Source organism: Gymnogyps californianus, chromosome 5, assembly GCF_018139145.2.
Source record: "Gymnogyps californianus isolate 813 chromosome 5, ASM1813914v2, whole genome shotgun sequence".
Classification (NCBI taxonomy): domain Eukaryota; kingdom Metazoa; phylum Chordata; class Aves; order Accipitriformes; family Cathartidae; genus Gymnogyps; species Gymnogyps californianus.
The window spans coordinates 40,832,051-41,069,913 of record NC_059475.1 but is presented as its reverse complement, the minus strand read 5'-3'; the positions used below and the strand labels follow the sequence as shown (position 1 = coordinate 41,069,913).

Sequence of the window (237,863 nt, the reverse complement as noted above, 5' to 3'; positions counted from 1 at the left end):
GTAACTACTTTACAGCTAGCGTCATTTTTTAAGGTATTGATTCCAAGTACACTGAAATACAAAATCCTGTTCAGTAGTTGGAGTAATTTGTGACCTGTTCATGGAAATCCCATCTTACTGGCATAAGTCAATGGGTGTACAAAAGGTATAATGTAGGGTACAACAAGAAAAATGGGTATAAATCATCTATCCTGTGCCACTCACTCACTCATCATATGGATCTCTGAACTCCTATGGAGTTAAAACACAGGTGATGAAACTTTTCAAAAATAGGTCAATAACCATGCATTATATGCCTTAAGATGCCTAAGTATACTTATCATTTTCCTTATGTTTGTGTTAGTTAACTGAAAGCTCTTAGTAACAATTTGATTAATAAATAATTAGTAATAGTAATAGTAAATAGTAATTAGTAAATAATTTGATATTTATACCAATTTTCTCCCATGGCCACTTACTCTCCTACAAACATGCAGCTCTGCCACAAAGCTCTCTACTATCAGATCAAAAAGATTTTCTTTAATTAGCCTGGGTCACAGTTTGAAACGTAGTGAGCAAGGGTAATGTTTTGAGCCTTCATCGCTGTATAGCCACTTTTTTTCTTCTGCCAGAGGTGCTGTTTAATCCAATACAGCCTAGTATAAGTACATTTGAGACGTACGAGTTTCTCATTCAAAACCTGATTCTTCTAAGGTATTTTCTAAACAGGAATGTATTGATTTGTTTTTAATGTCCTGGGAAGGGTTGCATGTCTTGTCCTTCTCCTTACATTCAACATAACAGAACGAATTTCAGGGCTCTGAGCTTTGGGGGTTATTTTTGCTCTTTTTAAAAATATTTCTGTTAAGGAAGTTCAAAAAAAGTAGAGCAGCAAAAGGAAAACCAACGTTAAGAAAATAGGAGGAATCCCCCCAGCATCATTTACTGCATTCACTAGCAATGGGGCAAAGAATGAAAATCAACCCCGTTGAAACTAAAAGTCCTTCGTCTCTCTTTGCAAAATTGTCTTCCCATTTTCAGCCAGTTTAATACAATTTGTAGCCTGTGAATAAGGCCAAAGGTTACAGTGAAGGACAAATCCCAATACATGCACAATATGATCTTCATTTATTAATAAAAACTAATTAAGAGAAAATCAGTTACACAGTTTACTACCTGTAATATATTCCTTACGGAATGTGTACTCTTTCCTTGCAGGACTATAGACTTGAGGATCTGCAGAAACCTGGTTTCACCTCACTACTACAATTCTAAATAAAGTAATTTCATCACTTCTGACAAGGATTTAAGTTGTTTGAATGGCACCTTTCCTACAAACCAAACAATCCAAGGCTTAATGGAGCTTGCAGAGTGCACCGATTATCCTTCTGAACGAACAAACCATTAGTGAAGAACAGTACTTTCCCATTTTCCCTAAGAGCCAGCAGTGGGGCAAGAAAGTTTTCCTGTTTCATTAGTAAATGATACAATTTTTTGTTGTGTGTCTCATGTGCCCCAGGACAGTGCTAGCACTGAACTTTGCCATGCTCCGCCATAATATGCTGTTGATTTTTCCTGGTTTGAATGAAGGATGTGGCTCTTTCCAGTTAGCAACTAATCCAGAAATTCAGGTTTTAGGAGCTTGAGACTGTTTCTTCTTTTTGCATGTCAAGACATTCAACAGTGGTGAATAGGGCATATTTTCATTACAAGAATAGTAAAGGGCATTAGTAAGCTTTTAAGTCTGTAAAAATCACACTCTTTCCAATAAAACTCTAAGTAGCTGGGGTTTTTTAATCCCAGCATATAGAAGAATCATTTGGTGATTAAGACACTTTCTTCTTATTGTAAGTCTTCTCATCAGCACAGATCATTGAAATTCATTTATAATACTTCTTTGAAATTTTGGGAGCCACATCAGATGCTTGGTAAGATTACATGTGTTTTACTCCCATAACAAGGGAGTAAAACTAGGAGGAACAAATCCCAAATCTTGATTAATCTTCTGATTCAGAAAGTTATAACCTAGTCTGTGCCATTAAAAACAGTAAGAAATACTGTGATCTGAGTCACTGATCTTTCCTTGCACTTGTCTTGGATTGAGATTTATTGCTGTTGCTTATGTTACTGGTGGATGGGGTACAGCTAACAGCCTGAAACAGATAACCGTTGCCTAATTTCTGCCTCAGTTTCCCTTTGGCAATCGGAGGTGGTAGGGACATGAGTGAGGTCAGGCTGTGATGATGGGTCACTTTCTGTTTTATGTCCAAATAAGTGATATAGCTGAAGGTAAACTGAGGTAAAAGGAGTTAAGTGATATAAAGTTTACCCACTTCTCACTCCCCAGCCTGGAACACCAAAAAAGTAAAGTTATACTTTAAAAAAAAAACCCGAAACCAAAAAAACCCACATAGGTGAGTTTACTTAGGAAAAAGCACTATAATGTATATGATTTTGAACAATAATTCCAGAAAGACGAAAAGGTAATTTCGGAGTATTTGCAGTTTTCTGAAAACCGTGCTCTTCCGTACATTTTCATGTTCATTCACTCAGCTCTGAGGATAAGAACCTTCCAGGAAGCTGACACTCTCCTGAGGAGGAGTCTAACAAGAAGAGCAATGACTCAGCCCTGTACCTCCATAAACACCAGCCACCAGCATGTCACTCGCACATTTATCACGTCAACGTTAGTCATGCGCTCACCACATCAACATGTGTAATTGCAACACTTGGACTCCCCAGGAGGCAACCTCTCACACAGCGCCTGCTACAGCAGATTGCGTAAGACTGCACATCGCAAACACGCCGCGCTGTGCAGCGGGCACAGAACTGCTCGGTGATTGCCAGGGCTGCAAAGGCTGGCACGTACTTTTGGAAAGTCAAGACGCTGACACGGTGTTTGTGCTCCCCAGGCTTGTGCAACAGTGAAGTGGCTAAGAAGAGACCATGACAACATAGGAGGATTTAAATAAAAAAGCTTTGACCAACTGCATTTCATTTATGAAAAAGTAAGTTTTCTAGAAGAAAATATTTTTAACAATATGCTTAAGAAGGAAGTAAGTTTAAATAGCCAAATTCTGTAAAACTAAACCTTGCCTGATACAGCAAGGAAGTTTCTGTAGTATCTGACCTCCTTGCTTTGAAATGTGGAGTCAACATTTATTAACTTTTTCTTTAAAAGTATAATATTCATCAAGAAAATGAAATGTGTACGGAATTATTCATATTTTGTTTCTGGAGGAGTAGGAACTTCCAGTGTTTTCTACTACATTCTTGTGTGGGTGGCAGAGAAAAGAGTGTTAAAGCAAAAGGACAAATAATCCGTAAATATCCTAACTGTTTTATTTGGCTGGGCACAGCACTGGCCTTTAGCATAAACTACTCAATTAGATTTGTGGAGGTATTCAGGGTCTGTTTATGTCACCCTCTGATCTATTTACTCTAGAGGAGTGATACTTTCGGAAACATCAACTTGGCATGTGTACAGAGGTGTACAGCTAACAAAAACATCAATTATACTAGGTTCTAGCTTCCGTATCAATTAAAAATGTAGAGAGGAATCTGAGACTTCTTGTTTTGTTTGAATTGTAGGTGTATGTCAGTTTGATTTTTGGCCAGTTTTGTATTTTCTGTAACAAAAGCCCAATCATTCCTATCTGAAGCTTACAATCCTTACTATCGTGCTGTGACATCAACAGTACCCATGACAGGTTTTACCTTCTGCTATCAGCTAAAACCATATAGAAAACATCAGCCTGAATATAATATAAAAGCAGTAATAAATGTTATTTTTCTTTGAGCTATAAGTGAAAAAACATTTGCGGTTTTTTTCCGTCCTGAGAAGATTTTGCAAAATTCTAGCCAAACATGACTTCTTTTCAAACAGAATCAAATCCTTTTGAGAACACCTGCAAGTCTTCTTATTGAGCAGCTGTCTCAAGCGGGGTGTCCTTTGTAACATGTCTCGGAAGCTCTCTGCATCCGCAACCCTCCAATCCCTGACCCTTGCTACACTCCATGGCATGTTTCTCTGTGGTTCATGTGTCCCTGACATAATATTATGCCAATAATTGTACTGATGTTTTCTCTTTTAAAGCCAAGTCTTAATTTTCAGGTAAATACACAGCAAAAATGCTGGTCATTGGTCAGTATCGCACTCTACAAAAGTCAATCTACGTTGACCCTAGGTGACCTAATTTCCAAAAGCGTCCTCAGTCACTTGCATGTGTGGTCTGCTCAAGTGTAGTCATAAAAAGGAATTCTGTTTTATGGTATTATTTAAGACTTAATATAGTAACATGCCTCAGCAACTCACAGTTCCATAAATGCTAAGACATTTCTGACTCCAGCATTACTATCTTGTTTTTTTATAAAGGAGGAAACAGAGACATGCAGTGATTAAGGGATTAGGGCAGGGTCATACATGAAGTGCGTGTCAGCTGGTGTTAGAATTTAGGTCATTTTCTAACTAAATAAATACGTGCATTGTACAAGTATGGGGAACTGTAGTTGTTTTTGCAAGTTTCACACAATGCTTAGCGCGATTTTCTTCAAAGCACCTACGACAGTCAAGCTCCATTACTTGTCACTTCAGTATATGGCATTACTTGCCTTCCCCGTCCGGCTGCACTAATCCACGTAAGGTCCTTCTTCCTCAGTATGCTTAGGCCTAGCACTAACCAAATGACAGCCACAGGCTGGAAATTCGGGGGTCTGAACAAAACTTGTGAAAATGTGAAAATTCAAATGAAAGCAAGTAATTCTGTAAAAACGACTGATGAAATTCTTAAGTCTTTCTTATCCGCTAACTGTACTCTTAATTGCTAGTGATTTCCTTCTTATTAAACATTAGAGAGCAGTCACTTTTGAAGAGGTAGTCCTAGTCTGTATCACTGCGGTACACAGAGGGAGTCTGAAACAGTAACTTCAGGGGTATCACTTGCTGTGATATATTTCAATGCAGTACTCTCTGACAACTGCCGAAAATAATTTGAATGCCCAGTCAGCACATGAAGTGGAAAAACTATTAATCAGACCATGAACATATATATTATAAGAGGTCTATAATCAATAAAGCAGAAATTATCTAGTCAGCAGATCATTTCTTCTTTTTTAGATTCATTCTGGGGAGAAGAAATCTCGTAGTGAGGAACAAAAATCACTAGCAAACTCTTAAATATTACAAATGTATCACAGTGGAAAAAAATCCTGATTCATGACTGAAGCTGCAATACATTAGTTGATATATTTCCGTTAATATAAAAAAGAATTATAAGATATATCAAATTGGGCAATTAATGCAACAGGATATGGAAGTATTTATGTTTATCCATTTAGAAATAAATATGTACAGCACTGAAAGCTATTTCCAGTATTTTTAAGCGTTGCATTCCTACTTACTAGTACTGAAAATCCACAATTTGTATTGTTTGCTTGTACAATATTTAAACTTTTGATTTTGTTCCTAAATTGATCCATATTTTGATAACCTCATCTTCTCCCTGGATGATAACCATGTATCTGTCCAAAGATACCTGAACCAGAAACTGCAGCCTATGTGAAAAGAGTGAAACATTTGTCTGATTTCAAAGTTTTTGGTCTTTACAATTGAAAATTAGCACTTCTTTTTGGTCTTCAGAAGAAATTCACTATGTTGCTTTAACTGAAATTTCTCTTCACAATAAAAAGCAAAGGAAACTGTTCTAGCATCATGCAACAGGAGCGAGGTCACTTAGCAGATGCGGTTCTCGTAAGTTTGGCCTAATTCTGCCGCTGCTTCTGCACCAGTGAAAGTGAAAGAAGATCAAGCTTCTAAATTTAAAGACCGCAGACTCAGTCTTCCTACTGCCTCATGTCCTTAACTTTAAGCACATAAGAAGTCTTGCTGACCTCTGAAGGACAACCATAGGCAAAGGATATGTATGTAAATCTCAGCAGGGCTGGAACAACTTGCAGTTAAGAGAGACATAATACGGTAAGACAGAAAGGCTAAGCTGCCTTAGAAATCAGAAATAGAGACAAAGGAACTACTGTTCTTGTATCCTGAAAAAAACTGCAGCAATAAAGATAACGCTTTCTAGAGGTGTTATTACAACATCAAACAATAAAATTTTCTGCATTCAGCAAGTTTTAACCAAGCATGACTGCTATTGCTTTTTTGTTCAGTGTGTAGTTTTAGCCTCCTAATTACAGGAAATGTCTATGAGGTAGGTAGGAGTGACATTCAAATGTACAATAATCTTAATTACTGTACTTATATTAATAGGCTTAAATTCCTTAGAAAAAACTCATGTCATCCTACAGAGAAGGAAACGATTTTGAAGATCCTTCGCTTTTAGTCCTTCATTTTATAGTAGTTTCCTATAAAGTCCTTTTAGTCCTTCATTTTAAATTTACAGCAGTTTGCTTGGGTTTTTGATCATATGCAAGGTAACCGCACAGCATTTTGCAGCGTATGTGGCAGGGGGCTACTCCACTGCAAAACGTGTCTCAAGCTACACAGTATAGCTGCAGTATCTCAAATTCACTACAGGATAAGGGCAAGTTAAAACCTCTGCTCTGAAAGACCCATCACTAAGACGTTTAAATCCGTTCACCATCACCCCTTTCATGGAGGCGCTGGAGGTGGATGAACGTGTTTCCAAGAGTGGGCCCTGCAAGGTTCAAGCCCCCCCTCCGTAAATATAATAAATACTATATTGAAGTAAATAACCCGAATATAGCATGAAATAAAATGACCTGTAACCATAAAAAATAAAATCCCGATGCAGCCAGGGAAAGGCCACCCAAGCCTGGGGGGAGCCGGCGGACACGCTGGGCAGGCCTCGACTCCCGCTCCTGCCGTCTCGAGGGCGGCCGGGCACCCTCGGGGGCTCCGGGACCCCGCTCGCAAGGCTGCCGGCTGCCCGAGGAGGCCCTTGCGGGGCCCGGGCGGAGGAGCCGGGCCCGAGGCTCCCCTCAGGCAGAGGGAGCTGAGCTGGGGCCGGGCACGGCGCGCCGGAGGGGAGCGCGGCCCCCGCGGCGCTTGGGTCAGCGGCCCCGGCCCCTCCAGACGCGGGTGCGGAAGCGCGGGCTCCGTCTTGCCCCAGGAGGCTGCCGGCCCCAGGGGGAGCACCGCAGGCGCAGGCCGGGGGGCGGCGGCGGCGGCTCCGCCAGCGGAGGCACGAGGAGGAGCGGGGCCGGCAGACGCGCCGTGCCGCCAGCGCTCGCCCGCTTGTGTGAGGCGAGGCCTCGCCGCGGAGGCGGGAGGCGGCCGGGCCGCTCCCGCAGCGCCCCAGCGGCCGCTCGGCCGGCGCCAGCTCCTCCCCCCGAGGCCGCGGCGCGGCTCCCTTCCCCCTCCTCCCACCCAATCCCGTGCCGGGCGGAGCGCCATGGATGCCGCTGGCTGTCGCCTGCTGCGGGGCTCGGGCCGCTGCCGCCTCCTCGCCTCTCTCCCTGTCTCCCCGCGGCGCTGAGGAGGGGTCGGCTCCGGTGAAGAGGCTCCGGGAGGCTGAGGTGAGCGGCGGGGGCGGTGCGGGGCCGCTTGTGCTGGCGCTGGGGAGACGGCGCCTTTCCTGAGCCGTCAGGCCGGGTCACCCTGCGAGGCCTGCGGCTCTCCAGGAACTCGAGCGTCGCTGCCCGGGCCTGGCGGGTCGGTGTCGGCAGGCCTGGAGGGAGCGGGCCGGGAGGCCCGGCTGCGGGCCGGGGCCCTGGAAGAGGGCAGGTGGCGGGTGTCGGAACGTCTCTGTGTGGGGGCTGAGGGGCAGAGCGGGGCGGCGCTGCCGGGGAGCCCCTCACGCCGCCGGCTCGCCTGTGCGCGGGGGCGGCGAGGAGGAGGAGGGAGGCAGTGCGAGGGCTCCCCTTCCCTGGGAGGCCGGGTGTGGGGAGGGGGCCCCAAATCCCCGCGCGCTGGTCTGGGGCCCGTCTGATGTGTGTGTGTGCGGTGTGTGTGTAGGCCCGGGCGGTGGGGGATGAGTTTGGCTGTGCGGCCTGGCCGCTTTTCTGGTGCGGCTCTCCTGGGAGTCCCGGCCTCTCGCCCTGCTCTGTTTTCTGCTCGGTGGTTCGTTTCCGTCTGGTTAGAGCCCATCTGGGGTGGAACAGCAGGTGCCTGTATTGAACAAACCCCACTTTCACTGTCTCTTAATTTTCTTGTTTCTGTTGCCTTCATCCTTTCTTTCCCCCCTTCCCCCCCCTCCCTCCCCAACTGAAGTTAATGATTTAGTCGCGTTAAGGAGAGATACTATACTTACAATACGATCCCACTTGTACTGGCTGAAAGTAGTTTTATTTAGTCTTGGAACAGGAAATACAGTCTGTAAACAGTTCAGAGGATCATAGACATTGTTTAAAGCACAGAAAATGAATTTAGTAACATTTGAATTACTTTTTTACAGCAATACTGCAGCAATACCAAAAAAATATAACTGGCAAGCAGTAATTGAGTGATCTGTAAAGTAGTTGTGGTCCTAAATTATAAAAAAAACATATCTGTGGTACTTTTGTTTTGTCACATCTTTGAGTTCAAAGCTATTGTGAAACAGCACTGCTGATTCAGTGTACGTTTCTCCATATAATGCCAATTTCTGATTCCCTTTTGTAGATATGCCCTTGATGGAGTTAGTTTTTAACTATTAACTCATTAGCAGCAAGTAAACAAGTAGGCAGACTTTGTCCAGATCGAGCTTCTTCCCCCTGCCCCCCTCAATTTGTGGGGACACTGTCCAGCATTTCATATTTACCTATGAGTTTGGTAAACTAATTCTTTTCTTATAAGCTATATTTAAAAAATAGTCAATTTTTTCTTGTATGTTTAATTTGGAGAGATTTGTTTGTAACCTTTTAGTTTTTATATGAAAATAGTCATGTTTGCTGTGCTCTTGGGCATGGGAGGTGAATTTGACTATTTGTTAGTAAAACACAAAGTAAAAAGCAAGCACGTAGGTCAAAAATATCCCTTAACATTTTAAAGGGACTTTTTTGGTCTTCAGCTTGCATGTACAACTATGGCATAGGACCAACAAATAATGTTGTTTTCCTTATATGTACATGAATTATTTGAATTATTCACTGCATTTTTTTTAAAGCTATGAATTAGATACATTTTTTTCTAAAAAACCCGAACAAACCCCTAACTCTTGAAAATGGAAGTGATTCTTAAATTGTCTTTTTTATCCTTTGACTTAAAAAGCTTATTTTCCTTATGTTTGAATGCTGTTTTGAAAGATGAAGGATTAATAAAACTTTTGCAGAGATTCTGCAAGTCTTTAGTTGTACATCTCAATTTTTTTTGTTTTGTGGTTGGTATTTAAAATGTGACATTTGATGCCTTTCTATATTTGAATACTTTAGTGAGGAGGTAATCGATCTTTCAGAAAGTTGGACACTTCATTATAAAGTGATATTAAAGGAAAGGGGATAGGCAAGACAATACTATTTGTCTTTATATTAGCTTTGAGAATATACAAAAGGGTTAACCACAGGTTTTCTCCTTAAGTTTTAATTTTGAGTTATCCTAAATAAGAGTAGGCACTAAGTCTTGCTTGATTGTCAGCTGGAACTAGAGATTTATTTCCAGTGAAATGGAACAAACTCATTACTGTTTACTCACATATAAAGCTTGAAAAAAAAATAATTGCTGATCAAATATGTGGAAGTTTCCTTAATGTCAGCCCAAAAATATGCTATGTATTTTAGAGAGGAGCAGATCCCAAAAGTTTAAGACAAGATTGTGATGATGTTTTTTTTTTTTTTTTTTTTTACTTTTTCTTTCTAGGTGAAAACTGCAAAAGCCTGGGGCTCGCTGAAGAGAGATATTAATTGTGCTCAAGTTAGTCTGGCTTGAACAATTAAAGGATATTTTTGATACTTCTTAACTTAAGTGGAGGTGGCTTTTTTTAAAAAAAAAAAAAAAAACAACCAAAAAACAAAACCATGGCAGATGTGGACCCAGACACTTTGTTGGAATGGCTGCAGATGGGGCAGGGAGATGAAAGGGATATGCAGCTAATAGCACTGGAACAGCTATGCATGCTACTTCTGATGTCAGACAACGTGGATCGCTGTTTTGAAACGTAAGTAGTTTTGGCTTTCGTTTGTGGAATGTTATTTTCCTCTCTCAGTAGCTGTATATAACATTTAACATTCCTAGAAACTTTCAGCCTCAGAAATGTTTTTACAGACTGAACTTGAGTGTAGATCACTGAAACGAAGAGTTTCTGTTAATGTTGTGTGAAGTACTGCTGTCTGATTAAAAATGTAGTGTCATGTGAGTGATCCGCAGTGCCTGTTCTGACACATGATCTGATTGTTTAATTTAAAGAAGTGTATTCAGAGTTACCATGTGGAAGTGTTGGGGTTTTTTTGTTTTGTTTTGTTTTTAATGGTAGAGAAAACCTTTTTTTTGCATTAAAACTATAATGATCACCTAGATATATTTAAGCATCCATACTCTTGCAGCACTTTTCTGAAGAGATATAGTAGCTTTTTCTGAGCTCTGTAAATCCAAACAAAAGTCACAAATATTAACAACTGTTCACACAAATATTTTGCCCCTTCTTTGAAGAGTGTTGCTGTTCATGCCACCCTCCTTCTCAACTGCATTTGTACACTTCATATAGCACAGTCCCTGTTCTCACTCCTTTTAATATTTCTCACAGCACAAAATGCTGATGTAATCACTTCTATTACTTAATAGTGTTGCTGTGCATGTGTTACACTACTTCCTGTGAGGGCCCATGAGTAGTATGGAAAGGAGGTAGCAAAAGTGTAAACAATCATGACTTTTAAATTTGAAGTCTCTTACATTTTTTTGGTGGTCTTTTTTAATTTGTTTGTTTCCCCAGTTCTGATTTTGATGCTCTTGCATCTCTCCTCTTTTCTGTCTTTTTCATTACTCTCACTTTCCTTTCTTTTGCATCTCAGAGTACGGCTAGTGTCTTTCTGATACGTCCTGCTTCTTAGGAGTGTGGGTTTACAAGCATTTAAGAAGATAGATGTTTGTTACAGTGTTTAGTTTTGTAGCCCTGAAGAAGAGAACAGTTTCGGGCTTCTCTCTTAAGATCTTTCACAACTGCTTTTATTACAGTGAGTGTAAAATTAATACATCTCTACATTGGATCAAATTTGGATTTGTAGTAGTTACGTAACAGTGAGCACAGTTTTGTACACTGCTTTAGAATTTGAAATCGCTTGATCTTGACGTTGACGAGCTTACAAGTAAAATTTTGGCTTGGAAGAGACTTACTGTAGGGAGATGCATTTGACTTCCCTATCTGTTCATCATAGTACTGATACTGGTGGAGCACTCTGTTTTCAGCTTCAGAAAAGCTGATTTACTGACTTCTTAATTTGCTGCTGTAGAAAAGAATTTGGTAGTTAAGAATGAATTTTTCTGACAAATCTAGATGAACTTCCTGCTTCAGTTTAGAACAGAAGTAGAAGTTTGGGCATAAGCAGTTGTAAGGATATCTTCTGGGTATTTGAGAATCAGGAATGAAATGTCAACTTTTAAAGTATAAACGACTTGCGGGTTTTATGCATTTTATTTAGAACAGACTTTCATCGCAATATAAATGAGTGGTCCAAGTGCTTTTTTTTCTTGAAGTATAGATAATGAATGCTCTATTGTTGCAGTGTTGTGGTTTTAAAATTAATTTTTATGTCTGAAAGAAGAAACATTTAAAATACCATTTGGCATTTTAATTTTTGTTTTGAGCCTTGGTATAATTTAATTTTACTGGTCTTCTGCATTGTTGATCTCTTGCTGTTGTAAGCTTCCCTCAAACAGAAGAGAATAAACTGTAAATTGGGAAAAAGTTATCAAGGTTCCCTGCCTGTTGAAGTGATTTTACAATAAAGTTAAAACTGGTACTTTTGATTGGCACTGTGAATATACAGAAGATATGGTTCCACGGTATTTCGTGAGCTGACATGGTAGCTCATTACCTTCAAAAGGGAGAGCTACTTCTTCCCATTTATCACTCACCGTTTTTATTCCTCCCAACCATATTCTTGCTTCATGCCAGTGTCAGGGCTTACTGGACTCCTTTAATTCACTAAAAGAGCAAGCTGCTCTTTAAACCCACTGAAGAAGATGGCTAGTTTTCTGCTGTTACAGTGAATTACAGCAGATCATAGAGGTGTCTGATGAGCACTGGAGGTGGAACTGTGTAACTGGAAATATGGGAGAAGCAGAGAAAGGTATACAGTCTTCAGTGGAGGACTTCTCAGTGGATTGTCTTGGGTGCCTGTGGTATCACAGCCTGCATTTCAGGGTGACTTTATTTTGAAACTCTCTAACAAATAGACGATGTCTTGAAAAGTATTTTTAAAATCTTTCCAAATGACAATTCAAGTAGCCAAAACTGTCATGTGCTGAGAGAGTATAACTAAAATAATCATTGATAATATTTTAAAGTTGCTTTTCAGCGATGTTTTTAAAGGAATTATTGCTTGTCTAAATAGGAGACTTACTATGTGACAGAAGGGTTGCCAAACACATTTTTCAGGAACTAATTTTGAAAATGGTTTCAGTGTGTGCCTGATTTATAATGTGGACATATTTTTTTGTTGGTAAGAAAACCAGACTCTAGACTTTACAACATTTTTTTCTTCTGTTAAGCAAGAAGGGCATTCCCAAAGTTTTGTATGCTGTGCAGATGTTATTTCAAGATCTTGGAATTGTTTATTGCTATTAATTATGTTGACTAAGAAAACTTTAAGGAAATGTTTCATCTGTGGAATTCAACAACTGGAAGATGGAAGGTGGAATCTTGAAACAGTCAATTTCTTGGAGAATGAAATATGATGTTTTTCAGGGATCAGTGAGTGACTTTAAATATTAAGTATTAGTCCACTTTTACATAAGAAATTACTTGCTCTTATGATGTAAGCTAAGAAAAAGCTCATCATTTTAGTGAAGCACATCTGGTGATTAAAAGCTGCATATGGTGAGGACGGGCAAAGCTATGAAACAGACACATGAAAAATACTGACATGAATGCTATATGCTTTTCCTAAAAGCACAACACTGTTTTCAGATTTCTTAAGGAGTTAGGGGCAATACACAGTCTCACTTAGCAAAGAAAGATCACAAACTTGGAGGGAAAAAAAAAAGTATAAAGAGGGCCACGAAGATGGTCAGAGGGCTGGAGCCCTTCTCCTATGAAGACAGGCTGAGAGAGTTGGGGTTGTTCCGCCTGGAGAAGAGAAGGCTCTAGGGAGACCTTTTTGCAGCCTTCCAGTGCCTAAAGGGAGCCTACAGGAAAGCTTGAGAGGGACTTTTTACAAGGACATGTAGTGATAGGACAAGGGGTAATGGCTTTAAACTGAAAGAGGGTAGATTTAGATTGGATGTAAGGAGGAAGCTCTTCACTGTGAGGGTGGTGAGGCACTGGAACAGGTTGCCCAGAGAGATTGTGGATGCCCCATCCCTGGAAGTGTTCAAGGCCAGGCTGGATGGGGCTTTGAGCAACCTGGTCTAGTGGAAGGTGTCCCTGCCCATGGCAGGGGGTTTGGAACTAGATGATCTTTAAGGTCCCTTCCAACCCAAACCATTCTATGATTCTATTGCAATGATGGATTCAAAATCTTGTACTTCATTATTGCAGTCAAGTAATAGGGTTACTTTGCAAACATATTCTCAAGGAAATGTTTTTTGGTTTTTTTTTAAAGCTTTAATTTTAAAAGCTAAAAAATTTTTAAAGCTAATAATTTCTTTCTGTACAAGAGTAATGGATATTGAAACTAGTGTTTCAGATCAAACCAGAAAAATGGAAGTAGGCACAAATGTACGGTGGTGTATTTTGTAGTGTTCCAGCAGAGTTCTAGCAGTATCACAACAGATTGCATGGTGCGCAACCAATAACAGGTAGTGGTGCCAAATAATTGACGTTTCTTTACTTCTCCCCAGATTTACATATTACATCTGATTAAATTCTTTTCAGTGTTACTCATATGTTAGCATTACAAAAATCAGCGGCATATTCATCTTCTGGTGATAATGAGTCACAGACACTGTTAGTCACTTAGCATGAAGAATGGCTAACATTTTACCAGCAGGAAAAGCCAGTAGCTTGAACTGCAGAAACTTAATGAGTGAATAGAAATGGTTCTGTTAAGTAGTTGAATTGGAGTAAAATAGCTAAACTCATTGTGATTATAAGTGTTAGTCCCAAATTGTAGTTAAACTGTGTGCTGTTAAGTCAACTTTAACAGGAGTTTTAAGTATGCATTTTATATAAACATAATTGAAATTATATTTTCAGTGTTTAAATTGTTACAGGTAATTTCAAAGACAATATAGAGGCTGTTAGTTACAATCTCACATTATTAATATAGCCTTTTTCCACATAGGTGTTTCAGTTTATCTTTTGTTGCCCCGTCTGATTGTTTCACTTTATTTTTGGTGAAATAAAATGAGAACTCCCCAGATCTGGGCTTTGTGTTGCTGTTTTCTTTCCCTGTCTGCCGGAGTACAAGTATTTAGCAAGGAAGATGTTATTTAATTATTCTCCTTAATTACAAAGAAAACTTGTAGAACAAGGCAGTAGTATAACAAGTAAAGTAAAACCTGAGTAAAATCTTTTCTACACTGAACAGATGAAATAGGCCTTATTAAAGCTCAGAAATAAAAAGCATATCTTCCCCTTTGGCTGTGTCCTAAGTCACCTCTGTATATTTAGCATTAACAGATTTAGTCAGCAAAGAATTATCAAGAGTTATCAGCTTATTTGACAAATAAAAACAAAAATTATACAAAGGATCGGAATTTAGGGTGTAAAATAGAAATCCTTTCAGTTTATTTTTTAGATCAAATATGTTTATTTTAATTTACATTAAACCTTGTTCTTTTCTAAGTATGTATTCCCTAGGGAAAAGGTATATCTTTACCTTGTATTTGCTAATGTGTAATAACAAGTGTAAGAAGAAATTCCAGTGAACCAAAGACTCTGTTGATGTGAGCTAGTGAGACCGTGGTAGAATAATGTGGAACAGTTTAGCTTTACCTCCACCTGATTGCTTAAAACTACAGGCTCTTGTGTTTATCAGGATTGTATAATTCCAGTAAATCAAAATTAGATGTAGAGGGAAAAACAATTTTTCTTGTAGAGATAGAGATAGGAATCCGAAGTGGTGGGTTTCAGGCCTATTTTTAAAGTTGGGGCTGGCTTTAAAAGCATCTTTGTAATTCAGACAGTGGTAAAGTGCCCTTTAACACATCTAACAATCGTGGTAAAGCTAACAGGCTGAGAGGGCAGCTCTATCCGTATCAAGGTGGTTTCATGTTGTGTCCCCTACAGATTTGCTTGTTTTGTTATTTTAAGGAAAAAAAAAAAGGCCATTATTTCAGTTTTGTGCTGGAGTGCAGCCATGAGTAAATTAGGATAAGTATTGCTGTCAACAATAACCTACAGTTTTCGTTATTTTAAACCATGCAAAGCATATGTTCTTAGTGAATTATTGGTTTGGACTAATACAGACATCTCTCTCAATAAATGAAATTTTGTAAGCCTTACAATGGCAAGACTCATGTGATTCCTAGTAACTTTTTTTGCCTTTTAATGAAGGCAGAGGGTGTGGCAGCAGTGAAATGCCAGCACTGGAGTTATTCACTCAGTGGACTCCAATATAGTGGGATCTTCAACATCCTTTAGAGTGGTTTTTTTTGAGATGGAAGTAGGGGTGTGTGCTGTATATTTCAGGGAGCTATCTTGTTACAGCATAATGTTTAGAACAATTTCTGATTTTTAAGGCTTTTTTTTGTTGTTGGGTAGTTGTTTTTTTTGCAATGGTAAGAGTTTTAACACACTAACGTCTTTCTGGTTGCTGTTTGTAAAACAGGAATTATGGCCTCATTGTCACGGGTATCACGGCGATTAATTAGCCTTGTCTAGTCATTTTGAGAATCTTAATGGTTGCAAAGGCCGGAAAGGAAGATTAGGTCATCTAAATTGACATCCTCTCTTCTGTCATAGGCCCCTATATTTTACCTGGTTATTACTGAATTGAGCATCTTGTTTGATACAAGCATAACATGTAGCTAATGCTTCCAATAGGGCATCCTACCTCATTTTGCCCCCTCTTTTGCTATTTAATCTGCTGCCTAGTTGTCTTTGTTGTTGAAATTTGCTTGTCCTTTTCCATATGAATTGGCCAGACTGCTGCATTCTGTGGTGGGCAGTCAGTCCACCTTTTCCCATTGGATTAAAAGCCAATACCGTTCTTACTGTGAATGTACTTGCACACAAGGATCTCATCAGCTCTTGATCTTCCTCCCCCTCTCCAATTCTTCAATTTCCAAATTTTTCGGAAGTGTTTTCCAGTGTTGCCTTCATCCATGCTGTTTATAGTAGTACATTTAACTTACTGTTACCAGTTATATATCCCAAATTTTGTTAGATGTTTCCAAAACATTGTACAGGAAGTGTGGTTTTAGGTACTTCTCTTCAGAGTTGCTTTCCAGGATATGATTGCTCGCTTCCTAGGTATGGCTTGATGTATTACGTAGACTAAGATCTGTAACTTGGCATTTGTGTGTGTTAAAACACATTTTGTTTAAATGAGCCCGTGCCTCTGAGTAGTCCAGACAATTCTGTATAACTCATCACACTGTCTGTCACTATTTACTAGTCTGCCTTCCGCCCCCGCCCTTTTTTCCCAGTAGTATCATCAAGTACCCTTTGTTTTGTTCAGGGTTCTGTGTGTGAGATAAAATTTAAGTGATTCTTGTAAGTACTACGCAAAAGATGGGTGCAGAATTTTAAGACAGCGAGTTAATGACCTTTCAAAAGATTCCATCTCCTAATAGATTGGATGAGACCAATAAAATAAGTGTTACAGGAATTTCAAATAGCGGGCTTCCTTTCTTGAGTGACTGTACTAGTCAAATTGTTTCAAGTATTGGCCTCTTACGAAGAGGCTATGTAAGAGGCATAGACAGCGTAGATGTTCAGTAGACTGGTAATGGGGAAATGGAAGTTTTCTTTTTTTAAGTTGTTTCTCTTTTTGAGCACCTGGAAAACCAGCAGAATGTAGTGGGGGGATGTGCATATTTAGGCACACTTACAAAATCATACTATTTGTTTTAATTGCTTATTTCTTTTTGAAATTTTAACAAATGTAATATGTACTCGAACCATTATCTGTTTGCACAATTGAGGTTGCTACTAGTGAAAATCACAGGCAGAATATCTGTAGTTTCACATTCTTTAATTTATTCAGCTATTGTGGACCAAGTTTCTGCAAAATTTACAAAATGATGGAGATAGGAGAGCAAACATATGTGGAATTACTACCCTGAGGCAAGACATATCTTTTATAAGATACTGAAAAATACAAAAGGCAGCCCAACACATCCTTTGTAAATTCAAGAGCAAAGCTAACGATAATTTATTTAGAAATTTAGAGATTACCTATCCTGCAGAAGCGGTTTCTTCGTGTGCATTTTTTCTTTTTATTTCATTTTACACAACTGATATTTATTGAATGTGTACTTGAATACTTAGATGATGTGTTCCCTCCTAATAGTGAACTCTCAGAAGAGGGTTCAGCTGTCTGTCCTTTATTTAGCTAAAAGGAAGTTTGAAAGTGTTTCTAAATGTCAAATTTGAATTCTAAATTAATTTCTTTTAATTTCTAATAATGCAGAGTTTCTGCTGGAATAGATACAGGATGGAATTGTTAATTCTCTAGCTTTATTTTATTGGCCTGAGCTGTGATTGCAGTTAAGAGTAGAGAGTCAGAGTTGTAAAAGTTTAATATTTTATAATTGTAGTAAAAGTTCCTAAATTAGCAGCAAATTTTTAGTTGCTTCTTCCTTGTGCCTTTAGAATATGGTGTGGTATCTCTAAAGTCTTATACATAAGTGGATGTTTTCTGGCCTTTATTTGTTCTGTACCAGCATTGTAAGAAAACAGTGTACAATGTGTTTTGGAAATGGGTCCAGAAGAATACGTATAGGCAACGCAGGTGTGCAGGCAGTTCTCTTGTGGATGATCTTGATTACTCTGCTGATGTTTTTGGTTCATATGTGGAAACAATAACATATTTCAGCAAAAGAAACAATGAGGGAAAGTCTGAGATCTCCTCCCATAGAAAGAACTACAGAAAGGAAAAACAATCATTAATCAAAAATAAGTTGGAATTACTGTTGCTTTAAGAACAAATCAGTTGTGCAGGATGTATGTTCTTAGAAACTTTAAAGTTGTGTGACACATTGTTGAAAATATTTAAGTGGTATATTTTTCCTCAAAAACAGTTACTAGTGAGGTTTAAATTCAGTATTTTAATTTTTAGTTATTTAAAATTATTGTTTATTAAATAGTGTAGGCACATATAATTCCGTATTTTCCCACTTTTAACTGGTCTCAGCAGATGGTATGCATTAAAGATCCAGCACAAGTGCTGGCAGGCAGCTGAGCTTGGTTTTCTGCCACAAGTCACATGTCTTGGACCAGGCGCTTGAAGCCGAAGGCTTTGTCACATGGCAGGGGCTCTGCATCAACTGAATCCAGTGGTTACTCTGGAATTGAGTAACACACCCTAATGCTAGCAGTAGTTGTGTTAACCACTTTGGGGATGAAGCGGGGTTGTCTTTCTTCCTTCTTTTGGATTTTGTTTAAACACAACGCTATTCTTTAAACTACCATTATTGTTGCTGTTTTAGCTAAGGCTTTTAAGTGCATTTAAAATATGAAATGTAATTACAGAGATGAGTTTACAGTGCCTATTTTTACTTCCTTGGTATCTTTTTACACTGGCAAGCTGTAAAATCAGCTGAATCACTTCATTTGCGTTTAAGGGCTTAGCACGGGCAGGAGCTTACTGCTGTAGCTATTTAAGAATTTTGAATCCCTGTGGATACTCCTGTTCCTAAAGAGGAGATGGGGCAGGGGGGAAGTAAAGATTCAGAAGTGTGTCAGCATATGGAGTTATGCTGATTATAATGCTGTAAATGCTGTAGTAATATAATTATATTGATAAATTTCTGTAGCCTTTCTTGACATCTTATCAATACGATTGTGATACTTAGGAAATGTTTTTAGATCAATTAAATTTTCTGCAGAGGAAGAATGTATATTAAAGAATTTGTGTATCATGGTATTTACCATCTAATAAACGCATTTTAACACTGAAAGCATGAATATGTCTTTTTAATGGAAATTATACAGAATCAGCACTTTTTTTCAATGTGGTTTAGTTCTTTTCTTGATGTCGGTACAGGGAACAGAGAATGCTCTACTAACCTAATCTTAATGGATTAGAATGTAAAGGGTAAATATTGATACTGAATAGAACTTATTTCAGACTTTTTAAAAACTGTTATTTACAAACCTGTCTTCCAGCAAGATCTTTGAAACATGATGGGTGGAAGGCTCAGAAGATAATAAGTAGCAGAAGCTTTTATCCTGGGAGTACAGGAATGAAGTTGGGTGGACATCCAGAACTGAGAGACTTAAAGTAATTAGCAAGAGCTGTAGCATTGGTCTCAGAGTAACCTCATTAGCTCACTGAAGTCACTCTTCCACTAAGGAGTAACAGAGTAACCTCATTAATTCACTAAGTTGGTCCCTAATCACTCTTCTGAAGTACTCTTTTAAAGTACTTTAGGAAATGCCCAATGTGATGTTAATATAGCTTCTTAGAAATGAAAATCTAAAAAGAGTTTCCTTTAATTTTCATATTCATTAGGAGAAGTGCCTAAATAGAAATCTGAACTTTGGAGCTACCTATTAGCTCCTGTTAGCCATTATTTTCTAATTTGAAAGCATAAAAACTATTAAAACGTAGATTTTTTTTTTTCTGTATTAAGACAAACTTGCCACTGTCTTTTTGTTTGTTCCACTGCAAATAGGTCATTGTGAACAGAGTGATTCCCCTCCCACCCCCAACTTTGAGGATAAAGCAACGTGGGGTTTTTTTTCTGTCATAATTTCTTTTTTCTGAGGTATATTACTGCTTTTATCAAGACCATGTATTAACTAAAAGAAACATGGTGAAACTGGTTTTGATATGAGGATGTTTTACATTTAGAAATTATGCACTTTGCTTTTTTTCCCTTGGTGGGAGTTGAGGCCTGCAGTGATGAAAGGTTTATTTGTGTTCTTTTCTCTTGGAAATCAAAAGCATCATCTGTCAGTAGATGGAAGTGTACTAAAAGCTGAACATCAATTGCTGTCCTGTCACATCAGTTCATTCAGTGCCATAGTTCTCCCCTCAGTCTCCCTGCTGTCCCGGGAAGTTTTGGCAGCCTTGTTTTTCACATGTAGATGGTTTTCTAAAGGCGAGTCCAACGTGCAGGCACTGTGGTACAGGCACTCCTGAAATGCTTTGCTTCACTACCTGTCAAAGTACATTTTAGTTCTGAGCATAGTCTTAGTTGGAACAACGTTAGGGTCTATATTACTGATGGGACCTAATCTTCTGCAGCAAATATTTGAGACAGTTTTAGGTCTCTTTTGTCTGTTTTGGCCTGCCTAAGGAAGCCAGTAGGGATTTACCTTGGAATTAAGGTGTAATAGTGACACATACATAACATGGCTTGTCTGACTCACTCTTTGGTTCCTACTGGTGTTGATTGTATTTGCTTACCTGGTGCTTCATTAAAAAGAGAGGCTGGTCCTCAGAAAGTGCTCTTCTCAGGACCTGGTTGCTAGAATTGCTTCCAGGTGAGCAGTGAATTTCTCTTCCCTGTGCTCCCTTTGCTTACACTTTAGTAACAAAGTGCCTTTACTCAGGATTGGATTATCCCAGCCACCTGTTTGAGAAGACTGTGGCTAGAGCACTGGGGATATGTTGGTACGTCCTTCTTCTCTGCTATTACAGGCTCAACCATTGGTGTAGACTGTGTGTGAATGACAGAACTGGTACTTTTTGTTCCCTCGGTAGCAGGAACTTTAGGGACTGCTAAGGCCTGAGTGGACTTCAGCAGGCAAAAAGAATCTGAATTTATCTGTATGGCATGTGCATGCTTATGAATGTAATCTGTGTGCATCTTTTAAGAGTTCCTGCGTAACTAACCATTCTTTGTCTACCGGAACACTAATTTGTAGTTTTCACCATGAAATAAATACAGTGATGTTTTACTACAGAATATTGAAGTTTGTTTGGTTTTTTTGCTTTGTATTGAGGACATTTTGTAAGTGTATTAATCCCTCTGTTTAAAACTCTTAGCAGTCCATGTGGTTTAGCTAGTGTAGTAAATTTGCTCTCCCTTTATTCAGCTGCTGCTTTTGATTCTACCAAATCTTCCAATGCCTGGACCAAATATTTTTGCAAATAATGTATCTTTAATTATTACAGAACCAAGGTCAAAGTTCTCTTGCGACCTCCAGTAGGAGTAGCACTTCGCGTGTAGGTTGTACATCATCTTCTTGTTCTGAATATTACTACTTGAAGTAGGGCAGAGTTGGACGTCATTCTTACCTGGTCATTTTGCATGCACGTTCAGAGCGGCAATTTAGGTAGCAATTGTGGGCATAATGACAGCAGTGCAATTCATTCCTTTGATAGCTTTTGGAGAAGCTGGAATAAAAAATTGTCTTCCCTAGAACCTCTCTATTAAAATAGCAGAAAATGCTAGTGATGGGTTAACTGATGGTAAACTGGTAGTAACATGCTTTAAAAAGCTGTGAGGAAGTGGAATAAAGAAATCCAATGTAATGATGTGATATGCTAAACAGTAAATCGCAGTTGTTAAAATTGCTGAGGTAGCAAGATACGATATAATAATGTGGGATGATTAGTTTGCATTCTCTTGTCTGTATCTGTCCTATTGTACAGTTATACTTTAGGTTTTCTAGTATGGAATCTGTTCGTTTGCTCTGGTAGTGCAGAGAGATCCTGATCTGTGACAAGAGCTCTCAGATGCTACAATATGACAAATACTAACGACTTGTATGTCGCAGGCAATAGATTAGGAGAAGGAGGTGCTAAATGTTATTAGGGACTTTTCTGGATAGGAGAAGACAATGCAGTGAGAAGTTCAGAGCTAGTAATGACAGAGGCTCAGTCTAGATCTAATGTGTCTAATGATCACAAGAATGCAATAAGTTAAGGTGGGAAGAAGGCAATATTTTAAACTTGCAGGATATGCATGTGTGTGTATGCATTCCTGCCTACTTGCTTATGTGATATTAATGAAGGCCAGTCAATTACATCTGTCCACAAGAAGCTCCTGCTACTGGATTCTTTCACTTAGTTCAGCACAGAAATTTACTGTCTTATTCATAACAATCCGCACAATTGGAATACTGTTTAAATTCTAGGAAATAATTTACATATACAACATATACAATAACAACATACGTTGTTTTGTCTTGTCTCAAACTCTTGACACCCACAGAGTGAAAGACTATCTGAAGAGGCTTGGGCATGGCTTCTTGAAGATGTATTTCAGAAATGCATACAAATACAACTTGATAATTGTGTTTCCATAGGGTTATAAAAAGTCTGTAGCTGACCAGAAAAGCAGTTATATATGAGTAGTGAAGAACCTTGTATGCTTGGCTGGCATAGTAAACATTTTTTTTTCTGCTGATATCATAAGTTCAAAATGTTACAGAACTGTGCTGCTTAGAACAAAGTATAGCAATGTATTGGCCTGAAATAATGTTACAGAGCAGTGGACAAGATAGCGTAGAGGTCCTGTTTAGGCTAATTGGTGTATTGTGGACTGCATTGGTCAACTGTGTCTTTTGTATCTCAGAATATAACTGATGACTTCATTTTCAAAGTCCATGTCAGTGTTGCTATCATCATTTGGGGCCTGAAAAAACAAGTTGGATCTCTTGCCAGCTATGACCTCTTTGAAAAAGTAGTAGCCGTATATAATAGGTTGTTAAGGCAGTGTTTATAAAACAATAATACAAATACTTTTTGACAGTCTCACTGGCAGAGACTCGGAGTGGATAGAATCCAGGCCTGTCTTTTGCTTTCCTCAGAAATACTTCAGACTTCTGCATGCATGTTATTGCCTGGTAAGACTTAGGGATAATAATTTATATTACTGTACTGTGTAGAACTTGAACGAAATTGTTGTGAGTTGAGAGAGACATGAGGGGGAAAAAGATGACACAGCTGTACATATTGTGTGCTAAAATAATAGGAAGCAGCTCTCATTTGCTGTTTTGGAGACTAAGACAAAAATTCCGTTTTGATTTTTTTGCCATGTTCCTAATAACAGTGTCTGAGAAAAAATGAAGTTTGCACTTCTATTACTTCTAAATTTGTATGACCTGTAATAACGATCAAGCTTTATATTATCTTCATATGCATCATTATATGACGATGCTGCTTCATAAACTGTCTTGGTTTTCACCTTTTTTACTATGCATTTTTCTGTTACACATTGATTATATGATTTGTTAGATTAGTTTGTAGTTGGTCCAGAGCATTCAGTCAGAAGGCTAGAATTCATTGAAATACAATAAATTAACTTTTAAAAAGAAAAAAATATTAAAGATAATATGCATCACAAATGTTTAGTTTGCAGTAAATTAGTGTGTACTGGCATGGATAGTGCATAAAATTTTGTGCCACAAAGCTGGTGTGTTTTGTTCTGTTTTACTTTCAAGCCTATGATTTCATGTGTGTTGCTTCTTGATTTGCTGCAGGAAAAAGGAGGGGGAAAAGAACTTAGCACTTAAAGCTTCAGTATTGCTTTTTTGCTGCCTTTTTTCTCTTCAATCTTCTTTATTGTCCTTAATAAATCTTTATAAAATGTTTCTGCTGCCTCCTCTAGATGGTGTAGTCTAGCACTCAACTTCCTGGTTACTAGCAATATCCAACAAAACAAAAACAACAACAACACCACCCCCCAAAACCTCAAAACTGAACTGTTAAAAGAAACAAGCATCAAGTGCATAGAGCTCAGAGGTTGAAGTAGCTTGAAAGTATTTTCCATGAAAGCTCTTGTTAAAATTAGATCAGTTGCTACTTTCAGAAAGGATAAATAACTTATTTTTTCAGAACAAGTGAAGTTCTCATTGCTCCTTTTATAGGAATTCAACGTGCATCACCGTAGTCTACAAAACTAGTTGAAGTCTGGGTAGCTTTTTATTTTGAGAACCAAGTAATTCCCACAGGTTAAGTGTATGACAAATCTACAGTTTCTTCCTGAAACCTTATGATACAACTTGGTTTCCTTATTGGAGGACTGGAAATCATTCCTCTAAGTCAGAAAACAAATGTCTTGACAGCAAGTGGAGGTTGTTATTTGCCTCCTAATTGAAAAGGTATGGTCTCTGACTAATGTAGCTAGAGGTTCTGGCAAAAAGTCCATTTTAAACAAACCCAAACCCTTAAGTGCACTGGCATTTATGTGCTGGCAAAGAATTCAATATAAATGATAGGTTCTTAGTAGCTTTGTATTTTTGCTGTATCTGCTGGGTAATTGGCTCTCGTGGACAGGTGTTTTAAGGACAGGAACGGATTTCTTCCAAATTTTTAAATTTCCATTTTCAAAAAATACAGCCAAGTTCCATTTGTGCCATGTCTTTTTATAAACTGTTAAATCATAGAAAAAATGTGTTAGATTTGCTAAGTATTGCTTTTAACTCTCTGCAAAAATCTAGAGGGTTTTTTCTGCTGCTGTCTTTGGAAATCTAAGAAAAATGGTTTACTACTATTTGCTAGTATTACAATGGAGACAGTGGAGCTCCTTACCTTCCACTTGGTTATATGTGTGTGGTTTTGGTTTGTTTTGGGTTTGTTTTGGGTTTTTTTTTTTTAGGATTTGTGTTTATTGGTAAATTTTTTTTCTTGCAATGTAATGTTTGAAGAACACTGTTCATAGCAATGTTTTAGTGATCTGTCTGGTGTTGCATAAAATGCAGTGTAAAAGATCCAACACCAAAACACTTGAACAGGTAGCACTGTCTGCTTTAAGTTTTTATGTACTGAAATGCTTCTTGTGTCGTTGTATGGTAGTCATCTAATAATGAGTACAAATTTCAGACTTTTTTTTCCAGTGGATAGTGTCTTTAAAATGCAAACTTACTGTGTAAACTCTTCTTAAGAAAGATGTGGAGTTAAATAGCAAATTTCTTAAGAACAACAGACAGTATAGGCTGGATAGGCTAATGTAAGTATTAAATATGTGATTTAGCTTTATCGAAGCTTCACTTATTAATTTATGTCATTAAGGATCATTGAGTAATGTATTTATTTGTCAGGCAGTATTATTTAATTGCTTCATAAAGCATGGCCCGATCTTCAAGGAAACTATTAGCATTTTGCTGTCCCAGGATTTGGTGCCTTTGTATGAGTCACTGTGCATACCAGATGGGATACTGAATGACCTCTGGGTTAGTCTTCAGAATGATTCATCAATGAGTATTTCACCTGTCTTCCAGACCAAAAAGCATGCTATTATTTTTGTTCTTTCTCTTTTGGATTTAGAAAAGTTTTAGGCCTTCTTTTGCAGACCAAAACCCTAGTTTAAGAAAAAGTCGCAATATTTGCTTCTTGTAGATTTAGTCTGATCTCCTACATCTAGGGATGAGGTATCCAGTTATTTCAACTATTGTCACAGCATATATCCCCTTCACTTAATTCCTCACCACTACCTTGGAAGTCTTATACCACTGCAGTGAGCAATCATTATGTTATTTATTGCTAAGTAAGTATGCTATTGGAAGATAAATTGTTTTAAAGTATAGCTCCATGTCTTAGAACTTTTGATCCAAATCAGTCTTAACCACAGCTGCCATAACAGTGAAAAGCATTATTATGACCATCCATTTTGGTTTGTATCCTGTTGTGTCAGAGGGATAGAAGAAGGACTGTTGCAGCTTGCTTATTTTGTTTTGAAGTTGTGGGGATGTTCTTGACTGTCCTTGCATATGGAAATGAGGCTAACAATAAAGAGGAGAGCCAGAGGCTACCAAGGCATGGATATGAAGAGAAAATGCAATAGAAGCAAGCTAAATGAATTAAATATGTTCTCAGTGTGGTTAGGGAAAAAGAATGACGTGGGGGGAGGGGAGGCTGAAATAGGATAAAAAGATAAGTGAAAGTGTTTATAACATAGGGATGAAGGACCACTCAGAATTAAATTGTGTAGCAAAACCAAAATCTTTAGTCTTTGTATCAAATGTAATATTTCATGGTTAAGTAGCTATTTATTATCATGAACTTTGAAGCTCTGTTAAGAAAAAATGCATTCCATTTGGTGATGTGAGGTTAATTCCTAGAATAACTTCCCAAGAGGATAAATTTTTCCCTGTATGATTGTAAAATTTCAAGAATATTTTTTTTCTGCTGGCTTCCTCCCCTAATACAGCATCTTTTCAGATTACTGATTTGAATTTTGGAGTGTGTATGAGATGCATGCATCCTAGCATTCTAAATGAATGCTCTGAACCAACTATAAACTACTCGAGCAAATCATGTCTGCATGAAAAGCATTAATCTGTTAATGTGAAAGTGTATGAAATTACTTAATGTACAGAAACTTGCACAACTTAGTAACGTGTTGTTGTGGGTTTTTTTTCCTGCAGATGCCCTCCTCGAACTTTTTTACCAGCACTGTGCAAAATTTTTCTCGATGAAAGTGCTCCAGACAATGTATTAGAAGTAACAGCTCGTGCCATAACGTATTATCTGGATGTATCAGCCGAATGCACCCGTAGGATTGTGGGAGTGGATGGTGCTATCAAGGCACTTTGTAATCGTTTAGTAGTTGTTGAACTTAACAACAGAACGAGCAGAGATTTGGCTGAGCAGTGTGTGAAGGTATGTGTACTGAAGAACCTTCTGTTTTTAAGAAGGAGCTGGAAAATTTGCTGTTTCTGAAGAGCGTCCTCATATTCTAATCCTATGTATTTTATTAAAATATGAAGCAAAAACATAGAGTATGATAAAAGTGTACATGCCAGCGATGCTGCTTATCTTTACTGTCAGTCTGGTGCTCTTCAAAGCTGAGAGTCCTTTAAAAAAAGTGTAGAAAAAGAAACAAAAAATGCTAGAATAAAGTTTTCTTGTTTATCTTACATGACTAGAATGCTAAGGGCTAATTTTATGCTAAAAAGGGAATGAAGAATTGTTCCAGATATACATAAATTACCTGCTGTAAAAAAATTGTCTGCTGTCTCTTCAGTAGCACTAGACACAGCTCCTCTGCACCCTTGTGAAGTTTTCAGAAAAATTTACATGACCTTTAAAATCTCTTGTTTAAAGCATAACTTGTGGCCATGTGATAGCATATAGTTTGAGTCCTTGATGACCATGGCATCAGACTTTATGTGTGCATTTCCTATTTACTAGTTCTAGTCTACTCAAAAGTTCATCACTGAAGTACTGGAGTAGCAGTACTCTTGGAAGTTTCAGAGCTCTTAGTTGTGTGTTATCCAAAGACTTAATTCTCCCAGGAAGAGGTACTGTTATCTAGCTGTCTTTCGTGAACACCTGTTATGACCATGCTATTGAGGGATGTTCTTGCATTTGGTCCTGTATTTTTGAAGAAAACGGTACTGGAGGCTTTGGCCCCTTCTGGGTGTTGAGGAAGAGGGTTTTTTTTTTTGTTCTGTTGTTTTGTTTTCTTAACCAGTTCTGTAGATGGATATAAACAAATAACTGACTTTTTATATGTACTTCATTCTAATTAAATTTCATTTTGTCATAGGTGTTAGAATTAATTTGTACTCGTGAGTCAGGAGCTGTGTTTGAAGCTGGAGGGTTGAATTGTGTTCTGACATTCATTCGTGACAGTGGACACCTTGTTCATAAAGATACTTTGCATTCAGCTATGGCTGTAGTATCCAGACTCTGTGGCAAAATGGAGCCTCAGGATTCTTCATTGGAGATCTGTGTGGAATCACTGTCTAGTTTATTAAAACATGAAGACCATCAGGTAATGTAATAGTTGGCTCAATATGCTGTGAATTTAACTTCCATTATGTTTAATAAATGAATGGCTAGGTATTTTTATATACCCTCCACAACTATATGTTTACATAGTAGTTGTTATATTTGGATGTTATGATAGTTTTCTTTACAGTTGTGATGACAAGAGGATAAAAATACTGCTTAGCGTTAGACTCCAAGCACTATTGTGTGAACATGATCTTATTTAACCTCTGAAAACTTTATTGAAAAATATCCTGTAACTTTTTCCAGTGCATTTTGAAATACTTTCTGAAGTAATTATTGTTCTGTGTCTGCACCTCAGTCACTATTAAATTGAGCATAAATAAGAGACAAAAACCAGTTTGGTTTGTTTGGCCAAACTAAGAGAAGCAATAAAAACATCCACAATCAATACTAAAATATTATGTTGGAAGCCAGCTTAAACAGTAGCGCCAGTTCTTTATTGCAGTTTTATTAACTTGAGATGAAGTAGTCCTTGTAAAATCTAGAAAATGAATCCTAGAGGAATTATCTTCCTACTAGTAGAATCCTTTTGTGTATGTCATACTAATGCTTTGCAATAGCTACTTAGCCAAATTTTTGCTGTACCCTGGCCAGGCTTCTTGTCCACACCATTCTCAGTCCCCATTTCGCCCCCACCCTTGTCCGCATTCCTGTCTCTACACCAAGCCCCCACCGCACCCGAGTCTGGGTTATTATGTACATCATGTTTGGGAGACTAAATGTTTTTGCCTGTGAGCTAATTTTTTTTTATATATTTTTAGATCTTTTTGAAAGACCCAGTTGGCAGGGGACTGTCACACTAGCCATTTCAGAACAAGCTACCATGTTTTTTAGACATTACATAACTTTATTAATCCACTGATCATCTCAGGCAAGCTAATCCTGAAATTTAGACTATAAGTCTGTAGTATTCTAACTGTTTTCCAGTTTATAATGCATTTGAAAAAAGCAGTTGTTGGGGCTGTTGCAGATCTGAATGAGAGTTCAAATTAACTTAATCTTTTAGCAGTTAAGCTTTAAGATAAGTGTGCTTAAGATTGGAGTAACCCAGATGATGATAATAAGTAAATCTGTACCTGTATCCTTGAGAAACATGTTTTGTGTGAAACAAGCCTCAGGGTTTACAATGAATGTTCATGTGTATTATGGATTTGCCCAGTAATTTCCTTTGTAAAGTTTTGTTGTTCTCCCCCCGCATCCTTTTACGTTGTTGGATGTGGTCACTTTTTGTGTGGGCTGCCAGTTAGTAACATCACTTGAGGGAAGAGTTCAGACCGGATGAATGTGGCCCCAAGAACAGCTTATCTACAAGTTTAGGTTTTTAACCTTTCTACTAAACTTGCAGTTTGTGAGAAGAAATGTAGATACCTTCCACAGTACTCTCTTGCTTTGTAAACTGATGCCACTAATGTGGTGTGTTAAATAAGCTGAACCTTTCTTGTGTATTTCTGACAGAGCTGTTCTGGTATAAATCCATAAAGTATATACAAATTACACAAAGATTGGCAGAATTGTTTATCCATCATGCTGTCAAAGAACTGGAGCAAAATGCTAGAGGACATTAGTGACCATTACAAGCTAAAGAAAAAATCCCTTGCAAAAGTACTGATAAATCAGAATGCCTGGCATGCAGGGACCATGCCAGAAGTTTAGTATATTTTGCATTTATTCGGGAGAAACTTTGTTTTTCAAGTCCTTGCAAACTTAATGGAGATTTAAGATTTTAACTTCCTGAAGTCTGGCTAATACTCTAATCTTGTTCTGTGTGTTGATGAGTAACTGTCTTTAAGCCCTTGGTATGTGGTAGCTGACAATCATTTTGAAAATGGGCTGTGCTAGAAGTTGATGACATTTTAGGGAGTAAGAACTGTAGTAAGTTAGAGTTTGGTAAAGAATAGGTATTGTTGGTTTTTTGTTTTGTGGTTTGGTTTTTTTTGTTTGTTTAGTTGGGTTTTTTGTTTGGTTTTTTGGTTTTGTTTTTTACTATTTCTTGACACCAGTCTGGTTTGCTACTGCACATCTACGAAGGCAGATGTGCCTGAAGCAGCTCATTTTGATATGCCTATGCAAACCTCCTGATCTGAAAGATGAAGACACTTTTAGTCTATAGATGAGAGAGAGGTTAAAGGCAAAACCTCCCTTTCTTTTCAACACCGACATGAAAAGAAGTTGGATCCTTTCCTGGGCAGTTGGTCAGCAGTATTTTTTGCTGGATTATTAAGAGGATCATCAGTAAGCCTTGTTTCCACAGTGTCACTGTTGTTTTTTTCTTTAGTGACAAACCTAAATTTGGGAGTTTGTATTTTATTGTCACAAAAATACTTTCATATCCCTGGGTCAGATGCTCAGTTGGCAGTCTGGGTTATCTAAGGGTAAAATCTGCTTTTCCCAGTTTGTCCTATTTTTAGGCTTGGTCCAATTGAAAAATTTCTTTTACTTAAGAGAAGTATGTAGACCTTTAAATACAACTTTAACTGTCAAACTTCACTGTCAATTTAATACTTTGGGAGTTCTGAGTTGGTGCCTCAGCTAATGGCTTGTTTGATAGCATTTCTTTTAATAGAAAGCACCAAATTAATATAACATTTTAATATTAGCATGATATTAATTATAAATGTCAAATTATAACATATTAGAATATTTTGTATTCTATAAATATAGAAGATAAAACTGCAAAGAAATTTTTGTCTTCATTGTTCTTTGAGGAACAAACTTGAAATTCAGTAAACGTGTGAAAGTTAGGAAGTAAAGCCTCATAGTACATTTTCTTGGTGTTTTGGTTTTTTGTGGGTTTTTTAAGTTTTATTATTAGAAGGCTGCTTTAACAGTTTCTAACATCAGAACAACCAGAAGGTTAAGCACTCCATATTTCAATATGAAGCCATGGGTTTTTTTTGGTTTTTTCAAACTGTATTGTCAGAATGGACAATTGCTAGTGGGGATTATAAATAGTTGTGTTTCCTATAAGAACAACATCTATAAGTGAAAACTTTTTGAAGTGGGCTTCCAACATCTATTAATTTGGCAATTTGATTATTAAACATGTTTTTCTAGATTGATTTGGGGTTTTGCTCATATAGTTAAGAAGATGCTCACAATGCTGAACTTTAGACAAAGAAAAATAGTTTCCTTGATTTCTATATATCATCAACAGAGAGAAGCAGGGGGAAAAACCCAACAACAATACAGTCCTTCAGTGAGCAGTTCAGAGGACTGTTGGGTTCCGACTCCGGGTTTCTGGCTTAAAAAACCTGTCTCCTCCATTCATTGACTTTGAAGGGAACCTGGGGAAGTCAGCTTCTTCTGTGTGTCCTGTATTCTTGTGAATATCCCCTTAGCATCTTCTCAAGTAACAGATTTTTTCATCATTTCTCTTGCACTTCTTTCTTAGGTTTCAGATGGAGCTCTGAGATGCTTTGCTTCATTAGCTGACAGATTCACACGGCGTGGAGTTGACCCAGCCCCATTAGCTAAGCATGGATTAACTGAGGAGTTGTTATCTCGCATGGCAGCTGCTGGTGGGACAGCATCAGGACCATCTTCAGCTTGCAAACCTGGACGGAGTAGCACTGGAGCACCATCTACAGCTGCAGACTCTAAATTAAGTAATCAGGTGTCAACTATTGTAAGCCTGTTGTCAACCCTGTGTAGAGGCTCTCCAGTAGTAACACATGTAAGAAATCCTTTTACGCTACGGCTTTTTGTTCTTATAGGGTTTTTCCCTTCATGTACTTTAATATATGCAAGATTTGTGTTGCTATTTCATATATAGATGTGCAGATTTATAGATTTGATTTTTATATATATATATATATGTACATACACACACACATAGGTTATTTATAAAGAGGGGAAAAAAGGAAACATTTCATATGGAAATGAAACCCAATTCTGATAGTATTTTCTAAAGCCCTGTATATTTTTTATTGTTCAGACTTTTAATTATTTCCAGGATCTCCTAAGATCTGAACTTCCAGATTCTATAGAAAGTGCGTTGCAGGGTGATGAGAGATGTGTACTGGATACCATGCGGTTAGTAGATCTTCTTTTGGTGCTACTGTTCGAAGGGAGAAAAGCCCTGCCAAAATCCAGTGCTGGATCTACAGGCAGAATCCCAGGATTGCGAAGACTGGATAGTTCTGGGGAACGTTCTCATCGGCAGCTGATAGATTGCATCCGCAGTAAGGATACTGATGCACTAATAGATGCTATTGACACAGGAGGTAAGCAAAAATACTCTGAAAAAGAAAATGAGATAAAGCATCTTTTTATTTTTATAATCTATGGTGTCATAACAAATGCTTAGGTAGTACTTTGAAAATCTTTATATACAAGTTCACTGATTTTGTTAAATACACAATAGGTCTTGTTAGTAATAATTCCTACGCTATTTTTTTTTTAATTGCAATTAAAGGCTAAATGCTTCCCTAGAGTTACTGAGGATGCTTAATTTCTTTTAAGACCTGCTGTTTGTTTAAAGAACGCTGCTGAAGTTTAATTTATAATTCTGGGAGCTTTAACTATTTTATTTAATTATATCTTTCAGCTTTTGAAGTAAATTTTATGGATGATGTAGGACAAACTCTCTTAAACTGGGCCTCAGCTTTTGGAACTCAGGAAATGGTAAATTAGTTTTATAGAATCTTAAAAACTTTGGTTATTTATGTAAAGAAAGAGATAAAAAAACATAGTTTCCTTTTTCTTGTTTAACAGGTAGAATTTCTCTGTGAAAGGGGTGCTGATGTTAACAGAGGTCAGAGGTCATCCTCATTACATTATGCAGCATGTTTTGGAAGACCTCAGGTAGCAAAGGTATGATTTAAGCTGACACTTAGAAAGCCTTACATATTGACTTTTTGCCTTGTTCTGTACAAAATGTCTTCGATGCAATGTGTTTAACGTGCACTGTCAAATATTTACATGTTCTCTACAGTGTTTATCAAAATAAAAATTTTTCATTATTATAGGGCGATAATATGAATAAAAGTAGTTTTATATTAGCTCTACAAATATAAAAAGCACGTAATGTTCTAACTTTGCTTACAAGCATGAGAAAAGTGTGGGAAAGATGTATGAAAAACATGTTTACTACTTTGGAAGAACGAATCGATGTTGTTTTCATATTTAAAAATATTTGTTCTCAGACTCTCTTACGACATGGTGCAAACCCTGATTTGAGAGACGAAGATGGGAAAACTCCTTTAGACAAAGCTCGTGAAAGGGGGCATAGTGAAGTAGTAGCTATTCTTCAGTCTCCAGGTGAGTGCAGTTTTTAATTCCATACCCTTGCTAGTAGAAATGCTTATATATGTTAAGTAATTCAATTATTAGAATTTTACTCTATTAAGATTCATTAAAAAAAAAAAATAGTATTTTGTGGCCAACCTTCCTTAACCTGCAAAGTACATATAAAAACCTTAATATTTTAGATGTGCTTAAGGGATGGGGATTACTGAAGAAACTGCTGACTGGGCGCGAGCAGTGCCAGTAGTCCTGCTCTTCAGTTGTGGAATGGGCCTAGACTGGGATTTTGCTGTGGGTTCAGACGATGTCAGTCTTGGTAGCTTCTCTGGCATCCTTCCTTTTTATATGGGAACGGCACTTTACCTGTTCATGAGACTTCCGTAGCGCTGGAGCCACAGGTGGTTATGTGTTCATATTTAGTTCACTTTAAGGACTTTGAGCTTCTTCTATGAGCGGTCTTTGGTGGTACTTGTTATCAAAAAGTTTTCTTCAAGAAGTCTTGCACATGTAAATTTTATATTTTTAGGAATGCGTATTCCTATTCAGGTACTTAGATGTTAGTAAAGAAAACTCTTACATTTATTTGAAGGGTTTTTTGTTTGGTTGGTTAGTTGTTGCCATTGAACATTTTGGGGAAAAAAATATTTTCCAGGGGACTGGATGTGTCCTGTTAACAAAGGAGATGAGAAGAAAAAGAAAGATGCAAACAAGGATGACGAAGAATGTAATGAACCCAAAGGAGATCCAGAAATGGCACCCATATACTTGAAAAGATTATTGCCTGTGTTTGCACAAACATTTCAACAAACTATGTTGCCTTCAATAAGGTAATATTGTAATGATAGACAATTTCCCTGCATATTTTGAATTTCTTAATACACTCTGTTAAAAAAGCCAAGGTGGATTTTTTTTTCATTAAAAATTATAACATCTAAAAGTTTAAGTAATGCAAGTGACACTTAAACACATTTCTCTTTGAATAGAATTGGTGGTTTGAAAAGTGTTGCAAGTCTGATTTTTACTTAGTATTTTAAGTAACATTTTTTCCTTTCTGGGGAACTGATGTCTTGGAAAAAAAATGCTTAGTTAGTCAGAAGTGGGAGAGCAAAGCATACTCTTGACTATAGTAGCATGATGAAAGAATACTGTGTTCATACAGTACCTTGTATAAACTGTGTATTTGGTTACAGCTGTTTGTAGCCACTATAATGAAAGTACTAATTTAGGAGAGGAAAACTAATGAAGTGGTATCAAGGTACATTCACTGGAAAATTGGAAAGACTGGAAGAAGCTATTTTAGAAGATTTTAAAAGACTTCTTCGCAGCTTAAGTGTTAATCAACTGGAGAAGATGCCTCTTACTGAGAGAATTAAAAGAATATAATCTAATTTAATACTTAAAAAGGAATACTGTGGGTGGCATAATGGTTGTGATAAATTGCGTCTGACCATAACCTCTCAGCCTTTTACACTACAAATATAGCATTTGCTTAATCTCTTATTTGTGTTCCCAGCGTTTATAGGTACTTTGAGGGGTGAAAATATAAGATAAAAAGGGACTCTAGTGGAGAGAGACTTTACATGAGCTGATGATAGGAAGCTTAAACGAGGTCATTTTAAAATGAAGGAAGTAAGAAACTATGTTAACACTCTGTGCGTGATTAACTGTTGTTGGAGATTGTGGAAAGAATTAGTTGGCTCTCTGTATTTTAAAATTTTCTTTATGAATCAGGTAAATCATGTTTTTAAAAGTCAGTCAAATAAAAAATTCAGCTTTAACCATGCAGAAGTGATTGGCTTCCAAATTAGCTGTAGTTCTTAATATGGAAAACTGCATGATCTAATAGTAATTTTAGACTTTAAAACTATAGGGATCTCACCAAAACATGGGAAGTATGTGACAGAAATGGAAGGCTGGATACCTGGGAGGAAGATGAAGTATGCAGAAGTGAATTGCCATCACTAAGAGTGGATAAAGACAGAATGTAGAATAGGTTTACCTAGAGAAGGGTTGAGGAGAGAAAAATACGTTAGACTCATAGTGCTGTAGAATCAAAAAAGATCAGTAGGTGAATTATTGTTGGAGATAATCTAGGACTTAACCGATTTTGGTTCCAATAACAAGAACTGAAACTCATGTAAAAATTTTTTTTTTCTTTTCAAAGCATGCATAAATGTAGTGCAAAAGGAGTTTTATCTTGAACCTTTTTGCTGCTTTGATTACTGTTTGCTTTATCTTTGTAAGAATCTTTTTTTTTCCCCCTATGATCTCTTTTAAAGGAAAGCAAGTCTTGCTCTCATTAGGAAAATGATACATTTTTGTTCTGAGGCGCTGCTGAAAGAGGTTTGTGACTCTGATGCTGGCCATAATCTGCCCACGATACTGGTTGAGATAACAGCTACAGTTCTTGATCAAGAGGTAGGAGGAAAGAAAATGTTGTCCTTTTATGAAACCGGTGCAAAAAAGGGGGTTATGCTCATTGATTCTGTATACTTGTTAATAACTAACCCTAAAGCGTTTATAGCATCCATCTGTGACCATGTGTGAAGTTCAGCATGTAAAGATATTTTAAAGTAAAGAGATCTCCTTTACTATCTCCTTTCCATCCCAATGTATTACAGGATGATGATGATGGCCACTTGCTAGCTTTGCAAATCATAAGGGATTTGGTGGATAAAGGTGGTGATCTTTTTCTAGACCAACTGGCTAGACTTGGTGTAATCAGTAAAGTGTCAACTTTGGCGGGGCCGTCATCTGATGATGAAAATGAAGAGGAGTCTAAACCTGAGAAGGTGAGTACAGAATTGATAGCCTTATTTGTTCCTGTAAAACCAACACTTGTAGTACAATTTTCACTGTTGTGAAAATGTGCAGGGCAAGGTAGTTAGTTAGGTTATTAAATTAATGCTTTATTGTATGCCACTTATTTTAATTGTTTTTGTTGTTGTTTTCTGTAGCTTCATTTTCTATTAGCACATTATTATCAGCTGAGTTTCCCTATTCATACTTACTTGTGGTCAAGTTGATTGACGCTTGTTTTTGTCTAGTGTGTTGAAAATGACTGCTAAATGAAATGAATCCTTTCTGAACAAAGTGCATCTCTTTCGATGTACATGCATCAAATAATTACAGATGTTTTAACCATTGTTACGGAATATATTAAAAATATAAAAAAGAAAATTATTTTCTACATAATGAAAACCTTCAGTGCGTATTGAAGTTATTTACCAATTTCCAACAGTCATATTACTGACCGCTCAGATGGGCTGAATGGATAACAGACCACTTCTGTTATCCATTCACTTAAGATTTATAGTTAAGCCTTAAGTGTATAGTTAAGCTTTTTTACTGTGGGTTTTGGGTTTTTAGGGGTTGGTTGGTTGTTTTGTTTTGTGTGGTGGTGGGGTTTTTGGGGGTTTTTTTGTTTTTGTTTTGTTTTGGGTTTTTTTTAGTGTTTAGATGTTAAAAAGCTGTCTGGACATAGTCCTGGGCAACTGGCTCTAGGTGGCCCTGCCTGAGCAGGGGTTTGGACTAGATGGCCTCCAGAGGTCCCTTCCAACCTCAACCATTTTGTGATTCTTTTCTCACAGTACAAGTTTTGAACAGAGGGGGATGTCCCAGTCAGTAGGCTATTGTTATTTTTGAGTAGATAAATCTGTATCTGAAAGGAAACTTCTTAAAAGTATTCTATTAAAGAATACTTTTAAAGATACGTTTTACAGACAGAAGTAGTATAATTCCTACACTTTTGGTTTAAGTAATTCTTTTTCTCCTCAAGCCTTTTTAAAATGTCTGTGTTTTGTGTGTTGGTTTTTTGTTGGAGTTTTTTAATGGGTTGGGGTTTGGTTTTGTTTGTGGGTTTTTTGGTTTGTTGTTTTGTTTTTTAATACAATTTTATTCCAGGAGGATGAACCACAGGAGGATGCTAAAGAACTGCAACAGGGTAAACCATATCACTGGAGAGACTGGTCAATCATTAGGGGAAGGGACTGCCTGTATATCTGGAGTGATGCTGCAGCCCTGGAGCTATCTAATGGTAGTAATGGATGGTTCAGATTTATCTTGGATGGAAAACTCGCCACGATGTATTCCAGTGGTAGCCCTGAAGGAGGATCCGATAGTTCAGGTAGTTTCTTTACAATTCAAGTCCAAGTTAAGTTTTGAGACTGTTATATTTGTTTATATAATTTGATTGGAGCTATTTTGTTTTGCAGGAATTGGTCTACTAAATAGTAAAGGATGTAAACAGGTGGAAGGTGGTCAGTTAATTGTGATGCTTTTTATCAGATAGCATGTGACCATAACTTGACTTCCTTGGTGAACTGTGTTAAGTAAACATCTTGCCAGTAAAAGTGTATTAACTTCGTTTTGTTTTGATTCTTCTTCACGCATACTTAATTTTTTCACCTCAGTCATTAAAAGCACTTTGTAGTGGCCGTCCCAGGAAAAGCAGGTTGAAATGGTGATTTGTTGTTTGCTTCTAGCTAGCAGAATGAAATTGCATGTGTTTGAAGACAAAGTAATGGAAAGTTTCTCATCAAGATTGGGAAACAAATTACAGTGTCTTAATCGTTTATCGGAGAGAGGATAAGGGAACAGACCTTATGCACTGGCAATGCACAGGTGGTTTTAATTTTCTGTACAGAATACACAACTTGTTCTGGATGCAGAAACAACCCTCCTTTATTGTTTCATCTTTTTTGCAACAGTTCATACATTTATGAACCTGCAGACATAAATTGCTTTGCAATATTACTATGTTTTCAGCAAGCCATTGAGTGAAATAACAGAACATATTATGATTCAGGATAGAAATGAAATGCTAATGACTTTATCCATCGATTTTGGGGCATGAAGGCAAAATGTGATACAGTGTTTACAGCTGGAAACCACTTCTAGATTTATTTTGGTGGGGGGGGTGGTTAGAAGATGTATCCTTGCATTCTTTTTAACAAGGCTAATACCTTGAAAGGTAAACAATTTCTGTGTTGAGATACTTATCATACGATACAATTTTAAGAAGATCCATGAGGTTAACTTCTTAAATCCTCATAGCCCCTGGATGCCAATTCCATTTTCTTCCTTCCAAATGATGTGGATGAGGGGATGAGACTTTACTATTTCTGTACAAGATGGGTGAAATGGGGACGGCTCAGATGAATTTGGAGTGAAGAGAGCTTAAAACAAAAGAAGTCAGATTGAGAATTTAAGATGTGTCTCTTCATATCAGTCTTTTAAAAAAGATTGAATAAATCCCAAATTTTTGAACAAGATACGTAGCATGGGTATTATGGAAGGGAAGGAGCTAAACTAGGATTAAATGAGGCTTCTTGCAATTTTTTGTCATAGACATCTACTAAGAGTGCTGACATTGCAGTGTAATTTGCCTGGACTTTAACCATTAGCTCTAAGTGTGTGCAGCAACCTCTTTTACTTAAGAGATAAGAAACTAGTATTTGTTAACTAAAATTACTACAGTACAGTATAGACTCAGAATAGTATCTTTAAGTCCTGAACTATACTATATGTTCTGCTGCCCTAAATCATTACTGATTAATCTCATGGTATACTTTTTCGTAACTTCATGACTGGCAAGAATATAGAGGGTTGAGTAATGGAATTTCTTAGTGTGTATCGCATGATGAAAGTTGGGGTGGGAGGGGGAAATATATATACTATGAACATTTTTGGAAGGTCTGTACTCACCCCTCTCCACATTAGCTTAATACTTGTTTTGTCTGAATTTTTCGAAAAAATAAAAGTTCAATGCAAAAATTGAAATTTAATGGTAATTCTGAAGCTTTAAGTGAGTCTCAAAATTCTGTCTAAGGGAACTGGAAATTATTCCCAACTGTATAATCATTGCACTTTCAGTGCGACATGTTATATAATAAATTTGTTAAAATGTAATTATGGAAATTTGGAAAGGTTTCATTAACAGAATTTTAATTCTGCATATGAAACTTCAAAATTATTTTTATCAACCTCTCTGGATGCTATGAATTTTAAGCAATAAAGAATGTTATGCCTCAAGAGTGCATAATTATTTTTGCATAGCGGTTATTTTTGTATTATACAACAATAAAAATGGCGAATTTTAAAAACCTAGAACATAAATCATTGCAGCAAAAGGAAAACAGCAATTTTACAAGTGCATGGACTATAAAAGTTGTATTTATCAAATCAGTATGCTGAAAGATGAGCATACTTGTTAACTTTGAAGTTGAGATGTAATCTTTACATTAATGAGATTATTGCATTTTTATTTTATATGGAATTTTATTTTTTAAATTATGAACTCATCAGTTTTTCTGGAATTATGCTAATTAGCATTTCAAATGTAGTGTGCAGCCTTTTAATTACTACAATATCAAAATATAATTTATTTAAAACTGAGATAGTTGTTCGGAATAATTTCAGGCTAGATTACCTACATATCCTAAAAGTAGGATATGATCCTGTTTGTCATCTATTAAATATCTCCATATAAATGTTAGCTTTTAATCAAGTGGTGCCATTAGGGTTTTATATTTCATGTTTGTCTCTGAGATATAGAGGTCCTTAAAATTTTTGTAATTACTAAAAAAGGAATAGGAACATCTGCATTATAACTTGAATTAGCATAATGTCACTGTATTAAGTAGCGTAATTGTGGCTTTCTTACTTTCTCTGAGGTGAACATAGAGGTTCTACAAAGGAGATGAATGAAAGTTTTAGTATAGCTTATAAAAAATTTTTTGGGGGTGCCTTTGTGACACTTAATCTGAGCAAATAGCTATTAGCTCAGTTTTGCTTTTAGCACATGTTGATTGTCAGACTCTAAAGTTTTGTGAATTTTATTCTGGTTTTTATATGGCTTCAACATCTTTTCTCCAGTTGGTTTAAGCTATGAAGTTGATTGCTGTTTTCCTGTTGGAGAATTCATTTAAATCCTATTTCTCATTCATCCTATTTCTAAAAACTCACTTTTGAGAATGGTTCGTGGTGGCCATAATGAGATAAATTATTTTTGCAAGACTAGAAGTTTATCATGAATTTCTTTGATCTTCCTATTATAATTGTCAAGATGAATTAATACATTTGTCAACAGCACCATTCAGAAAGAGTTGCATTGTCCACTTTGATGTGATTGTGGAATAAATCACTGCCGAAGTACAGAAATATACTGGGAAGAAATTTAGAACACTTTAAGACCCTTAATTTCAAACTTAATTTTGCATTGAATGTACTCAGTTGTTTTGCTCTTGCAAACAAAAAAAATAAAAATTGTTTGAGATATATGATGGTGGAGTCAATTGTTGGAAGAAAAAAAGAAAATGTTTGTTTCTTTTTAAATAGAAAGTAGGAGTGAGTTCCTTGAGAAGTTGCAAAGAGCTCGAAGCCAAGTAAAACCATCTACCACCAGCCAGCCAATTTTATCGGCACCAGGGCCAACTAAACTTACTGTAGGAAACTGGTCACTCACCTGTTTAAAAGAAGGAGAAATTGCTATTCACAATTCCGATGGTCAGCAAGCTACAATACTGAAAGAAGATCTGCCAGGCTTTGTGTTTGAATCTAACAGAGGAACAAAGCATTCGTTTACAGCTGAAACCTCTTTGGGTAAGTATGTAGGTATGTGTTATGTGCAGGTAGGAGCAAGTGCGTATGAGGTAGTTTTGCTGTTTGTGGCTTTTCATACCTGTGAGAAATTGTGACTCTTCTAAAAATATGTTGCAGGGTCAGAATTTGTGACTGGCTGGACAGGCAAAAGAGGAAGAAAGCTAAAATCTAAACTGGAGAAGACAAAGCAAAAGGTTGGTGAGCATCTGTCGATTTTATACTTAGAATTTAATTGAGTTTGTTTTATTTTATAACATGATTATGGAGTTGTAGTTTCCTCTTAGAGGATTAAAATCTTCTCTGATTTCAAGTAGACACAATTTTATGCTAAGCTTGAAGGGGAGGACTTCACTTAGAACAAAGCAATTCTGCAGGTGCTTTTATCCAACAGTCTTAGTAAACTCTGTGCTCTTCTAGAGGAAAACTAATTTTCTTTTAAAAACGTAAGGAAATCCAATCCTCCTGACCTATATTTGTATAATTCTGTAGATTTTTCTTTTTTTTATGCAAAAAGAAAAGTTATTATGATCAATACTACAGTTGTATTAGAGGCGTATGTTACTTCAATACATTCAGATACTAATTTTAGACTGGATATCATGACAGATGGGGGATGGAAGTGAACAGTCTCTATTTTAAGAGTTGTAGTGAAGCAAAATGTGTAAACACCTTCATTTTAGACTTCTCTAAAATTCTTTCTCTTCTCAAGCTGAGGGAAAAAGAGGAACTAAGAAATCAAGTATTAAGCTTTTTACAAAAACACAAAATAACAGTACATTTTGTGGCCAGCTGATGCCAAGGGCTCAAGCTAATCTTCGGTCTTGACCTCTCTTACAGTTTCTAACAGTGCAACTGATACATTCTGTACCAAAAATCTGCAGCATGTAGGGACACTTATATCTGAGGAAATGTGACACTAAATTGAAAATTAAAATACTGTGTGAATGAGGATAGGTGGGATGATAAAATGAAGGCAGTGCTCTTTCATACCTGAGATTGTCCTGTGTAGCTCCGAAGCTTGTGAAATGTATTATTGTAGGACACATGATGATGATGATGATGATAATGAAAAGGAAAGATTTTGGGGGAAATTTCTTATAAACAAAATGTTGCTTAATAAGAACTTATTTTATCAAATATGTATCTTGTTTGATCCATACTTTGTAGAAGAAGTAATTCTTAGTATAAGGTCACATAAGGACTTTTTGTGTGAATTGGTTTAAGGAATGTGAATAGAGTATTCAGAAACCATATAAAACCCTCTTAATCTGACCTCTAAAAAGATTACCAGATCCATGATACGGTTCTAAAGAAACAGATCTACAGATTGAGAGTCCTATCTTTTCTCCTACCTTTTTGCTCTAATTTAATATATGATGGTAAGCTTAGTTTCTGTAAATTTCAATAAGATTCTGTGTATTTCCATTTATTTCTCCTGTACTTTTATCCTTTCACAACCTTTGCATTTCATGGTGTATGATAGGTTTCGGTTCTTCCTTATTTGTTTGTGTCTGTCATGGACTTTAAAAAAGACAACCAAGTTTCTAGTATCTTGGAGAATGATAATAGTCTCATATCAGTAAGGTATGACTTCTGATTATCAAAATCCATTTGTAGGTACGCACTATGGCGAGAGATTTATATGATGATCATTTTAAAGCTGTTGAAAGCATGCCTCGAGGAGTAGTTGTAACACTGAGGAACATAGCAACCCAGTTAGAGTCTGCATGGGAACTTCATACAAACAGACAGGTAAGTGTACCTCCTTTAATTTATAACGTGTGATGTCAGTGGAAATCACATAATAACGTTCAGACTAGTCTGTCATGATGTAAAGGAAAGTCGCAATATGTCTGTCTGAAAAGTGGGGTTTTTTAATGCATGTAATTCCTAGTTATATACTTTACAGGGACGTTATTCTTCAAATGAAGGAAGTGGAAAAACTGTTACCTTGTTTCACCATAATTGTCTTTTTGTCTTCCAGTGTATTGAGGGAGAAAATACTTGGAGAGATTTAATGAAGACTGCTCTGGAGAACTTAATTGTACTATTGAAGGATGAGAATACTATTTCTCCATATGAAATGTGCAGTAGTGGCTTAGTTCAATCGTTGCTTACCGTTTTAAATAATGTGAGTTTATAGAAAATAAGTCTCTGAAGAAAAACTTTCTATTAAAAAACAGAATAATATAGGCATGTGCCTTAATTTTAAAAATCTGTTATAAATGTGGCTTTTTCCTGTCCTGATGAAAATCAGGCAGACTTGCTCCAGTTAGTGGTCTACCTGTTGAATATATGCTATCGCAATGGATGACTTTAGTTCGAATAAGCCATTAAAAATCTTTAAATCAACACTGGTCAGTTCTAATGGCTGATATCATTTAGCTTTTCATATACAGATTTTAAATAGGGAATTCAGTGAGACGAAACATATTTTTGCCAGTATAAAGAATGAATATATTGCTTTGTATTATAAGTAATTTTTTTTTTTTCTTGTAGAACGTTGATTTAGACGTGAAACAAGACTGTAGTCAACTGGTAGAGAGAATAAACGTTTTCAAAACAGCATTCAGTGAAAATGAAGATGATGAAAGGTAAGAACAAAACCAAACCAAAAAAACCTTTGCATCTGTGAAGCAGTATGCTATGTGTAAAATAATTTAAAGACAAAGGAACTGTTCTTTCCATTTCAATTTGTCCTTCTCTGGAACAGAAAATTGGTCTTAAAAGACAGCATCTGGGATTGAAGTAGCAATTGAAAATTTTACTGAATTCCTTCTATCTGTAAGAGTCAACTGCACTGAATGTACATCTGTTGACAAATATAAAGGTGACTTTTGTTCATCACTGTGCAGATTAATATTTTTCTTACTATGCTGTAACCATGTGACTAGAACAGATGATATCAGTAGAAATTGCATGCTGAGATATTTGCTGTAGCTGGGTACTATTCTCTGAGATACTGTAGCATTTTTTTTCTCTTTGTTGTGTAGTAACATAGTAACTGTTCACTTTCACAGTCGTCCAGCAGTTGCATTAATTCGGAAATTGATAGCAGTGTTGGAATCTATCGAACGTCTACCTCTCCACTTGTATGATACACCAGGATCTACATATAATCTTCAGGTAAATGTATGGTGATAACAATGTATCATACTGAGTGATACACAACTAAATGTTGTATGTGAATTTCAGGAAAAGTTACACACATTAAGTCTGTATGAAGCATATTCTTGTAAAAGTGGATAGAATAAAGGAAAGCTGCAGTTTGGCTAAAAATATTATTTGGTTTTGTCCAGTTTGTGTGGAGTCTTAATTTTTTCTGTTTGAAAGCGTACTTCAGGGTTTTGCAAGATGACAGTAATGTGTGAATATTTCTGTTTTGATGTTAAAAGATTAGAAAATAGTTGCAGACAGTTGCAAAAACACTGCTGCTATTTTGAAAAAGCATTTTCAGCTTTTATATTATTGTAGTTGCTAGTCTACAAGATTTGGAAATCAAAGCTATGAAAACACGTGAAAAGTGAGAAAATATTACATTGAATGTGTAATTGACTTACACATTGACTGTCATATTAAAGAATTGTTTGGTTAATTGAAAAAATGGAGTACTAGGGAATTACTTTTTAAAGCATTAAATTAGAATATAGTTTACTTAAGTTGCACAACAAAAACACTTGATACATCACTAAAACTGTTGTAGTGAAATATTTTGCTTTTCTTAAAATTGCAAAACCTAAACAGAAAAGCCTATATTAACGTTTAGCTACTCTTTCAGATATTAACAAGGCGCTTGAGGTTTCGTTTGGAACGTGCCTCAGGGGAGACATCTTTAATAGATCGAACTGGTAGAATGCTAAAGATGGAGCCGTTGGCAACTGTTGAATCTCTAGAACAGTATCTCCTGAAAATGGTGAGCAACATACTATACACACAGTTCACAAGGACTGGTTGCATTCCGCATCTCTAATATTTGATTTCTTTTCATTCATATGTAGGTAGCAAAGCAATGGTACGACTTTGATAGGGCTTCATTTGTTTTTGTACGAAAACTACGTGAGGGCCAAACATTTGTGTTCAGGCATCAACATGATTTTGATGAAAATGGAATTATTTACTGGATTGGGACAAATGCAAAGTGAGTTTCTTCAAAGCTAAATATTTTGAAGTCAGACACAATAAACTGATCCATGGGGCAGGGTCGGGAGAGAGAATTCATAATGAAAATAAATCCGTTACAATTTTTTTTAGAGGTGGGAGATATCATTTGCTGTTGATCAACAGAATTACATTTCTTTTTGCTCTACTTAAATAATAGAAAAATACGGATCTGTGAAGTTGTGTTGAGAATTTGTTTGTATGCTTACCTAAGAAATGAAGGGGTGGGAACTTTGGGTCTTTGTTTTTGTTTGCTGTGGGTTTGTTTGGTTTTGTTGGTTTTGGGGGTTTTTTTGTTTTTTTTTAAACCACTGTAGTAAAGTGATGTTTGGAACATCTCTAAAGTTATCTAATTATCTAAAATTATATTAATCGTTTTGGTTTGTAATAAACTCAGCTGTAATATACAATTTACAGTAAATGTCAAATGTTACTGATACCTGTTTTTTTTAATGTAAGTAATAATTGAACAGTACATTTCTCTTTTTAATACAGAACTGCATACGAGTGGGTAAATCCAGCAGCCTATGGGTTAGTAGTGGTTACATCCTCAGAAGGAAGAAATCTGCCTTATGGCCGTTTAGAAGACATCCTAAGCCGTGACAGTTCAGCTCTCAATTGTCATACTAACGATGATAAGAATGCTTGGTTTGCCATAGATCTTGGCCTTTGGGTTATACCATCAGCTTACACATTACGCCATGCTCGAGGTTATGGACGGTCTGCTCTCAGAAATTGGGTTTTCCAGGTATCTAAGGATGGACAGAACTGGACTACTTTGTATACTCATGTTGATGACTGTAGTCTCAATGAACCAGGGTATGTCAGTGTCTTTTATCACTTTTTATAAAACTGAGCTCAGTAAAAAAAGTACTTGGCTGTAGACTAATTTAATGTGTACTGTAGGTATAATAACGTAACTATATAAAGAAATGGTAGGTGATATAAATTATCAAGGATGGGCTGGAAAATAAGTGGTTCGTAAGTTCTCTGTGTGGTTCACATAATGGCGTTTGTGCTTTTCCATCACTGTAAATTTTGCATTTGATATTTTTTTGAGAAAATAGTAACATCAGCACTCATCCAGGGTTTGTCCCTAGTGTTAATAGGTTTTATGTATCTTGTATTCTTGGCAGTTTTATGATTTTATCCGTACATGATCAGCATTATTGTTTTGTTTGCTTTGGTACTAAGGTTTTTTGGTTTTGCGTTTGTGGGTTGTTTGTTGTGGTTTTTGGGTTTGGTTTTTTTTTCGGTCCCCCACCCACACCTCCTTTCTAATAAATTTAAAGGTCTACAGCAACATGGCCTTTAGATCCTCCAAAAGATGAGAAACAAGGTTGGAGACATGTTAGAATAAAACAGATGGGAAAGAATGCCAGTGGGCAAACACACTACCTCTCCCTGTCTGGATTTGAACTTTATGGCACTGTGAACGGAGTATGTGAAGATCAGCTGGGTAAGAAAAAGAATGTGTACATCCTATTTGTCCTCTTAAAATGCTTATGAACATACAATGTAAAAATCAGTGTGAAAAAGCAGGTTAACTTTTGCAGTGGAACTTGCTTAGAAACAAGCTCAAAATTATTCCCCATTCAATACTTTTAAGTCTTTTCATTTCAATTTACATTTCTTATAGGAAAAGCTGCTAAAGAAGCTGAAGCAAATCTGCGAAGGCAGCGACGTCTGGTCCGTTCTCAGGTGTTGAAATACATGGTTCCAGGAGCTCGTGTAATCAGAGGAATTGATTGGAAATGGAGAGATCAGGATGGAAGCCCACAGGGTGAAGGCACTGTTACAGGAGAACTGCATAACGGTGAGCATGAATTGCCTGAATTTGTAAATGTCTGTAGCATAGTTAGTTCGTGCGGAATGGTAGCGTTAAAGTATTTCCTTTGGAGTGTCTTGAAGAAGTTGATAAAACTTTAAATATTTTGGGGAGAAGGAACTCAAATACTACAACTGTTGTGGTCCATTTGTGAAATTCCATTTTAATGCATGAAAAAAAGTTCTTACTGTAAATGAAACTTTTGTAGAGCTTTGCTTAATTAAAATACCAAATTGTTATTTAGACATCTGTTACAAAGAAGAAAAAGTTTATGAAGGGGATTGATGCAAACTGATTAAGCAAGCTTTGGGCCTGCAAAATCTATAATTACCTTCTTCATTTCTTCTAGCTTAGCATTTGCAATATTTTTCTTGACTTTTGTTGTATCCTGTACCTTTCCTACCTTGCTAGCTTCATTGGGATCAAGTTTTTTTTTTTTAATTAAAAGCATGAAAAGTAATTAACTTATGGAGCAAAATAAAAACCTACAGCAGCCAGGGAAGTCAGTCCTCAGGAAGCTAAGATATTGAAGAGGCTCCAGAAGAGGTGATGATCTTGCCAGCTGAACATGCTTTCCATCCCTCTCCCCCCTATTTTGGGCTATGTAAAACTTGCCTTGTTTCTGAAGCATCTTCAGCCACTCTTAGGCTCGTTCTTAGCCAGATTTTAAAATTTCTTCTAGTTTATCGAGTTGTCAGCTCTCAAACACAGAGAAATGTCCGAAGTACAATGTCTTAAAATGTTTTGAAACTTTGAATCTTAATTAAGCCATTCAGTATAGCTTGTAGGGAATTCTTCCGCCATCTGTATATTGTTCTTATCAGATGCAACAGTATACATAGCTACATTCTCACTTTGAAGACTTTAGGTATTATTGGTGAGTAGTAGTCTACTAAATCAGTGTTTTCGTTCCTATGTTCCAGTAAAACTTTCCCATTTAAGCATAGGTGGAATTGAGGTTCATTTATCAAATGGTGATGCCAAACAATGTGAAACGTGTATCTGCAGACTCTTATTCCTGCCACAGTTGTCTTTCAAATAGAATTTTGAAAATAGTATCCCATTGACTTTTTTGTCATTATTCACAAGTTTAGACAAATCTTGAATTGTTTTAGGGCTGTAATGATGGAGCAGTTAGACTCCAAGTACATAATGTGTATTAAAAAATTGTGCAGATTTAAAACTGTTTGTAATCAATATTTTAGGAAAAGGAACTATACAGAACAAGAACAGTTATTTAGTTATGCTTGTACAAAATACCCTGTTTAGATATTCATAAAGGGGAAAAATGATACTGTTTAACTACAGTATGGAACTTTTTTTTTGTATTTGATAAGAAAGGCAAATAAACTGTAGAAAGGAAAAAATTCAGACTTGCTTCACAACTTTACTCTTCAAAGGTTTTAGTGACATGAAGCTACTCAGATATAGCTCATGAAGATGGAATAAAATCATACAAGAATAACATGATCTAAACCTGCTCATGTGAGGATGAGATGTCTACGTATATCTGAAAAATTTATCTATTTTTAAATACTCTTCCTCCAGAGTGATATTTCTAAATAGAAAATTGCCTGTGATCTTCTGTTTTGGTCTAGGAAGTGATGACTTTTGGATAGCTGTAAGGTAAAAGTGCACCTGACTACTAAAAAGAATATTTTACTTCAAATTAGGTCTCTTCTATTTTATTAAAGAAAAATATGTGTGTACATCTGGACCTGACATCTTGTTTTGCATTTCTGTCTGATGTTACGGAAGATGACTGAGCTTTAGAGATTTTATTTTTAAAGAAAATACGTATGAATTAAAATAGTGACACCAAGTTTTGTACAGTTAACATACAATAAGAAATACTAGACGGAATTTTTTTAGGTGACTCTGAGATTGTGGTACGTACTCAGACAAGCAAAAATAAATTGTTTTGCCCCTATTTCTGTCCTAGTTAGCTAAATTTTGCATGTTACCCTCATCATTGCAGATTTATTACATTTAACTGTTAAAAAAATACTGGTACTCTAAATAATCATTTAATAAAGGAATTGAAGAGTAGCATCTCTTTTCAGTGTTGTTTTGGTCCCAGTGTAAAGTTTCATTCTATGAAATGTATTCTTTTTGCAACCCTGAAATCTTACTTGAAGTAGTCCTTACTTGACTGCTGTAAGACTTTTCCTATGAATAAGAAATGTTTGAGTCTGTGTAAATTATTGAACTAAAAAGCTGAGTATCAGTAAATTAATTCTTTCACTTTATAGGGCAAGAGTAAGAAATCCCAAACTAATTGGTTTCATAAAATGTCTTCTGTTGGGTAAATATCCTTATTCACGAGCATCCAACAAAGAAAAACATTATAGAATGTCCTTGTAAGAATTACAATTTCTTGATAGATACTAATAAAGTTATGATGATACATTTTAATATACATTTCTGTTATTAGAGAATCTACTAATAAAATTTCAAGAGATCCTAGTAGGTCAGGTTCCTTCCTGAAGGAAGCTTTACTTTTGGCTGGATTCTGAGACCCTGAAGATAGAGGCTGATCATGCTTGCTGCCTCAATGTTAACAACATTTAAAAGTACCAAATCGTTTAGATCTAAACACTTCCTTTTTAATTGCCTTTAAAGGTTATTTAGTGATTTTTATTAATTCAGACATGCAGCCCTTATGAGAAGGTGATCCCACATTGTGGAGCTACTGTCTGACACGCTCCTGTCTGCTTTCTGCTGGATCTCACAAACTCCTGTCCCTTTCCAGGCTGGATTGATGTCACCTGGGATGCTGGTGGCTCTAACTCTTACCGTATGGGCGCAGAAGGAAAGTTTGACCTCAAGCTTGCACCAGGGTACGACCCTGATTCAGCGGCATCACCCAAACCTGTTTCATCCACTGTTTCAGGCACAACGCAGTCATGGAGCAGCTTGGTGAAAAACAACTGTCCAGACAAGACGACTGCTGCTGCAGGCTCCTCAAGTAGAAAAGGAAGCAGCAGTTCTGTGTGTAGCGTGGCCAGTAGCAGCGACATCAGCTTGGGTTCGACCAAAATGGAACGGAGATCAGAAAGTGTAATGGAGCAAAATATAGTTTCAGGCACTGACGTCCATGAACCAATTGTTGTTCTGTCTTCCGCTGATAGTGTGCCTCAGGCTGAAGTAGGGTCATCTTCCAGTGCAAGCACCAGCACCTTAACAGCGGACATGGGAAATGAAAATGCAGAGAGGAAGTTAGGTCCTGATAACTCAATACGTACTCCTGGGGAGTCCAGTGCTATATCCATGGGAATTGTTAGCGTAAGCTCTCCTGACGTGAGTTCAGTCTCTGAACTGACTAATAAAGAAGCAACTTCCCAACGACCTCTAAGCTCTTCAGCAAGTAACAGACTCTCAGTCAGTTCTTTGTTGGCTGCTGGGGCACCAATGAGCTCCAGTGCAAGCGTTCCTAACTTATCATCTCGAGAAACTTCCAGCCTGGAGTCCTTTGTACGAAGAGTGGCAAACATAGCACGTACCAATGCCACAAACAACATGAATTTAAGCCGAAGTAGCAGTGATAACAATACTAATACTTTGGGAAGAAATGTCATGAGCACTGCAAGTAAGTGAGCTATGTTTATTTTTAGCTGAAGCTTTTGTTGTTTCTTTGGCTTTCATTAGACTTAAAGATGTTTGGATTCTGTTGGCCTGATAGAGAAATTAACTTAGAGCAGCCTTGACCTTGTGTGTACCTGTAGAACTCATGAAGAGCTCACAGAGTTCATGTCAGCTGGAAAGTGTTACATTGCCCTGTGATGCGAGATTACACAGATTACCCATCAAATAGAAAATAATTTGAATTTGATGTCTATTACATGTTTAGGAAGAGAGAGAGAGTATGGTTTAGATCAAGAGGATGGAAGACCAGCAACAGTAGCTAATGTGGGATACTCTTGCTTTGTGATCTGCATAGATTTTACATACTCACCTTGTATCTGCCTATTTCTGTTATTTTTCCTTTTTCCTCAGGAAGGGCAGTTTGTGCATATTGTGGAGTCTCTGAGCTTAGGATCTAAGAACACAGTAGAAAGAAAAAGTAAACTGCAGCATGATGAAATTTTAGTAGATTCCTGCATTCTTATTAGGCTGAATAACTTGATGTACTCTAATACTGTGTATGTTTTCTAAAGATGGTATGGTCATTAAGGCTTAGATTCAGCAAACTGTTCAGGCATGTTAAGTGTAAGGAAGTTTGTAGTTAACAGTGATTAAATGACATTATGTACATGCTTTAACATTTGCATGTTCTCAGATTATATGTAGGATCAAGGTATTAGCAGGTAAGTTGTAAACCTGCTTGTTGTGAGTTCACTTTTCTGAATTTTCAGCCTGCTCTCATCAGAGTTGTTACTCAACCAGCCTCGTTAGGTATTTTGTTCAGTAATGGTGATAGCATTTTAACCAGAGAGCTGCATTTGATGAGGTAGGCAGGCTAGAAAAAGTAAAATGACCCAAGCTAGAAAGAAGCACTCGTTTTCTTGTTAAGCTTTCATGCTTTTCTAGGACTTCTGTGCTTCCTCATTTAAAAATATGGTGTTTGCTTGTAGCATTTCTAAATTTTTTTAATAGTGAGTGTTTTCTTTTTTATTGAGGATAATTTTTTATGTATTCTTACATTCATATTGTGATACTGGGGGAGGAACATTTGCAGCCTGCATTAAAAATGTAAATAAGATACGCAAGGGAAGATTTCCATTAATTGATCCCCTTTTAGGCAGATAGTCAGTGCCTCTGGTTCTGAAGTAGTTTTGTGCTGGGGGGAGAGAGAGAGAGCACCTTTGGAAAACATAGTAAGATACTTCAACAGCATGTTTAACAGATTTCATGAATGTTTGATATCATACAGTGCTAAAGTTGGAAATAAGAATGTGGCAAATTAAAAATTGGATTTAATATTAAAATATATTCATACTTTAAAATTATCCCTAATGTAGGAATTATTTTGGTTTATACATTTAATGCAAATAGAAACTTTAAATGGGAACTTGTGCCCCAAAAAGAGATCAGAGACTGAATTTGAGCAGTCTCACCAAAGTTCTATTAGAGCATTGTAAAAAGGTTGGAATTTTTTTTAATTTTTCTTTGGCCTGTCCAGGTTTAAAAAGAAAACAAACCACCCGCTAAAATCCCCCAAAAAACAAAACAAAAAAAACCAAACCAGAAAGTCAAGCCTGAAATCACGATTAATGATGTAAGTCTTTCTGGGCTTGCTGTAGTGGTTGCATTTAAAAACATTAGTCTTTGCCAGGAGTTAAGTGGTGTCTAGGGTAGCCAGTTTCAATTTGTTCTTGAATGCAGAGGAAATGAAATGCTGACACTTAATGGCTTTTTCTGTTTATTGTAACAGCAAAAAGTTTACTGTTATTAATTAGAAGTGGGTGGAAGATACGAATACTGAACAACTTATTTTCAAGGTCTTAAACAACAAAAGAAAAACCCTTTGGTTTGGAAAATTTCCATGCTTTCATAGAGATGAGCATAGGCTTATTAACATCCCTAAATTTAAATTTCACTTTCTCCCTCCCCATAGAAATAATTTCAAGCACTGTACCTGCTTGGGTCACCTCTGCTGATATTTTGTTTGCATTTTTATATTTTTAGTTACAAACTGTTACTTATGTTCCTAGGGGAAAAAAAAAGGAGTATCTGACAAACAACAAAAATAGAAACAGTAACACTTACTTTTCTCAAGAAGCTACCAAATGCACTTAGGGGAAGAATCTTTGTTGTATTGTATCCTTCTTCAAGGGTAGTAACCTTTGCAAACCTTGATAACAATACTCTGAAATTCAGAATTTAGTTTAATTTTTTTTTAAGAAAGCAGTGCCTCAGTTTACATAAGCTATAATAATGAAAATATTTACTTTAAAGCCGCAAAACTTGCATTTGATAAATTTTAGAAAAGTTAGATTGAAAAACATAAGGTTTAAACTTAAGTATAGGTGACCCCTCAAATTTGCACGTGCAGACGTGTGATTAATCTCCTCTGAAGATAAGTGTGTGAGAAAATGTTTTGAAGATTGGGATGTAAATGTGTAGTTGCACATAGATATAACTTATACTCAGTTATGTACGCTACCTGAAATTCTTCCTATTGAGTTTACAGTGAATTCAGTCTTGTTTCAGTTGTTAACTAAAATGCATTTACTGTGTTTTATTTAAATGTGCAGTAAGGTAACTTCTTAGTTGTTGCTTGCTTATTCTGAAAATTACTTATATAAATCATCCAACATAAGTAAGGTATTAAGTCATGTGTTTCGCAGTACTGCCAACTCAGGTTTGTTGCCCATCATGAACATATGTGCTAATAGTTATGTGAAAGATAACAAGTCAGAGCTGCTTTAAGAACTTTAGAAAAATGCACAAAAATCACAAGTTTCACATTTGTCTTATTATGTTCTGTTCTCAATTCATATATATATAGTTAAACTGTTTTCCCTGTATAATTTTAATTATATTGCCGTTTAGAGGTTAAAATACATTTTAGGCTTAAAGACAGACGCAGTATTGGAGTAACAGATTTCAGAAATACTTTTCATATGTTGAAAGTGAAATGAAGTGATTTCAGATTTACAGTGGGATTTGGGGATTTATTCAATAAAACTATTTGTTTTAAATGTATGCAAGGGAATATGCTCAGAAGTGGGCATCTGCATTGTAGGGTGCACTTCTGCACTGGGAAACCCTTCCCCTTTAGTCTGTTATTCTTTATTGTGAAATAACATATCTGATAATTTTTTTCAACCCCAAATATATTTTTCAACACAGGAGTCATGCATGTAAATTGTACTCTTCAAGTCATCAAGTCATTTATTTTATCTTACCGTATCTTTATCTATAGCTTCTCCTCTTATGGGTGCCCAAAGTTTTCCTAATCTGACTACAACTGGTACCACATCAACAGTGACCATGTCTACATCCAGTGTTACTAGCAGCAGCAATGTAGCTACAGCAACTACAGTTTTATCTGTTGGTCAGTCGCTTAGTAATACTCTAACTACTAGCCTAACATCAACATCTAGTGAGAGCGATACAGGTCAGGAGGCAGAATATTCTTTATATGGTAAGTTTCATTTTTAAATGAACATAAGCAGACTTCCCATTAATGATTTTTTCCTTTTCTCCCGTTGCTATGATTTTCTCATGTAGTAGTTTATTTACTGAAAAGTATTTGAAAGTTGAGCTGTTCATATGTTACTAGTTCTGTAAGGCAGTAAGTAAAATAATGTTAACGTAGTATTTCCTTATGTTTTCAGGTCTTTATTTTCAGCAGTTTCTATCCCATGTTATTATTATTTATGGTATAGTTTATTTAGGCACTTAATCTTTTCCTTAATCAAATAAGTTTAGTATCTAATGTAGTTCACATATGAACCTCTAATTAAAATCAAAATGTTATTTCTCATTGTGTTGTGTAGGTGTGCTACATGCTTAGTCTGAGGTACCTTGTATTGCTCAGTGATTGAAAAGCATCTGCCATTAAGCACGTTATACATGTAAAAGTATATGAGGTTCCAAGTATCTCAGTACCATAATAGTAATTGCAAAAAATTGGAAAGGACACAGAAATGAAAGTGACACTGAGAATGGGATTATATGATTTTAGGAACAAAATCCAGAGCTACGTGGGCACTATACGCTAGAAACAGACATTAGGACAGAAGTTATCTGCAGGATATGAATACTGTGAAAGAAGATTTTAGTTAACTAGGTTGATAGTATCTAGGAATCAAGTTGATGAAATGAAGTCAAGAAAAACCTGGACTAGATATGGGAAAATACTTCCTAATGTAAAGTTTATTGGATTGTGAGATGTTCTTGAAAGAAAAGATACTTGATTTGTTTAAAATTTGATTGGATTAAGATTGTGTTCTATTTTGTTGCCTATTGAAATTGCTTGAAAAATATCTGGTAATTTCAGTGGATATTGGAATTGAGCCGCTTGGAGGCAGTCAATTAAGATACCTGCATATGCCATCTCCCTTTATTCTTTTAATTAAGTCTTATTTGATATTTTGATTGGATGGCAAGTCTTAAAATATATCATAAACGACTGGGCAAATAGAGTTACCTTAAAGTTTCTGTTGGGGCCTTGGCAACAACTCAAAGGGTGTTTGGGTGGTACAGATAGTTTATACATGTATAGAAAAATGTAAAAAGTTCAAAGATTCATCCCAGTCCACCTTGGGTTGCTGTGAACTTTTTTTCTGGTTTTGGGGGGTTGGTTTTTAAGTCCTAGTACTAGGTGGGTGAAATTGAACTTTATATCTATCTTCAGCTTCTTGTTACTTCTAATTGTTACAGAAATTAATTAGCAATTGAATCTTTAAAAATATAACTCTTAAATGTTTATTTTAAATGTCCTTTACAGTGTAATTTGAGGTCTAAGCCATACATTCTTAGTGGAAATTACATCACTAACCTGTTTTTAAAATTAATTAGACATAGAATCAGACCGTATACATTTGTGTACCCTTTTTTTTGCGATCTTTTGTAATTTAAAGTAAGTGTAATTATAAAATGTTTGATGTAAGCAAATGAGAAACTGATCACTCTTGCTGATCACTCTTAATTATACAAATGTTAAGTGCTTCTTTTGTTAGTTATGCTGTTGACTAGACCCTTGGACTTTTTATCAGGTGTATGCTTTTATCACAGCTTTTGATCTTATTATGGCATAAGCAATGTTTCAGTTTTCTCTTTTTCTTGTTTGTGAGATGTGTTTTTTCAGTTTTCCCAATGCTCCTGTTTGTTAATTTTCAAAATTTTGCTTTAAAAGTTATTCTTGGCTTTTGTTCTGTATGTAAATATATATGTATTATAGATTTTCTTGATAGCTGCCGAGCTAGTACTCTGTTGGCAGAGTTAGATGATGATGAGGATCTACCTGAACCAGATGAAGAAGATGATGAAAATGAAGATGATAACCAAGAAGATCAAGAATATGAGGAAGTTATGGTACAGTATAGTTAGCATAGATGATATTTTAATTGACTAACAGATACATTAAAAATTCACAGATTTTTTTGGCAATATGGGGTCCTAGCTATAATCTTTCCATTAATTAAAACAAATGTATTTAGATTTCAGACTACTAGTCTGGAGTACCTGTCTATTAAGACTGTAAATGAAATGCCAAAGAGAAAATCATGTTATACTTTTTGGGGGCTGCAAACTGAATACTATGTTACAAAGACAGTTCATTGTCCCTTTTCCCCATTCTTGCATATATTTTGAGTATTAAGAAAGCTGTTTTCTCATGCATTCAAATGGGTGTGATAAAATTGCAAGACCTCACTAGATGGGACAGCTAATAGGGCAGTCCCCTTTCTGTACAAATTTGATTGTACCACCTTCAACGTTTATTCCAGATAAGTGTTCTTGAACACCAGCACACCCTGAGACCTTATAGGTCAGAACTAACATCTTAAAAACAGCCTGGGAACAAGTTGACAGACAGTAGAAATGATGGATCACTAGTTCACTGGCTGATGAAATGGTATAACTTTGTGGGTAGGCGGCAAGACAAAACCCAGCAAGTTAGTCCACATGGGTGTTGCCTACATTATCGTGAGTCCTGGCTTTTCATTTGGTTCTTCTTTGGTGGTATGAATAATGTTTGGTCTTCTAACACCATTGAAGTGATCAGAATGGATATTGCAAGGTCTAAGAGGAAAAATATAAGACCTCACTAATAGTTTAATGTTTATTACATAAATGTAAATACTGTTTTATGGAATTATAGAAACTTCCTCTTGTAATTAATATGCAAACTTTTAGTCATTTGAACCAAAATACTTGGCATTTTAACTGACTGTGATTGTGCTTTTAATAGAAACTCAAGTACATTACTAAATATTTCATTATTTCATCTTCTGCACAAAGATACGAAGTTAGGAATGGAAAAGCCAGTACTACTTAAGTGGATCTACAATGCAAACAATAACCTTAGTTTGTGGATTGTAGATCACTTTTCAGAAATTATTAAATGGAGTTACTATTGTTGTTCATGGGACGACGCAGAAATAGGTATATTAGTCTTTGCTTAAGATTACACAGCAAGAATCAGACCTGGAAAAGAAAGCTTTCCTTTCTTGGGTTCCAGTCCTGTTCCTTCTGATATACTATGTAATTCTTCTCAGTGAGGACTTGAACAAATTAAAAGCTTGCTGTAAAAAAGTCATAAGCAATTAATACTTGCTAAAGTTTATTGAAAATTAGATTTCTTCCCACTGTAATAGTTCCAGTATTTTGGTATTTGATTTAATCTCTGGATAAAATGTGTATACGTTATATATCAATATATCTATACACTTTCAAAAAAATACTTCTTGTTTTCAGAAAAATTAATGTGTTTATTTTGACACCACTGGTTTATTTGAATCTTTGCTATTCCAAAGTTTGTGGAATGCACAAAACATCTGCACCAAGTTTGCTCGTCTACAATACTCTGTATTTCCCTATGTTCTGGTGCTTCATGGAAAGTTTCGTTCTTTCCAGAAATTGTAAATACACCTGTTGTAAGGTTAGCCCATTTATGTTCATTTCTGTATGTCTGTGGTTTGGTAATTCTCTTGATTTCTGCTTGACCACTTAAATGGAACTAATACTGTTACATGCCAGCTTTGATATGTTTTGTGTCAATTTTAGTTTACATGACCGCTGTATTCCCTAACTAACTTAAATTTTTGATGAAATGATTCTTTGTAGCAGAATCTAAAAAACAACTGCTGTTTTTAGGAAGAAGAGGAGTATGAAACCAAAGGAGGCCGTAGAAGAACATGGGATGATGATTATGTATTGAAACGGCAATTTTCTGCTCTGGTTCCTGCTTTTGACCCAAGACCTGGTCGTACTAATGTTCAACAGACAACTGACCTAGAAATCCCTCCACCGGGTATGCTGACAAAACATTTGCAATACTTGATCTGGCTTTAGGATGGAGGCTCACTATTAAGGGCCCATTGGGCTCTGGGGATCCTATCACTATTAACCTGCACAACATGCTTTTGTGGCTGTGTGGCTTTTCTCTGTTTGAATGAGAGTTTTATCTGCCTCTGCAGGTCCAAGCATTATTGAGGGAAAAGTAAATTAAGTGCTGTGTAAAATAAGCATACTCATGAATTTAACTCAGATTAGTGATAAATCTCTTGCTATGTCTGGTTCCACCTGCAGGGAATAATCTGTGTTGAGCTACCCAGAATAGCTTTGATTGGAGAGGGCTTGTTGAAACAGTCCAAAGCAGAGGCCAGGGGAAAGCTAATAGAGTAACTGAGCAGTCTGTACAACCAGCAGCATAGCACCTGATCTTGCTCCTTAGTTTATTCTTGTTTAGCAGTGTGGGTGTAGCCAATTGTTTGTTACAAAAAGGAATAAGTAGGTTTAGCTTATATGGAAACAAGCCGCTGTTGATTTTGATGAACTGAAAGGAGTCAATACAACAGGAAGATACTGTGTATGAAAAGAAGAATGCATGTGCTGTGATAATGTTAAAGAGGATGTTATTAAGACATAAGGATCAATAGGGATTTCAGCAATTCCTGTTAGCTTTACTCACATAAGTAAGTGCTGCAGTTACCGCCCTTAGATATAGTTCATAGTTACAACTTGGTATCATCGCTTTGGCATGTATGCAGGAAGTCTTCGCACTTCCTTATTGAGCCACTTTATTAATGTTTAAGCCAACTAATCACACATTATGTATTTTATATTAATGGCTTCTCAAATGAATTTTTCACATGCAGGTACACCTCATTCAGAACTCTTGGAAGAGGTTGAGTGCATGCCTTCGCCACGTTTAGCACTTACCTTGAAAGTTTCAGGTCTTGGAACAACTCGAGAAGTAGAACTGCCCCTCACAAACTTTCGATCTACCATCTTTTACTATGTACAGAAATTGTTACAGCTTTCCTGTAATGGCAATGTGAAATCTGACAAACTTAGACGTATTTGGGAGCCAACATACACGTAAGCTTACAAGTTTGTTATCCACACAGAACACTGTGACTGATTAGGAAACGGTTGTGAAACAATGTTAATTTTTTCTTCCTCCTCTGTAGGAAGCAATGCTAGAATTAGTTTTTCTTGCATTTATGTCAGGATGTTCTTATTGGTTTTAAAGCTAGTGCTGTGACTACAAAACAAAAAAAATCATAACCTCTAATGCTCAACTGTGACTTCTTAATAATATTTCAAAAGTCAAGCAATTGACCAAGGGAGCAGAATTTGGTCTGTTTAGGGATCTTCTTGGAAGAATCCCATGGGGATATAGTCCTAGAGAGAAGAGAGGTCCAGGAGAGCGGATTGATTTTTCAAGGATCACTTCCTCCAGACTCAAGAACAATCCATCCCAATGTGTGGGAAGTGAGGCAGTAGGAGACCTGCATGAATGAACAAGAAACTCCCAACAGAACTCAAAACATAAAAAGGAAGCATACAAGAGGTGGAAGAAGGGTCAAGTGACCCAGGAGGAATATAGAGACATTGTCCCAGTGTGAAGGTACGGGGTTAGGAGAGCCAAAGCCCATCTGTGGAGTTGAACCTGGTGAGGGATGTGAAGGGCAAAAGGTTAGGGAACACTTAAAAGAAACAGGACATACAAGTCCATGGGACCCAATGGGATGCACCCACAGGAGCTAGCCACTCTTGATTATCTTTGAAAGGTCATGGTGATTGGGAGACATGTCTGAGGACTGGAGGAAGGCAAGTGTCACTTCTATTCCCCAGAAGGGCAAAAAAGATCTAGGGAACTACAGACTGGTGACCCTCTCCTTCATCCCTGGAAAGGTGATGGAAATAGTCCTGGAAACCATTTTCAAACAATGAAGGACAAGAAGGTGATTGGAAGTAGGTGGCATGGATTTATGAAGAGGAAATCATGCTTAACCAACCTGATAGCCTTCTATGATAAGATGACTAGCTCAGTGGATGAGGAGAAAGCAGCAGATGTTATTTTCCTTGAATTTAGCAAGACCTTCAATGCTTTCTCCCTCAATGACAAACTAATAAAGTGTGGACTAGATAGTGTCTGAAACCTGCCTAACTGGCAGGTTCAGATGGTTGTGATCATTGGTATGAAGTCCAGCTGGAGGCCAGCTGGTATACCCCAAGGGTTGATAGTGGGTCCAGTACTGTTTAACATCTACATTAACGAACTGTATGATGGGACAGAGCAGACCCTCAGCAAGCTTGCAAAAACAAAACTGGGAGGAGTCATTGTTGCACCAGATGGTTGTCCTGCCGTTCTGAGAGACCTCATCAGACTGGAGAAATGGGGAGACAGGAACTTCATGAAGTCCCACAGAGGGAGATGCAAAGTCTGGCAGCTGGGGAAAAATAACTGCATGTGGCGGTACAGGCTGGGGGCCAGCTGGCTGGAAAGTAGCTTGGTGGAAAAGGCCCTGAGGGTCCTGGTGAACATAAAGTTGAACATGAGCCAGCTATGGGCCCTAGCAGCAAAGGAGGTTAGCAGCATCCTGGGCTGCATTAGGAAGGTTGAGGAAGGTGATCTTCCCCCTCCGCTCAGTGCTGGTGAGACACATCTGGTGTGCTATGTCCAGTTCAGGGCTCCTCAGTACAAGAGAGACATGGACACTGGAGTGAGTCTAGCAAAGGGCTGCTAGGATGATTAAAGGGCTTAGAGCATCTGTCGTACAAAGACAGTCTGAGAAATCTGGGACTGTCTAGCTTGGAGAAAAAAAGGCTTGTGGGATCTTACCAACGTGTATGAATACCTGATGGGAGGAAGTAGGGAAGACAGAGCATAGACTCTTCTTTGTTGCGACAAGTGAAAGGACAAGAAGAAAATGGCTCAAATTGAAATACAGGAAATTCCATTTAAACATGACATTTGAGCAGGGATATTGGACTAGGTCTGCAGAGGTCCCTGCCAACCTCAACTATTCTCTCTACCCTAAATTGACCTTACTAGCTTTATAGTAATAGACAGAAATTGTAAGACTATATGATTGTGTGTATTTTTCCATTTACTACACCAATGTAACCTCTGTCATACTGGAAAACTAACCTATATGAAAGCAAGAACTGCAATAAGGTGGTTGCAGTTTTTTTAACTTTGTATTTCAGATTTCAGCAGTGCTCATGTGTTGCACCTGTTTTCTGAGTTGCCTTGCATCAAAAATTCTGTGCTGTGACAAAATTGTTTTCTAGTTAGAAAGCATGAGAAATAGTTGTAAATCTGCATATCTCCTAAGTTAATATACAGCAAACTACCCTAGGACTTCAAAATCTCAAAGAGTTGGTGCCTGTGTAGTGAAGAACCTAAAGTTGGTTTGGGAAATTTGCACAATGAAGGTTCTTTGATTACTCAAACCGCACTTAAGGAAACACAAATTAAATACTTTGCAAGATAAATATTGACATCATGAAAATTAAATACGGGTTTAAGAGCTTTGCTGCATCAGGGTATCCCAGATGTTCTGTGCAGCAAACAGCAGCTGCTACTGCTTTTTTACATCATGTTGTCTAGATGTCATTGATGTCTAACAAGTCAATGTATAACTTCAGAATTTAGAGGATGTGCTATGACTATGAAATATTAACTCATTGTTTTGATATCTAGAATCATGTACAGAGAAATGAAGGATTCTGATAAAGAGAAAGAAAGTGGGAAAATGGTAAGACTTCTGTGCCTTTGTGTATGTTTTTATGGCTGTTTGAACAAAAGCAAAACAAATCTTATTGCAGGTTTTGAAATGCTACATTAAAAAAACTAACAGTTTTCAATTACTTAAAGGATATGAGTGAGTATATTTGTAAATGCATGCTCCTTTAAAAAAGACAATATGTAATGCATGTGAAATCTTAAAGACTTCACAATCAGGAAAACCCAACATTTGGTGGTTCCTGTTGTAGGGTTGCTGGTCAGTAGAGCATGTGGAGCAGTACCTTGGCACTGATGAATTACCAAAGAATGACTTGATAACCTACCTGCAGAAGAATGCAGACTCAGCTTTCCTGCGCCACTGGAAATTAACCGGCACTAATAAAAGTATTAGGAAAAACAGAAATTGTTCCCAGCTCATAGCTGCGTACAAGGTATATGTCTGCATCCAAACTTTTTTATTATGAATGGCTGTGTGCTTTGTTTTGCAGCTTTAAACATTCTTGTGGAGGAGGGATATGACATGGATAGGAAAGTTGAATGTTCACATGGCGATGTCAAGTTTAGTTTTTGCTGCTTTTTTTTTTCCTAATGTCTTCTGTTAAATATAGTCATGTTAAAATGCATTGTAATCATGATTTGAACCATCCACAATTTAACTAAGTGTTGAGGTTAAACACAGTAACCATTCTGATTTTTCAAATCATTAACTTGGGAGTGCGCAGTCCTAAAGATAGTAATGCGTGCAGTTTTCATTCTTAACAATTCTTTTTTTACAGGATTTTTGTGAACATGGATCAAAATCTGGATTAAGTCAAGGGGCCATTTCTACTCTTCAAAATTCTGATATCCTTAGTTTGGCAAAGGAACAACCTCAGGCCAAAGCTGGCAGTGGGCAGAACTCCTGTGGAGTAGAAGATGTTCTACAGTTACTTCGCATTTTGTATATAGTTGCCAGTGACCCTTACACAGCACGAACTTCTCAAGAAGGTAAGTTAGTTATCTAGCAGAGCTTCTTAAATGTTTTAATGAAAACAAAATAAAGGAAAAGTTTTCTCCTGATTATTTTCAGAAGGAGATGAGCATCCTCAGTTTAACTTTCCACCGGATGAATTCACAAGCAAAAAAATTACTACAAAGATTCTGCAACAGATTGAGGTATTACATTAATGTATTATGCACAACGTATATATGTAATATTGTTTTTAAGACTCTTTGAAATTATTAGCTTTTTTGCCATTTTGACTTTTGAATTGTTTGATGTGATATTTACTTCCTTATATTTTGGATGAGTAAATTCTGTAAAAACATACTGGTCTGAATAAAAACATATCAAGAAAAAAGTTGTAATAGGATTCTGTCTTTTGGTTATGAAGAATAATTTTTTTTTCTACACCAAACATCAATGTTACAATGTAGTGTATGTGTGTCTGCCTGATGATATTGTAACAAAGGCAATTAATTGTGTTAAGGTTCACAAACATTTTATTGTTTATACATTCCACATAAAGCTTTCAAAAATAGCATTTAGAAAACATATTATTGGTACCAGGTCAGTTAGATGTGTCAAAAGGAAAACTTCAAGATGTAGTTCCTCAGTAGAACTACATTTTCTTTAACAAAGATTTAAAGAAGATGAAGATTCTTGACTTGCTCGGCCCTTGTGTGCTTTTTGAGCGAGTTTTTTTTTTTTATTAAAGTTAAGTTGCCCTAATTATTCATTAAAAAAAAAGTTAAGTTTTTTGTGTTCTTTTAAAGACTCTTCAGGCACCCTGTATATCATTGTAGTAATAATTTCTACAGTCTTTTTTTATTATACTTTTATTTTAGAAGGGACTGTAGTAATATTTCAGTGGGGATCATCTTTACTACCACCAAGTTTCTTTCGTGCCTTCTGGTATTGAGGAGGTAATATCTAATCACTTTTGGGCAAAACTCAAAAGTAATTCTCTCCAGGTAATTGTATACTCAGATCTCCCCACAGTGCTTTGAGTAGTATATACCCCAGAGATTTACAACAGCTTTCAGTGTCTTTGTGCCAAAGCACCCTGTGTTCACTCTTGAGTCCTAGAAACTTTGTGAACTTCTCATTCATAGCATTTAAAAGGAAAAAGAAAAAAAAAAGTGGCAGTTGCTGAGAAGGAAGAAACTTACACAGGTGAAACAGGTGAAAACTCCGTACTTGGGTGTATTGGGTGTCTATGTATGTAGTTACAAACTTGTTGGGACAACCTGAGTCTAATATTAGAAACACTTTATTTTGTTTTCCCTTGCTTTAAACTACAGGAACCCTTGGCACTAGCAAGTGGAGCTTTGCCAGACTGGTGTGAGCAGCTAACAAGCAAGTGTCCTTTCTTAATTCCATTTGAAACAAGACAGTTGTACTTCACGTGTACAGCATTTGGAGCATCAAGGTAAAAAAAAAAAAATTAAGACTGCTTTTTTTTTTTTTTTAATATATAATAGTTTTTTTAATCGCTAATTGACAAAAGGACCTTATCCTACTGAGATAGATTTTGCTTGCCAAATGTAAAGCATTTTGGATCATAGGAAAAAAGGGAAGAAGATGGAAAACTTCAGAAAGACTTTTAGACACTTGAAACACTTCTTGTTTGTTGTGTTAGAGGTTTATGATGAGTAGCCTACCTTCTGTTTGTTATTCTTCAGGAAATTCCTTTGAAGAAATTTCATTTTTCAACTTTAGCTGAAGACTTGCTTGTATACCTCTACCTAGGTTATCCTATCGGGTAGTAATTCAACTGGGTTGCAGTTCATTGCATAAAGGAGTGAGAAACAAAATAGAAAACATTCTGAAAATAAATGCGAATTAAATGTTTTTTGAAAACACACACCAAAGCACATATCTTTTATTTTTATAGATCCTGCAGTGGTTTGGTGATTGTTTGTTTTGGTTCATTTATTTTTAATTCACTAAAGTCTTAACAAAATAGACAAAATCTAACAAAAAGATGCTATTTTAAAAGTTAGTATTAGCTGCATAATGAAACTGTAACAAAACCAGACATTGAAACATTTAAGGGTACCATCTAAAGTGCTTTGTTACCTAGGAATCCTTAATATTTTGATTGCAGCAGTGATTACCTTGAGAGTGTGTAGACAGCGTAAACCTTTTTACCAGCTTACTTTTATGTAATGAGAAGGAAGAATTAGTTTTTGTGGGTTTCCTTGGCTGGTTTTTTTGGTTTGTTTTCCAAAGAGGAAGAAAAGTGTAGACAGTGATTTGCAAAAATTACTGTTGTGTCTAATACGCAGTAGAAATGCCTCATGAAGAGTGTAAAATGAGGCATTTAAAAAGAAAGAAAAGGAAGAGAAGGTATTATGTTGCAAGCTATCAGTTTAAATCTTCTTAATGTGGAAAAATTGAACTTCTACGGAAAAATGGTCCAGAAAACTGGACCATGTGTGTTTGGGGGTTTTTTTTGTTTTTGTTTTGAAAAAATGCAATGTTTTAGAAAAACTTATGTTTTAAAGAGATTCCTCAGGAAACATTGTATGGTATTTACTTGGTAAGTAAAGAGCTTTCTTAAGCTCTTAAAATACTGGAAATAGTTCTTAAAACTCATATACTCTGTATGAACTCTGTGTGTACACGCATGTGGACGTGTACACTCTCTCTGTGTCTGTCATGACACTTGACCATACTTGCAAAACAGCCAACAGATGGTAGCTTTGTAGATAGTTTATTGCTGCATAGATGACAATACATACAAGAATTTCGAACTTTGACGTCACGTAAGTACTGCTATTAGAGGTGGCTGTTCTTCCTTCACTGATAAGGGCCTATATGTGTATGATTGCACTTCAACTTTGGTTCTATGTTTCTCTAATAAGTGTGTAAGTAAGTAAATCTTCCTGTGAAACTTCGTCAGTATCAATGGGGTGATGTACGACTGCCTTGCAGTATATAATGGAAGTTGTATTAAGTGTCTATAAACAGTTTTGAGCATCTGTGATTAAAAAGTACTACAGTAAATGCTGTCCTCTGTTCATTCCAGTGTAATTTGAAAACTATAGTAATTAGGATCAAGAATTGTATGCTTTCATTGGTGCTATCTGTTACATCAGAAGTTACGGCTGGCCCTTCATAGTAATTAAAAATTACTTAGTTTTCTAAACTCATAAAATACAAAGCAGCCCATATTTGGGCATTTCAGATATTTCTGAAAAATACTTCAGTATATAACTTAAAAAAAATAAAATAATTAGAAGGAGGTAATCAGTACTTAACAAGGTAACCTTTTCTTAGTGGCTACTTTCACGTTTTCATGCTGGTACACATCGAAGTTGTAAACAACTGGTTTTTGTTTTTTTCCAGAGCAATTGTATGGCTACAAAACAGACGTGAAGCCACTGTTGAACGGACAAGGACCACAAGCACAGTGCGACGTGATGATCCAGGAGAATTCAGAGTTGGACGCCTCAAACATGAAAGAGTGAAAGTTCCGCGAGGTGAATCCTTGATGGAATGGGCAGAAAATGTCATGCAGATTCATGCAGACAGAAAATCTGTTCTAGAGGTAAAGCATATCTGCCTAGCAGAGCGAGGTTAGATAGCTATTTCTAATGTACTGGCCGGGATATTGAATATCCTGTTCCATAACCAACACTGAACATTTCACTAGGATTTTCTTTTATTATTAACATTCTTTATGTTTTTCTAGGTTGAGTTCTTAGGGGAGGAAGGAACAGGCCTCGGTCCTACCTTGGAATTTTATGCATTGGTGGCAGCAGAATTTCAGAGGACAGATTTGGGAGCTTGGCTTTGTGATGACGATTTTCCAGATGATGAGTCTCGTCAGGTATATTTCAATTTGCATTTTAAACTGAGTACTTGTGTAAGAGAAAAATGAGCTAGGTATCCAGGAAGGGAAGAACACATGATCAGTGAGCAGCCACTCATCATCGTAAAGAATGACCACTCTGCTCCACAGCTTGCTTTCTTACCTGTTCTCTTTTTAACAGAGAAGTAGAGTATAATAAGTTAAACAGCACAGATACATAATTAAATTCACCTTTAACAATGTCAACTTTTTTGTATGTGTCTCTTAAATCAGGTTGATATTGGTGGTGGATTGAAACCCCCTGGCTACTATGTACAGAGATCATGTGGACTTTTCACAGCACCATTCCCACAAGATAGTGATGAACTTGAAAGAATAACCAAACTCTTTCATTTCCTTGGAATTTTCTTGGCTAAATGCATTCAGGACAATAGACTTGTGGATTTACCCATTTCTAAGCCTTTTTTTAAACTCATGTGTATGGGGGACATTAAAAGTAACATGAGTAAGTTGATATATGAATCACGGGGCGACAGAGACTTGCACTGTACTGAAAGTCAGTCAGAGGCTTCTACAGAAGAAGGGCATGATTCCCTGTCAGTAGGAAGTTTGGAAGAAGACTCCAAATCAGAATTTATTCTTGATCCACCAAAACCTAAACCTCCTGCCTGGTTTAATGGCATTTTAACATGGGAAGACTTTGAATTAGTAAATCCACATAGAGCTAGGTTTCTAAAAGAAATTAAGGACCTTGCAATTAAAAGGCGTCAAATTTTAAGCAACAAAAGTCTGTCAGAAGATGAAAAGAACACAAAACTACAGGAATTAATGCTGAAGAATCCATCAGGTTCGGGGCCTCCACTTAGCATAGAGGATTTGGGGTAAGAGTTTTCATATTTATTTATAAATATGCAAACAGTGTTGTGTTAGAGACAAATGTCAACACATATAATGAAACAACATTTCTTTATTTTAAATAGTATCATTGCAAGGAGGAGTCATTAGAGATGCAGCAAGATCCAGTTTGCCATCTGTAGCTGTATTCTTGTTCCTTAGTTTGAGGATTTTCTCTTCTCACTTGCTCAGTTTCCTAATGTTTAAACTTAAATGTGGCTGCACTGCAATGCTGTATGACTCTCTAGAAACACACAAATACTTGTAAAGACCTTTAGAAAAGTGTGAATGAGTAATTTCTTTGCTATGATAACTATTGAAATTTATCAAGTTTTTTGGAGAGCATTTAAAGAGGACATTGAAATTTCAGATTGCGTTAATAGACATGCAGTGCAGTGTCTGAATCCGTGTTAAACAGAACATGTGCTAACTTTTAGCAAATGTTAAAGACATAAAAGTGCTTATACCTGTGTAAACTTGCGTCAGGATGTCTTCTTTTGCAGTTTTAAATTATTTCTTTTGAAACAATGGTAGTTTTTCTACTGTTAATATTACGGGTTATTTGTTAAAATCATGTTGTGCCACAAGGATTGCATAGTCAGAGTTCAGTAATCGCTTATGGCCTTGCGGACTTTAGCATGGCTTGTTATAGAGAGAAAGCAAGTAGCACCATTGAAGGGCCTAAATGCCTGATATTTTAAGTGGCTCTATAACTGTTAGTGCTGGAAATTAATGTAAACAATTTTTTGAGTTTGTGAACTGAATTAAACAGTTTGAGTAGTTTTGAAGCTGATAACTTAAACATATCAAACTATGAAATTTTCAATGGTTATCAAACCCAAATAAATAGTGAATGAGTACATGCATGTACATACCGTGGATTTGAAACCTATATTATCTGTGTAGTCCGTTACTAATTGTAGTTCTGTACTGTGGTACCACTGTTCATGTATATACAAAATGATCCACAAACAGCGGTTTGAAATGTAGTGAGATGCTTTTGGGTGTGTGAGGTGCAGTTTATAAATCTGGTGTATTTGCGAAAGCAGTAGCAGACTTGCTTGCAATTAGTAACTATCTTTGTATTTTGAAGTCTAAATTTTCAGTTTTGCCCTTCGTCCAAAGTATATGGGTTTACAGCTGTGGATCTCAAGCCAGGTGGTGAAGATGAGGTAAGGAAACAACCTACTGTTACAATTTAAACAGCAGTTAAACTTTCAATCTCAGCAGTAACTCTAATGCAAAGTGAATTCTTACAGTATTTATCTATTGTCTTTGCAGACTGTAACAATGGATAATGCAGAGGAATATGTAGATCTCATGTTTGACTTCTGCATGCATACTGGTATACAGAAACAGATGGAGGCATTCAGAGGTAATCTTAAATATGGCAGAAGATGTATGCAGTTAGGTGGACTAATTGATGGTCAGGGTGTGCTGGTTTAAAGTGGTGGCATAGAATGGCTTTCAAAAACAAACTTTTAAATTAAGAATGCAATAGATTAATTTCATAACACCTTTGCATTAGTTTTGCCATTCTTAATCTTGAAGAGGTTCCATTTATCTTAATTAAGAAACTGCTGATTGATTCTGGTTTGATTTAATATATAATTGAAATGCTGACATTATTTTATAAACATTCTTTCGACTTCTGTTTATAACTGTATCTTGTGTAAATTAAAGATGGCTTCAATAGAGTCTTTCCAATGGAGAAGCTGAGTTCATTCAGCCATGAAGAAGTTCAGATGATTCTTTGTGGAAATCAGTCGCCTTCTTGGGCAGCCGAGGATATCATCAATTATACTGAACCTAAACTGGGATATACACGAGATAGGTACTTATATTCTGACTGTTTTTAAAATAGTAGCCAAAAGATATGTTAAGTGACAAAATGTCCAGAATATTCATTAGATGAAGATGCTAAATTGGATGGGATTGGTGGTCACTGAAAAGCAAGTGGTTGTCTAAAATTACATGAAATAACCATGTATGTTACAACAGATAGGTTAGAAGGTACTTGGTGTTTTTGTGATGAGAGAGGATTAAAAAAATGTAAAATATTAAAATGTGAGCAACTAGTGGAAATGTAACGGCAGCTAACTAATACAGGCTATTAAAATAGCATTTTAGAGTTGTTACTTTCATCTTTGGTGGGGGTTATAATTTCTGTTCAGTTGCGTATAGTTTTTACTTGTCCCTTATTTCTTATTTCTTTCTCTTCAAGTGTAGTTAAAAAAGAAAATGTACTATGCAGGGAACAAATATACTGGTGATGGGCTATCAGGAGGTGGTCTCAATGTTTTGGGGTTTGTTGTGTTTGGGTTTTTTTGCTGCTTGTCATGTTTGGTAGCAATAACATACAAATTACATCTGGAACTGTGTTAGTATAAGCATGCTGAAGGACCCTAATCAGTCTAAGATGCTGTGTGGATTCTTCTATTGACCCGGCCCTGCATGCAAAGATGCAGCTGAGATTACAGTGCCTGATACCTGAGGGTGTGTTTCAGCAGGCTGTGGTTTCTTCATGCCCTCTCCTCCCTGTTACTCCCTGGGCTGGTATGGATGAAAGCAGTGGTATCTGGAGGATTCCTTGAAGATCTATTGTAGTCTGTTACGTTTTTCCTATTTTTTTCGCATGAGGGTCTTTAACAGGATAGAAATGAAATCACATATAAGTTGAAGTGGCTTTATACTGCAGAAGTGGTACAGAAAAAGTCTTAAGATTATAGTCAGTTGGATTCTTCTCATAGAATAGGTTTGAGCTCTATCTACTTCTCTACCCATTCATACGCAAGATAGCTGAATAACTCTCCAAGATAAGTATGGAGGAAAGTTCTTATTTACCTACATTTTTCTGTGTAATACTCAACAGGCAGATTAAAGAAGTATTTTTATAGGTTTTATGATGGTTTATTCTTAACTCAATACTGAACAGGCACTAGAATCTTACAATGACTGCTTAGACGTGACTAAAGATTGTAATTGTCCTGTCTCAAGGGAAATTGAAAAAACACTCTCTTGTAATGTTATCGTAACTAATTATTCTAATGTATTTTAAGCCCTGGATTCCTTCGATTTGTGAGAGTTTTGTGTGGTATGTCTTCGGATGAAAGGAAGGCTTTTCTCCAGTTCACCACTGGTTGTTCAACACTCCCACCAGGAGGACTGGCAAACCTACATCCCCGGCTCACTGTTGTACGCAAGGTATGGCTTCTTCAGGTTGCCCTTCAAACCAACTGTTTTGGCTTTTGAATGTAATCATTGCTACATTAAGAAATAACACTGATTTCCCCCCCCTCCCCCTTTTGGTTTTTAAGTTATGACACTATGCTAAGCTTTCAGTACTAACCTCTGTTTCACGTCTGTTCTCTGACTTAATATTTGAATATAAAAGAATTAATGTACATATGAAGTAAATGTAAGTTGGTCTGTAGCTTTCCTGATGCTACTGTTTCTTGACAACTGGTGTTATGTATGCAGTAAATGCCATGAATTAGAGGACCTTATTAACTTCAATATCGAGTGCTGTGAACAACTGCAGTAAAAAATGTTCTTTTTCTCAGGTTGATGCTACAGATGCAAGTTATCCATCTGTGAATACATGTGTGCATTACCTAAAGTTGCCTGAGTATTCTTCTGAGGAGATTATGAGAGAGCGTCTGCTAGCTGCTACGATGGAGAAAGGCTTCCATCTCAACTGAGCCGCTGACTGCAATATGGGACATGAGAAAGTGTTTTTTGATACTAGCGAAGCCTCTTGTGTTTGTGTGCAAAAAATATGATCTCCACGCTGTGCTCTGATGAGACTTGCCTTTTTTTTCACCTGTGAGGCTTTAGGAACATGTGGAATAAGTTTGTTAGCTGCTAACGACAAAATAAATCCTTGTAACTACACAGCCAGCAAGAAATTGGCACAGAACACTGTGTAATGCTTCAAGGGCTTGCACAACTGGAAATTAAGGTGGTTCTGTTTGACTGTTCCACAGAACAGATCATCAGATTTTCAGTGTTCACTGATAAAAATTTCTAACTGTATTTGTGTAAAGTTTGTCATTTAATACCTTGTACACTACAGTTGCCATCACTGATCCTTGTTTTGCTGGCTTTAAGCTAACTGGTCAGAAACTTGCTTCCTTAAAACTTAGAGTTAAAGGGCATCTCCAGCTTTTTCTTTTTTAATGGTGCCTGCACTATTGGAGTATTTTAGTGGGTTTTTGCATATAATCATGCACAACCTTTTTTTTTTTTCCTCCTTTCAAGTGGGAATATATTTTGATTTCTCAAATGCCCTGCTATAAAGATCAAATCCTTAAGTGTGTTTGTGCAGCTCAACAATAAAGCTATTAAAAAACACTGGTTCCTAGTGCAAGGCACACTTAAAGCAAGTTTTACTTTTGGTTGTATTTTCTTTGTATATTATAAACATTTATTTAACTTGTTGCAGTTTGAAGTTTAAAAAAAACACCCAATGTGTAAGCTCAAAAGTAATCATTAAAATGTTTGCAACATATAAAACAGTCTCCTCTGAATACTTCATTAATACTTTTTATGTTGTTAAATCTCTGTACATGTTCTGAACAATGTGCCATACTTTTTTCTAGGTTTAAAAGAACTACATGGCAGTAATTGATCTCAGGAACTCATCTCTGTGCTCAGATCTTTTCAAAATTACCCAGTGCAACTTTTTAAGAACTAGTCTGGCAGTGATAACACTGCATGTGGCAGTTTTTGGTGCTCTTCAGTGGGCCCATGTGACCTGAGGTTATAGTTCTTCATGACATTGGAATAAAAACTAGGTCAGATGATGGAGCTGATTCAGCTTCACTTGAGATGGAGTACCTGTCTTGGTTTCAGCATGTGGTGAGGTATTTATCAGTAAAAAGTGGCTTACAGTAAGACAAAGCGAGATGCTAGTATGTCTTTAAAGATATTTAAGTACCTGATACCAGAAAAGAAAAATTATTATTTTAGTTGAATCTGTGTGGCGAGTTTTGTTCTGTGCCAGTTCTCTTTGGTAACAATCTTTTCTGGGCCACTGCTGAGGGAGGGCTTGCCAAAAGGTTCTGCCTCGCACATATAAATCAGGTTGATGCCAGATTTCTTTTCATAGCATTATTCATAGGACTTCACAGGCATCATCTTTGAAATTTTCCCCAACGCAAAATTGAAGGGGAATCTCCCCCCTCCCCCCCCCCCCCCCCCCGGTAACTATTGTGCTTCAACAAAACAGTTGCATAAACCTTGTGTACAAGTATCTGCTCCAGATCCAATGTCAACTTGCTGTGCTGAATGTGTTATTTTAAAGCTATGTGGACTATTCTCCCACACACCACTTCACTCTCTGCTCCTCAGACCCTGGTTTCTAGGTGCAATTTAGATGTGACCGTTACGTGCTTTCACACATAAAGCTCACACAGTATATGCTCTTTCAGTATCAAGTTATGCCTAGTGTTGGTGTGGAGGTTATGAAGAAGGAGCCAGATACCTTAATTCTAGAAAGGTAAGTGAAAGTAAGCTCAGATTGCGAACTCTTCAGTGACTGACAATGTAGTATACAGGTATGAATCAGCATGTTGTGTGCCTGTGAATACAAGTTAGCATAGCTACATCCTCCTACTCGAGATGGAAGATTTGATTTGGTACCTAGCTGGTACTGAGAAACTTGCATAGCTTTTGTTACTCATCTTTGTAAACGTTTTAATCATGATGCATGGCTAGAATATACAAGAGAAACAAAATACACTGGTGTGCCAAAATAGGAAAGATTTTTTGTAATTTATGAAGCCAACATGATAAAAGATGATCAAACTTTTTATTTTAATTATCTTTTATTAATGTTATAATATTTAAGTGCTAAATACTTCTAGTTACAACTTACACAGTATGCAGGAATACTAAACGCATCTATACTTCTGTTATTTACATTTCTTTTGTAACTATGACTTACATGGAAAAGGGAGTGAAACCAGCTTTTTGAAGGATGAATCTAGTTTAAAAGTGGTCATAAAAATTACAGAACTTTAATTTACAGTACATTTGTATGAAAATAAAAAAAATCAAGTTGGTGCTTAAAGGAAGCACTGAAGCTCAGTTTGAATTTATATTTCCATGTTTTCTGTCTTCTCCTAGGTCTGGCACAATGCTATGTAATTCAAAGCGATACCTAGACGGTCATGTGTAAGTTTCCATTACTTTATCCTCAGTCAGTTTTAAAAAATGTTGAATGTTCTAGAAAGATTTCTGCTGGGTCAATAAAGCTGCATCTGAAATTGAAGGTTCCACTTTATGTTTAGCTGTATCTTTCCATTAGGTAGGTAGGGTGTAGGAGAAACAGGAAATATTTTCCAACTAACTGAATATTGTATGAGTTGGTCTTACGACATCAGAAAACTGCTGTCGGTATGCTCTTGATGGTTTCACCATCCTTTGTAAAATGCTGTAGGCAGTCTTGCGTTTTCCTAACTTTCTGCCACTTTGTCAAGCACAAACAGAGGGGCAAGAATTCTGTTCCTGTTTGTTTCCACAATGCAACCATTTAGCACCATTTCATCCAAAATGATGTGCACTCTGTCCAAATTGAACATGATCTAGAAACATTTCAAGTTAAGTATCTTTTGAACAACATGAAGATAATTCAGACAAAATCTCAGGCACCTTAGTCTTTAATCAAAGTTTACAAAAACAGGTATTTCTTAATTTATTCTAGTTTATTTGGCTGTTTATTTTAATAGATCTAGGGAAGCAGTTCAACTGACACTTTTTTCTGACCACAGAGTTGTCAAAAGTTCGTAGTAGAGAAGCTGAAGCCCCAGCAGTATCCCATCCTGGAAGATTACCACATAGTAGTAAAAGCAAGGTAAACTTGAACTTAGATGTAGGTGGCTAATTTTACTGTCTGCCTGAGTACCACGTATTGCTTGAATATAAAATGTTGCCAAGGGACAACAACCTTGAATATGAAGATGCAAATATTCTGCATTTCTTCTTAGAGAAGTGAGTCAAATTCTTAAAATTTGATTCTCAAATTTTCCTTACCCTAAGTTACTAACACTATTTGATCTACTTGAAAATAGCTTAAGAGGAATATGCTGATATGTAAAGTTGAGTCATTGATTTAGTAATAAATATCATAAAGAGCAAAAGTAAATAAATGGTTCATATTTTAAATACTTTCTAAAAGATATTTATAATCTCTAATGTTCACCTAAAGGAAAATAATCTGAAACAATATGAATTTGTACTGTTGTGATACATGAAATTTGTCCATAACCATGTCTGTCTTTCCTTAACATTATCTAACAGCATCTGTCTCAAAAAAAAAAAAAAAAAAAAAAAAAAAAAAAAAAAGACGGCAGGCCTTACTCTGCTATTAAGCGGCAGGCGTTCTTCTGTAGACATTAGTGTTTTGTGCATCCACTGAACAACTGCAAAGGGTTACTTAGTGAAAAAAAGACTCTTACGTTGCCATTTATCACCAGAACCTGAAACGGAAATAGGCATAGCAAAAAAGCCTGCTGGGTACATCTGTTACGCCTGACTGACACGCATATACATATGCAGAGGCGTGAGTAACCCTTCATCTGCCTTGCCCTCCACCTGCTGCTGCTCTTTAAATGTGTTCTTCCCTGTGCTCAACAGATCAGCTTTGCCTTAATTTTGCTCCTTCTAGTTCTTGCCTGTGTCTTGCGGACTACTGCAGTGGAGCTAGCAAGATAGTTTACAGTAACTTCTAAATACATCTTTCAATACTTTTTTCCAACTTTGATAGGAGTCTCTTGAGTGCCTTCTCTGCCCATTACGCTATTTTTGATGCTACGGTTTGAGCTCAGGAAGACAGCCTGGTTTTGCTCTAGTCCTTGTATTTATGTTAGTGGACTTCCATTCTAATCAGTGGAGTTGCAAGAACCAGGTTTTTGAAGGCATCAACATTTTCCTCTGCTCAGCATGATAAAGCTTAAGTCTCATTTTTTGAACATGACTCAGGCTTTTAAAAGGTTTGCTCTGTCTCATGAGTTCTAGTGGATCTAACGACAGCAGGCTGCCCTACTGCTCTGTCAAAGAGCAGGAACAGTGGGAGGAGTACTGAACTGTATATGACAACAGCTGAGGAGCCACATACTTGTATATATTTGTTCCTCCTAGGTGGTAAATGCAAGTGGTGGGGAGACAACACCTTAAACCACCAGAGCTGCAACGACACGAGCTCATGGAAGTGAACAGTCTCAAGTCTGAATTCAAGAAATGGATTTAAGTTAAGTAACATTGAACATCTCCATGCCTAGTTTTTTAGCACTTGGCTTTGAGAAGGGAATTCCTTAATCTGAGTTAGGTGCCTTATTTTCCCTGCAATGAGTGGTGAAAGCCAGACCCATGAAACAATTCACAGGTTCTGGAGAACCAGGGCTGAAGCCAGGACTCAGAAAAATCCCGCTCTGCATTCCCATGATCCTTTCTCTCAGATTCAGAAGCCCAAGTCATTACTTCAGGTGATGATGACTGGCTCAGTTTCTTTTAAAATGTCACAGTAGAAATGCTGCCTGCTTGAAACCTGTAGAGGACGGCGGCTGAGCCTGTTCTCAGCCTCGGGAATTCCAAACCCACCTTTCTCTGTGGGCAAGCTTAACTGAGTTGGTAGCAGCTATGCCTGCTGCCTTCTACTTAAGGTTCTCCTGCTGTCTGTAAAAGTTCTTGAGTATGACAGTCTAGCCCAGCAATGAGAGAAGTTTAAGGTTTTGTCCCTGTTTTGGTGATTGCTTCTGCTGCACACATTAAAGCAAGAAGAGGGGCACAGAGTATCTCATGTCAGCCTTGTGTGTGACCACCCTTCTAAGAGATGAAAAGTAGAAGCTTGAACTTGTTCCAGCTGAACTGTAGGATGAACCTGTATGGTAAAGTTGATGAGACTACAGCTAGTAGGCTGTCACCTTCCTCTGCCGTTTCAAATTGCCGTGAGTGCTCTGGGCTGAACTCAGTGCTACCGTATACTTGTGCAGAAGGGTAAGCAATTGTATCGCTGCTCCAACAAATGTATTCTGCTTGACCAAGACCACTGCATGTCTAGGTATGTGTAGTAGCAGAATTCAGACCCCCAAATAACTTTACTACTAGTTACTATTATGTGAGGAAGAGAAATTATAGCCATCAACAGGATCTTGGGTATGTCCATGGTTTATCAGATAGCTTCTAGTTTGCTGGCCTAAGCTTAACCACGTCATTTAATTCGAAGTTGTATTTTAAATACCAGACTTCTTCCTGAGTCTGCCTGTAGGCCTAAATTGCTTCTAAAAATCAGACTCGTGCCATTCAATACTGAGGAGCAGTACTGTCCTTAAAACTTCAACAATCTCAGTTTCTGTGGTTCCAAAGACAAAGGTAGTTGTTTTACTTTGCTTGGCAGATTAAAGACTCGAGACAAATTTCTTCCTATGGTATACTTTCCAAGTAAATCAGTCTTTACACAGATATTTTAATCTGAGAAGTTAGGATTTCTTTATTCTGGTAATGTGAGAATTTTTAGGAAGACAGCTGTTCTACTGCTGCTTAGTTCACCTCTGGCACTGCTCTACACAGAGCAAGAGGATCTGTTAACAAAGTTGGGTAACATTCCATTCAGGTTTCAACAAATGATAAAGCCAACTCCTCTTGGCTTTTAATTTTTACACTCTACCACTGATTCACAGTGGAGCAAGAGCTCCCGTCTCTCCAGGCCTTCCTCTTCCTTTGAGAGTCCCAGGGATCTAAAGCCCAGAGGACTGGATCAACCAGGATCAGTGATGATGCAGCAACTTGCCACTCACACCTTATTTTTCTGCATCACCTTGTTTAAGAAAACATTTAAAAAGCACTTAGCACTGCTTTTTCCCCTGCTGCATTTCCTAAAGAGCTGATACCATGTCAAAGGAAAACTGCACCCACACCAGTAAGTATCTTGCAGCTGTTCCACTCAAACCCAGTATGGTTAAATGAGATGTCAATTCCCCTGCAGGGCCATTCCAGGTTATTTCAAAACTGGCCTACTCCAGTACAGAAAACAGTGGTATGATTTCTGTCCATCTGTAACCTGTTAATCTCACAGTCATCGTTCCAGAACCAGTGATTTCACCTGCAGTTTGCATGGGGATACTAATACCACTCTGGAAAGATCTATCATCCTGATTTTGGAAGGTCCCAAAGCATTCTTTACCCTCAACCTAACACCCTGGCTTCCTTTTCCAGTTCCCTTCCCACATCCCCTTACCATGCTGTTCTTGGCACACAGTCAGACTGCACAGGGAGCAACCTTGGCTTTTTCCCTTCCCTGTAAGTCTCATGACTCTGCTGTACGGTTACATCTTGTCATACACACGCTGCTTAGCCATTCACGTCTGGATGCCCTGCCCAGTGAGGGATACGTGTATCTGATCCTCAGCAAGGCTCATCCTCCCCACCTGTCACTTCTTTGGCAAGTGACCCCAAATTTCAGGGTTTAAAGTCCTGAAGTCATAGAACCACACCCAGCTGAAAAGCAGCAAAGCAAACCAGTTTGAGCAACTGGCAACAGGAAAAAGCTATGTTCGGCGTGTGCGCTGCCATGTGCTCCACCCCGAGCTGTCATTTAAGGTCCTGCTTCCAGTAAGAATCCTGGCTGCCCACAAAAGAGGATTAAGGGACTTTCACTAGATCCATGCAGAGGCTAACAGGAATTTTACAACAAGTATGCAGAAGAAAACATGTATTAATCTCTGCATCTGTAGATAAAAGTCTGTAATAAAAGTTTTCAGAGCACCCAGCTAGGAAATACTCTGAAGTTGTCAGCCTAGGCAAAAGGTGAGCCCTTACTGTCATTGGTTTACAGATTTCAGTCAATGCTGCTGTGGCTGCATACCTAGCAGTAGAAGTAAATGGCACCTACTACAATTGGTGTCCAAGTGTTATGCTGCCCTTATTAAAGACATTAATGGTACTTTTTACTATGACAAAGAGTTTTTATGGCACATACATACTAAGAGGAGGTAAATGTGAGACAGTCTTGTATGTCCTTCCCCAAAACATTATATAGACAGATAGTTAAGCGAGGGAGAGGGGAAGGAGGAAGGGAGGAAAGGAAAAAGGCACATTTAGGACTTGCATGTGATAAATAACTTCTTCATATAGAGACATTTTAAGATCTCTCAGGATTTTTCAGGCAAGTAATTAAGGGTGTGTCCAGGCTTAAGAGATGATAAAGTGCAGCCAACACCTTGTGATCAGGTAACACACCCGGGAGCACAAACAAAAGCTTTGTAGATTACAGCACGGGTACTTAGGGGGCAGGTGGCTTGCTACTGAATATACAGCATTACAAAACTTTGATTTCCATCCTGGACATTAATCTTCAACTAAAGATTAGTTGGAGTTGCTTCTTTTTTTAATTGCGAGTCCCACATTCCAACTTAATCTTTGCTAACAATTGCTTTAAGTAACTTTTAGCCTATCTAATGGCAGGCAAATTTTAGGCACTGAAACCCATTTAATGCTTTCTGACCATTTCTTCCTCAGACGACTATGCTGACATTAAATGAGACAAATGGTGCCTTCAAGTTCTGTGATATTCTAGAACACTTTTAAGCTAATCCTGATAGGTTTCCATTTCATCCACTTATTTTACAGTACAAACTGAAGTGTATCCTTATAAATTCTCAGAATAAATTCATAATTCAATTTTCTTACTAGTTAAATGCACTGTATTCTGGAAGTGTTACTCCACGGGGGACTGAAGAATACAGTTGATTCACATGAAGCATTCCCTGTATCAAAGTGTTTTATCTATCCTAGGAGCAGCAGCAGCTAGTTGCAATGGAATGTAATGTTTTTTTTGGATCAAGACAACATTCTTCAAATGCTTGGTCCTAGAGCACCCTGTCTTCCCCTTCCCCTCCCACAAGGGGAACGTAAGTATCTGTTTCTTCTGTAAGTTAATAATATGTCTTCAAGTAAGCTTTGCTTCACCAGTTCAAACAATAGAAAAGAAGTCAACTTTTTGTAATTTTAGAAACTCTCATGCTTACCAGCATATCGTTCCCTACAAAGCTGCTGCGGTAACACTTGCGTTTTTACAGTCTCTTTGTCACCATCACACCAAGAAAGTAGCTCCTACACCATCCAAGATGGAGTTTTAGAGCTACAGAAAATCCCACCTACTTATTTCATACACAGAAGTGAGGCTCATCTAGTGCTATTAACACATTAGAAAGCAACACCCCTAAGACAATTTCAGTACTTGTTCATTCAACTGGCCCAACACTAGTTACAGATATTTTAAAAACAAACCAAAGAACTTTAGAAATGTTATGTCATCCTGTCGTAGGTACCCTTAAGTATGTGACTGACTCTCAGAATGAAAGTAGACATCATATAATGGCTAAATGCTTTACAATTCACACATAAAAGCTTCTGTAAAAACCATGGCTACTACAGAGTTAAATTAGTTACTTAATTGGCTAGTAGCTAATCAGCGTTCATTTTTGCAGTATGCATGAGAGGAACAATTTTGCAATTGTTCATGCATTGTTTAGCATCACACACACCTATGTCATACATACATATAAATATTATGTATGAATCCTGTTGGGCAGGATTCAGATTGGACCCAGTCTCTGCCTTGTGCCCAAGATGCCCTTCCTGACAGCTGACTCCAGACTCAGGCCATGATGCAAGCTACGATGCAGGTGCCCCGGGTGAATTCGGGTGTTTGGACCTAAATGACAGCTGGAGTCCCACATTAGGAATACTGGAATAGTTGCCAGGAATACTGGGGTAATGCACTGCGGCTGGGGAAGCGTGAAGAAGCAGTGCACGTGTCGCAGGCTTAGCGTGGGCTCCAGGAACATTTCAACTGCGTGATGGTCTCAGCCTTCAGATTTAACTGGGGTTTGCTCTGTGCATGGGTGAATAGCCTTTAATGAATATGATCTGTTTTTCATGGTTTTTGATTTCATGTGATTTCCTACTATTTTTTTCATGTTAGTAAACACTACTTTCTATATAGCATAGTCACTAGCACTTTTGAAATAAACTTCCTATGGATCTGTACACAAAAGTAATTGCGCAGAGACAGAAAATTGTGACAGTCTCCCACCAGATACTCCATATACAAAGATTCTGTAAATACTACTTGGTGTTCACTGTTACAGACCTTCAGACAGTACTTTCTCCATCAGATATTTTGCATCCAAGCTAACTGTACTGAATATAAGAGTTAGCGTAAGACTATTTGGCAAAGGAAATGGTTTAATCCCAGGTAGGGGATATTATCTTACACACTAAGAAAAGGCATATTGATGGATTATTGCTTGCACTCCATTAACATCTAAGACACTTGTAGTCCAGATCTTGTATTGTTCTTCCAGGCCTGCTATTCAAGCTGTTGTGAAAAATAAATACAATCCTGAACAACCTACTTCTTCATTGTTACACCTCTGCTTTACGTTTAATGTTGAGGGTATCTCACTTCATTTCAATTATTTTAGGTATCCTCTCAACTTATGAAAAGCTCTTCTTCCTAAATGGGAGAATTATTTTGTACATATATAGAAGTAAAATGTTTTATTTTAAAATTGTTCCTGAAAGGTATAATGTAGAAAAGTGCATTTCTGAATGGAACACTTACGTACATCATTCATATGTCATACGTGTTGAGGAGAGACATATCAGACATGAGCTTTTCCAATATTATTTCCAGTATTATCAATTAAGATAGTAATGTACACTCCTAATTTCCAAATATTTATATTCACACCCTCATGCAGATGACACCCATGTAGAAGATGAATTTCTACAGGAATCATTCAGACACCCTATTGCACCCGTTGCAAACATTAGTGTTGGCATATAATGCAACAACTTCTCTAAACAATGCAGACTAGCACTGTATGCAGAAGCTTGCTGGATATGCAGCAGCCTTTCTCAGCTATTAAATGGACTACTGGTAGTAACTAAGTACGTAACTACAAGAAATTCCTCTCGGTATGAAAACGATGACCAGAGGCAGGCAGAAGTTAGAATCATCAGTACTCCAAACAATCTCAGATAAAAAGAATCAGGTAATTGCAGACTCAAAGTACACCATATGGAAACATAGGGGACTATTTTTATGTATAATTACTGAATAGGTCAGGTTAGTCTCTAATTCTGCAAAGCTCATACACAAGTACACATAGTTCTAATCTTTAACTATAATAACTGAATACAAAAAATGCAGTTATACAATCACTCAAGAGACCTTAAGAGTCCCTTCATGCTGAAATTTCATTATTGCTCTTTTATAATATAAGTGAATTTAGGAGTGTTATATTAATACCACAGCATTTTGTGAATTTCAGGAAGGAAATACAGACAGTATATATACACATACATATATATACACATATATATGTAAGTTCAGTAAATGAGACAGAGTTCCAGCATGTAGCGAGCATTCAAATATTTACAAAAGTAAAATTAATTCTTTCCTTTTTTTTAGTAAAGAAGAACAATTACAAGAAAAATTACAGAATTTTTCTATGTTCTTCATACGTACTAATTCTTAAATAAGGTAAATAAACTAAATTACAGTATTTGATTCCAGGGTGGCAACTGTTTTTCAGGTGTATAATTGAAACTTTTTGTATCAGTAGATCTGCATTTAACCAACAACAAACATAGGCATAAGGATTGCTGGAGTAGAGTGAGCAGGCAGCGGGACTGGAAGAACTGAGGAGGAAGACTGTTTGCGCTACATTCTCCTGGTTTAATTTTCTTTGAATTCTGTACTGTATTTTATTTACTTGCTATTTGTGTTTAACTGTTCAGGACTGTATTTTAGTATTTGTTTGTATTTGGGTTTAGTTCATTTTCTTAATTATATTTTAGTTAATACCCTGCAAATCATACACAGGAAAATACAGCTGTGTAAGGGGAGGGGCAGGAAAAGAAAAAGGTATCTTCTGTGGCAACGCCTGGTTTCCTAAATTTTCTCCTCCCAGGCCCTTCTCTCTTTCCATTGATACAGAAAGTAAAACTCACCTAGACTTTCATGAAGCAAGATCAAAGTGCAAACCTAATCTTACAATGATGCTACTGCTATTTGGCTCAAGACACAGCTGTAACATTCAGTTCTTATTACTGCAGTCATTTCAATATCTATTTTACTGTAAACTTAAAGAAAAAAGTAAAACCCTGAAGTAATTAGTTAAGCCTGAAAGTTCCCCCGTGACTATAACTTTTCATGTCTATGTGTTAATGGTACTTAGTTCTCTCTAAGCAAGCTCTCCCTGTCTTACTTTCAGTGGTACCAGGCTTATCTTAATGACTGAGGATTTACACAGGTGACCCTCATGAACATCAGCCATGCTTTCACAAAGGTGCCAAAATGGTGCTACTTACTGTAAGTGCAAAATCTGTGAAATCTCTGCATTGTCTTGACTGTTTGACAGTCAGTGCTATGAAGACAGTATGAACTGGCACATACACCAAAAAGAGATAGACAAATGGATTTCTGATACTGAAAAGGATACATCTAATTCACTCTGCAAGGAAAAGAGAGAGGTGACCATTAGTTACAGTTTGATCTCTCATCTCATAGTCATTAAACATTACACATCCCTTTAGGGGATAAAGAAAGTCTTCAAAATAATGATACAAAATTTTAGGGCGATTCAGATTTCTGTTCTGGACTGTACAATTACATGCTCTTTCCTGCAACACTGCTTTGCCTTTGATGTGTTACCTGCCTCTGTAACAAAAGCTAATGTTCTGAAATTTTTACTTAGAAAAACCTCACTGAGGTCACCCATGAGTAACATTTTGAATATACACAGTGCCATCTGAATGAGTGGGTGGAAAACCAGCATCTCTAATCATGGCAACTCCAGCCTTATATTCTCTCTTCCTCCTTCTGCAAAAACGGGATGTTAATGCCAAGTTTACAATTTATATAAAAACACAGTTAAAAATGTTGCTGCAGATCATTTCAACAGCAAAATCTAGACATTGTATATGCCCATGGCTGTGGTAGCTGTGGCTGGATGTATTAGGAGAGGGAAGGCAACTCCAAGCTTTGGACTCTCAGCAGTTCTAACTATTCTCCAGCCCCAGCAACATAATTCTTCACATAGTCATCATTTCCTTTCTAGGCTTGGCCTGGATTTACCCCAAGTCGTTTTATTCATTTAACCGAAATGTCTGAGTTAGAAGCCCTTGTGATCTCTCTGCAGTCAACAGAAGAGATGGGTATCTTCAACAGTTGCCCCGGCACACTTGAGGCATGACTCACTTTCTCGAGATACTCATCAGTCTCCACTGCCAGTAATGGGAGCTTAGGATGACCAAACTTCTAACTTAGGTGCCTCAGTTAAACGTCTAAATTTAGAAACAATTAATCACAGCCTCAGCAGTTAAGATCTTGCACAGCTGGGATGAAGCTTCCCCAGTCTCTGCTGAAAGAGGGAATCTTTATCTGCTACCAAGGGAATTTAGTTTGCTAACATGGTTTCCATTCACAGTCTAACCCTGGTTTTAGGCAGAGTTCCCACTGGTAAAATTGCTACTACTTCTATCGTCTAAAGATGCTCTGAACTGGACTAGTTCTAGTCTACAGGCCTCTGCTGAGTGACTCTGCTATTCTTCAATTAGAAATTTTTTATGCATCACAAAAATTGTATTTTAAGAGCCTGATCAGTTTAAGTTTCCTCAGCATTAAAAAGTAGTTGAAAACATTGGAATATGTATTCTGAACAGCATGCAGTGTTTTCCCTGGGTAGCCATATAAAAGCGAAGGGGAATTATCTCACAAGGAACTTAGAAAGCTTTCCCCCTAATTCTGTTAATGTTTGTTCTGATATCTGAAGTCAAGCTCTGTAAACTCCAATAGATAAAAATAGAGTATGTGAGAATGTTTAAAGCTCACAAGCCTAAAAATAATAGATGACAAAATGTCCTTCTGGAGCAGGACAGATGTTCTTTCCTTTCCCAGAGTTCTGTCTCCGTTGTCGTCATGATAATTTGGGATTCTGCTAAAATTCTGCAAATCCTAAACATTAATCCATAATAGTACAGACTTATACTTTCTTGCTCTGTGGTTTCTGTCAGAAACCCCAGCTAGAATTATAGCCCTCTTCTTCAGTGCTCTGCCATTTATCGTGTTATATGCTATTAAAAATAGAACCACAGAATGGCATGAGATTTCTTTAACCACCACCCTTTTCAGTTCCCTTAGTTTCAAACCTGAAATGCTATGGAAAATACAAAAAACTCTGGTATGATGAACTCAGCAAATTTCTGACAACTATCAGTGGTTGGGTTATATATGTGGTCAAGGAATTTTATATACTACATTTATATGTGTAAGAACTACATGTATTTTTGCTCTGCCTCAAGTAAAGAAAATAAAACTTGAGAAGTGGTTGGCAACTATTCGCTCAATTAAATAAATAAGATGTGACTAAATTTTATTGTCCATTCCTGTACTGCCGGGATCAAATTCTATTCCTGGTTATCACTGCTTAGGTTGGGACTGCAATCATAACAATTTTAAGAGGCAAATTCTGAACTTAGTACAGTCAGAAAGTGATATACTTAGTACCAGCAGTTTCAACAGGCTGGTGTGACGTTAGTTGAGATAATAGCCTAAAACATTTGCCAGGCATCTAAATAGTGAAGGGTGCAGATGACTTTTTCAAGCATGTCCTTGAATTGACAGAGGGAGCTCTGCCACGTCTGCTGTGGTAGCAGGACTGGGAAACCAGTTCCAGAACCTGCATACTGATCTCTTGTATGTATAATTACCAACGTAATACCCTCAAGCACATGGACTACAGAGGAAACTCTATCCAGTCCTCTTTTCTGAGAGGGATATCCAACACATTTCAGCATAGATAAACTGAAATTGTGCCGAAGTATGATTTCAGGCAAATTTGTTTATAACAAGATTATTACAAACCCTGTATTAAATAGCACATGTTGTAACCAGGATTATAATGCTGCATTTTCAAACTTTGTAAAAACAAGCAAACAAAAAAATCTCCCACCAAAAGGAGTAGTGTCATTTTAACTGGAGCCACGTCTGACGTTGAATCCTTAACGAAATGACTATCTATATAATAGCTGTTTTATCAGATATCCACTGTTGCATGACGACAATATGGGGAGCACAAGTATGGACTGGTTTTTGAGGTTTCATTTGCTCCATCCCTCTGATCTTGTTCGGTGAGAGTGATGTCAGCTCCCTGCTTAATGCTTACACCATCTTTGTCATGATTCAAGTTCATTTGGGGCATGTAATGCTAAGAACTGCAAAAAAGAACTGTAAAGAAAAACCTCTTTATTTCTTTAAAATGTATAAAATGCCAGTGGCTAATTTAAGAGTAGATGACCCAATGAAACCCCTGAGTATACGCATATAAAAACATGCTTTTCTAACAGAAGTATTTCTGGTATTCCCTGTCTGATGATATATAACCCATGTATACTTGTACTTGTCTGAAAAATCAACTAATACTGCTTTTTTTTCCTCTCTTTTTTTTTTCTTCCCCCTTTTTTTTTTTACAGTGGTAATATTCATGCTGAAGTATTCAAAATTCTAAATGAGTATGAAAAAAAAAAAATTTCTCCTTTGATTTATTCCCTGAAATGACATATTCACTAAAGCTTTGAAAAAGAAATATTTCATAGTAGATTCAATGTCTCACTCACCACTCTGCTGAAGTATTTGTCCAAAACTTCCACAAAATTATGAATTAGTTCATACACTGCCATCTCATTCTGAAATTAAATTAAAAACAAGCGAATATTAAGTGAATAGCTAGAAAACGTAATAGTATTCTTTGTGTTATTTCAGTTTGTGGTGTATGAAAAGCAACTAGAAAATATAATAAGACCTACAATAAAGTGCACAAGCTCAGGCCACCATAGCAAGCGGAGGTGTGGTTACCCAGCGGAGGTACCGAGAGCAGGGGAGAGCTCAGCGGCAGAAGCTTCAGGCCAGCCGCACAAGTAAGCACTGCAGTACCCAATGGATTTGTCTCCAGCCTGGGCTGCGGCCATCCCATTGCGTCCTTTGTTCCACCATCACCCAGGTTAGATACATAGACAGGTACAGCTAACTAGGCTAGGCCTACCCATGCTGAAGTCACACCGGCCAGCTGCAGCACAGAGCCAGGCTATGCTGCAGCAGTACGGATGGGCGATTTTTGTAGCAAAGCCAAAAGAACTTGCCCCAAATTGCAGGCCATTAGAACCCTGGCTTGAAGACACTGTGGTAGTCAGCAGCTACCTTCCACACCACCCTGTTAAGGTCTCCAATAGTAAGCTTTGAATTAATTTCTGAGAACCAGGAAATGTAAACACTAAAGCCTTGCAGGCTCAGCCTGAATGCATGAAATAACAGTACTTGTCAATTTGCAGATACCTTTTTTCCCTTTTTCTTAAAATATAATAAATTGGCATCTTTCTAGCTGACAGTATGGGAATTTTTTCTTTGGCCAAGAAGGTTAAAAACAGTGGGCAGTTGGGATCTGTCTCACCACAGATGAGACAGTTGATCTGGCTGTAATGCTACCATTTGTTGAGAAACCCCACCCCACATAAATTTATGTTTAATCAAACACAAATTTAGAAAGCAGAATCCGTACAAGGCTCAGGAAAACTGCCTCACGATAACAGTTTGGTCTACTGCTATAGACTGCAGTCAACATACCACATTTTCTTTTATACCTCTCTTTATTTCACAGAAATAAAAATACGTTTTTTTGCAATGGCTCCTTGAAATTCTCTAATTGCTATTGCAAAATTCCATACTGGAAGAAGACTTGAGCTCCTGTCCATGATAATCACTACAAGCTTTCATTTCAAGAGGGTATATAATTTCTTACCTCTGTCTCATTGATTCCAACGACTACAAAAAGGGCTGCATACTGTCGGTATACCAGCTTAAAGTCCTTATACTCAATGAAAGAGCACTAGGCAGAAGCAAAACAAGTCAAATACAGTAGTTGCCATTTAAGCATACGACAGTATTAAGCACAGAGTGCTTAAAGAGCCTAAGCTTTCATGTTCGTAAGGCCCACAAAGAACAATGGATTTCCCAAGATCCACCAAACAATTTTGACTTGAAAGAAATTTAGTAGGGTAACTATTACACAAAACTTTTCATCTGCTGGCAGAAAACATGCTACCACTTTTTAAATGGAAAAAATGGAACATACAGAACTGAAGTGACTTGTTTGGGGTTATAAGGCAGTCAATACTTCCCCTAAATTTTCATTTGGAAGCACCTCCAAAAGAGATAACCTGAAGGTCATTTTCATATTAAAAAAAAATGATCGATATTTTTATATAAAAATTAAGAGTATTAGACTTCCAGACCCAGGGGGGGAATTCACATCTTTCACAATAAGACAGGAGCCAGCAGATGGTGCTGTTATACACTGCTTTACAAGATGCCTCCTTTTTTTTAAGTATCATTTTGCTCAGTCCTTGAAATGGCAGCATACCCTTAGTTCTTTTGGTGAAGTTTCTGTTTGGAGATGCTCTTGTAAGAGCAGTATGGAGGAGGTTAATTTCTTTAGGCACTGTCAAGTCTGTGGACTAAGGTACTTTACAAGAACTGCTATCTTTTCTGAGGTTTTCTAGAATGAAATATGTGAGGATCACTGTTCAAGAACACATGTAATTAATGAAAAATAAAGAAGCTGACTTCAGAACACAAACCAAAAAACTCCACTCACAGTCCAAGTCACAGATTTCTCCTCCAATGCAAGTCAATGTGCTTGCTAAGTTTGGTACTTTTCTTAAAGAACCAATGGCTCAATTAAGTGAGCCATAAAAATCTCAACTTTCATCTAAGAAATTTTCCAACTTCTGAGTTTTCTGACTTTCTTGCAGAAAGTGTGAACACTTTTTTTGAATAAAAATGCCTAATACAGAGGCCTAAAAATTTGTGTTTACAAAAACCCCTGTGTTTTAGATAGTCTTTGCATGATCTGGAATCCTCTCTCCTAAGTTTTTTGTTTAAACTTGGAGCTGTCAGTACTATCCCTACTACCTTCCGGCAAAGCAGCAGTAATATCTTTCTATCGATCTCTACCAGACAAGCAATAACAGGATAAAATAAATTCTTCCTGGACTTCTGAGCTTCTTCAAACAAACAGGAGGAATCTTGATGACAGTGATACACAAAACTCAAAAATATCTGTAAGCCTCAGAAAAACTTACTTATTCAATGCAGAATAACAGTTCAACTGGCCAAACCCATAATCTAGAAACATAATCTTTTTCTTCATGAGTACAAATGAAACAATGACTTGCAATGGAAACTGATGTGTTTTCAGAATTATTGACATGAAAGATATGAGATGTTGATAAAATAAAATGGCTAGGGGAAAAACTACAAAACTTACCTGATCCTTTGAACGGGAGAGACAGTTTTTGATTACTTCAGCTTCCAGCATTGTCCGTTTTTTAATTTCTACATGCTCGTAATACCTAGACAGCCTTGTTTGACCTTGTTTGTTTACCATAAGAAAAAATTTTATCATTTCTTTTTTGTTGATCTCAGCAGTAGGTTTAAATATGGGGTGCAGGAATCAAGAGGAGTATTTCTGTGAGGCGGGGGGGGAAAGAAAGTAGTATACATACAAGTTATGAGTTATAAAAGACTTCCTAAAAGCTAGCCAGCCCAGATCCGCATATATTTAAGACTGAGTTTATTGCCAAAACATAGAATATAGGAAAAAAATCTCTAATCTTTTGCATGCATCCCATGAGTAAAACTCCATTTTTTTCCCACACAAATAATCAGAAACTATCTAATAAACAGCTTTCACATTATCAGGCAATTTAATTTCTTTGTAGGATTTGGGGAATTGGAGGAGTAAACAATTACTTCTTCAAAATCATAAATCTAGTCACCATTTTCTTCCCACATGCTAACTGGTTTGAGAACATTATCAGAAATTTGCCCAATACCAAAACATAAGATTAACACAACTCATGAGAGCAAAATTGGCCTATGAGCATTTATTTGGGGTTTTTTTCTGACTTGTATTTAACAATTTCATTCATACCATCCTGATATCAGATTGAAGGGAGAGAGGACAAAGGGAAATGCATGGGCCACAACACATTTCTTTAACACAGAATGAGAGCCTCCTAAATATCTGGGTATCAGCAGTATCAGCACACATCTTGAGCCGGACCAGGAGCTGCTCAAATCTGTTTTCTCACATATAATTTCCCACACTGACGCGAAAGGTAGATTCTGCACTTAATGAAAACTAAGTGTGGGTCTTTGATAGCTAAGGAGAAACCTGTTCATGTTAATTACTCAAAACAGCTTAGTTGCAATCTAAATAAATATTAGTCTACACAACACCACTGAAATATAGTTGTAGAATATAAATATGCCACATGCAATGTACAATGAAAAAGGCTATTAAAGAGCACAGCATATATCAGAATCTGCTTGCTAAACAACTGAAATCTTTCATGTTTTAAAAAGCATGCAAAAAAAAGGTAAGCTGCAGATGTAATTATTTGAAATAGAAGTTCTGGGTTATTTTCTTTAATGCCAGAAAACAGTTACTGTAATGTTTTCCATCTGACTCTCTATTTGGATCACAGATTTATTGGCCCAAATGCTCTTGAGGTTTATGCACTGGAAATACAGCAACTACCACAAAAGCTATTTCTTTACTCCAGTTCTGAAGAGTTACTCCTTGCCTGGTGCAAATATTCTCTCCTAAGGTCTCACAGCTCCTGTGAGAAAGTCCAAGCTGAAAAAAACGTATCAGGAATCCACAGAACAATACAGTGTAGCTCTTTGTGTAAAAACAGTGTATCTTAATGCAGAAAAGCAAAAGGGGAAAAAATACAAAAACCAAAATAGGTCTCTGAGACAGCAACCTCATAGATATTTAAACATATGCTGATTTTTTATAGCAAGGCAAGCTGCATAGGTGCTGCCTCATATTATTAGCAACTTCAATAAACTGGCTATATATCATTCATGGGTGATAACATCTAAATCTTTCGTGACAGTGACACAAAAAATCTCAATATATTGTGCTGACATTAATTATTGCTTACTTCTGATTCATATTGGTCACCTAATTATTTTCTGAAAGAAAAGCCACCTCTATTATCATCACTTGGATCTCAAGAAAGCGATCCCGTTTTCCTCAGTGTACTCTGGTTTACTCCATATACAAAGAAGTTCAGATTTCTATACCAAATATATCTTCACTAATTAGACTTGATACTGAGAATTCATTTCTTAACTGACACCTCCAGGGAATAGGAGTCCAGGTTCGGTCCTCAGGACAAGAGAATCTGTTTGGAATCGTGACAGTCTCAGAGCTTTCTCACCTCCGCCAGGCGCGGTGAAGTCTCTTCACGTACAGAACAGGAGTGCGCTTTTGTTGATTCGCTCTGACAGAAGAGTCGTGGACGCTGGTCAGTGCTGCTGCGGTGGTGCACACAGCTTGTCCGCTGCACCCCGGGCTTCTGAACTAGCACAAGTTGGTCTCTGAGAAAGAATGAACCAGGTAATTAAGACAAAAAAGGGCCCATATGGAAATGTATGATGGGATCTTCACTGTCGGATGGCAGCTTAGGCTGACATTTATGACTAAATGGAAGAGTACCATCTAGACAATCTTTTCTGCGTTTAATATGTGGCTCTTTTTTTTTCCCCCGTTCTATTTTGTATTGCTGCTTGAAGTTAGAGTTGCAATAAGAAGAGATGTCTTAATATTTTGAGGCATAAAGAAAGGTAAAACAGTGAGATGACTTAGTCATTTTTTGATAGAAACCTTCCAAGAAGTAAGGATAAGGATGAACGACTCCTTCCAGCTCAGAATGAGGCACTCTAAACAAGGGCCAACCTCACAAGCAAAAGAAAACTGAAGCTTTAAAGCTACTTAAAAAAGGGTTGTGGTCTGAACGAGTAACAACCTAAGAAATGCTGCCCATGTTTTAATGAAAAAAAATAGCAAGCTCAGACACGGGAGACCAAAAGCTATGCACGTTGTTCCTACCAACTGCAAAACACACCTGTCCAAGCTAAACAGATAATGACAGCGACATAGACAGCTTTTCTTTTTTCTTCTTAGTCTTATGCTTCATCTTTGCGTTTGGTGGTGCTGAAGCACGAATTAATAGTCCTCTGTTTTGAACAAGTTGTTTCCAAGCTATTCAAATAATTTAGTCATAAATGGTACTCAGAAGCGTAAGTCCTGTTCTCAGAAATCAGCAAGTTGCACAAATCCACCCTAGAAGATTAAAAACCTAAGGCTTAACTTGTCTGCAGATATTCAAGTGGGACCTGAGAACAGGAGGACAGTAAAACTACCCCAGGAGCACTGACAGAGCTGTTGTACTTTGAGTTACTGTTAAGCAATATATAACACGAAAAATACATGAAGAATTGATACGTATGGATCCTATTGCAGGATTGGCCCCTAATCCTAATTATTCCTTTATTAACCTGATCTTTCTACATGGTTAATCCCCTTCTGATGTTATGACCGTTGTATCTGCGTGTATTCTTATGAATGGCCTGGATTGTTTTACATATGAAAATACTTCAGACCAAATTTTTTTTTTTAATCCTCACAAATGCTCTTATCCAGAATAGATATAAAAAAAAAAAATTGTGTTGTAACGGAGGTAGAACCATAGTAGTATTCAAACATGTTATCTGTAATTTATGAGATAATCATTATTCACAGTATTAGAACAGGCAACTAACATCTGTAGGAAAGAGGTCCACTAGTATCACTAGTCATTTCTGTATTTTCCCACCAGCCCCAAAGATAGCTTCCAAAATTTTAGCCAGAAATTTTGCTCATATAAATGGCAGCACAAGCACACAGTTTTGTGCAGAAACACTGGAATAAATTTACATGTACAAATAATAATTTTTTAAAAATTTACAAAAAGCATGCAAGCATAGCTGTGGAATCTGACTTTGAGAATAACACCAGTGTTAAAAATATCTTAAGGGCTTTTTTATCTCCTTTAAAAATAACTTTGAAAAAAATCACTTGTAGAAATAAAACCATTTGCTTCCACAATTTAGGCAAAAAAAGGAAATTACTGAGTTTTGTTTCTAACAAATGAAGTTTATTTCTTCTCCTTTCATCTTGGCTTTCAGATACAGACAACATGTTAATATTAGTTTTGCATATATAAGATGTAAAGAAACCTGTGAAGTACAATAAACAAACAAAAAGCATATCTGTGCATGTTGATGGGTAGAGAAACTCCCATTCTTTCGAGTTCCATGTATTCGAGAAGCTACCTTTTATGATCAATAATCAGTACTCTACTTACGAAGATAGCTCCATTTCTTCTGATACAACTCTTACATGCTTTTCTGTGCATTCTCACACACATGCCTGCGTGCATCCATGCACATACACACAAATTAGGATGCTTTTATGCACAAAGAATCAAATGGTTTAAGGGAACTGGTGACAAGATGCAAGCCTTTCGCATCTCTGCCATTATTTTGTTCATTTTAGTAATGAAAAGACATTACTATCTGAAGGCTGTTTGTCAGAAATGAATAGGCTCTCTCATTCCAGGTCACTGGACAACTATCTGCATCACAAATGCGCTTAGGAACAGAAGACTGGAAGGGACTATCGAGATCCTGATGGACTGTCAAGTCCAGCTCTCCCCATCACAGTCAACCATGCATTAGAAATTTTGTCCAGAACAGCCTATGGTATATGCTTCGTGCATACTTGATCTACAAAACACCTACGAAACTATGACAGAATGAAGACTCCCTAGAAACAAAAACCTCAGAAGGTATCACTTGGGGAAGATGTAAAAAGTCTTCAAAGTGCAAACTTTCCTTCAAAAGAAATTACCTTCCGGAGCAACTGAGTAGCAGTCTCCTTTATTTCCTTTACAAAATATTTCTTCTGTAAGGATAATTTGGCATGCACACAAATGACATACAGTCTAACTACTGTGATTTAAATATGCGCTGTCACACTGTGCTAGATCTCACCCTCATTAAAGTATCTCTCGCAGATAAATATCTATGAGAGAAAACTGGTATCATGATTGGCTTGTGTGACTCACACTGGTAGACTGATGGGAGTACGTAGTCGTTGATGACTTACAATATAATGGCTTTAACTCCTTCTAAACCAGCACATACGCAGAAGACTAAGGACCCCGGCTCTTGAAGAGAGATGCTTCTTGATTTTACTGTCCCCAAGCAGGCTCATCCGCCCCGCCTGTACAGGTAACTCCACCTTTGTATTTCAAGAGACCTGCCTGGTTTGCTTCAAAATGCTGTAACAGAAACCATGATGGTTCAGGAACTGCTTCCAGGACATGTCAGCTCTGTAGGCTGCATAACCGCATGAGACACCTCAAAGTAAGTTGTCCCTGTTTGCGAGTCACACCCCTAAATGCTGTCTTTTCAGATACTGGTTCAGACCTCTTAGAGAGGCAAAGCCTGCAATACTTGTTCTGCGGATAAAAAGGTCTTTAGTCTCCAGCGTGGCCAACCCAGCAGATTCTACATGCAGTAATATAAAACATACTTTAAACATAATTTTAATTACTCCTTCAGTGGATACAAGCACTCGACATTAATTTATTTTGTCAAAGATTTCACCAAGTTATACATACTCAAACACATAAATTATAAAAAAAGAAACACAACCTGAGTTTGAGATGTCTTGCAGTAATCATTCAAATTAGACGTGTCTCTCTCAAGCTAAAACCACTCTAGTCAATGTCCACAGATGTAGAAGCATTTTAGTTATTGCGCTATAACAATGTTTTGCAACATTCTAGGGCTCTCAGCTAAAATGTAAATAAAAGATCAAATCTAGCAAACAAGAAATGCATGACTACGTTTTTACAGAACTGCTTCACCAAGAATTAAAAATAAATGTTAGATACAAGTATAAGCAAATAATTTACTGGACTGTCCAACTCTAAACAAGTTGGTTTTCTGCATGCAGAGGTCTAATGGCACTTTATGTGTGTACTAAATGTAGAACAAAATGGGTTAAACTGGAACTAAACCATTAACGAAAAGAAAAAAAATGGCTAAATGGTAGAGGCACAAGCAGGTGACAGCGTGGGAACAGGTATTTTTCAGATATACATATATTTCTGTTGAGCTTCCTGGCTCTGAATTTATTGTACAGAGGTATGTAGTAAATGAAGACCGCTCATATAATCGATACCCTTGCTCCTCCTGTTTTTATTCTGACCATGGACAAGGCTTTAATAAAAACCACGTGCAGTGTTAGTAATATTTATCAGTAATAGTAATTTTTGTATTCTAGATCTTATTATTGCACACATTATAATTCATCCAAAGATGAAACAACTATGTCTATGTGGCTTTAAAATAAAATACTGTGTTGAATTTCAGGATCAGGGATTTTAAAAAAGCAAGCTTATTAATCTAGGGAAGTCAGGGAGGAAGGAAAGAGTAAAAAAGTTTTCCTTTGCTGTTGAGTTGTCAAAATGCTGGCTGAATATAGTAACGGAATTAAATTGCAGTAACTCCCATATACTCAGGAATGAGGAATGTCCCGTAAGATTGGAGCTAAACAAAAGGCTAAACGGGTTATGAGGTAAGTCCTAATTTTTAGTAATGATTTGATACTGTCAGTAGACAATGAAAAAAATCAGCTGAGGTGGAAAGAAGTTGGATTTAGATTGGCTAATCTGTATGGAATCAGGAAGACTGTAGGATGAAATTTTAGTAGGAAATGATTTAATGGAGAAGAAAGGAAGGACTAGATAAACCAACTGAAATATCAATACACACCTGAGGAGAGATTAGTAGAGAAAGGAAACACCAGTAGTGCGACAAGCGGCATTTATTTTTTCAGTAATTAACAGAATTCCAGCTCTGTCAAGAATAAGCCCTGTTTAGGAAGCTATCAATTTTTTTTACTGAATGAGTACAGCATGTAAATATTTTGAAGAGAAGCAAAACCAAACTCCTACCTTACTTACAATGGGTGACCTATAGATCATGTCAAATAGGATGTGATGATAATTTGTAAATATTGCCTTTCAGAGCAGTATTTTGCAACTGAGATAATTTCACCATATCCAAACTACAGCATCAAACACAGCATTGCCATCACAGATAAAACTGAGCCAGACAAAATAAACCAGTAATTTCTTGCAAAACCTTCCTCAGGTGGAAAAGACTTTAGAATAGCAAACATTGTGCGCTTTCCCTTCTCATCAAGGAGGGAATACATTACACATATGCCTTACCATTCAGATACCATGAAGATGACCATTCATTTAAAAAAAGATTAGCCAACTTCCAGAGACATACCATAAATGTAAGAAATCTATTCTAAAACCATCTCCTTGCGGGGCAAATTCAGCGTACCATTAAACCGGGCCGAGTTTTAGAGACTTAAGCGTTTTAACTCCCGCTGTGCTGTTTGCACGCCGGTCTAGGAAGCAGGCCCAGGCCCAGGCCCAGGCCCAGGCCCAGGCCCAGGCCCAGGCCCGGCGGCAGTCCCGCGGACTCTCCCGAGGGCGGTTGACACTCCCGAGGCGCGGAGCTGCCGCGGCGCCGGCGAACCAAACCTCCGCCGCCTCAGCGTAACGCCACCGCTTCCGCTTTTCACTTCAGAGCGGACGGAAACCGCCCGGCCGCGGTCCCCCGCGGCGGCCGGGCCCGGGACCGCCAGCCCCGACACCGTCCCACCGGGGGCCGGGCCTCCCCCCCTCCTCACGGCAGCGGCTGCCGATGGCGGGTTGCCCCGGGGCGGGCGGGGGCAGCACAGCCGAGACGGAGACGGGCAGCGGCAGCGGCAGCTGCCCCACGGCCGTCCCCTGGGCGGTGTGCCGCTACCTCAACCCCGGGAGGGGGCTCCCGGCCCCGGCCCGCTCCCCCGCCCCCGGGGCACAGCGCTCACCTCCCCTCCTGCACATGCGCACTCCGCCGCCTTGCCCGTCCGGGAGGAGGAAGCCGGCGGCGGAGGGGAGCGATTTCCCGGCATGCGCCGCGCCGCTCCCCCCTCCCCTCCCCTCCCCGCCCGGCCGCGGGTGGGTGGGCCGACGGCTCGGCGGCTGTAATGGCGGCTGGCGGCGGCTCGGCGCTGCTCTGACACCCGGATACTGCTCGGCGCAGCCCCCCCCCCCCTCCCCGCGCCCGGCCCGCCCCCCTCCTCCCCGCCCCAGCCAGCTCCGCTCACCCCCTCCCTGGCCCCTGCTCCAGGCCCCCGCCGCGGGACGAGGAGGAGGGCTCCCCACAGACAATGGACGAGCACCCCGGAGCCGGAGGAGGCGGTGGGATGGCGGCCGCCCCGAGACCACAGCAGCCACCGCCGCAGGCGGGTGGGAACATGAACCTGCAGTCGGGTGGGGGCTGCGTGGGGGCCGGAGCCGGCGGAGGAGGAGGAGGAGGAGGGCAACAGCAGCAGCCCCAGGGCCCCGCGGCCCCGGCTGGTCAGGAGGCGGCGGGCCCCGCCGAGCTGTCCCGGCCCCAGCACTACACCATCCCGGGGATCCTGCACTACATCCAGCACGAGTGGGCTCGCTTCGAGATGGAGAGGGCGCACTGGGAGGTGGAGCGGGCCGAGCTTCAGGTATGGGGGGCGAGGGCGGGCTCCGTGCGGAGCGAGGCGCGGGCTGGGACCGGCTCGGTGGGCTCCGGGGACCGGGCCGCGCTCGAGGTGCGGTAGCAGAGCTGCCCGGGCGAGCGGAGCCCGTTGGGCCCCTGAGGCCGAGCCGGTCGCTGTGGCTTGGGGACGGTACCTGGGCGAGGGCCGGCGGGCGAAGCGGCGGGGCCGGCGGAGGCGCAGCCCCTCACGGCCTGAGCTGGGCTCCTTTCCCTGGGGCAGCCATTTTGGTTTTTAGCATGGCGCCCGCCTGGGTTCCTGGCTCCGGAGGCAGCCCGTGCTCCGCAGGCCTCTCGCCCGTACTCGCGTTGCAGGGCCCGGAGGACGGCTGGGGAAGGGCGGGCGGGCGCTGCCGCGGCGCGGGGCTGCTGACCCTCCTCCCCGCCCGCCCGCGGCAGGGCGAGCTGCGCCTTGACAGCTGCGATCATCTCCCTCAGCACAATGACTCCGGGGCTCTCCGGGCCGGCGGCCTCCTCAGCCTTGGGTGCGGGTTACGGGGAGCAAGAGCCTCCGGGCCTGGAAGGGCTGGCGCCTCCCCGAAGCTCAGCGAGCGGTTGCTTTGGGGGGAGAAGGGGGAGTTGCGAAGAGGCCGGAGTGCCTCCCACCTGAGCAGGGGGAGGGGGAGGACGAGGAAAGGGTGTTCAGGTAAATCTCAAGTAAAGGATTTGGCCAGGCACTCTGGTTTGAGACAGGTCGAGCGTGTGCTCGCTTTCCTTCTGTCTCGTTTCTTTGGAGATTTCGTGTGGGAGAAACAACTGCTGAAGAATAGTGAGGAGTTGATGGGTCTGCAGCGTGGTCATTTTAATATACATAAAAGTATGAACTTCATCTCAGGAGCAAAAATCGAATAACTCTTAAGGGTAGAGAGCAAGTGTTGGAGTTCCAGTATAGATCTCTTGCCGTTAGTTTGCTTTTAGTAATAGAATACCTCTACTAATTACTTTTGCATGTAAAAATAAAACCATGCATAGACTATTACAAGTTTATGTACAGATTATAAAATCCACTGAATGTGAGGAATCCATATAGGAGCCATTATTCTTTTATAGGACAGAAATGTAGACAATAACAGTTAACAAACTTTATTGCTTCCAAAGAATTTTTGGTGATTTTTGTATTGAGTGAATGTTTACTGTCTTGAAGTGGCATTCCATCAAATTGCACTATAATTAGAGTTTTTAATAGCATGCTGCAACAGCAGCCAACATTTGCGAGGTATTTACTTTCAGATTTCAGAACCAAAAACTATACCTGAGCCCGGGCAATTCTTTCACAACTTCTCAGCTCTGTAATAAGCATATAATCTGCACTATTTTTGTTACAACTATAGTCAAGAAAGAATTTTTAAAAACCACCAAGGGAAACAAATGAAGAGGTTTCACTATTTCCTTCACTTACTGCCTGTCTTACCATTTTAAGCCTTGTGGAATGACTTTTTAAAATCAGTTTGGTGGACGTTGGTGGGCATTTTTAGCAGAGAACAATTGACTGTTTCTCTTGTTTTCTCTAGTGTCTTAGTAATATAGCACTATGTTTATAAATAAGTTGCTTAGTGCCACTCATTAGCAAACAAAACCATCTTGAAATATTTGTTTTATGTATAAGCTTGTTACTTTAAAACAAAGTACTGCATTCTATACTCTAACATAAAGCTCAGTTTGGAGACTTTGAAAGCTCTGTCTGACTGAAAAAGTGCTACTATGAACTCATGTGGCCTCTAGACACTGTGATGTGTTCTTGCCAAGTCTGCTGCTTTTGTTTGTAATTGCTGTTTGTCATCCATGGCCATACTGTTTCAGTTGCTTATTTCTGAAGGTACTATAGTAGTTCTGACCGTGGCTATGTATGTGTTGATTCACTCTACCTCATGTGTGCATCAGGTCATGGGACAGAGACAGCATAGTCACTGCACAGTGCGTACGCATGAGGGTGGGGTTTTTTATAACTTTGGAAGCCCAGGATAGAAGGAGGGGAGGGCATTACCTTTGGATTTTAAATGTCAACCTGTACAGTGGTGAAGACTGATACAGGAATGTGTTAAGAATATTTTTGGAAGAGATGTGTTTACAAGGCCTGTGTTTTTCCTGTTGTTCTACAACTCAAGTTGTAAAGCCGCAGTATATTTTGTGACTAATAAAGCCTTAATAGTTTGGACCCCAGACACCAGTTTTGTCCATTGAAACTGCTGAGAGTGTCAGTCATCTGTGTCATACTATGTACAAATGTGAGGTTTTTGATGATTGAGGCCTCCTGGGTTGAAAGGAAAAATAAAAAAAATTCCATAGCATGACAATAGATAATTAATATGGAAGTATGAGAGTTGGATGGTTTAGATGCAACGCTCCGCATGCAGGTAATTTCTTCCTTCTTTCAACATGACAGTAAACTCTCTAAACATTGTTTCTAAGTGCTGGTAATTACAAGTTCTTTCTAAGTTAACTCGATAACTTTTCAGATGATGCTTTATAAAAACTATGTGGAAAACCAAATGACTTAGCAATATGTGTGATTTTATTTACCTCTTCTGCATTTCTGACTTTTATGCTTCCAAAGAATAAGATACTTCCTTATCTGCAGTATGAAATTAATGGGACTCCTGAGTGACTTCCCCACCTACCCCATTTTTTTTCCTGTATAGTTCAAGTGACTGGAAGAATTTCCCACCCCTAGTAAGAGTGCTCTTTGCGTACAGGGGTGATGATGCAGGGAGAGGTGATCTGCAGTAACAGTTTATTCTTTCTTGGATCGTCTAATGAACTTCTTATTCTATTGTTCTACCTGTCTGTGGGACACATTTTTATAATTAAAGTACATGTTACTTCATCGTCCTGGGGTTTATAGCACAGCCATAATGACAGACAGAGGGTCTCAAACGTTTGGATCTGAAGAAGTCCTATACCAGTAGACTTAAGTCTACATTCACATTAGACTTTGAATCTTAAATATTAATAATTTTATACTATCTTTTCCAACTATTCAGGTGCATGGCTGTTTTGTCTGTGTGCACAAGTGAAGCAGCATAATTATTTGCCGAATCTGTGTGCAAATCAGTATCAGATACAGAAACATCAAATAGCAGGAGTGCAGTACTTGAACCGTAGTACACTTTTTTGCTTTCACTTGTAATACTGGCTGCCACAGTAACTTTTTTTAGCATTTACTCACTGCTGTGTTGAAAGGAAATAGTCTGGCCTTGCAGAGTGTGTTGTTGATCGCTTGAAGTAATAGGCCAGATCTGTTCTCTATTCTGTGAACTAAAAGAATGATTTTCACTGTAACAATGTTGTGTAATTGTAACTGTAACTTTGATCTGGCCATGTAATGACCTTGATGTCAGTAGCTGTTATACTGAGATAAATTCAGTCTGTGTTTTCTAAGACATTTATGCACTTTAGAGGAGTTACAGCAAGCCCATATTGTTGGATGTTATGTAGTTGTTAGAAATAATTGTTTCCTTTAGGAGGTAAGTGGCTCCGTAGTCTCACAAGAGAAAAAGAAATGTGGGTGGGAAAACACTTTGGAGATGCACTACAGAAACTGTCAGAGAAGGAAGATAAAGTTGTGTCAAAAAGGAGTATCGTAGAAAAACTTGCAACTTTGGGGGGGAAATCAATAGAGTTCCACTTTATTTTGGGGCTTACAGGCTGATAATGCTTGGCTGGAATAAAAGTCTCAGTTGTGCAGTTTCTTCATGTTTTCTGAACTAGATAAAAATGAGATTGAGTACTCTCTGATACTTCAAAATCACACAAGAATGTGTTGAGGGAGAGTTAACAGTAGATGCTACTTCCACATGTTTTAATGAATAGGAAGAATAATTAAGAAACATAAATACTCAGAACAAAGTATGTACAATTTCAGTATAAACAGTATACATCCTTTTAGGTAACTCAAATATGTGTAAAGATTAATATGATTGTTAATACATTTTCTATCATATAAAATGACAGTTTTAGTGACATACAACTAAAGTTCCTAGTTTATCTAATTTTACAAATGCTCTTTTTCCCAACTATTCAGTGACATTATGGGAGCATTTGGTGTTCTTTAGGTAAGTGTTTAAAAAAAAAAAAACCAAACCAAACAACCCACAGATTGCAGATTTTACTTGCATGCTTCTCTTCTTTTCCACACCCACCCCCCACTCCCCTTCTGCGGGGTGGGGAGCAGCTCATTAAAGGAATTTTATCAACTTTGGGAACCTCATAAATATTGCAGAATTACATCCCAATAGGACATTCTTTTAAAAAAATTAACATAATAAGGTTGTGTGTCTTCCTGGGAATCTTTCAGATTTGAGGTGATTATCTAAATTAGGTACTTTACATGTAATTGTAAATATGTAAACATATGTAAATGTGTTAATATGCAGTAGATGAGGCCATGTTCAGAGTGCAGCTACACTCATGCAGTGTTTCAGCATTTACAAAGTGTAACAATAATCGATTGCTGAAATATTTGGCTATATGTAGCTTGTTTTACTTTGTTGCAGGTTTGAAGGGGGGATAATGTTGGGAACGTTTCTCAAAGTTGGAGGAACAATTAATTCTTCTGATAGCATAGACTTTACCTTGATTTTGGCGAGCAAATAATTTGTTTTGATGATAGATTGGAAGTGAAAGCAGTTATGAGGACTGTAGAATGGTCATTAGTTTGTTAAGGAAAGAATCAGTGTGTCTCAGTCAGCAGCTAGGAAGCATGAAGTAAAATTAAGTATTTAAAAAAACCCCTGGCTTCTCAGGAATTAGTGGAATTTTGTGCAGGGGGCTATTGCAGATGCTAAAATGTTCTTGGGTCAAAAAGTCTTTGGAGGAGTTCATGGAAGAAGAGTCCCTGGGGGTGTCTAAATTCAAAGATACCACCTCTGGCTGAGGATACTTTTGATTTACAAGTTTTTGGAGATTTGGAATGTTTTCTGAGGTTTATTATTCTGTTTTTATGCTACTCCCATGGAGCTGCCTGTTTGTCTGTGGTTAGAAGTGGCATACTGAGGTTGGTGGTCTGTTGGTCTGACCAGGCATAGGCATTCTTATATTCTCATGACCAATAAGTTAGCTTTGAAATGCTTTGGTTTGATTGTTTCAAAGTACACTTAGTGCTGTTTTGATACTGTTTTGCTTAAATAACAAACTCTGATTGATATCGGGGGCATTAATTGTGATAGAACATGCAAAGGTTACAGGCAGGAAATGCAGATGCTGCAGTTGTGAAATGCACAGTGTATTTTAACTACATGCATTGTTTATTGATTGCATTCTAGATGGTTGAAGTTGGAAAATATGCGTAATTGATAAACTGCTATTTCACTGGGTCTTACAGGTGTATCTCAGTATTTATTATGAAATTAAGCTTAACTAACCACTAAAGCAGTCCTTAAAAAAACCAAAGGATAGTTAATCAACACTGACTGAAAATAAAATTAAGTAGGTTGTAAAAAGTTGATCGACGTTTTTATTTGTGATACTTGTAAATGCCATGAGGTGAGTGGGTAATATATGCATCTGAAATGGCTAACTTCTGTTTGTGCAAACTGTTAAGGCGCTTGCTGTAGCAGGGGTGTAGAAGTACCTCTTTGTACAAATAAATAATGTTTGTTCACGTAGTAGAGTATTTAAGTATTTAGGAGATTCGTTTTATAATGAAACTTTTTTCAATATAAAATAGCGTACATATAGAAGTTAAAAACCAGAAACTTCTGTTCATTAATCATTTTTCTAAGCTAATGGTGTGAAAACAGCTACATATTTTGTAGAGTTAAGTCCCTTTTGCAGTTTAAAGCACTGAATTGAGAGTTCTGTGTATTTTGGGTAGAGGGCAATTAGACATAATCAAGGGTTTCCCTACTGTGGCTTTCCATAAGCTGTTTAGTCAACTGCATTAGAGGCAGATAGCCTCTGGTGGAACTTTAGGTGCCTGTTTACTGAAGGTTGAAAGTCTGTTGTTCTGTGTGTGTATGGGTAAATCCTGCCTTCCTCATAGGCTTCTTGGCAAGACTTCCAAATTGAAAATGTGCAGAGCTGCTTCCTTTTTGTGGATGAATAACCTATACAGGGAAGACCTGATTGTAAATTAAAAGGTGGCTGCTATATAGCAGAGCTTACCCTAAAAGATACGCACACAAATTTGAAGTAAGGAGATTTCTTGACATAGTTCAAAGTAAATAGGAATAAGGAGATTTTCTCCTACAAAAAGAAGGTAGGTACGTCGTTAATATTTCATTTCTTTCACTATAAAATTGAGATACTGTTTGTGACTCTAAAGGATTAGTGTGTTCATCAAAAAACCCCAGTGTTTTCACTTCTCTGCTTATGCCCCGTTCTTCCAATTTTATTTTTTAAACAGTTGATTTAGATCTTTAACATTTCTATATAATTTTCTTGCAGTATTCACCTCATAGAGGCAAAACACAATAAAAGAATGCAGGACATTGAGTTACATAAAGATCCATGTAGAAATTAAAGAGGAAATACCTGGATAGCTATGAGGTTTATGTACGGGAAGATATTGACCAGTATAGTAGTTGTGTAATTTTTTCTGGAATATTGTTCCTAAATAACTCCCTTCTATCAACACTCAGAATAAAAGTGTTTATACTGTGTAATAATTGCTCTTTCATAAATAATTATTTGGAATAAAGTCACTCTTACTTAGAAGCAGTGCACGGAACTGTTATTTCGTAACAGTTACTCTGGTGAGGTTTTCTTTTAGACACAGCCTAAAAGTATGTGGCAGATAAATTATATAACACTTCTTGGTGAAGAATTACTTTTTTTTTTTTTAAACACTGGACATTTATTTTATTTCTTAGTTTCATTGCCATCGTGCCTGTGCATATTTAATGGCTCTTTGAGAAACCTCACTTTGGTGAATTTTTTTGGTGGGGTGAAGTATCTGGTGGTATAATAATTTCTTTCACACCAAAAGTAGGTTTTGAGATAGTGGTAGGTGTTCTTCATCCTTTGTCATTTAGAAAGTTGGGAGAAAGTGATAATGATCTTTTTTTTCCTAATTGTGGAAGAGAGTGGCTAGGGAAGTTGGATCCTCCATTGATTTAACAAATCTTTAGGACAAATGTATGACCTGCAAGAGCTTTGTTTGCGTATCTGATTGTTATTTTTTGTCACTCAGACTCTTCTTGAATTATCCTAAGCGATGGCTCAGCAGGATATTGAGTTTAATGATATCTTCTGCCTTCATTTGTGCAACTCCAACAGGTATTAAGAGCTAATTATGAAGTTGGCTGTTCTTCAGGACCAATCCTGAACATACAGCGTGAATTCAAGCAGTCTGTACTTTTTTCTGCCACTAGGATTTTCATAAAAATGGCTGATTAGAGGTAACCTGCTGCTAGCAATTAAGGGTAAAAATACATTCTTCTGGGTTCAGGATAAATTCCAGTCAATGTTACTGAGAGATGGAGTGCATTCTTAGCCTTTTTGAAGGTATTGTGCATGTTTATGCATATATTTGTGTTGATAAATCCTGTGTATGTTGGCTGTAACATTCTGAAAAACTGTACTTCTTTGAACGCTAATTGAAATGATCCTGAAACAGGGAACGAACTTCAGAAATTCCAGATGCCTGAAGTTCTTTCTGATTTTTTTTTTTAACGGGTTGCTTGCTGTAAAGTTTCTTCTGTTTGCTCACCTTGGTTTCTCTTCACCCAAAATGTGGTCACTCCTTAACTGCTGCCAAATTTGATATTGATGATCCTATAATACCCCTTCTAGAAGAAAAAAACAAACAAAAAACCCCCTTGGCTTTATACCAACGACCACTGTAAGAAGCTGGAGAATGCTTGATTCTAGTATTTAACTCAAAACTGTGGTTTGTTTCTATGTAAAATGATTTTTATCTCAAAATACAATTTTCCAGATGAATATTATGATCTCTTGCTTGATACTAAGTTTACTAGCAGACCGCTTCAGTACCTTAGCTTGTATTTCAGATATCACAGTATATCAAAATAGGGAGTAAGAAATGGTAACAAGCCAGATGAGTTTAACTCTTTAAAACACTTGGCGATTCAGGAGTTGTGAAACTATAATTGTTTGCTTTCTTTGAGGATAAGGTGCTTTAACTCATGGACCCCAGGGTGCAGGAACAGAATTGTGGGTTCCACCTTGAGACCCTGGGAAAGGAAAAGATCCTGCTTGGGCAAACAGAACTCTCAGAAGTATTCAAGGAGAACCTGTAAACATGTTTATGAGTTTTATAAGACCTGTTCTGTTTCATAGCTTTAGCAAGATTTGTACAGTTGAATTGGTAGAAGGCAGGACTACTGGCTGCATTAACTCTCTGATAAAGTGGTGTAAATCAGAGAGTGCTGGCACTATTCTGTGCGAGGAGGCTAGATTAACATTTAGGAGGTGCAAAATAGCCATTCCTCGTCAACTGTCTGTGATGCCTCCCTTAAAACACTTTACGTTATACACTTGCATTTTAACTTAGTCTTTTGTTTTTCATAACTTTTATTTCCATGAACTTGATTGTATTCCATTTTGTTATTGTCAACATGGCCATTGCATTAATGATGCAAAGCTCTTTAAGCTCTGTAATACTGTATTATGTACATATAGATGGCTTCTTATATTCTAGTTCTAACACTTCAGTAGTTTTTGCTTTCTTCTGTCTGTTCTTTGGGAACGTGTGTTACTGACCTGCAGCTGATGAACATTGACCTGAGTATTCATCACTAGAACAGTCTAGGTCAGTTCAGGTCACTGTGTTCGCAGTCTGCTGCGGATTATACTTTCCCCTTCTATATTCCTAAATAATAAATAGATGTTCCTGGTTTTGGAAAGGAAGTGTATGTTCTTGGGGATGTTTGCCGTGCTGCAATTTTTCCTTCCCTTTCTCCTCTATAGTGATTGTAAGGATCTGCCACGCTACAAAGTGTACAACTTCACTGTGATTTCTGTGCTCTTGTACTACAACTGCTAGTAATAATAAAAGAGAATGAGCTTAATATTCTTAGTTCTGTTTAGTATTAAGTGTCTAACGAAGCTCTAACGGTGGCACTTCATGATTAGCTGTATAACTTAACAATGTAACTTCATCTTAATGGAATAATGTGCCAGTATAGTGATGCTGACAGTAAAGATATTTTTAGTCTTAATCAAATTTGAATACTGTGTTTTGGTGTTACCATCAGTGTATAATTAGTGTTACTGGTTGTAGTGGTGACTTTCTTGGAAAGAAAACTTTTTTACGAGCTTAGATGTGTTCCAAAAAATGTCCAGCCATTTAAAAGACTGTACGTGAACCTTTTCAGATAGAAGTGGGCCAAGATGTGTAACTATTTTTTGGTTTTTAAAAGATGTTACTTGCAAGGTTCATGCATTTAGGAGAAATGTAGAAAATATAGATGATACTGACAGAATGAGAAACTGCATCTGAGGATGAACTTGTGCTGAAATAAACATGCTGAGTTGCTTTCCTCCAGGACTGCTGTGAGTTTCCTGCTAAAAGAAATTCATAAAACCCCTGAATGATCTGTGGCTTTATAAGTGGGAGCTATAAATATAGAAATTGGGAAGTGATTTCTGTCTTGTGATCTGTGCAGAACTGACAAGGTCAACATTGCAATATAATGTCCCATTCTTTAGTAGTAATTTTGAAAAGAATGCTGAAAAATTGACATAAAAAAAATGGAAGGCTGGAAATAACATCTTGAAGAGTGATCAGACTTGAGAATTCAGTCTTGTTGGCTAATCAAAAAGAAGTCTGAGAGGTAACCTTATTAGATGCCTCCCTGGGTTTTAGACGTATTCAGATGCTTTTTAATTTAAAGTAGAAAATTGTTTAGTTTGAGGGGTATGACACAGTAGACTGGAACTTCACCTTAAAAAAAGAAAATTATCCCAATGAGCGGATGTAGATAGTGTGACAGATAGATGTGTGAAGTTGGGTAACTGCTTTGGGGTTTTTTTGTGTGGTGGTTTGTTTGGTTTGGGGTGGTTTGTTTTTTTGGTTGGGGGTTTTTTTTTTTTTTTTGGTAGAATAGCCGAAGAAATAATCAAGGCAACAAGTGTGAAACATACTGAAGTAATTTTTGTACAATGAAAAATTATGAATCCTTTCTACATGAAGACACAGAAGAAATATAAATGGATTCAAAATAAGCCATCTATTACTCTGTAGTCTAATCTACTGCTGTTAAGTTTATATGTTCTTTCCATGCTTTTTCTCAAGGCATCATACTTAAATGAAGAACTGGACCCTTGGAATAAGCTACTGAGGGAACTAGGGGATTTCTTTCTTTCTGTTTTGTTGGGGTTTGTTTTTTATTTCTTATTTTCTGTTTCATTGGGGTTTGTTTTTTTGTTTTAAATCTTAAGTCAAACATTTGATTCAGTACAAAGGTAACTGAATGAAATATGGTCTATCTAAATGTCAGACTGCTTTAATTGATCTGCTTGTCTTTTAAATGAATTTTACTTGCATCATTGTTAGTTCGAAAACATGCTTTCCTAGGTTCCCCCACTCCAGTTATCCTGTTAGAGAAGCTAGAAGACTATTGTTTTCCTCCTGGAAGACAGAGAATTTATAGATGTATTTTTAGTTGACTGCACAGCTCTTCTGTAAAACTAAGTCTCCAGCAGCTTGACTTTGAGTCACACATGAATCTCTTAATTATATGATTGAAAATAAAAAGTGCTATATATTGCCTACTTTGGATAGAAAAAGCATATTCTCCAAATTAAATTGCAGTAAAATGAGTGTGTGTATATAAATACATACAGCCACACAAATGCATGGTTTGCTTATTTTCAGTATCACTCCTTTGGCTTTGTGTTTTCTAATCCAATTACGGAGAAAACTGCAGTAGTAAGCAGGAATTTGATCATGAGAGTACTGTAGATTAATCTTGCATATTCACAGTATTGAATGGCTGTCTTAAATGAAGAGGAAGCCAGCACTATCTGTACTGTAATAGGTGAAATGTACTCAGCATAGCTAGTTTCTGCTAAAAAAGGCAATGACCTTTTCATTTATTAACTAAAATAGGGACCTAATCAGATTACTGATAGCCAGTATCAAAGTACAGTAGTTTAGTAGTTTGTTGGTGGGTTGTTGAATATGCCTGTCCAGGGCTAGAAGCTGTTCTTGAAAAATTAAAATCAGAAGAAAATGTACAAGAACCCTTCCAGTGTAAATTCTAAGACTCCCAATTGCAAAACAATCCTGACCTTTCTTTAAGAAGTTCTCTTACAGTTGCTCTGGTTGCAGTGCACTGTAGTCTGTGTTTTGCAATCAGTTTATGCTGCAAGTTAGAACCATTACATAGTGTTGTGTGTAAATTGCAGACCTGTCTATAGCACCCTTATGTCTGTGTTTCAGTAATATATAAAGCTACAAGCATGTTCAACACTTTATTTTGAGTCTCTGATTATTGTGGTATGGGTAAATATATATGAGAGTTTGGGTCTGGGCAGAAAAGTACTTCAGAGACTTCAAGGTCGAGTGAAAATTTTTTAGGGATTCTTTTAGCATTACTTTACATAGAACATTTAATGAATAAACTGACATCTATGATGATGCTAAATGTCTTCAGAATACTTGCTGTTCTGTGGTGTCATAGCTGTGATGGTCAAGAGTATTTCTCAAGTGGTTAAAACACAGTCTAATCTGTGGTTATGGTGTATTTTGCTATTGCTTATCGAACCTGGTGATTGGACTCTGGCTTGTCCACAAGCTTGTCTGTGTCTGTTTTCATTAGTTTGTCCAAAGAGAAGATACTGCTCACAAGCTTTGCTTCCCTTAAGCATTTCATACTGGAATAACATACAAAATGTTCCAAACCAGAAAGTTTACATAGGAAATACTATATACAGTCTTGTTAATTGAGGGAGGGAGCACTTACAGTTGATAGCTGATATTTTTGGCAAGAGTTCAGCTTTTGACACTGGTGTTGCAATTGTGTTGTGGGTTTTTTCCAGCACAGACATTTGGAAAATACCATGACTTAATTGATTTTAAAAATACAAAACTTCAATAATTTCTTACCAAACAGTAGTCTAATAAGAATTTCTTTTCATCTGTGAAAAAAATACTAATTTTTGGCTGCTCTATGTGGCAAAGAAAGAATGTAGCATTGAGTCTGCAAAAACACAGGATGTTTATTATGTCATCTATTTATTCCCAATATTTTGTGAAAGATTGTGTGACTTCATAAAAACTATTGAGACAGTGAAAGTACTAGGCCCGTGAAAGACATGTTAAGGAAACTGGTTTGTTTAGGTGGATGCTCTCAAGCTCTGCTGTGTTAAATGATAAAAAAATTTGGGAGGTTTTTCTCCACCCACCCCCACCCCCCCCGCCTTGTATACTCCTTTTGCTTCGTTTGGTAATGTGTGAGAGGCTTTGAGCAGCAATCCATTCTGGACATTAACAAAAGCTAACTTTGCTATTTGTGCTATTGTGAATATTGTGGCAGAGACCTGCTAGGTGGTTTGATGAAGAAACACTGACTGGAGATGAATGTAGGATGTATTTTGTGCTAAATTTTGGCATCGACCAAGTTATGTATTGGCAGATTAAACTGCATAACTCAGGTTCTTGCAGTTTTCTGTAGTCCCATTGAAAGTGACAATATGTTGATATGTAAAACTATTTAACATCCTATATTAACTTTTTTCTGTAAAAGGCATGTGAACACTAATATTCTTATTTATTGGAAAAACTGATGTGAAATGAATTGAAGTCCCATAGCAAGTCAGTTAAGAAAATAGGTGTAGGATTCTTAGTTTTATTTTATGTGACTTGATCTTCAGGAAGTACATACTTTCTTGAGGAAGGATACTTATGTTTTCAAACAGTCCTAACTATAAAGATAACTTGGTTTAGTTTACGTTTGTTTGCAGAGCTTTATTATTAGAAACATGACTGCTTCAGAGTCTTGGGAGCTTGTGTTCAAACATGTTTCATAGATTATTCAGCCTGCTAAAGGAATGCAGTTGAAATGCTATCCAGACTCTTCATAGAATAGTAAGTGTTTATAAGTAGTAAGAAATACTGCTTATGTTTTACTTGGCTATTTAATTGTCTTGAGTGATGGAGTTCAATTTGATGTTTGAATGGAAAGATTGTAATTTCTCAGTAGAATTATATTGATATTGGTGAAGACAGAATAACTTGGAGGTAAAAATGAGTGAGCATTTTTTGAGGTCAAAATCAGCATTTGTGTCTGGTTAGGTGATCTAGTACCTCCTGTTAACTGCCAGTTGATTAAAGAAATAATTACGGCTGTTTAATGGCTTTCAGCTAAAATTTGCTCGATCGTGGGTCTGCTTAGATTGCTGATGTTTGTGATGATTTGCATGTGAGGTGCAAAAGAAAATGCAGATTTGGTAGTGGAGGAGTCTTTAATGATGCTAAAATAAAATGCCTGCAGAAATTGTCAGGTGTGCGGGGAGAAGGAGAGCTGGCATATAGGGACAGTGGCTGATATTCTGACACTGTGGCATGGAGCATTTTAGTAGTTCTCTTACAGTATGTTGATGATAATGACCAGATTAACTTCACTTTTCCTGAAGTTAATGTAATCATTCAGTCTTATAGAATAGAATCTTCTTCCAGGAAGATGACAGTTCTTTTAAAAATTCCTAGGCAGGAACTTACTTTTCTGAAGGATTGCCTTTGGGACTGAAGTTGAAAGGAAAAACTTATTTATAAATTAAATTGTGCTCAGTATTTTCTAAGTTTTTAACTGAAACAAAATTTTAGAAGCCTGTTGTTGCATAAAGAACACTTGAGTACAAGAATGGTCAATGAATGATAAACTTCTAAGGCATTTACATTTGTTATTCCAAAAAAATTGTTTTATTTAGTTTCTGATTCTTAGACATGTACATTTTAGTCTTTGAGGAGAATGCTTTTTGTAACAGAGTTTGAATCCATTGTTTTTAGTGGCTTCTAACTTTTTTTGAACTTGTAGTCTCACTTGACACCCCACCCCCCCACCCCCCCGCTGCTGGCTTCTGTGTACTGGATAGAAGTCTATGGACAATTGGTTTACTTAGTTTCCAGACCGTGAAATGTAGAGGGTGTTAGTCTTTAAAAAGACATCCACGAGTTGTGTGAGTTTTGTTACTCTAGTATTCCTGAATACCATATTGGTTAGGGGAGTGGCTAAAAATCCTAGCGCAAGAAAAAAGGATTCCATGAAAAAATTCTGGTAAAGAATAGTGACAGAATGAAGGCAATCTTATACTGAGTTTAAGTTGTGGCTTAGGAGTTTGACCCTAGCATTGAAGAGGAGGAAATTGAAGGCTGGATTTTCTGTAAGTTGTTCAAAGAAGCTGATGAAACTTGACAGTACTTGGCCCTGTAGTGAAAAGAAGCAAACTTTTGAATCTGAATGACTGGGGGTATTATGGTGGTAGTGGAAAAGAGGAAGGACAAATTCAGGGAACAAGAGAGTTTTGCAAGCCTAGTCTTTGCCATACCCATTGCAGGACTGAAGGGGATGAGTAAATTCTCTTGTATCTCTCAGTTGTGTCATTAACCTGTCAGATTGCTCCTTAGAGCTAGCTGGGTTTCTTGCGTCTACCACACTTGTGGGACAGTTGCTCAAGGATGTCACTTTTCTAGTGGTTAGGAATCCCTTTTGAAAAGCAATCAGAAAGTGATCAGATGAGTCTTTGAAAAAAGTATCAGTTGAGGAGCAAGACATGATCATCAGCTCAAATGGAAAAGACCTAGAAAAAAGGGAACCTTCAGGAAACATCTTAATACCATTGCTACTTTAAGTGCAGTAGTTACTGACCTGATATTTAACTGACTGTTCATAAGGTTACATAGAAAATCATCTTATTTGTTTGCAAATGTTATTCAAATGTACACTAGTGTTAACTAGTTGTTGAAATCTTTTTTTCCGCATCTTTAACCTGGGCTTATTTTATGAAGTAAAGGTTCTCTGTTAACATATGAGAGCTGGTGTTTCTAATTTTTTTCAGTCTTCCAATTATTTTTTATTCTACAGGATCTTTAAAAGTGGTATATCTTTGAAACACGTATGATCCTGATATGATCAGTGACACCTATCTCACTGTACAGCTTACTAGAGAGAGAATCTTGCTTGAGACTTTAATTTGCAAAATAAAGATTGATTTTTTTATATATATATTTTTTTTTATATATAAAATAGTCAAGGTATCTTCTTTCAGTCCTCAGTTGACAGTTTAAGAATTAATTGTAATTGTAATAAATGTATAGACGTAATAAGGTCTGTAAGGATACACTAAAACTCTTCTAAATGCTTAATGCATTTACACGCATGACGGTTTAGATGTTCTGAATGAGATGAAGTTTCAGACTGTGTTTGTTGAAAGCTGAAGGTGAAGGCTTCTCTATGTTCAGTTTCCCTTTTGTGAATGGGAACTAGAACATTAGTAGCTACACAGGTCTGTCCGCTCTTAAATTACTGTTATGCGTCAAATCTTCCACCTCCCCAGTATTTTTTAGTTTCCAAAACTGTTCTGCTTCATCTTCGGCATAATAAACATCTAAAAATGAAGATCAGGTTAGTCTTTTTGTGTGACGATAGTCTTGTGATTAAAACAAAATGTTTTTTTTTTAAAAAATTCTTACTATTGTTTTGAGTTTTGTGACATGCCCTAGTAGGATAAGCATACACTTATGTGTGCACTGGGTATGTATATTCAAGCTGCCTCAGTGTATTGCATTTCTTTCAAAAATACTGCAGGCCTTTCCTTCCTTCCTTCTAGAAGTCTGAATGGACTTCAGAAAAACAAAACACAAGCATTGCATTGCAGCTGGCATTGCTTTACATATAGTTGAGTTTTTTCAAAATACTCTTCTAGAGTCTGAGAGTTAACAGTGTTTACAACTGAAACAGAAAGAAAGTATACTCACTTACTGAGTGTGTTCCTGTATTGGTAAATCCATTAGAATTTGATTGTTTGAATTGTACAGGAAAGTGTTAGTGTTTCAACAGCATAAGATAAGTCCTTTAATCAGTCTTAACATGCTTTACCATTCAGGTTTCATGCCTCTTCTTCCCTTTGATATGTTTTGCTAGGTTTGAGGTGTTGGACGGATATTTCAAATACTGCATATCAGGATTTATTAATAAAATAAGACTATGAAATCCTATATGTAGTTGTTATATAACCTTTAGGTTGCACATGCAATTTTACCTGCCCAAAATGCTGCAATAACTTTCCTCCTTTGTCCTCAACGGCTAAGAGAAATACATTTGATCAACGTAAAGATTGTCTTTAAGTCAGGCTTCTCTGTGCAGTTGAGGCAATAAAATGCAGTTTTAATATGAATGCTGCTATTATGGGTAGTGCTGTATAAAATGTAGAGCAATAATTCTTAAGTTTTAGGACCTTTCAAGCTTCTTTAAAAAGAAGGGGGGGGGGGGGGGGAAATCCTCATTTTCTTCCCAGAAAACATTTTTTCTTTAGATTCTGATTTATCAACTTCTATGTGAAATGCAGTATTTTTAATAATTTAAAGTTATGTGGAAATTCTCTAGTAAACAACTTCAAATCTTCTGTTACACTTTGATCAAGCAGTGTAATTGCATGCTAGGGATGTGGAGTGTCAGTGTAATCAGTGATTTACTTCTACCGTTCAAGGAAAACTTCAGTTTCTTATTTGAGATCTTGGAGTTTGTTGGGTGAAAGACTATTGCCTGGTTTGTACATGGTCAGACTTCCTATTTAAAAGATAAAAACCCTTCCAACTACAAAATGTAGTGCATGTATGTCTGAAATGCAACACACCATTAAAATAATATTAAGTTTACAAAGTCTAGAATATTAGATGTTAGAATTTTTATTTGTCCACTTCTATATGTGCATTCTGTAGTTATTTAACCTCAGACAATTCTTTTTCGTAGGATCCTTACTATTCAAGTAGCTGTTCAGTAATTCTTTTTATCCTTGTATTTTATCTTGCCTAGTTTCAGGCATTATTTCATGCATCATTGCACAAATACAAAGTATCTGTCACTCTAACTGCTGCTCAGAGCTCCCTAAATTCACTTTCATAATAAAACTGAGCAAGTTCATGTGGTGGTACTCTTATTTACAGCTGAGGGCCAAGGTGTAGAGGGGGCCCAGAGTTATCAAGTGTCACTGAATTTTGTAGAAAGATAGTGGATCTCAAAGATCTGTGAAAATACCCTAAATATGAAAATGGACAGGCTGGTAGAAGAGGAGGAATCTGCCCTGAAAAAGAGGCTCCTAGTTGAGCTTGTTTGAAGAATCTGAAGCATAGCCCTATCTGTGAGGAAAAACATTCTAACAGAATCTGTACATAAGTAAATTCAGCTGAATTTTTTTTAAAGCCATGGGAGGCCATATTTTTGCTGACAGAACTAGTGTTTTGTACACGTTCTGTAAAATAACGTGTGTTCTCCCCCTTGAGAATCAGTCTTGCTAATACACTTTTAAAAATACATTTTGATTGAATTTGTAATTCAAAAGAGTTAATACTTGTCTTGTATTTGATGTTCTTAGTCTCTCTACTCTTGTTTTTGCAACTCTCTTGCCCTGGACATGCAGGTTATGATATCGTGGTCAGTTTAGGCTGATCTAAGACCATGTTGTCACTGAAAGGAGCTGTTACTTCAGTATCCTGTTTGCATCCCTTGTGCCAGCCTAAGTACTCCCATGGCTATACAGAGTAGGATCAGGAAACTGATGTAATTCAGAACTGAGTAAAAAATAAATAGAATGATTTCCTCAGTAGACTTAATGTGTGGCAGCAGAAGCAGCTAAGTCAGCACAGTAGAGGGAACAGAAATACGAGGAGGAGGAGGATTGCTCCTCTTAGTATCAGCCTGGGGACTTACAAATTGGTTTAAGACAATGGAAAGAGTTCTGTCGTAACTGGGAGGCAAGGAGGGAGGGAGGGAAGGAAGGTGAGTACCAAATTGTTCTGTGCCATTTTGTTTCCCAATTTTAGTGCCAGTCAGTCTTTAATCATCAGTATAGTTATAAATCATATCGAATCTAGCTCTCCTGAGAATTGTTTCAAAGGAAAGGAATATCTAAGGATTAAGAAAGTTATTATGTAGAGAGCATTTCTTAAGCGTTTGTCTTTGTGTATGGAACCTCAGTTAGTACAACGACCCTGACGGAGACGGATCTGTTTACTTTATCTGTTTTTATCGAACCTGAGATTTACTGCTTTTCAAAAAAGTCAGTGTTGGGAAATTGTGTGTTAATTCTTAGGGCACATAGTCATGCAATATGTCAAGTGATAGTTTTGACACCCCTCATTTCTCAGTTCAAGACTTAAGGAAGCAAGTTGATTAATGTAGTTTATACAGCAAATCTGCAGTGATCCTATTCTTGGTTTTGTATTGAGGGTCTTGATGACTAAGTGTTCCTAAAGTCTAAATTGATTTTCCATATTTCTAAAGATCAAGCTCTTAACTTCTGCATAGATAACTTCTGTTATGTTTTAGCCATGTGACAGTTACCATGGAGAAAAAAAGGAGAAAAAAAAAATCCCTAAAATCAGTCAAATGTGTGTACAAGCAATTACAGAAAGGGATGCTAAAAGAAGTCTGCTAATATTGACAAAAACGTCAAAAACCCAACTACAAAGTGCATTCTTGCGAGGCAACCTTTCTGTTCAACCTTTTGGACCCTGTGAAGACTGTTATAAATACTGTATTTTTTGAGGGTTTTTTTTGTAGGGTGGATTTTTGGGTTTGTTTTTATTTTTATAACATTATTTCTGTAGTATATTGATTCTCGAGATCACTTAGCTCATGAACCAGTCTGGTTGAAAAATATGAGATCTAGGTAATACCTAGTAAATATGGAGGCTTGATTCTGCTTGGCCAAGTACTCCAGAAGTATTTCCAAAAGAAGGAAATAGTTTGGCTGTGAGCATTTAGGAGGCAGATGCCTCCCTCTGTGTATGATCACAGCTTTATTATTTCCTCTCCATTATCAGCAAACTGAGGATGAAATAAGGCCCAACAGTTGCAGCTGGCAACTAAGATTTGTCAAATAGTTATAAAAGGGTGCTGGCCAATGAAAGAAGACTAATAGAAGGGGAGAAGACCATCACTTACAGAAAACCTGAGTTTTGGAAAGAGTTGAGAAGTGCATTCAAGTCAAAAGAGCATAAAAGCTTTCATAAGCTTCCTTAGATGATAATTATCAAAGTATTTAGTTCTAGTTTTATTTTTGTAAGAAGTGTCTGTGTGCATGCAGTAACTTCCAAATGTTTGAAGTATGGTGGTGTGCATATGTGCACGTAACACATTACTTTTTTTAAAAAACTACTTTTATAACTATTTTATGTGTACTTTTGTATTTATGTGTAAGGACACTGTTTACTTTTTGTTGTTTTATCCTTGACTAGTGAAAATTGGGATAACAAGTTGGTCTTGTGAAATTGTCCGGTCATTTGCTGCCTTAGATACTAGAGGAGGGCAAATTATGTATAATTGTAGTTTTCTCCAGAAGGCTGTTAATTTTCTATTGGATTAGAGTCAGTTTTATAGTATTTTTTAGAATCTAAGTAACATAATTACAGTTAAGTGTAGCTGTTGGGTTTGCTCAGCTCCCTCCATCCCCTTCCGTTGGGAGCCCACTGTTTAAAATAGCTGATTCTGGATCTTGGTCTCTATCTTTTTTCTTGAAATACCTGTGCAGTCATCACAAAGTCTGTTTTGTGGTTGGGTTTTTTTTTTTTTTTTCTTCTCTGTTACCATGCACTGTTTGGTGCATTACTCTTTCTTACCAAGTGGTAGTGGTTAGTTGAGAGTGCTTTCATGACAGACTTTTAACTGAAATACACGTAACTGCCTTGTTCTCACTAGGATTTTAAATTTTAATTGATTAAATCATTAGTTAGCTAATGCAAGGTAAAAGAATACATTTTAATTTTGTTTACCATTGAGCACAAGGTCAGAGAGGCTAAAATCAGGGCTGGTGTGTAAAGTTTTATATGGTGATATCACTTAGTCTTGAGAAAGGAGCAATGCAAGAATGCTATCCTCCTGGTTAGACTGTTTCAGGCTCTAACCACTGAGAGTAATGAAAATGTACAACCACTCCCTTTAAAAAATCTTCAAGGATAGATTAGGTGCCGATTATAGCTCTGCTTTTTTTTTTATTGTGCCTCCTTTAATAATGAAATTGTGTTGTTGATCTTAAGCTCTGTAGAGCAATGTGGTCTCTACTCTCCTCATTCTATTTTTTTTAATCTCTCTTCCAATAAAATTTTATATTGAATCTTGTCATTAGCTACCCAATGACTTCAGTCAATTTGAAGTCATAATGAGGACAAATGAGTTTGTGGTTTCCTGTAATGATGGCCAGTCCAGTAATATCGTTAACTGTTTAAATTTCGTATTCACAGCTGCAAATTTCCTTGTGTTCCCTAGGATTTTGACTTGCAAAAGACAAAATACAAGCCCTTTCACTTTGTCGTGAAGAGACTACTTTTTTCTCAACAAACTTACTACCTGTATTTTTCAACTACTTTAAGGTTTTCCGCTAGACCTTTTGCACTGGTTGAGATAGCTTGTACGTTTTACTGAATTTGTTGTTATCTACTAGGTTAGCAGGCAAGTAGGAAGCTTCATTGCTTCTTTGTAAGTTAGATGGGTAATATGATTGATTGTTTAAAAAAAACCAAAAAAGCATTATTTTTCTCCGTATGGAACAGCACACTAAAACCAATTCTCCCTTGATATTCTAACCTTCAGCTGTCTTCAGTACTAAGTAAAATGTGAATCCATAAAATATAGTTGTTTCTTGTATAATGGATTTGTAAATTCTGTATTTGAATTCATGGAACCATTTCTTAATCTGTTCAATATACTGGCATTAAAAACTAAGTTGCTTAAAAGTGTGCTGTGTACCTATTTTAATATGGCTTTGGGTTTGGAAGAAAATGTATAATAGAATTTATGCTAACAATGCCATAAGGACAAAAATGTGTGCATATATTAAAATGTTTAATATGATTGCTGTTTGTGCCTTCTTTTAGACTTATTGTACTAACTTTAATAGCTTTATTTCAAGGCAAACCCCTCAACATTTATGAACAGAAAATAATACTCAGTCTCTAGAGCAGAAATATTTTTGTTGTTAATGACTGACTGAAGTGATTAATGCAAAACAGTTTCTTCTTTTTTTTTTTTTTTCTTTTTTTTTCCTTCCGAGCCAGACTTCATTGCTTTGTTTTGGGAACAGAATGGAATAAAATTCGTTACCTTTTTTTTTGTGTGTTTTCAGGCTCGGATAGCGTTTTTACAAGGGGAAAGAAAGGGTCAAGAAAATTTGAAGAAAGATTTAGTGAGAAGAATAAAAATGTTAGAATATGCATTAAAACAAGAAAGGTAGGTATACAAATTGTTCAGCTTTTATCTGACCTGGAAGACTTTACAGACTAAAAGGAGTTCCATCACATTATGTAAACTATCTTTACTAGATGATTCTACGTTACTTTATGTAAACTGTCTTTATGGCTGGTTAAAAACATCTTTACGCTATGTTTTCTGATAAACTTTAGTGTCTGCTATGACAAAAGTGCATAATTTTCAAATTGTTTGGACTCGTGTCTTAAACACAGAAAGTTCAAATTGGACAGTTTCCCTTTTCTGAGTTAGAGTAATGGTATACTAAGTAAGAATAAACATTCCAAAAACGTTATAGAGCTTATTACTATACCTTTACCTGCTCTTCAGTGGTATTAAACATGAAAGGATGAAAAATATTGTTCTCTTGATTCCCTACAACTATTTTGTATGTATTGCATGATGAAAACTATATTTTGTGGCAGAACTTTAAAAGTTAGTATTACATTTTGAAGTATTGTTTTTTCATGTGGTAAATGCTAGAATTTCTAGTCTCAGTAGGTGCATTTTCTGTAGCATTAATTTAATGCTTCAAAAATTAAAATTCCATTCAGTCCATGCAGACTAACGTCCTTCAAACCTATATGCTCTTCTGTTGCCTGGTTATTTCATTTGACCAAAATTAGTAGTTAATTTTGCAAAAACACTAGGAAAATAATCTTGTCATGTGTCTATACTTCCCGTAGTGGACTCAATTCTTACATTTAATTTTATCTTGCTCTTAAAAAGTAGCTGAATCCAACAGTGTAAACATCTTGAGGATCAGGCAACAAAATAGGTAGCCTTTATTTGTTTATTTTAATTTGAGGGGAACATTCCTGCCAGAGTGAACTTACCATTTTGTAGCAAAGTGTAGTGAGGTTTCATCTGGACATTTTTAAGTTAGTTGTCCAAGAGTAAGTATGTCTAAGTATATTTTACATTATGAGTTAGTACTATGAGTAAGTGCCTAGTACAGAAATAACTTTGATTAGTTGGTTTCAAATTAAAAACTAATGTTTTGGCAAGGATGGCTACATGCCTCTGTGTGAACTGTCCAGTATAAAGGTGCTTCAGAAAACAGCGTATGTTCATACAGAAAGCCATATCGGCACATCATGTGTTTTCTGCTGAAGGAATAGGCAGAAAGGATCTATTTCTTCATTCAGCCCTGTCCTTGAAATGGAAAGTTACTCAAGGTTTCCAGTCAGTGTAAGACTAAAAGTTACATTGCTATATCACACAGGTAATGTGCAGGTCATTCTGGATTCAAGGCAGATGAAAAGTATGCAAAGTGTTGGGGTGTGTGTACTCTTCCTTTAAAGAACATTGAACATATGAAAGGAATAATGTACTGTTATGGCAGACCCAAGTGTCTTGGGTATAAGTAACTTTCTGAAGTTGAAGGAAAACATTTTGGTTATTTTGGTAATAATAAACTCTGTGTGCTGCACAGAGAGAGTTTCTGCAAATGCACACCGTAGGGCTGTGAGGATTGCCTACTTATTGAGATAAATCAGAGGCAGTTAATTACAGCTGGAGTGTGAAGACATCATCTAACAGAATGCAGAATTGAAAGATGAATGGCATTGGTGAAATGTCATTTCTGCTTTCTCCCGAAATGCAGCTGCCTTTATAGTTTGACTTCCCATGAAATTCCAAAATTCATCTGATGGGCAAGAAACTTGTAAAGGTGTGTACAACAGAAGTAGAACAGCAGAAACATACAGTTTGCTTTAGTTCTTGTGGCTAGTGGGTACAAGCCAACACTGCATACTTTTCAAGAGGAAAATCCTTGCTTAAGTCCCAGCCAGAATTCTCATGAAGATTGCTGAAAACAGGAACTGAAACTCTGGGGTTGATTGGTGAATGTGTGGGAGGCAATGAGGAAGCTTTCTGTTATTTTTTGCTACAAATGCCCAATAGTTTGAGGCGATCTAATTGCGAAAGCATGATGGATTGAGTAAGGAAAGCAAGCAGGTACTGACTTGTCAGTAAATCATCCAAGAATGATATTAAGTTAGTTCCTTGGTTGTTGCACTGAATGAAGAGTTCAGGATCATAGATAAGGGTTTTTTTGCCATTGTTCCTCTGAGTGAAGAATCACAACTAATGAAACCAGCCCCAAAGCAAAATAAATTCTGAGAATTTCAGATCTGAAAATTGTTGACAGCACTTTTCAGTGTTGCACCTGATTCCCTCCTGCCCCCTTTCTCCTCCTCTTGTTGCTAACTCCCTGATGCTGTCAAAAAGTTTCATGCAGTGAAATAGCAGATTATAGGGAGTCAGAAACAAACTTATTCAGACAATGATGGCTGTTGTGATTTCTCTGAAAAAGGGTATGAAACAGGACATCAGTGTGTAAGATAAAATAAAATGCAGTAGTACTTACAAAATAGTTTGATATTTCTAGTATTTATCTCTGTGTGTGTACAACAGGTGTGATAATGTTTTAGAGAAGTAAAATGTTGTTTGTTATTTTAATGTCCTTGAATATTTTGGTAGTTCTGTATCAATTTTTGTAATAAAATTAGGCCTTAAGTAGTTACATGTATGGGATTTTTTTGTTCATAGCTAGTGTATATTGCCTTATGGTGCTTTGCAGACCCAGCCAGACTTCTTCTGTTGTGTACTCTGAGCCACTCTACTCCAAGCTTCATTAACTTAATACTGTACTTAAATTAATAAGACTTGCTGAGATCATAAAACTGTGGCTATATTTTGACTTCATGGGGTTCGGGCTGGAGCTGGCTTATATCCTTGCAACTGAGTGGTAGGATTCAACAGTTAAATAGCAGCAAGCAGTTAAACCAACTTAGGGCATTGTTTCTCCTCCTCTTACTTTTTCACTCATGGAAACCTAACCTTAGACGAATAGCAAGTCAATACTCAAAGGATTCAAAAGATGCCTCTTGTAGAATTCAGTTACTGTGTGGTGTGGGGGACTAACATCACTGACTTGTCAACAGCACTGTAGCTTGTTAGTGATTTTTAAGTTATGTAATAATTACCCTTGTTTGTGTGACAATATGGAGAGGAATACGTGTGCAAATATATAATTTATTGGAATTCAATAAGATTAATTTCTTACTGTAAAATTGAAGTTGAGCATCAGATGTGATGTGAAAGACAACTGATCTCATTACATGCAGCAATATTTTGGTCTATTTGTAGTGGCTAGTCATTGGTATAATTTTAGATCAGATACATCATTATGTTCTCTAATGAACAATTAAAGCAGAATGTTAATTAATGTTTTGAAATTGTAGCTCCAAAATGGAACAACTGCTCCTAAATAGTATTTGCCGCAGCTCTAAATTGAACAAATTTAGGTTGGCTTTTCAATTACAGTGCTTTATTGGCTTCACTTACGAATTGAGCAGAAACATTTTGTTAGTTTTATTTAACTTCACAATTTCTTAATTATTTTCATTTTGGTTGTGGTTTGTTTTTTTTTACCCCCAAATGTACGGTACTTTATAGGGCATATAAATCATAGTATAGTATGTACACTTAATCTGGAAAGCTTGGTGCAACACTGCCCTGTTACAGGGTGGAACAAAGCTTTGTCTCTCAGTTTAAAGAGAGCACCTAGGGTAGACAGTCTTACTAGTGCATGGATGAAATATGAACATATTCACAAATTTAAAAAATTATGATTCTATTTAATTGGCAGTGAGTCAGATTCAGGTCACACAAATACTTAGTCTTTAGGAGCCTTACAGTTTTTCAGTTACAGTGTAATTGCTACGAAATGCAGGATTTTATCTTACTATAAAGGGTCAATAGTGCCATCTACTGACAGTTTGTTAATGAGACTTCCTAATTGCAATTTTAGCAGAAACTTCTATAATTTAGAAGAAAATCTGCTATACCATCAAATATATCAGGCAGCATTTGAGATGAACTTTTACCTTCAATTTGAAAAAAACTTGCAGCAGTCGCTCAGCCATTTGAGAAGATTTGTTGGAAATCCTTGATTTTGTCCAGCACGTGTTCCATTATGTATCTTTTCTCGAAGTTTCATATTTGAGAGTAGTCTTTAAAATTGGTGGGAGCTAGGTATGGTTCAGTTATTCTTAAAACTCTGGTCAAATGTTTAATTTAGAATTATGAAGACAGCTGTATTTTTTTAAAGACTTCTTTAAAATGTGGCTGCTAACGTTTTTATAGAGATCTTTCACTTTAGCTCTACTGCAGAACATCTAGAGTTCTTTTCCCTGAAATTTTGAGTATTTTTGCAGAGGATATATGAGGCAAAAGTCAAATTGTGAAAGGTCTAGGATGAAGTTAGAGAATTCCAGGATATAGGTGTAGGTAGTTCATGTGATATTCCTGGAGGTAAAGGGAGCTGAAGACATTGTGATCACCAGCTTGAGTAGAGAATAAGATTTGGAAGGCTCATGCATACCTGCATGGAAATAGTATCACCTAGACCGATTTTTAAAAAAGTGATGGAGAAGGAGAGGTTAGGGGATCAGAGATCAGGAGATGGGAAGGAGCAAGGCATGTTTGCATAGGTGGACTGAGCAGGAATTGGAAGCTAAGCCTCCAGTCAATGAGGAAAAGAAAATCAGTAAGAGAGTACGTGATGAGGGAAACTAGCACTCTAACATGATTCTTCAGAGGGAAAGATCTCTATCATAAGCAAAGACAGAGCAGGAGAGAAATTGAAGCAGAAATTGAAGGTGGCAAATAGGCAGGAATCCCAAATGTGAGGTTTATTCATTGTAGTGCGATTGGCTAGTTATGACAGTGTTACAACTGAAAAAATAATCTCTGCTAAATAGTTGAACCTACTGGTTTTTTAAAGATTCTCTTAGTAGCTGACACATGAAAAAAACCACATTCTTGGAGAACATACTAAACTCTCATCTATAAATTATTTGATAATTGTGAATAGTTGTAAAAATTTTATCTCAAAACTGTTCTTGAAAGACTAGAAATAATTGCATGATGCAATAATTGTCACAAAAATTTTATTTGGATAAATTGTATTGTGTTAGTATGGTTGTTTTAAATGGGAATAGTAGAATGTTTTGAGTTGATAAAAGCATTGTATGCTAATTTGTTAAACATTTGCATACTTTTTTAGGGCAAAATATCATAAATTAAAATATGGCACAGAATTGAACCAAGGTGACTTGAAAATGCCAACTTTTGAATCAGGTAACTTTTTTACAATAGCCTGTTTTATTATAATTTGTTTATACGCTGTTCTAGATTTGCTGTGTTCAATTTATTGCAGCTTTCAGTCTTCCCCCCACTCCCCCTTAGGTGTGTTACAGAGAAGATGTCTAAGGAAAGGTTTGGTATTGGGTAAATATTGTTTAATCTGAAAATCAAAATTAATTGATCTTTCCTTTTTTGAAAGAGCTCTGAATGTTGAAGAAAGCTTTAAATAAGGTTACACAATTCCTTATTTAGGTGCTGCTTCTCATTATTTCTTATAATACCCCTTCTTGAAGGATTTAATATTTTTTTGCCATTGTGCCATCCATCCAGAAGAAAGGCGTAAGTGCAGAATAAACATAAGAAATACTGTTGGGTTTTGGTGCTTTTATAGGATGCTAGATTTAAAGAATGAGGAAAAAAAAATTTGTACTGCATTGGCCTGGAAAAAATGTTGTGGAGCCTCTGTTTTTTGTCTTGAATCAAGGAAAAAAGTCCTAAGATAAAAAATAGGCTATCCTTATTGGTACTCCAGAGTGCATCTGATTTTGCAATGTAGATATAAAGCTGATCATAACAGTTTTGCTCTTCACAATATTGCAGATAGAGGAAAGCATTTTTCATAACAACATTGGACTATTTAATAAGCAGAATTGCATGTGGCTTCTCTTGAAACGTAGGTCTTCGGGAAGTTGCACTGTTGGCCTGTATTTGTGTAATGTACCTTAAAAATGTGGTCTACAGATTTTCACCCCCGCCCCCCCCCCCTTTTTTTTTTGTTTTGTTTGTTTGTTTTCTTCTGCTTTAGAAGTGCCACATTTTGGATACTTTTATACCTGGTTGAAACTAGAGATCATGATTCATATTTCTTGCTTGCTGGGATTTTTTGTATGTGTTTAAAAGGAGTATAAGTTAGACGTTAAAATCCTTAAACTAAGTTTGTACCATGTTTTATAGTCTCTGCCATAGTAAAGTGCAGGGGGTCTAGATTTTAATTGTTGATAGTAAACTGATGGAATTTGTGTTAAACTTGACATGTTTGTTTTCTCCAAATGCTGATATATGTCACTGCTTCTCTTAGTTTAACTGTATTTTCCATACTGCTTTCTAAGCATCTCTGCTTTGTGAAAGAGATATAGCCTGTTTTCTTAGCAGTAACACTTCAGGTGATCAGAGCAAGGTTTTCTTTTGTGTACAAGTTAAATATTTTTCTAGTTCCTTTTCTACATGTAAGGGGTCAGGATTTTTTAACTGATTCTGTTCCGTTAAATTATTTACTTGACGCTTCAGCAAAGAATTAGAAAAAAAAATATTTTTAAATTAAAAAACACTGCATAAGACTGCATCTAATTTAAAGCTTTTTTTTTTTTTCCTAAGATTTGCTTTTAGTTTCATTGGTATCTTGTAAAAAGTAAATTGGTCTTGGGGGGGGGGGGGGGGCGGACACCAAACAAAAAAACCCACCCAACTATGACACTGTATCTTTCAGAAGAAACCAAAGATACGGAGGTTCCTGCAGTACCTCAAAATAGCCAATTGACCTGGAAGCAAGGCAGGCAGTTACTGAGACAGTAAGTACCATTGTTGAATATTGGTGTATTCAAACTTTTCCCTGAAGTATGAGGAGCTGTATACGTACTTTCTCTATGAAACAGAGTAATTGAGGTGGGCAAATAGTGGTTCATTTTTCAGGACTTCGTAGTCTTGAGCTTTAAGCAGTATAGAGTAAGGTTTTTCCATATGAGATGGGTAGCAATGAAGCTTATTTTTCCATAAATGATACAATAGTGGCATTAATTTTTAACAGTCAATACTAATTTCTTTCTTTTTTCCCTCAAATGTGCTTTCCTCTTTCTTCTCTTAATGCATCTAGGTATCTTCAGGAAGTAGGTTATACAGATACAATATTGGATGTACGCTCCCAGCGGGTAAGGTCTTTGCTTGGGCTCTCCAATTCAGAACCAAATGGTTCAGTAGAGACAAAGAACTTAGAACAGATCCTCAATGGGGGTGAATCTCCTTCATCAAAACAAAAGGGACAGGAAATGAAAAGGTAAGTGAAGAGATAAGAAATGCATAAAGTTTAAGTTTGTTTTACTTAGTCATTGATATGTACTGGTCAGTTCACATTGAACTTTCAACTCTAGAGTCTCTGAACACCTATGAGTGTAGCTGACTACAAATGATTATGAACTTAACTGAAATTGATTATACATAGGAACATATGTATCTATATTACATACATATGTATATTATAAATATATATTATATACAGGAATATATATAGTGTATTGAAGTTGAATTTGTCATATAACACCTTTGGAATTGTTATTTTAAGGAAAGATTCTGTTGTGTGGTGCTTTTATAATAAGGAATTAGGCAGCTGTAGAAACTTCATACAACCATTTCTTGTTGTTTTGCTAGTTTTAAAGCTCTTAAGCTGTTAGGTAGCAATTGCATTTAATCTGATTAATCTTCTGAAATCTCTTCAGCAAGTAAAACAGATTCTCTGTTAATGTTTTTATTTATGTAGGAATTCTGGTGATGTTCTTGAAACATTTAACTTCTTAGAAAACGCAGATGATAGTGATGAAGAAGAAGAGAGTGACATGATAGAAGATATTGCAGAAGGAAAAGAAAAGCACAGGATAAATAAGAAACACAAAGTAAAAGATTTTTAAAAAATTTTTTTATATAGATCTGAAATCCCCTTTAAAAAGGGAAATCTTTTTTTTCCAGATGATTATAAATGTGTCATGTTAAAATGTTTGTTGTTGTACCTTCGTTATTTGAATGGATTGTAAGCAGATGCGTTACTGGTAAATTTGATGGTTTAGTTAATATATTACCTTGAAAACTTAAAAGCAACCAACCAACCTGTTTGCAAATGTGAATTAACTGCTGACAGAGATAACTGATTTGGCTATCTCAGCTTCTCTGCATACTTTTGAGTCCCTTTATGAGGCAAATTTAGCACACTACAATATGCATCCTTTCTGAATTTTGGAGAAGGTAGGGACAATTCCTTAGAAGAAACTAAATTTTGTAATGAGGAAAAAAATGAGTTCCATGTCAAGTACATGTTTAATTCTTCCTTATACGCAGCTTTTTACTAAATATGTTAAGAGCCTAGTAGAGACTTGTCTCCAGTAACCTTCTGTTTAAGGTTCAATTAAGTTTTGTTCTGTTTTATTTTCCTCTTTAGTTTTCCATTCTGTGAGCAGCTTTCTAGGTAGGATAGACTGTATTATCTGCCCCTTTTTAGTTCTTTTTCTCCTGTACTGGAAGAGTCTACCTGTCATTGGGGTTTCTTTACGTAAAGAGGTTGATTTATGAACGTTGTACTGACAGTTTTATTACTTCTTGCCCAGTAGAGTATTTTGTAGCATGATGACCCCTCTGGCTGCATTGAATTTTCTTAAATAGCTAGCAGTGTTAGCTCAGCTTGACGCAAGTCTTAATCTCCCAGCTTGACTTGTCGGGAAGGGTTTTCCACCATACCCTTGGTATTAACTTGTACTTCTGGTAAACAGATTAATCGAGCAATCGGTTGAAGCTTTTTTGTTCTATGGCAGTAGATAGTCTGACAAAAAGATTATCTAATAAGTAAATCTCCAAGCTCATATGAAGACATTACACTTATTTTTTGACTCTTGAAAAAGCTTGTTTTTTATAGAAAGTAGAAGGATCATTTATAGTTATCTTTGTAAAAATTGTCCCTTTCTGCAAAAGCATAAGAATATTGTGCAAGTCATAGAAACATAACCCCATGTGGAAATTTTCTTCACCTGCAGAATGGAAGAAAACTTTTCACTGATGCCTTGGTAGGGGGGTGGTTTGTTTTGTTTAAGGTGAAGGTGTGGTAGAACTAGTAAAAAGACACTTTTCTGAAAACAACGTATTTTCCAAGCTTACACTTAACACTGAAATAGAACTGGAAAGCAAAAAGGAAAAAAGGCTTCTGGACCAGTAGAAAACACAATTTGTTTGTAAAGCTTCTCTGCAGAGGTATTGATATTACAAGAAAATCAACAACATTTTCCAATTGATATGTTTTAAATAAAAAATGAAGACTGGGATGTATGGGATTGTTTTTGTTGCTGAACCTAGTGTCAGTGTTCTTTTCATTTCCTAATGATCACTAGACTGCACTGCTCTCTTTTTTTTCTTTTTTTAATAAGCAGCTGTAGATCTGACTATATCTAAGTATCTTTTTCTGCATTTGATGTTCAAAAATGTTTTCCCCTGCAACCAAGTACTCAGTGAGACTAATCTAATCTGTATCACTTCTAACCTAAATATTTTAGGAGAAAATCTGTTCATGATTCAAATGCAGAAATATGTTTATTGCTTCCAGATTGGTAATGAAGGTTTAGCTGCTGACCTTACAGATGACCCTGATACTGAAGAAGCTTTGAAAGAATTTGATTTTTTAGTGACAGCTGAAGATGGTGAGGGAGCTGGAGAAGCTCGAAGTTCAGGAGATGGAACAGAGTGGGGTAAGACGCTAACAAAAGCATTTAGAAATAAAGGAATACTTGTTCATGATAGTACATAAGAGTTGCAATACCTACTAAGATGGTGTGGATGTGTGGATGATTGTGATGATCAAATGCTGATGCTTAGATAATAGTGTATTGAATGCTGAAACTTTCATATATATATATATATATATATATGCTGTTGTAGTTGCCACAAATACAAGTATAGTTACATTTGTTTCAGGTTTTGGTTTTGATTCCAAAACTAAGAGGAGAATATTTTCTTTCTTGAATAAGAAAGGCTAGGATTCTGAATGTTTTTATACCTGAGCTAAATCTGCTTTCAAATCTTTTTTTTTTTTTTTTTCTCCCCTATTTGTTTCTGATCAGGAGCTTTAAACTTTTTGTGCTCAAGTTAAATGAATTTCTTTGGTGTACTTGTAAAAATGGGCAATTAGTATATTTAGTTTTTCTGGCTGAGATTTTTAGATGTTATTGCTAATGTGGCTTGCATTAGTAGAATCAAAAAACTACTTTTGTACTGGCCCAACTTTTTATTATTTTAATTTTAGAGTAGATAATAAAATTAGGTTACTAATTTGAGTGAAACAAAATATGCTAAGTCAGAAACTCCTGGAGCCTACGTGTTTCAAAAGAAGAAATTGAAAGAGGGAGAGAATTTGGGTAGGAAAAAGAATAATGAACAGAGTAATTCACATCTGCCTTGAAATGGGAAATTGACCATCTTAGTTTCTGAACTGTGGTACAAGCAATATTGTGGTTGCGTACTGTAAGTCTGTCATTGTAAGGCCAAAAAGTGCCACTAGATCATCTTGTTTGACCATTTTATGTCATTGAGATAATGAATGTGTCATACTTAAATAAAAACCTTGGTGAGCAAAGAGAATATAAAGATCTACAGAAATCAGAATACTGACACATCTTCCAGGAAAATCATCCAGTCTTGATTTTGAAGGTATCAAGGATTAGAAAGCATTCTCTTCCTGCAAATTAGTATCAAAGGGTTAGTCACCTTTATTTTTAAAACTCAGTCTTATTTCTAGTTGGATGATGAAGCTGGACAAACTGTTACCTTTAGTTTTGGTAATACCTATCTATTTTTAGAAGCATTTTAGTTGCTTGGTGGTGTTCCCCTTTGAAGGCAATGTTATTTGATTAGTTTCTTGATTATCTTTTTATTTAGCCAAACAGGCAAATCTCTTGGTATAAGATGTCTCATAGGCCCTGAAGCCAAGGTTTTGACTTTCAGTTTGTGACATCCCTTCAAATGTATAGTGATGCAGAAAGTTCTGGTTCAAGCATCAGTCTTACCACTATTGTATATAGAGGGAAAGACAACTTGATACTATAATTCATGCAGTCAAAGATTTATCCATTTTTTCAGAGCAGACTGCTGAAACTTACTGAACTAGCTTGTCCGTTGAAATTCCAAGTCATTGCTTTCCAAGATTACTTTCCAGCTTGTTGTATCTCTGTCATCTTCTCAGGTAGTTACCCATAATGGGAGGATTCTGATTTATTTGCAGTGCTGACTTTGCAAGTTAATTTTTTTCAAACTTGTTTTCGAGCAGTTCAGTTGCTGTCCCAGACTTAAAAATAAAATAAAATTTAAAAATCTATTTTAAAAATCAAATTGACCCACCACACTTTTCAGAGAGCAGTTTGAATGTCTTCTGTTACAGTTTAAGTGAACCCATAGCAGAAGTGAGGCAGAGCATTTTAGGAGTTTGTGACACACTAGTGACAGCTTTTTTGTGACAACTGGTTTAACTGCAGTAATTCCATTGTTACCAAAACACTCATGTCTGAGGTGAGGAAGTGGGGAGGAGGAAATAAACGTAAACCTACTTTGATCTTAAAAAGTTTGTGTTCTAAGTTTTACCATATGAAGACAAGATCCATAAGTTTGTTGTATATTTTTTACTAACTATTTAAATGTCAGAAGACATGCTTGCAGCTGTAGTAGCAGTGCTTTTTTTCATAGTATGTCACCAATTTCAGTACAGCTGTTCTGTCCTTAAATGGATGTTTAAGGATACAATCTATGAGGTCTTGGGGTTAAGTGTCACTTTTTAAAAGATCAGTGTGTAAATTTGAAATATTTAAAGACAATGCTTCTTTATTACTTATCAAAAATAACATTTCAAATATTGTCCCACTTAAATGCCTTCTAAAATAAAATAATACATTGCCTAAACCAATTTATTTTAGTCTGTCACATTATTTTGAACTCTGTGAAACTATGATTACTTGAAATCTCCAGGTCCATCCATTTATTTATTTATTTTTGAGCAGGAACTTCATTTAAATGAATACTTGCCATTACTTCCTAAACAAATGCATCAACCATCAACTTGGTATTTAAGTTAAAATTCATATTTTTCTTCATAATGTAAATAGTTGCTCTGTTCTGTTTTCTTCTCAGCTTTTTTTCTTCTTGTTTTAGTTTTCCTGTCATTGGCATCCTTCTATCACTTCTTACTCTTGCAAAGATTTAGACTCTGAAAAAATGTAAATGTTTACATGTGTATTTCTTTATAATGCTTTTATTTAGTATCTGGAAACCAAACTTCTGATGTTTAGACTCTAAACCTATTGCTTAGTCTTGCTTTATTATTACTTTCAATACTTAATCATCAAAGTATGATCTATAGGTCTAACTTCAGATACGCTAAAATATTTCATTGCCAAATTTGATAGTTACATTTTTGCTCTTGGAGACCTCTACAAACCAGCCATTGAGTGTGGAAGTTTGAGTTGCCTTTTTTTTTTTTCCCTTCCTATAATACAGCTTTTTATGAACACATTCTTTTTTTGTAACTGCCTCATATAATATACTTTGAGTCTTAAATTATTTTCAAACATTGTGATTTAAAGTGTCCTGTCATGTGACATGTTTTACTTAGGAACAGCTTATCTTCAAAATAGTGAAAGATGAGCAAATTCAAACAGTGTTAAATAAAGAATTAAAGTATGCAGCACATTAAAAAATGAATGTACATTTTTTAGATTAAAAAATTGATAAATGCCTTGTGGTGATACAGTATCTTCAAGAAAAGGATGCATGTAGAACTTCTGTTTGCTTAAGCAAACAGGAATAAATAATATTGTTACATATTATGTTACATATTACAGATGTTACATATTATGTAGTCTTTTTATTCTGCTTATGATTTCGATGACTAACTACGTGTTCATCACTGAATTTCTCCTCTCCATGAAACACAAAAGTTCTGTTTACAGATGGACCATGAATCAGAGAAGGACTGACTGTGCCCAGAATTCTGGGTGGCAGAGTGTGACTGGAATTCAGAGTCTCTTGGGTCATCTTTTAAATAAAATTAAAAAAAAAAAAAAAAAAAAAATTCCTTTCTCCACTAAATGATATTGGCTAGTGGACATCCTGGATCCTCTGCACTGTCCTGATGTCAGTTTAGTGTGGGTTATAAACACTGCAGGCAATTCGAGGAAGTTCACTACTGGGGGGAGTTACGGAGGTCTTCTAGTTACATGGCTCTGTTCTGAAATAGCTAAGTATATCTAGGCATATCTGAGAGAAAGACTGCTGGGTTTTCCTAAAAATCTTCATTGAAATTAATTTCACAGCCTCTCTGGTTAATCAGAGTTAGTGTTTTATCTAGTTTTCTATTTATGACCTACATTTCAGCAGCCGATAGCATTGTTTTTGAGTATTTATGTTTGCAGGCTTACGTTTTTCCTGTTTTCTGTTGACTGAATGAGCCCAGTTCCTTCAAATTCTTTGTCTTGGTATTTAATGCCCTGTTTGTTTTGCAATCTACAGACATTTTCTAAACTTCTAGTCTAGAACACAGACTGGACGTGTTACTTCAATTTTGTCATCACCATCACTGAATTATGTGGACTACTCCTGGTTTCATACACCACACCTTTTAAAACATACCAGAATAACAGTTTTGTTGTGGCAATTTTTAAAATTTATTTATTTATTTTTACAACAGCATTACATTGCTGTTGTTATGTATGGTCAGCTTCTGGTTCAGTTTAATTCCTGAATCTTGCTCTGCAATGCTGCAACCTAGCTGATTATTTTCCCTTTATTAATGGTGCTTTGGATATCTTCTTTTTTTTTTCCCCTTAAATTTTAATTTGTTCTTAACTGAATTTCTTTTCATTGGATTTTAGGGGGTTTTTTTGTTGTTTCTCGTAATTTCCTTCCTCTTTTGGTGGAGCGTATGCTCTGACTTATCTTTCTGTGCCTCTTGTATTTCCTGACTAATCACTGTTCTTCTCTGTCAATGTTTTGGCCCTGCAATCATAAAGATTGAGGTCTTTGTGTTTGCAGTTTGGTAGTTGTAGCTGCAGTTTGGTGTAGGATGTCATTGTTCTGCTCCCTTCTCGACAGTTCTTTGTGGACAGCTCAGGGGACTTTGCCATTATGCTGCCCGTTTCATGCCTTCGCCACCCTTGCCATTTCTATATTCCACTTCTTTGATCAAGATTGTTCCTCTTTGTCATTCATCAGCCCTATTTGAATGATGGTAGATGCATTAATATCCTAGGATATCTTCTCATTCGTTGTCATGTTTTGTCATGAAACATGTACTTGGAATAACTCCTACTGGTTTGCATCCTAAGTGCGTGTTTGTTTCTGCTGTGTATGGCTCCTCTTGTGCACTTTTATGACTGTAATGGTTATAATTTCAAAAATCACTGTTTTATGGAAACACTGATATCGTAGGCATGATTAGAAGTTGGGAACTGAGGAAATTACTTTTATTATTTAATGCCTAAAGAATTTGTGAGCATAAGCTTAACTGGCACACAAACCAAGTATGGTTGCTGCCTAGTTGTCTAGCAAAAGCGCTTCTGCAAATTTTAGATTTACCTTGTCTTAGAAACAAGTTTATCCTTTTATTAATTCAATGTTTCCAGAAATGTTTGAGATGGATAGTTTAGAAAAGTGGAGACTTGACTTTTCTTGGAGAATAATTAACTCTGCTATATTTGTCAAACAGAAAAAGACATGTCTTCTGAAACTACTATGGAATGTTGTATTTCTGCTAATTATAATTTAATTGATGGAATGCAGTGCAATGTCAATTTATTCACCTATGCAAATTAATTTTGTTGATCTTTCTGTAAAAAGCTGTATTTATAGACTTGTTTCTCTGGTTATATGTAGGACGAAGGTGCATGTAGAATGAGTGTGAGAGGATGCATGGTGGTCTTCATGAATAAACTGGCACTGACTTACTCAGCTTGCATTTTCATGAAAGATGTAGCATGAATACTTTTATTTGCTTATTCAACACTGGCTGAATAATTTCTTAACACTGTCTTTCTAAAGATGCAGTAATCATTTCTGAACACCAATGAATTTTTGTGTATTTTGAAGTATCTAACATAAACAGTTACTTATGAAGCTTAATTTGTTTGCTCCTTAGTAACAAATTAACATACAATTTTCAAATATGTAACTGATATTATACAGTGCCTTGGAAAACTGTATGAAATGAGACTTAGTATTTTGTAAACTTAAAACTGAGACTGCACCTTTAAAGTAAAGATTTATTAAGAACTTCTATTAATGCTCTTATACAGCTATGATAGTAAATCGCCAACAGCTTGCATTGCCAATTGCTGATTTTTTTTCTTTTAATAATATGCTGCATGTAGACAAAGATGACCTGTCCCCAACTGCTGAGGTTTGGGATGTAGACCAGGGACTAATAAGTAAACTGAAGGAACAGTACAAGAAGGAACGAAAGGGGAAGAAAGGGGTAAAGAGTAAGTGCAGATTCTGAATCTTGTAATGCAACGCTTTTTTGCCTATCTATATAGAAGACATTTTTTCTCACAAGTTCTGTTTTTGTTTTTGTTTTTCATTAAGCATCATTTTCTGTAACGGGGGCAACCAACTTTAACTTTCTACCTGCTGAATGTGAATATGTAAAAATCTTTGACAGCTGTTTCCTAGATGAGAAATGTTGAAAACACATAAAAATTTAAGGTTAAATAAGTAAAGAGAGCTAAATGCTTTGAAATGTAAGTATAAAAATAATGAACAACTTACATTTTGAGGATATTCCTACTCTGAGAAGTTTTCTGAAAGATTTAAACTTTATCTGCTTCTTAAAGTATAATACTGTGGTACTGTTGGGGGGGTGTTTTGTTTTTGGTGGTTTGTTTTTTGTTTTTTTTTTTAACATGAGCTTGAATCAAGCTATAATTGCTATTTATGGGCTTGTAATTATTTTTACAATCTAAGGCAATGAGAATAAAAAAATGCCTGTAATCTAAATACGAACTTTTTTTGTGGCTTTGTTTAGGATGTAATCTTTTATGGTGCCCTTCACTTTTCTGTGCAGTTACCACATTTTGATTGATACCTCTTTACTCTTTAAGAGTTTTCAGTCCAGTTGACCTGTTTGAACTATGCAAGTTAAACCAAACTTCAATATTGAAGTACCTGGTAAAAGTGCTTTTGTAACTTAGGTCATCAACTATACAAAGCTCTTAGTGGACAAAGTGTTATTAAATCGATGTCACTCTAGAGAAGCTCCCTTGATTGCCGCATTTTTATTTTGAAAGTATATTATAACAGTTTCTGGTGGTATTTAGTAAAAAATATTTTTTTCCTCAATTTGAAAAATTTTGTGAATATGTACTAACTAAAGTGATAATTAAAATATAACACTTCATGAAGAATTCTGTGATTATTAAGATTTGAATTTACTTTGTAACATCTAACAAATTAAAATTCAGTTAGCGCATGTTGATTGTTTTTTCAGCAATTTTGCATGATTTGCACATATACACACACAGACAAATATAAAATCTTTGAAGTAAAGGTTTTTACCTAGTCTTCGGTTTGATTGGAACTTACAGTAGTAATCTGGAGGCTAATGGTATCTTTATATAATATGTAAATCAGCAATTGACACCAAATTCACATGGAGTATTTTGTAGGGTTAGAAACCTCCTTTTAATACTAAAATGGGCTTCTCTTATTTGACATTTTCTTACTAAACTTTGCATTTTAGACCTTTGGAAGCACAGTGGCTGCAAAATAACAGCAAATGTTTTGAATTCTGGTGAAAAAAGTAATTATTTAGGGGATTTTTATATTTCTGTCTCAAAAATTGTGCCTTTAGGTTATCACATACAGAAAGTTCCTGAAACCATACCTTTGTTTTGCTTCTAATCTTTTCATACCCACCACACCAGTAAGTTTCTACTTTCTGGCTTGTGCAAGGTAAGCAGCTGTAAAATGGGGACGAGTAGTGTTGTTCTAGGAGTATAAATTGTATGAAAAACTTTTCTCCGGCCTCCAGATTTGTTTTAGTGGCATTATTTTGGCTTGTCTAGAAAGGATTTATCTTCCCTGCACTTCTTGCTTCCTTGGCTGCTATGCAATCAAGAATTTCTATCATCTTTTTGTTTTTCCATCTGTAAATCTTAAAATTTCCAGAAGAGGAACATAATTCTCACCCATCAAAAAATAACTACTTTGTCAAAAATTGGCATTTTAACGGTCTACAATGCCAACTAAATTGGTTGTGACCATCATTTAAAAATGGTAATTACTCTATCTGAAATGTCCAGTTGCAAAATTTAAAACTTTGCAACGTTATTATCAAAACTTTCCTTCCTGTCCGCTTCCCTGCAGTTGCTGCAAATGGTATAACATTAAGTTTTGTACCCATGAATGGCGTGACATACTGGCCATCAATTATTATTTGACGTATATTGTCATTTGACAATGTGTGTTCCACTATCAAACTTAAAGGAGTATTTTCTTCATCTAAAGTAATTTTGAAACCTGCTTACGTTCACATAAAAGAATATTTAGGAGACAACTGTGTGTCACAATGCTGTGAGGTCATATAAGTCACTGTTTAGTGTTTTGGATTTTAAGTTTAAATCCTCCTTTGGGAAACCCTGAGCTCATATAGGTAGTCTCACAGGGTGGTTTGTGGGATTCTGCACTTGGGCCATGTTCATGGTGATAGTTTCTGATTAAAAACTGGCCTCTAAATCACTAAGCTAATTGAATGAGACAACTCCACACACAGTAAAAGTACGCATTTAAGGTTGGGCAGGTTTATTTAAATTCTGTTTATTTAATTTGTAGACTTTTTTTCCTCAGCTTTTTTAACATACTGAGACTGAAAATAATGTTGAAGGCCTTCTTTATTCCTGCTTGTCATGTCTGATCATTTGTGAACTTCATTCTGAATATTCATCTCTTCCTTTGCTCTTCAGTATATTGTCAGACTTTTATCAGAATTTATTTTGAGCAGTATCAGAACTTATCTGCATGGCAGTATATGTATCATCGTAAAGATCAAATAAACGTGCATTGACTATCACCTCTTGCAATACTTTGATGACAGCATAATAGGGCAGACATTCTAACGGGTTCTTTTGTTGGATATGCATTTGGTAACTACCGTAATCTGCATTTAGGCTGTTGTCTTCATAACAGGGTCTTCATAGCCCTGGCCAAGGTATGGTAACTTTCATTCCAAATGTAGAGATAAATAAGTGAACAGAAGTAGATTTGATTCTATTTTGATACTTCTGTAGTCTGCATTCATGTGTTTTCTTTTGGGTGGAACACCTTAATTTAGGTCATCCTCTGTCAGCACATGTTTTCATAATGTAATACTTACTCTTTTTTGTTGTTTTTTGGGGTTTTTTTTCTGACATGATAGTCACCATGTTATATGGAAATACTACCTCCTTAAGAAAAGATCTTTAAAAAAAAAAAACCAAACCACCCCACACTTTAATTGTCTTTATAATATCAGCTGTAAAATAACCCAAAACCAGTTTATTGAAGAGTTCTTGTATTAAAAAAAAAAAAGAAAACAAAACCACAAACCAACTACAACCTATTCTGGACTTCATTGTGATAAATAGATAAGGAGTTACGTTTGAGTTTTACAAAACCAGGCTTACCTTTTACGGTAGTATGGTGAATTTAAGGCCAGTTTCTTGCTCAAGTTTGATAAGATCAGTTTTGGCAGGTAAATCAGAGGATGACTGTTTTTCAGATGTAGTCTGTCACATTTTCAGAACGTAATAGTGGAGATGATGCATATCTCATTTCATACTATCAGGTCAGCGTAATGTGTTCTCAGCAATCTGAAAAACAGTTTTCACACCTTAAATTGTATGTGTACACCACTGTTAAAATGAAGAGCCTTTTACTGATTTTCCTTAGTTTCCTTGGAACTTTTCTCATTTTTTACTTTCCTGCTCTTTTCCCTCAATCTAATTGTTCTGTATTTATGAAACAGTATCTGTCCCATTCACTTTGCTAGCCTTGATTTCTGGAAATACCGTATAATAGTGGATAGGCATGAGAACAGATTTGGATTTTACCATCTTCATTACCACCACCTGTTGATATAGAAAGATCCCTGTGTTATATTCAGACTTGGGCTATTATATCTTGGAGCTAATAGAAGTTTGCTTATGGCTTCTCAGACTACAACTTTTCAGCACTGAATATTCAGTTACCTTTTTCACTTTTGATCTCTGAAGGAGGATACACTGAGAGAGGATTGTAGATGTTTTGCTTTTGTTCATAACAGGTTCATGTTTATTGATTTTTTTTTTTTTTTTTTTTTTTTTTTTTTGGTGGTTGTTCTGGTCTTTTCTTGAGGATAAAACACAGTCATCCAGTTTGTGCCTTGAACATAGCTGCTTATGCAGAGACAGCACATTCTTATCCTTAAAAATCTCTTTGTAACATTTAAAATACTTCAACAATTATATGAAGGTACACTTGCACTTACTTGAAAGCAGGAATCTGCACAGTCTTCTGTGGTGGTGGCACAATCTTGAATATTGACAGTTTTCAGCATGAAATACAGAGAAGTTGTTGGGAACAGCAGCTGCTCTTTTGTGAACTTCAGAGAGAAGTTTCTCTCTGTATTGTGTGATGGATTGAGGGCTGTTCTGAGGTTATGCCTGAAGGACAAGAAATGACTGAACATACTGCAAAACATTAAAAGGCAAGGCTGACCAGTCCCCTAATCAGTGACATACTAAATGACTGAATGGTTCAAGGTAGCAGAGCAGGGGGGCTACTTGTAGTTACTTGCGAGTGTGCTCCAAGACAAACTTCTCATGCCCCTATGTTTGGTGTGAAAGCACCTCCAAAAGATGCTTTCAGTTTGGACGTGAGTTAGAGTTTATAGCCATTTTTGGCATTTTCTATCCATGTGTTGAACAGTTCATGCGTATCGACATGGAGAAGACAAATGGGTTTTCTTCTGGAAAGCAAAGGGTATGTTAAAGTAGACAGTTTAGGGTACCAGTCACGACTTTTATCATGTCATTTATTGATTGCTCTATATCTTCAAGAATGTATCTGCTGCTGGTCACTGTAGGTGGCTGGCTGAAGGCCAACTGGAATAAAGACAAAAGCAAGCTTTGTGGTGTGTATGGGTAGAGACCTGGCCATTTTAAGAATGACTTGTTTTATATGAGATCTCACCTGCTGACTGCAATTAAGTATTGTAGCTTTGAAATGAAATCCTATCAGTCTAGTAATTATTAGAAAAAAAAGTGCTGGTGCAAAAGAGACATTCCTCATTTTTATTATTTTACACTTAACTTCATTAGCTGAGATCACAGGTTTCTAGACTCACTTCTACGTGAGAGTGAAATGAAACTTAACCACTCAAGAAATCTGTTCTGTTGCATAAGGGAAACTTTTGGAAGCCATTTTTATTCTCAAACAACTTCTGGGTAGCAGCCTTCTTAGATTTAATTGGAATACTAAGTGTTCCGTGAAAGAAAGAAAAATATCAAAAGCACCAAAAAGAAAAGTATAGGAGTTCTATATTATTTGGCAAAACAAAAGTGTTTTGCAAGTATTAATGAGAATAGTTATATAGCATCCCTCTTGGGGTATGCGTGGTATACTTTTGCTACGACTCTACTTCCAGAAACATTTTTCATTGTCATCCCTTCCTCCAGAGAATTCTCCGTTATCTCCAGAGAATTCAGTTATTGATGGATACTTATTTTTGAACACATCAATTTTAACCATTTTTTGTCAGTAAGATCTAAAAATTTAAATGATCAGATATTATTTGAAAGAGTGTGGTTTAGTGTTTAACTGTTTAAACGAATAGTTCTGCTTTTGATAAGTCATCTATAATTATAGTGTTTACCTTTTTTGAGAATAAAGGCTTTGTTTTAGTTTTGATTTTCTTTTTAATAAAAGTGGTACGTGTCACCTCAAGAGTATAAGAAATTGTTTCCGGGGTGGTGGGTTTTTTATTTTAAATGTTCTACAATATAACTGCCTGCAGTCCCAGGAAGGACTCTTTTATCTATTAAAAGCTGGTTATGTCTTGCATCATTGTGGATTGTTTTCTTTAAAGAGATTCTGTCACTGAAATTTCACTTTATGATTGAAGCTTGACTTTTTGACATGCAAGCTGTAAGGTGGAAGCACGAATGATTTATTAATTAAAAAAAATTTAAATTATAACATACTATTCTTGTTTGCTAGTGTCTACATCATTAATTTAATGCACATATAATTCGGTATGCTTTATTTCTAGGGGCATGCTTGTATAAGGGTAATATACATCTGCAGTTTCATACAGTGGTGGAAGCATTCTTGCTCTTGTGTTTAGTAAACACCTTATACAATTTAAATACCATTCAAAAGCAGGGAAAGTTAATTGTTCGTTGCACCCCATTATGAGTTGTCTGTACTTTTTCCCTCATTTTTAAGCTTATTTTTTATTTGCACTCTGTTTTTCAGTGTTAAATTGTTTAGTATAGTAAAAGTTGTGTAATACTAGCAAATGTTTAATTCATATGTATTTTGTTTAATAGTTTATGTTCTTTTAATATTTGACTTGACTTCTCAGTAGGGCTGTAAGATGATTTTTTTTTCTTTCCTACAGGAAATTGTAGAATAGATCTACAGAACACAAAGGAGTTATTCTTCGAGTTAGTGAATTAAAACTGTTTGCATGTAGTTTTCAGATTTGATGTATTAACTCCTCCTTTTGATTTCCGAAAGATCGATTTTATTAATATACAAAGACAAAAGCAAAGCATTGTATTTATTTTAAGGAGGTCCCATCAGTAATTATTCTTGTTTAATTAGTGTAATGGATTTTTAGACTTCAGTCAAGTCAAGCGGTAGCAATCAAATGAATCTTTGCTGCTGACGTTAATTTACAGGAGTCAACAGGACAAAACTTCACGACATGATAGCAGATCTGGGCGATGATGAGATATCCCACATCCCTTCAGGAATCATTAATCAATCTAGGTCACCCTCTTCTAGAATGACTGATCATGAAGGTGCAAGAGCAGAGGAAGGTACAAAAAATTCAGCTACTTACTATATTTCAGGAGATTTCTTTTAGAAAGCACACGCTGTAGGTTACTGTCCCCTCTATAAAGTTTAATGCAATTGCAGATTGCCACATTATTATTTTATTTGCAATTCTTCCCAAATGGTTTTACGAGAATATGGCTTGAGTTTCTGTGGGTTATCGTAACTCACCATTATTTCATAAGTATTTTTAAACAACTTTATGTACAGCAGTGTGTTCTGAAACTATTCATTATTAAATCCCTGTTTGCAGACCCCTACTGTTAGCAAAAGCTTTTACAAATAGGGTATTACTGATTGAGGGGAAAAAAGGTAAGTATTAACATTTGATACACAGTTTGCATTTTAAAGTGAAATTTAAAAGTGGTTATTTAAGTTACGAGACTAATTTGTCTCTTTTCCTAAAGTTCAGTGTTGTCGTCTTTAAAATTCTCTTGGTCTATATACACAAGTGTACAAAGACACTATTTATTTATTTACAAAGCATTGGTTTTAATTTCAGGATTATTTTAGGCAATGGAAGTTAATGGCAAACTATTATCTAAATAGTCCAAAATCTTGTATTCAGCTTTAAGTTTTTTGTTTTAAAGGAATGATTCTCCTTGTATTAACTTTGAGATTAGAATACCATTATGTAAATTCTGTCCTCTACTCAGAACATACTCATTCAAAATACTCAGCTGAATTCAGATTTGGCTCCTTTATGATGATCTTTGACCCATAAGCCCTGGCATGGTATCAGCTATACCAGAAGTGGAAAGAATTTTCGTTGTTACTGATCCTGATAATCTGTTGGTTCTCCTATTCTTCCTTCACCCCTGCCCCCACAAATGCTTGTCACCAGGCAAGCAGAAAAATAGAAATTTTGCAGGGACGTTTTTTTGTTGCTCTCCCAAACTATTATTTTACAAAAGTGTTTGTCTTCCCACCTTTTACAGCCTTCATTTTCATCTTTGTTCTTATTTACAACTTAAAGATATATCAAGTATCAAATTCACCTGTGGAGTGCAATTTAAAAACCTGCTGGTGAAGTTCCACTTGCTAAAACTTGTGGACATACATTTAGGTTGTATTTAGGTTTAGTATTTACATGCTTTAGGTTGCCTTTTAGCCTTGTTAAGGTATTAAGGGCATGTGGCCCTACAGTTACAGTTCCCTCAATCTGTCTTAGGCTATTTTTCTTAGACCATACATGTTGTGCAAAGGAACATAGATGTTCATTGTAAAGGACAGGCCATATAGCTGTTGTCTCTTTTAGAGACTTTACATCTAAAATAATATTGGACAAAACAATCTTTCTGAAGAAATAGATGCTAAATTTGAATTTGATAGGGACTGACTTTTATTGCCTGGTTCCTGTAGCACACACACTGTGCTACACTTCAAATAAAGATTGTCCACACTATTTTCAAATAAACTGTGCCTTCAGGATTGTATTTTCATGCTATTTAATGTGTTCATATGTTTTCAGTTTATCAGTGTAATTTGGGCTCTATTCATTAAGCGTAGTAGTGTGAATATCTCTACCATCATACCTGCTAATTGTGGTTTCTGCATAACTTTTAAACTTGAATATTAGAGTGTAGATTTTGCTGTTTTATCAGAAATTCTGTACTGAATACTACGTGGCTTTTTGAGTTTTTGTCTGTACGGTATGGTGCAAAGCTGCAAGCAAACAAGCTTAGTGTTGTCTTTGAATTCCTTCTAGGTCTCTCTTTTCTTAACACGGCCAAATGCAGATTTTGCTCAATTATTTATTCAGCTGTGTTTTAAAAGCTAAGTTTTTTGCAGACAACTTTAGGCTTTCTTGCTGGGACATGCTAACCATAATGTTACTGAGCCGTAATGTTCTTGTGACTGTACGGAAGGTTTATGCTACACTCTGAAGTGTTACAGTTCTGAGGTAGTGGTTGATAATTTTGTTTTTGTATAGAGAATACAGTGTTATTAAGCTCACTTTTTTCTTTTTTTCTTGAGGGGAGGAGGGGATTCAGGGAGGAAGGTAAACTATGGATCTAATTGGCTGGGAATATATCTTTTATACCTCTAAAACTGTGGGGTTTGGTTTGTTTGGGTTTTTTCCACACTCTCAAGTACCTGGTTAAATATGACAAGAAAATTGTTATGCCATAATTACACTTTATAATTTCGGCTATAAGAAATTGGGGTTTCGATTTTACCATATTGCATGACTTTCAGAAACAGAATCAACTGCAGCATGATTCTCCATCCAATGTATTGTACAGAGAATTATTATTTTCACGAGTTTTCTTTTCTAATATCTGTAGATTGTGGGGGTGTCAGTCTATAGATTGACAAAAAAATAGCAGTAACAGCTAATTGCTCAGGCATTAACTGCTGCTTTTGGTGTACCACGTATTAACTTTCTGGAAAACAAGATTAAGATGTCCCTGTTGTATACTAGACAACAGCATATATGAACATACATATCTGATTAGAGATTAAAGCAGTTTCAGTCTGTACAAATATTACTGCTTGATTTTGACTTAATTATGTATGATATCAAGAACTTGAGGGTAAGAAGTGCTGGTTAGGATTGGCCAAGCAAATACTTAATCATTGCATTTTTTTCACCTAGTTTCACCTACAAAGAAACTTGTACTATCACATTTTTATTTGATATTTATTGATTGCAAACTCAGTTAAACACGTATATTATGCTATGAGGATAATATTGTACTGCATGTGTTAGAAAAACACTTGAATTTTTTTTTAAAGATGTAAAGCATTCAATAAGTTATTTAGCTTTATCATTTGCATGTATCTGTTGATGCATTGTTTTTGATATGCGGAGTTGTGGGTCTGTTTTTAGTAGCTGTAACATCATGCATCTTTCATTGTATTACTTTTCTGCCTTTTATTTTTATAAAAACAGCTTGCAACCATTTTTTAAACTTCTTTGAGTATGTAATTTTAAAATAATAAAATGCGCAAATAAAATATAGTTACACAACACTATACATACATACTGGCAACTTTAGTATTGAGAAATACACTTCTAGATTTTGGATAGCATTAATTTTGAAGCTTTAAATAAGGGGATATTCACCTCTGATGCAAATAAAGCTTGATAAATTTATAATATAGACTCTTAATGTGGTAGTATTTTTCTGTGGTAGTGCTTCATTTTTAGTATAAAGCATATGAAAGTTGATCTGCTAAGGACAGATGACATTCATTTCACAAAGAATTAGTATGACAAGTTCAGGGGCTTGTTTGAACCTTGTGGGCCTGTCCTAAAGATCAAATAGGAGTCACAGCACCACAACAGGGATGGGAAGTGTCCTCAAGTTTAAAATGAGCATATTGCCTCCTTTCCCCAGTGATCAGCAGCTCTGTTCTATAATGACTTGGGAGGTTTGGCCTGTAAATGGATACTTGTGTTTGGGAGGCTGGGACTTTGTCAAGACAGTAGAGGCGAGTCAGTTTTGGAAATTCCAAATAAAAGTATTGGGGTCTTTTTGTGGGAGTCAAAAAGAAAAGGAAAAAAAAAACCACCACGAAACCAACCAACCAACAACAACAAAAACCCCAACCTAACCCCCCCTCTGTTTCTTTTGTTGCCTTTATCATTTTTTTCGCCCACTTTTTTTTCTGTCAGAAAAGAACCAAGAAAAACTTGGTCTCTGAAGTAATTGAGGGGCTAATTGTTATTCATTTGAGGATTTCACAATTTAGGTTGGCCCAGAAGAATGTTTGTGATGTTATTTTATTTCTTGCTTCATATAAAGTATTGTTTGTATCTCCTTTTATACTCAGCTCAGATACTTTCACTAAGAAATCAATCCTTAGAAATTCAGATCTCACCTAATAAGCATGGATGACTGGATACGCCTTCACACCCCCCCCCCCCCCCCCCCCCCCCCCCCCCCCCCCCCCCCCCCCCCCCCCCCAAAAAAAGCCCAAAACCCAATAATAAGGGAAGTAAGTGGGAACACGGAAAATAATTAGGTGTTTTCTAGGAATATGGCTTTTTCTGAAATATGAGTGGTTTGGAATAGACTGTCAAATTGAGAGTTTTAGTAAAATACTAACAGAAATGAAAAGCTTATTCATATAAGGGCATGGTAAGCTATTTTGGGCTGTTAGCATTCTGATGAGTCAAGACCTTTGTATGGATTGTGAATGTTTTAAAAAGAGGTGATTGTGCATAGTTAGAATACTATTTGCTCTTTTTATGCAGTTGTAGGAACGGCAGTCTTTATTCTTACATAGATTATATTCTTAGATTCTCACATGCAGTTGTGTTGCCTGTGCTCATAAGGTTACGTTTTTTAATAGTACAGTAGTTCTCAAGCATTAGAACTTGTTTTATTCTTGAGAAGTGATTTTTTTTTTTTTTTTTAATCTAGCTGGGCTGGCCATAGCAATGATGCCGGGCATCTGTAACTTCACATCTGGTCTTAAGTTACTTTTCTTCAGCTGGAGTGGAACATAACTAGGTTACCATTCAAATAGTGGCAGTACAGAATAATAAAGATACATGTTCAAGACTGGAATGTGTTGATTATTAGTCCTCTTGTTTGGAACTGTTTTTGTAAGACAAAAAACAGGATATGGATGTTTTTCAGATCTGGAAGCTTTATTTTCTCTGAGTTTCAAGGTTTTTCTGAGAGGATTAGAAACAAGGGGTGGCATTAAAGTGAGACCATAACACTCTGCCAAATCAATGAAATCCAAAAGTCGGGCAAGTTTAATTTTTAAAGATGTCAAATACAATTTAACATATTTTCTGGATGTTTGCACTTAGCTAAAGTTCACACATAGCTGAAGTTTAAGTACTCTACCTAACAAGTGTCCCAATGTTTGCACAGAAAGGAATACTGATAAGTAAAAGCAGCTTCTAAAATATGCTAAAGTATTACAATGTTTAAGCCTTTATTCCTATTCCCTACTGCTAAATTGGTATTTGTGGGTGGAAGGAGATATACAGAATTGTTGAAGAGTGTAAAGAATATGGGTGAATAGTTGAAACTTTATTATTCAGATGTGAATTCAGAATGAATGGTTATATGTAATTTGTATTCATTCTAAATGATAATTAACAGAAATGTTAAATTTTAATTTGGGGAAGGCACAGCTAGCTAAGATAAATATCAGTTGAGTGTATTTTAAATTAGAATCCAGTATCATGCTGAGAAACTAAGAGAGGGAATTCATGAATAACAGATGTTTTCATTTTTTTAATCATCTGAAAAAATCAAAATAGAAGAGATGTTTTGCAGGAGGTCTTTAGCCTGAGAGATGAAAAATACTTATACATGCAAGTAGAGATATTTGACTAGTATAAAGCACAGAGACTTTGCAAATGGATAGAAGGCAGGTAGCATGGTGTAGTGAATGAAATATTTAGCTTAGAATTTGGAGACCTGGGATGTACATTTGATATTGCAATGTAAAGTAATATCAGTCAAGTCACTTGTCAGTAGTATTGAACACCTCTGTAAAGTAAGTTGAAATCAAATGATGAAGCATGATATAAGAATTGTGTATTTAATGTGTGTGTGTGTGTGTTTGCACGTGCGTGTGTGTCTTCATGCTCTTTTTTTAGCTGGGGCAGTATGTAGTGCATACAAGTTCAGTTTTAAACTCTGCTTTGCTTTTAAGTGATGAATAATGCAGTTTTTCATCAGTTTGAATTATTACATTGAGACTTAAAGAAACTGTTTTGTTCTTTGTAGCTGAGCCAATAACGTTTCCACCTGGAGGAGGCAAGTCATTTATTATGGGTTCTGATGATGTGTTGTTAAGTGTACTGGGCCTTGGAGACCTTGCAGACTTGACAGTAACAAATGATGCAGACTATAGTTATGATGTAAGTGCAATTTTATTTTAAAATTCTTTATACAGTTTCATCAATAATAGTTGAGTCCCCTCTCCCCCACCCTGAACATTACAGATGTAGAGAACAGAGGTTTCATTAGCAAAAACTATTACTTGGGAGGAGGACGGAGCACCCTGTGAATGGGCTAAGTAATTTGGGTAATCAAAATTAAGTGAGATGACTTGTTTGTTTTCTACTTAAATAATTTAATTCAGATTTTGTCACTGGGGGAATGTGTTATGACATAAAATACAGATTGATGTCTTAACGTGAATTTGTTTGAACAAAAATGGCAATTATACATTGATATGGAGTATTGACAAGACATAAAACACAAATATTGATATTAACTTACTACTTTGGTGTCCCCTTTGTATTTATGTAGTGTTAACAGCATAGACTATATATAGTACTATATTTCAGATGTAAGCTTTTAGGGTGTATTTTTATTATAATAGAGTGTTCTGACATTCCTTTGACCATATTCATTAAGCTACTACCAATAATGTTATATGAATTTTTCATTGGCTAATAACATTTGACAGGTGCTTAGGGAAGTATTCAGGTAAGTCTTACGTATTGTATTTAAAGTGTCTTGTGGTTTTGGGTTGTGGTTGGTTGGGGTTTTTTAATTATTGTTGTTGATAAGGTACCTCTCTGCTTCTGTAACTTTTCAAGTTAGATACATGGTGTTTGTACTGGAAACCATTACTAGGGATTTTACTAAAATCTTAGAATCTCCAAAGTGAAGAAATAAATTGTTCATAGCTTTTTACAGGGTCTGAAAACACTTGTGTGTGACTACACACCTTTTTTTTTAATCATAGTTGTCCTTCAGTATTTATAACTGGTAGGATTATTAATTGCTGTAATGAAGTAAGAGCTAATACTTACATTTCTCCGTTATTGCAGGATGTTACGTTACATAGTTCTATTTCCTGAATAACAAATGAAAATGTTAATTATCTGCCCTTCTATTACTGGACTGTATAAAAATAAATGAAAGAGCTTTTTAAATACTGGGAGTACTTTCTAAATTTGTACAATATATTGTCCTGTTCACAGTAAAGATTAATTTTCAGGTTGTCTGTTTCATTTCAAATGACATTAACACTTCTGGGAAATCAGATAACTTAATATCAGAGTTCAGTTTGAGCTCTTTGCATCTTTCTCAGGATTTGCCTTCTGTCTAGCTAAATCTCTTGTGTAACCACATGTAAAATGTGTCTGACTTGAGGGTCATGTACAATTGTTTAGAACTTTATCACTTTTTTTTAAAGTTTCAATAAAATCTATGAACAAGTGGACTTCAAAGAAAAGTTTTTCAAAAGCTTCAGTAAATGCTTTAAGGCAGCTTAAATTTGAAACATCCAGAACTGGATGTTTCTAACTACTACTCCTAACTAGTCGTAAATTCCCCTGGGAATTATGAAGTTGAATAGTTTGGGGGTTTGTTTTACATAGTGTTGTATTGACTTGGTTGAATAACTTCTGAATGCTCCTGTCTGTATCTTCATTGAAGAATTAAGAAAAGTTTGATTTAATGCTAACTTGCATGAGGAAAAATAGTTTTTAAAGCAGTTTTGAATTTCAAATCAAGCGTCTAAACTTGTCAGTTGATTATTTTATTTTCTTTAAGTGTTATTCCCATTTTACTAACAGTAAATATGAGGCATCAAAAAACTAAATGGTATACTTTCAGTAGTGAGGCAGCTATAATTGTGAGATTAGATCACAAATTGTTTTTGCAGTTGCATTGCATTCTATGTCTGTCCTATTCCCAAGTTCAGAACTTTGGAGTATCAAGGTCTGGTGGATCACACTTGCCCTTCATTAAATTTATAAAGGTAATGTGACAACATTTGGCTCTTAAGGCACACGTTCTTAACCACAGAATTTTCTGATTCTTTTTGCTTTTAAAAATGTAAAATATTTGTTAAGCACCATTCTTTCCTCTTCTGCCCACCAAAATCGCAAGTCAACCTGTATGCTGGACAATTAATGCATGGACTAATTAGTATGATGACCCTTAGGGTTGGTCTGTAATATTGTATTTTGCATGGCTCCATTCTTGGTTGGCTATTTTTAATGTCATGAGAACAATTATCAATCACAACTCCAGTATTAGCAGAATACTTTATATCTCTATTATAGATCATTATTATCTGTTGTTCTCCAATTAGCTCTCCATTGAGAATTACTATATACGTAGAAGGAACAAGAAGTTCCTGGGCTGAAATGATAGCAGTCTGGAAGAACAGTGAGAAGAAGCATCACTATTCTTGTACTTTTTCTTAGGCATTTTTTGTTGTTTTTAACTACTGTCAGAGGCCGATTCTGAGCTAGAAGTATCTTAGATCAAAATAATGCAATCATTAATATGTTCTGATGCAGTAATGGCAAATATATGCCATACTTCTTTCTATGCTAAAGAGATTGCAAGAATGTCTTTGATGTAAAAGAAGGAATTTGTGATGTCTCCTTCCAGAATTCTAGTAGTGAAAGTTGGCCTGTAGAGGATGGCTTGTGAGAGACTTTCAGAAGCAAGATTGGTTTTGAGGCAAATGTCATGCTTGACTGCAACATTGCAACTTTGCAATATATTATTCTCTTTTGTGAAGTACAACTTCTTCATAAAACAATGTGTAGCCGTTCTGCTTATTCTAAGAAGGAGGAGTATTTACAGGTGAGCCAAGACAAACTCAGGAAGCATTACAATGAATAATGTAATTGACACCAACTGATCAAACTGTTTCAGGAGAATCTGTGGTACTTGTGACAAACCTGACAATACAGTTTTTATTGTGCAAAGAGCGATGCAGAATAGAACTTGGAGTTGCCTTTGCTCTTGGGAAACTTAAAGCAGAGAATAGAGGTGATAAATACGTAGATATGAAATACTGCCTGAGCTAATAAGGAATTTGCAGCAGAAGGCAGTACCTCACAAATTTGTTGAAGGTTTGAAGGTTTCAGTGATACTGTAGATGAAGATGATTTTATTGCTTCAGCGTAGTTGGATTTTCAAAATTTTCTCATCGAGACCCTTGATTAGAGGCTTTTTAATTACAGCTTGGTTTGGGAGGTGTGTGGGGAAAGGTTATCTCATGTTTTAATATCTGGCTGATACAGGAGACAAAAGATAGAAGTTTTTGCTTTCTTACTGGATCATTCACCAAATAGGAATGAGAAGTGATTGACCATAATTGTCACTTGGTTTCCCTGCTTCCTATCCAGTCCTCCTTTCCCAGTGCTTTTAGCATATCTGCTATCTTTTAAAGCATATCTGAAAAATGCATGGTGGCTTTTGACTTGTTCATGTGTCAGAAAAGATAAACTTGAAGTATGAAATAACACAGATGGAAAGAAATTTTTTTATATTTTTATTTAAGAAGGGAATCTCTGTCCTGTCGTGGATCTGAAAAGACTGAAATTCAGATGCTATTAGTTCTCCATCACAATGTTCCTTCAGGTTAAAAACTTCTTGATAGTTCTTAATTTCTGAAGTTGTTTTCACATAACTGTGGATCTGCAGTGCAGTAAGACCATGTCTTACCTTGTACCTGTAATATAGTACTTGCAGGACATCTTAATCTCATGACCCTATGAGCTTAGCTGAAGCCACCTCCTTTTCCAGTGAATCTCCAGATAAGCAGATAATGTTAAGCTAAGTTAATGTTTAAGTAAAACAACAAAAAAAAACCCAAAACACTTAATATTCCCACTTCTTGCATTTTGCTCCCAATAGGTCCATGCTCTTCAAATAGCTTGTATGAGCCATTATAGTGCATGAATAAATAGAGCCACAACAGGGTTCAGCTAGCTTTCATGTATCACTCCTTGGTAAGTGTTATATTTTGAAAAAGAGAGGATATGTGGACAGGATGGGGATTAAGTTTTAAATCTTAAGAATTTCAACTATAGCTGAAAATTTTTCCGTATATGAATGATTTAGTGCACGAGTTGTCCATAAGGCTAGTCATCTGTAATATGGTAGAGTCATCTCAAGTCATGGCTTTTTTGATATCTAGTTCTTTATATTTACCTCAGTGTGTGTAGTTGTTTGTATGCTGAGGGAGTAATATTGTTACCAAATCAAATGCTCCCATTTGTATATTCTTGGATTCCATAGCTGCACAGGATGGTGGTGTTTTTCTGCTGTAGGACTGGCTGCAAAACGGAAAGTACTCATTTATCAGAGCATCTAAAACTGGAAATCTCCAATCAGTCACAATATTGTCAAGAAAAAAATAACATTAAAACATTAAAAGACTCTGACTACAGTTACTAATTATTGCTTTCTAATTCCTTTGTTTGCTGTAGGTGAGTAGTTGATTGACATAGGAGACTTGTATTTTCCTACTATGCTGTAAGGATTCTGTTGACTGCAGGGGCAAGGAAGAGCTTCCTTTCCTGGTGTCTTTTTTCTTTTTTTTTGTTTGTTTGTTTGTTTTTGTTTAGCTCAGGTATCGCTTCTTTCAGTCTGGTTTGCTAGTGGTTTACCAGGCTGTGTTGGGTTTGTGTAGCGGCTCCTGTGAGAAGCTGCTAGAAGCTTCCCTGGCTCCAACCCGGACCCGCCTCTGGCCAAGGCCGAGCCCATCAGTAACGGTGGTTGCGCCTCTGTGATAGCATATTTAAGAAGGGGAAAAAGACTCCTGAGGGGGGGAGAGTAAGATGGAAGAGAAAGAAGAGCTACAGTAAAAAAGAGGAGGAGAAGAAGAAGATGGAAGAAGAAGAGGAGCTTCAGTGAGGAGTGGGATGTGAGAGAAACATCCATGCACACACCGAGGTCAGTGAAGAAGGGAGAGGGAGGAGGAGCGCCGGAGCAGAGATTCCCCTGCAGCCCGTGGTGAGACAGCAGGCTGTCCCCCTGCAGCCCATGGAGGGTTAACGGCAGAGCAGAGATTCCCCTGCAGCCCGTGGAGGACCCCACGCCGGAGCAGGGGGCTGGGAGCAGAGAAGGCCGCGACTCTGTGGTAAAGCCCACGCTGGAGCAGTTCGTGGAGGACTGCACCGCGTGGAAAGGACTTGGGTTGGAGAAACTCATGGAGGGCTGACCCCCGTGAGAGGGACCTCACGCTGGAGCAGGGGAAGAGTGTGAGGAGTCCTCCCCCCCAAGGAGGAAGGAGCGGCAGAAACAGCGTGTGATGGACTGATCCCAACCCCCATTCTCACCCCCCCTGCACCGCTGGGGGCGGGGAGGGAGGTAGAGGAATCGGGAGCAAAGCTGAGCCCGGGAAGAAGGGAGGGGTGGGGGGAAGGTGTGTTTCTAAGATATGGTTCTAGTTCTCATCATCCTACTCTTGATTTGGTTGTTAACAAATTAAATTCATTTATTTTTCCCCAAGTCGAGTCTGTTTTGCCCGTGACGGTAATTGGTGAGTGATCCCTCCCTGTCCTTGTCTCGACCCACGAGCTTTTTTTGTTGTATTTTCTCCTCCCCATCCTGCCGTGGGGGAGGAGTGAGCGAGCGGCTGCGTGGTGCTTTGTTGCCGGCTGGGCTTAAACCACGACAAAGACAGAATGAATAGGTTGCTTGCCTGTGTTCCCATACAGACAAACAAAATGAAGACAAAAAGGGATTTTTATGAGGTTAGATTGAGCAAGTATTATAAAGCAGGCATTTCCAATTCCAATTGCTCCTCTGATCTGTTTAGCAGTTTCTTATGGTGTGCGGTTTGCATGTTTTCTATTTTGGTCTAAGTTTAAGGAGATTTTGTGGTAAAGGTTTTTTAGGACATGTAAAGTGTTTTGTGTCTCCTGACCTAGACAGAGTGTTTGTTTGGGTGTTGGTGGGTGGTTTCAGGAGGGGGAACAACAACTGTTGTTTTTCGTAGACTCTACTATTCTAAGCATCTACTCTGGCTGTTTGCTGACGGGACTAAGATCAAGGACTCAGCTGATCCCTCTTGGTCCTGTTTAGTAAAGTCCACCAAAGTTCAGGGAAAAAGGGAGAAGGAGCTAGTGAAGCTGTATGGTTCCATAGTCTGTCTTCTCACAACTTTCTTCTGGTATTTACAGTAGAACATTAAGACTCAGTGGGACAGTGAGTCTTCTCACCATGCCTTCTGTTTTGAGAGGCTTTTGAGATGTCACACTTTAGAACATTGGAATACAGTGCCACATTTTACTTCTATTATACCTGTGGCCCATTTGGTATCTCACATTTATCCTTTGTAATCAGCAAATCCTTTTTCCAAGTCCTTGACTGTGTTTTTCTGAGGTGTATTTTTTTCGGAGATACACTACTGGTTAGCTTTTTTCCTTAGAGGTTGCAAGGATCTCTTTTTAAAGATGTGTCAGTTGTTCTTTTACTCTTGCAGTAAGGATGTCAAGATTCATTGGAAAACATGGATGGGGGAAAAGAATTAAGAAAAAATCAGTGTACTTGGTGTCTTCAAAAAGAACTGAGGTGTTCAAGTCTGTTTCAAAAAATTAAAGCTTTAAAGCTATACTTAAGATAGGAAATGTATCTTGTTTTTTGTAATTTCTGTAAATTCTGTACCTTGCATTTTAGCAGATTCCTCTGAACTGCTGAGAACAAAGTTACCATTGCAACAGCCATTTTAACAAAAAAGATTTAATGAACTCTTCCTTTTTTTTTGAAAAATAATGACCACTGTATTCAGTCCTGATTTTCTTGAATGACTCTTCATCACAACTGTAATAGAAATCAGTGTGGTGTGGATGCACGTCGCACCCAAACAATCAAGGTCTTCTGTCTAATCTGGGATGTAATGTGCTAAAATCAGCCATTGCTATTGCAAATGTTTGGCTTTAATTTCTCGAAGCCCCAGATCACAACAGGTGTATGAGATGACATGATTTTGCCAGGTGGATGAATACATTACATAATAAGGATTAAAAATATCAAGGGAGTCTGCTAGAAAAATACCTTTTTTTCTCGGCGCCCCCCCCCCCCCCCTTTAGATTCAAGGAGTTGAGTAAATATGCAGTTTGGGCTGAAATCTATCAAGTTTAATGGAGAACCCCAGAATTCCACTCTGTTCCCTGAAACAAAAGATTATTCTTTTTATGAAGCTTGTATATAATATGCAGTGTAGTGCTGAATAACTTAATAAAAATATTGCGATATTCAGTATACTCTGATGTAGGAAGATTGGAAACAAAATGCTTTGTTATGAAATGTATTTGTTGGATGGTATTAAAAAAAATCCAGGTTACATGTCTGGTATAACTAGTTTCTGTTGCTTGATCTGACTTTGGCATAGTTTGCACTTAGGCAAGAAATTTACATTAATATAAGGGAACAGCAAATGTCTGCACATCTGTAACTCAGAACAGTAGATTTTATTGTCTGAGCCTTTCTATTTATTTTGGTTGGGTAGAGTCAAACTTAGTTTGAGTGAGTAGTGGTAATTCAGTCCAGGATGTAGATTTGGTCCCAAAATACTTACTACAGTATATGTTGTGATCTGATTTTTTTATTTTTTTTATTTTCAGTCCTGACAGGTATAAGGTACTAAGATTTTATTAGCTATGGGAGATTTTAATCTCTTAAAGTGTTGCTGAAAGTATCTTGGGATACTCAGAGATTCTGGCCTACAGTTGAGAAACATGCTTTAACAATTACATGGTGAATAGATTGTGTGTAAGGCAGAGGACAGGAGTAATTTCCATTCATTCTTAGTGTGCTAATTTTGGTCATCTAACTAAAGTCAGTTTTCTAAACTGCCTTTATAATTACTTGGGGAAGAGGGAAGTACCGGCACATGTATTTCTCCTTATGATGGAGGGTTAGGACAACTTGGATGTAGTCTTTTAAGGGTCTGCTCTCTGCATAACATAAATTGTATTCAAAGCTCTACATTAGTCTCTTGCAGTCACTAGAGGAGTTTGAGGTTTAAGCAGCTGTAATTTTTTATTTTAGCCTAACAGTCTATAGGTTAAGATTATGAATTGGATGTTCAGAATATATAAATTTGAAGTTTGTATATTGCTTCACATAGTAACCAAGTTATTGTCTCACGAATATATTTAAAACTCATTAAAGACTAAAAAATATTTACATGTAATGTTATGTTTAAAATTGTGACAAATCTGTATTGAACTTTGGATTACCTATTTCTGTGTACGTACCTTCACATGTAGAAGTATTCAAGAATTACGTATATTTACTGTCATTCTTGGTCAAGTTATGCATCTGAGGAAGGTCACTCACTAGGCACCTGAAGCTCATTTTTATTGTGTTTAAGTAATAAATGAGCTTTTGACAGTTGTAATCTCTTCCTTGGGTGCAGACAACGTGATAAGCAATGAAACCTTTATCTTTCTTCAGGGAAGAAGAATTAAAGTATCATTGCACAAAAGGATTAGAACCAGGTTTTGAAAATCAAGGCTTCTTGTCTGTATATTCAGCATTGTACTCCATTCCACTCTGGAACAAAAGAAACTATTCTAATAGAAAAATTTGTAGACTACCTTGCATGCCAGAGAGAGTGATGTAGATGCATATAGACAGATCAATAGATAAATACAAACGTAAGATTGAATATGTATTAGCTGAATAAAAAAGGGAGTGTTTTCCTAAAATACGAGGAGATACACATATTTTTAAACCCAAGATAAAATTACTCCTTTCCTTTTTTTTAAGCTGCCAGCTAATAAAGATGCCTTCCGAAAGACATGGAACCCTAAGTATACGCTACGCAGTCATTTTGATGGAGTGCGGGCATTAGCTTTTCATCCTGTAGAGCCTGTGCTGGTTACAGCCTCTGAGGACCATACTCTAAAACTTTGGAATTTGCAGAAAACAGTTCCTGCCAAAAAGCAAGTATATGGGTCTTTATGAAACATCAATTGTGTTTTAAATGCCTTTGAAATTGATTAAACTCTTAAATGTTTTCAGAGTTTTTCAGCAGAGTTTTCATGTAGTGTAATAACTCTTCCTTTCTCTTTCAGGAGTGCCTCTTTAGATGTAGAACCCATCTACACATTTAGGGCCCACATGTAAGTGTTTTACATAATTAATGCTTGATAAATGTATTGTCGTTATCTCATGGATTCATAAGACACTTCAGTGTAAAAGCCACAAATGTATTCTGTTTTTACGTTGTACAGACAAGGTCTGTTATGCTTTGTAAAAACAGGTAAATACTGAGTCCTTGTCATGAATTGCACAGTCCATGATGACACAAGAAGAACAGGAAGTGGCAAATGTAGTTATTTGCAATGGAAAGGAGAGATTGTAGAAGATGATAATGAAATCACATGAGTGATGCCCATGTCTTGGACTGTGGATTTTATATATAATATGTGAAGAAGATAAATAAGGTAGAATTTAGTAGTCTTACCTACCATCTTCAGATACTGGTCTGAGAAATTAAAAGTACAGATGCAGTCATCAGGACCAAAAAAACCCCTCTGTTGAATGTGGATTCAGTGAGTGAAAAATCAGGAGATCAAGCAAGTGACTAGGAGCATTCCGAATTTTTTTAGGGGCTTGAACAAGAATGAGAGAGAAAATTTCTTTGCCAGGATAGGCCGAAGTAGTAGATAGGGCATGGGTATTAATTCATACATATGCCTCTCAGGGCTGGGGGAACTTGGAAATCAGTGAGAGAATTGCTGTAATCAAGAAGTTGATTAATACCTGAGTAAAGTTCTGATAGCTACAGTCAGTTCTCTTGCAATGTCAACCCAGGCTTCCTCCTTTCCCAGCTCAGGTTTGCCTGCTTTGTGTGCAGATGGTGGTTCATTACACACCATAACAAATATTCTCATTTCTGATCGCAGTCCAGCCCAAGATGTTGGGAAAGCAGATTGCACAAACTAGTCTGAAAGAAGGAAAGATCTTTGTTGTGACAGATGGTGACAGTGAGCTGACCTGAATGAAACAAAGTTAGTAAAACTTGCAAGTTGAGCTGGGACTTGAAAAATCACTAGCAGTTTTACAACTCGCATTAACTGCTTTATTACTGCCTGAGTTTCAGTTGCAAATTTTGAATTCTGCTTCTTTCCAATAAGAAGGCAAGACAAAAATGTGCATAGCTAGTTACAGTAGTTTGAGTGTACTTTGCTTGTGTAATTAAAGATCCAGTCTCCAACCTAGTTAGCAGGTAAGCTACATGAGAGCTCTTTGATAAGCATGGAAGTGGATAATGCTTCCTATGCTGGCCTTGACAAAAAAAAGAAATTAGTAGTTTGTATTAGGAAATCTACTCATACTATAGTCACCCTCCTCCTTCCCTTAAGCCACTTGACAGAATGTCATGTCTTATTTTTGCACTTATTAGCTAAAGTGTAAAATACACTTCCCTAGGACTGGGTGACTAATTTGTCCTCATGTTTAAACACAAGCGTTCTTTTGAGTGATAGAGGGTCACTGACCAATTGAGTTCTTCTTCAGATCTCTTTCTCTGTCTAAATTCGGGCTTTTGTTACCAAATACCGAAAGGTAAGGTTTGGGGAAGTTTTTGATACAGAACTGATCCCCACCCTGTGACTTCCAGTGGGACTGGTAACAAAGTAATTTTACTGTTTTTCCTCTCAGGCAGGCTTTGAGCAACATTCCCTTTCAGCCCAGCTTCGTTCTTCACTTTGCCAAATACGTAGGTGGATTCAACCAGTAGTCTTCCTTTTCGCCATCTTCAAATGTGTAATTCTAGTTTGCTTATCTGCACTTAAACAACTGGTAAACTCCTTATATCCTGAGCATGGCCCATCAAATGAGCCAGGCATCTAATTTTGGGGATATGGTTTTACAATGCAGTTAAATCTGACTTACTAGTCTGTCCGAAGGAGTAGACCTGCTGCTTCTTTTGGGCTACAGCTTGTGCTTGTCTGGTATCACAGCAAACAGGTTGAGGAAGCTAAACCAGTAAAAGCCTAACTTCAGTCAAAAAGTACTCTCTTTAGGGTCATTTTTCTGAACCAGTTTACTGGGGCATAGGTTACTGTCAGTTCCTAAAATAGGATGAGAAAATAGTTGGGGGGGAGGGGAAGGGGCTACAACCACCTCTTTCAGCACAGCTAGCTATTAGATTGGCATAGATGCACTCTAAAAACTCACTGTTTGTAGGTGTAGTTACTGTTGCTTCTGAGAAATAAGATGGTGTTCTTTGAATTGCTTGAATTTCAGTAGTTTTAGTTAATTTGTTATGAATATTTTGATAGAGGTTGGTATCACTTGTTGAGACTTAAAAAAGATTTTAACAGAATTGTTTCTTTGGAGTTTGAATTTTTTTTAACTACTTTATCCAATCCAATTTTTTTTGAAAGTAGATAGCCAAATTTTCACTTCTATCCTGTAGGCAGTGTCAATAAACTTCTTTGTCTCCCACTAGTGGACCTGTATTGTCATTGGCAATTAGTTCCAATGGAGAACAGTGTTTCAGTGGTGGTATTGATGCAACCATCCAGTGGTGGAACATGCCTAGCCCTAACGTGGATCCATATGATACCTATGGTAAGTACCTTTTAAAAGATAAATTATGACCGTTGTCTTCAACATTAATTTTCTGCTTGATGCTAATGTGGTTCCTAGAGCTTTTGTGAAATGTAACTGCCATTTATCAACTAAATTGTGTGTTTTCAACTTTTTGTCTGTGGTAGACATTAATTATCTATTCCCACTTGCATTGGTGACTTACTTTGTATAGAGTTGTAATAGGAAGACTGGCAATTCCTGAAGTTTAAACAGTAAAGAAAAAATTAATCATAACTCTTATTTTTTTAAGAAGCATGCTTACTACTTTGAACCAAAATTCCAAATTGTTGAATGATTATTTATTTCTTCTGATAGGAATTTCTCAGAAAACTAAGATAAGTGTACTCAAATTCTATGTCCCACGTTTCCGATTTGCATCTCAGTTCCCATAACCGATGTCTCTAAAATTAAAGAGCTGATAACTGCTTGGAAAACTGTGCATCACTGTCCTGCCATTGATGGTGATCAGCATTTTGTGTTTAATGTAATTCTAAGGATGCAGTTCCATGGTTCACTGAAGTTTGAATGGGACAGAGTCAAGAATTGTTCCTCTCTTCCTTGTGTCAATGTAATGAGTGAGCTAATACAACACTTAGGCTGCGTAATCTGTGGCAGTGAGATGGGGAGGGATGGGAAGCAGTGCTGTCTTGCACCGATTTAGGAAGACCAGTACACCCTGTCCCTTAAAACCAATATATAGCTCAAATTGTGCCTCTCTGCTAAAAATTTATTCAGCATAGTCTAATCGCTAAAAATGGTCCGATTTGTTCATGCAGGTAGGATTATTAATATAATTTTCATGGGCACAGACAGAACTGTCTCTACTCAACTGACAAAGTTCTTTTTAAGAGAGAGCTCTAATAGGATGTTTTTCCTCCCTAAAGCTTGTTAGCAGGGTTTTGGGTTGCAAGACCAACTTGGTTTTAATTTTCTGCAAAACTAAATTTCAGTGATTTGTCTGGCTTTATTCCTTTCCATTTATCTTTTTCTCTCACTTCTCTACTCAAAGCCTAGTAAAGAATAGATTAAAACCCCCTCTATAAAAGACAACTATGAAGTATCAGGGAGAAGAAAATAAGAATGTGTTTCCCTGCTCCACAACAGAAATAATCTTGTTTTAATTATTACAATGCTTGCGAGTTTTAGAGCATGCCCCTGTGTCAGCAGAGTACGCTGAGTAAAAACAGCATTAAGTGTCAGTGCTTAAGTGGAAAGGTGATTTTGTTAGGTGTTTTTGTACCTTGTACAGAGGAAGGGCTGTGACCAAGCATCTTTAAGAGGGTGAATTTGGAGGGAAGAAGCAAGTGCCTTAGAGAGGAGGGGGTAACAAGCGTGTATCATTCTGGAAAAAGGGACATAATTGTTTGTGGGGTTTTTTTGGTTGGTTTGGTTTGGTGAGGTTTTTTGTTTGTGTTTCTTTTTTGCGTTGTTTGTTTGTTGGGGGTTTGGGGGTTTTTGTTTTGTTTTGGTTGGTTGGTTTTTTTGAGAAAGATGGAAGTGGTTATGCAAAATGACCTGTAATATTCTAGCTGTTGCTTAAACAAGAAGGGCTGGGGGGATATATAACAGTTTCATGTGGAATTTAATTTATATTGAGGTACAAGAAATACTTACTTAATATTTCTTCACTAAAAAGGTTTCATTTCTGAACTTTTGTTTTTTCCAGAGCCAAACGTTCTAGCTGGCACATTAATTGCTCACACAGATGCAGTCTGGGGTCTTGCGTACAGCGGTGTAAAGAATCACTTACTATCTTGTTCAGCAGATGGCACTATTAGATTATGGAACCCACCAGAAAAAATGCCCTGTATTTGCACTTACAATGGAGAGAAAGGTAAGTTTTTGCAGTGTTTTTGAAAATCTGTTATGAAGCAGCTGATGATGTGTCCAGGCTCACTGTCTCCATTTATCAAAACTAAGTAACAGGACTAAAGGGAAAAGATCTTTTAAAAAAGTAGTCCTGGTGCTGTAGCATATACTTTAAAGAAGGGAGCAAATTTCTTCTTCAAAGTATGAGTATAAAACAAACTAAATGTTTAAACTGTCAAGAATTTTAAGTGTTTCATTCTTTCTAAAGACATTTTTCTCTCTTTCTAGAGCATGGAATACCTACATCAGTTGACTTTATAGGTTGTGACCCTGCTCATATGGTGGCGTCTTTTAACACTGGCCGTGCAGTCATCTATGATTTAGAAACTTCCCAGTCAGTGGTAATGCTTTCATCACAAATAGAATCTGGTAAGTAAAGCTCTTTTGTATTAAATATCCATTTTGGATGAGGTACCTTTATGAAAGTTTTATTATATGGTGAAGTAAATGAAAAAGTTTTGCACCTCTCCTGCATCATGCAGTGTGAAAGTTGGTTAGATGCTTAAAGATGCTTGGAACAGACACGATGGAAAAGATTGTGGATTAGCAGGACTTGAAAGTGGTTAGAGATAGTGAAAGCAACAGGTTTTGTTCCCTCAGCTAAGGTTTCTCAAGATTCAGTTGTCTGAATTGCATATTAAAACACAATTTTCATTGTATAACCTTGACAGGAGGATCCTTGGAGGATATTAAGTACATGAATTAAGCAGAATATTAGTTCAGTGTAGAATTCTGCACAGGTTGTGATTAAACACTGTCCTGTGGAACTTTTAATATTAGAAATTTTGTTGCTACAAATAAGGTCCTACAAAGATGTAGCGCTCTAACAATTTTGTGTATCTAATGAAACTCTATCTAGAGGAGCCTTCTTCTCTTGAACCTATGAAAGCATTCCATAAGGAAAACCTCCAGTTTTCTGGTCATTCCTTTCTATGACATGAGATCTAAAAGAGTAATGCAAGGGGAGAATTTGCTTCTCCCCTCCAAGGAATCTAGTTTACTTAGTGATTGTACTTACAGTATTAAGTAGGTTATATAAAGACTTCAACACAGGTTACGAAACTGTGTAAAAGCTATTCTAGGTAGCTTGTGCAAAAAATGGCATTGACAGTGAGAAAGAACATCACAGATTGGAGAAATAACTTTCCTAGTTTGAAGAGAGAAACTTAAATGGAATCAACAAAAATTAAGCACAGAAATGAAGGGATCAAGCCTTAAAACACTGGCATATCAAGACAAGAAAGTGTTTTTTAAAGAATATTCTGAAAATTTCTGTAGAAATTCTAAACCATTCATTGTTTCATTAAGTTGAAGTAAGAAATATATCTGACAGAATCTAATAGGTTGACTTACGTGGATTCTATCTTTTTTTTTTTTTAAGTGAAGTCTTTTTTGATGTGGAGGTATAAGAGGTGTGTGCTAAACATATATTATAGATGCCACAGTTTGTTTCTGCTTGGCTAGTGCTGCCCTGCAGTACTTGCTTGGTTTGTTTGCTGTCTCTCTGAAGAATCTTTCTCGTGTACAAACCACTTGTACAGCTTAACCTTACAGTACATTGGCTAGAGTCTACCTGGCTTAGCCCCATCCTGTAAAGCAAGAAGCTATTATTTATTTCTTACGAGATACCTTGATGCTCTTCCTAAAATGTTATTTATATAATATTAGATAATATAGCAGGCTAAAGTGTAATGCTAAAATATGCTCATTTTAACTTTAACCCTTTCTTTAAGGCAGGTGAATTTTTTTTTATTTTTTTCAGGTGTACAATCAAATAATCATATTAACAAGGTAGTAAGTCATCCCACACTTCCTGTAACTATTACAGCACATGAAGATAGACACATCAAATTTTTTGACAACAAAACGGGTAAGGATAAAGAGAACCTAATTTGTATGTGTGATTATGTTTAAAGTAAATCTGGATGGACATAGGGAGAATCCATTTGTAGAAAACTTACTAGTGATGCAGTTTTACACAAAAGAGGACTTTTGGTATTGGTAAGATTAAACCTCTTCAGTACCTTTTCTATGAAATAGTGATATCTGTTGCAATTTTGACTTCAGCAGCCAGAAAATACTCTCTCAAAACAGGCAGAGATAGTTGTGAGGGACAAAAGGTCCTCTTAAGTTAGTGCTTTGCTAATTTATAGAATATGTCTGCTATTTTCTTCTTGTCTTCATCATTTCCATGCTTTTAACTCTAAGCATATATCAGTTATGTTTTTCAACTCTCAGTAGTAAAGAACATTGCTTAGTACCTATTAGGGCAAGAAACAATCCTAAATTCATTGTAGTAGTGAAATTGTGTGTTATACTTAAGTTGCTGATTAAGTTTATAAAACAGAAAAAGATATGCAAAAAAGAGGGGGAAGAAGGGTATAGGGAAAAACTGCACAGTCTGTCATGACAGAAAGGTTGGAATAATGGTAAGAATGAACATAAACTTCCCGTTTGTCAAATTATCAGTCACTTCCTGCATGTTATCCTACCAAAGTTGGAATAAAAAAAAAAATCAACATAAGATGACTTTAAATAAGCATATCTACAAAACCACTGTTTAAGTGTGTTTGGTTTGGTTTGGGCTGAGTCGGGGATGGTGTTCTTGAGTTTTTGTTTTTAAAGGCAAAAAGCTAGACGTTTTTTCCCCTTCTTACCTGAATGAATGTATGTATTTGAATTGTGGTCGTTAAGTGTGTTGCAATGATTGTCCTGAAATTAAAATCTATTACTTTAAAGAAACAAAGATGTAGAATAAGGAGAAAAATCTTGCATGAACAAATAATTGGGTCAAAGACAGGAAACGGAAGGTAGAAGTAAATGGTCAGTTTGTGAAATAAAAAATTACCAGGTCCTGGAGGATCAGCAATAGTTCAGCATAATATGAATCATCTGGACAGGGGACAGTATTTTGACAGTTTACTGACATTCATTAATTCAGAGTATTAAAGATGAAGGCTGACGAGGAAGAACTGAAGATCCTAATAGAGCAGGCAAATTAAATTCCTTGTGGATAAATGTGAAATGATGCATGTAAGGAAAAACAAACTTCATAATATAAAATAATAATCACTGGGCTGACTGTTCTTACTCAAGGTAAAACCTCGGAGTTATAAGAAGAGGTTGGATGAAAAAGTTTGTTGCTTTGCAGTCAGAACAGCAAAATCAATGTTAGGAGGAAGGAAAGGAATAAACAACAAAAAGAATCGTTAATACCTTTGTATGAATTCTTGGTGTATCCACACGTGTACTTTGTGTTACTCCAGTCTCTCTTATATCAAAATGGGTATAGCCAAATCAAAATCTTTCAGAGAACGGTTAAAAAGATGATCAGAGATCTTCAGTAGCTTTTAGCTTCCTCAGGAAGAATCTTAGAAACTAAATAGGCTGAGATTCTTCAGGAAGATAGACAACTGGGCAAAGATGATATACTTTCTTTGTGTTGGTCATGGTCTTACAGGGATTTATTTGCTCTCTTTTCCAATACATGAACTAAGGTTCAGTTGATAACCCCCAACAGGTGACAGGTTCAAAACAGAAAGAGGTGGTGGTTCTTATGTGCAGTTAAACAATTTGGAACTCCTTCCAAAAAGCATCATGAGATCCTAAAAGATGCTGGGGATGGAGATCACTGAGAAGAAGTGCATTAAGAGTAGCTGAATGCAGAGATAACACCTCCGGTTTGTGACATAACTGCAGTCATTTTAGGATTGGTCTTCATTGTCATTGCTACCAGTAAAGATGCCAGATGGATAAAAAGAATGCTTATAATGGGAATGCCTTTTTGAGAGTTGTGTGTCATTTACCTATATGCTCACACAAGAGTCTGCAGTTGAAACTTAATAATTTCTAATAGAATTGTATCATTCAGATATTATTGGAATCTAAATAAGCATGTTATTCTATATTGCATTTAATGGGAATGTTCTTTTTTAAAAGAAACAGTACTTCAGAGGAAATTCACTGTTTCTTTTGCTTTTAGGTAAAATGATCCATTCTATGGTTGCTCATTTGGATGCTGTCACAAGTCTAGCTGTAGATCCTAATGGAATCTATTTAATGTCTGGAAGTAAGGATTTTTTCATATTCTGCGTGCTCTATAAATTTTGCATTTACGATGCACTTAAGTGTCTGACGAATCTAACTTTGTCTTTTGTCTTTTTTTTTTTCTTTTTTCCTGAACAGGCCATGATTGTTCCATTAGGTTATGGAATTTGGACAGCAAGACATGTGTGCAAGAAATAACAGCTCATAGGAAAAAGCTGGATGAATCAATTTATGATGTAGCATTTCATCCGTCAAAAGCATATATTGCCAGTGCAGGAGCTGATGCCCTTGCCAAAGTATTTGTGTGACATAGCAGAACAAACCTGCGTCATAACAGCAGGTCTGTTTGGACAAAAAAGAGGGAATGCGTCACTGCCATCAATAAGGTTACCAATAAGACACTACATCTGATCTGCCTGGGTGAAGGTTCTTATGTGGGGCAGGTATAAGTTGGTGAAAAGTCACCACATCTTGAAAAATGTCAGGCTCATTCATTTAACTGTAATTACTGTATTTGGGGGGGTGGGGAGAAATACAAAAAAGAAAACCAGTATTTGTAGCCTTGACTGGATATGAACTGAGCGTATGTCTGTTCTTTAGGTGTCTTTAAGCAAACGTGGAGTCTGATCTTACAAAAGACTTTTATTTTGGACTCTGTGTGCTGCCTTAGGGTTAGGAATGTGGTGCTCTTGTGGGGGGAAGTGAGCTCCAAGAGTAGCTTTCTTTTCATCTCTTAGTAATCTTCTGTTTATCAGTTGAATGCCACAGATTCCCCTTTTAAACTTTTATTTTGCTTTAAAGAAAAGGAAATTTAACTTAAAATATTTTAGCATTAGTTGCACAAAATGTTTGGATAAAATTCTAGTTTTTATAAGTCTTTTTATATATTTAGCCTGTCACAACAGTGCTCAAGATTGTATTGATAATGTTTTTCTGCATTATAGAACCCTAAAACACAGAGATCTCACTGACCCGCTGCCGTGTAACCACACTCTTCCCTTCTTTTGCCTAATACAGCTCAGCTAAGTCCTTGCATAAGGATGCTAATTCATCATCATCGCATAACTGTCTTCATAAATAAAGGACTGTAAAATGTGTTCAAATGAAACACAGCGGGGTTATCACCCCCGAATGAACTCTTTAAAAAAAAAAAAATTAATCTTGGCATCCTATCACTATGTGATATTTTGTACATCTTACTGTATTTACGAGTTTATTTATCAAGGATTACCCATCTTGCTAATGGCCTATTGTTATTTATTTCACTTTTTGTTGGTCTTTATATCCTTTTATGTAGTGTGTTAAAGGGCCCTGTATATCTATTATGGCACTCTTTGAACAGTCTAAAATAGATGAGAAAATGGGACGTTTGATAATTTTAAAGTTGCAAACCAAGAAATTCTTTTTCCGCTGGTTAAGTATCTGGAGTGGAGTTGATTCCAAAAAACAATCTTGTTTCAGAACTTTTGGAGTGAAAATTATTTTTATTTGCGTTTCAAATAGAATACAAAAGTAGTTGATTCAAGATTCATAAATCTGCTGTGTTTTGACTAGTTATTCCCTGCTTTTATTTTATTTTCAGATGTGCTTCAGTTTATGGTGTAACTAAAGATTTTGTTTGTGTAATGCATGATTAATACAATAAAGTATTTTTTCTAGTCTTCCACAAAACTTTTCTGATCAGTTTGCGAGTTTTGATGAGTTTTGTAAGGTTTCTGTTTTACAAACTATGAATCAGCAAATTTTTAAGATTGTACCACATAGCAAAAGTACAGTTGTTGAAAAATAATGTATATAAAATGCATATAATAAATATTAAATGGTGTACCTGTATGTTACTGTTGGCTACATTATTTTGTGTTGCACAGTTGGAAAGTGTCATTCTACAAATTACTAAATTAGGTCTAAATTTTAGCAAAATGATCATTTGTTTATTATGCTTATAAGCTGCTTTGCTTTTGAAAAATTGTAATAGTTGTCTGGATGTCAACCAACTGTTCAGTTTCAAGCAGCAGTGCCCACATATAAGAACATGTTTCCACAATATTTTTAAAGATTTTTACAAGAACAAATTGAAAATTGCTAGTGTATTCTTAGAGCCTTTATAAGATGATAATCACACTGTTTTTCACTATCTCTGTATATGAAGTGATTCTCAAGTGATTTAGGAGCCAAAAAGATACTCTGTTATTTCAAACTGCCACTGAATCATTGTGTTGAATTAAAAAAAAAATAAATAAAAAATTCATTTCTAAATGCTTAAAATTTGCCCGTATGTCAAATGTTATCTATTAACCTTTGTCCATTCCTTTATAAGTCCTCTAATAAAGATGATGCGCAAAAGGGCAGTCTTGTTGCAAAAGGCTAAGCTGCAGGTCAACATTTAGCTACTCTGTGATGAGTCACTTTCCTGAAAGTGTATCGGAAAAACAGAATACCACAATATGAAGCTTAGATTTTCATGTAAAGGTAGTATGTTTAGGTATAAATTACCTTAAGCTAGAACATGTTCCTATAAGTGGTTGTAACTGTATTGTTCCATGTAAGTTTCTAGTTTTGCAGTGAGAATGTATCTCATGCCATCTCATGTCAAGCAAATTAGATTAAAAAAAAGGAAAAAAAGGTGCTCATGGTAGGCAGAATACTGCAGTTATATTCTGAAATTAATTTTGTTTTAGTAATAATGTTACATTGTTTGAAATGTTGCAGTTAATTATAATTGTATAGAAATTGGAGAATTTTGTCCTTTATCATGAAGATTGAGGTGAGGCCTTTCAGTAGCTGCTTGTAGGACACTAAGACTTTACTTTTGAAAGTAACATTCAGCTGATTTGCACTTTTTGTTCCTTCCAGTCTAAAGCATTCAACTAATCAACAGACAAGAGAGTATTTGAATTTTATTGGAAGTAATTTCATAATTGCCTTTTCTGAAGCCAAACATTGTTTCTGGCAGCTTTTCCAGACTGCTGCATTTTAATGCTTAAATGAAATGTGATTGTTTAATAAACATTGCCATGCATAACATTTACCTTTTTTTTTTTTAATTGTATTAAAATTGAAATGGTAAAACCAAAAATATTTGCTTATTTTCCTTAATTGAAATCTTAACTGTCATCTTAGTTCACTAATGCATAGTGGATCAAATGCTGTAGTGAGGCTTCATTTATTGAATATTGACAATCTCTAATACATAATACATAATCTCTAATACATCTATAAATCTCTGTTTATTGTGGGGTATAACATGCTAAAACCTTTGTTTTTTGTTTTTTAGAACAGAAGAGCTGTAGTACTGGTGATGGGGAAAAAATGATAGTGCTGAAATAAATGTTTTCATTTAGCAAAAACACCTCAACTTATGAAAGGACTGATTTACTTCCCTTTTGTAAGTAAGACCCAAAGGACTTGCGCTCAGAACCTTGAATGGAAAGGTATTGAAATGTGTTTAATAATACATTTAGCATTTAGAGTATGATTGATGTTAACAGACTTACTCCCCATCTTGATTTTTATTGTAGGAGCTGTTTTAAGCAGATGAGTGGTGACTGTAGTCCAGCATCTTGTCTACATAAATATCAATTGCATCTGAAAAAGGGTGTAACAAGCCCTGATCAAGAACCTTCCCTAATTTAGAAATTCTAAGGAAGAATTTATTTGCCTGGAGATAATTGGTACATTTTCCTAGTGGAAAAACTCTGTGGGCTTCAGCATACATTATCAGAGGCTGTCCATTTCTCCTATGTTAATTGATTTATTTTTAAAACTGATAGCCTTCTCTGTCCTGGCATACTCGTAGTATGTGTTTCTCTAGCACTTCCCATCTCAAATCAGTGGAAAGCTTCTCGGTCACACAGTACTGACTGCTAGTCCTTCTAGCTACAGTATCACAGAAAAGGTGTCTCAAACAAATGCCTCCCAGTTGAGCAACTGGCATTTTTGCAGGGAGGCTAAACACGCAGATAAGGTGGTCTACATAAATCCTGGTGGGAAAATGTGCGTAAGTTTTTCTTTGTTTGTTTTTTGTTTTTTTTTCCTCCCAGATAAGGTACATGGTATGAAAGTACGACTGACTACCTTTTAGTTGTGTTTGGTTTCACTAGAGTGTGTGTGTGTGTATATATATATATATATACACATATTTATGTTCTTTTTTTTAAGAACTTTTTTAAAATAAAGATTAACAAGAATAGGCTTCAGAATTTGTTTTTAAATGCTATATCTGAGGTGAGCATGAATGAAGGTTTAAGTTCCATATTTAATACTTGCTCTCTTGGTACTTGGAGAATACACATCCTTGAGTCCTATGCAAACTAAATGGCTTGTATTAATAGATTTTTTTTTAAATAGTTCAAGCTACAAAACATTATAAATGTCATAAAAATACATTGCTTTGTCTTCTAATTTTAACATAGAACCAAATTTTGACTAACTTGATAATGGAAAACAACATGCTTGCTTTTTAGTCCTCTTACCTGGATATCTTGATGGCCCTCTGTAAGAGAAGGCATCCAGACTTTCTGAAAGTGCACATATAGCAACAAAATACTTCTATTTTTGAATATTTGCAGAGTTTAAGGAAGTTAATTTAACTCTGGTGAGATCCCTAGTAATGAAAAGGAGGCAATGTGAGGTCGCCTAGGTCATAAGTCTCTTTTTTTTCAAGAATCACTGAACCTCTGACTTCACTGCTGTAAAAGAAGTCTCTGCTGAAGACAGTAAACTGAAAGTTGTTGATGTGTACTTTAGCAATTGTTTAATTTCTTTAGATGCACATCAAACTGAACAGATGTCAGTGAGGCCTGGGTTTTTTTGTGATCTAGAACTTTATTAGGAGATCTTTAATTTTCTAATTATTAATTCCCATACATCTTGAATTTGGTATTGATAATATTTCCTCCTGGAAGGTCATGTCCAGTGTTCCAGCTGATTTGGTCTAGTTTTCCTGAAGCAAAATAACCATTGGGCAACCCTTAGTCATCCTAGCGCACCGTCAGTGTCTAGGAACAGTGCTAGGGCATTTAATCTGGCAGTAGAAGAATTCTTACTTTGATTGTATGTAGTGCTATAACATAACATTGTCAGAGTAACACTAAATCTCTAGCATGCCATCTTAACTGGAGGAGAGAGAAGAACTGATTCCTACAGGCATATGGCTCCGCTTTATGCTCTCTGTTGGGAACCTAAGCTATTGATGGTTGTTAGCTATTGACCTCTAACAAATAGCAAGTAGCAACTTTAACTGTTTAATATCTTCATACGCAAACAACATACACAGTTGTCTTCAGTTACATGCAGAATATCTATAGTGTTCTGTTAAATATTATCACTAGAGTGTTCTATTAAATATTATCAGTGCTGTGAGACTTTTGATGCTCTCATTTTAAATTGATTGAAATTAATGGATTTATTACAGAAGTAAAAACTTCCTAAACTAAAGGAGCAGTGCTGTGAATTTCTGTATATATTTGTGAAACTGAGACTACAGGTAGGAATTTAATAGTGATCTTGTACTAGCTGTGTGGGTTAAAGGCTGCCTCTTTTAAACCGAGTATTATTGGGAGCTGTATCTGTTTTAGTGAAGTTCAAAAGTACTGATATTGCCCCATTCTTTACAAATGGTATTAATCCTTTGAAAAGTGATGGTCTTTCAAATAAAAATAAAGGTAACCCTAGCTTAATTATTATGTGGCTTGTAGAACTGTTCATTTCTATCACAAAAGATATGGGGTGAGACTTATAACTTCTTAAGGTAAAATGCTCCATTCTACTTCAGAGGGTACTGGACACCTTAAAATAAATATTTCACTTGATGATCACGGAGTATTTGCTTTTGGGATGTCTTTGACTTGGATGTATTGGAGACCCTTTAACCTGAAGGGAGAATACCACTATAAGAGAATGATTTGCAGCTCTATCCTCAGGTTCGTTTCTGACAGAAAATAAATAGGATCAGCTGTGCGACCAGTGTTTTTTGGTTTTTTTTTTTAAAGCAGTTTTCAGTGTAACTTGAAGAGGAGTTTTTTGCAGCTGAACATTTTTGATAATACCATAAAGATTTTTTTAATTCTGTTTGGTCTTAAGCTTTAATTAGTGCTAGCTGACTTGCTAACTTCCTTCTCCCGTCTGCTTTTGTCTCAACTCTCAGCTTTTCTTGAAAGCTCCAGAGGCTTTGAGAAACCTGTAGGAGGAAAGAGTAGCTCGTATAAATGTTAGGTTATGAATCCATGTATGATCTACGTAAGTACATATCCATTTGAGTGCCTGAGTTGAGAGGATGACTTTATAAGCTTGGTGCACAGAGGCTTGTGGCCCACCTGCTGTGGGGCGGGGCAGAGCTGATGGGGCTCACCTGGTGGTGCCACCTGGAGAAGGTGATAATGGCTGATTCTGGACTGGGGACAGAGTGGGGCTGCAGGAGTCCAGCAGCAACCTGTGAGTAGCCAGGGTGGGAGAGATGTTGCCTTCCCTGCCTGCAGCCATTTCGATGTCAGCGGAGGGGGAGAGCTGCTCATGTTGTCCACTGTTGGTCATGTAGCCCGGAGGTGTTTCCTGAGGCCTCTCCCTTGCCTCCACCTGCAGCTTGATTTGCCATGTGACTGTTGGGAGCTGTCGCTGCTTCTCCTCTGGCTGCCAGCCTGGGGCGATCCTGGTGAGGCTGGACAGGGGGAGCGACTGATGGCATCTGGGCACTCCCCAGTCCGAGCCTGAGAGCTGCTGGGTTTTTGCTCATGAATGGCAGCTGGCCAAGGGGACATGGTTTTTCCCCCATGAAAGGAGGGTTGGTCAAGGGGGTTGTATGCTATTGGTGACTTTCTGGTGACTGGCCTGGTTGGCTTTTTTAAGCAGATTTTTTCCTGTTGTTTCAGGTGTCTTTCCAATTGCTCTTTCAGACCTTGAAATGGGTGGATTTCTTGTTGTTTTTTAATTAATATGTGGGAATTTTCTTTCCAAAGAGAAAGATTTTCTGAGGAAAAAGCTGCTCATTTGATTAGGGGCATCTTGCGTCTAAGCTCTTGTCAGACTTACAATTCAGTGGGAATGAAGAGCTCCTGCTTCATGCAGAAGTGATGTCTTCCTTTCCCAAAGTCTCAGCAATGGCTGGGAGCAAAAAAACCCCAAACCCTTCAGTTCTCTTGGGAAAATATCCTGCGTGCAGCAGGCAGGGAGGCACGGAGGAGGGTGCGGGGCCATTGCTGCTACCTCTTGCACAGGTGGACTACTACGGCTCAGCTGGTGAGAAGTATTGGGCCTCTGGGAGAAGTGGCAGTTGGCAGCTGTGAATGCTGGCGGCAGGAGCTCAAAAGCAGAAGCTCTTGCAAGGTCCTGCAGACACTCTGCATGCAGTGGCAGTACATTGAAGTCTGTGTCATGGCTCCTTTTTATGTGCCTGGTGCTTTTGGCGGTCTGGTTGGTAGCCAGAGGTTTCCCCTGGATTGCCTTACCTGGAGTTTTTCTGTGTTATGTAGAAATACCATTGCATCTTAATGACAGCAAATCTTTTAAAATGCTTTTCAATACCACTTCATTACTAGGGTAGTTATTCACAAAACAGGAGCTATATTTTATATTCCTGAATTAGTGCTTTGACTATTTCGCCTTTGATGGCCCTGGTGACTGATTCTGCCGGTAGTTTTCTGTTAAGATGATTTAGCTAACAGTTCCTGTACAGAAGAATTTCTTAGAGGCTGGAAATATTTTCCCCAGTTTGAGTGATCTAATACCTGACAGTTTCCATGGTGCATATGTATTACATTCTGTCAGAAACTTTTTTTTTTTGGCAGATACTTGGGCTTACAGAGGCAACTGATTGTGGTCACTTTCTCTTAATTGTGTGTGTTAGTCTGGTCTCTGTTTAGATTTGAGCAAATCAGACCATTGGGGAGTAAAGTCCTTGTTGATGTGTTTGCTACCAGCATGCTGTGCCAGACAGTTCTGTTTTGTTTCTAAACTGGCTCCTAGTCCTCACCAGAATTAGTTCAACAGGACAAAGTTGTGTACCTCACCTCATTTAGAATATTTAGATGGGAGAAAGCTGTTGTCTCCCCATCTTCCTTTTCTGAACAAGTAGTATATTATTAAAATACCCAAGGGTAAGTGTCAGAGAATTCCAGAAACGACATAGTTGTGAATTTGGTTTTGATTGAAAAAAAAGACTATTTTAATGGTATAGTTTGTTTAATTTGAAACTTAACAAAAATTTAAAAGTAGTGCTTAGTAAGTAATTTTTGTTTTCCCATCTAATTCAAATTGTTTTCCTAAACCTTGCCAGTCTTTTTCTTAGTCTTCTGACTTGTTGTTGTCTCTAACTTGTATTCTTTGGCAGAGAATTGTTTATCATATTTGTAATCTGATCACATACACAAGGGCAGAAAAATAGTTCTTATCCCTTTGCTTACATTCTTCCATACTCTGATTGCTGTTAAGTAGTAAAGGCTGTATCTGGCCTCAGCAAAGGTTGGAAAGGTTTAGTTAGCATTTGCTAGCAAAAACAGCTATGTAGGATTCTCATGCCGGTGTCTCAGGAACTGGTCCAGGATGAAGTTCAGCTGTAGGTTCAGTTATACCCTGAGGCTGAGGGTATATTCAAACTGACAGCGCCTGGCTTCCAGGAGAGTGCTCTCAGCATGAGGTTAGGCTTCTTGGCAGCTAGGAAGCGATGCTACCTGCTCCTTTTGGCTATAGTAAACAAACTGGCCAAAGCAGTGCTATTTCCCTTCATTATCGTGGGATGGCTAGAGTTCAGCTGACCCTGCTAGTGTTTACAGACAACTGCTCTGGTTGTGGAACGTAACAAAAAATAGTAAGGATGCAGTATTCATTTGTATGTAGACACAGATGAATGTAAATAAATTTTAGAGTAATAAAACAATAAATACCCTTCAGGTAATGGAAGTGGCTGATGATCAAGGATACTTCACTAACCAAACTTGATTGTTTGAAAGGAAAGGAAGTTTTGATCCTAATGAGATTAAATTTAAAGTGGGCATTTGCTTCAAAGCAGAGATTAAGACCTTGGGTTTAATCATAGACAGCAAATTTTCAGGACCTATTCTTCCTTCAGCTGAAGCCAGAGGCAAAATTCCTGTTGAAGCCAAAGAGAGCAAAAGAATGTGTGCTCCAGTTGATAGACATATATAACTGGGAAGTTACTGAAATTATAAACTGTTCAGTGGAAGTTTCCATATATTTGATGCCTATATTTGGATGACAGTTGATCACAAGCTATTCAAACACATTCTGCTTCAGCTTCTGAAGAAAGCTATTTATGTTTACTCTCCCAGGTCCAAACCACAGTCAGTCAGTAAGATTTTTTGGATGGATTTTTTTAGGCTGGGGATCTAAGCCTCCAGTTTCCAGGCAGTTCGTTTAAGATACAAGTTGATCTTCTTTGACAGTGTACTCGGGACTTTTGTGGCACTTGCGTGCAACAGAGAAATTTTCTGTGATTTTTTTGTGGCTTTGATGCTTTCTGGAGCTGACTTACCCTTCAGCCTGATGAAAGGAAGGGAAGTGCTGACAAAACTGGTGGAGCTAGGTAGTGGTATTGAGAGTTGCCCCATTAGAAATATGCCTTAAAAGCAAGGCATAAGAAGTTGTCACCACTTTTCTTCAGAACAGGGGATATGAAAATACAATATCTGTATTGTATGGGGCCATACTTGGTAGATGAGAAGGCTTATGTGACAACACTAGTAAGAAATGCAAACAGAAGTAATTAAGAACACTTATGGGAGAAACTACTGTTCTGATGGAACTATACTACTTCATATGTGCCAAAAAACCACCCCTGTTCTTCCTCCTCTCTTCCCACCTCAAAATTACTTTGTAAGTTGTAGAGAAGTATAGTCATTGGCTTTTGATGCGAATGTTTTTTGACTGGTTACTACATAGCTCTTTATTGACATTGATTTTGAAAGGCAAAATAAGTACTTTTAAAGTTATTATTTTCTCTTAAGAATGTTAGGATGGTCTTATTTTTGGATTGTTCTTGTTTCTTGCTGGTTCAATATTAATAGTTTCACAAACAGTAATAAAGGTCAACTTCCGAGACCTGTTCTTGCACTCTGCTTGAGGATGTAATATAAAAGACTTCTGCGACGAGGTTGCAGGTCTGGCAGTATGAAGACTTCTCTGCAGTTACTGACCTTCAGTCCTGGACTGTATACCTGCTTTTCCTATATACTGCACTTGTCAGACAAGTGTATAGCTAGAAAGAGTCACGCTATCAAAAGATATATATACAAGGTGATTCATGGTCATAGAGGATCTAAATGCCTAAGATTTGTGTGAGGTGTAAAATTTGAGGTACCTTGGAAGCAGAATCAGAGACCCTGGCCTGAATTTCGTTCTGAGACCGAGAAAGGCATACTGCCAATGACAGAGGAAGTTGTGCGCTTCTTTCAGTTATAAAATAGCTTATGAGTAAAGAATTCACCCAGGAAATGTAAGAAACAGATTTCGTGTCTTCCTTGGTCTTCTGGCAATGAATGATTCCAGTGCTCAGGTGTATGTTCTAACCAATGCATGGCTGTATGCTGCAGCCCTTACTGGAAGATATCATGGTACAAAAAGTAGCTTCAGTTTATTTAGGACAGCAAATTAATACAACTTTGTAAATTTAGGTTGCTTTGGGAGCTCCACTGGGAAGGATGGGTTTTGGACTGTGTTAACTACTATTCAATGTAAAATTCAGAAACAGCTCTGGGAGTTGCAGTAAGTACCTAAACTGCCAAGCTCAGAATCTTCTACTCTTTTCTGAGTGAAGGAACGTTAATTTTTTTTATGTATGTGCAGTGGTATGTCATCAGCAGTGGGGTTGCAAATCCGAGGCCCCCTGAGCCTTGTGATTACTGTTCAGGGAAATAGGGCATAGAGAATCACAGCACAGTTTGGGTTGGAAGGGACCTTTTAAAGATCACCTAGTCCAGCCCCCTTGCCATGGTTTTCATCAGTCTCACTAGAGAACAGAATTGATCCCCTGCAGGCCATGTTCTTGATTGACAATCCTAATACCTGCAGCAGTGTTCCCAAATGGCATTTGCACAAGTGATGGTAGCTGCAGCTCTGTTCATGTTCTTTGTGCTGGTTGGTCCAGCAACATAAAACTGAACCCTCGTACAAAGAGCTTCAGATCATGTCTGCTACCCTCTACCATGCTGTTCTTCCTCCAAACTCACCTTCTACTTACAGCACAGTCCACATCCTTTCCACCCTGGCTCTGTATCTCACCAGGTCTCAATCCTTTTATCCATATCCCAATGATGTTTTTTCCAGATCAAAATTGTGCTCACAAATGCTTGCTGACACATAAACTTCGTATATTTAAAAAATATACCTACCTCAGTGTAATCAGGCTGCGTGAAGGGTGCAAGTAATGTGGCATCACTGTTCCAGTGAAATGGAAATATTTGGATGTTTAGCTCTGCAGGTTTCCGTGTCCCAGAGATCCAGACCTGTTTTTTCCTTGATGAATGAATGACATGAGTAAAGCTGCCTCCTTCTTTGCAATAGTAAAAACAAAGCGGGAGGGAAAATGTGATTGTATTAGCCAGCATGCGATTTATATTCAGAAGATTCAACTAGCATTGTACCTAGTATGAACAATGAATAAAACTTTGATATTGACTCATTCAAATTAAATTATTTGGATAGATAGTATCCTTGCTATTTGAGGATGATTTAGGATTTTTTTCTTTTGCAAATCGCGATTTAAGATAATACAGACAGTTAGGAAGCATCATGTGCAACTTACTTACTCAAGCTATACTACATGAGGTTCATCATAAAAAGACTTTTATATTACAGGATATTAAAACAGCAGCAGTCCCAGTTTTCTTGCAATATATATTTCTATAAAAAGTTTATAAACTAAATGAATTAAACTTTCGCACAAAGTTGATTTTGCATATGAATTTATACAGCAATAGCTGAATACTTTTATCTATAAACACATAACAAAATTAAGGATAACAATTAATAGAAAAATACAAGGCATCTTTGCCATTTATGTTTAGTGTAATATATAGCCAGTCATAAGTTATTAAAAAATGCACAACAAAAGCCTGATGAATACAATCCTTTCTGTGCCACTCCATAACTACTATGAATTTTACAATCAATAGCGGGGGGAGGGGAGGAAAAAAAGGAAACCCTAGATTGATAGGGAAAGTGCTGTTTTGTTTTCCACTATATATTTTACTTGCAAAAAACTTTATTTTCTAAAGAATATGTTAAGCATGTTATTCACACCAGGAATCTGGAATAACTCGGTGAATATTGCATCATTTTAACCACACACATGTAGGTATAAATATATCAACACATTACTAGGTATGTAATCAAATTAAAGCCTGTTTTCAAGAAAACTATTCTTTCATCTTTAGAGTGCCTCACATCTTTAAAGATGTTTTTACTAGCTTTAGAAAGCTGTTATTCTGGGAGCTACTGAATCCCATTTATGTGTCTACCTACTCTCGTCTAACCGTGTAATCTGATAGGTTCCAAGGTTTGAGATACCTTTGGATTTGAATTTGAATGCTTTCAGTTCCCAGTGTGTGGTCTAATTTAATCTTAGCCCAAGATTCCTGTCTCTAACTGTCTAGCCAATAACAACTTTGTAAAATCAAGACAGTACAAGGCAGTAGGCAGGAAAAAATCCAGTTATCAGATATATTAGGAATATCACTGTTGACTTCAGTGGCGTAGGAAGCAGTAGTATCAGCTAATATGTTAGGATCCAGATCCTCAAAAAGAACTACTGTGCCTTTCAAATACCTTTCAAAATCTGTGCCAAAAGAACCAAACAACACAGATCCACAGAAATCTGTGGGTAGAAGTTAAATGTCTTTTGATGTAAACTTTGCCAACCAGATGGCAGTATCGTTCACAATAGCAAAACCTCAACAAGTAAAAATAGACTGTTTAGCTACAATCTGTCATATCTTTTCTTAAAACTGCCTGGCAATAATGGATGTTGTGCAACTGAAGCACTGAAAGTACTTCATGCTATCAGCAGAACTCCTTGAAAAGATACAGAATCATAAGCTACAGAAGGCTTATAGAAGATAGTGCCGTGTATTTAAAATTATATTATTTTTAACTCGTAAGAAGACGTCTAGCAAGTGACAGCAAAAATGTCAGAGCTGTATTGTTTCCTCTGCTCATATCTGATAGCCTTAAGTGCATGATATGCATAGCTTTAAATTTGGGGATACGATATACGTGTTGAAAATAATAGCTGTTGGCCAAATTCCGCATTCCAGTATTAAGTACAACTTCTAACAAGCTCCCAAGAATCCTTGACTGACTACAGAAACAAAAAGTAGCCCTTCTTCCCTTGCATTATGGTAGTATATATAAGAATAAAACATCTGTACTTTAGAGAGATCATTTCAGTTTCATGGTTTTTAGTTTCAAAGTAGTAATATCCAACAGCAGATTTTTGCTTTATTGTTTAGAGTCCAAAAAATCTTTACAGATGCCTCTAATAATATCAGGAACCATCTGCTCCAATCCTGTGAACTCCCTAGTGAAGAAAGTATGAGATTCTCTTGGTTCAGAAGCCATGTCTTTCAGGTCATCCAGAGGTGCCCAGGCAACACCGACAGAGAAGACTGTTATTCCTACCATAAGAAAAAAAAAAAAAGTTAAGACCATTTTGCCTATGGATGCAAGAAAACCAGCCATTTCTACATCCATGAACTAAAAGCGTGTTTCAATACCTGTAGTCTGTCAAAGATGATTAGATTTTGCCACTAAATATCAGGAATTAGAGGATTTGTCTCAGTAAAAATCCTGAAGGAAATACGGTGTATCTCAAGAGCTAGAGTCTTAGTTGGTTTTGTAGTGACACATATGAATGTAGCAGTTAGTTACATTATCAGTCTTGAAACACAAGTAATGCTGCGTAAAATGATTTTGAAAATAAATTTGGATCCTTTGTGTATGCTTAGTGCTTTCAAGCATTGGCAGCCCAATAAGCTTTTTGGCCAAAACTGCGTATTTCCTTCCTAGGTGGTGATGGAGAGCAGGAGTCGTGCTGTATTGGATGGCATCACTGACTGGAGCTGCACTGCTTGGCTCTTTATTTTTAATCTACTAATTTCTCTCCTGTTTAGGGAAATAAGACTGGGTGTATGTTTTTCACTAAGCTGCCATGAGAGATACTACTCATACCTGGCTCCATAGCACTGTTTTTTTAATCCTAATGGAAAACAGTTCCTTGGGTCTTCAATTTTGCTGAATTTAAAACAGGTATGACACTTGATTCGCTCACTGGGGCTGTATTTGCAAGAATCTTAACATTTACAATACAACAGAAATAGGATGAATCAACTTCCACCGCTTTTAAAGATACATCATTTACCTGCTTTTTGTGCAGCAGCAGCAGGTCCTCTAACATCATCGTAAGACTGACCATCAGTCAAAACAACGAGGAAATTTTTGTTAGGTCCATCTTTCATTGGCCCAAACACGTTTCTGGTTGTGAAAGAAATGGCATCACCAGTAGCAGTGCCACCGCTCATGTAGCGAATGTTCCGGATAGCCGAGACGACCTTCTCTTTTGTGGTGTAGTCCGTGAAGCTGAACTCGGTACGCTGATCGTATGTGAACTGCACAGCTGCAATCTTGGAACCAATGTCCGAGATCTCAAAAGCCTTTGCGATGTTGCTGATGAATTCAAGCACAAGGCGGAAGTTGCTGTCTCCAACGCTGCTGGAACCATCTATCAAGAAACCGATGTTGACGGAGTTGTAGCACGTCTTGCTACACAGCATCTGCTCATGTGAACACAATTTTTGGACAAGAGGCTTTACGTATTTGGTAGTACCAAACCAGGTGGGCATTTGGTAAGAGAAGAAGCCGTTGTTTCGACAGACAGCCTGTTTGAAAACAAAGTCAACAGGTGAATACTGACATAGCAGCTGAATGGATAATAATCAGACACCTATGTGATTTTCTTTCAAAGGCAGGTTAGAAATGGAGCCTGATGGTGGGAATTTGGGGTGGGTTTTTTGCTTGTTTGTTTTTAAAGAAATTGAGGACAAACATCTGCAGTTGAAGTCAGTGAAAGCTATAATATAGCTTATTTTATCCAATAATAAAGTCAACCCTGCCCCCGACCTCTGGTAATTTCAAATAATTTAACTTTATTCACAAGAACTGTAAAAACTGGAAATTATAATTATTTTTTTTGAAAGTGAACTAAGTCGTGCTACTGAATAGCCAAAGGATTGGAAGTTCTGTATTTTTGCTCATCCACTGAAAATTAGTCTCTGTGTTTTCCCTTTGAACTTGGTAAGCCCTTTATTTTTTTAATCTATAATGTGTCATAAACAAACACAGCCATACACTTAGGTAGAAATACAGCTCCAGGTCATTCAAAGTAAAATTTCTTTTTCCCTAGCTTCCATAAGATGCATGTAAAGTACAACGTAATTGAGAAAGGGGTTAAACTTAAAATCAGCTCTCCAAGGTGATAACTAATCTGGCTAAGATCAAAATGCAGAAGAGGAGGCCAGGCCTTGGTCACCTAAGGTCATGTCTTTCTGTGCCTATAAGTATGTAAGGGTTGGACCTGCCTGTAATACCAGTGATCAGCAGCAAGCTATCTTGTGCCTAGAAGCAGCAGAGCTGCAGTGCTTCATTCTGTTCATGCCCTGAGCTATGAAATTTCTGCTGAAACTAGACATCTAAAACCTCTCGGTGGAAAATGAGAGGTTTTCTCACTGGAGAGACCTAGTGATTAGAAAGCTCACGTGAGAGTAGGTGATCTGTGTTTGAATTCCTACTCTAACTCATACAGAACAAGATACAAAACTCTTCATCCAAGATTAATGTCTTGCACATGAACTTGCTAGGATGTGTTTTTCCATATTTCCTGTCCTGTTTGTAGTGAAAGTAAGTAAATAATTATCCATAGAGCAGATACAGAAAGATATGCCTCCCTGTCTGCCATTTCAGGCCAGGAGATATCATATCTGCATTTCATTGCTTTGACACATTTAACCATACCTGAGATGATAGGGGAATCTCCTACACTGAGGCTCTTCATGTAATTACAAAGCCCAGGAGCTACAACTTGGTCAAGACTCTGAACTGGGAGGACAGTGGTACCTTTTGTGTAGCCCCTTTAGCAGGAAAAAAAAAAAAAGGTGTTTCTTTAACCTTCCTAGTGCTATTCTTTTAGATCACTTATTAGCAGGGATAATTTCATTGGCTGTTTTGAGACAATATTTATATATAAAAAAAATATTAATTAGTTCATTAGAATTTTAGCATGAAGTAAATTCTCCAGAATTATACCCATGACTGAAAAAACAAGTAATAATATTCTCTCTTACTTTGTCAACAAAACCAATGTCTTGTACCATTCCCAGCTCCTCTGTTGTGGGTTTTGCTACAGATACAATGAATACGTTGACTCCAAATTCCCTGGCCACTATGCCAGCTTCTTCTATATCATCTGAGGGCCAGCCATCTAGAAACACTACAATGATCTTGGGAATTCCTTTGCGTGCTCCATTTTCCAAAGAGAAGAATTTCTGAGCTGTGTGCTTCAAAGCTTTCCCTGGTTTTGAACAGAAAAAGAATATGAAGAAATAATGCATACCATAACGGTACATTTTGGTACCAGTTTCCTATATGAAATTGTGCAGGATTTTTGTTATGATTACAGGTCTAACCCAGTGTAAAAGTGAAATAGTGTCCCAGGAAATTTGATAATAATGAAGCTTGAGCAACCTGTAAGTTAAAAATCAAAAAAAAAAAAAAAAAACCAAACCAACCCCAAAACCAAAACTAAACCACCCACAAACCCCCCCCCCCCAGATAAAGCTGAGGAAGAAATCACTGACTTTTTTTCACCCACAGGTCTAGCTTTGTACTAGGAAGTAGATATATTAGTGCCTGTCAAATGGATTGGACGGAAGAAAGTTGAGGAGCTACCTAAATTTGGTTTGTGAAATGCAACGTATTTGGAATGCTCAGTTTCCTCATTTGGCAAACATCTCTTCACAACCACTTACTACTTATTCCAAGTTTATTCTAACTCTTTAATTAGCCACTCAACAAGAAAGAAACTCTAAGCCTTTTAGATATGTTTTCACTCTGTTCCTAGTGAAAGTTTGATTACTGTTTAAACGCAGGAAGTGATATTTGCACCTCTACTCTAATAAAATGTGTAATAACCAACCCTAACTTCTGGAAATGAAATGTAAGATGTGGCAATGTTCTAGTGGAAAAATGTTGAACCTGAATAAGATGAGTGTGGTATTTAAAACACTTTCTTACTTAACCGAATTATAAGAATTTCAGTATACACACACGCACATGTATAAAAATATATAAATACATATATATATATAAAAATATGTAAAGAAGTCATTTCTATTTATGTGGAAGTATGAACTCACCTGTATTAGAATTGCCTCCTCTGAACCCTAATTCCTTTATGGCAAACAAAACTTCTTTCGCAGCAGTGAAGTTTTTCAGATAGAATTCAATTTTTGGATGTTCACTGTGGAAAAAGAAAACAGAGTAATAAAGTATGTAGTTCACTTTTCATACGGCTATGGCATTAGCAAGCTAAAATACACTTTGAATCTTTTTTTTCTTGGTAATATATATTCTTTTCTATATTTTTAATTACTAAAATAGAAGTATGCTCCTCGCTTAATAATTCTCACAATCCTTAGCAAGAGGAATTATTTACCTGGGTGGGTGAATTAAGAACAGGCTGATACTTAGGCTTATCAAACAGCTGAAAACATTAGGTTGAAAATATATACAGAAAAAAAATTGAACATGCCAAATGTTAAACTAAATACATTTGTATAATTGAAAATTAGCAGATTTTCTACTATTTGTATGAGAAATACCTTCTTTATTAAAAATTCCTGTGAAATGCAGTTTGAGTTATTTAATTTGAGAAGTTTTAAGGTACACTAACTACTGACTCCGTGTAAGAAATGAAAGATTTTAGCTATGTTAAGTTTCCAGATTTCACTTTTGATTTACAGGAGAAAATAAAAAGAAATGAAGTTATTTTTGCCATGCAAAGAATAGAAAGATAAACACTTGCAGGTCAAAGAGCTGCTGCTATGAATAAATGGCCTGATCCTGCATCAGAATCACTAGAATGAACCCCTGTGCCAAGCAGAGTTGGTCTCCAGTGCTGAATCTCATGGCAGAGTAACTGTTAAAATGGTTTTGAGATATAAAGATTATTGCTTGTAAGATTAATTTCTGACGAAGAGGGGTTGAATGTTCAAGGTGCTAAACTGATTACTCAGTTTCTCCACAAATTGTTCCTCACCTTATAGTATTTAAATGCAGGACAGCAAGAGGGGGGTTCATTTCCCCTAGCTTTTGATGTCTACAGTGGACAGAAACTGGATTTTTCAGGATGGAATTCATCACATCCTAAAAGAGGCATCCAAAGTGGTTCAGATGGTTTGTGCCATGAATGTGGTCTTTCTTTCTAGTGACTATAAAAGCAAGCCTAGGGCATTAAATCAGACTCAGACATCTACTCTACAGTTGTCTAAGGGGAGGGGAGAGGCAGACTTTAATGATGAAAGATGTGATAGAGAAATCCTGCGTTAAACTAGCAGATGTTTCTTCTTGAAATAAGTGAGTTAAAGGCTTCTTTGTGCTTCCTTTATTGCAGAAGCCATAGCAAAAGTGGTTAAGCCTTGGAAAACTGCTATTGCTGAGCACTAGCAAACTAAGCTGTAGCTCCAAAAAACCTTCTACCAACGTGTTGGATATTGCAGTAGCTTTTAGACTGTTTTGCAGTCTGTGAACATACATAATAGTATGAACAGTTGGACTCGATGATCTTAAGGGTCTTTTCCAACCTAAATGATTCTATGATTTTATGAATAGTCTTAAAATAGAAAAGTGACCATTTACAATTTGAAAATATTAGCTGTAGTAACCTATAGGTTGGCAAGAGCAGTTTTTTGTTTTGTACATGTACATAGCCATTTGTGACAATTCTCCCTCTACAATTTTTAAAAAGAGCCATCTCTCCTTTGCAGAGTGCTTTCTGCTGTTTTACTAAGATGAGCTACGAAACTGTCAGCAGCAGAGGGGCTGTGAAAAGTCCAGCTGCACTCTCTATGCAAATCTCAAGTATCACAGAGGCAGGTGATCAAATTTGTCATGTCCTTTCACATGGACATCTCAGTGTAGCACAGAGCAAACAGTGCTACAGCTCAAAAGAGTTTGCTTTCTCTCGCTATTCATCAGCCATTATTGAGTGAATACTGTTCTGCAAAATAGGCAGTGATATATTAATTGATTTTTCTTATTAATCACTCAGTTATCTTTTATGTAGATCTGCTCTTACCTGGCCTGTACGACTCCAACGTGAGGCCCTTCTGTTCCAATTCCCAACATCACAGCTACTTTTCCAACAAAGTTTTTCTGCAAATTAAATCTACGTTGGCCGATGTTGTAACTTCCATCAATGAGAAATGCAATATCAGCTTTGCAGTCTGTGAACATCCAAAATAATTAGACTTACTTAACACCAAAAAAATGTTAGGATTTTGCTTTGCAAAAGTTAAATCTGTGGGTTCTTACCTTTGTTTCCAGCCTTTTTATCAAGTGGCTTCTTAGGTCTTTTACCTTCAGTGAAGGAAACAGCAGGGATCATTTAAGAACAAGATGAATGGCCAAAAGTGAACCAGAAAAACTCAGACTCCAAGAATTACATTGCAATCTATCTGTAGTAGGAACTGTCAATCAGTTTAATTATTAAACTTGCACTACTACTGCTTTGCTCCTTGGAGAATATTCTTTTTCAAATGAAACAGTTTAACCTTCCTTTCTACACCTGCCTAGCTGATTACTGAAACGTAGAAAGCTGGGTGGATTGCTGTAACTCACCATCCCAAGTACTACCATTTCTCAGTTAGCAATCCTGCTGTACAGTGTGCAGTTTTAATGGTTTGGAAGCAAACCATGACTTAAACTGTAAAGCCAATGGTCTCTTCACAAACAACATCCAAGTCCGGTATTTGTATATCACTAACCTTCATAAAAACTGATCTAGCCTTTTAACGCAGCACTTTCTGTGGAGGAATTCACATAACATCTAAATTTCTGCTGTGCAAGTCCTGACAGCACTCAGCTGTTGAGTAGTTCTGTAGGAAGGAATGCATTATCTCTGTCTTCTCTGTCACATAATAGGAATGAATATTCCATGAGCTCATGAACTCTTTCCTTCCTTTATGTTATCTGTATTACTTTTTCAAATTCATTCAAGCTTTTTTTTTAATTTACATGAACACTACTGAAATCAGAATCAATCTCCCCGATTACAAATTATTCCTCTTTTTGCTGATGAAAGATATACTGCAAAAACAGATATTGTATATGTTTTCTTCTTTAAAAATAAATGAATTGTATGAAACATGTCATTTTAGCCAGGGATTCACACACTGCAGCACATCTTATCACAAGAGACTTCCCTTGTTGCAGAGATCTCGTACCTGTAGAAGGACGTGCTGTTGATACCGATCGTCCAACTGCTTCAAGCGCTGTGTTCATGGTACCTGCTAAAATATTGGAAGAATAAATTTGCTGTATTTTAGTGTATTTAGATGAAATTACAAATGCTTGAAGAATACTGTATTTCCAAGAACCTTTCTTCATCACCTGCCATTAGCTACTCTGGCAGTAGGACACAGGCCAGGCCTAGACAGATCTTTGGTGTAATCCAGTATTGCACTCCTTGTTTTACAAGTAATGAACTTCACCTCTGAGCTTCTGCATTTGAAACAACAGCAGCTGATGAGTAATTACAGCATATCTAACTGATGAGAGGTTTTGAGCTGTAGTAGCCATTATTTCTAGCAGATAAATTCAGGACTTGATCTGGAGCCATGGATTTCACTTACAACCTCACCAAAAGCACCTGTAATTCCAAGTTCTTAGCTATTAATTTGCAATGGACACTACACAAGGATTACTAGTATCTTAGAGATAGTAGGCTGAATTTTAGCTATGTAAACAATAAGAATGCATTAGAGAGGTTTGTTTCCCAAACTTTGAAAAAATGTACCAGAAAACACATACACTTTAATATTTTTGAGACCACAACAACATATATAACCAGTAGGCTGCTTTATACATTTTTATGAGGGTGGTTTAACCTCACTCAACTGGCAGGGCATGATAACTGGTTTGCAATGGGGCACAGTATCTCAACTATGCAGACAAAAACTTCTGAAAAAAACACTATGTCACACTGTAGCTTAATGACCACATCACATCTAAGTTGATACTATTGCTGTTTTTGGAGGGTCAGTGTTCTGTTTGCAGGGAACGCTGCACAAGCTCTTTGAAGGGCCCGACAAGCGCTACTGCCTGCACAAAGGCAGGCAGGGGGAGAGAAGGGATAAAGCCATATGGCTGGCAGCGGTAGGAGGACAGGACTGCAATAGCAGGATTGAAGCACTGGCTTTGATCAGCTTAAACTGTTGTGGAGCTGCACTGTCAATTGCCTGCTATCATGTCATTATATTCTAAATAACTGTGATCCATTTTAATGTATTGGCTTCTGCTACAGACTAGCTAGTCTAGCTGGAATAGTATTTCAAGGAAATTGTGGAAAAACAAAGATAAAATAATGAATTAAAAGTGGAAACTTTTATCACTACACTTCAGATGACAGCAATCACATTTGTTTATGCATACAGGAGCATTGAAGAAGTTTCCTACAGTTCTGTTAGTATTTCAAATATGGTTTGCAAAATAATAAGTGTGATCCACCTACGAGTCACTGAGAAAGACGAAGCCCATCTAGCAAGCACCTGAGACTGGATCCCATTGGCATTTACAGCAGGGTAGTTTTCCTGTCCTGGGAGAGTCTGTACCCTTACAGCTCCTCCCGCATTGGTGATCACCCCCCTGAGATACAAAAACAGTTGTTATCAATCAGACATTTTAATCATAAGAAAATGCAATACAATTATACCATCATTAGTATATTGGACACTAGTCTCCTGAAAAAGACGCCATACAGGCAGGCAGTTGTGTTCAGGCTAAAACAAGCCATAAGTTGCTGGAAAGACTTTTAAAAGAAACTATTCTGCAGACCACCACACAGACTTAGGGGAAAAAGGTCAGGAAATTCTAACATTCTGGCAGTGTTCAGACTGATGCAGAAGAGTGATGTTTCAAGGCCATATCAACTCCTAAGTGACAATAATAGGCATCAGAACTGTTCAGGTCTCTTTTTATGTGCTACTGAAAGAATGGTTATTATTTTTAGAGGCCAAAAGTCAATGTTGAGCTTCTCTAAGAGGGAGTAAAAGCTTGATGCTTTGTAGTACTTGGGCAGGTACAGTACTGTGGGAGACAAACAACCATTTCAAGACTATTTAAACACAGCAATGTGCGCCTTTGTGTTTATTTTTCTTATCTGTTTGGCTTCCTGCTTGAAAAGAGGTCCCAGCCTAATCTGATTTAAAACATTGTGAAAGTAGAAAAATCAAGACCAGAGTTTAGAAAACTTTGCATATATTTCTGGTAATATGAGCTCTGCGTATCTGTGGCAAAGGCAACTTCCACATACATCTCCTTGTGGACTGCTGTTAAAATACATTCCTCATTCATGGATGTGATTTGCATTTCCAAATTGAACTGTGGTTATATATATTTAATTCTTGTAACTTGGAAGGCTATGATAGTAGTTTCAAAATATACAGATATTTTGTCATCTAGGAATACTGTGTACAGTATAGAGACAGAGGAGCTTTAGTAAAGTTACCCTGAATTAGTTTAAAATCAGATTACAAAGTTGGCAAACACAAACAGCACTTTACAGTTCTTTAAAAAACAGTGAGACAAAAATCAGACCAGAGCCTCTAACTGGTTATTTTTAAATGACAGGAAAATTCAGTAAGTCAAAATTATCTTTGGGAAAAATAACACATTAATGTATTTAGAATATTTCAGTCTAATTAGACCATAATTTTCTTCTCCAGTACGTGGTTCTCTTTGGCATTCAAGCCTTCACTAGTGTCTCAGTCTTAACGGATAAGGGAATATGTGTCAGAAACAGAATATATGTGTTTAATTGGAACAGTTTCTAGTTTAAGTTTATACTTGCAATTTTAGTGAAGCTACTTTGGGCTCACATCAGCAAACCTGATCTATGACCAAGTTAGCTCCCAAGAAGAGCTTAGTATCTCTTCCCACTTCCTTTGTTGTGGACTCGCAACTTTGAGCACTGGCTGAATTAAACTCAAGGCGACATTCATACTGAAAGTCCAACCTAAGAATTATTCCTGGAATCAGTGATTTCAGCTTATTTTAGGCACAGTGTGACCAATTTTGCCTATATTGTTCCATTTTGTCTATTGGTCTTTTCATTTTGATTGCCATGTAATCGTTCTGGGAGAAAAATAATAATCTAGGTAGTCTCCATTGAATTTGAAACCTTTCCAGTGAAATTGGAGTAGATTTATTTGCTCCTTATCTATTTATTGAAAACATTTGATTCTGTATTTCATCACAAGTCATAAAGCTCTAGATTGCCTTCTGAAGATACATTATTTCCATATAACAGCTCTGCTATATTTTTAATGCAAATGGGGGGCTGATATTAGATGTGAATATAACATGAACTATAGCTTTATGAAAGTTATTCCTCTTTTCTTGCCATTTTGTTCTGTAGGTAAATTAACAACTGTTTAAGCCATCTTTTACAATCTCATCAGTTTTACTTTGGATGTTTCTTCCAGCAAGTTTACTCAGAGTGCATGCTCATATATGCTGAAGTGAAATAAACCATATTGTCAGTCTGCCTTTGTATTCTGAATCAGATAGATTGGCAAATTCCTTTCTGCAATCATTTACAATTGACTTTAAAAGTGAGATTCATCGTGTGTAGATCTGCAGTGGTATTTAAACAGTGAAGAAGTGCCTATGCATTTCCTCAGAATGATTCATGTCATTACAATCTGCTTTGATTTTCACCGCTGTTCTTTGCTCCTGTGTGATTGACTTGCATGCCCTGGCTGTTTTGATTAAACTGGAACTCTGCAGATTTTCCAGGAACGGCTTTCACTTCCTGACTTGCTATGTTTCATGCTACCACCAGCACTACTTGACAGCAACTTTATATAAAAGCTGTCAGTCCATTCTCTTGCCTAGCGTCACTGTTAATAAAAAGTCATAATTTATACCTAAATGGTATTTTTCACTCAAAAATGCACACAAATTAAACAGAAAAGCAGATACACAAGGAAGAAATCCAGTACCTCACTGCACAATAGCTCATGGAAGAAAGTATACTGGTCAAGGGCAGCAGAAGATATAGGAAGGTCTTAAGAAATATAGGAATTTCATCTAAAACATACTTAAAAATCTGAATTGAGGTAAACAAGCAGATGGGATTGAAGCTTTTTAGAGCCTCATGCACCTCCTCAAAGTGCAAGAACTGTTTATCTGCACTCTCAGAGAAAGAGATACAGGGCTGGCTTGCCTTTGCTGAATTTTGAATGCGTTTTTCAAGGAGACTGTGCATCAAAACTGATGCCTAGGCCACAAAGAGACTCTTCCAGCCATGGGAGATGACCCTTATAGATGCAACTGCAGTCAGTAATCTTAGACACAGCAGTAGAAAGCTGAAATACCATCTCCTGTTAAAAGAGAGAGGAAACACAAGATTTTCACCTGGTGAAAATCTTTTTCCTCTGGGTAAATTTTCCATTGTGTCTTAGGATTTGTAAGAGGGGTGACAGATTTGGCCACTGGAGAGAGCACTTTTTGCAGCATGCTTATAAACTATTTACTTGTTTAAAAATGTTGGAGATGAGGCCAAGCGGCTGTTCCCTTAAATGGGCTTAGTTCTAAGTGTAAGGTAAGGATCATCTAGATAAAATTGTCTGAAGATAACAAAACATTGTCAGTGAAATAGACAAAGATTGTTTTTCCCCTTGTTGTATGATAGTGTTAAAGAGTGAGGAAAAATAGATTTGAACATAGACTAAGCGTTCTATGCCAAGGAAAAGTCCCAAGCCCAAGGGCAGCAGCACTGCAACTGGGCTGTTAAAAGAAGTATGCATTAAGCTGATTTAGTCTTGCGGTCCAGAAGCAAAGTGTTTGCTCAGAAACTCACATGGTATATTTTTATGCTAATCATTATGCTCATCATATATGTCTATAGGTAGGCTATCTGCTTTTTCAGCAGAAGGGAGAGAGCAGAAAGATGAAGGCCTGCCATACTACCCAAGAGCATAATTTTGACCTGAAAGTTCCTGTTCCCATTGCTAACAGAGTGCTGGCTGTGATAGCAGCTGGCATTTCCTGTAGGGTCCTTGGATGAAAACAGTTACCCTCAGAGACTTAAGACGAGACAGCTGAATTACCTGAATTCTTATCTTTCCTTCCTACTATCAGCAGCTGCATCAAACTCCTTCCACATCATCCACCTTTCTCCATTACTCCAAGAAGCATCCTCTTCCTCTCCAAACTGCTGCCTTCAGTCATTGATACGGAGCTGCTCAGGGTTTCATGCCAGCATTCTCTGGCCCCCTAGGTTGTACTCTTTCTGTCTCCTCTGCACCCCTATTGCTTTTGGCAGGAAAGAGGGCTCAGCAGCAGAAGCAGGCACTATACCAAAGTTTCCCAGGGGATCTACAGCTGCTCAGAAATCCCTCTGGCCAGACAAGCTTTTTGTCAATATTCTTCTAGCAAACACTAGGGCAGCTCAGCGGCCATTCGTGTTTGTGGTCACTTTGTGGCCAGCTTGGTAATACCATGATATGCTTTTGTTACACTTGAGTTCTGGGACCCCAATGTTTAATTAGAAATGGTTCCACCCTGTGACTACTTAGGAAGGTTATGAAAAAATTTACATGCTTATTTAGCATCTAAAAACTACCACGTTGGGCTAGGTCTCCATTTAGTGGAATTGGCACTAGAACAGACCTGCACAAGCTGAGAACCTAGTCCTTCATTTGACCTTCTGATTATTAATCCAATTAATCACTCAGTGGTAGATTTAACTCAGTTCTTCATGCCTACACAGTGTCAGCCTGGTAGGAGGTTCTCCATTCTTCTCCCAACAAATAAATCTTTTATTCTTCTGCCCAGAAAAAGAACAATATTAAATAAATATTCTGTTTCCTGAGAGTAATTATACATAAAATGAGGGGAGAAAAAGAAGAGAAAAAGCCAACTATAACAAACTAACACAGGCAGAAAGCTTATTCATCTGTAGTGTACAGAATTATTCATAGCTGAATTCTGCTAAACTCTTTACACGCATTATATAGTGTTTTCTTGTGTTAATAATTGCCTCACAGTAATGGAATTACTCATAGGAATAAGCATTATTTGGTTTATATAAAATTAAGGAATCTGGCCTCAATTTGGACCTGGCACACAAACTGGAGTGTATGTGGAGGGGGGAACTGACCCATGCTCACGCAATCATTTTCAATTTAAAATATAAATAAGTACTGCTCCCAAGACTGATGTTTCTTGAAATGGTGGATAGTTGTCTGACTGCTTTGTGTAAGATAACAGCAACAGTCATTGTAGTGGCACAGGCCTGGTACTCAACAGTGCTTAAGGTATAAAGCTATGTTGCACTCACCATGCAATGTTGTGTAGGGTATACCCAGTTTTAAACTAGATTGCGTTGTTTCAGTTATTTGGAAGAAATTTATGAAATTATCAAAGCATGTATCTAGTTACATCACGATAACAGCAAATTACAGTGATTACCTATTAGCAATATCTTCTTGGAGTTACTTTGACATCAATATGGAGCTTAGCCATTGCTACACAGAGCAAGAAGGAGCAAGTATTTTGTATGTTTTTGTTGAATTTTGCAGCCTGCACTGAAATTAGCTGAGAACTAAACAGCTATCGCCTCTTCTCCATTCATCAATCCTTTTTTACCAGGACTAGTATTTATGGCTGCTAATAGTTGCAGCAAAACCAACAAAACTTTCTCATGTAGCAAATTCTGCTCCAAGTATGAAAGGCCAACAGGACTAGTAGCCCCCAACTTAAAGGTAGTCTTCAAAAAACAGCAGTTCTCCTAAACAGAAGATTTTCACCTATATTCTGCTTTTTCAAAATGCTTTACTACAGTCTATCATATTCAGAAGACTTGAACATTGCTAATTTACATCTTTACTGGAAGACACAGATTAGAAGGGTGAGTATATTTTAATCCCTTCATTGCTATTAGAGCCCTCATTGTTCTCGCAATGTCTGTGGAGACAGATTGTTAGATGCAGGTTTTACGAACAGGGGTGCACATTTCACAAGTAGTATAATTTATATTGACACTTACTATGGAAAAATACAGATTTTTCTGTACTCCTATGCTTCTGGGCTGGAGAACAGTAATACACATAGTTTATAAGGTACAGACTTCAGTGAAGAGCTAAGTGATGTATAAATGCTTGTGCTTTATTATCTAGGGGAAGACTATTCAAGTCTTGAAAAGAAATCTGCATCTTCCATTTCTTGTACCTCCTCCTTTTGTAAAAGTATTCCCCAGCTGTGGCAGAACTGAGCCCCACCAGCTTCCTTTGGTGGGACTTCTCTAACAGTCAGTCACCACTGGCATGGAAGGTTCAAGACCACTGCCTAGTTGAACTGGTTAGGGACTTTTGCGACTTTTCAAAACACTCAAGTCTTCAATCACTTTGGAAAAAGGTCTTGATAGCAAGAGCATTTTCTCTTTAAGTAAAGACATCTTTGGCAACCAGTAAAGAAACAGAATGTTAAAATAAATGGCTGCATTATTAAATACAAACATTGTCTGTGAAAAAAAGACAATGGGAAGAAATCTCAGTTTTCCTATATTTAAAAAAAAAAAAAGACATTTGATCCAGACATTCTTTCACAAAATTCTGTATATACCTAAACTAGGAAAAGTGAAGAACTGAAGTTTAACTTTTTTTTTAAACACTCATGAAGACACTTAAAGCACACTGAATGGAGGCATTCATTCTTTTTGCAGAAGGATTGAAAGGAAGACTGTTCTAGCAATAAACACATGGAGACATGTAATTATCTTTGAAATTAACTCTTAAGCTTTAAAAACAAATACACAGACCCCCACAATACCTCCCAAGTTCTTTCTAGCTGCGCCTATAGTACCTTAGCTCTTAGTCTCCTTTACAACATTTGAGAAATTCAAGACAGAGTTTCTACTCAAAACCCCTCCTTAAATCCAATTTAAAAAAAATAGTTCATTTTAGTTTACTTTGGAGTTTAAATACTATAAAAATAGCTTGAATTTTGGAAGTCTTGTTAAAAGTTATAGGACTTTAACTGACTTTAAATAAGCTTCTGGATAGTAATGATAGCCCCCTAAATATTATTTAAAATGCTTAGTATGTATTTTATGGCATTTAAAGTATCAAGCAATGAATGTTAACTCAAAACCCCCTTTATTTTCCTCCTTTATCTTCCAGTAATTTATTTATCTGTAAAATTTTTGTTTGGGTTGTTTGTTTGTTTTTTAAATAAAAAATACTCTATCAGAGTTCAGCATCACATCAATATATTCTGAAAGAGTTTCTTTCTGTTGCTTGAGGGTAAAAAAAAAAAGATTGAAACTATTCCCCCATTTTTTTTAAATACAGTTTTACTTAAGCTTTTAAGAACAGTTTCAGCCTTTCTGCAAGGGCAACAGTAGTGTTATCTGGAATATACAAATATAATAAGATGGTGTGATTTTTTTTGTTTGTTTGTTTTAACTGTAGTTTATGTATATGTTAACATGAATGTACCTAGAAGCTAAATAAAACTAGTTTTAAGAAGTTCAGTGATGCTCAAAAAGATTCTGGATAACTTACGTTGTAATCCACAAATGCTAATGAAATCTCATTCATAGGAATAGGACATTAAAAAAGGTCTCTGTAATATAGTATGATACCTCAATATAATGATTTGTGTCAAGAGTACCTCTTGAAACCCAAGTAATTTAGATTATATGCATGATGAAGTCTTACTTTTAAATATATTCATAATATTTAATAACAGAATTCTCAGAAATTAGAAAAATTTGGGCAGGATGATCTAGTCTGTACTTTTGCTTCAAGATAGGATCAATTATAGTTATCTAGTTATTCTAGACAGATGGATGTCTATCTGTTTCTGGAAACTGCACTGTCTATTGCAGTTCCTATAATATCCCAGGCCATCTAGTCTCTGTCCGCATTGTTAGACTTTTCTTCATGTCTAATCCAAATTTCTGTTGCTGAACTGCCAGTCCTATCTTAAGAGTCATAACACCTTATAAAGTTTCAAATCTACTTTGTGGTAGGAAGTATATTGTGAAAGGTCTAAGCAAACAAGTATCATGTTGTACAGCCAGTTAATAGATGAAGCTAAAAATCCTCTTTTAATAACCAAAGCTTTCTCAAAGTATTAAAATCAAAGTCTGAAACTCCCTGTAGACTGACAGTCAGGAATCAATTTGGCTTCCACAGGCATCTGAAATAGATATCTCACTGTCTCCAGCTGGTTTTGTCCAACATTTCCTTATTAAAAATTGATCCAAGAGAGAATTTACCTTGCAAATAAGTAATTAAATCTTTTTTTCTTTTTTTTGAGGAAGGACAAAAAGAAACAAACCAATCCAAAAAACCCTCAGATAACTCAATAAGATATCTGCCAGGATGTTTTCCTTCCCCTGCGGAATCATTATTACTTTTCTAATGACATCTATTTAACATGGGTTATCTGGATATTTTTCTTAGTCTTTAGTTTTCTATTTGATACAGAAGTGAATTCAGCTAGATACTGGTCTAATTAAGAGATCATTAAGTAGACTAACACCCAACAAGCAACTGTCAGAAGAGAAATGCTGGAACAAAAAACCACAACACTGATTAAAAGTAATAGTCTATTGACCACATTCAGCCAAATCATGGGTAGGTCTGTTTGGATAGGAGCTTAAGCTAATTTCAACAATTTCAGAAAAAATGTCATGTAAATGAAAGTCAGAAAGTGAATCTGCTTTTATTCTCCAGTTAGTTACTATTCACACTGTATCCTTCCATGTCTACCAGTGACACAAAGTAATCTTACAGTGAAAATGCCTCTGCTGCTGTGCCATTTCAGACAAAGCTAATAAAGTCGTTTCAGGAACACTTAAACACAACTCAGATAACTTGCAAGCCACCCAGCCATTCTTTTCTTCCTTGTTTTCTCTTCTCCTAATGACATTCCTATTGAGTTAATAGGACTCCCCAAGTCCAGAAAGATCTTTATGATGATGGCATCAAAAAGTTAAGATTTAAAAGCGTGGGTAGACTATATAAACTTGCTTAACACATTGATTAGCAATCGTCTGACTTACCTGTGTATGGCAGCTCCGCAGATACTGGAAAGAGAGGCATAAACTCCATCCCCAAAGACATAAAATTGCCATAGAGGACAGTTTGCTGGGCAAAAGACATCTTCTGTCTCCTTTCTAAGGTCAAGTCCTCTTGTAAAGCACGTGATAGCAGTGGAAGCTAAAGAAAAAAGAACAACCTGTGACCTGAAAATCTTAAGGGTTTGTTGTTGGGTTTTTTTAATCTCCCTACAGTTTCCAAGCTTAAAGCAATGTTTGAATTTGAAATTAGGTACAGTGTCTCATCTTATGCTCCAGTACGTCTGTAAAGACATCTTTGGAGCTTATGAATGTACAGTTATGACAAGGAAGAACACTTTCAAATTATTTATGGGAAAGAAGTGGCAGAAAAAGGTGGAAAGGGTAAAAAAGGAGCAAACAACACTAAAACAACATTAAAATAATATCCAAGGAATATTACAGGAGGAAAAGCAATTCACATCTGTAAGTTTACTGCAGAGACGGAAGGGCAAGGGGAAGACCTTCGAGGGCTGGTGGAACACCGGAGTGGGTGGCACTCTCCAAGGGAGAAATGAAATGACTCTGACATCCCCACAGTAATCTCCAGCCATATGACATCTATGAATCACTTGGGAAACTCTGAATCTTCTCTCTAGTGGCATTCATGAAGCAGGTCGACAGCAGCATTTCCCTTAGCCTCTGCAATAAATCCTACTGAGGCCAGTGTAAAAAAAGGAATACCCATCTCCTTGCTCCAGTAATACAGTAACATCTAGAACATTCATATCAATTCATTGCAATGAAGTTTACATTATTATCATTGTGCAAAGCACTGTCAGATTCACCCAGTGAGACAATTTATTTATTCAGCTGAGGCACATGCATTTTTCACATAGAACTCTGCCTTTTTTCCTTAAAAGTTGCTCCTCAGGCTATCATCATTAAGCTTTCACTGTGCTTGCATGTGTGCAATGTAGGCATGCAGACACAGATTTACACCAGTATACAGTTTTGCTTGGCAAACTGATGCTTTTTCGTTTGAAAACTTAGAGGTCATTATCTTGGATACTTACTGCCATCCTACCACACAGACAGCACAGTCTGATAGCACAGCAAATTAGGGCTTTGGCTTAGATCGACTTCAATTCAGCGTCATAAGTTCAACCCATGACTGGATATTTATTCTGAACTCCTAAGAACACATCTCGCCCTTACTGAGCACTAAAAGGTGCAAGAACATTATCTGTATGCACTCAGAGTATTACTTTTTCAAAATATTAAGATGAGAGCTGACAGAGGCTGGCCAATGTATCGGTGCATACATCACAGCATTAGATCCCAAGGAAAGTATGTTTCAGGGATCAGTGATGTGTCTCTCACCTGCTCCCCTGCCCACTCTTTCCACTCTTACCCTAGGGTGTTTACTGACCCCAACATGAGCTGCTTGTATTTGAAAGTATTTGGAGCATACGCTGTTCCTCATCAGCGGATGGAAAAGATCATACCTCTTGCTAATCCCACTGACTTTGGAACTGAAAAGCAGAACAGTTACAGCTGGAAGCGCACAGGGAAGTGTGTCTGTTCATTCTGGCTGCATAAATCAAACACATACATTCATAGACCATGCATGTAGTTTTACTCTTAAGTATATGTAATCCTCGTTAATGCTATACTGAAGTTATGTTAAACTACCTAATCACATCTTCCTGAAAAATCTTTACTACTATTTGTCAGCACAAAGATGTGACTTAAATATGCTAAATATATCTATGTAGTCCAGAGTAAGAAAAAAGAAAGCAGTAAATACTTCTTCATTTTCCCTTTCTCAAGATAATAAAAGCTGTCTACCCAGCAAGACCCTGTAAAGTGATTTAATCTGATTCTCAAGTATCCTAAGAAATAAAGAAGTTTCTTTTCGGACTTACAGTCTTACCTACTCACATCCTCTCCATGTTTAGTCTTATACATTTGCCTTAAAAACGTAAGTCTGAAAAACCAAGCAGAATCACCATGCTTATACCTAGAAGCTCCATATTTTCATTGTTAAAAGTGCAATATTATTGGTGTTATGCTAAAAGAAGTCGATTTGCTTTGCTGTTTGAGTCCCCTAATCCTTTCCTGAAAGTTCTACAAGTGTGTTAGCTAATCACTGGGCACTAATCAAGTAATATCCACCAAATGACAACTAGCAAGACCATCAGAATAAAACAGCAGCTGGAAGGCTGGATATCCTTGGAGGAATCACTGCAATGAGCATCACTAGTATATCTCTGCTCTCACAGTACTGCTTTCGCCATGCACCCTGCAACATTTTTCCAGCCTCTAAAAGTGCAAGACACCACAGGAAGTTTTAATACCTGTCATTTCTAATGTACTGTACTTGACTGAATTCCTTGGCAGGCTGTGCATACAAAGACAGTAATTAGACATGTCTAGTTAACTAACCCTTTATCACTTGGAGATCTGTATTTCCCTCACTACCAAGTACTTACTAATTACAGTCATATATCAGACTAACATTTTACATAGCACAGAAGATGGGGGGGGAAATCTCGCTGTGTTTTCCCTGGCTATGAAAACACAGAAGTCCATTGTAGGCCAGCCATGGGATTTTTAGGTACTGGCAACCTAAAAACTGTCATGATCCTTGTCTACACCATGAGAAGGGGGCTTCTGAGGGAAGGGAGCAAGTTGCTGCCATGTGGACTGAAGAGCTGACATACTGTAGCTAGGGGTTTTAGCAGTTCATACCTCAGTTGGATCAGCACAGAGGTAAAAACACACACTTTGAAGTACATGATGCTGTTAATTAAAAAGCAAAAATTTCATTTTGTTTTTTTATGTAGGTAGATACAGTTTTCTATAAACTATAATTCTATAACTGAGACTAACATTAGGAATGTTAGGTGCAGTATCACAATGAGAAGTACTGGGTATGAAAATTAAGACTTCCGATATCAGCTCTGCAGTGGATTTTGTTCTTCCCTGTTAGTTAATGTATCATCAACTATCCAACCCATAAAACTACAAGTAGTCCATTGCAAACTGGAAAATGTATTAATCGGGTCTGAATACTAGATAATATAGAATAGTTCTTTGCCAGCTTGCATTCTAATAATTCTCCCAAATTTTGTATGTGATATTACTATTAAAATTGAAGAAAGTGGTTGTTTTTGTTAGTCTATCCAAGATACTTCATCATAGCAGAAACCGCCAAAGAGCTATATAAAGTAACTGAGATAAATGCATATGTTTTAATCACTGTGATTTAAGAATGCAAGAGCAGTAGCAGTGGAGGCATTTCTCTAGATACTTATGTGATCCAATACTCTAAATCCATGTGGTTTAGGAAGAAGGAAAGATAAGCTCGTAATTTACAGGAAAGGACTCGGTCCCAGACTCCTAACCATTCTGGACTCTGATGAAGACCAGAGACCTACATTATGTGATATAAAATTAGGCCTTCAGAACTGTAATAAAATAACCATCTTCCCATTCTGTCAAGACACACACTCTTTAAGCCTCACAGAAACACACTACATCAGGGTACACCATAAAAATGAAGTACAAAGAAAAGAAGTTGTATTTCTTCCTGATTTAAGCCATATTTAAAGGTAGGTATGAATGTCTTCCATCACTGTTGACCTAAAAAAGAAAAAAAAAGCAAAGGCTCACTTCTTTCCTAAAACATCCATCCGATAACCATGCTTTCAATGATTCCATCAGTTTCCATCTTTTTGGTGCCTCATCCCATGTACTCTGATTTGCCCTGAATAGCTGTTTCTTACGCCCACCTATAAAAGTTCTCACTTAATTTTTGACAGAAGTCACTAATTTAAAAGACTCTAGAAAAATAAAATCCATAGCCAAAATCTGAGCTTTTCTAATCTTGATGTTTCCATGCATTGCTTTGGGAAAGCAGAATTTGTTTATGTAAAGGAAAGAAAGAATCCCTATGTACATTATTACAAAAAAAATTAGGGATTCCTAAGAGTAAGACAGCTTTATGAGTCATAAAATAGAGAAGTACATCCCTATTATGCTTCTTATTGCTTTTAGTATTTAGTATTGTTTCTTTGCAAAACAAGATGATCTGAAGTCCTTTTTTATCTTGAGGATTCAAACAAGCCTGTTTTTTGTATCTTATGCAAGGAATACTCCCACAAACCTTATCCATACTAGAAAAAAAGACGTACTAGTAGAACTATACCTGTTTATATTTTGGAAAACATGTTCACAGATTGCATGCTAATTCCTGTAATCTTAAGTACATATCCTCATCTGCACAAGAGCAATAGGATTTAAAAAAAAAATCTGGTCAGGGCTATATCATTCATTTCAATCTGATGCTTGCCCTTTTCTGATCAACTTAAGGTCGCTTATCATCACATGCCAATGTTCACCCACCCATACAGTCCCGTGTACGGTAACCAGAACTGTTGAACGCAGCAGTATTTGTATGCATTTCAGGGGGAGTATAAGGAAAGGTGTAAGATCCTTTAAGATCTCCTCAAGTAGTTATGAGCCTAAATACAGCAGATTTTTGAGGAAACTAATGTTCTTTCATTACTTTGAACAACAGAATTTAAGCACTTTTATAAAAGTTCCTGCAAGCTTCTAGTTCAATAACCAAATGCTGCTGAATTTGGGCTCAAAATAATGGTAAGAGACAGTATCTTACAGTAACTGTTCACATTTTATATTACAAACACATCCTGGTACCAATATTCCATTTTGCCAATATTCCCTTAACGTTATTTTAGCTGGCTCCAGATACCTTCAGATTACAGTGGCTTCTTCTCCAAGCCTGGGAGGAAGCACTACAGAAAACTTTTCACTTGTTTCCTGACAGACTGTCGGCACTTCATCTGTAATGCACCTGTAAAATAAAAAGGAAAGGAATTTGGGTTGGAGTAGGTTTTCTATTGCTGTGCATTTTTTTCCTTTTTTAGCCATATCACTCCTGTGATGTATAGCTATTATCAGTTTAGCACAAAAGAATTTTGCAAAGGCTTGATTGAACACAAAATGAGCAGCAAATCCTGCTTCCTAATGACTGTGAAACCCTGAACAGCCATTCAGAAAAGCTTGAGGTCACTCACCTTCTGCAGGCCAGGCCTGCATCTGGAAGTGCATCCTTCTGGAGGCTCCTGCCCTCCCTTGGTGAAAGGGTCTGCTGGGAGGGGCAGACAAACCGCTTGCGTCCGTCTGGGGCATTATTTCTTCAGCTGCTTCCTACGGCTCCTGGTTCCCGTGGATTGACTCTGGCTCCAGGAGAGCCCACTCTCCAGCAGCAGGGATGCAGTCCAATAGGGCATGGTGCAACAGGCAGCCCCTGCCCTGCTAGGCATCTTAAATATGTTCTTTTGCTTTCCAGGTCAAAATAATGGCAGTGCAGGTTTAGAAAGGTTTTAATCAATTCCATGGTCAAAAATATGTCGGAGATCCTCAAATAGCCAAGCACTGTACGAGTGCCTTTATAACACACACAAACACACACTCCCACTCACTCTTGCTATCAGCACTCCCCTTGATGGGGACACTTGTCGCCATTGCTCTTCTTCAACCTGTGCCAGGCGGGAGTTTCACCCCCGTTTGGAAGCGTTCCCGGACATCCTCCGTGCCCCTCTGCAGCCTCCCCCGAGGCCCCCTCCCGAGGAGCCCGACACGGCGGGGCCCGGCCGGCCCCCGGCCCCGGGGGCAGCGGCAGCGGCGCCGCAGCTCGCACCGCTCCCCGGGGCGGCCCGTCCGCGGCAGCGCCCACGCCCCGCGGGGCTCCGGGCGGGGGGCGCCCGTCGGGGACTCCCAGCGCATCCCGGCGAGAGGCGGCCGCAACCGGGCGCGCCGGGGAAGCGCCGAGCCGGTACCGGCGGCCAGGCGCCCCCGGGCGCCGTCACCTCCCGGCGGGGAGGGACGGGCAGAGACGGCCCGAGGGGGAAACCCCCCGTGGGGCGGTGGAGGGAGGAGAGCGGCCAACTCACCCGAGCCGTCGCTCCCGCGCACGGGGCTGGAGAGCAGGAAGGCGCCTGCGAACAGAGAGGGAGCGGGTCGAGTCGGGGCGATGCTCCGCGCCCGCCCCGCCGGCTCCGAGCCGCTCCCCGCGGTACCCACCGAGGAGAAGGGGGGCGAGCCACATGGCGGCGGGGCGCGCCCGCAACCCTGGGGAGCCGAGAGCAGAGGCGAGGAGAGCAGGACAGCACAAGGCAGCGTGCCCGCCGCGCCGCGCCGCCCCACCGCGGGCTGCCGTCCCCTCCGCGCTGCCCCAGCGCCTCCGCCGAGCTGTACAGCCGCCGGCAGCCGCCGCGCCCGCTTTAAACCTCTCCCGGGGCGCATGAGCACTGGGGCGGGCGAGGGTGGCCGGGGCGGGAGGGAAGGAGGGAGCGGACACGGGGCTGGACAGCCCCATCGCTGGGCAAGGCCCGGCAGGTGCTGCTGTCCCTCCCCCGCCGCGCCCCTCCCCTGCTCCTTCCACCTGGGCGCAGCCCGGGTCCTCCGGGAACGGCGCCCCAAAGCCGCCTCAAGCAATCGGGTCAAGCAATTCGCCTCCCTCCCCGGTAGCTCACCGGCTCCGGACAGGCAGCGGAGGCATAAGGACCTTCCCGCGCCCGGCCAAGACGCCTTTGCCGTTTGCCTTTCCACACCTGCCCGCGCACGCCTCTAACTCCCTTCCGCCTACGGCTTTTGAATACCTACTTCAGATATCTTTATTATAATTATTATTGAACACCTTGTTTCAGATATCTTTATTCCAGGTGTCTTAAGAAATGCGTGTGAGCTATCAGTTACTTCGCCACAACGTCCGGCCTTTCCTCGAAAACGAATGAAGGGGCCGAGCTTTCAGGCGCGCTAACGCGGCTCGTCCGGTGCTCGCCCCCGGCTCCGCGCCAGCGCGGGAAGCGCTGCCGAGGGCAGAGCGGCCGCTGCCCCCGGGGCCGCCCGCCCCGCGCCCGCCCCGCGCCCGCCTGGCGAAGCCGCAGCCGTGCTGTGGCGTTAACTCGTCCCGCTGGGCGCTGCAGAAGGGAGAAGTGGGGAAATTAACCCTAATTTAATCTTTCGAAGAGGTGGAAATACCCTAACCGGCATTATGGTATCGTTTGTATTTGGTCTAAACTGTTAGCGTAAATGTTACAGGTACCTACCTTTCATTTAAGCAAAACTTTGCTTAAATCAAAGAAAATAAAACAAAAACACCTCCCCCCCAAAAAAAAAATCCAAAGCAAAAACAAACCAAACCAATCAAGCAAAAAACTCCATTTTAGAGCTTGCTTCGTTTTCGTAGTTCAGTGCCTACATGCATATGTGGGGTAAAGTATTAGCTGGCACGAGTGTGAAATAATCAGATTACTTATGAATGGGTGAGAAGAGAGGCAGGAGTGCTTTTATTTCAACGAATGCCGTAAAGTCGTGTTCCTTGCTGGCTGCCGGCATCCGCTGTTTAACTTCTGCTGGCACGGCTGTTCCCAGAAATAAACTTTCAAATATACATAAACTTTCAGAATTCATAGGAATTAGCATGTTAGCGGATTTGCCGGGGCAGAAAATTAAGCGCAGGCATTGCAGTCAGCTCCGGGAGCGAGCGGGCACGGCAGCAGCCGTCTTTTGGGAGGCAGCTGATCAATGCAACTCGCTTTCGGGCCTTTTTTTTTTTTTCTTTTTAAATAACTGGTCGCATAAAAATGCGCACTGTGAAATATCTCTTCGTATAATTGAAAATAAATATATTTGAGAACTCTGCGATCCGTTCAGAGATATGCGGCCCATAGAGCAAACTAGGAAGCACGACCAGGTAAGTTAATCGTAATGTTTTTTTTCGGAGTTTAATTCAAGCAAAGCGCAGAAGCGGTAAGAACACGATCATCCCCCCCCCCCCCCCCCCCCCCCAACTTTGATCATCCCAGAAACGCATTTTTATGCTTCCCACACAGGATAAAGGTGGCGATGCTTCCCTCATGACAGGGTCTTCTCCTACGGGAGTATCTCAAATGCAAAATTATTCAAGGCACTTGGTGCAGATGTCAGGAACTTCTACTGGCGTTTCTCTCAGCTTCTCCGGATCCCGAGAGCTTGTCAAGGAATTACCGATCGCCAGCAGGCTCCCTCCTCAACTAGAGGTTCACCCGAGCGGGTCGGTCATCTTTCGCCTTTGGTGATCAACTAAAGAGTTGGCAATGGCCGCTAAAAACTCTGTCCCCGAGCTCGCCTCTCCCTGAGGTGTCTCCCACAGATGCAGAGGGTACTCGGTACTTTTCAGAAATGGTTCACGCTTTCTGTTGCAGCCCTCGGATCACGGTTTTCTTAGAGCTGCGGTAGTTAAGAGAGAAAAGGGCTTGCTTAATTTTTTTTTATTTTATTTTTTAAAGAAAAGATTCTGGGAAGCCAAACGGCGTGTTAGAGAAGATGCCTGCCGTGCGGCTAGCAGCGCCGACAGCGTGTCTTCCCTGTTGTCTTCAAGTCAACGGTGGTAAATCGATGACCGCCCCGCTCCCTTCCCGAAGCCCTCGCCCTCACCGCAGCTCGGGGAGGGACGGGGCCGAGGGCTCCCCGTTGCCGGCATCCTGCCGCTCCCCCTGCCAGCCGGGCTTAAGGAGGCCGGCAGAAAAGCGGAGCTCAAGCCCAGCCCGGGGAGGGGGGGAGGGGGGGGAGCGGGTGTTGGCTTGTCCTGGGCTTGTGTCGCATTTTATCTGGTGGCGAGAGCAAACTACGCGCCACAGAAACTGCTTGCAGACGGGTTAATGTTTTTCGCCGCAGTGAGGTGTCGCGGGACTGTCTTCCTCCGGAGGCTGAGGGAAAGGCGGGAGGAACAGGGAGAGGCATCCCACTTATCCCGGGAAATACGGGAAATGCCTGAACCGAGGGACACTGGCTGCCATACCAGGCAGCCCCACAGAAACCTCTCTGTCCTTTGTGTGAAGAAAGGCTTTGTGCAAAGATCAAAAAGGACAGAAGAAAGTACTAATTAAACTTTCAGCCCTACATACCACTTGGTGAGTGCCCCACGCCTTGCAGCTCACTCACTGGGAAAATACATTCACCCATCCTCGTTGCAGTCCTCCTTTCCCTCCTCTTGACATTTTTCTTTTCTCTGATTCCCTTCATCTTCCGGGGTTTTATGTTTCTGGCTTGTCCCTGCATTCCTTTCAGACCTATGATGCTTTTCTATACACTTTCTTCCCAAAGGCTACTTAATTCATCCTCCAAACTGTTTTGTATTGACTTTTGCACATCACCTTCAATTTTATGTTTAAGAGGTATTGGGCTGTGCTTGAATTTTTCGGTTTGAAACTATGCTATCTTGGGAAAGGCATTAAGGTGTTGCCAGGAATGGCAGTACGAGAGAGGCAAACTGGTGCCAGGCTGGTGGAGCATATGTGTGTGCCTGGCTCTGGGCAGCCACCTGTAGTAAGGCTGTTTGGTGCCTTAGTAGAGACAGGCGGTTTGAAGGGACCTTAGAGGGGACATGGCAAACGTTACAGTGCCTGTGGGCACAGCCCTTTTTCTGCCACCCTTGGGCTCGATCCGTTAATTCACACCATCACCTTAGTTAGGCTCCTTTATGGAACATTAATTTTTGTTTTGTTCCCAAATTACTGGCATGTTAGTAAATCAAACAGAAACATACCCACTTAGGAAAAATACATAGAATATATAAAAACATTTAAGCCAGAAGAAGGAAGCAAATGAATGGTGGAAGCAGCATCTAAAGCAAAAACTGCGTAACACCGGACTTTCTGATACTCTTTGAGCTGGGCGGCTACAGCCTTGCCACAGTGTCTGGCCGGGGAAATGCTTGTTTATGTATATGTACATACATCCATACATATATATAGTATTAAGCAGCACCAGAGCGCAGGATGGAGCACTGGAGCTCTGCCACCGTTCCTGTCCCACTGTGAAATGTTCCTTGGCAGCCCTTTGGCCCCCATCACCCGCCAGGCTCCCAGCCAGGGCTCAGTGCAGGGGTTACTCCAGCCTGGGAACTATGTCCACATACAGACACGCGCAGACCACGGCAGCTGGCCGAGGCCCACGGGGGCACTTCAGCAGGGCCTGCAGAAGCAGCAGGGACCTTGCCCGGCATTGCATGGCCTAGAGTCCTCTTCAGGAAGGGTTTTCTGCAGCGGGCTTTTAACCATGGCCAGAAGCAGCGCAGAAGCATCCTCCAGCACACTAGCCTAGTAGCTTGAGCACTGAAGAAGACAGGTAGCTGCATGCAGGTCTCTCCTTTTAAGAGTTCAAGCACGACTGCTAGCAAACGGTTCCTGGTGGGCAGCAGACCCTCGTCTACCCACAGTCTATACGTTTTAGATTAGCAATTTTATACAGTAACTGCAGAGTTCTGTGAGCAGGGACCAGATTTGAGTCTGTCTCCTCTCCTATCAGGGCTTTCCCCATGAAGGGGCAGAGGACCAGTTGCCTTTCACCCGTGATCAGTACTGAGCTCACCTCTGCTGCGTCCTGTTGTGTGCTCTCCAGAGTAACCTGGAGGCTGGTTCTTACAATGATCTCTGAAGAGACTATCTTTTTTAAGATAAAATTTGAAGTATGTTTGTTACTGTGGATTCTATTACTGTATTAATTTAAATAATTATCTTACATGTTTCACTGACATGAGGATAAAAATGAAGCCTGGAGACAAAATAATAAAGATAATAGCAAACAGATTGAATTTACATATGAATTTTAAAAACTCATATAAAACTGTAACAATTATTTCAGAAGTGGTTAATGACTCTGGATTCATTCTTAGATGCTTAGCTTGAGATATCATGAAGATCTTGCTTAGCCAGAGGTATATTTTTATTAGCTTTTTGAAAGCGTTTTTCTGTGTGCAAACATTGAGAACTCTTAAATAATTAATAAAGACAAGGATGGGGCCCCACTTCCTTCTGCTGCCTATTTGCTCTTCTGTTTCACTTTGGGCGGCAGTGAGACGGTGCGCAGGAGCAAACCGCCAGTCAGAACATCTTTTTTTTTACACTGAGAACTGGGGATGCTGATCTTTGGGATGAAATCCAAGGCGTGCTTTCTGGAAACAGATGATGACTTCCAATGATTTCAAATTCTGTTTCTGCAGCTCGCACTTGTAGTCTGAGGGCTCACCCGTCTGTTCAGTCAAGAGGCCAGAGGTACTGCTTCCTATTTCAGGGGCATGCGTTTCTTAGAGAAATATGTAGCTTTGGGTAAGTGAAGTGCACTTTTCTGCTTCGTATAAACATTATGTTAATCCTGAATGGGAAGTGCCCGGTCAGAGCTTGCCTGTAGTCATATGGCTGTTGTTGAACGTGTGGCTTCTGTTATTCCTGGCTCTGCAGTTGGTGAACATGCTGTTCCTTCCACTTCCTTTGGTAATGGTCATCTGCACATTTTGAGGGTAATCCAGGGCACCACACACACACACTGTAGCCATTCTTAAAAAAATGAATTCTTTGTCTTTCCTTCATGCACACTTACATTTGCACACAATATTCGCAAGGCTTCATAAATGGAAAAGACATTTTCTGATTAACTTTATAAAGTGAAGGTACAGTGAATTCAGTTTATCCACTTTAACTCCTTATATTTGGAGCAGAATGGGACAAACAATATCTCTGGGTTAGAATTTGAATTGGTACCTTTTCTCTTGATTGCTGTGATACATGAAGAAAAAAGAGATAAATGAGAAATATTTGTAAACATGCACGACATGCTAAGATCCTCTGTGACATACATTTACTGTTATTCCAGAAAAGTACGTGTTGCCAAAACTAACCAGTGTCTGGCCATTTTGACAAGCAGAAATGTGTCACTGATGGATGGCCCAAAATCAGAATCATGCAAACCCATTTGTAACTCTTTTATATTTCACTGGGATTTTGAATATCATAAACTAATGAAAGTCTAACCTAGCTATAGTTTATTCATTGAAAGAAAAAAACATGGTTTTGCTGAGTATTATTTAATGATCTATAAGGCTGGTTGAAAAGAGACACTTATCAATTTCTAGAAAGAACAGTCGTTAAAATGCCTCTTATTAGAATCTTTTGTTTAGAATATTCTTAGCAGAATTTTAATAGCAGCTAAGTAAACAGATTTATGATATCTATTTATGTACCATTATATCTTTATTTAATACTGAGATTCTGATAACACTCAGAGGTTTCAGAAAGAACTGGGTTCCTGTTATGTTCAGTGCAATATGGAGTTGCAGAAGAATAATAGATGATCCAGGGAAGCTTATCGTCTCTAGAGACTGTCTCTTTTATTAAGTCAAGGACACTGTTGTCTATCACTTATAGTAATGAAATTTCATTTCAGATTTCACTTCAGCATTTATCATAGACATTTGTGTGGGTTTTTAAAAATATTTTATACATATATATGTTTATATTTTGCTGATTTAAGAAAATCTAACCATTTATATTGTTGAATCACTAGTTTTTACATTTGGAATTTGATTTGTACTCCAAAATTCATCTCCTTTGGGGTCTCAGCCAAAACTTACACCAGTTGGTGGTAGACTTGGCCTCTGCCTTTTTTTGTAGTTGAATTACTACTGATCTCCAGCAAAAGATGGGGCTGCAAGTATTTTTCTCCCTCTTTATTAGCCCTTCATTTTTTTCTTTTTTTCCCTTCAGTAGTTATTTGAATACATTTTCTTATCACTGGAAATATCTACCACAATACTGATTTACCATAACTCCAAGCTATGCACTGCTAAAACCACAACCCCTTTAATAACTGCATCTCAGATATGGAAAGGATGGGCAAGGGGCAGAGCTGAAAGTAAATTGCCTATATTTTTCCTCCTCCAAAGGCAATGGTGAGTGCCAGCCTTCATTCTTCCTGCAGAGGGAAGGAGCTGTGGAGACTTTGTGGCATCACGGAATGATGCCTGAGGATGTCTCGTTTTGCCTGGTGTCTAGTTTTGTGTAAGTGTGAAGGGGTTGCTTGGTAGGACTGCTTAACTCCACTTGAATCAGTCAAAAGCAGGACTTTTCCATGTGCACATCCTTTGCAACAAAAAGGATCGCTTAAAATTAGAATTATTCAGAAATCCATCCTTAGTTGGGTTCATCACTCAGCTCTGCTTGGGTAGATGACTGGAGGGCAGCCACGGATAAGAGGGCAAATGAAAGAAGCCACCTGCACGTGGATGTGTAAAATGATGGTTTCCTTGAAGTGTAATGGTCTTAGTCCGGATAGCTGTGTATAGCTACAGACTGCTTCCGTTCGTGAAATACGCGGTTACCTTTGGTGGTGAAACATTGCTTTTCAGAGGAATGTTTAATACTAAGGGTAGATGTTAATACTATGGCCCTCTGAGGATGTACTTCAGGCTTTTCATATTTTATGCTCTATGACCATTCATTCTTGTGGCATGTTAACAGCATGTTGGGTTTGCCTTTTGTGAGGCTGGTCTTTGTCTGAGCCGTTTCAGTGTATGTATTGGTATGAGAGAAGAGCCTGGTTTCTTCTGAAAGAACAAAAGTTTGAGAGGACAAAACAGTGTATTGGCCTCTAGCTGTACCAGCTCCAGTCAGTTAAGAGAGATGATTTATTATATGGAGAGTATTCAGCACAGTGTTGGAGTGAAGAATTGATTTCTTTAAAACTTGTTCAAGTGAATGGTAGTTTTGAGCCACCAGAGATTTCTGAGTTAGTCTCTTCTGTTTTTATTTATTTAATTTCCTTCTTTTAACACTGTATTCTGTCGTGGTGAATGGGTCTTAAAAACTTACTCAGATCGTGAAATCAAGAGAGAGGAAATATTTTCCCCTCCAAAGCAGCAGAGATTAAAAGAAAGAAAAAACAATGCTTCTTTTATGTTAAAAAGTCATGCTGAATGATGAATACAGATTTTCACTTTGGTGCAAACTTTTTTTTCCCTGTCAGCTATCGATAGTTTGAAAGAGATATAAAATTTCTCTCTGCGGAGAAGAACTTGGGGGTGTTGGTTCGCGAGAAGCTCAACATGACCCAATGTGCATTTGCAGCCCAGAAAGCCAACCGTATCCTGGGCTGCATCAAAAGAAGCGTGACCAGCAGGTCGAGGGAGGTGATTCTGCCCCCCTACTCTGCTCTCGTGAGACCCCCACCTCGAGTACTGTGTTCAGCTCTGGGGCCCCCAACATAAGAAGCACATGGACCTGTTGGAGCGAGTCCAAAGGAGGGCCACGGAGATGATGAGAGAGCTGGAGCCCCTCTCCTGTGAAGACAGGCTGAGAGAGTTGGGGTTGTTCCGCCTGGAGAAGAGAAGGCTCCAGGGAGACCTTTTCGCAGCCCTCCAGTACCTAAACAGGGCCTACAGGAAAGCCGGAGAGGGACTTTCTACAAGGGCATGTAGTGATAGGACAAGGGGTAATGGCTTTAAACTGGAAGAGGGTAGGTTTAGATTGGATGTAAGGAGGAAGCTCTTCACTGTGAGGGTGGTGAGGCACTGGAACAGGTTGCCCAGAGAGATTGTGGATGCCCCATCCCTGGAAGTGTTCAAGGCCAGGCTGGATGGGGCTTTGAGCAACCTGGTCTAGTGGAAGGTGTCCCTGCCCATGGCAGGGGGGTTGGAACTAGATGATCTTTAAGGTCCCTTCCAACCCAAACCATTCTACGATTCTATTTTATGATTTTGAAATAAGAAGCAGTGCAGAAGTTAATGGCTGTACATTTTTTTTCCCATGGAGAGAATTTTTGAAAATAGGTGTTGCTGTAACCCTTTGCAATAGAAATTTAAGATACTTTATTCACATATAGATGGTGTATTTTTGTAGCACTAGGATCTCTCTGAACAGCTAAATTCAGAACTGTTTGGAAAAATATTAAGAGTAACATGGGTTATAATAGAATTGTTGGAACCGTTTAGGATGACAATGTTTACCTTGATGTCTCTGAGACTCACACCCTGTAAAGGATTTAAAGGCCTTAAACTCGTACACGTTGTTCTCAGATTTTTGTTTTAATTCTTTCTGGTTTTACTGATATTTATTTCTCTTCTTTTGACACTGTTGTCTATGTTGGCTCTTAAAATCTTACTCAGATCATGATATCAAAAGAGAGGAAGTATTTTCTTGTATCTTCCAGCTTGGCAGGGGGATCGGTTAATTCTTAACATGTGAGTGTGGCATGGGATTTGAAGTTCTTATTTTGTTACCTCAAGTATTATCAGCATTCACTATCCCTGAATTACACATTTATTTGTATGTCATGACTTTTGGTAGTGTGATGTACGTAATTTCTTTTTGTAGCAACAATTATGACACAAATTTATTATTGTTAGAAGAGTAAATAATAGACCTTTTTATTTATATCTGAACCAAAAATTGACACATTTTATTTCAATTTGATCCCAAATTATTTTGTTTTATTCTTTTTTTCACATCAAAGTTTTAATTAAAAAATAAATGGAATTTTGAATTGAAAATGTGGCCAGTTTTATTTTTAAAGTATCAATAAACCCCCCTGTTTTTCTGAAATGAAACATCTGATTTTGACATATTCTAATATTACTACTAGTTAAAGATAGAAGATCTGAATCTTTTCACCAGATTTAATCTTACTTTGTAGAACATGTCCCTGCAGTTCTGTTTTCTGAATAATTCAGTATTCATAAAAAATAAAGTTCCTCAGTTGTTTTTGCAGTTTTATGCATTTGCTTGTGTCTACGAAATAAGTTCAGTAAGAAATGTTTACATATATCAGTTAATATAGCAGGTGGTTCTAATGCACAAAGTAAAACAAGCATGCTGAATTTTTAACCTCGGTGTGTGTGAAGCAGTCAGTTCATTGTCAAGATGGAAAAATTAAATCATTAAGGAAAATTTTGTTTTTCAAAACTGTGGAGAAGTAATTAACAGGAACGTAAAAATTACCAAAATCTTTATTTATGTCTTAAGGGTCTCGTAGCTATGAAGGTAAAGGGAGAAAAAATATGTGATAGACAGGAAAACATGGATGAAATATGAAAGACATACATAGGGATAAATCAATAAATGGAAAGGGCCAGTCACTGAGGAAGCCTTGAGGTTCCCTGGTGGGTGCCCTTTCACTTTTCCTTTCCAAGCAAGCTCAGGCCCCATGCAAGGGGTGGACATTTGCTGGGGTAGCTGTGCATCCTGCAAAGGGTTGCCCATCCCCAGATACCCGACAGCCTTACCCCAAGGGACAGCTCAGGCTGCTGGGAGGGAGTGTGCTTGATCTGTCAGGAAGGCTATCCCTACACCTGTGTTGGAGAAATCACTTTGCTTCTCCACCAGAAAGCGGGCCAGGAAAGAAAAAATTTTGGTTGGCCATGTTTGAAAAGGTGAATAGAGAACATCTTCTTCTGGGCAGGTATTAGGATAACAGTTCCCTGATACCCTGGTTACTTAACGAGGCCAGACCTGAAGCCGAGGGGACCTCTGAGTGAGGTTGGATCCTTACTTAGCAGGGAGATCAAGGATCAGTACAAATAGGTTAATCTGTAGTGAACACTTGTGGGACTCAAGTGTCCACCAAGCCAAGTACTTTTTGTTTTTCAGCTGCCAGCGGCAGGCGTGGCAGTCTCACATTTTTTTCCATGGATTTGGCTCTCTAAGATATCTGCTTTTATTAGCAGCAGTTGATCTCTCCGTAATGAGGTGACCACATTACGGCTTTGTCAAATGTCTTCCCAAGAATGGTACTTCATGTTCAGATTTTCTGTTTATGTCACACAATATCACACAAAGAGCTGCTACAAGCTTCAGAAGTTGATTTATTGCAAGTACTTCTTGCTGAGAAAGATTATTTTTATTTTTTGTGAATACGCATCTTTTTAACTTTTACAGGGGAAGATTACATTCTTGACTTTTTTTTTGTTTGTACTGCAGCCATTTAATTAACATTAATTTGTTAAATTAAAATTAAGAATGTCTTCCAGGAAAGGATGCTAAAGGAATGCTTATGTGTACTTTTTTAATGTTTCTGATCCAAATGCCGACAATTTCTTAAAAGAACATTAGTAGGAGGTCCATTCTTCAGTTTTATAAACATTTTTTCGCCTCACTAAGGCCCACAAGACCTGGGATAAGGCCAATGTAGACCAAAACCAAGTTGGCTGATACATGTGCAGAACTTAAGGCCAATATAAATGCATCTATGAAACGTACGTCTATGAAAAATCTAGGGAAAATAGTTTGAAGACGACCACCAACAAATAGATCACACATGAACACTTCTTTCATGTGCCTGAAAGAGAATCATTGCAGAGATGTTTAGACAGTTTTATTTGTAGATTGTAATTTACTATATCGCAGGAGAGAAACCGGTGTTTTATGGCCATGTCTACTCTGAGAGATGTAAAAAATAACCTATTATGGCACATGGAGAGAAACGCATTAATTTTTTAAAGAAGTTTTCGTAAGTGAATCAGTTGTTAGAATGCAAGAAATATATATCTAAATTTATGATGTTACTTTGTAGTACGTCTCTGAAGAAATGTTTAATCATTTAGCAAATGCTATAAACATTTGCTAAGCTAAACTGATTAAATATGTGTAAGGTACCACTATGAATGCTGTACTTCATCAGAAGATTTTAATAATGCATTAGGGGCTTGAAAGATATCCCAAATATAAGAAAAAACCCACTTCCATCTGGTAGGTAGAAAATGGAAGTGTTGTTAGTAAAAGACCGGGGGGCTGTAACCCATAGTCATGTTCACGTGAGTTGTTCTGAAGTCTGTGACAGTAAGCACTGTTCTGCCTTAGCAAGGGTTGCAGATTTGCACTGTGTATTAGGATTAATTCTGTACTCCAGCTTTCAAAGGGAAATGTCACACTAATGCCAGCATTTATTGGTATCCAGCAAAATTTAGAGACAATGAGTCCTTGCTCTTTCAAAATCAAACACTCTGTGAAGCAATTCTTTCCCCAGAAAGGGATTTGATCTCATTGTCGTATCTGGCATATGCAAAGCCACATCTAACCGTTTTTTTTCCTTGCTTCCAGGAGAAAAAAAGCCTAAATGCAAAAAATCCAAACAAACAACCTCCCCTCACAAACCCGGCTACAAAAAATATATTGTGCTGCAGCTGTCCCTCCCTTGCTGAGTTCCCCTGTTCTGTCCTTTGTTGTTGGAGATAATGCTTTCTTTTCATTTTGAATAATTATTAGATACGTATTTTAAGGGTTTTTTTTCATAATGACCAACTATTAGTTTATTTGAAATTCTCTCTTCAAGTTCAATGACATTTAAGTTTTTCATTTGTAATTTAGCAATTCAACTGTCAGTATAAATCCAAAATCCAAACTGGATAATTTAATGGGGACATATGTAATACTGAGTTAGCTAAGTTAATTTTCTCATTAGGAAACACAGTGATAAGACATCATTTTGCATGTTTTTGAAGGAAATATAGAATATATATAGTGTATTTCGTAGTATAAGTTTTGCCACATACTTCCAATACAAGATGACTGCCTAATGATGTCAAGCCATGTTAGATGTGATGCACATGCATGCCATTGACAGGTAGAAACTGTAATGATTAAAATAGGAATGTTGGCTGTTATTCTCTGGGCAATATTCATTACCGCCTTATTTTGGACTGCAAGCTTATCTGATAATTTAGAAGTTAATCACCTTTGGCTTTCTCTGCAGGTAATACAGAAGGCAAAGGAGTAATCTCATTCAGATGTGCTTCACTGAAAACAAAGGGAACCAAGGGAGCCTAGCTTTCTCTTAACTCAGGAACCCCTCGCTAGTGTGGCTGATATCTGACAGAGGGAAGAAGATGATTTAGGAGATGACAGTCCTCTCTTCCATTAGTAAGTGCCTTTACTGGTGGTGTGCCTGTGACCCCATTTGCTGTTTCCTGCCATGCCGGGGTGACCCAGGGATTCTGGCCGGTCTCCACAACTGGTAGGAAGCAAAGCATGGATTTCCATTGTGTGTAAAGCTGAATTCCACACACCACCGTGGATGTGAGTTATGGAAAAGGCAGTTGAATGTGTGAGATGATTTTACATTGAAAGCTGAAATCAGTGTGGTGGCATAGCATCAGCCAGACGACAGTTTTTGTGTGCTAGGGGTAGATCGGATGGTAGTGGGTAAAGGAGCAGTCAGGAAAATTAGAGATGAATCTACTTGTGTTATACATGTTACGGTGGATTGGAGGAAGTAGTCTACATGTCAGCGTATATACATGCATTGGCTTTATTGTGGGGGTGTTCAAAAAACTGATATATGTACTTATATAAATATGTATATAGCTACACATCATATATAGACATGTACTTATAAAGTCTGGAACCTACAAGGGTAAATATGATGGGTTAGCAGAAGGGTTTCAGCATGTTAAGGATAACAGAGCAAATAGCATGCAGTGAAAACGTTAGCACTGAAAATTTTAGGGGCAAATTCAAAAGTATTAGCATTGTAGATGAGGCCTATTGCTACAAACTTTTGCTGGAACAGGAGTTGGGTGCAGATGTAATTTTTTATGTCTGATATTGCTGTGGCAACAAGATGTCACCTGGAGTTTGGAAAGAGAAGCAGCGAACTGTTGGCAACGAGGGTGAGACCAAGCGAGGAAAGCACAGAAAAAAGAAGAGGCAGAGAAGGAGGTGTTGAAAAAAGATGACAAGTGGGATACAGAAGGAGAGAAAAGGCAGGGAAAAGAGAACTGGCTGGATAGGCTGTGTTTGTTGTTTCTTTTGCCTGCTTATCATTTGAAGCATTGATTTTATTCTACTCTCCTCAAATGCTTTGAGGCTTTTGTCCCACCAGGAGTTACAAGAAGGAGTAGGCAGACATGGTGAATATTTATTGACTTAACTGGAGTATAATATTGTTAACTAGGCAAAAGCCTTTTAGCTACATGGCAAAGAATCAGGATTAAATAAAACCCCAAATCCTCTCTGGCTGCAATATCAATCCCAGATCAGTCTCAGTGAGAGTTGTGAAAGCATTAAAAATAATCTAAAAATAAAGATTAAAATAGCTAATATTGACGTCCTGTTTAGATACAGAAGCACCAGTTGAACTGGTGGAGCTGAAATAAAAGCCAGTCCGAGGATGTGGGCTTTTCCCTCGCTGCTGCTCTCTGAGCTAGGAAACTTCCTCTTTATTCAAAAAATTCCTCATAGCAGCTAGTTCCCAGAAGCCTGGAGAAGAGAGTTGCCTCTGAGAAAGAAGGATAGGACTCATCTATCAACAAATAAAGGAGAGAGCTTCTTAGGGAAGATGTTTTATCTTCCGCCTTCCAGTGCTTATTCAGTGTTTATTGTGCAAATGCAGAGACACCTCTTTGGTCCCTGTGGATGGGAATGCACTGACAAGTCTCAGCTACAGCTCTACTCCCCCATTTTTCAGAGCGGTGCCCCTCTTCATTCCTGATGGAAAGTGGCTTCTTTTTTTGGTGTGCACATATTTTTACTTTTATCTGAAAGGTACTACTATTTCCTCTCTGTGACACCATCATTAGAAAAGTGGTCTAGAAGGTGCTGTGTTACTAGCGCTGGAAGTAAGTGCTTCTGCTGTGGATAGCTGCCACGTGGTTTATTAGCAGAGATTTCTCTTGTGAATGTCTCTGACACCCCGTGACTTGGCTTTGATGGAGTCCCTTAGAAGAGGCACTGAATTACACTGAGAGGATAAAGAAAGTGAGGAAAATAGTTATTTAATATTGCAAGAGATCTTCTCTGTGTGTATATTTAGCTACAGGGACACAAAAAGAAAGGAAAAGAAAAGTATTTTAATGATTTTCAAGCATTTTGGAACGTCATTGTTCTCTCATGGGTATGACAGAAAGACCTGTGTTCTCTCTGCTGCGTATACCGTACACACAATTGTTAAACACGGATGTAGTTTCACAATACTCTGCCTTTAGGGGCAAAGCCAAATTAAAGGGTCCTCTGTATTCCTCCCACCCCGCCATGCTGTTGGCAACTCATTATCCTGCACTACTATGCACCCCCATGCGCACAATGGCTTGTGAGGCCACCCTGACATGATCTGAAGGGATCCAGGTTAAAAATAACTCTCAAAAAGGGTTATTTTCAGCAATCCGGTTTGCCCTGTGCTCCCACAAGCAGTTGTTGTGGCATAGCTGGAGGGGGGAAGCTGCAGCGGAAGAGCAGGACCACGCAGCTGGAGGTGGGAAGGAGCAGCTGATGCCAACGTCTTGTGGCCCGGCGCCGGCAGTCCCAGGATGGACTCTGCTGCCATTACCACCTTGGCAGCTACAGGTTTGATCCCGTTCTTGCTGAAAGCATTAGGCTTCTTTCCACTGGTGTTAACCAGGGGCATGAAGGAGGTGGTCTTCTCCTCACTTCACCTCACTAAAACGGCAAAGGTCTTTTGTTGTCGGATTTTTTTCTCTGAGAGTACTTTGCTGTATCGCTCCTAATTACTAGTGCTACAACTATCTTACATGAACCACTCTTCTCCATATTTGCCTATTGGATTGTTTGCGTCGATTGCATATTTGCATATAAAATTAGAAATCTGCAGTCAAAAATTAGCAACTGAGAATATTCTGCCACAAACCAACACAAAATTCACTTCTGATTTGAGTACACAACTAAAGCAGATGTCTTTAGAAATTAATAGAAGTTTTTGGATGTGTTTAAGATATTTGAAATCTCAGCTGAGTGGGTTTTCTATGTCAACAATTTTTTTTCTGTTTCTGAATCACAAAATTGACTAGATAAAAAGAATTTATAAAATTATTTTTAAAATAGTTTTTAATTTACAATTTTTAAAATTTAAATTTAAAAAATAGAGCTTTGGGGCATATTCACTCTCACTTTTAAATTAATTGAATCTGTTTTTTGAAATATTTATTCTCTTGAGCTGGGGCTCATGTTTTGCATGTCACTTAAGTGTCACATGACAGAGTATTTTTATAATATCGAAATTGGAAATATTTATGTATAGTCCACTTGGCTGGGAATAAAAAGCTTGTGAAGGTGTGTGAGACCAGGAAACATGAATTCACCAGGTTTGAGTAGGCCCTTAGCAAGCAATGCCTGCCCTCCAACCTGACCAGCTGGACAGATTTAGAAACCACTGTACAAATCAAAAGCTTTGGGCTCAGAGAAAAAGAAGCAGAGGGAGATGTATCTCGTTTCATTATGAGTATTAAAAAATATGTAGTCTTTTAATTTTTACCTGCTCAGTTATTTAGTATGAAAATACTGCTTGTATTAATCCTGTTATAAATTAAGAACTGCCATAACTTCCAACTCTTCCCTGTCTCATAGTCTTGTGGTTACAAGGTTTGGTTACACCTTCTCTTCTGGACCTCAACTGTATTCCTTCCCGAGCTTCAATTCATAGAACTCTCCTGAATCATTTTGATATCATCAAACCCCTTCATCTGCTCTCTGCCCTTTATCTGCTGTTGTGGAGGAGCGTGGTCGTTCACAGGCACATCCAGCACTCGGATCCAAGGAGATGAAATTTCCTCCTTGTGGTTGCGTCAGCTGTCTCCTCCATGTTGACCTGTTTCACATTTTTTGCACAGCAGCCTCTTCTCTGTGGAGAGAGAAATTCCCTTGCCTCCCCATATCGGCATCAGGTTGCTCATGTCTGCTCTGATGGATCTGCAACAGCTGTATCCTCCTGATGATATGTATAGAGCAGTCAGAAACTGATCCTGGGGATTAAAAAACAGTAGGCCTTGTGTTTAATAGGTGCCGACCTACACGGGGATGAATTTCCAACCCTCTGTCCACCTGTCACTCCCATCAAGTGCCGTGGGAGTTAACAAACCTTACAGGATTTGGCCCAGGAATACTGGGAGCAATTTGTAAAACGGCTTGTCAGATGTGAAGTTCCCCATGCAAACTGTTACCAGTCTGCAAAGTTGTGTGCAGGAAAGTGCAGATGCTGATAGAAAACTTGATCCTTATGCTGCAAAACTGAGTGGGTATCAGTGTGGGTATCAAAATAATTTCTACAGTGCTTCCATTGCATTTCAGCAATGTTTAATCCGAAAATTATTTTAAAGCTATACTAAAAGTAAATTCAATGCTGGTAAAATTATTAACGTTGCAGTTGACGTGTTTTGTTATACTTGGAAAAATGTTAACTGTCATTCCAGTAAAAATGGGGCTCATTTTACTGTTTTGTCATTATTGGTACTAGGATACAGAGAGCTTCAGCGGTGGGAGAGTTTGCTACTATTCTTAGTGCAGATGCTGTTTCATGGAGGGAGCTGAGATATAGGAAGTTATATTTCCGTAGACTTTTAAGTATATATTAATAGAAGGATCATGTTTTTTTTTTAAAGGAGGATAATGGGCCAGAAGTGGAAAGTTAAGCATCTTACAAGTATTGTCGAAGAAAGAGGTCCATGATGTTGCCATTTTGATGAGGCCATTACAGTGCCAGTTATCTCTGCAAAAATAATCTGTTGACAGGCACTCACAAAAATGAATAGAAAGAACCCAACAATAAGTTCTAAAATACTGCTTCTAAAAACACATTTCTAACGCTGATCTGTTCATTCAAAACAGCAGCAGAGGCTAAGCTCATCTGAGATCGATTCTGATATTGAGAACTACTTAGAAGAAACTTTGAATTTAGCTTTTAAAATTAAGAAAAGAAAACTTCATAAAAGGAATGCTAGTGATCAGGAATGGCTTTTGAATTCTGAGATGATTTACTGCAATTGTAGGAGACGATACTGAGTATCAGTTTAAAATATTTTGGTTTTTTTCTAACAAATGACATTCCTGATTCCCGAGAGCATCTCAGAAGGAAGCTCTGCAGTAACGTAGGGGTGATTCAGCAGACGTGTGGAGTTTCTGGTCACATAAGGCAAACCGACTTTAATGCAGCTCAGGTATGGTCATCCTCATGATTAATTATACTCTGAATTTCAACATCACACTTCACCGTACTTTGCTAAAACCTGTGGCCCATCTTCCTTAGTTGCATGAGCCTCTCTTGCCCCAGTTTACTTCCTGGAAAGAGGTGACTAAGTGTAAAAAGAGGTAACTATAAGTGTATCTAGATGCTTGCAGTCAAATCCAAACTACCCACTACATGCAAGCTGACTTGCAGCCTGAAGCAAGCCAGCTGGATCAGTAAGCAGTGAAAATCCGTCAGGGGAAAAGGGAGAAGGGGAACAGAATGGGTCTAGTTCAAATTCAAACTTTGCAGCTCACACAGACATGGCTGTGTTCCTGTCCACAGAAACAATCTGAACACCTATGCGAACATGGGTCATTAAAAATATGGACATAGTCTATATGTCTATAAACCTAACTCAAACCTAACAGAGACTTTCAACTTAAGAGAAAAAGGTTTAACTTTCTCAGCTTATATGAAGATTTTCATACTTTGTTCTCAAAAGTAAAATCCAATGACACTTCTCTTCTTAGGCTTCATAAATAGAGACAGATTTATATGCAAATGTCCTCTTGTAACTAATCCTAGAGCCCTGTGTCTGCCAAACTGCCAGAACTTCGCCCGACAGCTACAAGGCTTGGCAGAGCAAGACATACATACACACGCACACATATATATATAGGTTTACAGAACATTCTGCCATCATGTTACTCTGTGGTCTGGAAAAAAGTGGTGCTTGAAAGTTTATGAAATGTTACTAAGAAACTCTTGAATTATAATGTAGATATATTCTACCACAGAAATTAGAAATAATTCACAAAATATTAGAGCATGATAGATCAACGGTTACATTTCTCATGCACTGGTAAGAGGTACAAAGTAAGAGATGAAACAATTTATTTGCAAGAATACTGAAAATGACTAGTTTCTGTGGTTTTCTGATCATCAGGACAAACTATGATTTCTGACAGGGCCAGATGGAGCTGCGGTCTGGACTGGCAGCACAGATCCTCGTCAGCAGTATAGAAGCCTCTAGTCTTGTTGGCCTCGATCCCTTGCAAAGCTTGCATCAGTCCTCTCTGCTGAACCACCCAGCCTGCTCTGGGGAGATCGGGGCTGCGTTACTAGCTTTGCTAGTTTTGGAAAAAAGTGAGCTCACCTCTCTATACCTCAGTTTCCTGATATCTAAAATAGGGATAATAATTCTCTGTTTGGTGAGGTTGCTGTAAGACATCAGTGCTTGCACATGTTGCTGCTGTTGTTATTTGTGAGTTTGGGACCAGCATGACGGGAGTAGTCTGAGAGAATTAGAGACCTAGAGACCAGGCAAAACCTCAAAACTTCAAACATTTATTTATGCTCAGATAATAGGTAATTTTTCTGTTAACTACTAAAACCCAGACATTAATCAATTTATTAGTCAGACCTTATGTATATGACGATGCAAGTCTGACGCCACATTGCTGGCTCTGACAGCTTTGGTGGTTCTTTCTTCTGAGACCGAAATGGCTAGGCTCAAGAACTTTTTCCCCGAGGGAAGCTTTAAGCTTTCCTGAGCTCCACAGTGTATCATTGATGTTCATATACACTTTTCCATGGGTCAAGATGTGTCTGGTCCAAAGGATTGTGTCGTGGTTTAACCCCAGCCGGCAGCTAAGCACCACGCAGCCGCTGGCTCACTGCCCCCCCACCCCTGGGATGGGGGAGAGAATCACGAAAAAAAACCTCGTGAGTTGAGATAGACAGTTCAATGGGACAGAAAGGAATGAAAAACAATGATAATGATAATAATAATATGACAACAGTAATACTAAAAGAATTAAACTATACAAAGCGAGTGGTGCACAATGCAATTGCTCACCACTCGTTGACCAATGCCCAGTTAGTTCCCGAGCCACGATCCCCCCTCCCAGCCAGCTCCCCCAGTTTATATACTGGGCATGATGTCATATGATATGGAATAGCTCTTTGGCCAGTTTGGGTCAGCTGTCCTGGCGGTGTCCCCTCCCAGCTTCTTGTGCCCCTCCAGCCTTCTTGCTGGCTGGGCACGAGAAGCTGAAAAATCCTTGACTTAGTATAAACACTACTTAGCAACAACTAAAAACATCAGTGTGTTATCAACATTTTTTTCCTACTAAATCCAAACCACAGCACTATCACAGCTACAAGGAAGAAAATTAACCCTGTCCTAGCCGAAACCAGGACAGATTGTTTTCTCCTTTCATGGACCAGCCTCTGTTCTGGCTTGTCGAGGGATGTGTGACCAGCTGGGTGCCACCGCTTGGGTGCCAGCCTATTCCAGCTTGTTCAGAGCAGTGCTGCCTTCTGGCAGATGTGTGCCAGTTCTCTGATTCCTTCTAATAGTTGTGGACTGGGTACTGTTACCTTTGTTTTAACGATTTTTATGCACTTATGCCAAACAAGCAGACATTACAAGATATTTTTTTTCTTCCTACTCTAAATCAGTCACTCTTGTAATAAGTCTGGGTACAAGACAAACAGAAATAAAGCACAAATAGACCTTCATGCTACATTGAGATCATCTGATGAAAACACTAGAAATGTAAAATGTTAGTGTGGTAGCATAAGAATACAACATTACGAATAGGAATATAGAAAACTTAGTTTAAAAATACATTAGAAAATGAAAGGTCACTAGTGCTTGAAATGCAATGGCATGCAGAGCTATGACACTTTGCTACCTTTTTGAGTACTACATAAATACTTCCTACTTTGTGGGGAGAAAAATGGCTGCATCTGTACTATAGAGGAGTTAATCTCTGCAGGTTTGATCTCTGATGTGTCCTGTCTGTGTCTCAGGCAAATTGCAAGCATGTGCACTATCCCATCACATGTTCTGGTTTCCTGCAGAAGGAACTAGAAGCCTGTCAGCATGGAGGAAGATAAAATCCTCCCTAGTTGATTCCCCTGGATAGCCAGTGAACCAGGACTGTGGAAACCCACTTGCCCTAATGCTGGGCTGTGCCCCCTACACCGTGCACCTAAGACCAGAACTAAGTGCACTGTGGAGCATAACTGCCTTAACTTAGAGATACAGCCAGCGAGAACTGTATCATGGTGGTGACTTACCTCACCTCTTTGCTTCTACTAAACTTCAGTTTGTTCCCCCCCCTTTTTTTTTTCTTCTGTTCAAGCATCCTAGTGTGCAGACATGGTAGCTGATGCTTGCCTAGCAGAAGGGGCTGCACACTGCTTGATCTCAGGGCACACAGCCTCAGCTGGTAGAGATTGACATAAATGAAGTTCTAGCAATTTACTTCAGCTGAGGATCCCATTTGTCTGCTAGTTTGTTCCATAACCCTTTCTGTAGTTTGGCTAATTAGTTTTTTTTTCAGCTAAGTGAAAATCTCCAGGCTTAAACTAAAGCCTTGTGGCTCAAATGACTTTTTTCTGTTAAATCTCTGTTGAAATAACTGCTGTATCTAAGGGCATTCTGAAGATTTGGATGTAAACACCTCACAGTAAGTCAATGTCTGTTTTACTTGTTTTATATCATATTGCACTAAATCTGTTGACATTTAGTCATTCCAAATGCACTCTCTATGCAAGCAGAAGGTGTAAAACATGTAGTCAAGTATGAGAACTTCTTATGTATTTGGGTGTATTTCAGTGAAATAGTATACCTAAAATAAATAAATGTAAGCAAGTGATGCTTGGTTGTTCCCCGCCCCCCCCCCCCCCCCCCCCCCCCGCATTGGGCCATGCAGTGGAAAGCTGTAGTATTCCTTCATGCTATTTCTGTTTTAATCATGTAACGTACCCAGAATAATTGGAAGCTAATTTTGGTAGATATCATAGAAAAAAATCTTTTTTTTCAAATGGTAATTTTGCAACATCCATAAGCTTGGGTGAAAAAAATGATTCCAACTTGGGAAACTGACATTCATGACTGTGACAGATCCATTTATCTGAGTTTTCAGGTCCTCTGGAGCTTAAAAATTTACTTAGCTAATCTGATTCCCCCAAAATGCTTCAGTCCCTGGAAGCTAGAAATCATATGCTTAGAAAAAGCACATTTAAGTATTTTAGAAAAAGGGTTAAGAAGGAGTAACATGGCAGGATAATAAGGAAGAAAGGAAGAAAAGAGCAGTGGGAAAAGTTATGAGATTAAAGCTTAGCACCATTTCAGTCACTTGCTTTGCTGATTTCAGTTATCAAAGCGCTAATGTAGTTTCCTGTGAAATATTCTCTTATATAAAGCTTTGTTTCTAGTGATGATTTAGCACTTCAGCTAAGTAGTACCTAGAATTATTGACTACTGTCTTCTATGTGAGTAAAAAGTCTTGGACTGTGATACCTAGGGAGACAGGAATAAATAACACTGTGGAGAAATGGGCGCTTGTAAATAAGGAGAGGGTGTAAATGGAGCTGTTCCGGTTTTTGTAGAGAAGCTGGGGAAGGATCCAAGAAACATTCTTGGGTTATTTTGAAGATTAAAGGATTAAAAGGATTTTATTAGAACTGTACCAATTTTGGAAAAGTTACCTAGCACACAATCTTCAACTCTTTTTATTGTGTTTCCCAGGCTGGTAAAGTAAATGGAGAATTTCAACAACATGTTTACAAGTGTGAGGGAGGTGTGAGTGAAAAATAAGCAGTAGTAAGAGTGTTGGGGGTGGTGGTGGTGTGTCTTTTAATCAGTTGTATACTGTGGAAAGGAGTGAGCTTTGGTAAAGTAAAGGGAGTTTACTGCAAAGTAAAGGCATTTTCTGTGTGGCCTAGGTGCGTCATCGTGAACAAGGCAAAATAAACAATGCATGCTAGATCTTCTAGTGTTAGAACAGGTCCGTTGCTCTTCAGATCCTTGTAAAAGTCTTGCTATAAACCCATGAAAACCACATTTCTGACTTCTCTGGGGATGATTGCTCCACCAACTGTACTGTACCCTGATGTACCTCTGATTACATCTACCTGAATGAGAGCTCTGCTGGCAGCTAGCCAGGTATCAGCAGAGCTGGCATACCAGAGTTTACTTAGATGGATTGGAGATGAGGAGGAGGAGGAGAGGCATACAGATGTAAGTCTTCACTGATTAGAAAGATGAGATCTGCATCATGTGGCAAATACATGATCCAGCTGTAACAAATCAGCTTTACCTGTGATCTACCAGCTGCTTTTCAATTAGTATCATCTTCAACTTCTTTGTCAACAGATTTCATGGTGTCAGTCAAAATGCTATTAAGCCACACACTTCCAAAGGGCTTCTTATTTGAAAGTGATTGTGCTGAAATAAAAATAAAACCATTACAAAGACCATATTTTAACGGGATTAATTTTTTTGTGCAATTCAACCAAAGGCATGTTTGTTTGATTTTTTTTTTTTTTTTTTTTTTTTTTTTTTTAATGAGATGATTGGTCTGGGTTATGCTATGACATTGTTAGTTACATGTTGCATTTTACTGCAATTACATCCTTCGGTCAAACTGTTTACTTAACGTATTTAATAGAGGTAATTTTACTCTTTGAGTAAAAAAGATAAGAACATAATATAAATCTAAGACCAGTGGGACTGAGGGAGAGGAAAAAATGAAAATTACAGTTTTCAGAGTTCCAGGAGCTAAATCCAAGCCAAAGTCCTTTCAGATCTTTGGCTCTGAGAGTTGTCTTCTGGAGGGATCTTTAGAGTACCATGTCACCAGATCTACTCTAGTTAATATAGAGGTAGCCCTGAAGTCTGTTGGGTTTTGGTATGTGCTCTGAAGAATGCTCCAGTTTCTGAGGTAAGTGCTTTGGATTAGCTTATACCCGTCTTGAAAAGTCTTCTAGGGCTGATGGAAGCACTCCGCAGTGCACAAGCAATGCATTCGCTTTCCTGCCTCTTCTGTGCCCTGTGACCACAGCAGTATGGCATAAGGGATTAAGCCTCAGTTTTCCAGACTCTTCTTTGCATTTGCTGCATCCTGCTGTTGTTGCAGTTGGTTACTAGGGTGTGAATTGCATGACGGAGCATCCCTCAGAGCTGCTGACACTCTGTAGAGCAGAGGGCTCTGAGTGATTGATGGCCTAGAGTGCAGGATCACTGATCTCTCCTTAACTCTAGACACTGAAGGCGGATGTCCTTGCCCTGCATAAATCAGCTCAGCTCTGGCTTTTTTTTCCAGAAAGCTTTCTTTGCAGGGTCTAAGTCCTGGTTGACACCAGCCATCTTCTGAGTAGCTGTCAGCTATAGTAGTGGGAGAATAGAGAATCAATGTAGAATGTGGCAAAGGGCAAATCCTTTGCAGTGCCTGGAAGTACACATGCTTTTGATGGTTTTGATGTTAAATCAGACAGGAGAAAAGTGACAAATGAACTAGAGGAAAAAGGACAGCATTTTGCAGGGTGTGTTGAAGAAGAGCAGCAACAGGGTTTATCTGGAAACAGAAGTGATGTGAAAACATCAGATTTTACTGTGTACTAATACCAATATTGCCCTCTGACAACAGCAGAATTGTTGTCATGTGAATCCCCTTTTCTTCTCGTATCTCCCCCAATATGTTCATCAACCGCATAACTAGCTCATGAAAAAAATTTAGGTGGGATTGAAGAAAACCAGTTTGTGCAAATGAAGTTATTTTTTATGTTCTAGTTTTAATATCTCTCATAATGGCAAGTAACTTCACTGACTGGCTGCAGCTGCAATGTTCAGTGTGCATGTTATTAAAAACTTATTGTTATTGTTATGCTCACTAAGCTTTAATAGAAAACAGAGAATTTTTAGGATGTGGTAGGTCCAAATTCATGAGGAGCCAGAAAAAAATTGGACATTGAAAAAACATCAAGTTTCAGGAAAAATGTAGATGGCCCTCCATCCTTATTTCATTGCACTATTTATTTATTTGATTTTTGTCTCATTTCTCAGTGACAGTTTGAATTTTTAAATAAATTTGACATTGATCCAAGTTTATTATTGTTATTAAACTACTGATAAACTCTATACTATTCAAACAAGTTGTGAAGAATACTTCTCACCTGACAGTCTCAATAATAACTGGTCCTCCAGTAAGAGCTTAGCAAAACTCTTTCTTTTATTGTGATAAATATCTACTCAGTATTTTTAAATGAAATTTAGGAATGCTATTTAGTTTGCACGACATCTAGAAATAATTTTTTTCCCGTCTTAGTCCCCAAACCATTTTTGCTTTATTTTAAGCATGATTCAAGTTTAACACCTCTTTGTCAGGTGTTATGGAGGGGATCTTTCCTGATGCTCATTAACTAAACCATTCATTTTGCTCCTTAGTGCCCAGATCTGTCCCTTTTGTCCTCCACATGAATTTCTTCTCAGATTTGTTCTGCCCACTGAATTTACCTTTCCTTTTTTGTCAGCTCTGGAATTATTTGTTCTATACTTACTTAATCTTCCTTGCCACAGGGCCAGCCAAAAAACCTTCCCCCAAAACCTGAAGTCCTTTCATTTCTCCCCTTTCCCCGGCCTGAATTTCCTGTAAGCTCAAGCTCTTCTCAGTCAAGAGGGAGAGAGTACCTGATTCTTATAATATTTGTACTTGCTTACCTGCTAGGAAATTAATCTTCTTTTCTCTCTCCTGTGGTTTGGGGTAGTAGGTATGAAAAATTTCTGTAGAACAGTATTTTAGGCTTCTAAATAAATTTGCTTTTGTTTTTCTTCCACATTCACTTTGCAGGTACTGACCTTGCCTCCATGTTTAAAACTGGCTTTTCAGTTTTCATATTCACTGACCTCACCATGACCAAAATAATTAATCTGGTACATCTGTAATCTTTCACTAGGGTTCCATTTTATTTTATTTTAGGAAAATTGAGACAAATTAGAAAAAGCATTTGGGAAATTTTTCTGCTTCAGAAAAATAAGATTAACTCACTGCTTGAACACTTTCCAAACTCTCTTGGCTCATCGTATCTCCAAAATAGCTTGATATAAAACTTCCAGATGAGTACATTGACTTAATCTGTTAGCTTTGGCAACTACTAGTAGTGTTGAGTAGACTCTCTTTTTGCTGATAATGGTTAAGCAGTTGTGGTTGAAATTACTTTGTTGTTAGAATGGTTTCCACATACGTAAAAGGCTCTGAAAGGCTCATAAACAAAGCCGTGGGTAGTAACAGTAATCTGACTCTCAGTTTTGCGGCACTGTGTAGAAATTCTGGAAATTCTGCAGATATATAAAATAATTTTGTTTCAGTGTGTTTTTTAATTATTAGTTTTCAATCTAGACTGTGAAGCTTTTATCTTCCAATTTAGAATTTGTGACTACCCTTACTTTAAATTTTTCAGATGTGCCGTAAGCTTTTGCACACAAAGCAAACAAACAGGCAGGGCAATTGACATCTTGGATAAAGATGAATTTTGTGGCAATATCACAGCTGTGGAGCACCAGGGATGCAGCTTGTAAAGCCCAGAGGACATTACTGACCGACGGCAAGGAGCAGGATTACGTGAGGGTCAGCAAGAAACAAAACAGGTTTTACCACTAGAATTTTACCTTTGCCTGCTTTCTTACATTTAAGGTTTTAAAGTGTAACTTCAAAGTGAGTCACCTGGCCTTTTCAATATTTAAGTGGTTTGAGGAGGAAAAAAAAATGTAAAGTATTCCCGTCTCCTGTCCCCCTTTATGGCTTCGTTACATTACTGATTTTCAGGCTTCAGCAAGTGCAAAAATCCTTGCCCTCCTGGCACTTAACACTCTTCAAACTTAAGTGGTCTCAAACCAGTCGTGCTTTAACGTCAAAGAAAATTTCCTTGAAACAAATTCTTTTGGTGTGGCATAGGCTAGTGCCTATGTCTGACAGCAGATGGGGTATCTCTTTCAATGGCTGTGCAAAGAATAGGTGCAGAAAAATGCATCGTTACCTCTGCTTGCTTGAGAGATGTATTTGAAGGCAGAGGGTGTATTTTAAGATTGTCATGTCTAATGGTTCCTATCTCATGTGATTGAATTGTTTAAGATACTAGTAGAGATTTAAATAAAAATATTGCCATACACAGAGGGTGATTTTTGGAGGCGGGGGGAGGATTTTCTACCTGAAATCTGTAGGAGTTCTCAGGGGGAGACACTTGCCATTAGGTCAGTAGAGAACAGTTCAGTGTCTTCCCCCACGCCTCCAGGTTCTTGCTTTTCTATCAAGTTGGTCTAAATGGATTTTAATCCTCTGGCTTTTAACTATGTCCTGTAGCATTTTGGTGAATGCCAAGTGGAGATATGTAAGTGAGAAAGAAAATCTGCATGTAAAAAATGTCTGGGGAGCAAGCAGAGAAAAGAAATTAGGGTGGAAAAGAGAACTTGGTCGAGTCATCTGTCTGGAGAAAATTAGCAAGTGGGTAACGGGCAATACCATAAGCATTAATAGTGAAATAGTTTTAGTATGTCTCCTTAGTTTCCTAGAAGTAGCATAATAAATGCTGAAATGATAAAAGCCACAGTTAGATTTAACAAGCATATGCAGTTTGCACTTTCAAGAAAATAAAAATGTTTACTTGCATTTAAATTGCATATCTTTTCTGTCTGTCATGGTGGTGAACAATACCTCAAGGATGCATTTGCAGTGGCAGCCATCCTTTTAAATTTTGGATTGGTTTCGCACACTGTCGAAGTGTTTGATTTTTAGAAGACTGATATTATTTCTGCTCTTTTATTCAACTGTGAGGAACTGAGAGAGGCAATTGGGATTTTGTTGTGTCAACCTCCCGCTACCTTGTCTCATGGGCAGAAATATATATTGTACTGTCCTTGGTGTTTGCAAATACATAACCCTGAACTCGCAGTTGGCATTGTGGTTTTACTTGGAGAAAATGTTTGTGTGTTTTACCAAAGAGGCTGATGGAAGTGGAGTCTCCTCAGGAGCATGGGCACTGCAAGGGGATACACAGCTCAGCTGGGCAATGTCCCGTCTGTGTCAGGACTGCTTCGCCCTTCAGGCAGGAACTATAGAAAACTATCTTTCTCCTGTGACTTGCATTGTGGTTGTAATTTGTGGGATTTTAAATAGATTTAGCTCAGCTGATTATTCTTGAATGTTTGGACTTTTTACTAGAAACCTGATGCATTCAAAAACTCTCGGTATTAATTCAGGACTTCAGATAAACTAAGCGTCTTCAGAGGTAGCTCTACAACTTCTGGATGGGCGTCTTTTCGTAAGGGCGCTGCTTGAACATGACATAGCTTTGTGTGTTCAACCTCAGAATGAAAGTGCTCTTTTCCAAGTGTTTACTGTGGGCAGAAATAATAGTACGACAGCAAATATTGCTGGCCACAAGCAATTTTCTTCATAAACACATATCTGCATTTTAAATTATAGCATATGTATTTTTGAATATTTTACTGCTGCTGGTGCTGAAGAGAGATTTGAAGTTACGTTATTTTAATTTCAACGCGTAAAAGCATTGATGGTGGAGCAACATTAGGACAAGCATTTTTTGGACAAGGGTTTTTCAGGCAGTGATGGGCAAGACAAGCACTGGGAATAGTTGAATTGTATTTATGTGAAAGGTGCCGGTCAAGCACAGAGGCTTGGCAGCAATACATTTATGGCGGGGCATGAATAAAATAAGGTTGTGTTTTGCTGCCCACAAACCTGCGTAAGCCGTGGGTACGAGGAGGACACTGACCGCCTACAGCCTGAGCGCTGCGGAGGTACCTGCAGGCCGGCCATGCGGCCGCTCCATGGCCTTTTGTCAGATAGGAAGAATTAATGAGATGATTGGGGAAATTCTTGAGTTTCTTGCTACTTAAGTAGTGGTTCGTTTATTCAGACTTCTGGAAACTAAGTTCATGCTGAACAACTTTGCTTAATTTTTCACTATGAATAGTGCCATTTCTTCAGCAAAGGCTTGTTTCAAAATGAAAGATGTTTAAAGGTCAAACGTAGTTTATAGCATCATTATTCACCTCATGCTCATTCTTTGGGAAATGCATTCAGACACCTGATTGTTGCAAAAATATTTTTGCAAAGCAAAAGCTCTTTTTCTACGTGCTAGAAATGTTGGTTTTGAATTCAAGTGAAATACATTATTTTACTAAGGCTGCAGAGCGTTGTATGAAAAACAGATAAGATTAGTACTGTTTGTGCACTTTGATTTAATAAAGCCCATTTTCCTTTTGGAGGCACCTTTCTTGGCCTCCCGCCCTTCTTCCTCAAACAAATGTCTTTAGCTACACATAGCTTACCAGCTTAAGTAACTTTAAAAATGGTAATTTAAAAGCCCTGTATAGCCAAAATAGCTCTGTTCCGGAACGACTCACAGCATGGTCTTTAAAACAGAACACCCAGCTACTAAGCTGTTCTGTGTCACCTCAAAGCATCTGCTGGAAAACAAGGCTATAATAGATACATTGTTCTCAGATGCCCTTTTTTCTTTTTTGTTAAGTCTTGTTAAATAGCCTGTATTTCGTTTCAGTAGAATAGGGCCCTTTTCTCTTGCAGTAGGAAAAACTTTCCTCCTACAAAGATAATTCTGTATGCGTGCGTGCCTGTACTTGCTTTTACATCTTTTTGTTCAAGAGACTCCAATTAAGAGCTAATCTAACTCAAATGGTGGCTGTTTACCCCTCTTAGCCGTTTCTTTCCTACCGTGGGTATGGCTCCCTGCTTCCTTGCCATTCTTTCAGTTGCGCTGATGCTCTCCCCTCGCTCTCTGACAAAGGACGGTGTTCACACGCGTGGCTGTGGTGCATTTTCCCTTTGCTCTTTGTACCGTCACTCTAAATGTCTGCTGCTCTCTGGGTTCAGTTCTGTTCTGTTCAAAGCAAGTACCATGTACTTCTCCTACAAACATACCCTCTTCTGCAGTCCATGGAGCAACAACACTGTCCGGTGGAGGAGATGACCAGATCAATGGGGTGCTTATGCTATGGCATTGGCTTCCATCCACAACTCCCCTTCCCTCTCTCCTTAGAAGCAGCGTGTGAAATAAGGTGAAGTATGCCTGTTCTACAAGGAAGCTTTGTAGTTGCTTTTAGGTCTACAGGTCTAGAAATACAGAAGATAAAAATAGAAACTAAAGGTAGCTTTGAGATTCCGAGAGCTCATACCCTGAGAGGACCCTTTGGAGGTAGTCAGCGAGGAAGGAATCTCCTGAGGCCCTTCTTTTTATTCATCCTTTGATCAAGTGTTTGCCTCTGAAATGGCAAAGTTTAAAGACTATCTACAAAAGCGTCTGCTATGAACCAGCCCCTGAGAAAGGACTGTATCTGTAGGCAAACTGGAAATAACATTTCCGCTGCCAGATGAACTTTCAGACAGTTAAATTCTGATCACAGTGGGGAAAGGAAAAAGGAACACCCAGTTATGAAAAACTCTTTTACTAAAATAAAAAAAACCCCCCTATTTCAAGTTAATTACATTTCATTTTAAGTATGGCTCATAATACCCACCTACCAGTCAGGTTTAAAGTAAATAGCAAGTAAAATAACTTGATGTCATTTGATTAGTAATAATTTTATTTTAATTCACATCATCATGCCAACTCTTTTCCCACTTCAAAACAACTGACCTACTGACTTTTTAAATTTAGACATATTCAGACCTTTCAAGTATCAAATACAATAAAAATACTTGCATAAGGAAGGCAACACATTCATCTAATTGTAACTGTGATATGGAAAATGTTAAGATTCCTAAAACCATGTTTTGTGTTTAATCATGAAATTTGCTTCTGCCCTTATGTGTGTGGAAATATATATTGCATGTCTGCCATTGTAGTATATAAAGTACTGATGTTTCTGATGAGTTTTGATGAATTTGGGGATGAACAAAAGAACAGACAAAACAGCGTAAGATACTGCAGGTAGATACTCCTTGACTGTCAGTCTTTCATTTTTTTTTTCAGGAATTTGATCCACATAGAGTTGCATATTCTTGTAGGAGTACCAGTCTCTCCAAAAGACTTGGGAACCTGACTGTACGCATCGCAAGGCAGCCTGCTGGCATAAACTGATGTTTTCTTGTGCTTCCTGTCAAAATAGCTGTAGTGGTATTTATAGCGAAAGATGATTTTAGTTTATAGCCAGCTTCTGTCTGATACATGGACCTGGTTAAGGTGTTGTTTCCTTTCCAATACAGGCTTTCCAATAAAAGAACAGCAGGATCAACCTGCTGTTTTTAATCTCCACCTTTTTTCCGGTGATTTATTGCCAAACCACTAAATGTTTTGTACACCTGCAAAGTTTTATGCAGTGGAACTGTAGCTGTGGCACCAAACAACGTGCAAGATCTCGGCGCCACCTGCAGTCATTTGAACTGCCTTTTCTTTGTGCTTATAGCTTCTGTTGACAACTGATCTGCAAATACTCTTTGGGTGGGCAGCATTCATTTTTCCTGGTATTCAGTACTGTGCATAAATATGTGAATTTATTCACTAGTTCCTTGGTAGCTGATTCTTCTGTGTCCCCAGTCTCATCCCTGGCTCAGTGGGATGTGATTTTTGGATGCTGGAGTCTCCCTCCCAGTTCTGTTTGGTGACGGATGCTACCAACCATACGTGGTCACTAGAGGTTCATGGCTCAGTGCCCTGCTCTTCTCCTGGCCATCCTCCTGTGGAGGAGAGAGGAGGAAGGGAGAGAGATGGCACCCTACCCTTGGACCATCCCCTGGGATGGGGCCCACTGTTATTGCCGGGTTCTCTGCTCACGGCTACTGCGGAAAGAGCGTGGGAGCCTGTGTAGTGTTTCTCTGTAGGCTTGCTGACTGATAGCATTACTTTCTGTCCTTGCCTTTCATTTTAGGGGATAATCTCTCTCTTGGACTTGTGCTGGAGTCCTTTTATGATCCCTCTCCCTTCCCACACTGCTGTCTGAGTGATCTCTACACCTTGATGCCTTGGGAAGGACCTGAGTCTCCATTTTCCCTTTGTAAGACAGGTTGAATCCCCTTCGATTACCAATCCTCACCTGTGGTCACGCTGAACAATGAGCATTTAATATTTCACTGTTCCAGAGCTTTCCATAAACCAACTAGGTTAGCCCCAAGCCCTGCCAGCCCCATGAACCCTTCCTCCTGCTTGTGTCATCCCAACACCTTCTGATCTGGGCCTTCAGTTGGGAGAAGGAAGGTGGCTCATCTGGACCTGCCTCTTTCATAGTCCCTCCTGGCCCTTACTGATGCCAGCCAAGTTCCCTACCCAGGCAGCAACGCTTTCTGTGCTGTCTGGCTTAGGCCACGGCACTGGGCCTTACCGAATGCTGCTCCTCAAGCTTCGGAAGCGCTGGAGTTTGAGCAGCCACGGAGTCCTTATCGTAGACAATCTGTGTGCTGCAGAGCTGAGATCCAGGCTGTGCTGCACTGAGGCTTGCAGCTCTGGCAGTTGCGAGGTGGCAGACCTTGCAGAACAGCCAAGATTGTTCTCTAACGAGCAAGGGAAACTAAGATGGTAATCAAGATGCATCTGCAAATTGCAGTGAGTCCTGCCATCCCTTTCCAGTTTTACCTCCATTGTGAGGAGGGGAAAAAACCCCAAACCAACAAACCTGTTAGAGGAGTTGGACTTGGACACAGTGGGTGCTCACTTACAGACTTCTTTAGGATGCAGCTGCAGAAGTGGAAGTCTTACATCTAGGAGCACTAGGCATGACTAGAAAAATTGGAATACTGTGTACAGAAGGGGTAAATTTTGGAGAATCAGTAAAAACACTTGAACAAAATGGAATCCCTTTAATGCAATAGTTTTAAGTAAAAGGAAGGAGGAGACTAGAGTAAGACTGCCTTCAGTGAATACCCTTTGAGGTCGTTTAGCTTTTCCATTGTCATTGTGGAAAAAAAAATATATATGTCTGAACAGCATCAAAATGTGACATATTAACTAAACGATAGAGACATTTGTCCTTGGTTTCTTACTGTGAAAATTTCCAAAGAATGCAGTCCAGGTTTCATCCTTTCTGGATCTAAGTCAGCCAGAGTTGCATTTATTTTCTTAGCACTGTTTTCATTCCCAAAATGAGTGTTTATTAGAAATAGGTAACAGCAAGCAAAGTCATCTTGTGCCAAAAGATTCTTCTAAATCTGATGTGTTTTTGCTTCAGGAACTTTTAGATGTACAAATATTTCTGTGGGTTTGGGAAGGGAACTAGCTGTTTCCTTTGAGGTATCAATATGAGCATTTTGGGGCTAAATCCTTGTCTCTGCTGGGACACTGGAACAGGTTTCTAAGGCCCTTATGTAATGTAGGGCTCACGCCAGTGTTGATGAATGGACTTCAAAAACTGTCAGGCTTTGTAGAAAGCCTGGCTAGGATACTGGTGAGCTTGGCACTTGAAGCCCAGATCCTGACCAGATAGAGACTGCACGTAGGGAGGCCAGGCCAGGAGAATAGCAGAACAAATTACTAATGACACCTAAAGGAGGAAAAAGAATTTGGAAAACATCAGGGATTTGGTCTTCATGGTTCGACTGCCACAATTATAAAACTACATCAGTTTTCATCAGGTTTTCACTGACTGTTTGACTAAGCTGGATCCTATCCTAAAGTATAGGGACTGTGCTTTTGATCATTGGTATTGCAGTGAATCGAGGGGGAGAGGTAAGGAAAAAAAGACAGAAACTTAATTCTAACTAATAAGTGAGAGATTTTATCATTAAAAAAAAATAATGAACTTGCTCTGCAGAAGGGTGACCTCTTTTTGGTTCACCTGTTTTCATGTTGGGCCCTGAGCCTGCAGAAATTCAACTTTTCCAGCGAGGAGTGAGTGTGGCTAAAGACGCGAGCACTCGCTCTTCTCCATGAGCGCCCTGGGCTGACAATAACACTGCTTTTTCTTGCCCTATGCAAGGCAGGGTTAACGGACCAGATTCCTCCCCTGGGGAGAAACGTGGTCTGCAGAACCGTCAGAAAGCTGGTGACATGGCTAGGGAAGACTTGTACAATTTCCCAATAAGAGTTGCAGAACAATCCCACAGCGAGGGTTTACGAAGCAAGTGTGTGTGTCTTCGTTGACACTCCTAGAGGATTTCCAGTTGTTTATTTGTTTGCTTGTTTTTCCTCCCTCTTCTCCTTCAAACTACCACATATCCCTCTTATGATAAAGGTGACTTCCAGACTGATGGAGATATAAAACCCACAGAAGGCAGATCTATATAGTTACCTTCCCTTATCTTCATGTTGTTTGCTTTCAAAGAACTCATCAGAGCATGGTTACAGTGAGGGAAGGCTAGCTAGCCAAAGCTTTTTTCACTGGGAAGAAACAAAAGTATCCTCGGTACTGCAGCTGGACAGACTGTGACGTTTAGGAGTAGGTATCTTTCCCTGTGAGTTACCAATTCAAACTCTATCTGAATGAACAGGGCCATGGCTGATTAACGATCTATGGGAAATGGATTGATGTTCTAGTTCAAGGGTGAATTCACATCCCAGCTGGAGCTCAGTAGTTGAGCTGTCAACAATCCCAGGAAAATGAAGCAAAAGAGATCCTCCTAGAGGAACATACTGGTAAGGGAATCTGAAGAAAATACTGCACCAGCAGTGTTTCACTTCATTCACATATAAAAAAGAGAGGGTTTATTTCAGTGCTAGCAAAACTGACAATACAACAATTAGCTTTGCTAATATACAAGCTCTACACAAAAAATCATGTGCTTGCCTGTGAAACGTTTTGTGTCATAATCCATCATCTTTGGCTGCTCTCTCTCCCTCGTATGGTTTTGTGACCTGATCTGATAGTCTTTGTTATGGACACCGATGCATAAAAGAACAAACAAACCAAGTAGGAAGACACCAATCATATGGGATTTATAGATGGAGGAAAATGTTGCCCTTATTCAATCTATTTTGTATGGTGCATATTTGTGGTCTAGAAAAAGTATATAAACATAGTTATTTGCATTTGAAACAGATAAAAACCGTATGTGTCGATTTATGGTTTTGGGTTTTTTTTTTTTTTTTTAAATTTAATGCTATGCTTGCATTGTAATAAACATTTCGGAGCAGAGCTCCTGATGTCGTTCAGGTATAAGGTGCAAAATTTGGCAGAACAACAAGGTGTTGCAATTATTCAGCTATCAACTATTCAATTATTCAACTAGATGCAAACTCTCTCTCAATACAGAGATGCAGTAAGAACCGAGAAAGCTTTGCCATAGTAGCTGAATGTACAAATGGTCCTAGTTCATTTCAGGGAGTAAATTAAACAGCTCAGTTAAGTCCACCACAAAAAAATTATTTGAGCTGACCTGTGTAATTTTACTCCCCAAAATGAAGTAGGAGTAATCCCATTGTTTGTTAAAACTAAATCTTCAGTATAATTTCAAAACCTTTGAAGGTCTATATGTAGAGGGAAGACATTATAAATTTATTTGGGGGAGGGAGAAAAGGGGGGGGAATGGTTTTAGCTACAGAAAACGCTATGGAGAATTATATACCAGGTCATTACTACTCGATCCAAACCAAAACCTCCCAGCAAATATGGAAAGAATCCACCAATTCTTGTTAAGGGAAGCTACGCACCACTCTGGCACTTCATTTTCATCCAGGTTAATTTTCATCCATTTATTTTCATGATACATACATAATAGAAGTAAGAATTTGGAGCAGTAAATAATGGTCACATTGCATGTTCATGCTAAAAAGCAATTTTCTTTAAAAGCATTATGCTTATGATCTGCCCCTTACATTGCCAAAACCAGGAATGCACGCGCATGAGATGGGAAGACTGAAGTAGGACTCGGGACTGACAGTCCTGAGGCTTTTGGGGATGTGTCTGGTTTCACAGGATAAAGATCACGCCTCCGCTGCTAACCAAGAAAGTCATCCTATGCGATTACGAGAAGGAGCTGGGATAAGTTCAAAGTAACATTTTAAAACCGTAAAATTTGGTCCCCCTTGGTTTTCAGAAGGGGCAAGACACTAGCAGATAAAGGAAAAACTACAATGTTTATAATTAGAATTTCAAATTTTTGTGGCAACTGAACTACCTAAGGTTTTATAATTTTAGAAGAAAAATTATGATGCATTGGTAGATTAAATATGCAAATTTTTGGATGCCTTTGAAGGAGGGCATGTGTGTCTCAGTGACACATGACCACATTAAGGAGCAGAATATATTTGAATGTTGCTGAAAATGACTGAGATTTCTACAAGGAGTAGGGTCACGAAACCATTTCCAGACAAAATAGAAGTGGGCCAAATCATCTACTGATTCACTGCAAGAAAATTATTAACGTTTTCTCTGATCTCTGAAGTTATAGAGAAATCATTGCTGCTGTGGCTAATTTTTCCGTAACACTAGAACACCGACCAAGCTTGACTTTCTATGAGCCAGAGCCATCTGTCAGCAATGAGTAACAACTAACGAATCATCCAGCCAAAGACAGTGGGTAGGTCTCTCCACTGACTGTCAGTAAACAACGGATAGGAGGTTGTTTTGGCCCAACACCTTTTATTTCAGATCTGAAGAACTTAGTTGTGATAGTTTCGAAGTTAGTTCCTATGTACCTACTTATAAACCTTTTACTCTTAGGATTGCTCCAGTCAACACGCAGGACTAACCATTAAGCAATTCCATTTTGGACTGTATCATTTAAGTGAAAAGATAAGTGCTGCACTTTTTTCAGCTCTAGGCATGGAGCTTCATATGCATAGCAGTGTTGGCTCTGTAACTGTAAATGATAGCAGCCTTCCTATTATCCGAAGTACTGATGTGTTTTGGGAAAAAGCTGCCATTTTACATTCCATTTAGATGGATGTAAACACCATCAATCTTAGCAAAATTTTCTTCTAACACAGGAAAGAAATATTGATTTGTATCGGATAGTGTTATACTAGTAAGGGCATTTAAATCAAGTGGTGGTCTCCAGAGGTTGCTTTTCCTCATTCTGATTGTTTCCTTTTTTATTGTTACTTTTTCTTCTTTAAAAGTGTCTAATTCTGAAAAACAAAGGCGCTAAATTCATCATTAATTCACAAAATATCCATCTAAATATTCTAAAACCTTCGAATTAAAACCAGAAAGCAAGCAAAGGGTTATTGTTTCAAACTGTGAACTAATTCTTACGTGACAATTGTATGCAACCATCTGTAAGATTTGTCTATACTTCCTGAAAGACAGACGTGCCAATTTTGCGCTGCTGAAGACCAGGCTGCTTATTTTCTTCCTGAGAACAAGTACAGCCCTTGAAAATCAGCCTTCTGCTGCTTTCACTTACCTAAAGGGGAAGGTAGATGCCAATGAAGAATTGCCAGTCCTGAGACACGGAAGCTGGAGCTGGTGTGCCGGCGGCCGGCGCTGCCCCGCCAGCCTGCCCTGCCTGAGGGTTATTAACAAAGAAGAGGCTAGAAAAGTTCCAAAACTCCCTGGTCCTCCATGCAGCCACCTAAAATATTTATTAGCAACATGAATGCTGCTGGTATTATTTTACCTAAAGGACTTGCTGATCCAGGCATAACCTCTCCTTTAAGCACAGGCCCTTGAGGGACCTTTGAGGATGTGAAGGGCATAGTGACTGGCTATGAAATGAACAAGCTTGCCGAAGAGCCAGCTTACTTTTAACATTGTTTGCCTCTAGATTAACCATGGAGACTTCTTGTACAACCTTCTACATTCCTAATTCCACAACAGGTATTCAGGGAAAAGGGCCACGTAACAAAAACCAGCACGCCGTAACTCAGGTTGTGTCAGAAGGGAAGCAGCGTGATGAGTACGCTGTTAGAGAGTGGTAAATCTGAGATTTTAATGGTAACAGAGCGCTTTAGGACTACTAATACAACAAAACCAGAAAACTAGTTTGGAGAGGAAAGAGAAGAATGTTTGAAGTACTAAAATTGTATTTATGCACTTTTTAAAAAACCAAACTCCGAATTGACCAGTGCATGCTCACACAACAGACCTGAAGATCTGGCTATAAAGCTGGGCACAAATGAAACCTGTCTCCAGAGGCAGTGTAAAGACTGCAAATTAAGTTTTTGAACACAAAGTAATTTCTGATATCTTTACATAGTGTACTGAAACAGCAAATTCTGTAAGCTGTGATTTAGGAGTGCTCCTGCTTTAAATGAGCAGGGTCCATCGCATCACAGGCTGCCACAAGATCTGGACAAAAAGCAGTCAGCAGATTTTGCAGGAGTTGGTTGTCAGCTGCAAGGTTAAAACTCTTTGCATAGGAAGCACAGTTTTCTTGGGGATGGATTGTTTCAAGCTCCTGGAACGAACTCCCACAGGAAGCAACAAACACCTTAAATGTAATTTTCTTTTCCAAACGCACTTTGACCTTGTTTTTACTAACAAATATAGTATATATATATATATAGGGAAATAGAATAACAAACTGCGTTTGACACAGTGAGTCCTTGCTGATTGAAGTATAGGAGAGCGCTCACATACAACTATAATGAACACCACAATAAATATATTTATTGACTTGGCAAAGTTAAACGTTTATAGTAGTAGTGTGGAGTAGCTTACAACACTCAGCTGAGACAAATGACATTATTATTTTTTGATAACATGGTCTAGACTATGCATATTCTTATTGTGATACTTTTAAGGAATAGATCAACTGTATTTCTTGTATAGATGTTCTGAAAAAAATCTAGCTGGGGAAGA

General features: G+C 37.7%; 4 protein-coding genes across 9 annotated transcripts; 2 read left to right on the top strand and 2 right to left on the bottom strand.

The window, feature by feature from the left end:
* The first annotated feature begins 7,419 nt into the window (after positions 1 to 7,419).
* On the top strand, positions 7,420 to 71,515 carry HECTD1 (HECT domain E3 ubiquitin protein ligase 1). Of its 5 annotated transcripts, none has more exons than XM_050898399.1 (42): positions 7,420 to 7,473; positions 9,731 to 10,028; positions 26,457 to 26,691; positions 27,581 to 27,808; positions 31,220 to 31,501; positions 31,781 to 32,051; positions 32,375 to 32,451; positions 32,542 to 32,640; positions 32,973 to 33,087; positions 33,725 to 33,899; positions 35,352 to 35,490; positions 35,694 to 35,864; positions 36,976 to 37,198; positions 40,411 to 40,674; positions 40,792 to 40,868; positions 42,292 to 42,426; positions 42,659 to 42,805; positions 43,174 to 43,268; positions 43,695 to 43,800; positions 44,453 to 44,587; positions 44,673 to 44,812; positions 45,328 to 45,651; positions 46,125 to 46,291; positions 46,472 to 46,648; positions 49,554 to 50,249; positions 53,529 to 53,750; positions 55,512 to 55,645; positions 57,428 to 57,584; positions 58,432 to 58,654; positions 61,269 to 61,323; positions 61,562 to 61,744; positions 62,090 to 62,300; positions 62,383 to 62,468; positions 63,597 to 63,724; positions 65,647 to 65,848; positions 65,993 to 66,130; positions 66,386 to 66,993; positions 68,100 to 68,178; positions 68,288 to 68,381; positions 68,690 to 68,840; positions 70,066 to 70,210; positions 70,570 to 71,515. In XM_050898399.1, exons 2-42 carry the CDS (start codon positions 9,889 to 9,891, stop codon positions 70,705 to 70,707), a joined length of 7,572 nt encoding a protein of 2,523 aa, XP_050754356.1. In that variant the 5' UTR covers positions 7,420 to 7,473; positions 9,731 to 9,888; the 3' UTR covers positions 70,708 to 71,515. The 5 variants fall into 5 exon arrangements, with proteins under 5 accessions (XP_050754356.1, XP_050754355.1, XP_050754353.1 ...); XM_050898398.1 differs by having other exon boundaries at positions 49,413 to 50,249; XM_050898396.1 differs by having other exon boundaries at positions 31,763 to 32,051; positions 49,413 to 50,249.
* Positions 71,516 to 72,822: 1,307 nt separating this feature from the next.
* On the bottom strand, positions 72,823 to 95,451 carry AP4S1 (adaptor related protein complex 4 subunit sigma 1). The gene is made up of 7 exons (XM_050898436.1): positions 95,394 to 95,451; positions 90,365 to 90,524; positions 88,399 to 88,599; positions 86,872 to 86,958; positions 85,694 to 85,762; positions 82,519 to 82,530; positions 72,823 to 73,593 (listed from the first exon to the last, which is right to left on the bottom strand). Exons 3-7 carry the CDS (start codon positions 88,534 to 88,536, stop codon positions 73,465 to 73,467), a joined length of 435 nt encoding a protein of 144 aa, XP_050754393.1. The 5' UTR covers positions 88,537 to 88,599; positions 90,365 to 90,524; positions 95,394 to 95,451; the 3' UTR covers positions 72,823 to 73,464.
* Positions 95,452 to 96,185: 734 nt separating this feature from the next.
* Positions 96,186 to 163,737, top strand: STRN3 (striatin 3). 2 transcript variants are annotated; one of them, XM_050898433.1, is made up of 18 exons: positions 96,186 to 96,600; positions 117,876 to 117,979; positions 123,072 to 123,145; positions 124,638 to 124,719; positions 125,022 to 125,201; positions 125,682 to 125,814; positions 127,506 to 127,647; positions 133,309 to 133,419; positions 139,855 to 139,995; positions 145,714 to 145,847; positions 154,468 to 154,643; positions 154,776 to 154,823; positions 157,160 to 157,281; positions 158,969 to 159,136; positions 159,400 to 159,540; positions 160,934 to 161,041; positions 163,154 to 163,240; positions 163,357 to 163,737. In XM_050898433.1, the coding sequence occupies exons 1-18, from the start codon at positions 96,271 to 96,273 to the stop codon at positions 163,524 to 163,526; spliced, it is 2,451 nt and encodes an 816-aa protein (XP_050754390.1). In that variant the 5' UTR covers positions 96,186 to 96,270; the 3' UTR covers positions 163,527 to 163,737. The 2 variants fall into 2 exon arrangements, with proteins under 2 accessions (XP_050754390.1, XP_050754391.1); XM_050898434.1 differs by lacking the exons at positions 133,309 to 133,419; positions 139,855 to 139,995.
* An 11,373-nt stretch (positions 163,738 to 175,110) lies between these two features.
* COCH (cochlin) lies at positions 175,111 to 199,737 on the bottom strand. The gene is made up of 11 exons (XM_050897640.1): positions 199,679 to 199,737; positions 199,549 to 199,593; positions 193,571 to 193,727; positions 185,006 to 185,139; positions 183,720 to 183,782; positions 182,809 to 182,853; positions 182,573 to 182,720; positions 180,633 to 180,736; positions 179,562 to 179,788; positions 177,584 to 178,100; positions 175,111 to 176,840 (listed from the first exon to the last, which is right to left on the bottom strand). Exons 1-11 carry the CDS (start codon positions 199,701 to 199,703, stop codon positions 176,665 to 176,667), a joined length of 1,641 nt encoding a protein of 546 aa, XP_050753597.1. The 5' UTR covers positions 199,704 to 199,737; the 3' UTR covers positions 175,111 to 176,664.
* Positions 199,738 to 237,863: the final 38,126 nt, after the last annotated feature.

Coding starts and splice junctions, on each gene's coding strand:
- HECTD1 (XM_050898396.1), top strand. CDS start 9,889: ATGGCAGATGTGGACCCAGACACTTTGTTGGAATGGCTGCAGATGGGG. Junction 50,250..53,528: donor AAATGTCATGAGCACTGCAA/GTAAGTGAGCTA, acceptor CTTTATCTATAG/CTTCTCCTCTTATGGGTGCC. Junction 68,179..68,287: donor AGCCAGGTGGTGAAGATGAG/GTAAGGAAACAA, acceptor TTGTCTTTGCAG/ACTGTAACAATGGATAATGC.
- AP4S1 (XM_050898436.1), bottom strand. CDS start 88,536: ATGATAAAATTTTTTCTTATGGTAAACAAACAAGGTCAAACAAGGCTG. Junction 86,959..88,398: donor TCTCCCGTTCAAAGGATCAG/GTAAGTTTTGTA, acceptor GCTTCTGCCTAG/TGCTCTTTCATTGAGTATAA. Junction 85,763..86,871: donor TTGGAATCAATGAGACAGAG/GTAAGAAATTAT, acceptor ATTTAATTTCAG/AATGAGATGGCAGTGTATGA.
- STRN3 (XM_050898433.1), top strand. CDS start 96,271: ATGGACGAGCACCCCGGAGCCGGAGGAGGCGGTGGGATGGCGGCCGCC. Junction 161,042..163,153: donor ATTTTTTGACAACAAAACGG/GTAAGGATAAAG, acceptor TTTTGCTTTTAG/GTAAAATGATCCATTCTATG. Junction 163,241..163,356: donor AATCTATTTAATGTCTGGAA/GTAAGGATTTTT, acceptor TTTCCTGAACAG/GCCATGATTGTTCCATTAGG.
- COCH (XM_050897640.1), bottom strand. CDS start 199,703: ATGTGGCTCGCCCCCCTTCTCCTCG. Junction 185,140..193,570: donor TGCGGAGCTGCCATACACAG/GTAAGTCAGACG, acceptor TTTGTATCTCAG/GGGGGTGATCACCAATGCGG. Junction 180,737..182,572: donor GTTGGAGTCGTACAGGCCAG/GTAAGAGCAGAT, acceptor CTTTTTCCACAG/TGAACATCCAAAAATTGAAT.